At 36.8% G+C, this 288,358-nt stretch overlaps 4 protein-coding genes and 3 pseudogenes across 19 annotated transcripts in view; 2 read left to right on the top strand and 5 right to left on the bottom strand.

Annotated features, from left to right (window-relative positions):
- The window catches only part of P4HA1 (prolyl 4-hydroxylase subunit alpha 1), a 102,865-nt gene extending 79,110 nt beyond the window's left edge, over positions 1–23,755 (top strand). For 7 of the 11 annotated variants that reach the window (XM_081074376.1, XM_081074373.1, XM_081074381.1 and 4 more), the window contains 6 exons: positions 8,949–9,048; positions 14,962–15,015; positions 17,870–17,935; positions 20,441–20,509; positions 21,096–21,192; positions 22,657–23,755. In XM_081074376.1, the coding sequence (XP_080930502.1) occupies positions 8,949–9,048; positions 14,962–15,015; positions 17,870–17,935; positions 20,441–20,509; positions 21,096–21,192; positions 22,657–22,727 (457 nt within the window). In that variant the 3' untranslated portion in view covers positions 22,728–23,755. Of the gene's footprint in view, positions 7–8,948; positions 9,049–14,961; positions 15,016–17,869; positions 17,936–20,440; positions 20,510–21,095; positions 21,193–22,656 lie in introns of all 11 variants that reach the window. The other 4 variants (XM_081074377.1, XM_081074374.1, XM_081074379.1 and 1 more) reach the window with 1 other exon arrangement.
- Positions 23,756–53,833: 30,078 nt separating this feature from the next.
- PLA2G12B (phospholipase A2 group XIIB) lies at positions 53,834–71,003 on the top strand (the record flags this gene model as incomplete). Of its 3 annotated transcripts, none has more annotated exons than XM_081074362.1 (4): positions 53,834–54,044; positions 65,390–65,478; positions 68,141–68,306; positions 70,885–71,003. In XM_081074362.1, the coding sequence occupies 4 exons, from the start codon at positions 53,834–53,836 to the stop codon at positions 71,001–71,003; spliced, it is 585 nt and encodes a 194-aa protein (XP_080930488.1). The 3 variants fall into 3 exon arrangements, with proteins under 3 accessions (XP_080930488.1, XP_080930487.1, XP_080930489.1); XM_081074361.1 differs by having other exon boundaries at positions 70,882–71,003; XM_081074363.1 differs by lacking the exon at positions 65,390–65,478 and having other exon boundaries at positions 54,015–54,044; positions 70,882–71,003.
- Positions 71,004–72,213: 1,210 nt separating this feature from the next.
- OIT3 (oncoprotein induced transcript 3) lies at positions 72,214–97,080 on the bottom strand (the record flags this gene model as incomplete). Its single annotated transcript, XM_081074360.1, has 9 exons — positions 72,214–73,176; positions 74,724–74,823; positions 79,463–79,878; positions 81,558–81,718; positions 83,657–83,779; positions 87,250–87,372; positions 91,502–91,609; positions 92,937–93,311; positions 97,017–97,080. The coding sequence occupies 9 exons, from the start codon at positions 97,078–97,080 to the stop codon at positions 72,985–72,987; spliced, it is 1,662 nt and encodes a 553-aa protein (XP_080930486.1). The 3' UTR covers positions 72,214–72,984.
- A 5,389-nt stretch (positions 97,081–102,469) lies between these two features.
- Positions 102,470–287,768, bottom strand: MCU (mitochondrial calcium uniporter). The gene is made up of 8 exons (XM_081074359.1): positions 287,571–287,768; positions 147,727–147,796; positions 128,176–128,346; positions 127,209–127,313; positions 116,470–116,630; positions 114,594–114,797; positions 108,659–108,775; positions 102,470–105,352 (listed from the first exon to the last, which is right to left on the bottom strand). Exons 1-8 carry the CDS (start codon positions 287,715–287,717, stop codon positions 105,275–105,277), a joined length of 1,053 nt encoding a protein of 350 aa, XP_080930485.1. The 5' UTR covers positions 287,718–287,768; the 3' UTR covers positions 102,470–105,274.
- On the bottom strand, positions 131,455–144,049 carry LOC308508207 (small ribosomal subunit protein eS27-like; annotated as a pseudogene). Its single transcript has 2 exons — positions 143,995–144,049; positions 131,455–131,755 (listed from the first exon to the last, which is right to left on the bottom strand). The product of its transcript is annotated as a small ribosomal subunit protein eS27-like (transcript).
- LOC308508206 (EF-hand calcium-binding domain-containing protein 7-like) lies at positions 229,112–230,209 on the bottom strand (annotated as a pseudogene). The gene has a single exon. The product of its transcript is annotated as an EF-hand calcium-binding domain-containing protein 7-like (transcript).
- Positions 249,650–250,471, bottom strand: LOC308508205 (small ribosomal subunit protein eS1-like; annotated as a pseudogene). The gene has a single exon. The product of its transcript is annotated as a small ribosomal subunit protein eS1-like (transcript).
- Positions 287,769–288,358: the final 590 nt, after the last annotated feature.

Genomic DNA, 288,358 nt, shown 5'->3' with positions numbered 1-288,358 from the left:
TAAGAGGTAAGGGAGTAATGGAGAGAATTTTAGTCATATTTAGACCATTTTCTTTCTTGAGAGTCTAATTTTCATAGAACCCATGATATGGCTTCAAAGACCTAGGCTGTTAGGCATAGATATTTGATGACAACAGTGCCTGAATTTTCAAGATGGATTAATAAATAGACATGGTTAAGGGGCAGTTAATAGAGATTTTCCAGAGTAATTGACTAGATTTCAGAAACCCTGCTGAGACTTCCCAAACCCTACCAGCAAGGTGAAGTTATATTCTCATACTGAAGGAAGAGAAGTTACCCAAGACCCTTCAAAGAACAAGGCCTAACTTGGTCTCTGTAGTAAAGCCTGGGTTTAAAAATCTCTTGGTGGCTCACCCAGTAGCTAGCTGTAGGTATTAAGAAAGTAAATACCTTCAAGAGATTGCCTTTGGAAGTCAATTTGTTTCAAATTCTTTGTTTTTAAACAATGTTTAAAAATAACATACTAGCTGATAGATTACTGAAATAATTTTTAACAATTGATAACTAATTTATGTATATAATAGAGTTGCTCATGGAGTAAGTGACATTTTTCCAACGTAACTCCTTTTCCATCTACTTGTTTATGTAAAGGTTTCTCAGTTCTCATAAAAATGAAAATAGAAATATCATTGAGCTGAATTCAGTCTCATTCTAGCAAAAAGTAATATTTATCCACAGATACAATACCTAACTGAACATAACACAATAAGCCCCATCCATCTCATGAGGAACATTTTAATATGTTTTCACCTTTTATACTTGATAATGATTGTTTAATCATGTTATTTACATTAACGGTACTATTAATATTAATAATTGTAGTAACTCATTCCAGACGAGATTATTGTAACACTTAGACCTTTATGTTACAGGAAATGTATTTTTATCAAGTTATATAAATATTTTTATTGTAGAGAAGTGTAGTATGATGAAAAAAGACTTTTAGGCATAGAAATATATTACTCTAGGACAGGGCTTCTCAACCTTAGCACGACTGACATTTTGGATCAGGTAATTCTTTGTTGTTGGGAGATGTCTTGAGGTTTGTAGGATGTTTAACCAATCTCTGGTATCCACTAGATGCCAGTAGCACTCTTTACTCCAGTTGTCACAATCAAAAATGTCCCCTCCTGGGCAAAATCTTCACCACCACCCTCAGGGACTCCACTTCTCCACCCCTGTTGAGAACCACTCTTCTAGGATAAGAATGGAATGAAAATTCAGGCTCAAGACAGGGAAGAAGGAATTATTTAAAATTTCCAAGTATTAAAAAAATACTTGCTCATGTATTTTTTTTTTTAAGTGGCTGATGGTAGGCATTATTGTATTTAGAGTTTACTGGATACGTTAAAAAAGGAATCATTTTTCAGAAATTACCACTATTTTTAGAATGACAGAATTAAATCCTTTGCAACAATTATGTTAAAAGAAATTTAATTGTCAACTAGAAAATTATGCAAAGGAGTACATAGATTTTAACAACTATTTGTACTTGAACAAAAAAAATTTAAATATTACTGCTGTCAGTCATAGCAAAACTACAGATTACATTGATTCATTTCCTTATTCTTTTTGGGCAAAGCTGTAGGTCTTTCATATGTGAACCTTCATCATCTCCACACACATATCCTGGTTTCTTAATTGCCCTGTACCATTACCTTCTCCTTTGCCCAGTTAAAAAACATAAAATTAAATTTGCTATAATTTTGATTCAGGAACACTAATAGATGGTAAGGATTTGTAAAAACTAATTTGTATAGATATATTTTGAGACATGATTTATAATGTTTCTGTGCATTATAATTAACTCTAATTTTAAGTTAAGCTAATTTTCCATTTTATTGCAGAACCTTATTCAGGTCTAAAAAAAATTAACCCCTTATCTGTTTTTAAGAAAACATAGCTTTAGCCATTACATATTTTATCAGAGATTATTGCATGCTTTTAGACATTTTTACTGTCATAAGGCTTGTAAGTGTCTAAATTCTCCAGATTTGATACTTTTAGGAAGCATATAAAACAAAAATTCATGAACTTAGTGTTTTGGAAGTCATTTTTGAAAGTTTTCTATTATACAATGGACCTTTAGAAGAAATAGCCAGCCCACGGAGTCATTGGACTCTTACCAAGAAGTCAAAAGAAATTACTCTTGGAAAGATGACCTATAAACATTTTTTTCCTTAAGAACTAAGTATTTCTAAACATTTTGAACTTATTTTTAAATATTTTAATTTTGTAGCTCTGAGAAGCAATTTTTTTAGATTTTTAAGAAAGGCACAACCATACTTTATATTTTATATAGCAGCAGACATTTAGTGAGTTAGCATTAGAAGAGTGAGCAACACCAAAATAAACTCACCCAGCCTGGGCAATGTGCAGTGTGTGTGTTTCTGTTCAAAACAACCTAGTAAAAAAGGAATTCCATAGCACCGTGATTTTCATCTTTACTATTATGAAAATTGTTCAGCAACCCTTTTAAAAATAAAACATATATGTTAAAAAAGAGGGTCTTAACTGTTAAAGAAGGAATTTGCTCCATAAAATACCCACTACATTTCACATTTTAACACAGAAAGGTTTTATTTTGGGAATTTAATAGCTACGTCTAGACACTATCTACTCATCACTGTAAATATGAATTTTTAAGATTCCTACAAGTGAAATGAATGAGTGTTTTTTGTTTCCTTTATATATTATTCCTCTGAAAAAGACATATAAGATGCAAAATAGAAGAAAGAATTTATGTGTATTGATGTTAGTTAATGTAATCCCTTTTGCTCTGGAACCATCTGTATTTTAAAAGGATCAGAAGGGAATTTCAAATATCTGTATTTTGAGAAATTTCTAAGTGATCGCATCATATCTGGAAGTGAAAATATGTTTCAATATTCAGCAAGTAGAATTTTCTTCGGGCAAAGTATGTGTGGGAATCCATTACTGTTTAAAAAACGCAAAGTTTTTATTTACTTTATTGACTGTTAACTTTTGGAAAGTCATCTCTGTCTTTTCCAATATTAAAAAAACAACAACTGAAAATTTACTACAGCTGGTTAATGGAGGAGCTAATAATTTTGGCTAAATCAGAGAAATGGAATTTTAGTTTTTGAAAGATAAATGTTCAGTTATGTACACTGAAAAGACAGCTTAGTTGTGTGAGCTCATGAAGTCCAGTTAAAGTAATATAAATGACGCAAATAAACAATTTAGTGCTTCTTTGATTCTGATGGGTTATTCTTGGAAGTGGTTTTAATTTTTTTTACTCCAAAGTAAAAACAATTGAACCTTTTATTAAACTCAAGATTGAATTTACCTACATTAGCAAGGAGCAAATATAGTGTAAAAAATGCATGAATATTTTTACAATATAGAGGCAAATACAAATAGCTTTGAAAGGTTTCAGATATATTTTTAAGTTGGAATAACTTTTAACAACAGCATTGCCCTCTATTGGGTTGCTTAGTGGTTCTCATATTGGAATCACTGAAATGGACAGACCTATAGCATTGTATAATTGTCCCACTAAAAACCAAAGGGAATAGATAAATTCCCAGTCTAGGTGATTAGCCTTTCTTTGTTAACCATCAAGCACTTAGAGAAAAAATTTTGAAAGTTTTGCCCTTTGTAACTGGCACTTTGGATCCTACATTATCTTTTGCTTTTGCAAAAAAATCGCATGGTAGTTTTATATTAGCTGATTGTAGATGTTAATTTTCATATGTGTTGGGTCAAAAGAAGACAGATTACATCATTTAGATTTTCCTTTGGAGGTTTTGTAAGGATCTCCAAAACCTCCCAAATGGTATTGTCTGCCTGTTTACTTGAGTTATGCCTTCCTCACTAATATATTAGAAATACAGTCAAGCAGTGTGAGAATGTTAATCCTTACTCAAATAAAGCATTCTAGTGATACTTTTAAAAATCATATATTAAAAGAATAATACAGATTTTTTTAACAGTAGAAACTCATTAGAAAGAGGGGAAAAAATGTTGAAACGTTACTCTTAATTGAAATGTAAACTTAGCTCTCAGGTTCCTGTCATTAAGACCAAAGGAAGATATTTTGGGTTATCTTGTTAATGGAGAAAAGGGACACATATGAAATTATCTGGAGAAAGAGTTCTGTTTTGGTTGTGGCACAAAATTATGTCATAGGAAAAAAACTGTAGAATTTAGTGACATTTTCAATTATAGTTGTACAAAAGGTAAGATGTTCTTCAAAAGATTTTTCCTATTACAGTAAATGCTGTGACTTTTTATTCTGACTCAGCTAAAACACAGAATACTAGAAGAACCTTGATTTCTGATGATTTAATTTAATGCAGGAATAAGACTTCCAGCTCCTAAAGAATAGATAGTTAACATATATTACAGTATCATTGTCTCCACTGAATTTTTCGCAATGTCACAACAGTGTAAATTCAGAGCAAATTTCTTAGACTACCTGATAGGTCTACAGTAATGTTGCTGAAGACAGATTTGTAGTAATGGTTTAAGGATGGGATTCAGATGAATAAAATGTTTTAGATGTATGAGGTTCTTCAGCTAAGAAGATTCTTATATTTTGAAAAGGTTTTTCACATGAAAGTCAAATGAAGTGAAATAACTTCCCATGCATCCGTAGAATTCATTTTACTCTTTAGTGCCTATAACAGAACCACAGTTAAGATAACAGAACAGTTTTTTAAATGTGCAGTCATCAATGACTTTACTAAGCTTCAAACCTTCCACTGAGATCTTTTTTGACATAATAATAAGTGCAAATTAAAACATTTTAAAAAATTTAAACAAAATACTTTTGCCTCTAAGATTGGTAAAGATGAAAAAGATTGATACTGGCAAATATTTTCTGAAATGGGCACTCTCATAATAAGTTGGTAAGAGTCTAAATCTGTAAGGATTTTTTGGAGGGCAGTTTGACATTATTTATCAAAGAAGTCATCTAGCAGTTCCACATCTAGGAATTTATCCTACAGAGAGATATTTCCACAAGTGTGCAAAGATAAACGAAAATTTCGTTACAATATTCATAATAGAGAAAAATTAAAAATAACCTTATTTAACCAGTGGTTTATTGACAGACCTTCATGGTCCTTTTGGAATTAAAGATACTTTATTTTAAAAAGAAAAGCAATAGTTTAAAAAGCGAGAAGTGGAAATGTAAAGTGGTCTAGTCACTGTGGAACATAGTCTCAAAAAGTTAAACACAGGATTATCGTATGATCCAGAAATTCCACTTTTAGGTATATACCCAAAAGAATTGAAAGGAGGTACTCAAACAGATACTTGTACAACCATGTTCATAACAGCATTATTCACAATAGCCGAAAGGTGGAAACAACCCAAGTGTCCATTGATGGATGCACGGATAAACAAAATGTGGTGTGTCCATGCAATGGAATATTATTCAGCCTTAACAAGGAGTGAAGTACTGGTGTATGCTACAACTTGGATGAACCTTGAGGACATTATCTCTAACTGGAAATGGATAGTGGTGATGGTTGCACAACTTTGTGAACGTACTTAATGTCACTGAATTGTTCACTTAAAAATGGTTAAAATGGTAAATTTTGTCATGTATATTTTACCATATTTAAAAAACAGTCAAAATGGTTAATGTTATGTTATATATTTTTTGACCACAGTAATTGATTTGAATGAAGTAGTACTATGTGAATTAACTTGGAAAAATGTCAGAAGTATTTTCAGGGGAAAAAAGTGTATGTGTGTATTGAGGTGGGAGATTGGAGGGTGGATATATTCCTATTTTTTAAAAAATTCTCTGTTTATACACAGGGAAAAGTGTTGAGAGGATATACACCTATTTGTTAATAGTGTTGACCTGTGAGGAGTGGGATGAGGAAAGGGACTTCGTATACTTTTTGTATTGTTTGAAATTTTATAAATATTTCTTCTTTTAAAATAGCTTTATTGAGATATGCACATACCATCCAATTTACTCACTTAAAGAGTACAATTCAGTGACGTTAGTATATTCAGTGAGTTGTGTGTCTATCATCACAATCAATTTTTATCCCAAAGAACATTTTCATTACCCGAAAGAGAAATTCTGCACTCTTTAGCTATAACCACCCAATCCTCAGCCCAGCCCTGGACAACTACTAATCTTTCTGTCTTTTTGGATTTGTCTATTTTGGATATTACATATAAATGAAATCATATAATATGTCTTTTGTATCTGATTTCTGTTACTTATCATAATGTTTGAAGGTTCATTCATGTTGAAATATCAGTACTTCATTCCTTTTCATGGCTGAATGATATTCCATTGTATAGATACATCACATTTTCTTATTCGTGTGTTAATAGACATTTGGGTTGTTTCTGCTTTTTGGCTATTACGAACAATGCTGCTCTGAACATTCATGTATAAGTCTTTGTGTGAACATAAATTTAAATTTCTCTCATGTGTATACCTAGGAGTAGGATTGCTAGGTGATATGGGAACTCTATGTTTAACTATTTGAGGAACTGCCAATTTTCCAAAGCAGCACCATTTTATGTTCCCACCGGTAATGTATGGAGTGTTCCAATTTCTGAATATTTTCACCAACACTTGTTATTGTATCTTTTTGATTACAGCCATCCTAGTGGGTGTGGTTTTGATTTGCATTTCCAGGGTGGCTAATGATGTTTAACATCTTTTCATGTGCTTATTGGCCATTTATATATTTTCTTTTGAAAACTGTATTCAGATCCTTTGCCTATTTTTAAATTGAGTTATCTTTTATTGAGTTGTAATAATTCTTTATATATTTTAGACGCAAGTTATAGCTAAATCACTGTTTAAGGTCACAAAGACACATGACATGCCTATATTGTCTTGTGGCCCTTACATTTAGGTCTTTAATCCCTTGTGAATTAATTTTTTTCATATGGTATGAGGTATGAGTACCACTTCTTTTGCATGTGGTAATCTAGTGTCCTAGGACCAATTTGTTGAATATAAAAAGCATTTCTTGCTTTTATAATTTAAAAAGTGAAAATGAAAGACTGCAATGGTAACTGCTAGAATGGGAAAGGAAAGGTGTTCTTGGTAGCAGGAAACTTCAGGCTGAAAAGTAAGCAAGCATTGTCAAGGAAAAGATTAAATATGAAAAGGGAGGCAATAGCTGTTGGAATAAGGCCAGTGGAGTTAGAAAGGGTAGATTAGAATACATACATACTGTGTTTCCCCGAAAATAAGACCTAGCTGGACCATCAGCTCTAATGCGTCTTTTGGAGCAAAAATTAATATAAGACCCAGTATTATATTATACCTGGTCTTATAGTAAAATAAGACCTGGTCTTATTAAGTTTTACTCCAAAAGATGCATTAGAGCTGATGGTCCGCCTAGGTCTTATTTTCGGGGAAACACAGTAGAAGATCCAGCCGCTGTAAGGCTGAAGAACAGTGCCTCTACCAAAGTACAAGAGAAACAGGTATGGAGGGATGCTTAAATATTGGTAGTAGCAGGGAAGGAAGTTGAAGATACCAGAAGAAGAAGACAGGTTCCCTATGGGTGTTAGGTTCCAGGATGGAATAGGAACAGTTATCAAGATGTATTTAGTTTGAAACTTTATTAGAACACTTGCCAATCTTTTGTTGCAATATCTATAAAAATCAAGTCAGTAATTGGTTGCTTATTTCAAAAATCTATCAAATTGTTGCCAGGCAGAAAGGCTAGGTACACTGACATACAAGATTGCTTTTACCAGGAACTCAAATCACGTTGTGAGAAATAAGTTCCTAGTGTATTTGTCAGCTACATCCTTTATAACAATAACATTCTTGGATCCTTCTTATTTCTGCTACACTGAGCTACAACCATCACCATTATCTAATTCCAAAACATTTCTGTCACTCCAAAAAGATCCTGTACCCATTAAGGGTCTTTCCCTCTTCCCCCCACCCCCTGGCAACTGCTAATCGACTTCATGTATCTATCAATGACCTATTCTGGACATTTCATATATGTGGAATCATAATATGTGGCCTTTTGTATCTGGCTTATCTTAACATGTTTACAAGGTTGTGTCATGTATTAGTACATCATTTCTTTTCATGGCACAGCAATCCATAACCTGGATATATCACATTTTATGTTTCTATTGACAGATATTTGACTTCAATTGATGGACACTTGTATTATTTTCACTTTTAGGTCATTAATAATGCTTCTATGACCGTTTGTGTACAAGTTTTTGTATGAATGTATGTTTTAATTTCTCTTGGGTATACACATAGGACTGGAATTGCTGGGTCATATGGTAACTCTGTGTTTAACAACTTGAGGAACTGCCAAACTGTTTTCCAAAGTGGCTGCATCATTTTACATTTCTACCAGCAGTGTATGAGGGTTCCACTTTCTTCACATTTTCCCTAACACCTGTCATTGTCTATCTTTTTTATTATAGCCATCCTTCTGGGTTTGTATGGGTACCATTTAAAAACTTATTTATGCAAGTAATACATGAATTTTTTTTCTTATAAAGTAGTAGCATTATCTAAATCAGACTAAAAACCCTATGACCTCCACCCCAATCAATTCCTGTACCTAACCGAGAAGGAACAATTGTTTTCAGTTTCGTATGCCTTTTTTCAGAATTTAGAAAAAAATCTCATTGTAGATAGCCCTATATAGCCTTCTTACATTAATCCAACTGTTTTCATAAAAGCTCTATAATAAATGAGATTAGATTTTTCTTTTCCAACCTCTAACTTAAGAATATGACATCTTATTTTTTCATAACATCTTTTTAAATTACAGCATTCACTAGTAAAAAAAAATCATGCCAAACAAGCAAATCAACCAAATGCCTATAATAAAGGCTTACTGTCCCATATATTATGGCTTTTTAAATGATACTTATGGGTCTTCATGTATTGAAACATTATCAGTAAAACTAATATTTTCTTCTTGTTCTTAGTGCTTGGCTCTCTGGCTACGAAAACCCTGTGGTGTCTCGAATCAATATGAGAATACAAGATCTAACAGGACTAGATGTTTCTACAGCAGAGGAATTACAGGTGAGTGAACACATTATCTTTAAATTATATGCTTTCACATTATCCTTAAGTTGTCTTTACACTTCTTCACAAGACGCTTCAGATGAGATTTCCTGACACTGTCTAGGCAGTACTCAATTTGCATGATAGTTTGGGACTGTAAAAGTGAATAATTAAGCTGAAACCTGCAAAGTGATCTTCATAAGCAGTGGGAAAATTATGATTGTTCTGTGACCTTTAAAATCTGTCAAAACATTAAAAACTTTCTGTCAAGTATAAATTTATAGGGAAATGAAAAATATGTAATACTAAATATTAAGTACACTGTAATTTTTTTTTTTTTTTTTTTTTTTTTTGTCATTCCTAGCCCTGTCAGGTACCAGGGTAATTTTTTTGTTTAAATAATTTATTTTTTTCTCTTTTCTATTGAGATATAATTCACATACCATAAAATCTACCCTGGTTTTGTTATATTCACATGGTTTTGCAGCCTTCAGTACTGTCCAATTCCAGGACATTTTTATCACTCCAAAAAGAAACCCCATATACTTTAAGTACAGGCACACCTCACAAATATTGTAGGTTCGGTTCCAAACCATAGCAGTTAAGCAAATATCACAATAAAATGAGTCACACGAATTTTTTGGTTTCCCAGCATATATAAAACATCATGTTTTCAAGGTATATAAAAGTTATGTTTACACTATACTATAGTCTGTTAAGTGTGCAATAGCATTATATCTAAAAAAATGTACATTCCTTAATTTATAAAGACTGTATTGCTAAAAAAAGCTAACCCATTTGATCCTAGCAAGTCGTAATCTTTTTGCTGTTGGAAGGTCTTGCCTCGATGTTGATGGCTGCTGGTGGTTACTGAAGGTTGGAGTGGTTGTAGCAATTTCTTAAAATAAGACAACAGTGAAGTTTGCCGCATCAGTAGACTCTTCATTTCACGAACGATTTCTCTGTAGCATGTGATGCTATTTGATAACATTTTAGCCACAGTAGAAATTCTTCCAAAATTCTAGTGAGTCTTCTGAAACTGCCACTGCTTTATCAACTAAGTTTATATAGTATTCTAAATCCTTTGTTGTCATTTCAACAATCTTCACAGCATCTTCACCAGGAGTAAATTGCATCTCAAACACCAGTTTCCTGAAATTACAGTATCTCATTGTCATGAGATGGCAGCAATTCAGTCAAACATCTTCAGGCTCCACTTCTAATTCTAGTTTTCTTGCTATTTCCTCCACATCTGCAGTTACTTCCTCCACTGAAGTATTGAACCCCTCAGAGTCATCTGTGAGGGTCGGAATCTTCTTCCAAACTGCTGTTAACGTTGCTATTTTGACCTCTTCTCGTGAATCATGAGTGTTCGTAATGGCATCCTGAATGGAGAATCCTTTCCAGAAGGTTTTCAATTTACTTTGCCCAGATGCATCAGAAGAATCGCTGTCTATGGCAGCTATAGCCTTACAAAATGTATTTCTTAAATAATAACACTTGAAAGTAAAAATTACTTCTTGGTCCGTGGGCTTCAGAATGGGTGTTGTATTAACAGGCATGAAAATGACGTTAATCTCATTGTACATCTACGTCAGAGCTCTTGGGTGACCAGGTGCATTGTTAATGAGCAGTCATATTTTGAAAGGAACCTTTTTTTTCTCAGCTGTTCTCAACAGTGAGCTTAAAATATTCAGTAAACCATGTTGTAAACAGATGTACTGTCATCAGGCTTTGTTGTTCCATTTAGAGAGCACAGCCAAAGCAGATTTAGCATAATTCTTGAGGGCCCTAGGATTTTCAGATGGTAAACGAGCATCGACTTCAACTTAAAGTCACCAGCTACATTAGCCCCTAACAAGAGAGTCAGCTTGTCCTTTGAAACTTTGAAGCCAGGCATTCCCTTCTTTCTGTGGAGGTCCTAGATGGCATCTTCTTCCAGTATAAGGCTGTTTCATCTACATTGAAAATCTGTTATTTAGTGTTGCTACCCACCCGCATTAATCACTTTAGCTAGATCTTCTGGATAACTTGCTGCAGCTTCTACATTGACGTGTGCTGCTTCACTTGACACTTTTATGCTATGGAGACAGTTTCTTTACTTAAACCCCACGAACCAACCTCTGCTAGCTTCAAACCTTTCTTCTGCTGCTTATTCACCTCTCTCAGCCTTCATGGAATTGAAGAGATGTAGGGTCTTGCTCTGGATTAGGCTTTGGCTTAGGGGAATGTTATGGCTGGTTTGATCTTCTATCCAGACCACTAAAACTTTCTCCATATCAGCAATGGGGCTAATATGTCTTATTATTTGTGCCTTCAGTGGAGTAGCACTTTTAATTTCTTCCAAGAACTTTTCATTTGCATTCACAACTTGACTGGCACAAGAGGCCTAGCTTTCAGCTTCTTGGCTTTCGACATGGCTTCCTCACTAAGTGTAATCATTCCTAGCTTTTGATTTAAAGTGAGAGGATGTTTGACTCTTCCTTCCACTTGAACACTTAGAAGCCATTGTAGGGTTATTCATTGCCCTAATTTCAATACTGTTGTATTGAAAGAATCGGGAGCCCTGAGGAAAGGGAAAGAGGAAACGGCTGGTTGGTGGAACAATCAGAATACACACAACATTTATGGGTGTGATTCATGGTGCCTCAAAATAATTATAATAGTAACACAAAGATCACTGATCACAGGTCACCATAACAAATACAATAATAATGAAAATGTTTAATATATTGTGAGAATTACCAATATGTGACACAGAGACACAAAGTGAGCGAATGCTGTTGGAAAAATGGTGCAGATAGACTTGGGTTTGACTCAGGGTTGCCACAAACCTTCTATTGTAAAAAGTGAAGCACACAGTAAAGTGAAGTACAATAAAATTAGGTAAGTGTATTATCACACTCCATTCTGCTTCCCTAGTGCCCCTGGCAACCACAAGTGTAGTTTCTGTATAAATTTGCTTAGTCTAGACTTTCATATATATGGAATAATACAATATGTGGACTATCGTATCTGGCTTATTTCACTTAACATCATGTTTTCAAGGTACTTCCATGTTTTAGCACGTATCAGCACTTTATTCCTTTTCATGGCTGAATAATATTCTGTTGTTTGGATGTACTACATTTTACCTATTTATTAGTTGGACATTTGGGTTGTTTCTACTTTTTGGCTATTATGTCTAATACTTTTATGAACATTTGGGTACAAGGTTTTGGATACAAACAGACATTTAAAATTCTCACTAGTATACCTGCATATTGAATTGCTGGATCATGTGGTAACTTTAGTTTAACATTTAAGGAACCAAAAAACTGTTTTCCAAAATGGCTGCACCATTTTCCAATCCCATTGGCCATGTATGAGGTTTCCAGTTTCTTCACATTCTTGCCAACACTTGCTCTTGTCCAGTGTTTTAAATTATAGCCATTCTAATAGGTTTGAAGTACTATCTCATGGTTTACATTTGCATTTCCCTGATGTGTAATGATGTTGAGCATCTTTTCATGTGCTTATTGGCCATTTATATATCTTATTTGAAAAAAATTTCTATTCACATCCTTTTCTCATTTTTAAATTGGATTGTTTATTTGTTGTTGAGTTGTAAGTGTTCTTTCTATGTTCTGGATATTAGACCCTTGTCATCTACGTGGTTTGCAAATATTTTTCTTTTGCTCTGTGGGTTGTCTTTCACTTTCTTGATGGTGTTGTTTGGCACAAAGTTTCAATTTTGATGAAATCTTGATGTCTTTTGTTGTGTGTACTTTAGGTGTCTGAGAAACCATTGCCTACTCAGAGGTCACAGTGATTTACACCTGTGATTTTTTTTTTTTTTTTACATCTGTGATTTTTATTTATAACTTTTATGGTTTTATCTCTTACATTTAGGTCTTTGATCCATTTTTAAGTTAATTTTTGTATATAATATGAGGTAGAAGTCCACCTGCATTCTTTTTATGTAGATAGCCTATTGTCCCCGCATCATTTGTTGAAAAGACTGTTTTTCCCTGTAGAATTTTCCTGGCAATTGTCTTGGTAATTTAAAACATTAGAAATACTGAGAACTGAAGTGTTTTATTTCTTTGTAAACACTTATCAAGAACAGTTTAAACATTACTTTCTTTCTTCTCATTGTGAAACTTATGGTACAGAGTGGGCATCTTTCCTCTGCCTGTGCAAATTGTCATACTTCTACAGTTGGATTAGCTTTCAACATTTTATCCTTTGTGCTTTCAATGTGATTAAATATATCTGAGGGATCTTTTATTGTGAAGATTTTTTCCAGCATCACTTCCTACAGGACATCTTCATTTTTTTTCATCACAATCACTTTCCTTAAGTTAATAAATTTGCCTTCATCAAGTTTCTCTGGCTGCATAGCTAGAGTTTTTTAAGCAGCAAAAATGGAAGCAATCCCCTGTAGCTATTTCTTTAATATCTCCATTTAAGATGGATTTCAATTACACTTAAAGCACTATCACTTTCTATTTCTCTGCTGTACTTTGTCGGTCAATTCCCTCTTCCAATGATCTGTTTTTGTAAAATATCACATGTGTTTTCAGTGGGAGATAAAGAGGTAACACAACTACATGCTTTGCTGTCTGTACATGAACCCAATAATCAATATGCAGTAACTAATCACTGAGAGACTTGAAATCACTTGAAAGAAGTGATGTGATTGGTCATTGATTATGATGTGCAGCTGTTGTTTGCATAGTAATTTCTGGGCTGAAGAGCTAGCAGCAACATTTATACTTTATACAATTACTCACAAATAATATACCGTGCTAACTGAAATTTCAACTGTGTTGTTGAGGTCTGGTGTTCATGGTTAGCTAAACCATAGTATCTGAGATTTGCACATTTTGTAAATGCAAAGCAGCACTGCCTATATTTAAATCTACTTAATTAAGTTGTCATTTATTCCATGGTAATCTACAACTTCCTTGGTAGTCATCTGAAACTTTTTGATGTTTCATTTTCTTCCCTAATCTGCATTTATTCTCACCTGCCTAACCTTCCCAGGCTCTTTCAGGCTACTTAATATATTTCAACTTAATAGGCTGATTTTAATTCTAAAATATTCAGAGTAATAGTAATTTACATAGGATTTAGACTTTGCTTAGACAACACTCTTCCATGTTCTCATTTCATTTTATTAGCAATGCTCTTTAAATTACATTCTCCTTTCATCTTGTCAGCATTTTATTATATTGCGATGGAAAGAGGGAGTTAAGGAAGGTGTCATTTTCCTTATTTTACAGATAAGAAAACTGAGATTGTATCTCCAGTTAACATATTATTGTAACTGAGAAAGCTGGAAGTTGAACTCAGAGCAAATATTTTTCTTACTTCCTTTGGCTGCATCATACTGGGACATTGTCATAACCAACTAAAGCTGTTAGAGCCTTCCAGCAGGAATAATTAAGTTGTTTGTTAACGTCTTCCCTTTTCCACCTCAGTAGGGAAAAAATATGTGGGAAAGGGGATTTTATTAAAGTATATTGGGCGTTTGCCAGCATTTGGGGCTTTGGAAAACATATCTTGATTTAAATTCCAAAAGAAAGTATTTAGTGAAAATTAATAATAGAAATCTCAAAATTCTAGTTCTAGAAAATTTTAAACCTAAAAATTTTAATTCTAAAATTCAAATGCATATTTTAGTTTAAGTTACATACGAGGGAAAAATGTGTCCCCCAAACATGTGTTAAAGAAAAGCATATTAATAAAGTTTCTAAACTAGCAGGTAGTAGCTGTACTTAGTTTTTTGTCCTTGGTTCCTTAGGAACTCTCACTGATCTAAAATGCTTTGCGTTTCATTTCTCTAGAAGTACCTAACCATGATATATCAGAGGCCAAAATGAGGCTTATAGATTTTTTGAATAGTAATTTTGATAGTTCTTTAATTCCTGCTTTGCTTCTCTCCAGGTAGCAAATTATGGAGTTGGAGGACAGTATGAACCCCATTTTGATTTTGCACGGGTAAGTGAAAAAAGGAGAGAGAATATAGGACTTTTGTTGGAGCTCAGGCATGACATGTTAATTCTGTTCTTTAGTATTAAAAATTCATAGCCTGTTGGGAATTCGTGGAAGCATGGTGGAATTCTGTAAAGCCTTTTTAGCAGTAAAAAACACACTAAAAGAATTTAGGATACTTTTAAATGCATTGCTGAGCTTGGAAGAAAGTTAAGGAAATTCCCAAAGGTGAACTGAACAAAGAAAACCTAGAGACTAAAATTAGAAATTTAAAGGGGGACAGAAAAAGCTGAGGATGGAGGCTTGTACCTCCAGGAATGTGGAGTGTTGAGGATTAACAGCTCAGTGAGAGGACCCCCACATCCCCCATAGTGCAGGCTACTGAACCTGAGACCGCTGCATAAAACCTAAGTCTCCAAAAGGATCCTACCTTCAGAGAAAGAAAGAATGCCTTTGAAAAGAATTTGCTGTGTCAGGAGCTTTAAGGAGAGATGCCTCTCATCATTCTGGCTGGGGTGTGGTATGTGTGGGGAGCTGCTTCTGGGAGTTTCAAAACGTAGACCTGCCCTCACATGAATCTTGGATTTGAATTTTTACTACCCGGGAAAAGAAGAAATGAAAGTTGTTTGGCTTTAGTAGCATTCCCTGGTACCTGGCAGAAACAAATTCATATCCTTCCTGAGGAAAAGCAGCCTCATTCCAGCACCTTGGGAATTTTAAAGATTTAAGTTTAGCTAAATGTGAACTCATCAAAAAAAAAAAATTAACTGGTTAATAAGATACCATTGGTGAGACTGAAGCAACCAACAGATTTAGACTACTCTAGGATGTTAGATACTTGAATTATCAGTTAAAGAATATGAAATAACTGTGTAATATTTAAAAAACAAAAGATAGGATAAAAATTAATCACCTCTCAAAATGATTTAACATATTTGAAAGATAAACAAATAGAAGTTCTAGGTAGGAAAAGTAATTGTTGAAATTTAAAAGTTAGTGAAAACAATTTAGAGACAGCTGAGGTGAATTAATGAATTGGCTGTTAAATCTGAACTTACAGAACACATTTTTGAGACACAGGAAAATATGAACTATAAAACAGATGTAAAGAGACTGGAGAATAAATATCAAAGCAGTTTGCTGGAAAGGTCATCAAGCAAGTAATTTTGCTTAAGATTAATAAATTTTAGACTTTTTTAAAACTTAACATATTGAGCTATAAAATATGGTATTACCAAATCTTAATTAAAGATTTATCATAATTATATGAAATCTAAAGGTGCCAGGTATTTTAATAAACTTCTTGGTCTGTTACCATTTTAAATAAGGGTATATTCTCTTGAAATAAAGTCTGTATATTGTGTTATGGCCCTTGACTGGCTTAATGTCAGAATCCTTTTTCTGTGTAGGCCAGCAAAGACTATATTATTACTCTTTTTCTTCTGTTTTCAATTATTTAAGAATGTCTGAGGGTCTTGGGTGATGTGAAAGACGACAGTTCAAGCCCTGACATTAGTATAGCTAATTTGTTCTTAGCTTTTCATTTTGTGATAAGATACTGAAGAAGTTGCAAAGAAATGTACAGGTTGTTCCCATGCATGCACCCTTCACTCAGCCAACCCAATGCTAACATCTTGCATAACTGTCATATACCATCAGAACCAGGAAATGGTGTAGGCACAAGCCACGAAGCTTTTTCACATTTCCTGTGTGTGTGTGTGTGTGTGTGCATATGTATCTGTATGGATGGAATTTTATTACATGTGTAGCATAGTGTAACTACCACTACAATCAAGCCTTCCTGGCAGTACCCTCTCTGGCTGCACTCCCATCCCTAACTGCTGATGACCAGTAATCTGTTCTTCGCTATAATTGCTATTTCACAAATGTTACATAAATGTTACAGACAGTATGTATCCTTTTGTGAATGTCTTTCACTCAGCATAACTCCCTTGAGGTTCATCCCAGTCTTGTAGAAAGTATCAATAGTGTGTACTTTTTTATTGCGAGTAGTATTCCATGATATAAATGCATCACAGTTTTTCAGTCATTCACCCTTTGATGGACATTAGGGTAGAAACCCCGTTTTGGACTATTACAATACAGATGTGTATAAATTTGTGTGAAAAATACATTTTAAGGGGGTTAGAAGGGTGGTAGGTGAGGGTCAAGGGGATCAAATATGGGGTGATGGAAGGAGAACTAACTCTGGGTGGTGACCACACAATGTGATATATAGATGATGTGTTACAGAATTATACACCTAAAACCTGTGTAACTTTACTAATAGCTGTCACCCCAATAAACTTTAATTAGAAAAAAACATTTTAATTTTTCTGGGATAAATGCCAAGAGACTATATTTTAATTTAGATTTAAATAGATATGAATTCTCCAGCCAGATTAAAGTGCTTACTGTCCAAAAGAAAGACAATCAGAGTAGCAGTAAACATTTGAATGGATCATAATAAGTTCAACGTAAATCTCAAGGTAGATTTTTTACCCACAGAGAATAGACTTCATGAATGTAGCTAAGAGGCTCTCATGTTGTTTTTTGGAAGCTAAAACTATAGATGTTAATTTTTAAAAAATAATCTCTGGATAGTTGCTATTAATGCTCATTATTTCGGCTAATAAGTCTGGGTTTTTTTCTTCCAGTGGTCTTATCAAAAGTATTCCGTGTATAGGCTGAATCAGCAAGTATTTGAATGCCTATTTCATATAGTGCACTGGGCATTATAAAGGAATTTTTTGGGGTTGTTTTGGGCATATTTTTCAGCATATTACCGATGTTGTGTTCCCACTGGAGAATTTGCATTACTGAATTTACCACCACTGATTTAGTTGTCCTTTATTCACAGAAAGATGAGCCAGATGCTTTCAAAGAGCTGGGGACAGGAAATAGAATTGCTACATGGCTATTTTACGTAAGTTATAGCTCAAATTTTTATTTTAAGTTGGGATTTGATCACACGACTCAATTATTTTCATGTGTTCAGATGTTTACTCTTATTTAACGTCCTATTTTAAATTTTTTACAACTTAGAATTTTTATTTTTTCTCAGTTGTAACTTTTTCAGATTATAATATTATAGCCTGGAATTTTTATTTTTTCTCAGTTGTAACTTTTTCAGATTATAATATTATAGCCTGGAGAAAGTTAAAATTAGTGATAGTCTCACTACCTGGAGATAGTAATTGTGGATATTTTGGGGTATGGACTGTTTGGTCATCTGTAATATGTGCGTATAAGCATCTCCATGTTTATATGAATTTATATACACACACATTAATACTTTCGAATTTTTATTGATATATCTCACATTAGAAAAGTGTACAGATCATTAAGTATATAACAATACATGTTCACAAAGTGAGCACATCTGGTATAATCAGCACCCAGATCAAGAAGGAGTGTGTTACAGCACCCGACAAGCTCCCCTCGAGGTAAAAAAGACATCTGTTGTATCTCACTCTCTACCAAAATGTCTCTCTCCACTCAGTCTATTTCCTTTCTTCCTCATTCCCTGCAACCTTCCCTGTCTGTTATCCTATTTTCTCCATTACTGTTTCTCCTTCCCTATATCCAACTTGTCTCTCTTTCCTTCGCTGTTTCCATCCCTCTCACAACTCCATCTTGTTTCTAAAAAGATCTAAGATAGTGTTGAAAAAAAAAAAAGATTTAGGATTTAAAAGGATTTAAGATGTATAAGATAAACATAAAAAGAACAAGTTATCAGAATGGGGAAACCAGGAGAGAAGTGAATACATTATACAAAATTTATGCTGTGAAGTCTTGTATGCGTTCTCGAGATGAAGTCTCCATAGATTATACCAATTTATATCCCATCTTTAAGTGTGATATGTTAAACTTTTTGATCTGGGCGTCTTATCAGATTGGTAGTTATTGTGCTTTTAATTTGCATTTCTCTGATTAGAGAGGTTGAGTAAATTTTGAAATGTTTGAGAGCTGTTAAACATTTGTTTTTGGCTGTATTTGATTCTTCTCGTATTGCTTGACTTTTTATGAACAGTGATGCTTTATTATTTGGTCCAATATCCATAAATATTAGATTATTTGATTCCCCCACTCTGAGTCAAGCCGTTGTTTCTCAGTCTAGTTGTGAAGCATGCAGTTCCCTGGCCCATGCAGGTATTATGAGCCTTGTGCACCCCCCCACCCCCGCTGAGTCAGTGGGTCACCAGCCCACCACTCAAGGCAGCTCTCACCAGCTGCCGGCCACTGGCCACTTACAGTAGCCCAGCTCCAGGTTGAGCCTCGGTTCACAATCTTAGCTGTAGAGGGCGCAGCTCACAGGCCCATGTGGGAACGAACCAGCTCCAACCACCTGAGCCACCAGGCTGCCCCAGATTATTTGTTTATTATGCCCCCCTGTAATTGCACAGCACTTTGATTGGATTAGCATCCATCTTTCCCATTATTTAAATACTATTTCTAGGTGGGCCACATAGCACAACTTTTTACTTTCTCCAAAGTTAGTTTTTTCATTGCTGAAGAGTTGTTAGCCCTTTGTTATTGATTATACATTTTTTTCATGGTGAAATACCCTTCTTTATTTCACTTAATTAATGCTTTTTACTTCAATTTAAACTGTCTGATATTAAGACCAAACTCTGTTTCCTTTGGTACACCATGTGCCTGGCAAATCTTACCTTTCTTTTTCCATTGTGTGTAAGTCACTTGTTTTACCTGTGACTTGGATATAGCATACGAGTATACTTGCGCTTTGCTTTGTGATACAATCTTAGTCTGCCTAGATATTCTGTCTAGATAGTCTATTTGTGTTGCTTTTGAAAAAGATCTACACTATACGATCTGTTTCCTTTGCCTTGTTTTATATATTTGTGCTTCTTTAGTTAATTTTGAAGGTTTGTATTTTTATTGTAGGTTGCCTTTAAGACTATAATTTTATATAATCCTTTAATCTTCCTTTTACTTTTCATTAAATGTGTATTGATTCTCTACCATGAAAACTGATTTTAAATTTTTTCTCTTGTTTTATTTCTATTTTGCTTAAATTCATTTGAGCACCTAGTATGAGATAAACTGTAATAGACACTAAAGATCAGCAGTGAACAAAACATGAAAATTCCTGCCACCATGGAGCTTACATTCTAGTGTAATAAAATGTATAAACGAAGTGCCTATCCCAAATTATATACCCCTCTCTCCTAACTTTATCATTCCTTTGCCATAATATTTATTTATTCATTCGTTTATTTATTTCTATTTAAGTATGTAACTCTAAACAACATTTCGTTTTGTTTTGTAAGAATTGAGGAGAATGCCCTATGTAAGTAGAAGCCCAGATGGTCTCATAATGTAGTATTCGGTGTTATAGTGTCCTCACACTGGCATGTTTAACTTTATTCTACCAGCAGTTTTGATGATGCTCTCTCATCTCTTATAGATGAGTGATGTGTCAGCAGGAGGAGCCACTGTTTTTCCTGAAGTAGGAGCTAGTGTTTGGCCTAAAAAGGTAAACTTGGTTTATTTGTTTCTCTAATTTTAGGGATCTGTATTTTTTCCCTGAGGAAGAGGTGTACCGTTATTTCATGGTCCAATTAATAAATTACATCTTTAAAGATAGTATACTTAAGGACTATATTATCTCTAGGTAAGACTGGATATTTTTTTGGCACGATTTACCATGAGTACCTAGAGGTAATGAACAACCAGGGGGTTGATTACATTGTAAGGTATAAAAATATTGTACATCTGAAACTGATATAACCAATATAATACTGTATACCAACTCTACTGACATAACACATTTTTAAGCAATAAAAGTTTTCATTTCTAAAATGGGCTCCATATGAGGTTTGCCTTCCATGTTGCTGTTACAAGATTTGTTAGTTTTGTTTTGGCAAGCAACTTTGTGGTGTTAATGTTTTCATGTGATCACCAAAATTTTATAAAGGATACAGTCATATTTTCAGAATTATATAGAGGCAGATACAATGCTCCCATAGAGGAGTACTTTCAAAGGAGCAGAGCAAAATTAAATTACTGCAAAGAGTTATACCCCGATATTTTACTTGGAGATAATTTTGTATTCTCCACAGGGAACTGCTGTTTTCTGGTATAATCTGTTTGCCAGTGGAGAAGGCGATTATAGTACACGGCATGCAGCCTGTCCGGTGCTAGTTGGAAACAAATGGGGTAAATATTTCCTATGTTCTCTGAATAGAATTTGTTATTTTTGACTCACATTTAGAAATTATTATAATCTACGTCTTAAAAGAAATCGAAAGCAAAACTCCCAAATAATTTGCTATGACTTTAACATTGAATGGGATTCAACCAAGCAGGTTTATGATCTTAATATAAATTTTCTTTCAACAGATCAGAATTTCCACTGGTTATTCGAAGAAACATTAATTGACTCAGAGTTGAATAAGACTGTCTTCCCTTCAAGGGGTTCACAATTGTTTCTGATTGAGACATACTAATGGCTAAATTACAGTGTGGTACCTACTAATATACAGAGATATAAACAGAAGATGGTGACGCCTTACATTTGGGGCAGCGTCTTCAAAGCTCAATTTTAAAATGTGATCTTGAAGATAGAGCAGTTTTCCAGGCATTTTAGGGACCAGGTCCGGGACTAGTGCGAGGTGAGAGAGGCACTCAGCTGTCAGGGTCATACAAGTGTGGTATTTGCCACATAAAAGAAAAGAAATAGAAAGAAACAGGTGAAAATATTTTAATATCTATTATTTAGTCCCATATATCCATTTTAATATATGTCACTAGCCACATTTCAAGTGCCCAGTAGCCACATGTGTCTAGTGGCTGTCGTACAGGACATTGGAAGCTTGAGGAGTGATACCTGATCATGAGGATTTAAAAAACCTTCCCTGATGATTATAATGTTTGAGAACCACTGGATGAGAATGAAGAGAGGCTAGAGGAGGAGCGATCAATTTAGAAGGATGTTTTCCATGGTCTAAGTGCACAATGATGAAAGCCTGGGCCAAGGCAGCAGCAAAAGGGATGGAGAGCAAAGAATATTCAAGAGATGTAAAGAAAATTGATAGGGTTTGATGAGTAAACAATTGGATACAGGAGTTAAGGAAGGTAAAAAGTAGTTAGGGATTATTATGGTCCTAGCTCAGATATGTTTTGATTTACATGTTGACGCCATTGATTTGGTTCTATGATATAGGAGAAGAATAGAAAATTCCTTTTCGGTTACATTAAAAAACAGTGTCTTGGAACTAAGGAACCTTAAGTAGCACGTACTAGTGAGTGATCATAGAGTTGCTCCTTCAGAGTGAAGACCGTGTGTTCATTTTGAAAATGTCTTTGTATTAGAGGTCATATTTTGTAAACAGGTAAAAACAAAGTTCTGTTCTATCTGTACCTACACTGTAATTCCATTTGTGTTTCATTTCAAGCCTTATAATCGAACGTTAAAAACTTTAGGAATGTACATAGACTTTCAGGTGTGCGTGTAATCCAATGTTTAGTGAAGTTTTTAAAAGAGTGCCTAAGTAGCATCTGCCTTTATCTAGTTTTGGGCTTGAACTTCTAGCCCATGTAGAAACATTGTTATAGACTTAGCTCTTAGAAGTTAAATACTAGTTAGTGGGGAAAATTAATATATACATTTTTTTCTCACAGTATCCAATAAATGGCTCCATGAACGTGGACAAGAATTTCGAAGACCCTGCACCTTGTCAGAATTGGAATGACAAATAGGCTTCTCTTCCTCTCCTGTTGTACTCGAATGTGTCTGATACACACATTTCCCAATCTTAACTTTCAAGAGTTTACAGTTGACTAACAATAACACTCCATGATCAATTCAGTTATGAACCTCATCCCATGTTTCATCTGTGGACAATTACTAACTTTGTGGGTTTTGTTCTTCTAAAGTAACATGAATCACCACATTGTACATATAAAACCTTAAAGTTCAGTTGGTATCACAGAGGACAGAGCAAGGCGGAGTTAAAAATGAGGAATTTTACATTTGTTTTATTTTAAAGAACTTTTTGGTTAGATAAGAAATATATGTTAAATCTGATTATTTCACTACATCTCATTTGGTGGGTGGCAGGCTAGAACGGACCTTGTGATTAAGAAAAGATGCCTTATAGTACGTACCTAGGTATTCTGTTTATCTAGTCTTCTTATTTTCTAGATCTGCTGAAAGACTAGGAATAAACTAGGCCTCTGATCTGGTTTCCATATCGTGTTTGCCCCTACATACACTCTCTAAGTTGATTATTTTCCTCCCAAGTCCTTTTTAAAGAAAGTACCCTGTATTCTTACCAATCCCCTTTACTCTCACAGCTCCTTTGTGGTGAATTAAATCTGAGGTAAAATACTTTGATTTAAAAAACAAATTTTTAACAAAGTCCTACATAGCACTGGGCCTTCCTGACTAAAATGATCATCACTTAGTTTGCTTCTTGGTACTTTTTCTTAAATGACTGATGATTTTGTCCATAAAATTTGCAGTTTTTCCTAGTGCTGATACCTTGCCTCTTATTCCTGCTACATCGGGGTGGTGATACTGGCATTCTGATGAAATAAATATCGTGCCTTAGGAGACTGGAAATATAGAAATGTACAAGTCCTTTCAATGATGAGGTAATTGTGTTTTTTTTTAAAGGAAGGAATCTTTTTCTTAAAAAGCCAAAATGTTTGTTTTTTCAATTCTGAAATGTATTGTGACAATGACCTATTTATGATCTTAAATCTTTTTTTAAAAATGTTTCTGTGTTCTGTGTGGTATTTTTCATATTTGAATGTGAATGCATGCTATAGCAATAACAGGTTATTTGTATTTGTTGTTTCTTTAGAATACAGGACTTACGTTTATCCTCTTAGTTTTCATTCACTTAAGGTCTCATGTGATAGAAGAAAAGATTAGGTTATCTGAACTTTTAGCTATTGAATCAAAATATTAATGTTTCCTTCAAAGGGAGCTCTACAACTTTACTATGGCTGTGGGGTTATTACAATAACTTTCTCTTATTAAAAAATATGGTGTGGCAGTACAAGCTGTGAGCCTAGTGGTGTGTTAATGACCCATTAGACTTACTTTTTACAATTATTTTAGTGCATCTTAGTTCATACTTAGTTCTTTATCCTTTGTGCAGTATTTAAATATTTAGTTCTTTATCCTTTGTGCAGTATTTAAATATTTAAGGAAGAATTTGATTAATTCTCTGGGAAAGAAGGTATTACTTTTACCAATTTTTAAAATAAATCAACTATTAAGTTCCTTTTCCCACTGCCCTTCGTTCCACCATAACTATTTAGTAAGAAATATTGAGAGTTAAGTTCAGTACTTTACTCAAATTTCGTGACCATAAATGATTTTTTTTGTGAAGCCTTTTTTTTAGAGGGAAGCAACGTTAATTCAAAAGCATAGAAATAAAATGGGGGTTCAAAGGATGGAAACTAACCTTTACTGCCATATATGTTTTAGCAAGTAGAATAAAAATAGTACATTTCAGAGGACATGGCATATTTCATAATCTTACAAATTTCTTGTTATAACAACCCCCAGCCCCATATAGGATTGGCAAACTCTTTTCAGTGTTAGATCTTACAGAACCCTCCCAGGTTTCAGAATTACCAACTATTTTGCTTTTAAATGAAAAGGAGGAAAAAATTCCGGTGTAAAGCTTTGGGCCCTGTGGTCATTGCAATCTTTTCTTTTTTTAACGACTGTATTGGGGAACAGTGTGTCCTTCTGAGACCTTTCCCAATCAAATTGTTGTCCTTTCAAGCTTAGTTGTGGAGGGTGCAGCTCAGCTCCAGGCCCAGCTGGGAGATGGGAACTGAGCTGCAGCCCCCCCCCCCCCACCGTTAGGAGCAGGGCCCTCCGATCACCTGAGCCACCGGGCTGCTGCAAACTCCAGGTTTAGGTTAGGATGGGTCACCCCCTCGTGCTCCCCTTTGTTTCTCAATCGAGTTGTATAGAACACACCTCTCGCAGGCTGAGACAGCTGCTCACGCCAGCCACCCTGGCCACCGGCCACTCATGGCAGCACACGGCAGCGCAGTTCCAGGGAGAGCTGTTGTTCACAATCTTAACTGTATAGGGTGCAGCTCACTAATCTATGTGGGAATTCAACCGGTGGCCTTCGGCTTTAGGAGCACGACGCCCCAACCACCTGTGCCACCGGGCCAGCCTGCAATCTTTTCTTTTAATGGTGAACTTTCAGATAAATGAAGGCCATTGTGGAAACTGTGATTCCCTCACCGACCCTAAGAGCCTAGCCTTCAAGATTGGAAGTCTCATTCATTAACTTTAAGCATGAAGTTATCACCAGTATCACGAACATGGAGTTAACCTAACTATCCACCAGAACAGGGTAAGGAAATGTAACTATGTATTAACCTGGTAGATTAAAAAAAAAAGAAAAGAAAAATGATTTTAGGATTTTTTGTAAAGCTAAATGGTAAATGCAGTAATGGAAGAAGCAATCAACTCTCTACTTTGTTAAAAATTAATAGAATGGTTATTACAGTGTAAGAGGATTGAGAGGAGTTATAAGCAGTAAAAAAACATACATAAATAATATGTAAACTAATATGTGTATATATTGTGTTTGTGTGTATACATATATGTGTATATGTATATGTATGTATATATATGATATATGCTATATATACATATATATATATATATATATATATATATATATATATATATACACATATCTTACTGCTGCTGAGAAGAATCTAAATATCCTTACATAGCCAGGTGCTGACTGGTTTTATGTAAATTCTATACCAGGTATCCACTTAAGTCCATCTAGCTGAAAAATGAACAACATATGTCAGGGCCCCGTGGGCCAAACACATGAATGACTGGTGTTCTGCCAAGAAATTTACAGTATTATATCAAAACAGCAACACTCAGTCATGATTAAATAACTATAAATCACTTAAGAAGGAAAAAACGAATTATAAAATAGAGATTGCTAGGAGAAAACAGAATGACATCTAAGTCTGTATAGCTGGCAGCACCTCTCTATTGTAAGAGTTGGTTAACGGAGAAGAAGGAATGAATTAACACTAGAGTACCATTTGTTAAAGGATCAGCTTGATCAAAAAACAGATTTCACATTCCTCATGTCCTTGGACATTACCCACCACACTGATGAGTTTTACAAAATGAACTGTAATGTTACTAGCAAAGTTCTTGGCTGCCTGCTTTACTAACTTATTTGAGGACGGTCAAGTTTACTTTCTGTGTAAATGTAGCCTTCAATTAAATGCACATTTTTGATGCAGGAAGACTAAGTTATAAAAAACTAATAGTAAGGCAGTCTTATCAAATGTAAAAGCAGATTTTTAAATAAAGGGAACAACCCAAAAGGAATGGAATCCTCCATAGTCTCTTTTAGGCCTGTTGAATTCCCACTGCAGCTCTCTTCTGTTTAAATTAGTTGTACAAAGCAAGATAATCACAGATAGATACAATAAGTCCTAAAATCCAAAAAAAAAGAAAATTCTTAGATTTTGTTACTTGGTTGTGTCAATTTCCTAACAGGCTTATTTCTAACACAAATATGTTTTAGGCTAAGTACCTTGAAGGATTCAGAATAGAGCATTTTAAATAGAACATACAGAGTAATGTGTAATTTTACATTTCAGGGCGTTTTAGGTTGATGAATTGTATCTTGAGTCAACCTTTCCTAGAGAAAGGCATTCACTTAATTTTAACCTTTTCATTGCATTCATTGCAAGTTTGTTCTCCAAAATGTGTCAAAAATGCACAGAAAATACAGTGTTTATATTTTTAAGTAAATATAGTTAAGGTGCTACATTTTATTAAAATAAATGATTACTTAAGTATAAAAATTTAAAGTATAAAAATTTCCTATTGTTATTCATTCTTGAAAAACACAAAAATATAGAAAAAAGTACATCTGCTTTCCTAAACTTGTTTTCTGGAACACTGAGCTCATGGGGTAAAGTCGAACGCCGCACTCAGCGGCATGGAAATATCATTCGACTATAGGTGAACATTGCAGCGAAAATGTTAAGTCCACAAAGAGCCAGAATTACTGTGGTATCTACTTTAAAGCCATAAATGTAATTAAACTTCATTGCAACGTAGGTTTTATATGGGTTGGGATATATCAGGGATTAAATCATATGTAAAATAACTACATAAAATGGTTAACTTCTAACAATATACTAATCCTATTCTTTGATACCTATATAATGAAACATTATAGTTGTCAACTCTTAGAAGATGAAATAATTTATGTAAGTTGAATTTAGTTATGTTCTATTTTTACTTTACATTTAAAAGGCAAAATAGTTAGGGCTCTGTTACTTGAAACACCTCTCAGACTTAACTGTGAGATGGAAAAAGTAGTCCTTATTAAAAAATATTTTTCACATATTTAGCTTTTTACTTATGCAACTATGGGAAAAACCATTGAAAGTTCAAGCAAAGTAAAAGTGCCCTGAAACAGTGCTACTTAGTATGCTTTGCAGAAGAATTGGCATGGGGTTTGTTACTGGTCCACAATGAGATGAGATCACATCAAAATATAAATAAACTACATCAATAAGTACATGGTTTTGTTCAGGTGACTTTTTACATAGCAAGATTTTCATGATGAAGAAAGCAATGTGCTATTTACATTGTGGCATAAGCTCTTTATCTTGTGAGAACCAGCTTTAAATAGCATTGCTCTTCAACAGTACAAATTGACTACATTTTTAAGAGTAAGCTTCATATCTGGTTTGGAACTTGTTTGGGGCAGGAGAAGCAGACTTTATATAGCTTAGCATAATGGGAAAGACAAATTAAGAATAATTATTTAGCTTTGCAAATGTTTCAAGAAATCAACATGCTTACATTTTAACATTCTGTCCTTATCGTGATAGATTTGGATTAACATTTCCTGCAGTTCTAAGACCACTGAATATGACTAGTTCTTGTTGGTATAAGATATTTAAAAATATCAGTTCTAGAGGAAGATAGCAGACTAGGAAGCTCCAAGCCCTTGTTCCCCCACAGAAACATGAAACAACTAGAGCCTGGGTAAAATAACTGTATAGAGGTCTGGAAAACAGCCAAAGGTTTACAGTAACCAAGTAAAGTCCCAGTCAAGTAAAAGCCACATTCGAGACTGGACTTTTCATGGTGTTTTTACTTATGCTTGCCCTACCCCAAACCTGGTGCAACATAGTTGTGAGGATGCCCAGTTCACAACTTTGGCTCCCTTGAGCCAAAGGGAGCAGAGCACACCCTGTTTGTCACCTTCGAACCTATTTGGAAGCCGCCTGTAGGACTGGTCTGTTTCACCTAACAGTTCAGAGAGAGAAAAGCCTATAGCTAGAAAAAGCCCCAGGAAACACCAGATACTGCTGTGTTAAAGCTTCAGGGGAACGATAGACCTGCAGATGCCTGAGGCAAGAGATTACAGGTATTGGGATACAATAGAAGGCCCTGAAAACAGTCTGGGGTGAGACTTTTAGGATAGTAAGACATTTAAAAGTAGCCATGTATATGGGAGATCAAAAAAGGTCAAACACGGCCAGGGCAAGACACGTGCCAAGAAAAATGCTTAAGCGACCACCTCAGGTTGACTCCAAGAACCAGAATATGCCCTGCGATTTCTGAAGTACTTGGTCAGCATGGAGCCGGCTGCAAAGACTGGGAGAGATAGCTGCCTTTTCAAATACCGGATTTTCAACCAAAAATAAATTACAAAGAAACAAGAAAACGTGGGTTTTCCACTTTATTTTCTCCCAAGAAATAAAACACATTCCTGAAAAACCACAGAACTGGATATGCTAAAGAAAGACTTGAAAACACCTGTCTTAAATATGCTCAAAGAGATAAAGGGAAACATGGACTAAAGACTAAAAGGAATCAGGAAAAATGAGAATATCAACAAGGGTAAAATTTTAAAAAGAACCAAACATAACTGAATTGAAAAATTTACTATAGGGGTTAAACAGCAGGCTTGACTAGGCAGAAGACTAAATCAGCAAACGTAAAGGCAAGTCATTTATAATTAGCAAGTCTGAGGAACAAAAAGAAAGAATAGGGGCGGCCTGTTAGCTCAGCTGGTTAGAGCACAATGCTCTTAACACCAGGGTTGCCTGTTTGATCCCTGCATGGGCCACTGTGAGCTGCCTCCACAACAGAATGAAACAACTACTTGACTTGGAGCTGATGGGTCCCTGGAAAAACTCATTGTTCCCCAGTAAAGTTCTGGAAACACACACAGTTCCCTTTCCTCAATAAAATCTTGGGGGGAAAAATAGATCAAGGACTTGATTACACATTTCTCCAAAAAAAGATATACAATGGTCAACACATGAAAAGATTCTCATCATTAATCATTAGGGAAATGCAACTCAAAACCACAATGAGATACCACCCCACACCCTTTAAGATAACTATTATCACAAAAAAATAGAATATAAAAACAAATGTTGGTGAGGCTATTGCGAAATTGGAATCCTCACACATTCCTGGTACAGCCACTGTGGCAAATGGTATAGTGAATCCTTAAAAAAATCAAATACAGAGTTACCATAAGATCTAGAAATTTTGCTTCTGGTTATATACCCAAAAGCAATGAAAGCAGGGTCTCGGTGACATTTGTACACTCATTTTAACAGCATTATTCCCAATAGTCACAACCCAAATGGAGGCAACCCATGTTCATCAACAGATGAATGGATAAACAAAATGTAGTTTATACATACAATGGAATATGATTCAGCTAAAAAAGGAAGGATATTCTGACACATGCTACAACATGGATGAACCTTGGAAATGCTCAGTGAAATTAGACACAAAAGAGCAAATATTATGATTCCACTTATATGAGGTACCTAGAATAATCAAACTCAGGGTGTGGATGGGGGGGTTAATGGAGAGTTGTTTAGTGGATACAGAGTTTCAATTGGGGAAAAGAAAAAATTTTCTGGAGTCAGATGGTAATGATGGTTGCATAACAAAATAAATCAATTTAACGGCACTAAACAGTACACTTAAAATGGTTAAAATTGCAAATTTTAAGTTCTATATAGTTTTTCACAGCAAAATACGTTTGGAAAAATTCAACAGAGAATTGCCCTATGATCCAGCAATTCCTCTTCTATATACCCAAAGGAATCAAAAGCAAAAACTTGAAGAGATATTTGTACACCCAATGTTCATAGCCGCATTATTCACCATAGCCCAAAGGTGGGAGAAACCCAAGTGTCTATTGACAGATGAATGGATAAATAAAAGGGAATACTTTTAAAAGAAGAAATTAAAAGAATTCAAAAGAAAATGACAAACTGAAAATAAAGACCTAACAGAGATAATAGGAATCCCTAAATAAACAAAAACAAGTAATGCTTAGATATGTTTCAAGAAAACGTTCTGTAGTGTAAGCCTGACGTTAAGCTTTTGATTGTCGAGGCATCCACCTTGAATAAACAGATTGCCAGCTGCATGACAGCTGCAAGCAACACAACTAGCTAAGGAACCCACTTAGGAAGTTCCCCTTTTAGAAAGCCCTGGGTAACATAGATAACTGACCAATTGAATGTCCCTGCTTTTCCCTTCCCACACACTAATTAATGTTCTTGTACTTGAAATGAGCCAACAGAGAATGAACCCTCAAAACCTTAGGCCTTCCACCCTCAACCCCTAATAAAGAAACCCAGGTGTGTGCTCCCTCCTTTTCTCTCTACTCAAGACCTCACGTATGGCCCTCAGGCATGCCCTGCACCTCCAGGATCTGAGTAATAACTCTTGTTTTTCAAAGTTTCCTAATGATTTTTGCTGAGGTGTGTACTGCAATCATAGAACCATAAGCGCTGGTCCAGGCATAACTTTGGCTCCAGCCCAGGAAATATCTGGGAGCCCAGGCAAGTGCCTCAGGCTTTCCTGGCCAATAGCGTCATTAGTTATAGGCTGGAACCGACACTTTTCTTAAAATAAAAATATTTTAAGGTCATTCTGACTTATTATTCTCAGGTATACAATGTACTCTTTCCATATGTAGTTTAAAATAGATGCCTGACCCCTGCAGCATACATCTGAAGCTGAAGCTGAATAATACTGAATGTCAACTATAATTTAATATATATATACAGTCGCAGGATGTGGAGCACAGCATAGGGAATAGAGTCAATGGAATTGTAACAGCTATATACCATGTCAGAGAAGTAGTAGATTGGGGGAGGGAGGTTATCACTTTGTGAAGGGTGTAAATGTCTAACTATTACATTGTTTTGTATACCTGAGACTGAAAAAAAAAAGGAATGACCCACACCAATACATTCCTGTAGAACGACCTGATTTTAAAGAGGGGGAAAAGTTCCTTTGAGCATTTTGGCCAAAACCACATTACTTATGAGGAAGAGAAAATTAGATCACCATCAAATGTTGACAGCAACACTTTATCTCAGAAGAAAATGGATTAATATATTTAAGATAGTCAAGGAAAGAAAATGTGAACAAAGGATTTTATATCCAGCATAACTAACCTTCAGGTATAAAGGGCACGGACAAATCTATCACCACACTGGAACTCAGAAACTACTGTTTCTGATTCCTTCCAAAGTATCTAGAGAATGAGCTTTAGACACCAGAATGGAAATTATGCAATAGTTAGATATGAAAGACAATGAAAGCACTAATTATCAAACCTGCGGGACATAGTAGCAATTACAGTAAAACAATTTAACTTTTTATGTTTATAGTATAATACCAAAAAAGATTTAAAATGAATTTATTTATGGTATAGCCACTATGGAAAATAGTATGGAGTTTCCTCAAAAAATTAAAAATAGAACTACCATATGATTCAGCATTTCCACCTCTGGGGTATCTGAAGGAAATGAAAGCAATAACTTGAAATATGCACCTTCATTTTCATTGTGGCATTATTTATAATAGTCAAGATATGGAAACAACCTAAGTGTCCATCAATGGATGATTGGATAAAGAAAATGTGACATAATAGGGCGAGCAGGGGAAGAAGGAAGGGAGCAGAGTGGAAACGGGCGGTCTCGTGGTGGGATCAGGCCAGCGGCGGCAGCAGCGGTAAACCGCAGCTCTAAAGACACAGGGAGATATAGAACACCGAGGAGTCCTTTGCTCATCATGCAGAACAGCGGGGAGACTCGTGGAGGAATTACCTGAAGGTGAGTGCTGATTGCGAGCAGGAGAGGAGGCAGGATAGCGAAGTGGAAGCAGTAAGCGGCAGACGCAGCTCCCAGCTTTCAGCAGCTTAGAGATCTCCCGCCTGCCCCCTCCCATACACCCACGGAAGGAGGGCCCTAAGACTCAGGAGTACTGGGCACAGGGCTGGTGGAGCTACTCTCAGCGTGCATTTGTGCAGGAAAGGACAGAAACTGCACGGTCTCTCTGAAAACTGTCATCCAGACCCCTCAGCCCCTCGCATTTAAATCTACACTCCCAAATTCACTCTGGGCACCAGGTGACCAGCGCTGCCTGCGCAATAGGCAGGGAACTCTTTGGCACAGAGGAGGACAACCTGGAGATTACTTGGTGGGCTTAAGCCAAGACTGGCGCTGCTTTCTGTTTTGCTTTGCTTGGTGTTTTTTTTTTTTTTCTGCTTGTTGTGATTTGCTTTGTTCTGCCTTTATTTCTTTGATATCTTTGCCTATGTTGAGTGGGGATTGTCGGTTGTATTTTACATGTGAATGTACTTGATTTGTTTTCTTTGTTGTTGTTGTTGTTGTACTTGGTAACTTGATTTGTGCTGAAACTGCCCTAACAGGGCCCAGCTTAAGAGGCACAAGATTCAACATATCCAGAAGCCAACTCTGGACCAAACCAGAGTACTACCGGGTTTGACCAACAAGTCACACACCCAGAGGGAATTCTCTGAAGGCACAAGAGCCCATAGAGGACAAACCTCATTTAAGTGGCCAACCCTCACCCAGCAGAACACCCTGCGGTGGGCAGAGCCAAGTTTCACAACTAGACGGCCTAGGAGTTAAACCCACCTACTCACAAGCAAAAAGCAATTAAAGTTCTTCTTGAACAGGACAAAATACTAAACACACGAACCACCTGTGGAGCACATGCAGAGAAGAACGAAGTAGTCCAAGTCAAATATAAAGGACACATACTACATAAGATAACCCAGCAAGAACTTAGAGCTCTAGGGGATCTTCCTACTACATCAAAGCAAGCACAGAGAGTCAGTCAGAATGGGGAGACAAAGAAACATGTCCCAAATAAAAGAACAAAAGAAACCTCCACAACTGGAACCAAATGAAGCAGAGGTAACCAACCTGTCAGAGACAGAGTTCAGAACACTGGTGATAAGAATGTTTAAGGAGCTTAGAGAAGACATAAAGAAGGATATAGAAATCATAAAGAACAACCAGTTAGAACTAAAAAAGGATGTAGAAATCTTAACGAACAACCAGCTAGAACTAAAGAACACAATTACCGAAATTAAGAACTCACTTGAAGGAATGACCAGCAGGTTAGATGAAGCAGAGGATCGAATCAGCGACTTAGAAGACAAGTTAGCAGAGATCACTCAAACTGAACAACAGAAAGAAAAAAGAATAAAAAACAATGAAGATGGGTTAAGAGACCTCTGGGATAACATCAAGCGCAACAACATGCGCATCATAGGAATACCAGAAGGCGAAGAGAGGAAGCAAGGGATTGAGAACATATTTGAGGTAATAATGTCTGAAAACTTCCCTAACCTGATGAAGGAAACCAACATACAAGCCCAGGAAGTGCAGAGAGTTCCAACCAGGATAAACCCAAACAGCCCCACACCAAGACACATTATAATTAAAATGGCAAAGCTTAAAGACAAAGAGAGAATCTTAAAAGCAGCAAGAGAAAGGCAGAAGATTACGTACAAGGGAACTCCCATAAGGCTATCAAATGACTTTTCTACAGAAACATTGAAGGCCAGGAGGGAGCGGCAGGAGATACTCAAAGTGATGGAACACAAAGGCCTACAACCTAGATTGCTTTATCCAGCAAGGCTATCATTTAAAGTTGATGGAGAGATAAAGAGCTTCCCAGAAAAGAAAAAACTGAAAGAATTTATTACAACCAAGCCAGCATTGCAAGAAATACTAAAAGGACTTCTGTAAATAGAAGAAAGATGAAAACAATTTACTACAAATTTAAAAATGGCAATAACTATGTACCTATCAATAATCACTTTAAATGTAAATGGATTAAATGCACCAATCAAGAGACATAAGGTGGCTGAGTGGATAAGGAAGCAAGACCCTTGTATATGCTGTATACAAGAGACTCATCTCAGATCAAAAGACACACACAGGCTGAAAGTGAAAGGTTGGAGTAAGATATTTCATGCAAATGGAAGCGAGAAAAAAACTGGAGTTGCAATACTTATATCTGACAAAATAGACTTTAAAATGAAGAACGTATTAAAAGACAAAGATGGGCACTATATAATAATAAAGGGATCAATCCGACAAGAGGACATAACCCTAGTAAACATCTATGCACCTAACATAGGCACACCTAAATATATAAAACAGGTACTGATGGACATAAAGACAGACATCAACAGCAACACTATCATAGTAGGAGACTTCAACACACCTCTGACAACAAGGGACAGGTCCTCCAGACAGAAAATCAATATGGAAACAACAGCCCTAAATTATACTTTGGAGCAGTTGGATTTAATTGATATTTTCAGAGCATTTCACCCCAATGCTGCAGAATACACGTTCTTCTGAAGTGCACATGGAACATTTTCCAAGATAGATCATATGTTAGGACACAAAACAAGCCTTGATAAATTTAAGAAAATTGAAATCATACCAATTGTCTTCTCTGACCACAGTGCTATGAAATTAGAAATGAACTATAGGGAAAAAAAACCAGGAAGACACACCAATTCATGGAAGCTGAATAACATGTTACTAAATAATGAATGGGTCAAGCAGCAGATCAAAGAAGAAATCAAAAGATATCTCGAGACAAATGAGAATGAGAACACGACGACCCAAAATCTATGGGATGCTGCGAAAGCAGTTCTAAGAGGGAAGTTCATAGCACTGCAGGCCTACCTAAAGAAACAAGAAACATCACTAATTGACAGTTTATCTTCACACTTAAGGGATCTGGAAAAAGAACAGCAAAATAAACCCAAAGGGAGCACAAGGAAGGAGATAATAAGGATCAGAGCAGAAATAAATGGAATAGAAACCAGAAAAACAATACAAAAGATCAATGAATCCAAGAGTTGGTTCTTAGAGAAGATAAACAAAATTGACAAACCTTTAGCCAGACTCATTAAAAAAAGGAGAGAGAGGACCCAAATTAATAAAATCAGAAATGAAAGAGGAGAAGTGACAACAGACACCACAGAAATACAAAAAATTTTAAGAAATTACTATGAGCAACTATATGCCTACAAATTTGACAATCTGGAAGAAATGGACAATTTTCTAGAGGCGCACAACCTTCCAAGGCTAACTCAAGAAGAAACAGAAAGCCTGAACAGTCTGATTACCACCAGGGAAATTGAATCAGTAATCAATAATCTCCCAACAAACAAAAGCCCTGGACCAGATGGCTTTACAGGTGAATTTTTCAAAACGTTCAAAAAAGAATTATCACCTATTCTCCTCAAGCTCTTCCAAAAAATCCAGAAGGAAGACTCCCAAACACTTTTTATGAAGCCACTATCACCCTGATCCCAAAAGCAGACAAAGACACCACAAAAAAAGAAAACTACAGGCCGATATCTCTAATGAACATAGATGCAAAAATTTTCAACAAAATATTAGCGAACAGAATTCAGCAATACATTAAAAAGATCATACACCACGATCAAGTGGGATTCATCCCTGGTATGCAGGGGTGGTTCAACATCCGCAAATCAATTAATGTGATACACCACATTAACAAAATGAAAAATAAAAATCACATGATCATATCAATAGATGCAGAAAAAGCATTTGATAAAATACTGCAACCTTTTATGATAAAAACCCTTAAGAAAGTGGGAATAGAGGGATCATATCTTAACATAATAAAGGCCATATATGACAAACCCACATCTAACATCATACTCAATGGGGAAAAGCTAAAACCATTCCCCCTAAGATCAGGAACAAGACAAGGTTGCCCACTTTCTCCACTTCTATTCAACATAGTGCTGGAAGTTCTAGCCACAGCAATCAGACAAGAGAAAGAAATAAAAGGCATCCAAATTGGTAAGGAGGAAGTAAAATTATCACTATATGCAGATGATATGATACTATATATAGAGAACCCTAAAGAATCCACCAAGAAACTATTAGAACTGATAGATGAATTTAGTAAAGTAGCAGGATATAAAATTAATATTCGGAAATCAGTTGCATTTGTATATACCAATGATAAAATATCAGAAGGAGAAATTAAAAAAAAAAATTCCATTTACAATTGCTCCGAAGACTATAAAATATCTGGGAATAAATCTAACCAAAGATGTAAAAGATCTGTACTCAGAAAATTATACGACACTGAAGAAAGAAATGAAAGAAGACAAATAGATGGAAACACATTCCATGTTCATGGATAGGAAGAATTAATATAGTTAAAATGTCCATACTGCCTAAGGCAATATACATATTCAACGCAATTCCTATCAAACTACCAACGACGTTTTTCACAGAAATAGAACACATAATCCTGAAATTTATATGGGACCATAAAAGACCCCGGATAGCCTCAGCAATCCTGAGAAATAAGAACAAAGTGGGAGGTATAACGATACCTGATTTCAAACTATACTACAAGGCTACAGTAATCAAAACAGCATGGTACTGGCATAAAAATAGACACATAGATCAATGGAACAGAATAGAGAGTCCAGAAGTAAATCCATGCCTATATGCCCATCTAATCTACGACAGTGGAAGCAAGAATGTACGATGGGGTAAAGACAGTCTGTTCAATAAGCGCTGTTGGGAAACCTGGACAGGCACATGCAAGAAAATGAAGGTGGACTACCTCCTTACACCATATACAAAAATAAATTCAAAATGGCTTACAGACTTAAATGTAAGATCTGAAACCATAAAATATCTAGAAGAAAATATAGGAAGAAACTTCATGGACATTACCCGGAGTAAGATTTTCACTGATATATCCCCTTGCGTGAGGGAAGTAAGAGAAAAAATAAACATGTGGGATTACATCAAACTAAAAAGTTTTTTCACAGCAAAGGAAACCATCAATAAAACAAAAAGGGATCCTACTGAATGAGAAAAGATATTTGCCAATGATATATCTGATAAGGGATTAATATCACAAATCTATAAAAAGCTTACTCAACTCAACTGCAAAAAAACAAACAACCCAATTAAAAAATGGGCAGAGGACTTGAGGAGACATTTTTCTAAAAAGGACATACAGAAGGCAAGAAGAATTCCGGATCAAAATGGTGGTGTGAGGTGAGCCTCTGTAAAGCTCTCCTGGAATTTAAAACTAATCGGACAACAATAACTCCACAAAGGACTCCCTGCACAGCAGACAGGCAAGACGAAGAGGCCCACTAATGAATTCACCTCCAGGTGGGCGAATTGCGTGAGCGGGGGAGGAGGGAAGGGAGAAGTTCAGAGACGGAGCTGTGTGGGCGCAGGACGCAGACCTAGCTCAGTGCTCCGAGCTCGCTGCATCCCGGAACTACCGCAGCTGCGGGAGAGGGAAGAACTTGGACTGCTAGGGCTCCGCTTACGGCCCACAGGGCTGAGGGGGCAGCATATAACATATAACACGGCTGAACCCAACGCTCCCGGCAGACACCTCGGAGCAAAGACTGAGGGAAGAAGGCTGAAAACTGTGGTTTAAGCCCTCACTGCTGAGCGGAGAACGGAAGCCTTAGGCACTGAGACTAGCCACGCCCCCCCCACCCTCCCAGAGCTCACCCCGCCCCCACCTGCCCGGTGCTAGAAGCGATAAAGTAGCAGTGTCAGATCAAAAGGACAGGAGTTTTGCTGTTCTGAGAACTGTGGACCGCAGACACAGATTCGCAGCCCAACTAGTTCCGGCAAAGGGGAGGGAGCTGTGGAAGCAGGGCCGGCTCTGGTGGTGGTCGCCGTCATTGCTCTGGGCCACCTCTCACAACTCACCCCTCCCCTGGCCCCACCTATCTGGGCAGATCCCTGAAGGAGTAAACAGAACTGCTGAAACATACGGGCTCTGAATCGGGTGCAGAAAGAGCTTTGGAACTTCAAAAGCTCTCCGCACCCCCACAGGGACGTGGTGCCCTATGACCCAGGTGAACTGATAACAGAGGAGAGACCCGTCTCCCAGGGAATCCCCCCATTGTGTGAGAAGCTGGAAAAGTGCAGAGAAAATATAGCACTACTGTGTCAGAGAGAAAAAAAAAAGAGGCTGTAGTCAGAGAGAAAATAAAACATTCTTCCAACAAGTATTGGAAAATAAAACAAAGACCTCTTCCTATCAACCTATTGCAGAAGCCACTCCTGTAGATGTCTAGGAAGATAAATAATAAATCAGTAATTGCCATGAATAACCAAGGCAACAAGACAGCTCAGAGAGAAAGTGAAAAGTCTCCAGAAAAGGAACTTAAAGATATGGAAATATGTGACTTAAATGATAAAGAATTCAAGATTGCAGTTCTGAAAAACCTCAAAGAGATGCAAGAAAACACAGAAAGGCAATTTAATGAACTCAGAAACGCAATCAAAGAACAACATGAGCATTTTACAAAAGAGATTGAAATTTTAAAAAAGAATCAAATGGAATTTCTGGAGATTAAGAACTCAATAGAAGAAATTAAGAATGTAATAACCAGCTTAGGTAGTAGAGTTGACCAGATGGAGGAAAGAATCAGTGACATCGAAGATAGAAACCTGGAAATTACGCAGATGGAAGAAGAAAGAGACTTGAGACTTAAAAGAAATGAAAGAACTCTACAAGAACTTTCTGGCTCCATCAGAAAGAGCAATATAAGAATAATGGGCATACCAGAAGGAGAAGAAAGAGAGAAGGGAACAGAGAATATACTCAAAGAAATTGTTAATGAGAACTTCCCAAATTTGTGGACAGAACTGGATCCTCGAATCCAAGAAGCAAATAGAACACCTAATTACCTCTATCCCAAAAGGCCTTCTCCAAGGCACATTGTATTGAAGCTGTCTAAAATTAACACCAAAGAAAGAATCCTCAAGGCAGCCAGGGAAAAGAAGACGGTAACCTACAAAGGAAAGCCCATTAGATTATCATCAGATTTTTCAGCAGAAACTCTACAAGCCAGGAGGGAGTGGAACCAAATATTCAAACTATTGAAAGAGAGAAATCATGAGCCAAGAATAATATATCCAGCAAAGATATCCTTTAGATATGAAGGAGGAATAAAGACCTTTCCAGACATACAGAAGCTGAGGGAATTTTCTAATACACGACCTGCAATACAAGAAATACTAAAGGAGGCTATTCAACCACCATCAACAAGGACAATTTGTGGCAACCGAAACATAAAAAGGGGGAGCGTAAAGGCCTGAACCGGAATATAAGAATGGAGAAAGTAAGCGTGCTGAAGAAAATGGAATACTCTAAATATCAAACTTTCTTTTACATAATCTTAAGAGTAACCACTCAAAAAAAATCCAGAACTGAAATATATACAGTAATAAAAAAAGAAACAGAGGGAAACGTCATAGAATACCACCACACAGAAATAATAGACAACAACAAAAAAGCAAAGAAACAATGGAGTCACAGCCTGACCAGAAAACTAAAGATAGAATGACAGGAAATCCTCACATATCAATAATCACCCTAAATGTAAATGGACTGAACTCACCAATAAAAAGGCACAGAGTAGCAGATTGGATCAAAAAAACTGAATCCAACCATATGCTGTCTCCAAGAGACACATCTCAGCTACAAGGACAAGCATAGACTCAAAGTGAAAGGGTGGAAATTGGCACTCCAAGCAAATGGTACCCAGAGAAAATCAGGTGTAGCCATAATGATATCAGATGAAACAGACTTCAGGGTGAAAAAGATAACAAGAGACAAAGATGGACATTTCATAATGGTAAAGGGGACTATACAACAAGAAGACATAACAGTCATCAATATTTATGCCCCCAATCAGGGAGCACCGAAATATACCAAGCAACTACTAACAGAACTAAAGGGAGAAATTGACCAAAACACAATGTATACTAGTATACATTGTATACTAGTATACAATGATGTATACTTAAATACATCATTGACAGCTATGGATAGATCATCCAAACAGAAAATAAACAACGAAATAGCAGCCCTAAATGACACATTAGATGAAATGGACATCATTGACATATATAGAGCACTTCATCCTAAAACATCAGACTATACATTCTTTTCGAGTGTACATGGAACATTCTCAAGGATAGACCATATATTGGGGCATAAAAGCAGCCTCAGCAAATTTAAGAAGATTGAAATCATACCAAGCATATTCTCTGATCACAAGGCTTTGAAATTGGATATCAACTGCGAAAAGAAAACAGGAAAAAACACAAATACATGGAGATTAAACCACATACTTTTAAAGAACGACTGGGTCAAAGAAGAAATTAGAGGAGAGATCAAAAGATACATAGAAATAAATGACAATGAAAATATATCCTACCAAAATTTTTGGGATGTGGCGAAAGCAGTTTTAAGAGGGAAATTTATATCATTACAGGCCTATCTCAAGAAACAAGAAAAATCCCAAATAAATAACCTCATGTTACACCTCAAAGAACTAGAAAAAGAAGAACAAGTGAAACCCAAGGTCAGCTGAAGAAAGGAGATAACAAAAATCAGAGCAGAGCTTAATGAAATAGAGAACAAAAAGACAATAGAAAAAATTAATGTGACAAAAAGCTGGTTCTTTGAAAAGATTAACAAAATCGACAAACCCTTGGCTAGACTCACTAAGATAAAAAGAGAGAAGACACTAATTAACAAAATCAGAAATGAAAAAGGGGAAGTTTTCACGGACACCACAGAAATACAAAAGATCATTCAAGAATACTATGAAGGACTATATGCCACCAAATTCAATAACCTAGAAGAAATGGACAAGTTCTTAGAAACATATAGCCTTCCAAGGCTGAGCCATGAAGAACTGGAAAATCTAAACAGACCAATCACCAATAAAGAAATTGAATCAATCATCCAAAACCTTCCCAAAAGCAAAAGTCCGGGACCAGATGGCTTCACTAGTGAATTCTACCAAACCTTCAAACAGGATCTAATACCAATCCTGCTCAAACTCTTCCAAAAAATTGAAGAAGAGTCAGTACTCCCTAACTCATTTTATGAGGCCAACATTACCCTGATACCAAAACCTGGTAAGGACAACACAAAAAAAGAAAACTACAGACCTATATCTCTGATGAATACTGATGCAAAAATCCTAAACAAAATTTTAGCAAATCGAATACAACAATGCATTAAAAAGATTATTCATCACGACCAAGTGGGGTTCATACCTGGGGCACAGGATGGTTCAACATCTGCAAATCCATCAATGTGATACATCACATAAACAAAATAAAGGACAAAAATCATATGATTATATCAATTGATGCAGAAAAAGCATTTGACAAGATACAACATCCATTTATGATTAAAACACTCAATAAAATAGGTATAAAAGGAAAATACCTTAACATAATAAAGACCATCTATGACAAGCCCTCAGCTAATCTCATAATTATGGAGAAAAACTGAAGCCCTTTGCTCTACATTCAGGAACACGACAGGGCTGTCCCCTATCACCTCTGCTTTTCAACATAGTGTTGGAAGTGCTTGCCAGAGCCATCAGGCAAGAGAAAGAAATAAAAAGCATCCAAATTGGGAATGAAGAAGTTAAAATATCACTCTTTGCAGATGACATGATGCTATATATAGAAAACCCTAAAGACTCCACCAAAAAGCTATTAGAAACAATCAATGAATACAGTAAAGTTGCTGGCTACAAAATCAACGTACAAAAGTCCATTGCATTCTTATATACTAACAATGAAATCTCAGAAAAAGAAATACAAAAAACAATTCCCTTTGCAATTGCAGCAAAAAGAATAAAATACCTAGGAATAAACTTAACCAAGGATGTGAAGGATTTATATGCTGAAAACTATAAGACATTTTTGAAAGAAATTGAAGAAGACACAAAGAAATGGAAAGATATTCCGTGCTCATGGATTGGAAGAATCAACATAGTTAAAATGGCCATATTACCCAAAGCAATATACAGATTTCATGCAATCCCCATCAAAATCCCAATGGCATTTTTTAAAGAAATAGAACAAAAAATCATCAGATTTGTTTGGAACCACAAAAGACCCCGAATAGCCAAAGCAATCTTAAGAAAAAAGAACAATGCTGGAGGTATCACACTGCCTGACTTTAGCTTGTACTACAGGGCTACAATAATCAAAACAGCATGGTATTGGCAGAAAAACAGACACACAGACCAATGGGATAGAATTGAGAACCCAGAAATAAAACCACATAAATATGGACAGATAATTTTTGACATAGAAGCTAAAAACATACAGTGGAGGAAAGACAGCCTCTTCAATAAATGGTGCTGGGAGAATTGGATAGCCACGTGCAAAAGAATGAAACTGGACTGCTATCTGTCACCATGTACCAAAATTAATTCAAAATGGATCAAAGATTTAAGCATAAGACCTGACACAATAAACTGCATAGTAGAAAACATAGGTACTAAACTTATGGACCTTGGGTTCAAAGAGCATTTTATGAATTTGACTCCAAAGGCAAGGGAAGTAAAAGCTAAAATAAACAAATGGGACTATATGAAACTTAAAAGTTTCTGCACAGCAAAAGAAACCATCGACAAAATAAAGAGGCAACCGACTGAATGGTAGAAGATTTTTGCAAACAGTTCCTCCGATAAGGGTCTAATATCCAAAATATACAAGGAACTCATGAAACTCAACAACAAAAAAAACAAACAACCCAATTGAAAAATGGGCAGAGGACCTGAAGAGACATTTCTCCAAAAAGGACTTACAAATGGCAAATAGACATATGAAGAAATGCTCAACATCACTAATCATCAGAGAAATGCAAATAAAAACCACAATGAGATATCACCTCACCCCAGTCAGAATGGCTATCATCAACAAGACAAATAGGAACAAGTGTTGGAGAGGCTGTGGAGAAAAAGGAACACTCATACACTGTTGGTGGGAATGCAGACTGGTGCAGCCGCTATGGAAGGCAGTGTGGAGGTTCCTCAAGAAATTACGAATAGAATTACCATATGACCCAGCAATCGCTCTCCTGGGTATCTACCCAAAAAATTTGAAAGCATTTCTCTATAGAGACACGTGTACTCCAATGTTCATTGCAGCTTTGTTTACGGTGGCCAAGACATGGAAACAATCAAAATGTCCTTCGATAGACGAATGGATAAAGAAGTTGTGGTATATATACACAATGGAATACTATTCGGCGTTAAGGAAAGATGATATAGGAACATTTGTGACAACATGGATGGATCTTGAGAGTATAATGCTAAGTGAAATAAGTCAGACAGAAAAAGCAGAGAACCCTATGATTTCACTGATATGTGGTATATAAACCAAAAACAAGACAAACAAATGAGAAACAAAAACTCATAGACACAGACAATAGTTTAGTGGTTACCAGAGGGTAAGGGGGGTGGGGGGAGGGAGATGAGGGTAAGGGGGATCAAATATATGGTGATGGAAGGAGAACTGACTCTGGGTGGTGAACACACAATGGGATTCATAGTTGATGTAATACAGAATTGTACACCTGAAATTATGTAATTTCATTAACAATTGTCACCTCAATAAATAAATTTAAATTAAAAAAAAAAAGGCAAGAAGACATATGAAGAAATGCTCAACCTTACTAACCATCAGAGAAATGCAAATGAAAACCACAATGAGATACCACCTCACTCCAGTCAAAATGGCTATCATCAATAAATCAACAAACAACAAATGCTGGCGCGAATGTGGAGAAAAGGGAATGCTAGTGCACTGTTGGTGGGATTGCAGATTAGTGCAGCCACTATGGAAAACAGTATGGAGGTATCTCAGGAATCTGAAAATGGAACTACCCTATGATCCAGTAATTCCACTCCTAGGCATCTACCCGGAGAAATCCAAAACTCCAATTCAAAAATCAGTATGCACTCCTATGTTTATTGCAGCACTTTACACAATAGCCAAGATATGGAAACAAACGAAATGCCCATCAGTAGACGACTGGATTAAGAAGCTGTGGTACATTTATACAATGGAGTATTACGCAGCCATAAAGAAGAAAGAAATCTTATCATTTGCAACAACATGGATGGATCTAGAGAACATTATGTTAAGTGAAATAAGTCAGAAAGAGAAAGACAAGTACCATATGATCTCACTTATATGCGGAATCTAAAGAAAAGAATATGTGAATGAACTAATCAGAAGCAGTTTTGAGGACACAAAGAAAAAACCGAGAGTTGTTAGATGGGTGGGTGGGGGGGTTGGAGATAAGGGGAAAGGTGAAGGGATTAGGAAGCAGCTGGTAACCACAAGATAGCCTCAGGGTTTTTTGAAAATTAATTTGGGGAACTTATTCAATAATGTTGTAAAGATTTTGTTGGGTATCTGATGGACATGCGTCCTATTTGGGAGACCACCTCAGAGATAATGTGAATGCCTGATCATGGCATTGTACACCAGAAGCTAAACATTAATGAATGCCAACTATAATTTTATATATATAATGTGATGGCTCGGTGTGAGGTCGGAGGGATAATGGATGGGGGGAGGGGGGTTCACAGTGTGAGGGATATAAATGATGAACGTCTAAGTATTACCTTGTCTTGTACACCTGAAACTAATAAAAAAAAAAAAAGAAAAAAAGAAAATGTGACATATACAGTGGTCCCTTGGGTCTGTGGAAGATTGGTTTCAGGACCAATTTTGAATACCAAGATCCACAGATGCTCAATATATAAAATGGCATAGCATTTGCATATAACTTATTCACATCTTTTCACATACTTTAAATTATCTCTAGATTACTTAAAATATCTAATACAATGCAAATGCTATGTAAATAGTTGTTGTACTGTATTATTTACAGAATAATGACAAGAAAAGTCTGTGCATCTTCAGTACAGATGAAGCCATTGTAGCCTAACTACACAGTACATATCAGCAATAATGGAACATTTTAAAAAAAAATATTTTTGATCTGTGGTTGGTTGAATCTATGGATGTAGAACCCATGGAGACACAGGGCCGACTGTATAGACAATGGACTATTATTCAGTCATAAAAACAAGGAAACCTTACCACTTGTGATAAAGTTGACGGAACTTGATGACATTATGCTAAGTGAAATACGCCACAAATATATGGTGATGGAAGGAGAACTGACTCTGGGTGGTGAACAACAATGCGATATATAAATGATGTGTTAAGAATTGTACACTTGAAACCTATGTAATTTTACTAACCATTGTCACCCCAATAAATTTTAATTTAAACGAAAGAAGCCAAACAGAAAGATAAATACTGTATGATGTCACTTACAATGGAATCAAAAAACAAAACAAGACAAACTCATAGAAACAGAGAACAGAGTAGCAGTTGCCAGAGGCAAGGGATTGAAGAGGGAGGCAGTGAAATTGGTAAAAGTGGTCAAAAGGTACAAAATTCCAGTAATAAAATAAGTCCTGCGATATAATGTACAGCATGACTATAGTTAATAATAGTGTAATGTATATTTAAAAGTTATAAGAGTAAATCTTAAAAGTTCTCATAAAGAAAAAAATGTAACTGTGCTGGTGGTAGATATTAATGACATATATATTTTGCAATATATACAAATATTGAATCATTATGTTGTACACCTGGAACTAATACACTGTTATACACCAATTATACCTCACACACACAAAAAAAGAAAGAAAAGCATTATCAGGTCCAAATGTCAACAGTGTCAAGGTTGAGAAACGCTGAGCTAGCCATTTGGTCAAGAACAGATGATAGAAATGTACTGATTGTGATGAAGTGCTTGTTTGAAAAAATTGCCTTTAAATTCTTCAGGGAATATTACAATTGAACCTGATGAACATATTCATTAGATATCATGTTCCTCATACTATTACCTTTTCTTGGGATGTTAAAGGACATTATAAAAACAAAAGAATGATAATGATAATACAATAAGTTAAGAATGTCTATTTTCCCCACTCCTACTTAACATTGTACTATGATCTGAATGTTTTGTCCTCCCAAAATTCCTATCTTGAAATCCTAACCCTAACTATTACCATTGTATGATGGAGCCCTCATGAACTGGCTTAGTGATCTTATAAAAGACAACGCACAGAGCTCCCTAACACCTCCCACCATGTGAGGGCACAAGAATAAAAAAACATCGTGGGTAGCAATACTTATACCACACAAAATAGACTTTAAAATAAACAAAGGCTATAACAAGAGACAAAGAAGGACCCAGTAATCCCACTCAGGGTATTTACCTGAAGAAACCAAAACGCTACATCATGGGGACATGTGCATTCATATGTTCATTGCAGCATTGTTTACAATGGCCAAGATGTAGAGGCAGCCTGGGTGTCTGTTGATGAATGAATGGATAAAGGGGAGGTGGTACATACAGAGGGTGCCAAAAAAATACATACACATTTTAAGAAAGGAAAACTGTATTAAAATTGTAATAATATATACCGATAACAAAAGATGAGTACAAGTCACGTTTGACTTCTGCAATTACAAGAGGAGCTCAAAGTGGTGCTCATGAGCGTCCAGACACTTCTGATTACGGCAAACTACTGCTTGAGCAACATTGACCAAAGTGTCCACTTGTATACATTTTTTTGGCACCCCGGCATATACAATGGAATGTTACTTGGCCGTAAATGGGAATGGGTTCTTGCCATCTGTGGAGGCATGGATGAAACTGGAGCGTATTGTGCTGAGTGGAGTATGTCAGACAGAGAAAGACAGACGAAATGTGATTGTGCTTATATGTGGAATCTAAAGAACAAAATACATAAAACAGAAACAAACTCATAGATACAAAGAACATTTTGATGGTTGCCAGATGGGAGGAGAAGTTGGGAGGATGAAAACAGGGAAGGTTTGTTAGAAAGTAGTTATGGGGATGTAGGGCATAGCATAAGGAATATAGCCAATAATATTGTAATAACTATGTATGCTGTCAGATGGGTACTAGATTTATCGGAGTGAGAGATGGGAGGAGTGTTGGGGGCAGGGTGGAAAAGGTGAAGGGTTTAAGAGGTACAAGTTGGTAGTTACAAAATACTCATCGGGATGTAAAGTAAAGCATAGGGAATATAGTCAATGATATGGTAATAACTATATACAGTGCCAGGTGGGTACTAAACCAGTCAGGAGGATCACTTCTTAAATTGTATAAATATCTAACCACCATGCTGTATGCCTGAATATAAAATATTGGATGTCAAAATAAATAAAGTGTAAAAACAAATAAATAGATGGAATGAAAAGGAAAAAAAAGAAATGGCACATATATACAATGGATTAGTACTCAGCCATAAAAAAGAATGAAATCTTGCCATCTGCAACAACATGGATGGACTTAGGGGGTATGTATGCTAAGTGAAGTAAGTCAGACAGAGAAAGACAGATGCCATATGATTTCACTTACACTTTTAGACTCTAAAAAACAAATGAACAAACAAACTCATAGATACAGAGAACATTTTGATGGTTGCCAGATGGGAGAGGGGCTGGAGGGTTTGGTGAAGGAGGGGAAAGGATTAAGAGGTAGAAATTGGTAGTTACAAAATAGTCATGAGGATGTAAAGTACAGTGTAGGGAATATACTCAATAATGTTATAATAACTATGATGTCAGAATGGAACTGTATTTATTGAGGTGATCACTTCATAAATTACATAAATGTCTAATAACTATGTTGTGCACCTGTGACAGATATAATATTGTATGTCAACTGTAATTGAAAAATAAAAAATTATTTAAAAAATAAAATGATTCTCAAGGTCCTGGTAAGTGTAATAAGAAAAAAATATGTGGCAGATAGTTTAGAAAGGTTCACTATTCATTTCAATCCTTGTTTTGCTATACTAAATAGGCTGAAAGCTACAATATTTTTAGGTGTTCCTCTCTAGGAATTCACCTAGGTTTCATCAGGAAAACACACTTGAAAGCCATGTATGGCAGCATTTGCACACGGGAAGACTGGATCTTTCGGCAGGCCTCACGGTGGTGGCATTTGGTTGTTCGGATGCTACTGTGACACAGTAAAGTGTACCTTGGTTTTTGAATGTAATCCGTTCCGGAAGACTGTTCGAGTTCTGAAATGTTCAAAAACAGCCGACAGCTAGGCTTCAGGATCTTGCACTCAGCGGAAGCCACGTGACATGTTCGACTTCTGAGACGTGTTTGAAAACCGAAGCATTTACTTCCGGGTTTACAGCGTTCGTAAACCGAAATGTTCATCAACGGAGACGTTCGAAAACCGAGGTACTGCTGCATCTGGCATCTATGTCGAAATACTGAGTGGTAGCGTTTTTCCTTACTGTGTAGTATCCAAGCTCAGCATCTCCTACCCCTGTTGATTTTGTGACCTAATATTTTTAATAATCTTTTTGCTTAAATTACTGTGACAAGCAGCTAAGAGTTAGCCAAAGAAAGAAATTATGATTAAAAAGGAAAAAACTTTAAAAATGTGTCAATACTTGCAGATTATTTGATTGAGTATAGAGGAAAATCTGGGAAACATACTATATACAAATAACTATAATATCAAGTTGATATGGTGTTAAGTAGAGATAAAACACTACTTATGGGGGCTCAGTCGGTTAGAGCACGAGCTCTGAACAACAGGGCTGCTGGTTGGATTCATACATGGCCCAGTGAGCTGCGCCCCCTGCAACTAAAGATTGAAAAGGCAACTGGACTTGGAGCTGAGCTGCGTCCTCCACAACTAGACTGAAGGACAATGACTTGGAGCTGATGGGCCCTGGAGAAAAATCACTGTTTCCCAATATTCCCCAATTAAAACAAAACAAAACAAAACAAAAACTAAAAAACACTACTTATGTTCAGATGGGAAAGAATTTCTAGCTTTGAAAGCCCAGTGGTGATGGAAGAATGCTGAGAGAGGGTAGGCACGTGGTTATGGTGTAGAATCCTTTTAAATACTGATGAATTCAATTTGCTAGTATTAATAATTTGAGGACATTTGTATCACTATTCATAAGGAATATTTGTAGTTTTCTTTCCTTGTAGGGTCTTTGTATTGGTATCAGAGTGATACTGGACTCTCAAAATGAGTTAGCAAGTGTTTTTTTCATCTTCAATTTTATTTTTTTGGAAGAATGAGAAGAATTGGTATTGGTTCTTCTTTACATGTTGTAGAATTCAACAGTGAAGCCATCTGGTCCAAGGCTTTTCTTTGTTGGGAGGTTTTTGATTATCGATTCAATCCCAAACTAGTCACAGATCTATTCAGATTTTCCTTTTGTTATTCTATCTTCTAGACTGTGTTTTTTAAAAGGAATTTGTCCCTTTCTTCTACATTATTTAATTGTTGGTGTACAATTGTTCATTGTACTCTTATAACCCTTCTCATTTCTGTAAAATTGGTAGTAATGTCCCTACTTTCATTTCTGATTCAGTAGTTTGTATCCCATCTTTTTGTTAGTCATTTCAGCTAAAGATTTTTCCAGGGGAATTTATTCTTCGAAAGCAAGGGTGGTACAATATATGAAATGTGATACACTACATTAATAGAATGGAGGAAAAACATGCAGATAATTCCAATTGATATAGAAAAGGCATTGGACAAATTTCAACACCCTTTCATGGTAAAAACAAACAAACAACAAGCTAGGAATAAAAGGAAACTGTCTCAACATAAGTCCATCTATGAAAAGCCCACAGTTAACATCCGAAAGCTTCTTTCCTAACATTAAGACAATGATGCCCGTTACATAGGCCATTATATAATCCAGGGGTCAATTCATCAAGAGGAGATAACAATGGTAAATATGTATACACTGAACATCTGAGCACCTGAATTTATTAAGCTCTTTGACATTGGTCTTGGAGATGGTTTTTTTTGGGATTTGACACCAAATCAAAGACCACAAAAGCAAAAATAAACTAGTGAGACTACATCAAACTAAAAATCTTCTGTACAGCAGAGGAAATCAACAAAATGAAAAGGCAACCTACAGAATGGAAAAATATTTGCAAATTATATGTCTGATAAGGGGTTAATACCCAAAATATATAAGAAACTCATACAATAGGAAACAAACAAACAACAACAGTTTGATTTTTTAAATGGGCAGAGAATCTGAATAGACGTTTTTCCAAAGAAGACATGCAGAAGGCCAACAGATACATGAAAAAGTGCTCAACATCACTAATCATCAGGGAAATGCAAATCAAAACCACAGTGAGATATCACTTCACACTTGTTGGAATGACTATTATCAAAAAGACAAGAAATAACAAGCGTTAGTGAAGATATGGAGAAAAGGGAACACTTGTGCACTGTTGGTAGAAATGAAAATTGGTTCACCCACAATGGAATACAGTATAGAGGTGTCTCAAAAATTAAAATATAAATGCTATATGATCCAACATCCCACTTCTGAGTATCTACCCAAAGGTAATGTAATTAGAATCTCAAAAAGATATCTATACTCCCATATTCACTACAGCATTATTCACAATTGCCAGTACATGGAAACAATCTAAGTGGCCATTTACAGATGAATAAAGAAAATGTGATGTGTACACACACGCACACACAATGGAATATTCTTTAGCCACAAGAAATAAGGAAATCGTGCCATTTGTGACAACATGGATGGACCTAGCGGGCGTTATGTTAATGAAATAAGTCAGACAGAGAAAGATAAATACCGTATGATACCACTTACATGTGGAATCTAAAAAAGCTAAACTCATCGTGACAAAGAGTAGAAAAGTGGTTGCCAGGGGCTGGGGGTTGGGGAAATTGGGGAGATTATCAGTCAAAGGCTACAAGCTTCCAGTTATAAGATGAATAAGTCCCGGGGATGTAATGTACAGCATGGTGGCTATAGTTAACAATATTGTATTAAATATTTGAAAATTGCCATCAAACGTTCTTACCAAAAAAAAAAAGAAAAGAAAAGAAATGGTAATTATGTGACGCGATGTAAGACTAACCTGACTGTGGTAATCATTTCACAATATATAGCAAATCAACACAATGTATACCTTAAATTTACACAATGTTATGCCAATTATATTTCAATAAAGCTGAGGGGGATAAACTGGGCAAAGAGGGATTAGAATAGACATTTCTCCAGAAATTATATACAAATGACCCATAATGACATAAAAAGATGCTCAACATCACTCATCATTAGAGAATGCACATCGAAACCACAATGAGCTCCTACCGCATACCCAGTAGGATGACTATTGTCAATGAAAAGGGCAAATAACAATTGTTGATGAGCATGTGAAGAAATTGGAACCCTGTGCGGTGTTGGTGGGAATGTAAACACTGTGCAGCCACAGTGGAAAACGGTACGATGCTGCCTCAAAAAGCTAAACATAGAATTGCCATATGATCCAGGAAAGCCAAGTCGAGATAGTTACCCAAACTAAATGAAGCAGGGACTTGAACGGATATTTGTACAACCATATTCAGAGCAGCATTATTCACAATAATGAAGTGCTGACACACGCCAGGACATGGACGAACCTTGAGGACATTACGCTCAGGGAAACAAAGCACACACAAAAGGACAAATACTGTCAGATTCCACGTCTATGAAGAACCACACGAGGCAAATTCATAAGGACAGAAAGTAAAATAGTGGTTGCTGGAGGCTGGGGGAACAGGGGAATGGGGAATTATTGTTTACTGTATGTAGAGTTTCAGTTTAGGAAGATGAGAAAGGTCTGGAGATGGATGGTGATGACAGTTCAACAACACTTTGAGTGTATTTAACACACTGCATTGTACGTTTAAAATGGTTAAAATGCTATTTGTTGTGTTATGCGTATTTTACCACAATAAAAACAATTTAAGGTATCAAGAAATGGGGGAAAAGACAATTAATAGCTCCAGTCACAGTTATGTCAGCAGGAAAAACCTCCTCAAAATTAAAAAGATATTCAAATATTATTTATGACCTTGCATTTGCCAAGAGCAACGGACATTGAAAATTATATGCATTGAAAACGAAGTTAATAAAAGTATACATTTTGGTGCTCTAATAAATGAATTTGCAGGAAAGTAAGTCAGAAAAATCTGATGATCAATCAGGACATCACAAATTAATAAAGTACTACGTATTGTATTACGTAACATTATGACACCAAAGTAGTTTTGTAATTTATATTACTCAGTTATCACGATTACCCCAGTATATTTTATAAGAGAACATTTTAAAGGAAAAACTTTATATTTCAGTTCCTTTAATGGCACTTTTTCCTCCTTTTTGAAAAGGAGCTCCGCATTTTCGTTTTGACTGGAACCCACAAATCAAGCAGCTGGCCCCAATCAGCTTTACCACTGGCAGCTGTGACTGAGTCGGTTAACCTTTGTAGCTCAGTTTTCTCACCTCTCTATGGCTATGATATTTACCCTGCTATGGAGAACTGATGTAAAAAATTATATATATACATACATGTGTTTACATTATGTACATGCACACACACAGTGCTTTGAAAAGTATAGGTGCTTTAAAATATTGGTGGCACTGTTGTTCATATGGAATGTATTTTAACACTATCCTTCCTGGAGTCTGAGTCTTTAGACAAAATGCATTTCTTATCTAAAATGAAGAAATCACATTCATTATTTTCTATGGGGCTTTCCAGACTTTCGAGAGAGAAGCTAAATGATTCATTTGGTCCATAAAAGTTATCACTTTTATAGACTAGCGATTTCAGGATGGAATTCATTTCTCCATAGGACGAAAAGCAAAGTATAAACTGAAAGTGATGCCAAAACGCTCGACTTCAGTCAACACTCTTGAAGTCTAACATTTCAAATAGTGTTTCTGATAAACTCTCTGACTTTTAAGCAACTCTATACAAAAACAACACTAGAAAAGCTGACCATCCCTGCGCAATCTGTAGCTATCACACTCTGCTGAGTGTAAATAAAAATACGGGTGTAAGTAAGGAGGCAAAAATGCCCCACACTAGGCCGGCGACACTTAGGAGCTCTGCCAAGTTATTGCCACACGCTGACGACAAATATCCTCACCATCAGTACAGGTGTCATTGTCAACCCATCGGGGCTTTTTCTGAATTTTTTTATACATCCTCCTGAACCTCCCTAGAGACCATGTGCAGGTCACTGGCTTAGGGGTGGTGATAGGACCCCAGGACAAGCTCTTGGGTCAAGAGCCTGGCCCCGAAGGGCCAAGCTTGTAACTGACCAACAGGTTAACAAGCCGGTTGGGGGCAGAATTCCAGGGGCTGCACTGCTCATGCCTCTAGGAAGCTGAGCGACATTTCCCTCCTCCAGGATCTGGAATCCACTTTGAAGTGCTCTCTCACTGGCCATTCCCCCAATGCTTAACCTTTGCCCTTTCTAATTGCCCTGATCTCATCCCAACCTCCATGGCTTTGTTTAAAGTCCACCTCTGGGGAACACACAGATTGAGTGTTCCAGATAACCCCTTTCTCAGTCCTGCCTCGCATCAGGCTGGCGGACTTCCTGGGACAGTGGCTGGGGTTTGAGCAGAGACCTGGCTACAGAATGAAGCTGCCCACCAGCTTCTTGATTTTGTGGCTCAGCCTGGGGGGTGGCCTGGCACAGAGTGACACCAGCCCTGACGCAGAGGAGTCCTATTCAGACTGGGGCCTTCGGCACATCCGGGGCAGCTTTGAATCTGTTAACAGCTACTTTGATTCCTTTCTGGAGCTACTAGGAGGGAAAAATGGAGTCTGTCAGTACAGGTGCCGGTACGGTGAGTGCACTGTTTCTCTTCCTATGAAAACTATTACTGGTGGACCTGCAAACAGCTGGCGCTGGGTCACATTCAGTCACACACTATTTGCTGTCATCCACCTCTTAGATCGGGCTGCCAGATTCAGTACATAAAAATATAAGACTCCCAATGAAATTTGAATTTCAAATAAACAACCAATGATGTGTTAATATACTTGAACTATTTGGGACACACTTATGCTGACAAATTATTGGTTGTTTATCCAAAATAAAATCGTGTATGATATCTACAGATTGCTCAGGGATGGTACTGGGGAACTCAGCTTTCCTAGTGTTGTTTTTGTAAGGAGCTGCTTGAAAGTCAGAGTTTGTCAGAGACACTATTTGAAATGTTAAGACTTTAAGCGTGTTGACTGAGGTCTAGTGTGTTGGCATCGCTTCCAGTTTATATTTTGCTTTTTGTCCTACGAAGAAATGAATTCCCTTCTGAGATCAATATTCGATAAAAGTGATAACTTTATGGATCAAATGAATCACTTTGCTTCACTGAGCTTTGTGTATTGTATCAGGACACCAACTCCAAGAAGCTTTTCAACACTTGTTCCGTGGGGCCATTTTAATAAGTTTGTTGTGAGGTGGTACTTCCAGAAAAGGCAGCCCAGGTGGGGAGGGAGAATATGAGAGGTCTGTGTGAGATCCTACATCATTTGTGAGGATGCAAATGAGGCTGAACATTCAGAGAAAACCCTGCCGGGGGTGAAACAGCTTCCCTAGTCACTCTGTGCTAAGCTCGGAAGTGGCTTCTCCTGTTTTCCTAATGCTGTTTGCACCTTCCTTCCAGCTCTATCAGTCTCTAATGGGCGTCAATCTGCTGACTGTCCCCTGAGAGCTGCCTCGACAGCAAGGTCAGGCCTTCAGGGGGTACCCTGACACTGCCCCTCAGGCCTGGAGCCAAACGTAGAATTGTGAATGGGCAGGAGCACTGCCTTGCCTCAGGTGTAGAAAGGGTACCTGGGAGCCAGGGTGCAGCCTGGTTGCCAAACAGGAGCCCCGGGGGCCAGTTCTTCCTTCCCTCTGCACCAAGTCCATGTAATGGGGACAGAGCACGGAGCTCTAGACCTCACAGCTGGGAGGGAGGGGGCAACTTCCAAAGCACACACTGTCTCATATAGCATTGGTTTTACGGTTTAGTTTACCAAATGTTCCATCATGGGATTAGAGATAAACATGGAAAGTCAGTTTAGCCTAGAAAGAAAACACTTGAGAAATGCTTTCTCCAAACACTCAACAGATAGAACTTAGCTTTGAGAGACTCAGAAAAGCTACACACTTGTATAGTCCCTCAAGCAGTCCCCTCACTCCCTTTTAGTCGGGAAATAGCTTCCTTAAACACCGAGAGCGACTAGGAGGCAATGGATGGTTAACCACTGCTCCAGAACCAAGTTTTGCAACATAGAAATTTTAACCACATACGGATATGAGAAAGGATGCCGCGTCAGCTCTAGGAAGGTTCCACAGGGTAAAAAGCCTGGCCTATTTCAGGACTCACCTGGACCCTTAGCCACGTCTTTGTCCAAGGTGGGGTGGACCAAAGCAGAGAGGCCTTGTCACTAGACTGTGCTCACCTAGTTTGCACGGATGGCACAGGAAAGGAGTTCACTCAATTCACATATCAACAGCACAGGTGCTCTTGTCCTTCCCCGAGGCAGCACAAGATTTAGGCCTGTGGTTCAGCAAACAGACAGGGAATTTTTTTTTAGGGAAACAAGAATCAAATCTCTCCTCCTCTAGCAAAATAGCAGTAACATGTCAGCAAATTTCGGTTGCATGGGGCAGGGTCAGTGTCAGCGGCCACTGGTGGGGGATGGGAATAGTCAACAGAGATTGCAGGAAGGTAAATAACTCCACTTACTCCGCAAAACAGAACCCATTTAAAGGAGGGGCATGAAAAACAGAGGAAACAAGAGGTTAAGCCTTGTTACCTTTGGAACCAATGGAGCCGAGAACCTGGAAGCTGTGCCCAAACAGCACAAAATATCTTCTCTGGTTGATTGTGAATCAAACATGCTTTCGAATAGATAACACCTAATAATTAACTGGCTCTATGCGTCGTCTGTTTGCTTTGTGTCCTGCACGCAGTGCTTGCAGTGCTTCTTTCTTTAAAGCAATGGTTCACGAACTCACCTGTGCTTTAAGTCCTGTTGAGAGGCTTCTTCAAACCATAGGCTGAGCCCCCTCCTCTCGTGTTTCTGATTAGATAGGTCTGCGGAGGGGGCAGGTAACTCGCATTTCTAAGAGTTCCCAGGTGATCCTCAGCTGCTCGTCCTGGGACAGCACTTGGAGTTAAAAAAAAACACCTGCTGTTATAGGCTGCAATCTTTTGCCAGAAGGAACAATTAGCGACAATTAGTCTACAAGAAAAGCAAATTCTGTTTTATAGGTATTTACTTACTACTATCAGTCAGACCTTGGAGACACAATAAAGCGAATATCACAATAAAGTGAGTTGTAATCTTTTTGCTAGTGAAAAATACAACACCTGTGAAGCGCCATAAAGTGAGGCGCAATAAAAGGAGGTCTGCCTGTACTTAAGCAGTGGTTCTCGACCCTGGCCCTGCACTGAGGATCACCTGGGGAGCTTTAGAAACTCCTGCCACCCAAACCAATTCAATCAGAATGTCAATGGGTGGGACCCAGACATGAGTATCGTTAACATTTCCCAGGTAATTACAAAGTGCAGCCAAGGTTGGGAGCACTATTTAAGAGGTCATTCTTGGAGAACCTCAGCTCATAGGTTGCTCAGACAGGGAAAGGTGTGTTTGTATCCTGGTAGCCTACAATAGCGTGTCCACCTTGCTTTCCACACTTTTTTTTTTCTTTTATCTACAGCAATTCGTTTTCATGTCAACACACAAAATCTGGTCAAAGGAGCAGACTATAAATATAAGGCGATTCAGCACATCCCGTATCAATAGCCTACATAGGGCAACTGGTGTAAGGAGTCTGCACTGATGTGAATGAGAGTCCCTCGCCCAGAGGGATCCTGACACGGTGGGTCTGTAGTGGGACCCCGGAACTGACAGAGAGAAATACAAACGGAGAAACCATGGGTTTGAAGTGGGGTGTGGTGGGGAGTCCCGTTGTGAGTGACCGTAGGCAAGTTACCTAAGTCTCTCAATCTGTGTTTCCTCATGTTTATAAATAACACTAATAATACCTACTTTGTAAGGTTGTTAAAGATAATATTAATTAAAGATAATACCGAGGGTACCAAAAATAATGTATACACATTTTAAGAAAGGAAAAAAACTATTAAAATTGTAATACTCAATATATGCTGATAACAAAAGTTGAATACAAGTCACGTTTGACTTCTGCAGTTACAAGAGGTGCTCAAAGTGGTTACATCAGTGTCCAGACACTTCTGATTATGGTGAACTACTGCTCGGGCAACGTTGACCAAAGTGTCCTCTTGTACACATTTTTTTGGGCAGTTCCGGTATATATAAAGAACTAGTGCTATGAAAGGGCATCACAGGTAAACATTATATGAAAGACAGTATGGTGAACAGGTTACCTGTACATTCAGATTCTTCCAGTTCTGTTTCACCATAAAGTAACAAAACAAAACACAGACATTCTAGTGGCTGAACAACAGCCTCTCAGCTTTTGGAAGAAGTCATTGAATGATGGCTTACGTGTTCTGGGCCTTTATGAACGCTCTGGAGGAGGGTCTCTGGAGCAGAATGTCTGTCTTATAAATCATGATTAAAGATATTGTCTGTCCACACTGTCACACTTGGATAAAAGGACCTCAGGATGAATTTTTTCTTGGGTTTAATTCTAGGAAACAGTGTCTTTAAATATCAGTCTTTTTTTTTTTTTTAAATTTCAAGAGATCTTTTTATCTGTTTGAAATCTTAGAGCAAAATTTTATGAACTTGTGAATTCATATATTCTTCCGGGGAAAGAATTCACAGCCTTCATCAGATTCTTCAGGGGGTCTACAGCCTGACAAAAGAAAAGAGCTACTGGCTTAGTGGCAAAACGGTTCCCATGCTAGGGTGACCAACTGTTGCGCTTTGCTGGGGACTGAGGGAAGGGGTGGGGGTTTCCGGGGCACAGGGCGTTCAGTACTAAAGCAGGGACCGTCCCAGGCAAACCAGGTCAAGATGGTTGGTCATCTTACCTCATACAGTTAATCTGTTTTAGCGACTGAAATAGGGTATTGCGTCACTAAAACTGTCCCAGTTCTGCTTTGTTCCCTTGATGTGTAACTCATGCTGTACTTGAGTATTTCTGGAAGTTAGCAGGATAGACATTTCAAATACATCAGTGATCTGCCCCCTTTGTAGATGGCAAGTGGAGCACAGAGCTTCTTCTGCTGGAAACAGCTGGGTGGGGAGAACGGACACACCCTCCAGGGAAGACTGAACCCTTGACCTGGGTAATAAAGCCCCAGCAGTCTTTACTGTTCTTTTCAGTGACAAAACTGGGCCCTGGAAGCAGTGCATACAGCTTCAGGTCGGACTCTGGGGTTTTGTGGCTAACTCTCTTCCAAAATCACTCTGATTTTTCTTTTATGTGTTTTAAGTGTTTTATGGTGTGTCACTTTATTCAGACGTTTTAAATTTTCATTTAAGATTAAGTCTGTCAATCTTTTTCTTTATGGCTTCTGATGTTTTCGCTTTGTTTAGAAAACCATCCACACATCAAGATTACAAGAACATTCTGTGATTTATTTCTCTGGAAGCAGCCATAGCCATTAGGTAATAAGTGAGTGTTGCTGTGTTCCAATAAAACATTTTTATGGACAACTAAAATTTGAATTTCATATAATTTTCTAAATGCTATCCTTGTTTTGACCATTTAAAAATATAAAAACCATTTTTATGTGGCAGGCTATACAAAAACAGGTGATGGGTCGGACTTGGGCCATGTTTGCCAAGCCCTCAACTGCCGGATCAAGTTGTCAGCCTCCCACATCTATATATAACCCAAACCAGAAAATAAAGTTAACTGTACATTACTGATGCCTAGACCCAAAACATCAGACTGTAAATACTCAACACAACTCAAAATGACTCAAACTATAATTTGAACGTGTGGTCTATTACTTCCACCTTGACTCAAACCATCAATCACTTTTTCTCAGAAATTGTACTTCAAGCTTTGTTCCTAAACAGAATTGCTGCAGCTATTACAAAATATTAAACACAATAAAAATAACCTTCATCAATAGCAGGCCAGGTGGGAAGTGTCTATAGTTGGCATTCCATTATCTTTCAAACTGGGACATCAGAGTTTTATCCTTTGTTAAGTTCTCAAGTGCAAAAAAGTCAGAGGGTAACCCAAAAACCTGCACTGAGTCTGCTGCAAAAGCCCTGTATCAGCAAAATTATTAAAGAGATAAGTTTCACCATCAAATGTAGACATTTGTTTCTTCATTAAAATTTTTACTGATTTCTTTAAAGCTAGTATATGTACATTTGTGAAAGAATCATCCAAAGAAAAAATAAAATCATTCTAATCTCACCTCCAAGATTAAATACATATTTGATCATATGGCATAGTGTGATTATTTTCGTAACTGTAATTTGATTAATATTTAATACACTTTACTGATTCCTCCATTCCCAGTGCTTGTGACACACACACACTGGGTTAGTAGAGTTATCAGTAGTAAGTTATATTTCTCAAGACCTTGCAAAAGTAATACAGGGATTACTGGTGGGCTTGCAGACTCCATCAAGTACAGTACCTCTCCATTATAAATGAGAAATGTTGGGTAAAAATAAAACATTAAAAAAAACCCACACACACTTAAGCTAGAATGAAATAAAGGGAAACCTTCAAGTTCCAGAAATAAAGAGAAAACCCAGAGGCTAAGTGAGCTGGAGCTGACGCTGTGGCTGTAGCCCGTGGATTTTCAATCTGGAATGTACATAGATTCCGGGCTGAGGGTTGGGCTATACTGCTCATACAAAGAGAGGGAAAGTAACTTCACCTTTCCCAAGAATTGGGAAGTTGGAACTGGACAGTCTGCATAAAGCTTAGAGCCTGAGGAGCTGCCCAGTCTGTTTAAAAAAGATTAGAAGACTGCTACCCAATATTCCAAGGAAGGAGGAAGGATGTTTTCCATCCACCTGGAGCTGGGACTTGAAGGAGAAATAGGGAACACCCACTAAAACACTCACTACCCCAAGCATATTCCATGTACAGGTGAGGAATCAGAGAAATTCACATAAATACTCGTGTCTAAAGTATCCTGAAACTCCCAGAGTCACGGCAAAAGCAATTGAAGAACTACTCTGTAGTATGTGCCCCAGGGCACAGGAATCCTTTAGAAAAACAAGCCCTTCTGAAGATGAGCTCATACTAAAAAGTTATACACCATGTGAAAAAATAACCCACCATAAGGGAGAGTCAGTAGACATTAAAATAAAAGGCTTATCCCAGGGAATGGAGAGAACAATATGATAAATGAAAATAATATGATATATATATGTATATATATATATATATATATGTATATATATATAATGTAACAAGAACATTTGAAATTACTGAAGAAATAAAAGAAGGACTAGAAAACACAAAAAATCAATGAAAATCAATATACAGATTTAAGGAAGACTTGAATAGTATGCTAAGAAATGAAAATTATAATTATTGAAAGAAAAAACTCAGTGCATGGGTTAAATAGCAGGTTAGTCAATCTAGAGAATTAGGAAAATGGAAAATAGATTTGATGAAGCTAGTCAAAATTCAGTATAGGGAGAGAAAAAGATGGAAAACATGAAAGAGAGGTTAAGATAGCTGAAGGACAGGATTAAAAAGATTCCCCATTCAGTAATGAGTCCCAGAAGGAGAATTCTCCAGAGGTGAAAGAAACCCAGTCTTCAGATTGTTCCAAGCAGGATAAGGATATACCATCCACATCTAGATACATTGTAGTGAAACTATGAGTATATGGAGAAATTGGAACCCTTGTGCTTTGCTGTTGAGAATGTATTACGTTGGTGCAAAAGTAATCGCGGTTTTTGCAATTATTTTTAACCTTTTAAACTACAATTACTTTTGCACCAACCAATAAAATAGTGCAGGTCCTAAAGAAAACATGTTGATAGTTTCTCAAAAAGTTAAACATAGAACTACTATATAAGCCAGCAATTCCACTCCTTAGTTATATGTACCTCAAAGGATTGAAAACAGATATCTAAACAAATACACATGCACAGCTGTTCATACTGTTTCCCCGAAAATAAGACCTAGCCGGATAATCAGCTCCAGTGTGTCTTTTGGAGCAAAAATGAATATAAGACCCGGTATTATATTATATTACATTACATTATATTATATTGTATTATATTATATTATACCGGGTCTTATAGTAAAATAAGACTGGATCTTATATTAATTTTTGCTCCAAAAGACGCTTTAGAGCTGATTGTCCAGATAGGTCTTATTTTGGGGGAAACATGGTAGCAGCACTTTTCACAATTGCCCAGAGATGAAAACAACCAAAATGTTCATCAATGAATGGATGAATAAACAAACTGTTGTATATTCAGAGTATAGAATATTATTCAGCCATAAAAAGGAATAAAGTACTGATACATGCTACAGAACAGACGAACCGAACCGTAAAAACATTATGTTAAGTGAGAGAAGGCAGTCATAAAACGTTACAAATTGTATGGTTTCATTTGTTTAATATCCAGAATAGGTAAATCTCTAGAAACAGAAAGCAGATTAGAGGTTGCCAGGGATTAGAAGGTGGGGAGAATGGGCATGGGCCTCCTTTGGAAGGTGATGAAAATGTTTTGGAACTAGACAGAGGTGATGGTTGCATAACATCATAAATGTATACTGAATGCCACTCACTTGTACACTTTACAATGGTTAAATTTATGTTTTGTGAATTTCACTTCATTAAAAAAGAAAATAGGTACATTAGACTTCATCAAAATTAAAAACTTTTGTTATTCAAAGAATATCATCAAAAAAGCAAAAAGACAAGCCACAGAATAGGAGGAAATATTTGCACGATATATCTGACAAAGCACTTGTAGCCAGAATATCTAAAGAACTCTTACAAATCAACAATAAAAAGACAAATAACCCAATTTTAAAATGGACAAAGACAAATAGACATTTTCCCAAGGAAGAGCTATGAATGGACAATAAGCACATGAAAAATATTCAATAGTCACTAGGGAAATGCAAACCATGAGATACCATTTCATACCCACAAGGGTGACTATCATTAAAAAGATAGATAAGAATAAGTGTAGGCAGGATGTGGAGAATTTGGAACCCTTAAACACTGCTGGTGGAAATGCAAAACTGTGCCACCGTTTTGGAAAAGTCTGGCAGTTCCTCATAATGTTAGTTACCATATGACTCTGTAATTGTAATTCTATGGAAAATGAATATTGTCCACACAAAAACCAGTATACAAATGTCTGTAGCAGAATTATTCATAATAGTCAAAAAGTAGAAATAAATGTCTATTATATTTTCTGGCAATAAAAAGGAATGAAGTACTGATATATGCCACAACATGGATGAACATGGAAAATATAAAATAAACAGAAGCCAGATACAAAATGCCATATATTGTATGCTTTTATTTATGTGAAATGTCCAGAATAGGCAAATTTAAAAAGACAGAAAATTGATTAGCAGTTGTGTAGGGTGGGGAAGAGAAAATGGAGAGTGACTGCTAATGGGTATTGGGTTTCTTTTTGGATGATAAAAATGTTCTAAAATTAGATTGTGGTAATGGTTGCACAACTCGGTGAATATGGTAAAGCCTATTGAATTATAAACATTAAACGGGTGAATGTATAATATGTAAATTATATCTCAAGAAAGTTTCATAGAAAAAAATGTAATGAAAAAAGAGATCCAAATCGTAATGGCAACCACAATAGTTATGCATTGTTGACTAACAAGTGACCCCAAAACTTAGTAGCTTAAAATAACAAGCATTTATTATATTGTACCGTTTCTGGGAGTGGCTCCGTTGGGTCGTTTTGGCTCTTGAATTTCTCATAAGGTTGTAATTGTGCTGTCAGCTGATGCTGCACTCCCTGAAAATTTGACTGAAGCTGGAGGACCTCCTTCCAAACTCATGTGGCTGTTAGCAGAAGGTATTAGTTCTTTGCCACATGGACCTTTCCCTGGAGCTGTTTGCAACATGGCTTCTCCCGGAGTGAGTGATGACAGAGAATGAGAGAGAGAGCATGCAAGTCCAAGACAGAAGTTGTAGTCTTTTCTAACCTAATCTTGTAAGCAACATACTCCACTTCTGCCATGTTCTCTTGGTTACACAGACTACCCTGGGACAATACACCAGAGTATGAATAACAGGAAATAGGGATCACTGGGGCCATCTTGAACCACCATCTTATACACATGTTGTACCATAGCGACAAATACCCAAACCGACTGTGGTGGAGACTTCTCATTGTCCTCTAATATCCTTCCCCTTTTCTGTAGTAATAAGCCACTCCTCCGAACTTTAAGCTGGGCTCACGGATGCCTCCACTTCATTTCCATTGCCCACCTCTGCAACTAGGTGTTGCCATTTGATTAAGATCTGGCCAAAGGGAGGTAAGAGGAAGTGATATGTGTAACATTAGGGAGTGTGTTTATTAAAGAGAGGGGTTATAACCCTTCTACCTTCTTCTTCCATCCTGCTGCTTATAATATGGATGTGTTGGCTGAAGCTCCATCTTGGACCACAAGAGCCAGGGCTACATTCTAGGGCTGGTAGAGCAAAAAGCTAGAAGCAGACTGGGTTCCAGAAAAGTACACATTCAGTATACCACCCTTATGATTTTTAATCTGGATTATTATGAGATGTGCTTTCTTGTGTAAGCATCTGAATAGTCCAGTATGTAGGAGATATAATAGATATATGGAGAAAGTTATAACACTCTACTGAAAAACAAAAAAGAAGGCTAAGTGAATGGAAAGCTATTCTATGCCCATGTTTGGGAAGACAGAATATTCTAAGAAAGTCAGTTGTCTCCAAATTAATCTATAAATTCAACGTATGTCCAAGCAAAATCCTGACAATCTCTTATAGAATGTACTAAGTTGACTCTAAAATTCATATGCAAGAATAATCAAGACAATTTTGAGGGATAACAAGGAGAAAGAGCTTTAAAGCTCAGACTTAGTATCTAAAAATTAAAACAGAAAGATGGGGTGCAAGGGAGCTCCAACTGTACTTGTAACATTTAATTAAACAGAAAAATATTTATAGAATGTTTGGCAATGTTAACCTTTATTATGTTTGTGTAATGTGTTCGTGTGTGTTTGTTTCTCTGAAGTTTCTTCAGTTTTGAAATATTTCATAATAAAAATAACTAAAAATAAAATACTTGTTAGGTGAAAATTAAAGAAAAGAAAGAAACAAGAAATGCTACATGCCTCACTCTGAGGATTAATTCTTAGCTTATTTCCTCAGTCTTATGCTATGTCTGTCTTGCGTTCTCCTTAAAAGGAGCAAAAGATATGAAGAAGAAACATGGGCTTCAGGGATAAACAGGAAATCTGGATTTACATCCTACTTCCCCCACTTACTATATGACTTAGCCCCATTTTCCTTATCTGGGTAATGGGATAAAAATACTCCCTGGAGATGACTGTCCTGAGGTCATCTCAGGTCAAGGTTATTTTTATCTATGACTACCATTGACACAACTGACAAAGCTTCCTTCTACATATTTGCAAGATCATAAAATAACTCAAAGGCCACGTGGGAGAAACCAAGAAATTCAAAGCTTTTAAGATATCTTCTACTTAGTACTATGATACAAATGCCTAAAATATAGCATGGGAGTGTTTTCTTTGCCCTTTGGTCAATAATGCTTTGTCTATATTTATGAAACCTTGCAAAATTTCCTTTCAGTTATTCTGGAAAATATTTTGCAGTACTATTATAATTCTGACTCCTGAAGTGTCTGATCAGGTAGAGCTCCTTTTTCTGTGCAAGGAGTGGTAACTTACAGTAGATGGAGAAGTAAGAAACCTTGAGTTTTCATTTGGTTTTGCCACAGACTTTCTCTTCGAAATCATGCACTTAAGAAACATTAGAATTGTTAGGAAATAAATACTCATGAAAGTCTTCGAGGTTAGGAGAAAAAGGCCAAACTTGCTGAAGGTCATTATTCTTTCATGACATCATTACCATCACCACCTAATTTGCCTGTGAATATCTGCTGAGGAACAACAACTTTTAAAGAAAAAATTGAATAAGCTTTTAGATCATTTTTCTTTGATGAAGTTTCCCAAATGCTTAATTTCTAAATATTTCTTACTGCTTCTTTCCTCTCTTTCTCCTGCTAGGAAAGGCACCAATGCCAAGACCTGGCTATAGGCCACAGGAGCCCAATGGCTGCAGCTCCTACTTCCTGGGTCTCAAGGTACCAGAAAGTGTACGTACCACCACCATTATTTTCTTAGTTGATTAGCTTTAACTAAGACAAATCCAAGAGATATCACTGATGGAAGTGGTCGCTTATAAAATATAGTTGAGCAATGTAATAAATTATTTTAAATTGGATACAGAGAAAGGGAGACAATTTTTTTTTTCTTTTAAGTATCTGATTTCCTTTTCTCAGAGGCAGCTGTCCCTAAGACAAGCCCTTTGAAATTACCAGCTGCAAACATCAGCCCAGCTTTAGGGGATCAAATGTAACAATATGAAACAGATTTGAGAAGTCTGACTTATTTACATTAGTGAGCCTTTCCAGGGCTGTGCTGGAGCCAGCTTGTACCGACCAGTGAGAGCTGATTGCTGCAGGATGCAGGACTTTTCATGTTGGTAGTGTCAAATCAGCTATGTTTGGAGTGTTAACACCATAGAAATCTGTAAATACCTACCTGCAACACACACACACATCCAGCCTCTGGCTAAACATTTATCGTCACACTGCTGACCCTTTCTCAAACTGTTGGCCTCCCCTAAAAACAAGTAGTAAGTTAGTTTCTTTTAAGACTTCTTTAGAAAAGAGGTTTTATATAAAATGTAGTTAGTGGGGTTTCATATCCAAACTGTGATTTTGAATTATATCTTAATCAGGCTAAACTTCCCTTTTCTGATGATTCAGAAGATTTTACTTTGTAATGATTTTCTAAACAGCATAATATTTATTCTTCTAACTGAAACCCTGCTCACCCATATGGCATTTTTATACAACTTGGAAAAAGGTCCCCCTTTTCAAGACACTTTTTCTCCACTTGTCAGAAATTTATCTTAATATACTGATTTTATTACAAAGGAAACTTGACTGCTATTGGCTAGTTGTTTTTGTTAATAAATATATAAATCCATGATTTCTTGTGGGAAGGTGCCCCCTTAGATATGATGCTCTTGTGTAGTACGCAACCTGCACAACTGTACTCCCAGCCTTGTCCTCAATCATTGAGAAGAAATCAATGATTTCTTCTGTGTATCGACACAGAAGAAAGATAATCCTTTCAAATGTATATATTTATATTAGAATAACCACCTATTTTCAGCAAATATATTTTACTAGATATCAATTTAGTAGCTGGGGAAGTGGTAGGCACTCTCTTTTGAAAATAATGTCATTTGTTTATCACTACAACTATCATTAAGAACTAGTTCAATAATTTCCCATTTAGTTTAATTGAATGATAGCCTCCGTACTCATCTAATTCTCAGTTACTTCTGGTTGTGATATATTTTTTCATTTTAGGGGTGAAATACAAGCAAAGTGGTTTACTTCAGATATCAGGTGATGAGAATTTACCCAAAATTGCAGAGTGCAGGCTTTTGCCTAGTCTAATAATGCATTAGATTATCTCTTAATGTAATAATGTTTATTTGTTTATTTTGCTAAAGGGGCATTTTAAACTGCCAAACTCCATATTCTGCTTTCAGTGGCCTTGGAATACAAGTTCAAATAAGAAAACACTTTAAGGACTCAAGGGGAAAGGATTTATAGTAGCTGATAAATCAATCCCAATCATATCCTGAAACCAATTTTCACAAATTCCATCCAAGTCCAAGTTATATTATTAGAAAAGCTGCAAAAGATTCCAAGATGCTCTACCTATGTCTAGACCCACCCTATTCTCATCTATTGTAGGCACCACAGAAAATTACTCTTTGTATCATGTTTCTTCCTTGCTTAAGAGTGTTTATCAAATCTAACTAGGTTCTTTGGAAGTCAAGGCTATCCATCAGCTAACCCTTCTCCCTAGTCAATGAAAACTTTTATATGTATGTATTTTCCTGCTAAGATCCTTGAAAGACTAAACTAACTGACTTATTCACATATGATTTGCTCATTATTTCCTTTCTTTACCTGCTATATTCTAAGTCTACCCCTATCTCTATTAATCCTTCATCCCATATTTTTTCAAATTCTCTAAAAAAAAGTCCTGTGTGATACCTCTATAAATGCCATTCTATGAACTTCCTCAGTTTATGCCACAACATTTACAATTGTTTATAGGACACTTAAGAAGCGCGCACGCGTGTGTGTGTGTGTGTGTGTGTGTGTGTGTGTGTGTGTGAATATTGCTGCTTGACCATATCCCTTGTGGTCAGGCACTCTGGGTCCTATCTCAGACTCTGCTCCCAGCACAGACACATATACACACCCTTACAAAGGGCTGGAAGGGTTGGGTCTCTGATAAATGCTTGTAAACTCTTGATGAACTGAGGCTAAATTTTTCATACTGCTGAGCTTTGGAAGCCTTTGTTCAAACAAAATCTCACATAAGTTTCAGTTGAATTTGGAAGTCTTAAATCTGCTGTCTTGACTAACCTTCTGATTTCTATCTTCATCACCGTAGTGGCCTGTGAATTAGAAAATCTAAAAGATCTAAAAGAAAAAGAGCTAAAAGAAAACGAAGAAAACCAGGCAATTCAGAGTTATTACATCATGATAACTAAATCATGACCAAAACTTAGCACCCTGATGTGTTCTCTCAAGTCACTGGTGTTTCTCAGTTGATCTGAGTATGTAACAGGAATTTGAGAACTAGCTCCTTAAAACAACATGGGCAAGGTTGCCTAAGGTACTTGGTCTCAACGTGGCATTTTCTTCCTTCTCTTTTCCCCAGATGGACTTGGGCATTCCAGCAATGACCAAGTGCTGCAACCAGCTGGATGTCTGTTATGACACTTGCGGTGCCAACAAGTATCGCTGTGATGCAAAATTCCGGTGGTGCCTCCACTCTATCTGCTCTGACCTTAAGCGGAGCCTGGGCTTTGTCTCCAACGTGGAAGGTAGGTATCTTAAGGGCATCTACTTGTGAGCAGGGAATTTTGTTTCTCCCTGCAGCCAGAGCCCCTTTACTCAAACAGGTCATCAAAGCTCACGGAATTTTACAGAACACTAACCATTGCAGGAAAAGGCTGGGCACTCTTTTGCTAAAGTTCTTGTTGTTTTGCCCAGGAACTGCTGGCACCACTCCTGATGGATGGGGCCACACCAAAGACTTCCCAGAGATATAAAAATGTATCCTTTAAGACGGGAGAAAGAGTTGCCCAGTTGGCTTTAGTTGTCCATTCCACTGTTAAATAATTTTCCATATAAAACATTATTCTGTATAGGACCACTTGGTTGGGCTTATGCCCCCTTTTTTTCTTATTTTGTTCTCAGTCTGGGAAAGAATTTTTTTAAAACCTATCTCTTTTTTTTGTGTAGAGGTCGATATATACTTGAGGATAATTATTTTTAAGCAACTGCTTAGCTCTCCAATTTCTAGCACTGATTCTGTAATTTCTTTTTCCTAATTCGCTTTAGGAAAAGTTTTAATCCCTCAGTTTCTAAAGCCAGAACGTTACATTCAGGTATTAGCATTATATGTTTTTAGATGGTGATGTTTGAAAATCAGGCTTATAAAGAGCTGACTCCATGCCACCGAGAAGGTCAGTAGAAAGAATCTTAGATCTTATTCATAGATCAATGTCTATCTAGACTGTTGTCATAAAGTAAATCTGTGAGGGCTTGAAAATATGACTAATTAATTAGGACCTGTAAAAGGGAGTATCTCTATCTATACCTACAAAGATTGAGTAGTACCTGCTGCTAATCTAGGGTTAGGTCAAGTTACTTCCTCCAAGCAATGTCCTATTGATTCTGTCTTCTAAATATCTCTGATAATTTGCCTGGTTACTGCAAATTAATCTAATTTCTGAGTCCTATCCAATTTATTTTATCCATGGGGACTACATATATTTTTATACCACACAAACCTGGTCATCTTCCACTTCCTTAGGATTAAACCCACACTCCTTAGAATGACATACATATTCCTTTCTAGTTCATCCCTAGCATATCTCTCCAACATCAACTTGCTTATTCCTGATGTCTCTCCTAATTTCTGCCATTCTGAATTACTTGGGTTGGTGACCCATATCTTTCTGCCTCTTCAATTCCCTCTGCTTGAGACACTTTGATCATTCATTTATTGTTATTGTTGAAACAGCTTTATCAATAGTGAAAAGCTGAAAGCTTTTCCTCTAAAATCAGGAACAAGATGGGGTGGCCGGTTAGGTCAGTTGGTTAGAGCATGGTGCTGGTAGCACCAAGGTTGACAGTTTGATCCCCACATGGGCCACTGTGAGCTGCGCCACTGTGAGCTCCTTAAAAAATAAATTAATAAATAAATAATAAAATCAGGAACAAGACAATGCAGCCCACTCTCACCACTTGTATTCAACATAGTATATAGTAAGTTGGAGCCAGAGTAATTAAGTAAGAAAAAGAAATAAAAGTCATCCAAATCGAAATGGAAGACATAAAATTGTCACTATTTGCAAATGACATGATATTATTATATATAGAAAACCGTAAAGACTCCATGAAAAAACTGTTAGAACTAATAAACAAATCATTAAATTTGCAGGATACAAAATCAATATACAAAAATCTGTTGTGTTTCTATACACTAATAATGAACTATTAGATTTTTTTTTTAAAAAAATCCCATTTACAATTGCATCAAAACAAATAAAATACCTAGGAATAAATTTAACCAAGGAGGTGAAGGACCTATACAATGAACACTGTAAGACACTGATGAAGGAAATTCACAAATAAATAGAAAGATAGTCCATGCTCATGAATTAGAAGAATTAATATTGTTAAAAATGTCCATACTACCAAAAGCAATCTACAAATTCAACACAATCCCTATCAAAATTCCAATAGGAGGTATTCTAAGATGCCTTCCATAATAACCCTCATCCCAAAGGGATAGAGACCCTTACTGTGGGCTCCCATACCATCTTGGGGTCATTTCCATTATGGTGGGGTGTAACCATCTGTTTACCTGCCTATCCTGTCTACTTCTTTGTCCAAACTGTGAGGTTTTTGAGTTATCTCTTTGGTTTCTGTGTTCCTGATGTCTAACAGAGTGGCTGACCAACATATTCAACAGGCACGTGTGTTTTTTTCGATGAGTGAATGGTTATTCATCCCACCCTTGAGCAGGGAAAGCTATAGGAAACACAGTAGTCTTATCAGAGAGAGTATTCTGCAAAAATGGTAATATTTCCACGGAGTACAGTGGTATGGGAGAATCTGAGTGCTAACCATGGTTTTGACCTGGAGGCCCATAAAAGGAGGGCACCCCAAAGTGTATTCTGCTCTACTAAATTGGATGGAGTTCTTCTGAAAAATTTTCGTTTAAATATACACATATTCTTTTCCTTTCAATTCTGTTTTTGGATGACTGCCTCTACTTTTCTCTGGATATCATGACAATCTTGGAAATACATTGTGTCTTTAAAATTACTCATAATACTTGGGAGTATCTATATATTAACCTTTATATTTCTCTACATTTTCTTCAAGTAGCCTGTGATTCTTTGGTTGACACTGTCTTTAATACTGTATGGACCTTGGGCTGCCGACCCTTTATGAATAGTCAACGGGCAGCCTGCATCTGTGCAGAAGAGGACCGAGAAGAGTTGTAAGGAAGAGGTGATGCCTTGTTTGGTTTTGAGTGACACCACAGCTGTCAGTCTTGGAGATGGAAGTGTGGCAGATGTGTCTCATCCTTTCTTCCAAAAGTTTGGGTACCACAAAGCAGGAAAAAGGAAATATTCTACAACTGAAAAGTGTGGCCCATCCCCCGAGGAGAACTGGAGAAAAGACATGGAGTGATTTGAAGGCTACTCTTCACTTTAACACTGGTCTCCCCAACCAAGACACATTTGCCTGGAAATTCAGTTCTTAGTTTAAAGACTAAAATAAAGACTACAATACTTGGATTCCTGGACTTGATAATTATATTCATAAGTGAAATTTTGGAGAGTCCAACCATTTGGGAGGCAATGACTTTCCTCTGGTCCGTGTGTGAGGTGCCAGTAAGCATCTCACATTTAATAAAGTATACGTTTTAGAAAATTTGAAATGAGCTGAATGTATTCCGTTATCACCAGTAGGCTTCCATTTCACTTAGAAGAGAACAGAATCCAACCTGGTAAGTTCCACCAATGATAACAGTTTTTTCCACTGCTGCTGAAGAGATAAGAACGGGTTGTCAGACGCTTACCTCATTAAAGCCAATGGAGGTGGTGATCAGATGGAGTTAGGTCTCTGAGTTTCCATTTTTTCCTTCAGGGAACTATTCCTGTCGATATTCCCAATTACTAGGTGGTCTTCATGTCATGATAAGATCTGAGAAGTACTTGGTAAAAACTGCCACAGAAGATAGCTAGGAAAAGTCCCTGAAATCTGAGGGGAGTGAGAGACAAATGGCCATTCCCTCAATAGTGGTTATCAACTCTGTGAATCACCTGAGGAGCAAATAACAAAACAAAGTATCTCTGGGGGTGCTATCTACCTATAGGCATACCTTGTTTTATTGTGCTTGGCAATATTGCGCTTCACAGATGCTGCGTGTTTTACAAATCGAAGGCAAGACCTTCCACCAACAAAAAGATTACCACTCGCTATTTACCATTTGGCCCTTTACAGAAAAAGCTGGCCAACCCCTGATCTAGGTCATTTTTCTCCTTTCCCTTCCTTTTGTTAATTCTACTGGTTCCGTTAAGAATTGTTGATTGTAGCCATTTCTAAAAGAAAAAAGAAGAAAAACTGTGTTTTGATCTTATATAAAGTCATGAAATTAATTGGCATATTAAGAAATTGGAATTAACTGCATATAAAATTTATCTCTGTGGTTTATGACATTTATTTCAATAAAATGTATTAAATGCCTACAAAACAGTATGGTATAATGTTATACCCTTTTCTATTGTCTTATCATATTGAGGGCATAGAATGCCAAATAATAGGGCATATGATAGCAAATTTTAAGTTTGTCTACCATTCAGTCATTGAACCACTTAAATACATGTTAATGAATTTATTAACATTTATTAATTGAAAATATTTCATTTAAGACAATATAAAAATATGAAAAGAAAATATTGTGTAAGAGAAAAACCAAATAGAAAAACCAATTTTTAGCTCACACTTATGCTGATAAACTTCCAAATCTCCTATAACGATTCTGTATTTGAATTGAAATTTCAGGGTATAATTATTATTTACATATTTCAGGAATCATTGAGTATTTAAGTCATAGTTTCAAGCAACTATTTAATTTTTTTTTAAGTTCTGAATTTGAAATATTATACCCAGCTTCTGATTTTGGGGTCTTACTGCATCCTGCACTACATGTTTTCTCCTAGGAAAGAACTGGGGGGATGGGGCGAGCTGCTCTCTCCGTGGACAGCACAGTTTTCTTCCTTAGGAGGCTGAAGCCCCAACTGGGTCAGGTCAGTCAGCAGTGAGCTGACCTCTCCTGAATCAGAGTGAGTCAGTTCTGGGAATTTGTCTAAACCCACAGCATGAGGTTTAAAAGAGAGCAGGGTTCTACAGTGTTGACTGATGTTCTCAGAAGGCGTGGGGTGAAGGTCCACACAGGCGGGCAGCCGGAAGCCAGGACTAGGGTGTTGGATTGCCCTCGTCCGTCCAGTCAATGCTGATTGGGCCGCTTGTCAGCATCTGGCTCTGCAGACCGGCCGTGGCCTTGCCTTCTCCTGCCTCACGACGCATTCGCCGGTGGCAGCCCTGTGCACAGCGGGAACGCTCCTCTAGCATTCCACAGACGAGGACCTGGCAGTGCAGAAACACTTCCTGGAAAGACCATGATTATAATGAACAAAACCAGTGAAAACAGCTGTCACATGTGGGGCACTTTCGAAGGCAGACACCATACCACATATTTCATATATATCGGGGATGCCAAAAAAATGTATACACATCACTTGTATCCATCTTTTATTATCAGTATAGATTATTACAATTTTAATAGCTTTTTTTTCCTTTCTTAAATGTGTATAGATGTTTTTGGCACCCTCTCTATTACCTCATTTCACCTAAACAGCAATCCTTTGAGGTAAGATGTCATCACCCTCATTTTACAGATGAGGAAACAGACAGAGGTCAGGGAACTTGCCCAAATTCACACATTTAGTTACGTGGCAAACAGACAGTCCGTGGTGATTGAAAACCCACATCCATAACTTCTGCGTTTGTGCAGGGCCTGGAGAGACCTTTGTGAAGACAACATCTAATAATGTTAACATCTTCATCCCTCACATCAAGGTCTGGGAATAACATCAGCTCCCATGCACTTCTGTGTAAAATAACAAGTTCTTTCTCCAAGCTTCTCCCCATAAGTAACTTCCCATAGCACGCTGCCTAGTGTGAGCCGTCATGGTTAGCAGTTGTTCTGGAACAGTGGTATAGCTGGAAATGACATCCATACACTTAAGTGCAGTGTGGAAAGATTGCTGGGCTCTTAAACTTCCTTTGTTAAAAAGTTTCAACAACTCTACTGAAACAAAAAATAAAATACTTCTACCTTAACATACTCTAGCCTCTTATAATCTCTATTCACGTATGTATTTTTTAAATGTAGCATATTCAATATGCATGCAAATTATTACAACAGCTTATTCATATCTCCTTTTTATATATTTCCATGTTTCTGTATCATTTTAATAGCTACTTAATACTACACTCATTGATATACTGCAGTCCTGTTTGTTTGGGGGCTTTCTTTTTCACTCCCTTTATAACAATGCTCTATAAACGCATCCAACAAATCTTGGTTTTCTTTTTTTGCTTGTTTATTTTTGGGAAACTGTCAAAATTGGAATTTTTAGATAAAAGAATATGATGATTTTATGGTTATTATTACATATCGTCAGGCAACTTTCCAGAAAGTGTACCAATTTATACTGTCACAGTATACTTCTTATAACTTTGCAAGCATTGTGATTTATAATTTTTATAAATTTAATGTATGTAAAATAGTCTTATAATTCTTTTAATTGACATTTTAAGTACTATTTTCAAGGAACATTTTACTATTTTGTCTTGTCTGTGAATTTTCTGTCCATAGTCTTCGCCATGGGACTATCATACAGGCTTTTTCCATATAATACCTACCCTACAAGGATTTAAAATTGTGATCCTATAGTATTTCCTTTGAACAAGTACAGTTATTTTATTGGGAGGGGGACAGATAATGATGATATTCATGAAGGTGTGAAGATTCTAGATGGCCAGTTTTACAGTATATTTTATAGATGCAATGCAGATCCTAACCATGAGCTCATAGAATGTCACTAAGAAGGGAGGCTCAGGCCAGGGGGTTACAAAGATGTTCGGCTTACCTTATGGTCTTTGCCCACAAACTTGAAGACAGGGACCTGGAAGTGCTTTGCTAGGTGATCCCGTGATGTGTACTGCTTTACTGAGTCATCTGAAACACAGCTGGAAGTAGGACGGGAAAGCACATAAGACTTGATTGTTTAAACAGAGGTGGAAAAACAATCCAGTCCACTGTATTTGGCCCAAGGAGAGGCAAACTGGGTGGAGGGGGCTGGGCTGCACTCAAGCTTTTTGAGAATGAAGGAAAAATGAAATTCCCTTTCTGTGAGGCATCTTCAGACACAGCTCTGTTCATTAACACTGTCTGTCCCATCTGTCATTCACTGTGCCCACAAACGGCACAAGGACCTCCTGTTTAGTCAGTGTATTGAAGTATTAGCAACAGCAGTAACATTTATTTCAAAAATACCTTTTGAAATAAAGGTATCTTTGTAAGGCTGTATTTTTGTTTGTACTATATTGTAGGAATTCTGCATTTGCATACTTTATTATTTGTTTGAGAAGGCTTTTCTTTAACTAGATTTCATAAATATTCATGAATACCTCAAGACTTACCCAGAAGGGGATTCAAGGTTGTACAAACCCCAGTTTGCGCATCAAAGAGCTGCATAAAGAACCAAGTTTCTTAGAGAATAAATAACTGCATCTATCCGGGAAAGTCATTCACCTCCAAATTGTTGTAATTCCTCTTTTCCAAAGTTTAATGCTAAACTGTAGTTTGATTGGGTTTGGGGGTTTTAATCTTAGGTCTACTGCTCAAAGTGAACTCCTAGGCGCACCTCATGGTTAGCTGAGGGAAAAGAAATATTATGAACAGTCCAGGCCAAGGTTTAGTGCTGATGGAACTTGTCTCCTTAAAGTTTAAAGGTTAAAGGATCACACTTGTACTTTCTTTTCCATTCTGAATTCCAAATGAACTTCTTTCTTCTAAGTATATTTTCCTTTATATGGATACCTAACAGTCCCTGTCTACCCAGCCAGGAAAAAAGTGAAGATAGGCTATAAACTCCTGAGACACTGGGCTCCATTTGCTTATAGACCACTTTCTAGTTCATTGCTAATCGCTGTTTCAGTGCAGTTGAAAAATCCAATAAAATTGTTTAAAAATAAGGTATCTTGACTTGTATGACTACTAGTATTCCTCTAAACTAAAGATCTAAACATATGATGGGCTTTCTGCTATTTTTTGTATTTATGTATTCATTTCCCTGAGGTAAAATTAATTTCTATATCTGCTGATTATGTTCTATAATAAATCCTATTGTACGTCTAATCTGTGTAATGCACTTTGCTGGGTGGTGCAGAGGATATAAAGATGAATAATATGCTCTATGAAATCAAGGAATTTATAGTCCAATATTTATAATAATACCATGTTTCCCCAAAAATAAGACCTAGCCAGACAATCAGCTCTAATGCATCTATTGGAGCGAAAATTAATATAAGACCCAATCTTATTTTACTATAATATAAGACTGAATATAATATAATATAATACAATATAATGTAACATAACATAATATAACATAACATAATATAATATAATTCCGGGTCTTATATTAATTTTGCTCCAAAAGACGCATTAGAGCTGATTGTCCCACTAGGTTTTATTTTCGGGAAAACACGGTAATAATAATAACATGATATTAAAATGGCATGTTCATCTAAGTGTCTCAGCATTTTCAGTTTATTTTTATAAAAAAATACTAGAGGGGTGGGGAATTGGGAATAAAAAATAAAATAAAAATAATTGAGCTGTGCTTACAGTGTATAATACACACTAGATTTCAAAGACTTAGCAGGAAAAAGAATGTAAACTATCTCACTAATGATTTTTTCATTGATTCGCTATTGAAATAACAGTATTTTGGAGAAACCTGGTTGAATAAAATATACTATTAGATTTTCAAAATAAATTTAAAATACTATTGTTTTGCTTTCAAAGGGGAAATGAGGCAGAGAGATTTGTTCCTGGGTAACACATAGAACCCAGGACAAATTCTTGCTCTTGATTTGGTGTTTGCGGTGATTAGACAATTCAAGTTCATAAGCTAAAAGAAAGGAATGATAGTATATGATAATCCAAAGAAACTGATTATCCAAAAGTCGTCCAATATTTGATTTAGGAATTCAACATGCTTCTTTTTCTGGAGACTAACTTTCTAATTCTACTTTGCTTAGGCACATATTAAACTATTTTGCATTCTCAGGGTGTATGCCAACTAAATCTAGAGGGAGGTGAATCAGATGTGTTAAATATCAGGGGAAACTAGTCTGATTTCAATTTAAGCTGAGGACAATGAGTCATCAAACAATTTATAAATGTAAGTAAACGGCATTATGCTTATTATGATAAATGCTTATTCAATAATTCATTGGGGGAAATATTCAGTGACCCTTTCTATAGGCTAGGCATTAAGGAGGAAGGAGACGGAAGGAAGGTTTTTAGCTCAGGGAGAAATCAGGGAAAGCTTCAAGGAGGAAATAAACCTGCTGAATCTTGAAGAACCAGTAAGAATCAGACAGGAAGAAGATTTCAGGCAAAACAAACAACAGGTGCAGAGTCAGGAGAGGTGTAAGAAACAATAGAGTTTGGAAGTTGCCTGTAGTTCCCTTTGGCATGAACAGAAACTGGAGAAGATAGAGGTCAGAGGGTGAGGCACAGGGAGCCAAGCTGAGAATTGGATTTTATCCTGAGGGATTATCTTATATGTACCATTATTGTACTACCCATTATTATAATGGAGATGGGACTATTGGGCTGTTTACTAAATAGGCCTACACAGCTGTGCTTTTGAGTTCTTGCCTCTGCTTTTTAAGCATTTAAATTTCTTCCACAGCTTTTTTCCCCCTGCTTTGTATGTGCTAAGGGCTGGAACATTAAATAGCACAGCTTCTTAAAACTGTCCACAATATAAGATATAGTCCTTAATTGAGGGTCTAAATGACGAATATATAAATAAACTTCAAAAGTTTTTATTGAGATTACAGGTTACATGTTTTCCCAGGAACTGAGTTATGATTATGCATTCATTTTTGCAAAAGGAAATATGAAGGACAAGATAAAACTCTTAGTGTGAGAGAAATGTTCTCTCCTTTGATTATGTATGTTTATTGTATGCCAATAGTAGTTCAATAAAGCTGTAAAAAAAATTAAATAGGAACCAAAATCCACTCTCCTTCAAAAAGTAAATGCATTCCCTAATCTATGTAGCATTATGTATGTGTCTGAAAAAAAGAAATAAAAAAATGATGCCTCTACTTTCCATTTTAAAACTTTCTGGAGAGCACTTTAAGATGGCAAGCAATCCAACGATCTATGGATCCCCGTGAGGCCTATTATTGGCCTTCCAAAGCAGCTCAGCATGACCAATTTTTCAAATTCTGAAAATACGCTAAGGGGACTACAAGAATCTAAGACTAGAAATACTCCTGCTGGTAAAGTTAAATTTACCAACCAAAGGCAATCAAGAGCCATTAAAAGGTTTTCAGCAGGGATGGGAATATAAATATACATTTTTTCCTTTTGATTGGATACCCAGGGACTCTGTGGAGCTGAGAATTGAGAGCTGAGATTTAGTAGGCTGTGTGAGGAAGAGGTTTCAGCTGTCCAGGGGAAAGATGATGGGGGCTGGAACTAAGTCAGTAAAAGTGGAACACAGAGAATGAGGTTGGGGTATTACTATTTTTTTAAAAAAGCTTCTCCGTTGACCCTAATGTGCTTCAGGGTTTGCAAATCTCTGTGCAAGAGATGGGGAGCAGCAGGCAAAGGTTGCCTGTGGTGGGAGATCTGAAGAAGGAAAAGCAAAGGAGAAATTTCAAAGAGTCTATCAGGCCAGCTAGTGAAGGGTATGAACTGGAGGCACCCTTATGGGGCTCTAACTAGACCACTTCCCTTTTGTGGTCTAAAAGATCCTGACTCTCCATGAGATATGTCCCATCTGACATCGAGAACAAAGAAGAAACTGATGAGATATTACTATGAGTCTGGAGTTTTGCGTGTGAACATCCTAGGATGGAAGCAATGGGTGTGATAACTGCTGGGCTTCCAAAAATACCTTGTGACACACGGTTTTCAATCCAAGGAGCCTTCGGAAATATGGAAATCTCCTTTGTATAAAACAAGCAAACTAAAACAAACTTGATTGATCTTTCTTCTCCTAAAATCTACCAAGTATTCTCTCTTCACTAGGAAACTTCTGAAAAGAGGAGCCGACAGTCGCACTTCCACTTCCTCATCTCCTCGCACTTCTCAGCCTCCCGCCCCATGGCTGACCCTCTCTGAACAGATTAATCAACCCTATAGTTTCAATCATGAACAGGAGTGATTCTCTGTCTTTTAGCTCTAGTCTTGACCTTGTTCTTGGGTCTAACTGATACACATTTCCAACTGCCCACTGAACTTATCTTCCTATATATCCTGTAGGCATTTACAATTCAATACTATTACTTGGAATTATATTCAATAGTTCCACTTCACATCTGCTTTTCTACCTATATTCACTCGTCTTGGTTAATGGCACCTAGTCAGTTGTCCGAGCTAGTCCCCTTGGAGTCATTTTTGACTCCCTTCTCCATCACCAGTTTTTACCTCCAAAATGTAATAAATAAATGGTTTCTAAACTAATTAAGAGTTCATGAGACTGCCATGTCGTTTTAGGAAATGACTCTGTATGCTTCTGCACTTAAAGGTCAGATGAAAACTGGGAATAATAAACCATTTAAGCAGCAGCATAATTACCCATCCTGGATAAGGTAGTACTTCAGGATCTCATCGATCTTGGAAGTGGGGGTGGCAAAACAGCTCTCCACTAGGCTTTCTAAGCCATTCACGTGCACCAAGGGCTCAATGCCAAAGTACAGGGAGTCTCGAAGCTTGAGGGTGGGCAAAGCTTCCCGGTAAGGCTCTTCAAACTCATTGTCCTTGAAGATCTCCAGGGTGAACGGGAAGATTCCATGACTGCGGCTCATGATTTCCAGTGGGGTGTTTCGAAGGTTGGGAACATATCCTTCAGAGATGGTGTACAGGCGCGGAAATTCACAGGTCACAGGGATCAGCAGTTTGCTGGTTCGGATGATGATGTCCCCGCTGCTCCCTGGGGTCTGCTTGGGTAGACCTGTCACAAGATTGCTTGCCACGATCTTGTCATTCACCACCTGAGCCAGGCCAGGGTGAGGAGAGAAAAGAGATTTTACATTTATTTCTACAAAGCTTTTTTTTTCTCTCTCCTCTTAATTATAACAATTGCCAATCCTCAAAACACATTAGAGATTTGGTTGCTGAAGTCTTTTTAAATTTTTATTTATTTTATTTTTTATTTCTTTACATATGACTTCCTGGTCAACCCACACATTGTTCTGGAATATTATTCATAAAACCCAAGCTATGCAGAATCAGCAAATTCAAAGCTCTGATGTTTTAGGAAAGAGCAGCTTCTGTATATTATTTTTGTCTGTAATCCTAGACCAGTGATCATGCTGCAGCATGACCTTGTACTGAACTCCCCCTCACACAGAACTCCGTTGACACATTTATGCACATAATTGTCAATGTTTTATCTCCAGCCTCATCCACTCTCCTCTCCTGTGTACCAGAAACTCCGACTCATCATGAGGCATTTCCATTTGATTATCCACAGATATAATAAACAAAACTTGCCAAAGTGGGACCACCTTCTCCTCGAATATCCCCCCATGTATCACCCCAAGTCTCATTAGCGCTCTGATTTTCTTAGTCAGACTCAATAAATCAATATTTGTGCAATCAAATGATTGCAAGGGTCTCTGCACTGATCTCCAGGATTCAGGACCCCTTTCTCCTATACCTCTTGCACACTTCTGATTTCATCATGGTGGTACCTGCTTAACCCCATGTCTGTGGGATAAAGCCCAAATGCCTCATGCTAGCACACAAGGCAAATCTCCCCCCATCTACTTTTCCAGTTTCCTTTTCCAGAATGAATTCCTTGCCAGTTAAGATGTACTGCCCATTCACCTCAGCATAAGCCATAAGTATCCCCATCTCTGGGACTTGCTCACTTGTTTCCCATCTGAGATGCCCTTTCTTTTCCTCTCTGCCTGTATCAACCACACACATGCTCCCACTCCACTTGGAGTCCTATTTGTCTTGACTACCCTAGTGTTTTTCCCCTTCTGGCCTCCTACAGCACCTGTCATCTGGATCACTGTCTCTCATGTATATTTCGTGTATATTGTCATCTCAATACTACTGTGTATACTCCTGAAAATCAGGCATCTGATTTCATATATCCCTGAGACACCCCAGCACAGGGCTGTGCACAGATTCTTGGATGAAAGTATAAACCTTTTACTTCCACGTGGGTCAATACTTGAACTCATTTGCTGCCTAATAAATGGACCACCATCTATATCAGTTGCTTTCTTCAAGTAAAATAATTGCTACTGATGCTGATGTACTCAGCAAATGTCTACACGGACTGGAGAGATGAAGCTATTTGAGAACAGAAATAGAAGAATTCTTCTTAACGTCCCATCCTCACAGACCCAGGACCACAGCAGGTGGTCAATAATACATTTGTTAAATGAATGGCAAAATTGATTTTTTGAATTCCATTCTTTCACAGAAATATTTCGGGTGGCCGGTTAGCTCAGTTGGTTAGAGCGTAGTGTTAGTAGCACCAGGGTTGCCAGTTTGATCTCCACATGAGCCACTGTGAGCTGCACCCACCTTTTAAAAAAGAACAAAACTAGAAATATTTCATCTAGGACAGAAGCCATATCGCATACCTCTGTCAACCACCCCCCAAAATAACTGGCTTTGGGTTATTTCCCAGTATCCTCCAGGAGAAACCTACATCGACCACTGTGCCACATGTCTTGAGGGAGAAGAGGATGTTGACGTGGGTGCCATTGGATACTCCTCGGCAGGAGGTGTTGGTCAGGAAGAGCTCCAGGCCGCCAACCAGGTCCCTGGGGACGCTCACTTCAATGGCGTCCGACTTGCACAGCACGGGGACTGCAGCACAAAGGGGATATTGTTAGAACCGGGAAGGCTGAAGGGGAGCAGGGTAAAGAAGTCTTCTGGGAGAATGAATTTCACCCCCAGACAACTTGAGCTTTTTGTTCTATCCTCAAGGAAATCGATGAGGCTGGTGAATAAAACCAGGACTCTTAACTCCCAAGGCTGTGGTCAAATAATGCTCCTGAAATAGATCATTCCCCGAATGAGGAAATACTGTGTTCAAGTTTCAGTTCAACAGATGTTTATTTCAAAGTGTGCCTAGCATAACTCCATGAACTGAAACACCCAAAAGATTAACTTTTAGCACAAACACAATTTATTGGTAATACAGAAAAAGTACTGCTTTGATATAGGCTTAAATTTTATAACGGTACTGCTTCGACTTTACTGCCCTATAAAACAGAGGTAATGAAAACAGTGTTAGTGCACTTGGGGAAGAGTTCCAGATTGTCCTTGCATTGTTCAGTAAACCATAAACCCTGACTATAAATTCCATTTTAACTTAATATAGAAAAGATAAAAAAGATTGCTTCTCCTTAGCATTCCCATGTTCACTTCTTCAGGTTCTACAAATACCCTAAAAAGAATACTTATGGGTACTGTCAGAAAATACATGAGGACAATAATATTTGATGACATATCAGAGCAAATGGTACAGTAAAAAGAAATCAGGGGTAGTTGCTCATTAAATATTTGGTGGGTGAATAAATTAATATTCTGAACATAAATAACTAGATTTCCAGAAAATAGTTCTCAGAGATTGTTGATGCGCGTATTGTAAATGTATGGAGAAGAATCAGTTTTCAAGAGCTTCTTCTTTTTTATTTTTTTAAATTAAAGTTTATTGGGGTGGCAATTGTCATAAAGTTACATAGATTTCAGATGTACAATTGTCATACATTATCTATATCTCACATTGTGTGTTTACCCCCAGAGTCAATTGTCTTAGGGCTTTCAACTTAGTTTCACAACTCAATTATCCGTTAGAAAAGAGAAGAACTGCATCAATGTCTTAGACTTCTAAATTGAGTATTAATTATACAATTAATAATAGAAATTTGAGGAAAAAAATCAAAGGTAAAAAGCAAAGGAAACTATGTGACACGCAATCCCATTTCTGGGTATTTATCCAAAAGAATTAAAAGCAGGATCTCAAAGAGATATTTGCATATCCATGTTCATAGCAGCACTATTTACAGTAGTCAACAGGTACAAGCAGCCCAAATAGCCATCAAAACATGACTGGATAAACAAAATGTGGTGTGTACACACAATGGAATATTATCCAGCCTTATACAGGAAGGAAATTCTGTCACATGCTACAACATGGATAAACCTTGTGGACATTAAGCTAAGTGAATAAGTAAATCACAAAAAGACAAATACTGTATGAGTCCACCTGTTAATGAGGTATCTAAAGTAGTCAAATTTATAGAAATAGAAAGTAGAATGGTGGTTGCTAGAGGCTGGGGGAGGGAAAAATGCTGAATTGTTTAATGGGTGTAGAGTTTTAGATGTGCATGATGGAAAAATTCTGGAGGTGTTGGACAATAATTTGAATATACTTAATACTACTGAACTATACATTAAAATTAATTTAGATGGCATATTTTATGTTTTATATATATATATATATATATATATATATATATATATATATATATATATATATATATATATATATAACCATTATTTTTTAAAAAGCAAAAGAGAATTAGCTTTTTGGTAATCTTTTCTTAGAGATCTTCTCTTTTGAATGATTCCAGAGTGAAAATTTAGGGATACACACTGCTGGAAGAGCTGGTGTTCTGAAAGATGAGAATCTTGAAATATCTGGGTGAGGAAGGCAGGGAGACTGGGGTAGGGGGACAGGGGGTAAGAGGGAGGAAGAAGCATGAATCAGAGCAGAGGCCAAGCCCCGGCATGTACTACCTTGGCAAGTATGGTTATCCTCAGACAGCATCAAACCCCGGGGACATTCACACTGATAGCCCTTCTCAGACACGAGGCAAGAATGGCTGCAGCCGCCATTGTTATTGTGGCATCCTTCAATGTCTGCAATAAAAACCAAAAGAAAAGGGAAGAATCTCGCAGACCTCTTCCCCAAACACTCTGGTTCTTAGGATGGCACTTAGCCTCAGGGATTATACTTAACTCATCACAGTATCACTGGGGCCTAACCCACTCCCTAAGACAGTAGGGAAGCCCATCAAAACTATTTATTAAATGTTATAGTTACAAAGCACAATCTTAGAACATCTACAGCTCAACTCACTTAAACTGGTCATCTTCTAGAATGTCCTGCAACCTGCATATGTCTGTTTTTATCATAGTTAGGCTATGTTTGGTGGGAAGAAGATCCAAAAGTCATTTCTTTTTTTTTTTTTTTGTTACAAAGGCGTTTAGTTAAAAAAGTCATTTCTTAATTGCTGTAATATTTAATTTATCCAACTCAAAATTTTATACAGTATTATTAATGTCAAAAAGGACGGACCAAATATAAATTCAACTGGACCAGCTTGATGGATTAGAGTTATCTCCAGTTGGATAACCAGCCCCTCTTCTCAATCTCTAGGAATAACAGCATTGGAGATAGGCATCTTGGGCTGACAGCACACTATGAAAATGAAGCCTGGATAACACACTAAGAGAGTCCACTCAGTCAAGCTCTTTGTGACATTTCTTTTAGAAGGCAGTTTTTTAAAGTTGCCTTTTAAAAAGTTTTGCATTTTCAAAAAGCATACTCAATCAAATGACAAAAAGGAAAAATATTCAATTGAAAACTGAAGAAACTACCATGTGATTTCATAGTTAGCAGAGGAAAAATACTGACCTTTGTAGGCTCTGGACATTATCTTCTAGTCAGGGGTCATCAAACTCTGGCCTGCTATATGTTGTTGTAAATAAAGTTTTATTGGCACATAGCCATGCCCATTCATTTACCTAGTGTTTATGGATGCTTTCTTCCTACAAGGGCAGAGTTGAGTAGCTTCAACACATTCCATATGGTCCACGAAGTCTAAATATTTACTATTTGGCCTCTACAGAAAAAGTTTGCTGACTCCTGTACTAGGGGTAAGATAATAAAAGGAAATGCTTTCAAATTATTTGAGATGCTCAAGGAAAGATACGTATAAGCTGAATTTCTAGTTATAACTATAACTCTTAGTTCAACCATAATAAAAAAATAGTTTTTTGGAACATCAGTAAATTAACTTGAGATGAATCAGTTTTTGTGAAACATATAGAGAAAATAAATTTGTAATGAATTAATCTTTGCAAAATTTAAGAGAATAAGCTATCACCTGTTCATAAACCTGTGTAATTAAAAAGAATAAAAGTACTCCTACAGGTTTTTGAAATAGATAAAAATGATATATAACAGTATAGAAGCATGCATAAAAATATTCTATTAAGATGTTACAGTCAACATTAACAGGAATTTTTTTTCTCAAAAATGATCTTCTTTAATTTTTCTGGGTCTCAATTTCAATATCTGTAAAATGAAGGGTTGGACTACATGTTCACTCAGGGGCCAGGTCTAAAATTGCAAAGCGCCAGATAAATTGAAATTCTAAGTCAGCCTAAAGGATTTAAGTCTCTTATAAAGATACACCAAAATGCTTAGAATACATATACCTGGCAAGTGTGATTGAGGGTCATTTTAGATATCTTTCTTTTATTCCTCTGTGTTTTCTTCTATGAACATAACACTTTCAAAACAAAACAATAAATATTACTTAAAAATTAAAAAGAGCTTTTTATTTTAAAAAAGAAAATGTAATTATTTAACAGATGAGCTAAAGAAAGAAATATGTTTGGACTATCAATAAAATTTAAGGATTACAAATACGAATCTTAATCATAAAGCAAAACTCATATACAAATTTTATCTTCTGCTAAAATATTTTTAGTTATGATTATTAGGTTTTAAAATTATATGAGGATTAACTGTAATATTTCCAATAAAATTTTCATGAAAAATTACAAATGTTCCTCATGGAACATTTCATTAATATTCAAATATGCAAAGATTATTGCATAAAGTAATTAAGATTTAAGGAGGATTCAGGACATTACTCTTAGTCAATAAAATTTAAAGTACATTTTGTCTTGTGCTAAGGAACAATAATTTAATATTCTGACTAATGGTCCCTCAGTTAATAATGCAAACTTTGTTGTATGGAATAAATTGTGGGCACTAATCATAATTTTTCCTTTTATAAGCAGTATTATAATTCTATTATGCCACATATTCAATTATTCTGTGGGACAAACCACATATCCTCTATAAGCAATAATAATTAAGCTATTATTTCTTCATATAATTTGCAAAGAATTGTTTTTTTTCCCCTCAATTCCTAGTGTCATGAGATTCAGGCTTATTAAAATAGAAGTGATGAACTTTTAGTTGTGATAACTGGCAAGGGCAAATATGCCTTAGAGAAAGGACATTATCTAAGTTTCATGTAATAATAGTAAACAATTTCCATTTCAATTATTTGACATACATTACAAATTCTTTTTATTACTTATTCGTATACAATGTATACAGCAGTCTTGCTATTAAAAATACTTTTACTGATCTCCAAACAATGTATTAATCTCCAATAAATGCAAAGCACACGAAGAAAAAAATGGCTTCATGTAAACCAGTTTCCCAAACTTCTAAGAAGGTTAGACATTTATGGAAGTTGGTAAAAACACAAACTGTAAGGCCCATCCCATCCCACTGAACCAGAGTGTCCAGGAGAGAGGCCTGGGAAGGGCCAGCTTTAAAAGCACCCAGGTGATTCTCCTCGGCAGGGAAGTGTGAGAAACATTGCTGTAAACCATTTGTTAGACTGCCTGCCTCTGTTACCTTGCTACTCAAGGTAATAGACACCTCATCATAGGTGTCACCTAGAAGTTATTTAGAAATGCAATATCTTGGCCTGATCCCAGACCTACTGAATCAGACTCTGCATTCCAACAAGATCACAGGTGATTCGTGGGCACATTCAAGTTTGAGAAACACAGACTACTGATATTTATTTTCCAAATTCAAATGGTGGCTCTCTGCCTCTGTGAAACGCAACATCTCCCTCCTGTGACGTCTTGGAGACAAATTCAACACTGAATTCTGTTGCAAGCATTTTCAATGATGATGAACCTCTTCTGTCATTCCTTTATGCAGCCAAACTGTCGCACTTCCCCAAAACTAAGACCTAGCCGGACAATCAGCTCTAATGCATCTTTTGGAGCAAAAATTAATATAGGACCCGGTATTATAATGTTATGTTATATTATCTTATGATATGATATTATAAGACCCGGTCTTATTTTAAATTCTTTAAAATAAGACCCGGTCTTATTTTAAATTATGCTCCAAAAGACACATTAGAGCTGATTGTCTGGCTAGGTCTTATTTTCGGGGAAACACGGTGTTACTTTCTTCTAACGTTGGGCAGTTTCATGAACATCAAAGAAGAAGCCAATGGCTTATTCTGGGCTCTTGATTTCAATCCCTTCTTATCCATTCTCACCTTCACAAGTCTTGCCATCACTTCTTAGTGTGCGGCCAACTCCACACTCACAGCGATATGAATTTTTGAGGTTTACACAGATCTCACTGCAGCCACCGTTGTTTTGCTCACATTCATTTTCATCTGGAGAAGAGAAACCACACCGTTTACATACTGCTGAGCACCCCAATCTTTTCAACCCCCTTAGCAGAATCGCCACATCTTTTCATATCCTGTTGATACACTGTTCCACAGCCCAAATCCCTCGCTGAAATCCAATATAATCACGTCTATCAATCTGAGCTCCTCAACCAAGTTATTTGTCCATCTGCCCTCTGCTGGAGTAGAAGGCACCTACTTGTTGCCAATTACCCCCAAGGGTAAAACTGTAGGAAAATGAAGTCCCTTTTTGTTACCTGGGTTCACCTATTTATTTGCATTGGTGAATCTCACTTTGTCCAATGAGTTCCTGAAGGTTTGTTAAATAAACACACACTTATAAATCAAAGCGTGTTTTAAATGCATTAAAGGAACTTACCATTGCAGAATAAATTATCTGACAAAATTCTTGAGGCAGTCTTCTGTCATAACATGAACAACTGCTGTCAAAATTTCTTTTAAAACTTGAAATATTCCCATATTGTACTTAAGCCTGATTGTTAAGTCATTTTAAGAATGTGATGAAAAACAGGGATTTTTGTCACAAAAAATGCACAATTGGCAACAAATGTCGACCCCCTTCCTCTACAAACAAAGGAGAGGAAGCTTGGGAGCTAAATTTATCGTGGCTTGGATATAGGACTTAAGCCAGGGACTGGGGTTTAAACACCCATGAGGTGACAGGAAGTGTGGCACTGGGCCAAAGAAAGGAGCTGGAAAAAAACTGACCAAGACCCTGGCAGAGATATCCCCACAATGAAATGGGGAGTAGAACCTTTCTCTGAGGCCCTGGGAAGCAGTAAGGGAGCTCTCTGTCTGAGGCTGTAAGAAAGATAAAGCCCCAGGAGCCCAAAGTCTGGCCCTGTCATGGATGAAATATGAACTTACAGTTTCCACATGGTGTGGGATATTGAAGCTAAGAAACTGATATAAAATTTGGCCCCGTGCTCGCTTCGGCAGCACATATACTAAAATTTGGCCCTGGCTGGTGAAGCTTCTGTGATACCTGACAGAAGCATTTGAAAACGGCTCTGTAGTAAATCTTCCACAAGCAGGTGATAAGAGCAAGAGTCCCAAAGAAAAACAATTACAACAGAAGATGGTTTGCCATAAACATGAGAAAATGATCCATTATAAGAGAGTTGGCAAGATAACAAACACAAGGCTTTGAACAGGAGATGAACAGAATAATCCAGAAAAATCCATAACACAAGGAGCCTAAAACAATCACCAAACAGACAAAAGAAAGGATATTAACCAAGACCAAAAAAGTGTGTAAAAGGAGAAGGCAGAATTGAAAACAAACAAACAGACATGTAGAACTTAAAAATATAGTCAATAAGATTAGAATCTTCATGGGGCACCTACTACTTGAAAAGTGGATGGTTAGAGGAACTGGCAGCCGTCCCAGATGTGGCCACACCAGCTCTGGGCCCATGCCTCTCTTCCAAGCCTGCTGACCTTGGGACTGATTTTTTTTTCTGTGAAGGAGATATAAACTTCTACTGATTTAAACCATTGTTATTTGGGGATTTGTTATTACTTATAGCCTAACTTAGAAACTATGCCCAAGCGAATAATTCCACTTTCATTGGTATGCTCTGTAGAAAATCTCACACATGGGGTAAGTTATCATTTTTATATTAATTGCAACAGCACACAGAACAGTGCTAGATATTGTTATGGGAACCTACATAAATAATAAAAGCATGAAAATAGGGACCAGAAGAACACGCACTAACTTTAAAACAGTGAGTACCCTAGAAATTGACAGAAGAAAATAAGAGGGAGTCAGATGACTTTATTTGCATCTGTAAAATTTTATTTTAAGAGAAAAGGGAGAAAAGTTTAATTATAGTCAAATCCGGATACATGAGTGTTTGTTATATTATTTTCCTATATGCTCCTCTCTGCCTGAAAAAAATTGCATAATTTAAAATAAATAATTAAAATAATATTTCATTAAAAAAAACTAGGGGAAAATGGACACGTGCACATAAACACAAAACTTTGCCACTAATTGCAGAGAATTCATGATCCTCTGAAACTGACAGACAGATCCCAGGTAGGACCTGGGGGCTTTTCCCTATGTGCTGGTAGGCAAAGATGTCCAAGAGATGAATTGTTAAGTAAGAGACATGTATGGTATATATGATACTCGACCTTTGGTGTAAAAAGGGGCAATAAATAAATGTATATATTTGAGTTTTGTATCTGCCTGAAGAAACCCTGGAAGCACACATAAAAAAATAATATAAGAGTTGGTAGGGGAGGAGGGAACTGGAACAAATGGGGGACAAGAGAGCTGGACATTTCACTGTATACTTTTCATGCTGTTTAATTGGGGAATCATTTAAATATATTACCTATTCAAAAGTTGTAATCAGATAAAAGCAAAGAAATGAATGAATTAGACTTATCATGGTGATCACATCAAAACGCATGTAAATATCGAATCACGATGTTCTATACCTGAAGCTAATACAACATTGTATGTCAATTATACTTTAAAATTTTTTTAAATGAATGAACAAGTCCTGCCTTAAAATGAAGCCAAATATTTTCTGACAGATGTGTGTGTGTGTGTGTGTGTGTGTGTGTGTGTGTGTGTGTGTGTGGTGTGAAGGGTGAGGAGAGGTTGTAGGAACCACTGTCTCCCGCACCCCAAACTTTTTAGCATTAAATCACATAGTCAAAATGGACCATGCAAGAAACCTAACAACTGCTACAGGGGTTGTTAAACCTAAACATGCTCCATAGGATGGTCAGTGGCTTCATTTAGGAAACTGAAGAACAAAAGCTTTTCTAAAATAAGAAGCCATTTACATTCCTTTCACCCTAAGCCCCTATCCCATTCTGACCTTGTTACTGTTTTTGAAAAGATGTCCTCCTCCTTTCTCACTAGACTTTTGAAAAATCAATTGGAATTTGAATACAAGAAGATTTCTAACATTAAAGAGAAAAGAGATGCTCTTCAATCTTGGGTTTTTCAACTCTATTTTCTTGCAGTTATAGACAATAAAACGTGATACAATTAGACAACTCTGGATTTCCCTACAGGTAATCTGACTTCTCTTTCTTACTACTCAGAGAAACAAACATATAATATTAGTGAAGCTGTCCTTGGATAATTCTAGACTAAATCTATCCAATAGAAATACAAAGCAAGCTATACATGTAATTCAAAATTTTCTAGGAGTTATATTAAACATTTTGTTTAAAAAATTGGTAAAATTAATTTTAGTAATATATTCCATTTAATCCAATATGTCTATATTCATTTCAATACATAATAACATTAAAACCATTGAGATTTTTTCAATTTTTAAAACTAGTCTTCAGAATCTAGTACGTATTTTACACTTAGCATGTCTTGATTTGGATGCTACATTTTCATGAGAAATGCTTAATCTATATTTAGCCAGAGTCATAAAATTTATAGTTGGTTACTCAAGTTGTTCAAAACATTTTTAGTTTTCCAATGACTGAATCAAGTATCAGTTTTTAAATTTAAATGATGTAAAATTAAAATTCAGTTTTTCAATCACACTAGTCACATTTCAAGAGCTCAACAATAACACATGGCTTGGCTAGTGCCTCTTGTATTGCACAGCACAACTCTAGACTGTCCGTAAATATTACGCATTTTTAACATATAAACTAATATTATACCTAAAAATATATATATACTTTTTTTAAGCAATTTTTTTTATTGGGGAGTATTGGGGAACAGGGTCCAGGGTCCATCAGCTCTGAATCAAGTCACTGTCCTTCAATCTAGTTGTGGAGGGCGCAGCTCAGCTCCAAGACCAGTCGCCGTTTTCAATCTTTAGTTGCAGGGGGCGCAGCCCACCATCCAATGCGGGAATTGAACCGGCAACCTTGTTGTTGAGAGCTCTCTCTCTAACCAACTGAGCCATCTGGCTGACTCTATACATTTTTTTTTATATATAAATTTGTCTTAAGGCTTTCGTTATGAACTGAAAAGGCTAACACCATTCCAAGTGTTCAGAGACCCAAACTGGAAAAACTATGGAGCTCTGAGTTAGGAAGAGTTTTTGATTTGTCCGTTGGATCTTAATAGCCTGTTTCTACATCAAGATTAGTTTCTTACCAAAGCATGTCTGCCTGTCAGGGCCTAGCATGGTTCCTGGAGCGCACGTGCACTCACTGGTATCCAAGCAGACGCCATGGCAGTCCTCATCGCAGATGTCGTAAAAATCTAGAAGGATAGAAGGATAAAGATGACCTTTTGTGAAGGGTGAGGGTCAGAGGACAACTCTCATTTATGAGAGAGTCTCATGAGTTCAATCATGGGGTACAAGTTTCTAGGCAACATCAGCGAATTCTCATTGTTCAGGGTTTACATAGACCCAATGGAAAGAGATGCTACCCAGCGACATCTTTTGTCATTTAGGTCAGTGATACCCAACTTCAGATCCACAGGCCCTTGGGTGTCCATAGTTTCTGCAAATCTAAAACATCACCAAACAGGAGCTGTAGATTAAATAAACATTATCTCCTACTCGTCTATGTACCCTATGTTTTAAATGTATACAGATTTTGATGGGATTGGTAACACAAAAATTTATTTGAAAGTATTACTGATCTCAAGTAGCTTCTTCCCATTGTATATCATTTAAAAAAAAATCTGTGGATACTGAGAACCGTGCTACCACATGGATATCGGATATCTATCTTTAAAATGGGTCCTCGAAGCAGCTCCCAGACAGCCACATGCAAGGTTGCCAGCTGCCTTGCTCTCGAAGGGCAGAGGCAACAACTGTGGTCCCAGAGCCCAGCACAGAAGGAGACATATCTTGGGTGAATGTTCTAGACATTTGTGTGAGTTTACTTTTGCAAACTCCTCAGTCTGGAGCACTTTCTCCTTCATCCATTTCCTGTTTGACAGACACAGTTTGGGCTCAAAAAATATTTGTTGATAAAATGTATATACTTGAATGAAGATATGATTCATGTTCAGTTCTAAGAGCCATCATATATAAATAGCGCTGAAGGACAAATAATAAGAGCCAAGCCAAGGCAAAGAGAATTTTGAAGAATGAGAGGATACTTCCCCTGATGGAAACACTACTCTGGGAACATGAGAGCTTTCTAAGAAATAAAGGAAGAGAGGGGAATAACATTTGTTGAACACTTGCTGTGTTTGAAGTGCTATGCACACAATAAATGAGATTTAATCCTTTGAAATAAAATAAATAAAATAAAATGGGTTCTTCATGCTCAAAAATGTTGGAAATCTACTATTTAGATAACTTACAACAACATTTCATTTTCTAATCTTTTGTTTAGTGGACCGAAGACAAAATAAAAAGAACTGATTAAACGCATAGCTCCTTTCCCTTTCTAGTCCCCAGGAATTTTTCAGAAATCTAAGAACAGATCTCAGAAATCACAATCTGGAGTGACCTGTGGCCCTACATCCATGTTATTCATACTCTGAGACACGACCATGACTGAATTTCATATGGCACTTTTCTCTTTGATGCCTCATGGGGGAGGATAAAGAACACAGGAAAGGTACTCACATCCACAGTACACATGAAAGCAGACGCTGGGCTTGGTCAGTCGATACACATAGTAGCCTCCAGGGCAAGCCTTGACCTCCACCGTGGTGTTCCAGAGGCAGCAGTTCCCATTAAAGCTCGCACAAGCCTGGCGTTGCACAATGCCATCCCCTTCGAGAGGGTGGCTTCCATTGAGCCAGACAGGTGCGTGGGTTCCACAGTGGTTTTCTGGGATGCAGAAGGTGGGCATGGCGTCCCCTGCCATGCCCGTGAAGCGATACCACTCCCCATCCACATGGTTATCACACAGAGGTGGACCTTGAGACTCATCTAGTTGGTGGTCAGTGTTCCTCCAGGGCTCATTCAGACTGATGTAAGCAGAACAAGGATCTAGGGCTGGGAGGGAAAGGGACACCTCAGAGGCACCTTCTGACATTTCAGATCACAGCAACAACAGCCTGAGTCCACTTTCTTGGTCTTGCATTTTGGCTTTTTTGGGCTCAGAAAGAAATAATCTAACGTCCCCAAATTACCTGTTTAAGATCCCCTGAGTTGCCTTCAACATGTTTCACAAATGCCTTTTACAAAATGATTTCAAATCTCTCTAAGAGTTAGAGTTGGCATTGGACTAAACGTTTTATCCCGAGTAATCATTTGATGAAAGGGTGGTTGTTCAGACGAAGGGAGGTTAGAATTATAGTCTCAATGAAGCCTGCTCTGGTCAGACAATATTTCAAATATTGTGTTCACACCTGGAGGCTACACTTTATAAAAGGAATGACAAACTTGGTGTCCTGAGGAAGGTAACCAGACTTAGAAGGGAGCCTAAAATTATTTACTGGGGAAGAAGTTAAGAGCTACAGTTTGCAGAAAAGAAGGCTGAAGAATATCACTTTGCAAACATCTGGAACAGGCTTGTGGAAGAGGACTTAGGTATCCTGTTACAAGAACAAGAACAAATTGTTATGGAGAAGCACATTTCGTTCAGCTATCCAGTAATGGAGAAGCCGTATCACAGTGTGGAAAGCTCCTCATCTTTGGAAATTTTCAAAAGGATGGTCATTTGTAAGCAAGATTATAGATGGAATTTTGCACCAGTGGGAAGTTCGACTTGATAATGAATGTATAAAACTCATTCCACTGAAAAGGAAAAGGCCTTTGGCACATGTCAGCTGCTTTGAAATACACAGAATACTGGCAAGTAGTTACCAAAGATAGTCTCGAAGTGAATGTTGGTATGTATTCCATCACCTTGTTGGAGAGACCATGAACTTTGTGTATTCCCCATGAGCCATGGCGTCATTATGTATAACACAGCAAAGTTTCTCAAGCATGCACTTTTAGTGCATATATCTCATGGACAAATATCTCATCAAAAACATTTTAATGATAAAGACATCAATATCCCCAATAGTCTCACTGCTTCCCTCAATTTCAGGGAAATATTGAATTTATATAGGCCAACTGTCTGCATGAAGAATCTATAAAACCAGGAAATTCCAGAAAGGACACTAGACAGAGAGTACTATCCCTATCCTTCTTAATGCACGTCAGGCTGACTTAACCAACATTGTAGGCAGGGAATTCACAGTAAGGCCGATACGTTTTGTGGGCAGGAATTTCAGTTTTCGCAAATAATGCACAACAATTAAATGTGGATAGGCCATGATCATAAAAGTCTAAGTTATCTAGAAAATATTTTGGATTTTTCCCTGGCTACATTTCAAACTCAAGTTTATTCTCTAAACTTCAGCTGCATGTAGAGGGGGGTGCTAATGGCTCCAATGAGAATATGACAGTTTGGGACAGGAAATAAGTAGGATATTGCACTTTCTGGAAATCACACACTTGCAGAGTTACCCATGGCAGGAGCAACTCTTTCCTTTAAAATGTCCCTGGGGCATCTCCACTGTGCCCTAGGTCATAGTTTGATGTCCTGTCAGGGGAAGAAATGTCCTCAGTCTCCTTGCTAAAGGGAAAAATTCCCTCATCTGCTCTCTTAGCTGTGGTTCTCTTATGAAGCAAGGTTTCCAGGGCAATTTCACAGGTGTTTATAAATTCATAGAAATATTTGATTCATTTCCTTGGCTCTAGTTTTATAAAAAATGGTTAGGTACTCAACTTTTAATGGCTTTTACAGAAATTCCTGTTTCATGATTTATAAAGTTTTTCCTTAAATTTAACTGTCATTTCTTGTGCTGCTTGTTAAAAGTTCACTTCCTTGCCTGTTGTAGCAGAGATATGGCACAAACAGGAGAAATTTAAAAATAAATTTATCTCTTATAAAATAAATAAATAATTTAAAAAAATGTTACCCAGGCAATATTTACAAACATTAAATATACCCATTCCAGTTCATACTGCGCCCTAAATTGCTGATACTTATTCACAAAGGGGAGAGCCTCAAAAAGAACAGCCCCGTGGGTTCCTTTCAAAGTTCGAGTTAACCCCTCCACCCCCCAAGCTGGGGACTCAGAGAGGTCTGTGCACCCCGGGGCCGGCACCTCGCGGCTGCCAAGTGCAAAGAAGTAACGTCAATGTCCCCGCATTTTCGTCCCCGGGTTTGCAGAACCAGGAGACAGCAACCCGCCAGCTCCTCACACCGGATGCCTTTCCTCAGATTGTCCGCAGACTCAGCCCGCTCGCTCAGTCCGGAAGCCCCCATATCTCTTTCCTTCCCTCTCCATCCCGGTCCTCTTCCCTTCTCTCCCACTTGGCTTCCGGCTTCCCCACCTCCTCTCCTTCCCCTTTCTTCCCTCTTCTCCTTTTCTCTCACTTCCCCTCTCCTCCCAGGACAAGCATCCCCCCAACCCCAGCTCCCAAACTTGTCCTTTTATCTTTCTCTGGCATTGAGTCAAACGTCCTAGAAGGGCGGGGGGAAAAAGAAAAAGAAAAAGAAAAAGAGAAACCTGGGGAGGGAGAAGGTGTATGATTGGAGAGTACAGATGGCACTAGAAGAGAGTAAGAAGGCAAAGAGTGGGAAGGAAGGGGAGTGGAAGTTGAGGTGAGGATGACTTTTCCTTAAGGGACTCTTGGTTAGTTATGGGCAACAAATACAGGGTGAGTAAACTTAGTTCAAACTTATCTTTTAAAAATAGACTATTAGAACAGTTTTAGATTTAGAGAATAATGGTGAAGACAGTACAAAGAGTTTCCACATCCCCTGTGCTCAGTTTCCCCATTAATATCATACATAGTACCTTTGTCACAATTAACGAACCCGTGTGTTGATACATTATGATTAACTCAAGTCCACAGTTTATTTAGATTTCCTTCTTTTCGGCCTTTGTCTCTCTCTGTTCCAGGATTTCATCCAGGATACCACATTACACTGTTTTCATATCCTTAGGGTCTCGAGCCTATTTTTAATGTGTACCCTTAAAGATACGAAAGCAAGACCTGAGTTGCCCTAAAAAAATAAATCAGGGCCAATGAAATACTGAGCTACTCAAAAGTGCCAAGAACGAATATTCTCGCCATCTCAACCTCCTCTCACCCTGTCTTCCAACTAGAACTTAAATTCTATTGGAAAAAGGAGAGATATTTGTTAGTAACTAGAATTGAAACTTTTCTTTGCCTTGTTGGCCAGTCTTGTGCCAAACCAGAGGAGGAAGACAGTTTAAGAATCACTCAGTCTGTGTAAAAAGTCTTATTTTCAGATGTCAAGACTAAGAAATTTGATCTGTGACCAGACCAGATCTGTGCCTTTCTTGGGGACATAGCTTTCAATCAGTCCCTTGAAATTGAAGAGAAAACTATGTCCTTAACTCTAAAAATCTTATTTTTGCTCTTAAAGTTGGAACTATAAAAGTGCCTAGAATATAAAGAGGCTGGAATTCCTTGTACACATACTCCAAGAAATATTTAACTAGTGGAAAGCTGTTGGACATGGCCAATCCATGAAAATTTTGGTTGCCTAGGCAAGAGGCTAAATAGAACACACAACAGAAATTCTCTGAAAATATACCTTCATAGGCTATCGACTTCTCCAACACTATTCTAGACCCAGTATTTAAGATACCGGAATCCAGCTCTTAATAGTCTGTACATAACAGCAAATTCCCACAGTGCCATGTGCCAAGGACTTGACACAAGACTCACCCATTGGTGCCACAGGTGTAACTGTGATGAGGAGGTAGGCGAGAAGCAGGAACTGAGGCATCATTCTGGACCAGCCACCAGAAACAGACTGGAAAGTTCTCTTAATTCCAGTTTTCCTTTGTCCCCTTCTTTTTCAAGGACTTTTTAAAAAGGCCTCGAAGCTCTTGTGAAGAAAGATTTCTCAGTGCTGGTTGGGGCTTTATCAGAGGAAGAGGATGAGTGGGATAAGGTGTCCGTTGCTCTGGCCTTGACCCCAGATAGAAGCGCTGCTTTACACTGTCAACAGGGTTATTTTATTGATATTTTTCTTTAGGAAAGAAACCTTCACAATCCCTCATCCTCCTATTGTTTTCACTCAAGAATTCCCTGCAATGAGGCCTCCAGTATCTTATCCAGAAGGGAACTCTAAATGAGGGATATCCCCTCACGTCAAAATCTTGTTTTGTGACTTCTAGGAATTGATTTCATGAGGTGGCAGCTATGCCATTGCATACTGAGAATGGGATAGAGCTAACCTGTTGGAACTAGTCATCAGGAAATATCTTGGTCAGGTGACCAAGGAGTTTATAAGAGCACACAAAAAAGTAGTAAGGACAGGGGTGGAATGGGTACAAAATTCTCTTAACGCAAACACCTAAATCTGTTTTATCATGGTCATTGGTCTCAACACTTCCTAAAGAAACAAGGTTTAAGTTGTTTTTTTGTTTGATTGTTTTTCACCAATTCAAGAATAATAAATACTTCATGTTTTCACCGTGCCTTTCTTCCCCAAATTTAAAATGGTTTAGTGCTATTTATTTTACTAATTCTCACACTAAGATAGGGATAGGCTCATTAAATTAGGAACTACTCATTATTAACAACACTGAAAAGTAAAATGACAGTTTACTAGTTTCATTTTTAGACAAAAGAGGGAGAACTCAGTGACCTGTATATTACATGTGCCTGACATAGCCTTAGTAATTATAGATTGGGAGTTTGCCAGCTGCCTGACATTCTACAGAGTGGATACCTGAGAATTGGCGAGCACTCTTATGAGATAACGTGATGGGGAAGGATAAAAAGAAGGGTCGGGGAAAGGTTTTGTTTGTTTTTAAGTACTATATTAAACAAGGATCTGAGCAAAACCAGAATTTTCTCTCCTGATCTTACCTTTGCTTTGGGCTTCTTTTATTCCTACACTTTCATCTACGTTTCCTTTCCTACTAACCACATTCTAGAGACTGGGAAAAGAATATTATTGTCTTTAGGAAGCAGTCCTTAAACTTGTCTTTATAATCTCTTAGCACAATTTTTTCCTCTGCCAAGTAGCATTCAAACGGTGGCCCCTTTCCTCTAAAGGTTTCAGTTCAATGAAACATTAGTGCTTCCAAGGGGCTAGATGCCATGCTGGTCCCTGGGCCTTTTTTTGACAGTGACTAAGGTAAAAGTGGTCGCGGCAAGCACCAAGTTGACAAGTCTAGCAAGGGATTTCCATTGATCTACACGTGTTGTTAGCCTCTTAAGCATGAATGCTAGCAGAACACAGGCAATTTGACCCTTTGCTTATTCAGTGGCAATTTGGTGGCAGCCAAGGATGACGCTGGGACTGAGGACCTGTCTCCTCGCAGGCAGGGTAGTGCTACGAAGTGTCAGTGCTGTTCATAGAAAAAACTAAACCCGGCTCTGGGCCTGAGGACCTGTCTCCTCGCAGTTTCCTGTCTCTGAGAGGCCACCTCCGTGCTTCATATGTGTTGCAGAGAAACAGAGGATTTGTGCCTGAGATAAACCCAGATTTGCCGCCAGGATTGATTGCCGGGGTCAAGGACTTTTACCAGATTGCCCTTCGGTTCTGTAAACAAGCATTCCCAGGATGGTGGGATTTTTTTGTTTTGTTTTGTTATTCCTATTTTTTCCTTTTTAGTTGACCTGCTCTTTCATTTTAACTTTTTATGATGAAAAATTTCAAATATATACAACAGTAGAAAGAACAATAATAAACACCCAGCTGCAATAATTACTAACATTTTGTCCATCTTATTTCATTTATACCCCAGTAAGCATTTCTAACATATGGCCTTTCTTTTTTACATTATCTTAATGTCTTTAGTATAACGATAAAAACCAGAAATAATTCCTTATTATCTAATACCCATTCCATATTTAAATGTCTCCAATTGTCTCAAAAATTTCTTTGTATTGCTGGTTTGAGTCAGGCGGGACAAGAGCCATATATTCCATGTGGCAGTGTCTCTTAAATTCTTTTCATCTGTAACAGTCCTCCCCACCCTGCTATTTGTTGAAGAATCCCAGTCATTTGCCCTCCAGAATGTTTCACATTCTAGATTTGGCTGGTTGCTTCTTGTGATGTCTTTTAGCCTCCCTTCTCCCATATTTGATGTTAACTCTTGTTCGTATTTTCTTATTTGTCTAAAGTATGTGCTATCAGAAATTAAAATAAAAAATACTCTGGTGATACTAAAGCAATTTAATGCACAAGGGTGAGTGCTGGAAGTAGATCAGTTAGGAGGTGAATAAAGCAGTCTGCTGTTCAGGATAGATCTGAGCAAGAATAACAATTTGAGAGCTATCAGCATATAAATGGTAACTGAAATTGGAGGAAGGGAGTGGATGCGATCATCCATGGAAAAATGGGGTCCAAGATGGAACCTTGGAAAAGCCCAACATCCAATATGTGAGCAGGGGAAGAGAACCCTGCAAAACAGACTGAGATTTACAGAATGAAATGCAAGAGAAAAGCCACAGGAGCTGAGGACCGTTTCAAGGAGGGATTGCTCAGTGGATGATGCATTTTTGAAACATACATAAATGAAAATTTATAAAGTGGGCCATTGTATATTCAGTAGGATTCATTAAAATCAACCACACATTTATCCCAAGGAAATCACCATATAGTACATTTTGGAGACAACGTTTGGGACATCTGGGAGAGTAACAAACCAAAGGTTGTTGGCTGTGATAAAAGTGAATTACAACCCTTAATAGTTTTGGTAAAACCAACTTCCAAAATCTAAGAAGTTCCACTTATCTGTGAAGTCTTTCCAGATAGATTTAAAAAAGTCAACCTATTTGTATTTGTTTTGTAAGCATCTGCTATGTGCTTACCACCACATTCTGACAAGCAAGATACAACAGTGCGTGTAACACAATCTCCATTAACCATAGTCACCATACTTACCAGTCCTTTAGTCACTCCTTCGGGTTGCTTGTAGGATTCAATGATGAGTTGTGATATAGCAACTCTCTGTGCCTGTTTGTTTGAGGAAATCAATGGTTTGCATCAGAATCACTAAGAGGGCTTGTTAAACACAGGTTGCTGCTGCCTCTCTCCTTCCCACTTTCTGATTCAGTAGGGACCAGAGAACTTGCATTTCTAACGAGGCAATGCCAGGCTGCTGCCCCAGGGACCATACTCTGAGAATCCTTTTACATGTCCAGGTCTGCAAGCAAAACTGCATTACCGACACTCATTAATGGATTTAACATTCTCCATTATCTCCAATGAAAATTCACTAACGCCTAACAGAGTATTGTGAATATGTAGACATTATTTGTTGAATGCAAACAAGGGCTTAACATTTTCAATCTTATCTTTTTACACCTTACATACGTCTAGAGATGTCTGTGTTAGATTGCTGTAAGCTGCCAGGAGGCAGAACCATAGATAGCTATGGAGTCTTTCAGTACATCTCATATTGCACTAACATTATATAAGTTTATATAAGTTTCAGCTGTACAATTCTATAATACATTTGTATATTGCTTTGTGTGCTCAACACCCATAGTCTAATCTCCTTTCACCACCGTATATTTGACCCCTTTACCCTCTTCATCCTCTCTCCACCTCCCTCCCGCTATGGTAACTACCATGCTGTTGTCTGTGTCTATGACTTTGTTTTTTTTCATTTGTTGCTTTTTGTTTTATATACCACGAGTGAAATCATATGGTTCTTGTCCTTTTCTGTCCTTTTCAGTTAGCATGGTACTCTCAAGATCCTTCCATGTTGTTGCAAATGACAATATTTCATTGTGTTTTTAATGGCTGAGTAATATTCCACTGCATACATGTACCACATCTTCTTTATCCAATCATCTGTCACAGAACACTTAGGTTGTTTCTATATCTTGGCTATTGTGAATAATACTGTAATGAAAATAGGGGTACATATATTTTCATACATAAATGTTTTCAAAATTTTTGGGTAGATACCCAGAAGAGGGATTGCTGTGTGGTAGCTCTATTCTTAATTTTTTGAGGAACCTCCATACTGTTTCCCACAGAGGCTGCACCAATTTACATCACCACTACCCGTGTACGAGGGTTCCCTTTTCTTCACATCCTCTCTAACACGTATTTGTCTTACTGATAGTGGCCATTCTAACAGGTGTGAGGTGGCATCTCATTGTGATTTTGATTTGCGTTCCCTTATAGCTAGTGATGTTGAGCATCTTTTCATAAGTCTATTGACCATCTGTATGTCTTCTTGGGAAAAGTGTCTGTTCAGGTGCTCTGCCCGTTTTTTAAATTGAATTGTTTTCTGTTGTTGTTGAGTTGTGTAAGTTCTTTGTAATGTACATTTTGGATATTAGCCCTTTATCGGTGGTATCGTTTGCAAATATATTCTTTCATTCAGTTGGTTTCTTCTGCTGTGCAGAAGCTTTTTAGTTTGATGTGGTCCCATTCATTTATTTTTGCTTTGACTTCCCTTGCCTTTGGGGTCAACTTCACAAAAACCCCTCTGAGACCAAGGTCCACTAAGTTTAGGGGCCTGTTTTCTCCTATGTATTTTATTGTTTTAGGTCTTATATTCAAGTCTTTCATCCAGTTTGAGTTGATTTTTGTATATGATGTCAGATAGTAGTCTAGTTTCATTCTTTTGCATGTGGCTTTCCGTTTTCCCAACACTATTTATTCAAGTGGCTTTCCTTTCTCCGTTGTATGTTTTCAGCAGTAGTTGCCCATATATGTGTGGGTTTATTTCTGGGCTCTCAGTTCTGTTCCATTGGTCTGTGTGTCTATTGTTCTGCCAATACCATACTGTTTTCATTACTGTAGCTTTGTAGTATAATTTGAAATCAGGCAGTGGTACCTCTGGCTTTGTGCTCTTTTCTCAGGATTGCTTTGGCTATTCAGTCTTCTGTGGTTCCGTATAAATTTGAGGATGTTTTGTTCTATTTCTTTGAAAAATTGCCATTGGGATTTTGATGGGGATTGCGTTAAATCTGTATATTGCTTTAGGTCATATGGCCATTTAAATTATGTTAATTCTTCCAACACATGAACAGAAAATGTATTTCCATTTCTTTGTGTCTTCTTCAATTTCTTTCAACAATGTCTTGTAGCTTTCAGCGTATAGGTCCTTTACTTCATTCGTTAAGCTTATTCCTAGGCATTTTATCCTTTTTGTTGCAATTGCAAATGGGATTGTTTTCTTCATTTCTTTTTTCCAATATTTCATTGTTAGTATATAGGAACACAACAGAGTTTTGTACATTGATTTTATATCCTGCAGCTTTACTATATTTGCTTATTGTTTCTAATAGTCTTTTTGGGGAGTCTTTAGGGTTTTCTATATATACAATCATGTCATCTGCAAATACTGAGTTGTACTTCTTCATTTCCCATTAGGATGCCTTTTCTTCCTCTCTTGCCTGATGGCTCTGGCGAGGACTTGAAGTACTCTGTCGTGTAACAATGGCAAGAGTGGGCATCCTTGTCTTGCTCCTGATCGTAGAGGAAACACTTTCAGTTTTCTCACTATTGAGCTTATTAGCTAAGGGTTTGTCATATGTGGCCTCTATTATGTTGAGGTACTTTCCTTCTATATCTGTTTTATTGAGTGTTTTAATTGTAAATCAGTGTTGTATCTCATCAAATGCCTTTTCTGCATCTTTTGATATAATCAAATGATTTTTCTTTTATTTAATACATGCTTGTTGATATGCCTTTGATGGGCTAGGCAGCATGTGACATTTTCCTTTTTGATATAAAATTTGATATAAACCCTTAAAATAATGAATATTTAATATTTGTTCATCCTTGAACAACTTTCTGAAGTCTGGGAGACCACATTGGGCAATCTGGTGACCTTAAATAATAGAGATTTTTTCTGTTAATCAGGCGATAATGATATTTGTCTCTATGCTGCCATTGGTTTTATTATGGTTGTACAGGTCACGTAAGCTCAGGTGGCTTTTGAAAATTAGAAAGCTACTGACCATTCTTAGGTTCAGGAAGAATTAATGAATGCTTGTTTTTAAAATATAGGTCCTAGGAGACCAAGAATCACAGGAAAATAAGTTTATATTTTTGAGTTTTTCTTCAAAATATGAGATGCTGCAGTTCAAAAATTGAATAAGTATTTATTGTTCCAGAAGGTACATTGCTTTTTATACATATTTCATAAATGATACAGGATTTTATACATGTTCAATATTTTGCTATTTGTTTAAAGGACTTTTTTTGATGTCCATCCTTTCTCCCTCGCCTCCCACACACCCTGAAAGGATTTGCTCATTGCACTGTGCTGTTTCTTCTTAAAAACCCTGCACACAAACAGGATAAATGGTTCAAAAATAATTCACACAACTTAACAAAAATAAATGAAGGAAGAGGTTGAATGACTAGGGGGGCGCAGGGGAAGGAAATGGGGGGGGGCTAGGAAGTGGAGACATGCATCCTTTCATTCCATCATGCCAGTGGAAGGGGTGGTGGCAGGAGCAGCAGCAGCAGCAATCCTGGCTGGCCTTCAACCTCTGCAAGGCACCTGGAGTCTGGGTTTGTCATTTAAAAGCTTTTCTTTTTCATACACAAGAATCCCAAAGGAGAAAGTATAAAAGAAAGAAACCCCTTGCCACAATGAGGAGCTATGAATCATGTGAAAGAAAAAAAGCCAATCAACTGTGTGGCAAGCCCCATCAACCTCTCCATCCTGCCCCCACATATTCTGTAATGTTCTGTAATTAAAAACAGAATATTAGACACAGATTCCTTTGATTCCTCAAGTGTAGATGTCATCTGGAAATATGGTAGAAAATATTTTGATAGAGTATAAGATTAATGCTTCTTTCTCTCAATTTAAGAAAAAATTGGGTGAAGAGGGTAGGTTGAAAGAAGCCATAAAAATGTATTCCTGTATAAAGATAAATTGCACCCTTTGAGATCCACACACTTGATATACAACGACTGAAGTGGTGGAGGTGGGAGGGCTCACAAACTGGAAGTGTGTGTGTGTGTGTCCTTCGAGAATAACAAAGCCTCCAGACAAGGCAGCGCCATCTGGGTGGCCTGGAATGCTGTCACACAAGCAGATGAACAGCAATGAAATTACTCTGGTTCTGAAATGGCTACAAAGCCATGATTTTTAGCCAATTTGTAAATCTTACGTCTTCCTGATTTGGTAATACATCTGAACACTCCCCCTCTGATTTGAATTGTAGAGGGAGAGGGGAATATCTATGGAATAGTTAGAGGAAAATTCTGCCTCCTCTTAAAGGTTAAGTAGTAAAAAACAAAAGAAAACAAAACAAAATCTCATGCAGTGTTGCCAATGATTTCTCGATACTGATCCAGAGCACTGGAATATACAGACATTTAAGAAGGTATTAAGGGATAATAATCCAAAGTGTCAATTATCAAACAGTCATAAGTTGGTTCCAATTATCATATGGATGAAATTAGTGTAACCAGCAGGTATGGGTGGTCAGAAAAGGGGCACAAGTGGGAGACATTCCTGGTTAACTTTGTAGAGGCTGCGTCCAATTTAAAATAAATGCTAATGACATGGGCTCAGACTCTGTTTGCCACCCACATATCTTAAGGACTTGCTTTTCCGGTGTATTTATTTACTCCTATGTCAAAAATAAGAAAAGTTAAATTAAAAGAAAATAGAGTTGAGTAGGGTGCTGGTGTGTCACTGTTTTGCTGACCCTGCAAAGATGCAAGAAACAAACACCCCAGCCTCATTTTCTCTTTATGAATCTCTCAACTAGATAATGTGTCATTTTCATCTAGGAACTGAGATGCTTGATTAAGACAATATTCACTAAGCCCTTTGAGCTTATATTTCACAAAGCCTGATCCTCAGATTTTTAACATTCCTTTCTTCCCTAAGATCCTTTCTGTTTTTGTTTTTTGATTAAAGGTAAAAACCCTCCACCCCAACATGATCCCAGCTTCCACCTGCAATGCTTTAATTAAAAAGGCAATAGTTATAAACAGGTGTTCGTTCTGCCGGGATTCAGAGGCTCTTTGCAGATCAATCTTTTTCACCAATTTGTCGGAGGGGTAGATGTACTTGTAATGGGTCTCTCAGTCTCTTAAGGTCCATTTCTGCCTAAAATAGAAACAAAAGGTGAGAAAAACCAGCTAATGAAGATTTCAATGATATTACTGTCTCCTGAGAAGAGGAAATTTTCTTTCTTTACTATGAGTTAGAGAAATCATCTCAATTACTCTCAAAATAAGAGTGCCTCAGAGGCAAAGGGCTTGAAAGGACAACAAAGGGGGACCAAAACCAAAGTCTGTTCTAGCAGTTTCAGTTGTAAACAGAGCCTCCAGAAAGACTGTGTTATCAATAGGGCAGGACTCGGGGGCTCAAGAATATGGGGAGCATTTGAGACACCTTGGTGGTGGCTTTTTCCAGAGAAGCCCTTCACAAACCTTTGCCTGGAGCTAGAACTTTAATTTGTGCTGCTCAAGTGTTTTTTTTTTTTTTTTTTTTTAAGATTTTATTGGGGAAGGGGAACAGGACTTTATTGGGGGAACAGTGTGTACTTCCAGGACTTTTTTCCAAGTCAAGTTGTTGTCCTTTCAATCTTGGTTGTGGAGGGTGCTGTTCAGCTTCAAGTTGTTGTCCTTCAGTCTTAGTTGTGGAGGGCGCAGCTCAGCTCTAGGTCCAGTTGCCGCTGCCAGTTGCAGGGGGCGCAGCCCACCATCCCTTGCAGGAGTCGAGAAATTGAACTGGCAGCCTTGTGGTTGAGAGCCCACTGGCCCATGTGGGAATCGAACCGGCAGCCTTCAGAGTCAGGAGCATGGAGCTCTAACCACCTGAGCCGGCCCAAAGGGGTTTTGTTGTTTATCCAACAGCTGTTTAATGTATCAGTAGCTAGTAATTTTTAAAATGGGGATGCATAGTCAACTGCAGTACTTTCAAAACTCATATATGCTTGACCATCACCCCTGAGAAGCTGGATTAATAGGCTTGCGGTGGGACTTAAGCAGCTGTATTTGTTTTGTTTGTTTTTTTTTAGTTTCAGGTGTACAAAACAACATAGTGATTAGACATTTACACTCCTCAAAGTGATCACCCCAACAAGTCTACTACCCATCTGATACCATACATACTATTACAATACCATTGACTATATTCCCTATGCTGTTCTTTACATCCCGTGACTACTTATTTTTAAATTATAGTTGACATTCAATATTATTTTATATTAGTTTCAGGTGTACAATGTAATGGTTAGTTGTTTATATAATTTATGAAGTAATACCTCTGATAAGCCTAGTACACATCTGACACTATATATAGTTTTTATAATATTACTGATTCTCTTCCCCATGCTGTATTTCACACCCCTGTGACTATTTTGTAACTACCAATTTTTTTTTTTAATTTTTATTGGGGAATATTGGGGAACAGTGTGTTTCTCCAGGGCCCATCAGCTCCAAGTGGTTGTCCTTCAATCTAGTGGAGGGCGCAGCTCAGCTCCAAGTCCAGTCGCCGTTTTCAATCTTTAGTTGCAGGGGGCACAGCCCACCATCCCATGTGGGAATTGAACCGGCAACCTTGATGTTGAGAGCCCGTGCTCTAACCAACTGAGCCATCCGGCTGCCCCTCTGGAAGCTCAGCGGCAGCTCGTTGTCTTCAATCTAGTTGTGGAGGGTGCAGCTCACTGGCCCATGTGGGAATCGAATTGGCAACCCTTTTGTTCAGAGCTCGCGCTCTAACCGAGTCATCTGGCCGCCCCTGTAACTACCAATTTGTATTTCCTAATCCCTTCACCTTTCTCACCTATCTTGCAGCCCCCCTTCCATCTAGCAACCATCAGTTTGTTCTCTGTATCTGAGTCTATTTCTGTTTTGTTTATTCTGTTCTTTGGATGCTACATGTAAGTGAGATCATATGGTGTTTATCTTTCTCAATCTGACTTATTTCACTCAGCATCATATCCTCTAGGTCCATCCATGTTATTGCAAATGATAAGATTTCATTCTTTTTTGTGGTTGAGTAATATTCCATTGTATAAATGTACCAGAATTTCTTTATCCAATTGTCTAGTGATAGGCATTTCGGTTGTTTCTGTATCTTGGCTATTGTGAATAGCGCTGCAGCAAACATAGAGGTGCATATATCTTTTCAAATTCGTGTTTTGGATTTCTTTGGACAGATACCCAGGAGTGGAATTGCCGGGTCATAAGGTAGTTCTAGTTTTAATTTTTTGAGGAACCTCCATACTGTTTTCCACAGTGGCTGCACCAACCTGCAATCCCACCAACAGTGCACAAGTGTTCCCCTTTCTCTACATCCTCAACAATACTTGTTGTTTGTTGATTTATCGACAGCCATTCTGATAGGAGTAAAGTGGTATCTGTGATTTTAATTTGCATTTTCCTGATGATGAGTGACATTGAGCCTCTTTTCATATGTCTATTGGCTACCTTTATGTCCTCTTGGAGAAATGTCTATTCAGGTCCTATTCCCATTTTTTAATTATATTGTGTGTTTTTATGGTAATGAGGTATATGAGTTTTTAATAAATTTTGGATATTAACCCCTTATCAGATGTATTAAGCATCTGTATTATTAATAGCTGAGAGATGATTCTGTTGCATTCCCTTCAGCTGCGAACCACTCACACAGAGCAACAGAAGACATGAGTCCTCTTTGGCCAAGGTGGGAAGATGAATTAAGCCTATTCAAAGCACAACCCCATCAACAATCAGGGACAGAAAAAGCAGAGGAGGTCCAGAGAAGAGCAACAGAACATTAAAGAGGATGGAAGAGCTTCTAGAGATTCTTGAAAAACCTCTAGTCATAAAAGACTATGGAGAATAGAAATGAGGATTTATTCACCAAAATCAATATATTAGAGTGAGGGAGGCACACTCAGAAATCTGAAAGAGATAATGATTATGAAAAATGAAATATATCAATCTTTTAAAAAATCATGTTCTAGTTCAATAATCTCTCACCTGCGCCCGGCAAAAATTTCTAGTAGTCTCTCTCTTACCTGCATTTTATTTTTGTGCCATTGCTACCACACATTTTAGGTGAGAAATCTTTGGGTCAATTATTGTAGAAAGATTTAAAACAAAGAGAAAAGTAAAAATAGACTGCTGAAGAAACAAAAAGAAAAAAAGAAAAATAGGTCTAAAACTTCAATATGCTAGTGTTAAGAGGATAGCTAGAACCGATCATTTTTTTTTCACCTGCTTGTGTTATAAAACTTTTTAGAGAGGTGTCCATGCTAAAATAGTCATTTTTATCAATTGAGGAATAATTTATATAGGAAGAAGAGAGTTGGGTCAGTCTTTCAGAGTTTACCCATTGCAGTAATGTGGTTATGAGGTAATAATAATAAAGCCATGCGAGATGGGGCTGGGATTTATTAAATTTTATTTTTGGAAAACTTACCTGAGCAATTGCATCCTTGAGTTGATTGTATTTCTCTAGGTCAAAACGTGACTTTTTGGCTCCTTTATGGAAAAATAATAAGTATTGTCTGTCTCTGGCTTCTGGATAAATATACTCCTACAAAAATAAAGGAGTAATTAAATTATTAGTCCTTAGAATACCATTTCACAAAGTAAATATTTACTAACTGTTGATTAGATTCAATACATATGCACACATATAAAGATATATACTGACATGTGCTGTTAAATTTTTAATTATTTCTTAAACATTTTTATTGTGAAACACATGGAAGAGCACACAAAACAAAAATGTTTCACAACAAATCATCACCAGATTAAAAAAATAGAATACTGCCAACAACCCAGAAACTCCCCTTCTGCCCCTTCCTAATTACTAACCCTTCCTTCTTCCCTCAAAATAATCAATTATCTTGACTTTTATTATAATTATTTTCTTGCTTTCTTTATAGCTTCCCTACTTAGGTATACATCCCCCTGAGCTCTCCAGCTTAGTTTTACATATTTTTTGACTTTTATAAAAATGGAGTCATCAGAAACAGTCTCAGAGAAATAGAGGAAAAACAGAGCTGCTAGATGGGAGGGGGTGGGGATGAGGGAAAAGGTGAGGAAATTAGAAAGCACAATCAGTAACCACAAGATTGCCACGGGGATATGAAAGACAGTTTGGGGGACATAATCAATAATGCTGTACAGATTTTTTTTGTAGGGTATCTAATGGACACTTCTCTTATTAGGGAGACCACTTCATGGATGGTGTAGAGGCCTGACCACTGCAGTGTACACCTGAAGATGAATAATAATGAATGTCAACTACAAGTTTTTATATATATATATATATATATATATATATATATATATATATATATATATATATATATATATATATATAGTAGTCACAGGATACGGTCACAGGATGTGGAGTACAGCATAAGGAATAGAGTCAGTGGAACTGTAACAGCTATATATGATGTCAGAGGGGTAGTAGATTGGGGGAGGGGAGTTATCACTTTGTGAGGGATATAAATGATATCTAACTATTACATTGTTTTGTACACCTGAAACGAATAATAATAATAATAATAAATAAATGGAGTCAGACAGTATGTATTGTATATGGCTACTTTCACTCAATACCATGTTTGTGAGATTCATCTTTTGTGTGTAGCTGTAGTCTATTCATTTCTCTTGCTATGTTATATTCTGTTGTATGACTACATCACAATTTATTTATCTAATGTACTATGGGAAGACTTTGGGTTGTTTCCAGGTTTGGATTACTATGAATAATGCCGCCAAGAAGTTTCTGGACTTACCTCTTCTGTTGGGGGATAATACACTTACTTATAAGTGGAAATCCTAGGTCACAGAGTACACAAACATTCAAATTTAAGAAGTGATATCAAACAGGCTTCCAAAATGGTTGTCCCATCAGCACCATATGAGAGTTTCCATCACTCTATATTCTTGCCAACTCTTGGTATTACCAGTTTTTTAAAACGTTAGCCATTCTGGTATATGTACTGAACTACTACCTCATTTTTAAAAAATAGCTTTACAGAGATATAATTCACATACCATACAAATTCACCCATTTAAAGTATAATATTCAATTTAGTATACTCACAAAGTTACACAACTATTACTATAATCAATTTTAGAACATTTTCGTCATCCCCCAAAGAAACCATGTGTTCTTTAACAGTCACTTCTAGGCAACTATAATACTAATCTTCTTTCTGACTCTATAGATTTGCCTATTCTCAACATTCCATATAAATGGAATCATTCAACATATAGTCTTTGTGTCTGACTTATTTCAAGGTTCATCCATTTGTGGCATGTATCAGTACTTCATTTCTTTTTTTTGCCAAATAATACTCCATTGAATGGACCACGTTTTATCCGTTCATCAACTGACAGACATATGGGTTATTTCCACTTTTTGACTTATGAATAATATTGCTATGAACAGTTATGTAAAAGTTTTCAGTGGACATGGGTTCATTTTTCTTAGAAATACATAGCATTTTCCAGATTACTCATGAGGTTGAGGGTTTTTTTATTTCATGTATCATTTGCCATTTGCATATCCTCTTTCAGATGTGCCTATTTACACCTTTTATTTTTTTTTCTATTGGATTGTCTTTTTCTTACTGATTTGTAGAACTTGTTTATACATTCTGGACATAGATGCTTTGTTGAATACATGTACTGCAAATAACTCCTCTCAGTCTGTTAACCTTCTTTATGATATCCTTTAATAAACAGAAGTTCTTAATTTTAATATAGTCTTACTTATCATTCTTATCTTTATGGTTAGCACTTTTCCTTCTGTGTAAGAAGTCATTTCTTATTCCACAGTAGTTAAGATATTCTCTTATATAATCTTCCAGGAGTTTTATTGGGTTACCTTTAATATTTAGATCTATAATCCATCTGGAATTAATTTTTGTTTACAATGTAAGGATGGGGTTGGTTCATGTTTTTTATATTGATATTCAATTATCCTAGCACCACTTATCAAAAAAGATTCTCCTTTCTTTGTAGTGCTATCTTTTTAAAACCAAAAGTTCATTTATGCAGGGTCTATTTCTGTATTCTCTCTTTTATTCCTTTGGACTATCTGTCTACCCTTGTGCCACTGTCTTACTTACTGTAGTGCTATAACTAAAGCTATACAGTCTTCCATAGCTGTTAGAGAAAATTCTCTTACCTAATTTTTCTTCAGGAGTTTCTTGGCTTTCCTTTGTCCTTTACATCTCCATATAAAATTCAGAAGTAGATTTATTTAAATCTCTTCCCCAAACCCCAAATCTGCTGGAATTTTGATGGGATTGCACTGAATCAAACAGATCAGTTTGGATGGAACTAACATTTTTGTAATATTTATTTTTCTAACATACTATCTCATTTCAAGTCTTTAATTTTATGTTTTTGTGCATTAGAGACTTTGCACATCTTTTATACGATTTACTTCTAGGTATCTTTAAAAGTCGTTTTAAGCTGTATCTTTTAAAAAGTTTCATTTTCTAACTGTTTCTGGCATACAATTACACAATTGAAATATGCAAATTTACCTTGTATCCAGTAACCTTATGAAACTCACTTTGGGATTCTAACCAATTATCTGTACATGTTTCTGTATTATTTTTAATGTACAAAATTTGCAAATAACATCAGTTCTCTTTCTTTCCAATCTCTGTATCTTTCATATCTTTTTTTGCCTTCTCTTCTCAGGGATGATTTATGTTCACTTTTGCCTGAAACCTGTGAGCACTCTGTGATTACCAATACCCTAGGACTACCTCAATCTAATTTATGGGATTGAAATGATTGAAGATGAGCTATCGTCTCTGAGAGAACCCACAACAGGTTCATCATATTCTACAATGCTAGCCTTCAGAGACTCCAAACAAAAGCAAAAGTGTTTCACGTACTGTAGTGATCCCTGGACACCAATTTCTATGGCTTTGGTTCTTCTAGATGATCAAATATGGCTCAGCTTCTTGGCCTCTCAGCTTTATTCTCCTTAATCAATATAAATGCCCAGAGGAATAAGCATACCTAATATCAGGTTTACCTTCCTGGGACTCCACTTCTTTTGGTCCTTGCCTGGTAATTTTTGCTATCTTGTTAGCTTTATAGTGTCTCCACAGGCAGATGTGTTTTGTCTAATTATTCTAATTTTTCCTAATGGGAATATTGGTCTGATTACTTATATGCCATACTAGAAGCAGAAATAAATCATTATTATTGATGACAGACAATGGATGAACAGTATCGAAAGGGATTATGGAAGCATTTTAAAAATAGACAGAATTGAGGTATGAATCAAGTAACACTGACTGAAGGGATAATTGTTAGAGTAAAAACTTGAGAGAAAGCCCTCTATTTTTATCTAAGCTGCTGTTACTAGGCTACTTACCTATCTTTGCTTAGAATGTAAATGTACACAGAAATAAATTTATTTAAATCTATTCTATGTTCTCTCTTTTGGGCAATAAGAATTTACTAAGCAATTATATGCTAGACTTTTCTGGAAATTTGGTGATTTGATAATAAGTGAGAAGAGATGTAGACTGCTTGGTTATGAAGGAAAGAAATTCAAAAAGGGAGAAGTTGAGAACAGAGAGAATGCAAAAAATAAACTGGAGTGGGATACTGGAAGTACAGAGGAGGGGGTGGGTGGGTTTAAAAACAGGTGGAGGAGACAGCCCTGAACAAGCAAATGCCACTTTTATTTGAGCTTGAAGGAAACAGTGTGACAATAGGTACAGATATTGTTCAACTCACAGAGTCTGGGAATTAGAGAGCTTATATCTGTTAATATCAATTTTCTAGAAGAAGGAGGCAAGATTAAGGGTGGCCTGGGAGCTTAATGTGAAGTCCTAGAATAACTATCATGGGTTTGTGGGGGAAGGAAATCTAATTAGAAACACAAGCAGTGCCCTATTCTACACTATTATATGATTTTTCTCTAGCCTGGATATAGGATAAATGGCTAGACTCACTCAAGATTAGGAATTTATAGAGTACATATGATGGAAAAACAGTGGGGTAAAGATTGTAAGATATTAAGAAGAGAATGACACTATGGTCTAAGGTGGATAGAAAAGGAAGCAACATATGAGGAAGGTGATGGTGAAAAGTTAAGAGAGGTATCAGGAGCCTAAAGATCTGGAGGAAGTCAAAGGAGCTAGTGAGTGAACAAAAGGGCTAGAAAAAAGATCAGTTGTGGTCAGAAATTAGCATACTAATTTGTATTATAAGTAGGACAGTTCTAAGAAAGAAAGTCCTGAATGGCTATTGAAGCGGTTTGCTGGAGTAGAATGTAAATGACAGTTGTGGAATTGACAGGACAAATTATTGACTACTGCTATTTTGCAACTTGTTGCTTGGGGGCAGCAAAAGTGCATTCACAGAAGGGAATCACAGAAGTACAGCATCTAAATAGTAGGACAGATAGGCTACTGAGGATATGGGCACCGTGGTAGGCAATAAAAATTGAAGAAACTAAATGCCTCGCCTCAAAATATATCATAGTCTAGTAGAGGGGAAAAGACATTATACATAAATAATTATAATACAAGACAGCATAGTATGAGTGAACTGAGAGGCACAATCTGCTTATAGGAATTCAGAACAAGAAAAGTTCAAGGTTGGCTGTAGGTAACCGGGCAAAGGTTCATGAAAGATAAGCATTTAAGTAAACCTTGAAATATGACAGGTAGACATCTATAGGGAGAACATCCCCAGGTGACAAAATGTGTGAAGTAAGAAATGAGATAGTGGACAACTCAGGGCATTTGGAGGGAATAAAGAATATAATTTTATCTGTTTAGAACACACACGGGGGATTAACAGACATTTGGAAAAGACAGGTAGTGACCAGCAAAGACAATAGCCGGCTAAGGAGTTTGGACTTCAAGCAACACATAAAAAGAACTATCAAAGGAGTGTATATATAAGAGAAAGGGAGAGCGGAGAGGGAAAAGGGTGGGAGGGAGAAGAGAGAGGGGAAAAGGAAACACAGAAAGACAGACAGACAGACATACGCGAGCCCTGTCCAGAGCTGGGATTATTTACAACTGAGCTGGCTGTTCGGTTTTGTTCACACAGAGGGACCAGTATGAGCTAGACATGGGACGAGGTGCTGGAGACTCTGAACACTGACAGAACACGGACAGTTTACAACTGTCCTACTAGACAAGTTTGGGAGGCCTAGAAAGATTAAAGAACTTTTTTTGGCTTTCATTTTCCCATATATAACTAGGCCTGTGATCACAGGTCTAACAACAGAAGCAAAATTGATAAACGAGTACTTAAAGAATATGAAAGAAAGAGAACTACTTTAACAACAAAAACTTCATTACTACTAGCTCATACAAAGTTACTTGAAGAGGAATTCTTACCTGGCGTGTGATTACAAAATATGCATACATTGCCATGGCACTTCCATAAGTGATGAAATAGGTGACCGGTTCCATGATGTCCCAGGAATATTCCCACCAGGTCAGCCGGGCTAAAATGCCAAACTGTGTGGCCATGTAGGCAAGTCCACCCCATAGCACCAAAGTGGTCCTCTTCTCAGCTTTTCTGCTAATCTCAATTCGGACCTACGGGGCACACATGAGCAATCAGTTGTCAGGCACTTGGACTTAGAATCAATTTAAAATGCTAATTTAAATGGTTCTATGTTCACTAAAGAAACAGGGCTCATAATCAAGATACAAGTTAGGCTCAATACTATTACATATAGCTTGTCTTCTTAAATAGTATGTGTAGTTTTCATTGAATAAAATATTTTATGGGGGTAATATATTTATTTATTTTATTTTGTTTTTCAGTTTCAGGTGTACACAACAATGTAACAGTTAAGACATTTACAACCCTTGCAAAGGGATAACATCCCAATCTACTACCCCTCTGACATCGAATGCAGCTGTTACAATTCCATCGACTACGTGCCTATGTGGTACTCCGTATCTATGGGGGTAATATTATTTTTTAGGACACTTGTGTTTTATGTGTTATCCTAGAAGTGGCTGAAAAGATGGTAAAACTACGGGAGTGAATAAGTTAGTTTCAACAGCTCTTCAGCCAACTACAAGATTACTTTCTTTGAAAAGAGGGAAATGAAAACATGCCAATGCTCTCTCACTGTTGCATACATGATTTAATATATTATCAGTTTTTACTTAAAGTGCCTAGTGGGGGGAAACCAGCACAGTGAGCCAGAGTATGGACTCTGGATTCAGACCAGCTGAGTTCAGGCTCTGATTGCAAGTCACCATCAATTTCATTACGGAGTATATAACAGAATACAGGTAAAATAATTAGTGCATTTTTTGGCATACAGTAAATATTCAGTATAGGATAATTATTTTGTTATAGCTGGTACACTAAAAATGCTTTACCTTTTGAAAATATCAAATTTAAATCTCATCCGCCTTCACAACAGATTCTCAAGTTTAATTTATCACAACTTTCTAAGGTCTTAAATTTAAGGAGAACAATCTTGAGCTATGTGTTGACTATTTTTAAATACATCAGAAAGAGCACAATATTGAAGAGCATTTGTTCCATTTCTTAATCTCTAATATATAGTCTAATTTATTTAAATGGAAATATTTGCATCATTATTAAAAAATAAGGATGACACATGTTCACTCTAAAACATTCAGAAAAGAAGAAAATTCCATCATAATCCTACTACTCTATTAGCATTTTGGAATATATTCCTTCTAATTTTTTCTTTATATATTTGTATGTATATTTAAAAGACATAAATATGTATAACTATAAGCATAATACATTTAAAAATTGGTATCATAGTATACACTAATATGCACTGTTTTATAATTTAGTTTTCATAAAATATCATGAATAGTTTTCACCTAATAGCATATTAGGTCTACATAATCATTTTTAACAGCTACATAATATTCCATACAATATTAATACTTAACTTGACTAAAATCATTATCCACTGTACTTAGAACCTTTCTGGATCAGCAGTTATTCCAATCTTCGTTGTAAAGGTGGTAAATCAGGTTAAGAGCAGACAGACCTCAAAGCTCTAAGTCCATTATCAAAGCTCAACCTATTTTTTTTTAAGTCCCTTCTTAACTTTGATGGGCACTTTCTTGTGCTTCAGTCCTCAAAACTAGTGGACTAGTTTGATTGACACAGCTCAATTACATAAAACTTGGAGGTGAAAAAAAAGCAAACATATATGCTCTGGAGAAAATACCAATGAAGAGAAAAATCTGAGATTTGAATGTGCACCTTTTCCAGGGGCGCCAGCTGCTCTTTGAGATCCTCTAATCTTTCGATAAGCTCCCTTTCCTTGGTTAGCTGGTGCTGCTCGATGCTCAACGTGGTGTATAGCTGCTGGACTAGTGTCTTTACATCGTTCAGCGTTGCTGCATTTTCGTGGCTTAAGAGTTCTGAAAGAAAGGGGTTACATTTTTCTTTTTTAACGTATGCCTTACGTGAAGAGTTGCTATTCCTGGGGCTATCAGACCATAAGAACAAGGCGATTCATCCACTACTGGGATCCCACTTTCAGTATGAGACCGAAGGAAAGTGATAGTTCCTTTTTAAAAAAGAGGTATCTACAAATCCTAGAAAGTATATTTGGGAAACTTGACCGAAGAAAAGTGATAGTTCCTTTTTTAAAAAGAGGTATCTACAAATTCTAGAAAGTATATTTGAGAAACTTGAAAAATTTGAAACCAACCTTCACCATTATATTCTTGGAAGTCTAACTGCTACACAAGAGGCTACAAATAATAACAAAAATAATCTTCATTAGATAAAGATAAAAAAATTAAGGCGAAATGTTAAAAACTAGTAGAGAGGTTTAGAATCAATCTGACTTTCATGCTTATTAAAATGCTGATCTATAATTTATCTGTGGCCTTACCATTTCAATTGGTGATTTTTTTTCCCTTTAGTAACACCTGAGAAAAAACTACACAGTATTTAAAATTTGTAAATACAAAGGTATAAATAAAAATACCATTATCCTAATAAACTTAGCTCCCATACAACTTTCCCCTGGCATACCTGTTGGGGAAAGTTACAGAATAACTGTATGGCCTCAATATTATACTGTAAAGGGCATGAAGTTATAAGAATGACTGACAGGCTAAAAGATTCAATTCTTTGATTCAATATCCTCTTCTGTGAGTAGTGTTTCCAGAAATCTAAAAATTATGTTTTGAGAATCTAATAAAAAAATTAGCTGACCTCAGCTGTCAAGGAATTTAAAATAAAAGCACCAGAATTAAAGCTTTTGTTTTAGAATATTAGCCTCAAGTGTGGTATTTTGTTAGGTACGGCACAAGGTCAGCTTTTTCTAAATCAAAATGAGCCATATATTTCAAATATTCTTCAAAGATGTCCTTTAGTACAGCTATCACAGAAATTCAATCAATACAAAATTCAAAGAGGTAGCAAATTGGATTAGATAAGAGCTGATACAGTAAAAGGGGATATAGCACCTAGCATAGCATCTTGCACGCTTCAGCAAATGTGCAAAAATTTGCACATTTAAAAAATGTGTTAATGGGAACAGATAAAATCAAGAACTCTTTGATCTCTAGAAACCATCTGTGTTGACAGGGTCTTCTTTGCACTCAAGTTGCAGCTCACGTTTGCATAGGGCTTTACACTTTCTAAAGTTACCAGAAGAGGAAACTACACTCCAGAAGGCAACAACTTGTCTATAATAGAATGTCATATGGAAGTGGCAGAATCCATGTTTCTTGACCGCCAGGCCTCGAGTTGAGTTATAACGTTTCTGCTATACCAATATTCATAGTTCTTCTGCAAGCTTGGTCCCCTTTCAAAAAGGCCATTCCTTAAGTAGGTATAAATTATGTGTGGTTAACAAAATCCTATCACATACACTGCTGCATGTTATCTATCCTCCTAATAAAAGCATGAGTAAAGTTGGTGTCCACAATTTATAAATGTGGAATTTGAGTCCCAGATAGATAAGATTAACCAACATTGCTGTACTAGGTACAAAAACTTAGTTCCTCAGTCACACTGGTCACATTTTAAGTGCTCACTAACCACATGTGACTATGACTACCATTGGACAGTGTAGAAATGAAACATTTTCATCATCACAGAAACTTCTACTTAACAACACTGTCCTAGGAATTTCTCTCTCAGCCCTCCTTTGCTGTCCTCCTTATCCTAATAGTTGGATACACCTGAATTTTCGGGTTCTTTGTCAAGTTTTGATTTGTCCTTCTGTGCCATCGCTTAAAAACTGCTGACTTTTCTCAGATATCCCAAGCTCTCTTTTCAGACTCTCACTTCTTCAGCTTCATCTACTATTACACAAGGTTTCATTCCTATAATTTTTTATTCCATAATTTTCATGTGGCTCTACTTCCCCAGTTGAACCTTGACTGATACAAACAGTATGCAGGATACGCTATTATTTGCATAAAAATGAAAAAAAGATTATGCATTCATATTTGCTTATGAATGCATTAACTACTCTAGTAGGACATACAAGAAACTAAGAACAGTGCTTGCTGGTACAGAGGAGAAAAGGATGGCTGTGGAATAGGGATGAGAAAACTTCCCCCATACATTCTTTGACTTTGAGAATTGAACTTGTGAATGTATTATCTATTCAAGACAAATAAAAAAACTAACGTGCAACCACAATATCTTCTAAATGATAAGACTATAAAATGATAATTCATAGATGATCAATCTCACAGATGATCAATTCTAGACCTGGCTGAAAATAAGAGTTATTTTTCAGATCAGACATTAGTAAAGCCTTGGCAAACTCAAGGGACTAGGCTTTATTTTGTTAGATTTTGTTGACAGGAAGAATATGGTCCCAAGTATTATCATGGTGGAGGAAAACCTCTGACCCTAAAAAAATCTGCCCACGTATCTGGAGATGAAATTACAGAAAATGACAAGATAAATGTACTAATGGCTTAAAAACACTTTTGGATGATTGGTGTATGCAACCAGATGCATATTAATGTTTCTGCACATGCCATCAGTGCCAGGATAATTAAAGTACAGAAGGGCAGAGAGATGTGCTAACATAATGGGAACTGAAAGTCTTTTCAGCTACTAAAATGGTTTGGGAAGGACTTCAGCTATTTGAGTCTCTGATAAGGCCTTCATTATTGTTGGTATTTGATTTTTCTGTTTAACCTTTTTTCTCAAGTTATTTACATCATCAAGATAGAAAAAAACCTAACATTACACTTTAAAGAACTAGAAAAAGAAGAACAAATAAAATCCCAAATCAGCAGATGAAAGGAAATATAATACAAATTAGAGCAGAACTAAATGAAATAGAGAACAAAAAGACAACAGAAAAAAATCAGTGCAACAAAGAGCTGGTTCTTTGAAAAGATTAATAAAATCAACAAACCATTGGCTAGACTCACTAAGATAAAAAAAGACACAAGTAAACAAAATCAGTAATGAAAGAGGAGAAATTACCATAGATACCACACAAATACAAAAGATCATACTAGAATACTACGAAGGACTACATGCTACCAAATTCAATAACTTAGAAGAAATGGACAAGCTCTTAGAACCATATAACCTTCCTAGACTGAATCACAAAGAACTGGAAAATTTAAATAGACTGATCAATGTTAAGGAAATTGAATGTTATCCTAAAATCTTCCCAAAAGCAAAAGGATAGACCTGATGGCTTCACTAGCGAATTCTACCAAACATTCAAAGAGGATCTCACATCTGTCCTGCTCAAACTCTTCCAAAAACTGAAGAAGAGGTAATACTTACTAACTCATTTTATGAGACCAACATTACTCTGATACCAAACCAGGTAAGGATAACACGAAAAAAGAAAATTACAGACCAATATCTCTGATGAATACAGAGATATTGCAAAAATTTGCCAGAAACAAAATTCTGGCAAATCGAATACAACAATACATTAAAAAGATTATATACATTATGATCAAGTAGGGTTCATCCCAGAGGCACAAAGATAGTTCAACATATACAAACCAATCAATGTGATATACCACATAAACAAAAGATAGAAATCATATGATTATATAGTAATAGATGCAGAAAAAGCATTTGACAAGATACAACATCGATTTATGATTAAAACACTCAATAAAATAGGTATAGAAGGAAAATACCTTAACATAATAAAGGCCGTATATGACAAACCCTCAGCTAACATCATAATTAAAAGTGAAAAACTGAAGCCTTTTGCTCTACATTCAGGAACAAGACAGGGTTGTCCTCTATCACCACTGTTATTCAACATAGTATTGGAAGGCCTAGCCAGAGCAATCAGGCAAAAGAAAGAAATAAAAGGCATCCAAATTGGGAATGAAGAAATTAAATTGTTACTTTTTGCAGATGGCATGATTCTTTGTATAGAAAACCCTAAAGACTCCACCAAAAAGCTATTAGAAACAACAAATGAATACAGTAAAATTGCTGGCTTCAAAATCAACATACAAAAATCCATTTCATTCCTATATAGTAACAACAAAATTTCAGAAACAGATATGAAAAATAATTCCTTTTGCAATTGCAACAGAAAGAATAAAATTCCTAGGAATAAACTTAACAAAGGATGTGAAGAACCTATATGCTGAATACTATAAGACATTCTTAAAAGAAATTGAAGACACAAAGAAATGAAAAGATATTCCATGTTCATGGATTGGAATAATCAACATGGTTAAAATGGCCATATTACTCAAAGCAATATACAGATTTAATGTAATCCCTCTTAAAATCCCAATGGCATTTTTTAAAGAAAAAAACAAAAAATCATCAGATTTGTATGAAATCACAAAAGACCCCGAATAGCAAAAGCAATCCTAAGAAAAAAGAACAAGGCTGGAGGTATCACATTCCCTGATGTCAGCTCGTACTACAAAGTGACAATAATCAAAACAGCATGGTACTGGCAGAAAAACTGGTACACAGACCAATGGAATAGAATTGAAAACTCAGAAATAAACCCACATATATATGTGCAGATTATTTTTGACAAAGGAGCCAAAAACATACAATGGAGAAAAAAAAGCCTAGTCTATAAATGGTGCTGGGAAAACTGGAAAGCCACATGCAAAAGAATGAAACTAGGCAGTTATCTGTCACCATATACCAAAATTAACTCAAAATGGATCAAAGACCTAAACATACACCTGAAACAATAAAATACATAGAAGAAAACATAGGTACTAAAGTTATGGACCTTGGGTTTGAAGAGGATTTTATGAATTTGACCTCAAATGCAAGAGAAGTAAAAGCTAAAATAAATGAATGGATCTATATCAATCTAAAAAGCATCTGCACAGCAAATAAACCATCAACAAAATAAAGAGGCAACCAACTGAATGGGAGAAGATATTTGCAAACAATGTCTTTAATAAGGGGCTAATATCCAAAACATATGAAGAACTCATACAATTCAACAACAACAAAAAACAAACAATTACAAAATGGGCACAGAACCTGAACAGACACTTTTCCCAACAAGACATACAAATGACCAACAGATACATGAAAAAAAAAGCTCAACTTCACTAACTATCAGGGAAACGCAAATCAAAACCACAATGAGATATCACCTCACACCTGTTAGAATGGCTATCACTAAAACAAGACAAATAATAACAAGTGTTGGAGAAGCTGTGGAGAAAAAGGAACCCATATACACTGTTGGGAAGAATGTAAATTGGCACAGCCATTATGAAAAATAGCATGGAGTTTCCTTTAAAAATTAAGAATAGAATTACCGTATGACCTAGCAATCCCTTTCCTTGGTATCTACCCCCAAAAATCTGAAAACATTTATCTGTAAAGATATATGTGCTCCAATGTTCATTGCAGCTTTATTGACGGTGGCCAAGACATGGAAACAACCAAAGCGTCCTTCAATAGATGATTGGATAAAGAAGATGTGGTATATATACACAGTGGAATACTACTCTGTCATAAGATGAAATACTGCCATTTCTGACAATATGGCTGGATCTTAAGATTATTATGCTAAGCAAAATAAGACATAAAAGGTCGAGAACCATATACTTCACTCATATGTGGGATATAAAACTGAAAGCAACAAAGGATACAAAGAAACAAAAACTCACCATCACAGAAAACAGTTTAGTGGTTACCAGAGGGTAACAGGGGAGAGGGGATGGTAGAAGAGGGTAAATACCTGGTGATGGAAAGAGACTGACTCTGGGTGGTAGTAAGCACACAATGTGACATCAGATGATGTATTATAGAAATATACACTTAAAACCTATGTAATTTTACTAACCATTGTCACCTCAATAAATTTAACAAAGGAAAAAGAAAAAAAGGGCAGAAATAAGGTCTCCAATATCCTCTGGATGGATAATGGGGTAAAGGGCTTAGTGGTACCAATCAAAATGATTCTCCTTAGCATAAAAACTTCCAACCACTATTGGTACAGAGTATATTTTCTTCCTCCCCAAGACTAAGAGGAAGGTAGTGAATTACTACTTCAACATGGACTAGGATAAAAGGCTTTTTGTGTTCCCTTTCCATATTCTCCCCTCCACTCTAGATTTAATTAGGTTACAATAAAATCATCTACCGTATTTTGCCATGTATAATGCGCTCCATGTATAATGTGCACCCACGTTTTGGCCCAAACTTACAGGGCAGAAATCTTTCGTTTTAATTTTTTAATTCACATTTTTTATTTGTTTACAGTTAGGTACTTCTTTTTGTATTATAAAGGAATTTTAGCATTTATTATATTTTTTAACATTTTATGGTACAAGAAATTTTATGTCACAAATAATTACAAAACCCAGATATAAGGCACAGGAAATTTTACACACCTATAACAAATTTATGATATTTACGCACCATAGAAGGCCAAGAACTCTTTGTTGTTGCAAGTTCCTCATAAGTTCAACAAAATCAATTATCATATTCCAGGGTATTATTTTGCATACGGATATCATAATTGATTTTGAATTACACTTTTAACTCATAAGCATAAATAAAATAATTAAAAACATTTATATAGATATGGAATTAGTACTGCCCATGTATAATGCGCATCCTAATTTTCCCTTACAAATTTGGGCAAAAAAGTGGGCATATACATGGCAAAATACGGTAATTGCTAAAATAGTTACTAGGTTCATCCTGCAGTCGTCAGAGGGGAATCCAGCCATATACAGGTACAGTAACCAAAAGATTGCAATGGAGCTTGCAAACTAGCCTTATCACTCTGACCTGCCCCTCTGCTCCATTTCAGTTTTTCCCTGCCTCTTCCCTCCAGTTTGGGGGTTAGATACAAGAGTTGTAAATACTTAAGTACCGTAATACCTGAGGACTACCAATCCCACATAAACATTAAATGCGGCTATATTAGATCCTGTATGAATCAGCCCTGTATCCTCAGTGCCTAGTGGAAGTGTTTGAAGTTAAGGTTTACTGCTACACCACATTCAGAGAGCACTATTAATTCTAATGTGCTATCCATAAACAGGGAAAATTAATAAGTGAGAGAAGTGAAAGTTAAAGGGGGTAAGGAAGGAGTGAGTAGAAAAAAATTGTGTCAAAACTTAAAAATCCTGTCCTGGAAAAGTTTTCCTTCATGAGCTATTAGGTTGGTGCAAAAGTAATTGCGGTTTTTGCAATTCTTTTTAAGACCTTTTAAACTGCAATTACTTTTGCACCAAACTGATATTTTAATTTTCATTAGATAAAATACATACATACAGATAAAAATCCTAATGATCTGATACCAAACACCTACTGCCTTCAATTTCTTTTGTCCATTTAGCGTTTTCACTAGAAAGTTACAATGTGGGGAAGAGAAATGTGCTTACTCATCTGGATGACTGGCAACCCTCTCAAGTATAGAAATTCAACCTGCTCTCTTATTTGAAAAAATGCGGTGACTTGGATGCCAACAATATCTTCTTCCGACAAGGAGCTGGAGATAATATGGTGGAAACAAAATTAAAACCTATTTTATATTTCATCAGAAGAAAAAGATTTTCTTTACTATGTTTTCAAAGGTGGGAAAAATAAAGTGTTTGTGGCCTTAAAACAGTATTATTTGAGCTTCTGTGAGAAACAGTATCTAATGCATAATCTCTTACTGGCTAATTAACAGAGCTGAGAGAGTGTTGATGTATGAATTTAAATATTAAAAAGGTCTTTTAAATTTTACACCAATGCTGCTATTGAGTTTACCAAATTTCACACTTCAGTTGACAATAGTTCCATGAATTATAGACTTCTGACCCTTGCAAACTTCACATTCTAATTGACTTGTAGGGAAACTGGGTAGAAGTTACACAGTTCTGGGACATAGACAAGCAGAGTCATTAAGCTGCCAAATCGATTACCAGAGAATCATATATAATTTCTCCCCTTTTCAATTTCTAAAGTCACTTTCCTTATTCAACTTGGGGTTAGCTGTATTTAAGAAAATGAAAACATTCATTTCTATTTGAAAAACACAATAGTAGACAACATGGTTGTACTTATTCATTGATTAAAATACCTCTAGCTTTTGACAACATAATATATGGAAGCTCATATCTTAACTTTGCTCATTGTTAAACTTTATATAGGAATATATTAGTCAACTTGAAAAATTTTGCTAATAGGAAATCTAAATAGAATGAACTCCAGGTATTTTACTCTCTCTCTCTCTCTCTCTCTCCCTCCCTCCCTCCCTCCCTCCCTCCCTCCCTTCCCTCTCTCTCTTCTCTCTCTCTCTCTCTCTCTCTCTCTCTCTCTCTCTCTCTCTCTCTCTCTCTCTCTCTCTCTTAGTATAATGCCCTCCAGGCCCATCATGTTGTTGGAAATGATAGTATTTCCTTTTCTCAAGGCTGAATGTATATTCCACTGTATGTATGTACCACATCTTCTTTATCCATTCATCCATATTTGAATATCTAGGTTGATTCCATATCTTGGCTATTGTGAATAATGTTGCAATGAACATAGCAGTGCAGGTATCTCTTTGAGATCCTGATTTCATTTCCTTTGGGTATATACCACAAAGTGGGATTGCTGAATCGTGTGGTAGTTCTGTTGATCAAAGGGTACCAAGCTTCCGATTATAAGATGAGTTAGTGCTGAGGATCTAATTAATGTACACATGATGACTATCATTAACAATACTGTAATATATACTTGAAAGCTGCCAAGAGAGATGTTAAATGTTCTGACCACAAAAAAGAAATGGTGATTATGTTAGGTGATGGGGATATTAACTAATCCTATTGTGGTAATCATTTCACAATATATAAATGTATCAAACCATTACACTGTAGTATTAAACTCACACAACATTATATGTCAATTATGTCAATAAAGCTGGGGGCAAATAAAACCACAAATTAAAAAAACATAATGAAAAACAATAAAATAAGACCTGTACCTCTGTTATTTTAAAGAAAATTTCTAGCCCAAGAATCAGGGAATAAAGAAGATAAAACATATTAGCATAGCTAATAGATAGCTAACAATCCCTGGTCTACATGGACAATTATTTCAACTTAATAAAATCTAATTCAGTATTGTCTTACTATTTAAAGGATATTTTTCCATCCTTACTATACTTATTATACTTTTCTATACTTTTTTCCACGCTAGTTCCATCTCAACGAGCTTGAACACAGAAGAGAATCTGGCTTCTGAATAACCAAAAGTGCTACCACGTTAACTCATTTAATTCATTCAATACAGAATGACCACCTGAGTCAATGGGGAGTGGGGGATACAATATCATATCAAGCATTTCCACATTCAAGGAGTAAGAACAATTCAGAGAGGAGATTAATCACTTCTGGTTGGCTGGGAGTCAGGGAAAGAAATAGGATTATTAAAGACTTCCTGTTAGGGCTGACACTGATGATTTTGACAGGAGGAAACAGGATGTTAGGAAGAAAGGAGAAAGGAATCTTAGGCAGAGGAAAGATGAACAAATACTGAGATGACGAAGAATGGGGCATAGTTAAGGAAAGAGCAAAGGAATACAGGGCGGAGGAAAAGTGGGCAACATGTAAGAGCGAAAGGGAAAAATTTTAAAGGTAAATAGATGTAGACCAAACTTTGGAGGCATTCAATCTCAGACCTTTTTCTACATTAGACATAGTTCTTAAAAGCCGAATTGAAAATAGGAATGTCCTAGGAGGCTGACAGGGGGAGTAGTGGTGGAGGAAGGAGCATTAACAACAGCAGTAAGTGACAATAAACATCAAGGGCAAAGGGAGAAAGTGACCAAAAGAGACAACTCACAATGCTATTTCAGAGCGCTGTTTAGCACCAGTACTGTTAAGAGCCACACTGAACCCTGGGGTGAAAAGAAAAATCAACAATACTGACTCTATTTAAAATTTTGGTACTTTGTTCATCATGGTTTTTTTTTTTTTAACTTTTTAAAGCAATAGTGTATTAAAATATTATTTCTCTTGACTACTAAGTTTTTTGGCATCCTCTTAAAATTTACTCCTGAGGCAAGTACCTTACTTCTTTGCATAAAAACATATACATGTCAGAGTTCCTAAGGACTATTAGTGTACAATAATTGACTACCTGACTGCTGACTTTCAGCCATCAAGAAAAAAAAAGGATTAATTTCTATTACAAATGTTTAGGAGGACAGGGAAGTCCATAATTTATTTTAAAAAGATTCCCCCTATAATGTTATTAAAATAATATTAATATGACTTTTAACTTGTGTGGAGGGAAGGAGCTTAAGTTATGTAGAACATCCATTTATGTGAAACAAAGTGACAATCTCAGATAATAAAGCTTTCTGATGTCGGGTAGAATTTAAGCTTTAGTCAGTGTACAAGCCAAGTACCAGGTACTCAATGAGCTCTTCAACTGAAACGGTCTGTATGTAAAGCTTTCAGTGTTCTTTGAATATTGTCTGTTTCTCAAGGTAATCCAGGGGAAAGTTCATTCCAAAAGCCCTTCCACATTTCTCCGACCTTCTCAGGGTTACTTTTTACCTCTCTTTGGTGGTCGTACATGATACGTTAAGTCATTAATGACCAGCTTAAAGTCATCAAGGAGGAGGAGGTCTATTCCTGTTGAGGCAGCGACTCGAACGCCATCTGTGAAAAAATTTAATGTGAAAATTTGAATTTGTCGTATGTCCATAATTATTCAAGACTGGTCAAGAAAAAGCAATCCCCAAAATAGATTTTAAAAATTGCACCTTTTCTTGTAAATTTCAGTTAACTTTTTGCCTTATCTCCAAGTGTATGCTAAACAAAGCTTACATTGCCTGAGGTTTTTTGTTTTTGTGGTCTCAAGTCAGTGAAGATTTAACAACATGCTTTTCTGGTAGAACTTTATGAACAGTGAAATAACTGCATAGACTTATAGGCATCAGTTGGAAATCTAGGGTAACTAGGAGAGCTGCATGTATGTCTTAGATTTGTCTATGATGGAAGTTGGTTGAGTAAAAAAATAAGGCTTTCTAATATAGAGTACTTTTCAGTATGGTCAGTGATTAGACTCCAATAATTCAGTAGGGATGAATGCTAGGGTTAGCGAAGAACACCAAACTGGTCTACTAATTATATTACTAGATGAGGTGAGAATTAAATATATTTTAAATATTTACACTTTAGAAACACGGCAAGTTGTTAACAAATGGTGAATTCAAGTGAAAGATAAATGGGTACTTACTGTATTAATTTTTTAAGTTTTCTGTAGATTTAAAATGTTTCAAAGTGAAAATGGGAAAAATGTAAGGCACTTAAAAACTACATAACTGAAATTTTAAAAAATTTAAAAAAAGGGGAAGAAAGGGAGGAATGAATTGATGAAGAGGCTGACACACACAAATATTGTGTGTGTGTGTGTGTATGTGTGTGTGTGTGTGTGTAGTGGTGGTGGTGGTGGTGGTGGTGATAAGTAGTAGTAGTTTGGGGGGAAATGGTTGGGAATTAATAATAAAGGTGACCGTACCTGGTGAATAGATTGCAACTCTGTCAATTCCCCGATCCTCTTCTTGTAGTTGTCGTAAAAACACACCAACAGAGTCTGAGATAGGTTTGAGTGTGAACTGGCAGCGTTCACGCCGGGATGGTAGCCTCACAGATATCACAGGTAACCCATTTTGATACACCACCGTCACATCTGAATGAAAACGACCCACAATCATATGAAAATTAGATTTCCTTATAAGTAACAGCTGTGTTATTACCATTCTTATACAGAATCTATTTTTATTAGTGTGGTGTAAAATGTTTCCAAAGGTTTAAGAACATGCTCTTTAACTTTAGTGGAAGGTTATTCTGGGAATTGGCTATGCAAGATCATAGGGATCATACAATTCACTTTTCAGAAAAATGAAAACATGCAAAGGATTATCTTCTAAGTGGATCAAGGAGAGGCTTTCTTAGGAATTTGAGGTAAAGGACTTGGTATTGGTGAAGATAAACTCTCGCACCATTTTGGAAGACTTTATTAAGTAGTCAGAGATTGCTGGGCGACTCCAGGAGGTGGCTCTTTGGAGCCAGAGCTTCAAGAATCCCTGGGAAATGACATCTTAAAGTACATGATAAGCGAGACTCTTACTCCAGGACAGTCAACTCATATTTATAGTATGATATTACATCCAAGGTGCTTGATAGGTAAGCATTCAATTATACAGTAAGGACATATTATGAAATCATCAAAACAATTCCTTTTATGTTCTCCTGAACGTCGTTCTGAGGTTAACTAGAAGTCGAAGATCAACTATTTGGGAGTTTCTAACAAAAAGTTATTAAGGGAGATATTATTATAAGCTATATAACTGAAAGGATTTCTATAACAGTATGGTACAGAATTCCTTTTTCCTTCTTTTTTTCTCAACAGTCTTGATTTGTAGAGTCTTAGTCACTAAAACAAATGTTAGAATAACTCTCTTTCAAAGTAATTTTCAAATAAATTTGTTGAATAACTAATGTTGAACGAGATTTTTTAACATTAGCAACCAGCATTTCAAGATGGTAACTTAGCACTGAGGAAGGAAAACAGGATTTGGAATAATCTGGACTCAAATTCTGGCTCTGTAACTTTGGGCATATTATATACCTTCTACGAGCCTCACTTTTTTTCATATATAAAACAGGTTTATCCCTAACAGATAGAGCTCTTGTGAGGAATAAAATAAAAAACAAACAAACACTTAAAACACTTCAGCATACTGCTTGATACATAGGGATGTTTCTTTACTAGCTTTTTTTTTTTTTTTTTAGGAATCAAAAGGTACATTCTATAATATTTCTAAAGATTCTTATCCCTCAAAATGGACAGGTTGGGACGAAATGTATATAAAGTTCTGGATATTCCAAATTTTTCATAGTTGTCGTCATTTACATCTTATTTCCTTACCGATTCTAATAATTTTTAGGGTCTACAATGTATACAAAAGCCTCACACTAAATTATTTCATGACTTAAATTTTAAAAGCAACACTTATTAAGGCATATACATCGTTTATGAGTAACAAAATACACTTTTATTTTCAATGGATGTTTCATGAGTTTTGACACAATAATCAAAATTCCCTTGAGCCCCATTGCAGTTAATCCCTCGGCAACCAGTTTTGATTTTTTTCACCACAGATTATATTTAGTTTTTCTAGAGTTACGTATTACTGGAATCATATATTATGTACTCTTTTGTATCTGGCTTCCTTTTCTCAGCATAACGATTTTGAGATTCATCCATGTTGTTGTACATTAGTAGTTCATTCATTTTTATTGCTGATAGTATTTCACTGCATGGACACACCATAATTTGTTTATCCATTTACCTATTGCTTGACATCTGGGTTGTTTCCAGTCTTTGGCTACTATGAATAAAGCTTTTATGGTTATTCACTAACAAGTCTTTGTGTGGACATATAATTTTGTGATATGCCTTTTTCCTATCCTTTTACTTTTAACCTATCCATGTCTTTATATTTAAAGTGGGTTTCTTGTAGACAGCATATGAGTACACTTGGGTCCTGCTATTTTATCCAACCTGACAATCTGTGCCTCTCAATTACAGTGTGCATATCATTTAGATTTAATAAATTACAAATATGGTTGTGTATAAGTTTATCATCTTGCTACTTTATTTCTTGACCTCAGCTGTTCTTTCTTCTATCTTTCTGCTATTCTTGCCATCCGTCTATTAGATTAACTGAATATTTTTTATGATTGTTTAATCTTTACTATTGGCTTATTAACTATACCTTCTTATGTTTTTAGGGGTTACTCTACAGCACATGTTGGCAAACTTTTTCTATAAAGAGCTAGATAATAAGCATTGTAGGTTTTGTGTGCCATAAGATCTCTTCCAGTTACAGACTCTGCACTGTGGTGCAAAAGCAGCCATAGGTAATAAGTAACCAAATGGAGTTTGTGTTCCAACAAACTTTATTTACAAAAATAAGCAGTGGGCTGGATTTGGCCTATTAGATTTTCTAAACCCCATTTTAGTTTTACAATATACATCTTTAACTTACCACAGTTAACCTTCAAGTATTCTCATGTGACTTTAGGTATAGTATAGAGAATGCTATTATAAAACAATAACTTTCACTCCCCCTGCTTTGTGCTGCTGTACTCATATATTTTGCTTCTACATGTTATAAACCACACAACACATTATTTTTGCTTTGATACTGATTATATTTTAAAGACGTTTCTAAATGAGGAAAAATATATTTTATATTTACATACATATTTAGCCTCTGGTGTTTCTAATTCCTTTTGTATAGAGTCACATTTCCATTTGGAATTATATTTCTTTTGCCTGAACATCTTCCTCAAACATTTCTTGGTGCACAGATGTGCTGGCAATAAATTCAGCTTTGGCAAGTCTGAAAAAGTGTTTATTTCACTTTCACTTTTGAAAGACAGTTTTGTTGTGTAAAAAATTCTGGGTTGACAGTTTTTTTCCTTTCAGCACTTAAAGAACGTATGTCTTCTGGTTTGCATAGTAGATGATAAATTTGTGTATATATTTATCTTTGTTCCTCTATATGTAATATACCTTTTTAACTCTAGCTGCTTTCAATATTCTCTCTGTCTCTCTCTCTCTCTGCTCATAATCAAAACTTTATTGAAAAACTGACACTAAAAAAGCAGATCACTGTTGTGTACTTACAAAATTAAATGTAATTGCATTATCTTGGTAGATTAACTAGAATTACTGAAGTGATAAGGTTTTCTGTGATGTAACAAATTCAGGAAGTTGTGTGGATCATTAGTGTTGCTTTCTTCTACATGAATACTCTTCCATAAGTCTGGCCTGTTCTCCTGCTGGCAAGCACAACACTGCTGAACAACCTACAAAAATAATCACCGTCAGAGCACGGCTGAACCTGCAGTAATTCTGTAACAACCTGGACATTTTACATCTATAAAATAAGAATTTGGACTTTGAACTAGCCGTTTCCTTTTATGCGTTTTCTTTTCCTCTTCCTAGGACAGATGTAGTAAATCTCTAGCCAAAGGTATGTTGATTCTTTCCCAAGCGCAGCCTGTGCAGACCTCTGAGGTGACACCTTGGTGAGCAGCATGTGATTTAATATTTTCTCTTTATCATTGATTTTCAATAATTTGATTATAATGTTCCTTTCTATGGTGTTCTTTCTGATTATTTTGTTTTGGAAGTCTTAAGTTTCTTGGCATTGAGGGGCTCACGGTTTTCATCAAAATTGGAAGAATTTGGGTCATTATTAAAATATTTTTTTCTGTCTTCTACCCCTATCCTTTTGGGATTCCAGTTACACTTATATTAGACCATGTGGTACTGTTTTACAGGGACTGAGGCTTTCTTTATATATTTCAGGGTTTTTTCCCCTTCTCAGATTCATTTTGAATACTTTTAATTGCTATGTGTTTCAGTGTCACTGATCTTTTCTTTTCTTTTTTTTTAAGATCTAATTGACTTTATTAAGCAATTCATAAATCGAGCAGCATCCCATCTAGCAACTAAATGTGCACTCTCGATCTTTTCTTCAGTACTGTTTAATATGCTGTTAATTCCATCTGCATTGTTTTTCGCTTCAGATATATTTCCATCTCTATGAATTCCTTTTGTTTATTTTTATATCTTCTATTTCTCTTCATGCTATGCTTGTTTTCCTTTTCCTTCTGAATATAAGGATCATATTTATAAGAACTAAAAATCCTTGGCTGTTAATGTCATTATCTCATCATTTCCAGGTCTATTTCAATTGACTGATTTTTCTTTTGGTGCTTTCCCTGCTTCTCCATATGCATAGTAATTTTTGATTGGAGGTTAGACATTGTAATTTTACATTGTTGAGTGCTAGATCGTGTATAGTTAAGTTACTTGCATATTATATTAATTCTCTTCATATTTAATTCTTTCAAGTCATTAAAAAAGTCTGTTAGGACAGATCTAGAGAATCCTTTATATGAGGAGCAATTTGGTCCCACTTCTATGGTATGGTTCTTCTGGTAGTCTCTACCAACTGTTCATGTATTCAGTGATGTCTCTCCTCTCTGGCTGGAGAGAAGTCAAAAGATTTCTGGCACTGTATGAGCACTGAGGATTATTCATTTTACAGCTTCTGGTAGTTGTTTTCCTTGGAAGCTGTTCTGGCCTGGTCTTATGTTTTAGAATTTAGCCAAAGCCTCCTCTGTTTCTCTTCTCTCAGAGATCACAGTCCTGTGCTATTGTCCAATGTCTAAAAACAGGTTTTTCACATATTTTATTTGCTGTTCTAGTTGACAGTAAGGCAGCAATCCTTACAGCAGTTAATTCTTTGTGGATACACGATTTGAATTTCTACATAAAAACTAAAAGGAAGCAAAGTCGAAAATCTCCATTTCTTTTTTCTTTTTTTCATTAAAGTTTATTGGGGTGACAATTGTCAGTAAAGTTACATAGATTTCAGGTGTACAATTCTGTAATACATCATCTATATCGCACATTATGTGCTCACCACCCAGAGTCAGTTCTCCTTCTATCACCATATATTTGACCCTGTTTACTTCTTCTAGAACTCCTCTCCCCACTTACCCTCTGGTAACCACTAAACTATTTCTTTATTCCTTCCAAAAGGGTAGTCTATGTTTCTAAGAAAGAGGCCAAAAATAGTAATATAAACTTAATACGCAGCACGTACTAGTTTTATCTAGTTTTAAACTTAATAGTTTTAAACTTAATATACAGCACATACTATCTAAAGATATTTGAAATTTTTGTCATTTTCTTTCTCATTTCTGAAAGAATCCACAGCAATCCAATGTTTCCTTAAAGTCAGAGCCATTGACATGAATATTCCTTGCTCTCCTCTATGCAGTAATGAGGATGAGCTCATAAAATTACGTGATTAACTTGTTCACCTATTATTTTCCCCTCAAGTATTCCCTTTCCATATGTGAAAAAAAACTATTCAATCTCAGATTTCAAAAAGTAGACAGTTGAATTTAAATAAAAGATAGGAATCTATGAATCTTATGTACAAAGTATGGAAAAATTCACTAAAACAATGTCACAGATAAGTGCTTAGAGGTTACTGTTTTAAAATAACTGAGACAAAGTCAACAGAGAAAATTAAGGTCTTTCTTTCCCACTTTAACTTTTTCTTTTAAAGATCATGCAGCTTTTCAAAGGAATGAAATTTGAAAGCTCTGAGGAACTCTACACGGAATAGCACATTTCAGAACTGATAAACCTTTATTATAATAGTGCTTTTGAAATAAACCCACAGGTCTCTTTCTTTCCCATACATACTAGATTGTAATGTAAATGTTAGTTTTTTTGGTTTGTAACCAAAAAAGAACAATTACCAAAGTTACTCAAATTTAACAATAGATAAAATAGCTGCTGGTTGTAGTGAAGTCATAATGGGCTTTTATAAACTAATAACAGTTGTCAACTACTATTCTCTAGAGACAAATACTCTTTTTTTTTTTTAAGTATAAACTTCAAGTGATTCGTGGGTTCAGTTTTTTTAATCATCTGCCTTGATTTCCATTTCAATAAAATAAAAAATAATCTATGCTCTATAGCAGTGTGCTTCATAGAAACCTAGAAATATGAGGCATCCAATGTGAATCCTGAGAGACAGAGTTATGACAACAGATTTAGGCATAAAAACAAAAAGGCAAAATGTTTTCCAGACTAACAGAAGTACAATGAAAACAGACATTTGGGGTTAAAGAAGGAATACATTTAAAAAAAAAATGTCTTTGGGGCATCAAGTATAAAAAAAGTCTAAAATACAAATGGTTGTTATTTAGCCAATGTTAAAAAACACTTAGAAAAATTCATAGAAGGATGTTTTATTAGTGTTCAAAATAATTGGTAAAATGTCCTCTAAAATATATCATCTTATGAACTTGGCTTTTTATATCTTAAGGATTTATTTAGAAAGGGAACTGGTACAATAAGGAAACATATGGGGTGTTTCCTGCAAAGCTACTTAGAGCTGAACTGTATATGATGGATGATTCCAGAGGCTTATGGTCTTCTGTTTTTTTTCTTCTCCCTTTCTGTAATATTCTACACCAAGAATGTGAAATATAATTTAAAAAATGTTAGTGCTGGAAGGCCAAAGAAATCATATCGACTAATACCCTTCTTTTACAGCTAAGAATAAAAAGTTCAATGACGGTCCTAAGGTCATACAGTTCAACCCAATGCAAAATGGTTTTGGATCTCATTATTTGACTAAAAAATTGTTTTCTTAAGTCACATAAGACTTGAGGTTGCTAAATTCGGTGGGAATTTTAGCCCTTAATTTATTTTAGCAGCATCTAATGATGTAAACCACTCCTTCACATTATAAAAACTTTCCTTTTTCTACACTCTCCTGGTTGTTTTTACCTTTCAGTCTATACCTTCTAATATTCCTTCATGGCTCTTCTTATTGTAGTTATCCCTTAAAGGTTTCTAAGTGTTTTGTCCTAGGCCTCTGTGCTTCTCAATCCACACACTTTCTAGGCAATCTCATATACTTGCAAAGTGTCAGCTACCATCTAAAGGCTGATGTTCCAAACCTATATTCAATTGTCTGTGGCACAACTGGGTTTTCTACAAGTAAACCCAAAACTAAAAGATCCTAAAATTAAGTTAATCTTCCCCAACCCATCCATCTCTGACATTTCTTATCTTAGTCAATAACACCACTATTACTTAACTATTCCCCAACCCAGAAAATTGTCTGCTATACTTGACTATTTAGTGGACAAAAAAGGGGTCACATACTAAATCTGATAAGCTCAGCCTACATGGCAGGTCTTAGCAAACTCAGAGACCAAAAGTAACCACACAGGATAGTGTGTACATAAAAATGCCTAACTAAGGTGGGCTAAAGCGGGAAGTCACATCTTTACTCTGAAGCTTCCTTGATAATGTCAATCTTTACCTTAAGTGAGCCTGTCTATTGACTTTCTGCATCAGAGTAACACACTTTTGATATGTCAGAGTAATCTTCTTCTCCAGACCCCTCAAGGCAGGCACCAGAGCATAAGACCACAGAACTTCTCTGTTACCTTGTTGTCCACATACCGTCTCTATGTACTGTAAATGTTTGCTAGTCTATGCCCACCAATGTAAAAGAAGTACGTGTCTCTCCCATTGTGTACTTTATCCAATCCCAGAAATATCCCCACTTTACTTTCTCCCACCCCCTTCATCTACCATCAATGGATTTTATGTAACCCTCCTTACATCTCCTCCTTTTCTTCTAATGTATAAAATAAGCTGCAAAACTGCCATTCTCTGGAGCATTTTCTCAATCTGCTGAGATTTTGCTTCCCAGCAATCGTTGTTAGCTTGGCTCAAATAAACTCATAAAAATTCTTTACAGGTTTGGATGTTTCTTATATCGACCACTCTTAGAGCCAGAACATGACATTCCTCATATCTAATTGGAAAGCACATCCTTTCATTCTATTTTCTAAAACCTCTAATTTTTCCAGTTTGCTCTACTACCACCATCTTAGTCCAGACCACCAAAGCCCCTTTCTTATATCAGCTACATTGTATTTGGACTCACTTTATTCCAGCCTTCCTCCCATTTAAACAACTACTATCCTGAGATTGGTATTTATCATTCTCACCTATAAAATAATTACACATAGCATGGTTTTTAGCTGTATTTAGACTTTACATAAATGGTTGCATTGTGTACAACCTTCTACAACAGCCTTTTATACTCACTAATGCTCTGAGATTTATCCAAATTGAATCATATTTCTGGATCATTCACTTAAAAGTCCTGTGTAAAAGTTCATATACATATATATGTAAATAAGATTTATTTATCCATTGAAAAATGAGATTTTTTTTCCTTCTCTGTTATAAACAAACAGAAGACTACAGTAACAGCACTTGTCAATGTTTTGTTTCTTATGTAAATTTGGCCAACATTTTTCCTTTTAGAGCTTTGTGTTTCACATTTTACTCCTTATGCCATCTGGAATTTACTTTTGTAAGGTAAGAAGCCAATTGTAACAGCACCATTTATTGAATAACCTGCTCAATCTTTTGATTTACAATGTTAATTCTATCACATGTCAAATTTCCATGTATGCAAGGTTTCTCTAATCTGATTCTACAGTCTTTCTTACACCAATACTTTACCATTTTGATTATTATGGTTTTAGAAATATATCTTAATATGTGGTTTAGATAAACCTTTCTCCATTTTCTACTCAAAATTTATCTTAGTTATGAGTATGATTTTATTCTTTCATTTAATTTTTATAGTAAGTTCATCAGTTCCTGTTGGGGTTTTGATTAGCATTGCACTGAGTTTACAAATTCATGTGGAGGGGAAACCTCACAACTTTTACAATGTTGTCTTTATATTCATTGACATGGTATAGCTCTTCATTTATTTCCTATCTTTTTTTATGTTCTTCAATAAAGTTTACTCTTCTCAATAAACATCTTAAAGATTTTTTATTAGTTTCATCCCTAGATACCTTCAAATAATTTGTTTTTAATAACCACTTCTATATTTATAAATACAATTCCATGTGAGACTATACCTCAGTTTCCTCACCTATAATACAGGGATTCTAATATCTCACAAGGCTGCTGAGAAGATTCAATGAGAATATATGAAAATGCCTGCTTTAATAGTTTCTCTTGCTTTTCCTAAAATCTAAAGTATTAAAACCCAAAGACTAAAATTATATAACACATTCATGAGAAAATTTCCAATCATGCCTTTAAATCTCAAGAGAACAAAATTGACTTGTTCCAAACGAGGGCAACAAGGGTTAAAAAGGTATAAGTTTGGAAGATGTACCGTTTCTGCAAAGAGTAAAGCAACAAGCTCTTTAGAGTCAAAAAACCTTTTTTCTGTTTGTCATTTTGGCAAAGAAATTTAACACTCTTTCAAAGATGTTGATAGCTAGTAATGTTAATAGCCTTTCTAATTTCTGTAAGAAAATCTCACATATTCAGGATTTTGCTTTGACTGTGTTACCATGCTTATTAACAGACAAAAGGTAGGAACTAACTCCTTAGAGTCAGAAACTATCAATAGTTTCAAGTTGCTTTCTGGAAGGAAATGGGATAGTTTCCAATTCCCTCAAAACTTACTTCAAGCTATTGGAATAAATGACAACATCCTAGAGTGGGTAATATCATCTGATTTTGACAAAAATTTGCTTCTACTTCAAGCTAACCCAGTTCAAATACTGTTAGCACATAGAGCTGGAAGGTCTTGGAGCTCCAGTCAAGATGGTAGAGTAGGCATATAATGTGTGTGTATCCTCTCAGGATCACATCAGAATTACAACTAAACTAGAGCAACCGTCACTGAGAATTGCCTGAGTCTAGTTCAACAGAAGTCCTATAACTAAGGAAATACAGAAGAAGCCATGACAGGAGGGGCAGAGACACCAAACGGGCTCATCCCACAGCCACACGCGGCGTTTAAAAATCAGGAGGAATATCTTAGCTGCAGAGGACCCCCTGAGGAGTGAGAGGTCCCAGCCCCAAACCAGGCTCCCCAGCCCAGGCTTCCAGTGCTGGTAAGAGAAGTTCTCACAACTTCTGGCTGTGAAAACCAGTTGGAGATTGTGGCTGAGGGAGATGGGGAGCTGGAGTTCCAGGCAATACTCTTAAAGGGTCACGCACAGACTTACTCGCTGATGGACTCACTTGCTCTGAGCTCCAGCGCTAGGGCAGTAGCAGCTTGAAAGGTTCCAGGGGCGAAAAGGGAGGAATTGAATTGTCTGGCCTCAAAGTGAGGGCTGGAGAAACAGCTTTCTCCCAGACAGAAGTGCTTGCAGAAGCCACTGTTTCTTTGTTGAGCTCTCCCCACTCCCAACATGCGGAGGCAGGCAGCCTGCATATCTGAGTGCCCATCAACTTGGCTTACACCATTTGTTGACCTGCCCTAGTGATTCCCTGAGATCCCATCCCATCCAACTTGTGGGCCCACCCTAGCCGCTTTCAGTGGTTTTCCCATACAAATGGCCTGTCTTGGCTTATGCTACAGATATTTCTAAAATCTCTCAAAGGGTCATCATACCAAACAAGCAGCATCTGGCCTTGGTGTGCCCTGTACCTCTTGCTGAGCAGCCCCAAAACTGGCAGCTGGCCTCAGTTTACAGTATAGCCTCTCCCAGGCACTTCCAAGCACAGCACAGATGGAAGAAATCTGCAGATTGCTTTCTGGTCCCTACCAAGTAGCTCTGCGTGGGATCCAAAGACTCCAGGCACGGTACAGGGAACTTGGTCTGCAGTGGGGCCCCTCCCAGGAGGCCCTGGGAGTGGCAGACCTGGTGGCTGGCTTCAGACTGTGACAGAGTACCCTCAGGCTATCTCCACCTATGACACACCCAATGAGCAGACTGGGCGGGCACCAAAGTCCTGCTAAAGCAAGTTCTGCTCCATAGAGTCAGACCTGTACAACAGCTCCTCCCCTATAGTCATGGCCAGTCCTCAGAAACAATCAACCTGAGGGCCAATCCCTACCATCAATGTGCAAATAGCAACCAAGGCTCAACTGCAACAGGAGCGCAAATAAAACCCACAAAATGGACACACATGCAGCACCCATTTCAGGTAACCAGGGAGATTGCGCTACGGGGCCCCACAGAACACCTACCTACTATAGAAGGCCATTGTACTAACACTGGGAGACACAGCAGCTGTATTTAATACGTAGAAACAAACACAGGGATGCAGCCAACATGGGGAGACAAAGAAACATGTTCTAAATGAAGGAACAAAACAGAGTTCCAGAAAAAGAACTAAGCAAAATAAAGACAAGAAATCTATCAGATGCAGAGCTCAAAAACACTGATTATTAGAATGCTCAATGATCTCAGTGACAACTTCAACAAAGAGATAGGGAACATAAAATTGGAGCTAGAAAACATAAAAAAAACAAACCCGAAATGAAGAATACAATAACTGAAATGAAGAACACATTAGAGAGAATCAACAGTAGATTAGATGAAGTGGAGGACTAATTTGAAAGACAAGGTACCAAGCAACACCCAATTAGAACATCAAAAAGAAAAAAATGAGGATCATTTAAGGGGCCTTTGGGACAATAAGTGCACCAACATTCACACCATAGGGGCACCAGAAGGAGAAGAGAGAGCAAGGAATGAAAAACCTATTTGAAGAAATAATGATGGAAAACTCCCCTAACCTGGTGAAGGAAATGGATAGTCAAGCCCAGGAAGAACAGAGAGTCCCAAAAAAGATCAACCCAAAGAGGCCCGCACCAAGACAAATCATAATTAAAATGCTGAAGGTTAAAGACAAAGAAAAAATCTTAAAAGCGGCAAGAGAAAGGCACCTAGTTACCTACAAGGGAGCTCCCATAAGACTGTCAGCTGATTTCTCAACAGAAACTTTGCTGGCCAGAAGGGATTGGCAGAAAATATTGAAAGTGATGTAAAGCAAGGACCTACAACCAAGATTACTCTATATAGTAAAGCTATCATTTAAAATTGAAAGAGAGATAAATAGCTCCCCAGACAATAAAAAGCTAAAGGAGTTCATCAGCACCACATCAGTATTACAAGAAATGTTAAGGGGACTTCTTTAAGAAGAAAAAAAGATCGAAAATACAAATAATAAAATGGCAATAACTACAATATTGTAAATAGATTTGGAAAGACATAAACAAGACACAGGGTGACTGAATGGATAAGAAAACAAGACCGTTACATATACTGCCTACAAAAGACTCACTTCAGATTGAAAGACACATACAAACTGAAATTCAAGGATGGAAAAAGATATTCCATGAAAATGAAAAGGAAAATAAAAAGCTGGGATAGCAATACTTATCAACAGACAAAATAGACTTTAAAAGAAAGGCTAAAACAAGAGAGAAAGAAAGACCCAGTAATCCCACTTCTGGGTATTTATCGAAAGAAACCCAAATACTACGTCGAAGGAACATGTGCATCTATATGTTTATTGCAGCACTGTTTACAATGGCCAAGATATGGAGGCAACTTGGGTGTCCCTGTATGGATGAATGGATAAAGAAGAGGTCACACACACACACACACACACACACACACACACACTCAGCAATATAACACAGCCTTAAAAAAGAATGAAATCTTGCCATCTGCAACAACATGGATGGACCTAGAGAGTATTGTGCTGACTGGAATAAGTCAGACAGAGAAAAACAAATGCCATATGATTTTACTTATATGTGGAATCTAAAGAACAAAATAAACAAACAAACAAAGACAAAAATAGACTCACAGCTACACAGAACATTTTGATGGTTGCCAGGTGGGATGGGGGTAGTAGGGATGGGTGAAAAAGGTGAAGGACACAAAGAAATGGAAAGACATTCCGTGCTCATGGATTGGAAGAATCAACATAGTTAAAATGGCCATATTACCCAAAGCAATATACAGATTTAATGTAATCCCCATCAAAATCCCAATGGCATTTTTTAAAGAAATAGAACAAAAAATCATCAGATTTGTTTGGAACCACAAAAGACCCCGAATAGCCAAAGCAATCTTAAGAAAAAAGAACAATACTGGAGGTATTGCCCTCCCTGACTTTAGCTTGTACTACAGCGCTACAATAATCAAAACAGCATGGTATTGGCAGAAAAACAGACACATAGACCAATGGAATAGAATTGAGAACCCAGAAATAAAACCACATAAATATGGACAGATAATTTTTGACAAAGAAGCTAAAAACATACAATGGAGGAAAGACAGCCTCTTCAATAAATGGTGCTGGGAGAATTGGATAGCCACGTGCAAAAGAATGAAACTGGACTGCTATCTGTCACCATGTACCAAAATTAATTCAAAATGGATCAAAGATTTAAGCATAAGACCTGACACAATAAACTGCATAGAAGAAAACATAGGTACTAAACTTATGGACCTTGGGTTCAAAGAGCATTTTATGAATTTGACTCCAAAGGCAAGGGAAGTAAAAGCTAAAATAAACAAATGGACTATATGAAACTTAAAAGCTTCTGCATAGCAAAAGAAACCATCGACAAAATAAAGAGGCAACCGACTGAATGGGAGAAGATTTTTGCAAACAGTGCCTCCGATAAGGGGCTAATATCCAAAATATACAAGGAACTCATGAAGCTCAACAACAAAAAAACAAACAACCGAATTGAAAAATGGGCAGAGGACCTGAAGAGACATTTCTCCAAAGAGGACATACAAATGGCAAATAGACATATGAAAAAATGCTCAACATCACTAATCATCAGAGAAATGCAAATAAAAACCACAATGAGATATCACCTCACCCCAGTCAGAATGGCTGTCATCAACAAGACAAATAGTCACAAGTGTTGGAGAGGCTGTGGAGAAAAAGGAAGCCTCATACACTGTTGGGAATGCAGACTGGTGCAACCGTTATGGAAGGCAGTATAGAGGTTCCTCAAAAAATTACGAATAGAATTACCATGTGACCCAGCAATCCCTCTCCTGGGTATCTACCCAAAAAATCTGAAAACATTTATACATAAAGACACGTGTGCTCCAATGTTCATTGCAGCTTTGTTTACGGTGGCCACGACATGGAAACAACCAAAATGTCGTTCGACAGATGAATGGATAAAGAAGTTGTGATATATATACACAATGGAATACTATTCAGTGGTAAGAAAAGATGATATAGGAACATTTGTGACAACATGGATGGATCTTGAGAGTATAATGCTAAGTGAAATAAGTCAGACAGAAAAAGTTGAGAACCCTATGATTTCACTGATATGTGGTATATAAACCAAAAACAACAAAAGAACAAGACAAACAAATGAGAAACAAGAACTCATAGACACAGACAATAGTTTAGTGGCTACCAGAAGGTAAGGGGGGTGGGGGGAGGGAGATGAGGGTAAGCGGGATCAAATATATGGTGATGGAAGGAGAACTGACTCTGGGTGGTGAACACACAATGACGTAATACAGAATTGTACACCTGAAATCTATGTAATTTCACTAACAATTGTCACCCCAATAAATAAATAAAAAAGAAAAGAAAAAGGTGAAGGAATTAAAAAACACAAATTGATAGTTACAAAATAGTCAGAAGGATGTAAAGTATAGCGTAATGAACATAGTCAACACTATTGTAATAACTATATATGATGTCAGACGGGTACTAGATTTATTGGGGTGATCACTTTGTAAGTTATATAAATGTCTAATCACTATGTTGTACACCTGAAACTAATATAATATTGTATGTCAAGTGTAACTTAAGAATAAAATAAAAATTAATTTAAAAAAGCTAAATGGTCTTTCCAATTTCATGTGGCTGTTTTTCTTGGCAATGTGAAAGTCAATTTTATAGAATCCTTTAAAAAGATTTTTTGACAGAACAAGTTCAACTGCATTCTAGTAGTTTCAACTGAAACTTCTACTTACAAAAAAAGAATCCTAACTGTAGAATATATTTCAAAAATGGAAAAGTATAAGGTGTTTCAACTTTCCCAAGTTCATATTTAGGTTGGTGAGAATACTGCCACCTTAAAACTGAGGATTTACGTTGCATCATCTTTGGTGATTAAGCAGTTTCATTACTTTCATTTTTTTTAAAAGTTGGGATGAAAGACAGTGGTGGGGTACGTCTGTGACCTCAATATGACGATGACAATAAATACAGAATTTACAACTGTGCACAAGAGTGGCCATTAATAACACAACACGACTAAAAAAAAAAATCATATTCTCTTTCCCCCCCAACTATCTTTAAAGTAACGGGAACAACTCTAGCATGTGGAAAGAACCCCTACGAATCAATACTAAGAAGACAGTCAATGTGGACATTTTACCAAAGAAAATATTTGAATGGTTAATACGTAAGTTAAAAGATGCTCAACATCACTATCATCCGTGAAATGCAAATTAAAACTACAATGAGAAAAATACACTGGAATCCCTGTAATCAAGAAGAGTGGCCCTACCAAGGGTTAGAAAGGATATTGGGAGACTGGAACAGTTGTGCACGGCTGGTGGAAATGCAAAGCGTACAGTCGCTTCGGAAAACAGTTTTGCAATTTATTAAAAAGCATATACTTACCATATGACCAAGACATTCCACTCCTAAGTATCTATCCCAAGAGAAACAAAAACGTATGTCCATGCAAAGACTTACAGGCAAATGTCGGTTATTCTTAATAGTTCAAAATGGAGAACAATCTAAATGTTTTTGATTTGGTGAGTGAATAAATAAAATGTGGTGTTTCCATAGAGTAGAATACTACTCAGCAATAAAAATAAGTAACAACAATATACGCTACAATATGGATGTACCTCAAAAGCATTATGATACGTAGAAGAAGCCAGATGCGAGAGACGTAGAAGAAGCCAGATGCGAGAGACGACATATTGCGAGTCCGTTTATATAACATTTTTAGGAAACACTTAACTAGTGACACGCTTAACTAAGGGTAGGAGCAGGGTTTGACTGCAAAACAGGAACAAAGGAACTTTCGGGGGGTGGGGGGAAGGGGGAAGCAGCAGTCTAAAGCTGGATAGTTATGATGTTTGCACAACAATAGGTGAATTTTATGGTATGTAAAATACATCTCAATGAAGCTTTAAAAAAAGTAACAGGACAAAAACCATAACTAGTTCCTCAAACCATCCGTAGAACTTAGGTTAAGAATTTATATATTATCTATACTTGGATTGATTAAACAGTTGATTGTTTATTATTAAACAGGAATTTTCAATAACCTTCATTACTAAAATTATTTGCCCTCAATTTTTAAGAAAAGCTTATCTTTTACTACAAAATAAACACAAGTCTGCCACAGTTCTCAATACAGAGTTAACTGAGTAGCATTACATTTCCGTACAGAGAAATGAAAGCCGCTAGAAGAGGCTACTTTTCCTTGCTCTTACTCTAGCTCACCTTCGGCATTTTCCCTGTACCTAACGTGAAGATATGCCCTGGCTTACTTACACTGTTAAAAATTGTCAGGACAACCTTTGTTGGCCCCTTTTCATTCCCTAAAGTGTGCTGGGTTGGATGATATATTATACAATCCACCTGTATATAGCAGAATTACTCTCAGCCTTAACTTCCATTAACAAGAAAGGGAACCCTGAAGGCTTTGAAGGCCTTAGTTATAAATCATACAACCATAAAAATTTCACTGTGAGTCATTTTACATTTGAGGATCTGGGGCACAGAAGAATTAAAATGAGAACCCCCAAATGACATGTTTTAGATTAAGGGTTTTTAACACTACCACAACCACCCTTTATCGAATAAGAGTTTCTGGTGGGTATAGTACTATTTCTGCAGGGTGAGTACGTTTTGGTCTTGGAGGTGGTAACTATTACCATCTCCATTTCACAGAAGAGGAAAGAGGTTTGGAGAAGCTAATTACCTTGCCTAACGTTAGAGGTGGTTAAGTGGCGGAAGTGGGATGCAAACCTAGGTCAGCCTGACTCTAAACACTGTCTCTTAACTTCTCAGCACAATGCCTCTTAGGAAAGGGTACATGGGTGTGTGCATGCACCAGTGTGCACAGTATCCAAAGCAATTCTCCAGTTGAGGTCTGTCCATAAGACTAGGGACTCCAAGAGTTGGTTTAAGGGAGTCTGTATCACTAAGAAATTATATGTAAGATTTCCTATGTGTACATATAAATTTTCTTCTACAGAAAGAATGTAGAGCCCGATCCTCAAAAGTATTTATGACACAAGAAAAATGAAGAATCTTTGGCATGGAGGCTCGTATATATATTTTACACGAGCATCATAGTCATAACTAGAAGATCTGTCAAACAACATAATTAATAAGCACTTACTGAGAGGCAGTATATAGTAGATAAATATCATAATTATATAATGAGGTATTTCAGATTTTTAAAAAATGAGGGTCAAGCCTTCATTTGATGCAGAATATGACCCAGCAGTCACAGCAAAGAGCAATGAATGATGGTAGAGATGTTTAGTACTGGTGGCTACACTCTGTTAAAGTAGCTGAATTTTCTCATATGCTATATTGACCTAACGTAAAATGAATTAAGTATACAAAATAAGAAAGATATTTCATTTGAGGATAACAAGGACACTGAGTTGCATTAAATCAAAGAATTTTGTGCTTCTATTTCTTGATAACTAATACGAGTTGGTTTTCTTAAAATGGGCAGTAATACCGGTAGGAATTTTAGGAGCCACTCATTTTTTTTTTAAGAGTATGTGTCCTTTTAGCTTTTGTAAAAATATTACCTTCAACTCCTCATGCAACATAGGGACAATCTACTAGCATTTATGTTCTGGGGTAACATGCAGCCAGATACCCCAGAACAATTACATATACCACTGTTACGTGACTGAAATTATTTCCACACAGATTGGTATACAGGACAATAGTAACTGCATTGGTTCAAATTAATTGCCTCTGAATATAACAACCACTGGTACATAAGTGTCCTGTTGGTGGAACTCAGTTGATATTAAATATATATAACTTACTGAAAATATATTTATATATACTGACACTGAATATGTAACAATTTCAGACAGCATTATAAAAGCTAGAAATTTATGAATAAAATGCCGCTAGTTCAGCAAAAGTGGAGAGGATTCAGCACTACGAACATTTTTTTTACATTGAGAGGAATTCTCTCTTGATTGAAACCACCCAAAGATGTCACCCTGCAGTGGTATTGGAGGAAGGTAACAAGACACAGGAGTGGTGCTGGCAGAGATGTGGACAGCACCCATTTGGCTGTTTAGTGGGCCAAGACAGTGTCAGGGGTAAGCGTGAAACCCACTTACTGCTTTGGAGGGGCTAAGAAGGGAACAAAGTAAGTGTCATGGGAGGTGGCATTATGGTCTGCTGGCTTTCGGCCATGTAGGAAATACTGGCATCTGTGTACATATTGAGTATTTACTGGGGGCAACATACCTAAAGGTACCTGTCCTCAGCTGTCACAAAGTACTGAGTGCTGCTTTTTAATGCATATACTGATATTACTTTATCATTTCTTTATGTCTTTAACAGATAGGGAAAAGAAAGCCAGTTACTATCATCCTTGATTTGATTCTGGCCTATTTTTTCTTTCAACCTTTCCATAAAACAAATGAGTAATCACAAATGGACATTTCCTCCCAGTTCAGAGAATATAGCAAATATGAACACGCGGACTATGTATTCAGATAACTAAACAGCTTTGGGGAGAAGGATCTCCCACCGCACATACACCGCACATATCTGCACTGATTAAATAAAGGGGATCTTTCAGACTTTCACAGTTTATCTGGGATTTCTTCAGTTTCATGTGTCCTTATAAATTTGCAGGATGCTCTTTCAGTGGTTGCTCTACCTATGAATTAACGTTTGTAAGGTTGAAATTAGAGTTCTATCACACTAAACTTTACACAGAGGAAATATATTTAATAGTCAACCCTAAGCAGACTATCAAAACTGTACATGTGCAGTATTGAGTAAAAGAAATTAGAAGAATAGTGACATATCTCCTCCATAACTAGAAAAACAAGTAAAACTGAGATCCCGTTATCAATTTGCAGCATTATGGACATTTACAAAGAACCACATATAGTGCTATTCTTTTCCACACTGTTCGTTCTTTCCCACATCAGAGAAGAGTGTTATAGCCCTGAGCCTAAGGGAAGAAAAAGACAAGCAAGGGCAGGAGGCTTCGTCTCTGATCCATGAAAGGGCTAGAGTGATTGAACATCATCCATAATATGAAGACCGAGTGATTAGGAAATACCAAAGATGGGGCTTCTGTGATCTTCACATTAACTATGTCCCTGGCTTGAAAACAAATGAAGAAATAAGATAGTAATATTCCATGATCGATGAAAACTTGATCGGTCTATTAGTTTTTCTTACTGATTTCTCCTCCGAATTCTCCAGATCCTCATTCAAATTTCACTTCTCTTCTTTAGCACCCCGCTTCTCTCTCTGACTCCAAGGCAATTTTAAGTGAGAGTATGATTTATATGTCAATTAGAGAATGGGAAACACTGAGTTAAGGAAAAAAAATTAGACACAAAAAATGGATTTGCCAAAACTCACCATCAGAGGGCACAACAGTACTGCAATAAACAACTCCCAAATTCTGCCAAGAAGAAAGCCTCTGGTGCACCTAGAAAATACAAAAAAGACACATCTACAGTCAGGACTGAACAACAAATGTTATATGTGTATGTGTGTGTATATAACAAATAATAGCTTTCTGTTTATTTAATATGTATTATTTGTAGAAAAGTTAAAAAATGCAGATAAAAGAAAATAGAAGTCTCTGAAACTCCTATCATCGTAAGATAATACTAATGAACATTGTGGTTTGTTTTCAAGATTTTATACAAACACATTTACATGTATACACATCACACAAATTTTTTCATCTACTTTTTAAAACACTTAATATTGGCTTTAAGTGCTTGCTATCAAGTATAAACTAAACTTTCTTGCTTCTTCCTCAAGCTGGCTTTTAGACCTGCATTTCCATCATGTTTTTTATGAGGAATAACCAGTTAGTAAGTAGTTGTATCATGAATTCACTGTTACTGGGTAAACATCTAGTCTTTGTGTTCACTCTCCTTTAAAAAAGAAAAAACTTGGTCAGGCGACCTCATTCCTTAATCATTACCATCTTCTGAATGTTAGAAGGAAATCACTCACACTCATATGTGCCTTTACAACTTCCTCAAAGAGTGGAGTCATTGTGTAGTTAGGTCTGAAATGTAGGTTCTCAAAATTAAACTAAGCTTCAGAAAGATTAATGAATATGTTTCTGACTTGCCAAGTGCTTAATTTATCCCTTGGTGCCTTTTAATTTCCCAGCCCCAAAAAGTACTAAAGGAGGGAAATAAAGAAGGCATTCACTTACTAAAAACCAATGTATCAGCATCAGAGTCAAATATTATACTCCACTCCATCAGCCCAAAGAAAAATCCCTCAGGACTCTACACGCATACCTTAACACAACTATGGCATAGAACAGACTTTACACTCTTCATGTGAATATCGTTAACTCCCACCTGCTTCCCACTGAAGAGAGCATACAGAAATGTGAGCCTAGCATTTATTAAAAAGTGTAAATAGTCATTTACAATCACTTGAGACTGACTTCAGAGCTGATCACGACACATTAATGTGTTTTGACACCGGCATCGAGAATCTTTAAGTTGCTATATACAATCATTTTACCACGGACTATGACTTTCAGACTTTTTTTTTCAAGTTTCAAAACATTTAGTTACACTCCGTCTTACCCAGAGGTCCAGGGATGCTCTGGTTAAAGATGGGTGTGCTGGCAAACCCTACGATCCCAACCCTCTGCTTGGCTCTATGAATTAGCCTGAAAAACTAATGCTGGAAGACAAAGGAAGATGAGTCCTACCCCTTATTCTATAGATGAGAAAACTGAGAACCTCAGAAAGAAAATAACTTATTAAGAGTCATATATCAAAATCAGGATTAGAATCCAGGTCTCAATAGTGCTAATTATCTTCTAAATTAAACACTCAGGGCCTCGGTATTGTCCTCTGAGCGTCCCAGTTTGCTCAACTACAGCATTAGGGGCTAGGATCCTTAGGTATTTTCTAGCAATATGATTGATTTAAAATGTTTAAGTTATTTTATTTCTTTTGAATAGGTAAAATAAGTACATGGTACAAAATTCAAAAGTACAAAAACTAAGTAAAAATATTAAGTCTTTTATACTTAATATTGGTCTTCCTCCCATCCCTGTGGACCAGCTACCCATTCCTGTCAAGGACAGTGTTACACACACATAAGTTTGTGCATCTATGTATATATTTGTGGAGGTTTTTAAAAACGCAGATGGTAGCATGCAACTGTCCCATTACTCATCTGTTTTTGCTTTTTTTTAAACTTATCTCATTTGTTTTTTGTGACTGAATGGAATTACATTGGTTCAACAAATGCTATGGTACATCTTTAAAACTGACTACTGACAGTCTTTCATTATTAAAATACATGATACTAGAGTGAATATCCTTATATGTGGGAATAGATATTTGAGGATAAAATACTTCAAGAGAAAGTGCCAGGTTAAAGTTACGTGTATTTTAAATTTCAAAGCTATTGCCAAATTGTTTTTCATGGAGGTTATATGAATTCACATACCTACTGATTACACTCTTACTCTCTAAATGAGTATCTGATTCCCAACACCTTCCTAAACAATGTATCATCAAACTTTATTTTGCAATGTCACAGGTGAACAGTATTTCACCATAGTTGTAATTTGCATTTTTTGTAGTAAGACTGAGGATTTATGCATAGTTTTATCTGTCTAAGTGTTACTTATGTTTGCTTTTATGTAAAGTGGGTATTTACATCATCCTTTGCCATTTTTTTCAATTTGATACTTTGTCTTTAAACATTATTTTATAGAAGTTCTTTAAGTATTAAAAAATCAGCGCTTTGTCAACAAAATGTTACAAAATTTCCTTTTTTTATTTTTTTTATTTTGCTACTAGTGTTTTTCTGTGCACACAATTTTCATGTTTTAGTCAAATTTGTCAATCTTTTCTCTGGTTTAAGGGGCCTATGTCCTGTATCACAGAGGCCTTCCCTACTTGGAGAATATTATAAAATTCTCCCATGCCTCTAGTTTATTTTTTCAGGTTTAAATATTTGATTCATTAGAAATTAATTTTGGTCAAAGTTAAGAAGTAGAAACCCAACTAATTTCCCTCTAACGACAGCTCTCCCTAATACTGATAATTCCCTCTTATTTGAAATGCTACCTTTATAATTTTCTAAATACCTGTATGAATTTGGATCTTTTTTTGAACTTCTAATGACCTGTCTGCTCATGTCCTACTAACCACGTTATTTTAACATTCTTTGTATTTTCATATTTGGTAGGGTGGGCTCCCTTACTACTTTCCTTTAAGAATTTTTCTGGCTATTCTTGCTTATTTTTCCCCCCATATGAACTTGAGAGTCAGTTTATCTACACATACAAAACAGACTCTCTGTATCTATACACACACATAATCTCTGTCTCTCTCTCTCTCTCTCTCTCTCTCTCTCTCTCTCATTAGGTTCAGAAGTAATACTGCACAATGGTTCAAAGCACAGAATACGTAATCACCCTGCCTGAGTTCAGAGCCTGACTTACTTACTACCTAACTCTAAGTGCAACCTTGGGCCATTTCATTAGCCTCTTTGTACCTCCATTTCTTCATTGAAAATGGACAAACAGTAGACTAGTACCTACCGCATAAAGTCGCATAGATTAAGTACTCAATAAATGTTAGCTGGTTTTCTGGGTTTTTTTTTGAAGTTGAGATCATATTAACTCTATGCTAATTTTCCCCCACATTAACATAAGGGAAACTGACATCTGTATGATGTCAGTTAACTTAGGTTAAACTGAGTCGTCTTAACCTAAGAACCTTCTAACCCTTTCCATGAAGTCTGTGTCCCCTGAGAGACATGTAAAGGCTTCCTTCATACAGATCTATGTCCTTTTCCCTAATGTAACCCTTTTTGTATTAAGTCTTGTTCAATATTAATATCATGACACCCCTGCATTCTTTTTGTTTGTATATGCAAGTGATGTCTTTGTCTTTTAATTTTGTTATTCTTCCTGAGTTTCTTTATTTTTGGAATGATTCTAAATAGTTTTCTTTGTGATCTTTAAGAGGAAAGTTTAACTTATTTATATTTATTAATATAAAATATATTTAATCTCTTTTCAACCGTCAAATTTTACATTATAAAATTTTTATGCTTTCTGTTTTTATTGCTGCTTTATCTTCTGGAAATTGTTTACTAAATGGTTTGTGCTTGCTTTTAGTTACACATGTATTTCCTCTGATAATATGGAAGGTTTACTTTTTTGTTTCACGAGTAGTAGCTATTTCAGAGTAAGATTCTAAGTTCCTTTACCTGCCTTTAAGGCCCAACATTATCTGATACTATTATTTCTTTGACTTTATTTCCTGTCACTCTCCCTCTCACTCACTCTGTTCTAGCTCCTCTAGACTCTCTCCTGTTTCTTGTATGCACCAGCTATTATCTTGCAATAGCTATTACCTCTGCTTAGAATACTGTTTCTCCAGATAACTATCAGGCTCTCTCACTTCCTTCAAATCTTTGCTCAAATTTCACGTTCCTACTCCAGCTGCTCAATTTAAAACGGCAATCCCATCAATTGGTACTCCTGATATACTGGGGGTGCCAAAAAAATGTATACACATTTTAAGAGACGTTACCTAAGCTCAAGCAGTAGTTCGCCATAATCAGAAGTGTCTGGACGCTGATGGGAACCACTTTGAGCACCTCTTGTAATTGCAGAAGTCAAATTGCATTCATCTTTTGTTATTGGTATATATTGAGTATTACAACATAGTTTTTCCTTTCTTAAAATGTGAATACATTTTTTTGGCACCCTCTGTATATATCTCTATCTCTAGATAAGCGATGATGAACTTAATATAGTTTTGCTTCTTTTTCCTTCTCTACCATCCAGTTTAGTTTATTATTTCTCTTAGTGTTTATCTATCTATCTATCTACATACCTACGAACCTATCTATCAATAATCTACCTACCTACATACTTCCGCACCCCCATAACCTCTTTTACTGGATTTATTGATTAAATGACATCTTTTGACAGCTTGTTATAAAACATGAGGTTTATACCATGTTATATCATTTCTGTCCCTCACTCTTCCAGTTTTTGTTAGTTATGTCATTATACATTGTCAAGGTTTTAAACATTCATATTCTGCTGTATAAAACCTAATCTTCACACTTGTTTTAGCCTTAATTTTGTATATCAGTGGACTCTATGCTTACTACCATTATTTTAACTGTAGTTTCTCCTTTCATTTCTTGGTTGGGTGAACTTCATCTCGTAGAAGTAGGGCTCGTGAGAGCTAAATTTCCTGAACCTTGACATGTTAAAAAATGTTTGTATTTGCCTTTACGTTGAATGATTATTTGAACTGGTACAAAATTCCTAAGTTAATCTTTCCTTGAGGATTTCTTAGGTAAAGTGCTAGTGTTGAAGTCTGCGGAGAAGTTCGCAGCCAGCCATTTCTTTTGGAGACCTGAGCCTCTCTGGGCTTCGTTGGGATCTGTAACCACAAGTGTCATCTCTCAGGGTGTTCTCACACACCTATTGACCTTCATGCATCTGGAAGGCTTCCTTCACAGATTGTGCTTTGGGATTTCAGCGATCTCTCTGAAGATGGAGCTTGTATTTCTGTTTCTTAGTCCCCTTCCTATATTAAGGTGATTTCAAGAGAAGGGCCCTTTACTGGATCATTACTTATTTAAATAGTAACTTTTTAATATGGACGTTTTAAAAACATACACAGAAGAGAGCACAGTGTGATGAATTTTTTCGGGGTCCCCCTCTTCTGCTTCTGTATTTACCAACATTTTGTCAAACTTGATTTGTCTATATCCACCCAGTTTTCCCCCACAGAGTATCTTTAAGGAAATTCTAATCATCATATTGCTTTACTTAAAAATATTTCAGTATACATCTACTAGGCCATTTTAAAACAGGAAGCTCTTGGTCCTCCATGATTTTACAAATTATCCTCAATAATAATAAAAGATGTTTTTGTATAGAATTACACAAATATATGGTTGCTTATGAACATTATTTGTTAGGATGCTATGGAACATGGGTAGGCAGCCTAGTCACCAGTTTTTGTAAATAAAGGTTTATTGGAACACAACCAAGTCCATTCATTTACGTACTATCCATGTATAGTTCATTCATCTATTTTCACGCTACAACAGTAAGACTGAGTAGCTGTGCAGTTGCAAGAGAGTTAAAGTAGTTGCAACAGAGACTGTATGGCCCACAAAGTCTAAAGTATCTATTATCTGGCCCTTTAAGAAAAGGTTCCCTTTGCTGTGGAACCTTGCCTCTGTAGTTTTGAGACAATTTACTTCCCCAAAGTCCTGTCCAGCCACTTCTATAATGACACTGGCAATTATAAAATGCTACTTCCTAAGTGTTCACAAACACATGTATAGGTCATTTTCTTTCTTTACACCTTCTAATAACCTATAGTTGGCCTATGGAAACAAAAATGATTTTGCTCTTGCCTTTGTTTTCTTTGAAATATAGCAACAATAAACAAATAAAGAAAAACAACAAACAACAACAAAAAACAACGAGGAGAGGACTGTAAGTGCTCAAGGCCAAAGACAAATTGCTATTCTAAACTATTCCATTAATAAATACTTGACTGATGCTGAAAGTTTTAAAAATATGTCAGGAAGTTAAAAAAAGAAAAACATTTAGGTAAATGGCATGTATTATACATATTTAAATTTCACAGGCAGAGCCCAAAATTAAGGTTAAGAAAGAAAACACTAGAATGTACAGAAATCATCAGAGTAAATCTTTAGGCATTATCAATGCCAAATGAGCAAGGTGATTTGGTGCCAACAGTCCCTTAAAAAGGAAATACAAGTTTACATTTTTGGTTTGAGACAGTCCACATCTTTGATAGATAATTTGAGAACTTCTAGGAAAAACAAGGGCTTGCAGTTAAATAAAAGTATACGTTTGCCCTGATATCACAGCCATTTCCCTTTAATCTTAACTCCAGGAAAGAAACATGCTAGTATTATCCAGTTAGAGTTATACCACAAAACACTATAATTTTATTTCCCTAAGTCATAAGATTCAAGCTAATAAAAAAAATCAAATTTTAGTATATAAAGACATTTCATGCCCTCAGAGCAAATTATTAAATTCAAGTCAAAACTTATTTTAAAATTCTTTACTGCTATCATAAATTATACAACTTCCCCTATATTAACCTTTCATTGTTCAGAAGAGCAAACTCAGCAATATGCCAGCAACTTTGGAAAACTGTCAATATCCTAAAATATTCACAGCCAGTTAGACATTAGACCAGAGCACAGAAAAATGGAAGAAAGAAAGAAAAAGATAGTTCTATATTAACCCAATTCCCTTTATTTTGGAAAAGCTTGGGACCTAATTTCATAGGAAACAAATATTTACTAACTGTGTCAAACTGTATCAAATAATACTATACTAACTATATTAAACAGCTTTATATGGAACAACTGTATTTATATATTTGTCCATGGCTAAAATCTTTTTAAAAATAGCCTCACTATACCACAAGTTTAGAAGTGTCAAATTATACCTCTCTGTGACATTTCCCCTTAGCATAACACGAAATGCTTAAGAGAATGGATCTTTTCAATACGTGTTCCAAAAGTTTCTTTTTTAAGACCAAAGAACCCACCTCTCAACAACTTGGCCAAACCAATCACCAGAATCCACTGTTTATAAACATACAAGGATGAACAGTGTAAAGCTATTTCAGTTGATCTAAAGCAAGACACACCTATAACAGCTTCTACAATTTGGCATCAGTTTTGTCCATATCCCTCGATATAGTAAAATTGTTGAAGCATCACATCAGAAATAATTTATCACCACTTCGACTCTACCAATATACTAAAATAAGTGCTGTGATTTCAAACCCTTCAGATCTGATGTAGAGGGAAAACACCATAGCTAGAAGATATGGAAGATATGGTTCCAACTTACAATCTTGAATTTTAACCCAAGTCTCAGTTTCCTCATCTGTTAAGTTAGAAACAACGGCAATGACAACAAAAATGGCTATTTTACAAGGCTGATTTCATATAAAGATAAGGGAGAATATAAATGTGACAATATTTGAATGACTAACATTCTACCAAAATGTAAGCTATATGGAAACATAAACTCAAAACAAATCTTCAATCTACTGAAGGGACGAACTTTTATTGTAAAGAATTTAATAAGTATAATGCATTTCAACAGCCACAGCTATCTCCCAACAAAGAGATATTATACAACATAAACACCTCATGATATTAAATGTAGAAAAATGAAGTTTTAAAAGAAATCTCTTTAGATAGTACCAGAAAAAAAAACATTTAAAGGGTTAGACCAGACACAGGGCATATTTTATTCTTCCCTCAATAATTCACCAAGGAAACAAAGGTTCTGATACAGTTTAAGCAAAGGTGGTATTCACATTTGGTGAGTTAAATTATTTATTACACATATATTAGAAAATTATTTTCTCTTTAAATATATTAAAAATTGTTACAACATTTTATTAGAACTTGGGCAACATTTTCCCCACTAGAATATATTGTTATTTTATAATGGAAGTCATGATTCAATTTACATACTTTTGATTACTTAGAGAATTTCATATCTACAAAAGGCAATTCAAGGACTTTCTGTTACATCTTTCATCATCAGTTTTCTAGTTAGGAAATCAAATCGAACTCCCAGATTGTCAATAAAGTTACTTAAAAATTAATACTTGTTTACTGAAATCACAGTGCTTTGAAGATCAAGTAAGATAATGTATATAAAAGCATACAAGGCAAGACCTTAGCCATAAAATTCTTCACTATTGCTGATCTAGCAAAAGACTAAAATAATTGGAGCACTTTTAACTGTAACTAGTTGTATATCATTCAACTAGTTACAAATAGTTACATAATATGAATTGATAAAATGTCATTTTTTTACCCTAATAAATATTTATCCATTTAACAGTATCAAGAAATGCTTATTAAAGCAAATTCTCTTACATTAGATTTTGAAATCAATAACCTGGTTCTAAGATTGTAAAGATTAGTGTTATTTCTAGTATATCACTACTTATGAAGTTGAGATAATTTGTTATAAATTAACTTCATTGATAAATAATGTTTCTATTTTAGATTTTGGCATTACCCCAAAATTACAACCTATGGTTTATACTGTACAAGAACCAGAGTCCGATATCTACTAAAACTTTATTGTGTAGTCTACATCCCAGTATGAGGCAATTCTACAGCTACATTTGGACGTGGTTTTACCCTGATGGTTGCTGCATTTGTGTTAATAGATGTACTTTTACTCTCTTCGATATCATGGCAGATATGTTAATGATAGCAGAGCAAGGAATTTCTCATTTCTGTAAGTGACAACCTGCCTTCCCCACAGTGAATTGGAAAGTTCTTTTCTATTTTGTTCCTTTCCTTCTTATTTATTAAGAATCTACTATTCACAAGAAAAGTGAAAACTGTGGCCCTTTTATATCACCCCACCTGTTTTTTTACAACTATTATTTTATCTAACATTTTATTATGAATCTTCTCAAACATACAGCAAAATTTTACAGAGAACACACTTGTATACCTTTTCCTAGATTCTATATTATATTATCTACCCATCCCTCTATTTTACAGAAATTCTTAACTCTAGTTGTTTACCTTTTTTAAAAAAATTAGTTTATTAGGGTGACAATTGTTAGTAAAGTTACACAGATTTCAGGTGTACAGTTCTGTAATACATCATCTATATCACACATTGTGTGCTCACCACCCAGTTAGTTCTCCTTCCATCACCTCATCTACCACCCTCCCCCTACCCCCCTTAACCTCTGGTAACCATTAAACTATTGTCTGTGTCTATGAGTTTTTGTTTCTTTGTTTGTCTTATTTCCTTTGTTGCTTTCAGTTTTATATCTCACATATCAGTGAAATCATATGGTTCTTGACTTTTTCTGTCTGACTTATTTTGTTCAGCATAATAATCTCAAGATCCATCCATGTTGTCACAGATGCCACTATTTAACCTTTTCTTCTGGCAGACTAACGTTCCATTGGGTGTGTGTATATATATATATATATATATATATATATATCTCACATCTTCTTTGTCCTTGTTTATCACTTTTAAATATAATACACTATTCAATTCCATTTCCTTTATAACCTTCCTATGCTGCTCCTAGATTTTGTCCATACCTGTTTTTATTTGTATCACTGTATTCTAATTTAGATGTCTGCCAACCATGCAGAGTAATGATTACCCTGAAGACTGCCTTCATTTCTTTATACACTGGTACCCTCCTCTCCATCCACTAGGAGAAAGTAGAAGCTTAATAAATATTTAATTAATTGACTTGTCTTCTTCCTTATATCTCAATATCGTTGACAACTTTCATAACTTGCTTTTGTGGACCAGCTTCTCTCCTCTGGAAATTGATATTTTACTGCTAAACTATTTTGAGAAATAATGAAATTATGATTTCTATAATTATCTGGGTAGATATTCAGGGTGCAGATTTCTTATATATATTAAATGAATATTTTATTTTTAGCTGCTGTAGGTGTAAACGTATTCCATGTTATATTGAGATGGCTATTAAACATACTGCTAATTATTATTTTTAAACATCAAAAACCCAAATGTAAAATCCTCACTTTAAAGGATTCATTGCCCCATAAAACATAGCATTGTATCTTTCAATAATCATTTTCACTATTTAAAGCAGCACATAGATGTAGATACATATAAAGGAATAAAATCAGAATGTAAACTACATGGTAGTGTGAACTGTCAATAAGTATTTGTTACATGAATAAACATAGCTGATTTTAATTATTAGTTTCAGGTGTACAAAACAATGCAATAGACATTTCACCCCTCACAAAATGGTAACCTCCCTCCCCCAATCTATTGCCCCTCTGACATAATAAATAAACATAGCTGATTTGAAAGATGTTTTTATTGAGAGTAAAAATGAACATGCATTGGTTGTTCTTTTTGATCAATAGTTCAATTTGGCTATGGTCCTTTTCATCACCTGAATTCATATTTCCTTCCATAGCACCTTTAAAGTCTGTGGAATCTCAGTATTTGTTCATATAACAATACTGGGGAAATGGGTAGTTTCATCTATAAATTAATGGATTGAGATAAAATTCCCTTCTCTGAAGTGGCACAAAAGTCAGGAAAATAAGAACTTTTAGAAATATTTTATTTTGGTTTGATGATGGGTAAACAGGTATTAGTTATATTCTCTATACTTTACGTAACTGAAAATACTTTGTAGTTTTTTTCTTCTTTGCGGGTGCCTGGGAGCTGTAAGGTTTCTGTGCTTGTTTAGATAACTGCTACTCAAAACCTAGCCCATGGGTCTGCAGCATCAGTATCAGAGGAACATGTTAGAAATGCAGATTCTTAGGCCCAATGTCAGGCTTAGTGAATCATAATTTGCATTTTAACAAGGTCACCAGGAAATTCACCAGTACATTCAAGTTTGAGAAGCACTGCTATAGTTCACCCAAATGAGATGCAAGGTGTCGAGCCTCTGACACTTTACCTCTCATTTATCAAGACCCCAGCATAAGCAATAGGGCTCATGGTGCGGCAACGTGACATAACAGAAAGAATATTGCAATGAGAGTTTGAAAAACAGGATTCTAGTCTCATCTCTAGTTGTGTGACCTTGAACCTTAGTTCTTCTCATCTGTAAAATAAACAGATTATACAGCATATATTGTAAGGTGCTTCCAACTCTACAAATTTATGAAATAAATCCCAACAGGTATTTAGGAAAATGGTTCAATTGTATGTGATATCTAAAAAAAATTAGGTCTACTTTTAATGCTATAGAGGCCTTGTCCATCATTTACTTTATATTTATTTAGGTTTGAAAATCAACCTCTATCTTTCGTTTTCACACTTGGTTTCTGGAAGATGCATCGTGGTGAATAATTTAGGAAGTGGGTGGCTGCTATTAATAATTCCCCTCACTGCTTCCTTTGTTCTTGAATGCTGATAAAACATAGGTAATAGACAGGATTCAGGAAAAAGGAAAATCAGATTCTATTTTGTACAAGAGCAGGAGAATGTTATTGTTCTTAAGAAAAACATGGCTGAAGCAGTTCGAGGTGAAGGATTACGATGCATGACACTGTCAAATGGATCAGGAAATAATAAAGAATAATAATATGCATGTGTAAATATATACATATGTGTATAGACAGAAATAAAGCAAATGTAAAATATTAATAACTGATGTATCTTGGTGAAGGATATAAATCTGTACATTGTACTTTTTCTGCAATTTTTCTGTAAGCTTGAATTTTTTCCAAATAAATTTGAGAGTCAAAAAGAATGAACATAATTCTTGCTCACTCTATCTATCTATCCATCCATCCATCCATCTACCCATCCATCCATCTAGATATAGTACCTAGTGACCCCAAATGTCCTGTTCGATTCTTCTCTTTTATAAAAGTAAAATATAATAGATTTATTTATCTTTCTGTCACCTTTAAAATGCAAAAGAAAAGCTAGGACAGAAACATAGAAAACATATAGAAGATTTCAGTATACACTTCCATGTTGCTTCATTATTTTTCATTTTAGTTACAGACTTGCTTAATTTTTTTCTTAGCTAAGGATAAAATAAAGGGGGGAAGAAGTGGTGGTGACAAGTCGTCTCACATCTTCCTCATATTAATGAAGTCAATAATTGTGAAACAAAAGTAATCCTGCGTGATTTTCAGTTTTGCCCTAGCTTCAGCCAATAATGAATGTAGTTACCACTCACAAATATAAATAACTACAGGCCTTTTTTTATTTCCCTGCAATGAGACGGAGACAACAGCTGCTATAAAAATCACTTTCCACCCTCCCATGTGTTGTGTAAATGTAAAGACATACCATGAGAAAACCAAACCATAAAAAGAGACAGTAAAGCAAAGTAGTTGGTTTTCTTTCAGAATTCCTTTTCCATTTATTGTAAGTGATTTTACCCAATTAAAAACAAATGTCTGCATTCCAACATAAATGTCATGCTAAATTGCAAATTTCAGTCCAGAATACAAATACTAGAATCGGGAACTAGCTGATTGATAACATTTCTTTAGTCCTTCCAGATTTTATCCAACAGGAATAACATAAGAACAACAAACCATCTTTGATTAATTACAGATTTAAAAATATGCATAAGTCTTATTTGTCTTTAACACTCTGGCTTCACAGAAATACACAGATTTTGATATCCTTTCATCTACCTTTAGCAAAGAAGATTTATTTTAATTTTCTTGATTTTTAATAATATCCTTAACAAAGATGTTCCAGTGTATTAACTTCAGATAATGAACACATTATTATTTAAAATTAATACAAAAGAATAATAGTCATTAAAAGTCTTAGTGCAGTACAAAGGGTAAGATCAAATAAGAGAGTTACGATAATTGTCACATATAATGCAAAACTGAAAACACTCAACTCAAAATGATCCCCGGCCCATTCTGCCGGACTCCAGGTGATCTCTCCATCTGCCAAGGATCACGTGGGCTTCAATCTCTTAGCAAAGCATTCTAGTCACGATTTTACATCGTCCGAGAGACTGGCAGATCTTTAACTATATACATATAGGTAGATATGAGAGAGAAACAGAGAGAGAGAGAGAGAGAGAGAGAGAGAGAGAGAGAGAGACAGAGAGACAGAGACAGAGAGAGAGAGAGGCCTTGTTGACACCATCACTACTATCCTCTTCATTTTCTAAGTATGCACAGAGCCCAAATTTTCTAATTATTTTATTTATCTTTGATCTGTTCTACAAAGAATTTGGGGCAACTACCGGTAGCTCCCAGACTCGCTCTTATTAACTTTTTCTGACTCATCAGGAAAGACTCTCCTTAATATCACTGATGGAAATGGGCCAAGGCAAGTGAGTAGCCTCTCTGGAAGCTGGAAAGTCAAGGAACGGATTCTCCCTTGGACCCTTCAGAAAGGAATATAGCCTTGCTGATACCTTGGTTTTAGTTGAATGAGACCTGTATTATTGGACTTCTAACCGACTAAACTATAATAAATTTGTTGTTTGAAGCCACAAAATTTGTAATTTGTTAGACCAACAATAGAAAACTATTATAGCCTCCTAGCACCCAAGACAAAAAAAACAACACAATCAGTGACAATTCTCATTAGTAGTGGGGAGGAAGCATAATAATTTGTTAGGAAACTCAAAATAATTTCACACAAAGTTCTAAAAGAAATTTCTGATACAGTGCTTTATGTAGGAGGCTCTGAGTAATAACAGTGGTCATAGGATTCCCAATAATAATGTTCTGGATATTAGGTAAAAGAAAAAATTTTACAGGATAGTTTCTTATATCATTCTTTGATAAAAGATGAAATTTTTTTTTATCATCATAAATACAATTGAGTAAAGTCAATCTTTGAGAGGGTAAAATAATATAAACCAAGTTTGCTTTTTTTGGCACAGTCAGCTTGATTTCAAGATTGTAACTTAGAACAGCATAAATATTATAAACAATTAAGTGCAATATAATAAAGTTCATTTAAAATTAAAAACTATTAATAGATCTATATATGGATGAATCTCAAGATTTGAAAAGGTAAAGTGCAGGGGGTGGCCGGTTAGCTCAGTTGGTTGGAGCGTGGTGCTAACAACACCAAGGTTGCTAGTTCAATCCCTGCATGGGCCACTGTGAGCTGCGCCCTCCTTAAAAAAAGTAAAGTGTAGAAGGATATGAAAATTACAGTACTCTATATGTAAATTTGAAAGAAACAAATATAGATGTACAACTTACTGTTTTACTTTTTATATGTATTCATATGCAATAATATATTTCATAAATTTAAATATTAAATATTAAAATATATGGGAAGAATATCATCTTTATGGTAATTATCTCTGGGGAAAAGGATTTGGGGATTGAGGATGGGAACAGGTAGCTTTAACTTTATTGTATATTTATTCTTTATTTTCTTAGTGAAAAAGACCTGAAACACATATAACAGTGTGAATATGTAAATTAAGGGTGTTGTATAATTCACCTTAATTTTCTGTTTTATAAAAATTTCCAAATTATTGAAAAGGATGACTGTTTACCCATACACAGTATTCAAAGAACACCATTTCTCCAGTTATGCTTTCCATGGGAACTGAAAAGAAAGATGAAGCTTTTATTTTCTGATAAAGGCCTGCACTTTCTATTAATGGAACCACACAGCATTATTAATTTGAGTTTGGCTTTTGGTGCTCAACACTATACCTATTAGATTTATCCATGTCGTTGAATATAGCAGTAGTTAATTCTTCTTAATTGCTGCACATCTATGTATCCATTATATGAATCCACAGTATAAATATTCCAAAATGGAAATTTGGGCTATTACCAGATTTGGCTAATTGTGCTGCAGTGAACATTCTTTATATGTCTTTTGGTACACTTAAGTATGTACATCCTTTGGGTACATAGCTAGGAGTAGAATCCTGGGTCATAAGATATGCATATGTTCAGCTTTAACAGCTATTGTCAGTTTTTCAAAATGGCAGGTACCAACTTACACATCTATTAGTGTTTAAGAGTTTCAGATGCTCTACATTCTTGTGAATACCTGGTATTGTCAGTTTTGTTAAATTTTAGGTGTTCTGGTAGATGTGTATGTTATCTCTTAGTTGTTTTATTCCTTGATGATTAATGAGGCTGAGATCCTTTTTGTATGGGTTGGAGCAAAAGTAATTGCAGTTTAAAAGGTTAAAAATAATTGCAAAAACCGCAATTACTTTTGCACCAACCTAATATGTTTATTGACCATTTAGATATCCTCTTGTGAGTAGCCATTCAAGTCTCTTGCTCTCTTTTTTGTTGTGTTTATTTCTTATTGATTATTAAATTTCTTAATATAATTGGGATATGAGCCCTTTGTCAGATATATATACATTGCTAATGTCTTTTCTTATTCTGTAGTTTGCTGCTGCTCTCTCTTAATGGTATGTTGATAAACAGAACTTCTTAATGTCCAATTAGCAATCTTCTCATTTATGGTTAGTTCTTTTTGTATCACATTTAAGGAATCTTCTAAAATTTTTTCCAAGGTCATGAGATATTCTCCTATGTCTTCTTTAACAAACTTTATTGTTCTACCTTTCACATTTATATCTGTATTTTACTTACAAGGATTTTTTTTTTTTTGGTCTGATGTGAGATGAGGCCAAGATTAAATTTATTTTTTTGGTTTCAAAATACTGGGATCAAATTTGATTTTGAAAAGACCATCCTTTTTCCACTGAATTGAGATGGAACACGTGTCATAAATCAGGTGTGTGGGTCTGTTTCTGTACTTTCTATTTGTCTATTCATCCACCCTTGGACCAGTTCTACGCTATGTCACTACTACAGCTTTACTGAGTCTTAATACCTGGTAGTGTAAATCCTTCCATTTTGTTTGTCTTCAAGATTGTCTTGGTTATTTGTAGTCCTTTATATTTCCTTATACATTTTAGAAGCAGTTTGTTAATTCCCACACACACACACAAAATTTCCTGGGGTTTGGCTGTGATTATATAAAAAATATATATGAATTTGGGGAGAACTGACAATTAAACAACGTTGAGCCTTCCAATCCATAAACATGGCATATTCCTCCATTTACTTGGGTCTTCTTTGTGATTTTCTCTGTATAGGTTTGGCACATCTTTCATTAGATTTATTACCAGATATTTTATGGTTTTTTGATGTTATGTAGAGTATCATTTTTCAAATTTCATTTTCTGATTGTTGGCATAGAGAGGTAAAATCAATTTTGTAAAACTTTGTATTGAAGTATAATATGGACCAGAAAAAAATACAATAAGAGTTACAGCTTTATGAAGTTTTACAAACTGATCACATCAAACACACAACCAAATTTTGTATACTGACTTCATTGCCAGCAACTTTGTGACATTCATTATTTATTTTATATTTCATCCGTAGAGTCTTCTGACTTTTGACATTAACAGTCATGTCACCTACAAATAACAGTTTCCTATTCTCCGTTCTGATTCTAAGACTTTTACTTCTTTTTCTTCCCTATTGTACTGGTTAGGACTTAAAGTCCAGTAGCGCTGGTGGCAGCCATATCCTTATCTCACGATCTCATGAGAAGAGTCTTTCAATATTTCACCATTAAGTATAAATTTATTGTAAGTTTTTTGTAGATAATCCTTTATCAGATTAAGGTAATTCCCGTCTATTACTAGTTTGCTGAGAGGGTTTTTGGTTGTTGTTGCTTATTAGTTTGTATATTGGAAGGTGTGTGCACCTATCTTTATGAAAAAAAAAAAAGGGTTATACTTCCCCTTTCTTATAATGTCCTTGCTGGCCACAAAAAAAGTTATAAAGTATTCCTACTTTTTATATATCTGGAAGACTTTTTAAAAAATAGCTATTATTTCTTCCTTAAATATTTTAAAGAGTTCATCAGTGAAGCCATACTGGGCCTGGAGTTGTGGGAAGAAATAATAGCTATGTAGCTTTAATTAGAAGTTAAATTTCCTTTATAGATATGAGAGTAATCAGAGTTTATATTTCCTTTAGTATGGATTTCATTGTTTTTCTTGGGGAGTCATGCTTTTTTAAAAAAAATAACAGCATTATGGAGATATATAATTCATATACTACATAGTTCAGGTATTTAAAGTACACAATTCAGTGATATTTAGTATACAGACAGAGTTATGCAACCATCACCACAATCAGAACATTTTTATCATCCCCAAAACTTCATACCCATTAGCAGTCATTTCCTGTTCTCCTTATCTCCAACCCCTAACAACCACTAATCTACTTTCTGTCTCTATGGGTTTGCTTCTTCTGGACATTTCATACAAATGAAATCATATAAAATATGGTATTTTATGACTAGCTTCTTTCACTTAGCATAATGTTTTTAAGGTTCATCTATGTTTTAGTATGTATCAGTACTCTATTCCTTCTATATACACAAGTAATATTCCATTATCTGGATATATGTCATTTTGTTTATTCATTCATCAGACAATGGCCATCTGGGTTGTTTCCACTTTTTGGCTGTTGTGAATAATGCTGATACGAACGCTTGTGTACAAGTTTCCGTGTAGACATATATTTTCATTTTCCTTGAGTAGACCCCCTAGGAATAGAATTGTGAGATCATATAGGAACTCTATATTGACATTTTGAGGAATGGCCAAACTGTTTTTATGAAGTGGCTGTACCATTTTACATTCTGACCAGCAATACAAAAGGGTTCCTATTTCTCTACATTCTCACCAACACTTATTATCTGTCTTTTTTATTATAGCCATCTGAGAGGATGTAAAATGGTATTTCACTGTGGCTTTGATTTCCATTTCTCTGATGACTAATGATGTTGAGCGTCTTTCTATGTGCTTATTAGCCATTTATATAGTTTCTCTGAAGAACTATCTATTCAGATCCTTTTGTTTAACCCATTTTAAAATTGGGTTACCTGTCTTTTTATTAATGAGTTTAGCGTTGGTTTTGATAAGTTATGTTATTCTAGGAATCTGTCCATTTCATGTGAATTTTTAAATTTATTGGCATAAAGTTGTTCAGAATACCTTTGTACCTTTTAATGGTTGTAGGATCCATAGTGATATTCTTTTTTTTGTTTTTGTTCCTGATATTTGTAAATTGTGTCTGCTTTTTTTCTTAATCTGTTATAGTCTGGATTGTTATTTCTTCCTTGATGTACTTTTCCAATACTGGAAGATTTTCCAACGAAAATGTTATGATTTCTAATTTAATTCCGCTGTGGTTGGAGAGCATAATTTATTAAGACTCGCTTTATGGCCTAGCTTATGGTCAATTTTGGAAAATGTTCCATGTGCATTTGAAAATAGCTAAGTAGTCTACAGTTGTTGGGTGTAATATTACCAGCGGGTTTTAATGTCAGCTGAGTTAAAGCTGACATTTTTTTAGTGACGATAATGGGCTTAACTTTTCTCTTGCTTGAGTGGAGAGCGATTCTACCTCTAAAATCAAAATGTTCAAAAAACTGTTGTCAAGGGACTTTCCAAACAGAATATGCTGCTACCCTAACCACTGTGGAGTTAAAGTAAGGCAGAAAAGCGTGTATGTTTGTTTCCTTCTGAGGAGAAGATCAATTTCACATTAAGAATCCAGGCACACATATTAATCTTATTAAGACTGGAAGAAAAGGTTGGCCTGGGGCATCTTTACTCTCTGGAGTCACATAACCTAATTGGTTTTTAAACCAGTATTCTAGAAAAAATATACATTCTTCAAAAAGCTGATCACATATAATTTACAATACTTAAACACCAGATGAAGTTAAAATTATCTGACTACTTCACTATATTTTACATGAAGGGAGTACTTCATTAGAAAAATATCAATTTTGTATTTCACACAGGCTTTGGGGACCAAATGTTTTAGTTCAAAAATGTTTTAAACCTTTATAAACTTTTTGCTTTTGCTTTAATCATAGATCTTTTTCCCCTTTCTGGTCTGTTTCCTGCAATATAGGAACCCATTGCTTCTCCTAGACAGTGCTTTAGAGATAAAGCAAAAATCAATTTCAGTTGGCAGAATAGGCACTGAATCTAGGAATAGAATTTGATGTACAAAGTTCAAGTCCTGGTCTTAATTCCAAGTTGTTATAAGACAGGTGATTGTGTGGAATCTAGTATCATGTCACCATTTGAACATAAAACAAAATGAAAAGGAAACACATACAGGATTTGGTAACAAAACACCGCGAAATATCATGTTATTGTCCCATTCAAAAATCCTGGCCAAATGGATGAATAAGAAGTCCAAAATGAGATATCTACTTAATCATTTGCCAGTAAATATCAAGTAATTCCTTGTTATGACTCTCTTCAAAGCAAAGCCTGAGTAATTGTGACAAATAATGACCTAAACATTTGTCCTCCATATAATAGAAGCATGAAACAAAAAGTAAAACTGAGATACCAACAATATTCCTTTCCAACACTTAAACTGGGAAGTTCATGAGTATAACTAGAATAGGAGAATGAGAAAAATTATTAAGAATCAAATCTAACAGTTTTTAACAATACACGACACATAATAACTTATTTCTTACTAACAAAATTCTCTACAAATGTTAGCAAACAATAGCAACAAAAACACAAGGTATATAAATATATATTATATACATGCACAACACAGATGAAATGTTCTCTGAAGCATACATGTAAGGTACATGGATCATATCTTTCAACAGATTCTGTGATAGAAGACACTCACTTCAAGCACAAGTGTTACTCCCTGCCCTGTAACAGATATATACCACTCAACTTCATAGAATAAATAGCAAACACTTTCTCCTCAGACTTATCTTCAAGGGCGAAAATGTATTTATTTTGAAGTGGGAAGAAAAAAACATTTTTCCTTGAGTCAACAATTCCGTGTTTCCCCGAAAATAAGACCTAGACGGACAATCAGCTCTAATGCATCTTTTGGAGCAAAAATTAATTTAAGACCCGGTATTATATTATATTACGTTACATTACATTACTACATTATATTATATTATACCGGGTCTTATAGTAAAATGAAACCGGGTCTTATACTAATTTTTGCTCCAAAAGACGCATTAGAGCTGATTGTCCGTCTAGGTCTTATTTTCGGGGAAACACGGTACTATCTAACTATGATATGTTTCAATGGACTGTATATTAGTTAACAGTATTGTATTAATATTAAATTTCTTGAGTGTAATAGTTATGTTATGGTTATGTAGAAGAATATTCTTAGGAGACACACGCTGAACTTTTTATGAAATATTAATATCTCAAAAGAGTCAGTGGAAAAAAAATCACACATTAGCAAAATGTTAACAATTAGTGAACCTGCATCAAGGTAATTTGGATTTCCTTTGTACCAATCTTTCAACTTTTCTGTAGATTTGAAGTTTTTCAAATTAAAAATTAAAAGGGAAAGTATTAAAAATCCAAAAATGGTAATAAGGTTATTAACAGGCTATCTTTTAGACCAGGGAACTGCAAGTGCAAAATACTTAGACTATTATAAACTCCTTGAAAGAAAAACATTTCCTCTCTGACTTCCTCTAATATTTAAATTGGCATTTTATCTTAGTATGCTGGTATCTAAACTTACTGGGGAGTATTTAGCATGTTGGGGTAAAGGAAATAGTGCTAAATGGGAGTAGCAATGAATAATGAAAGGACTAACAACTTGTATCTTAATACAAGTGTGTATGTGTGTGTGTGTTAGTTCTTATCTAAAACCCTTGACTGAAAAAAAAACCAGATTCTTAAATTTTTTTGTAACATGCTGAGATCTTTATAACATCTCAACGCTAATCTAAGCAAAGGAGAGAGAATAAATTCCTTTATTATAAAAGTCAAAGAGGAGCTGCAGCCGTCATGATGAGCTATTTTGTTGGCCAAAAACACTTTGCAATACCCAAGTGGAGCCCTAATGGTGAGCCTGGCAGTGGTTCAGAAGGCTTACTCCTACCTCCACCACCCTCCAACCGGAGGGTCTCACCAGTATTTCCTTTAGTGCATCTATAGGAAACACAGCGTTAATCCCTAAGACCTAACCTTTGTAAAATAAAAACACAAACAGATATCACAGTTTTCAAATATATAAGAGACAAAGTTTTACATGAATGCCTAATAAAAATGGTTTTCTCGCCTCCTTTCTCTTTCGCCATTCTCCGTTCTCACCAAAATGTCAGACCTACTATGAAATCTACTTCCTCGAAGTAGCTATTCAGTTTAACTATGTGTGACTTGCAAGTTATAAGGCCTATCCTGGCTCACCCCAATTGGTCAAAAAAATGAAAGTTGACCTAAATCCCTCTTTGATATTGATTTGTAGAAATGCTGGTTAGGATCCAGACACCATTATCCAAGGGCTTCTCCCACCAAATTTTCAAATAGCATCCAACAAAATATCTTAAATCTTTTTTTGCCTTGCCCAGCAGAAGAAAGTATTATAGAAACACAACAGAGTCAAAACTGGCATCTGTTTATACACTGAATTAATGTTCCCATAAAAGGATTAAGAGCATTAAAAGTTAGAAATTACTCTTACTTCCAGTGTGTAACACTCAGTGCCAGCATGTTTAATGTCATTGAATAGCATCATTAAGACAATGCTCTCAGTCAACGCTGTCATTATACGTCCTGATAACACAAGCTCTTTGAGGATGGCCAGAGTATCACATTCTCTCCTTTTGGATTCAACACTACTGAATAATTAAGTAACAACTGCAATAAATAAAAGCCGGTGCGTTAAAGGAGTTCAAGGTTCTCAAATGGAAAGGACCATGGAAGTCAAGAAGGCCAAAGGAGAACGTTACTGGCTCCTTAGAACAGTATTTGTTTTATTTCCATAGAATTAGCAAGCAAACCACTGAGTGTCAGTATTACCACAACAGAGCAATCATGCTTTGCTGACACTTAGCCTTTTGCCTCCTATTAATCGTTCTACGTTTAAAGCATATGAAAATCTGACAAGTCAGAGGAGAAAATGCCCTAGATTCCCAAGAGGAACTTTTCATTCTAAATCACTTTTTTTTTCAATCCAAAATGGCCAGAACAGTTGCTCAATTATAAGATGTTTAAGTTTTATAAGTTTTCTCTTCTATTATTGCCCTATTATCTAATTCTTTTCCAAGAAGGAAGCTGAATACTGCCAATGTTACATGTTTCCAAACAGGTATTTTCCATTTTACAAAACTATAAAAGAATAAAGCAAGTCAAAATATCTCCATGTAGAGGTGAGAGTTAGTACTTGATTGAATTACGTTCAAGTACCTAGCACACGCAAGACACTCCATAAATGTTCATTTCCTTCGGAGAAAACTTCAGAGTCTGCTGGTCACTCAGGTCCATTCAGGTCTCTACTATTCTCCCTCTATCCCTGTGCTATGACAAAATAAGACACTTCCAGCTTTTACTGACATTAATAATATATTTCCAACTAGACTGTAAGCCCTTTGTAAACAGAAAGTGTCACACACGAGTACTTCTCTTAATGATCGTTTATAGTAATCACTAAATAACTGTCATGTGAAAGACAATAATAATTCTAATACCCCAGGCCAGTGGCTCCTGCAAGCAACACATAATGAACGGATTTAAATGTTTATCCAAAATAATATCAGGTTTCCTTATAAACTGTTAGCAAGCCAGAATACCTCTAGCAACTACTACACGAAGGTGGTGGTATGGTTAATAAAACCAAATAATATTGGCACTCTGCAGTGAAAAGGTATGTGATGAGAAAGCACTAGCTGCGACTGAAGGGTCTAACATTGCTTCTTGTTGAGGCAAGAGCTCAAGGTAAGTCCAAGTTGTGTCCCCCGCCCGACTCCCAAGAGGTCCACAGAAGTCTTTCTTTATTCTTCAAGTTCAGTACTTTGACCAAGATTTTGGCCTTCATATCAGTTCTGCAATATCAATTCTCCCCAGGTAGTCATTTTGATTCAAATGACAGGGTAGTCATTTTCATTCAAATCATTTTAATGACTTCAGGAAAAATTTTTCCCCTATTCTAGTTCTACGTATTTTTTCAGTTCCATTTGTTGTTTTCATCAAGAACAGGGGTGGACAAACTACGAGCAGGCAACATCCAGGCCACCATGTTTTTGTCCATCAAGTTGGGAGTGGAACACAGCCGTACAGTCTATGGCTGTACGAGGCAGAGCTGAACGACTGCAACAGAAACAGCACCGAACTGCATAGCCTAAAATAATGTTTACTCTCTGACTCTTCACAGAAAGTTTGCTGACCCCATGCGTATATTACATTTCCTTTGTTTTCCCTTATCTTTTTCTCTATAATATTATGTTTTCTTAATGTTATATAATTGCCCCCAAGCCTCTCGGCCACCCACGTCTGATTATTCTCTTTTCTCTCCCTCCCTTCCTCCTTTCCCTACCTCCCTCTCCCCCTCTCTCTCTCTCGAAAACTTCTAATGTGGTTTTCATTTCTCTGATGCTTTTCTTTTTCTCTTGTACTACTTTTCTGAGGTTTGCACACTGGGTTTTCATGTATTGTCCTATCATCCCTTCCTATCACTTCTGTTGGAGAGCTTTTAAAAAAATGTTACTATATTTTCTGTAACAGAGCATGTCTATTATTTCTTTGAGTCTATGAACAACTACAGGTCAGAACTCCATAAAAGCTCCCTGGTTAGATCTTTAAAGTCATGTGACATTTACTTTTAGAGACATCAGTGTATTGCCAGGAGGGGTTCAGCATTTCAAAGCGTTTAGCAAGTCATGCTCCATTGTTTGTATGCTGGGTTTATTAGCCCTGTGCCTAGATTCACTGATGATGGAGTTCTTTTCTATTCTTCTGTCTCCCTGTTTTTAGAGAGTTTTAAAGGAGAAGGAAAGAGTAAAAATTTCTTCACTCTGCTACCTTTAAGTGAAGTCTCCCCACAAATTGTATTTTAAAATGAGCTAATCTTAAAAGCAATAAATTATAGACTTGATAGGTTTTAATGCATCAGGGAATGAAATATAAAAAACCCACATCAGCCGTGTGAAAGGACAGCTTAGAAGAAGGCTTTGCCAGGAACAACATTTGTTTGGAGATCTGTTCGAGCAGCCATGCCAAATCAGTTGTATCACTTAGATTAAAAGTAGCTGCAGAATGCTTACTATAAAAGATTTCCATAGCATGCTTACAATTAGGTTAAGGATTAGGATTAGCAGTTTCACTTGACCATCACCTGACTTTTCATTTGACCATCAAATGAAAGTCTCTTGTACTCTTCCATTTGATTTGGTGACATACACTATGTATATAATTGCCTTTCTACCTATCACCTGCCTCTCTGGTTCAAATATCTCCTCCAATTTTAGGAGGTTTGATTAGGTGATCTTTAAGGTTTAAAATTCTCTGGGTCTAGGTATTAAAATATCACGCTGCTAGTTATAATACACATTGTGCAATATGAAGATGAATTATGTTTTTAAAATACCTAGGTATGTATAGACTAGAAGGCCATATGCCAAATAGATTTATAGGTGATTATGTCTGTATTGTTCCAAATTACTTACAGTAATCATGTTTTATTTCACAATCTGAAAAAAAATCACAAAAATATCCTATCTATAGTGCAGATATCAAAAGATATGGTATTCAAATTAACAGACTCTCTTACACACACTTCTTTCCCAAATTTTGCCCGATTTTTTTTTATTACCCTCTATAATTAAAGATTTGGGTTTCTGCAGCCTTCCGGGTAGTTTACCCTGAATCTTACACCACATTGCTAGTGGATGCCTTTGCTCATAAAAAGCTCCTGTGCTTCTAGATGTTATTTTCCAAGTTGGCTGATCAGCGCGACTCTCACTAGAGCAGTCCACAGCTGGCTGTATCATATCAATTAGGGTTCTACTCATCTTGCTAAAAGCTGTCTCATTTCAGCTTCCTACTGGGAATCTGTTTGGATTCCTGACATGAGGCATCCTCAATATATTACAAATCCAGAACAGTGGGTTGGGATACTGGACTAAAAACCAGACTGTGTCCCAAGTGCTGGCAGCAGCGAGCCCTGGTGCTATTTAATGTTTAGCACAGCTTAGAAATGACACTGGAAGTGATCCAGGAATCAGATGTGACAGTTAAAGCACATTTTGAATCTCCAAGCTATAGAGATGACTAAATTGTGTGCGTGTTTCCTCAAGGGCTGGATGTCCCATTCCACCAATCTCCCGCAGGACACTAAGAGACAGACAACGTAAAACCTAAGTATGTGATAAATATTATCTAAAGCACTGGTGGGATGAAAGGTGACTTCCTCTTTGTATTATTTTGCAACAATTTTCTTCAAATTGCAATAATAATAAGTTTATGGTAAGTATTGTCAGAAAAATAGCCCCTCATTCCAAATTCTATTTTAGAGCATTATCTTTAATAATGAATACTAAAGAATACTCACTAGAGACTATCGCTGCAGTTCCTTTGCCCCTTCTCATCCTGTATTCAACCTTTAAATCTCTATACAATTCTGTTCTCTCTGGTGGCTAGATCAGAGGTCCTTTTTCTTCCTTGTGTTCTATCTCTTGCTCTGCCCACTGTCTCCACCTCACGTCGACAACGAAGTATTAAGAAATCTTAAAATTATAAACTAAAGGCATTATAGTTTCCACATTTTTTTAAAAAGCTCCGTGCACATCCAAAATAATTAGACAAATAATATTGTTTCCTAAAATATGTTTATATAAGGAATGCTGTCAAGCGTATCCAGTACATATATGACAAAAACTACAGTCTTGGTTGAGTGAAATTTATTTTTCTCCCAAAAAGTAAGGAAGACACAAAAGAATGTTTTAGGTTATATCTCTGATGAAGGAAAAGACATCATTTAGAATTTTATAGGTACCAAAACAAGACTAAGAAAGCAAGTCCTTTCGAAATAGGGTCCTTTGGGTAAAATTCTTTTCAAAAAACATTTATGTTATCTTGAGAAATTATAATTTTGTCTTCAAAGATAAGTTAGTTAATATTAAGTTTATTTTTTAAAATTTAAAACATTCTCATTACTCAGTGTTTGAATACAGAGAGAGAAGAAAATCATTAAATGATAAGCTCAAAGACAATTTATGCATTTTAATTAACAATGTGCCTTTTCTATCAAACTAAACTGAGTTTGAAAGATTCCTTTCCTCCTGCTCTGAAATTCTAATGCATTGGTTGAAAGAAAAGCAAACAAGGACTAAGTGGCTGCCTACTCAAGAAAATAAAAGAAAATTCAATTGTAAGAATAATCGGGATGAATCCCACTGATATTATAGTATAAATCTTATTAAATGGATTCATAGAAGATCAAGTCTATTGGTTCCATTGGATCTTTACTCCCCAAAAAACTACAACAAGCATAAAAAAATGTTTATAAAATAAAAAATGCCAATTCAGTTCAGCAAAAAAATATACATAAACACCTCAACAAGATTTCAGCAAATGTTATTTTGGCTCACTGATGCTACAATGCGAGTTTCCTTTAACATCAATAACCTTTTCCTCAAAATAACAACCACAACAAAACTGAAAAGGCAATCTGGTCATGAATCTCATCATCCACTATTTTCTAGCCTATCTTTCCTACATTATAAATTATGCAGTCTTGTTTTAAGAAACTGGCAATAAAAGATGTGAGTTTAAACTATTTTGGTTCAAACTGTGAACCCCCAAGGAGTAAATTAATAAAGTGTACACTGAATAGCTGTAACTAAAAGCATGTGCTGAACAGCTTTGAGGTTTCTTACTGGATATAACCAAAAGAACTCACCGAGTCTCCCTCTGCATATCCAGGCCTGCCTACCCTCCTCGCTTTATCACACTTCCTACTCAGTATAAGCCTTATTTTAATTACGTTTCTAGTGTCTCAGCTTCCTTGACTTCCTGGAGTCACTTTGCCAAACTTGACTTCTGGTAAGTCCGTTTCATCAACTCCTGTGGTAGGATGAGGCAAGGACTATAAAAAAAGGCAATGTAATTGTCTTAACTGATACCACTACAAATTCATGTTATCGAACCTTAGCTAGATGATGAGGTTTGCTCACTAAATGCTTTTGCACATTTCCAGTAGACTCTCAGACTTTTTCCCTACAGAAGTTTTTCAGAATTGCTTCCCGCCTCTCAGTACATATAACCTCACCTCCTAGTTTACTGAGGTCAAAGTCTTCTGGAACGCCCTTCTGCAACTTCTCTCTTTCCTATCAAAAGTTCCTCTCAGATTTCTTCTTTTCTCTTCTTTTAACCTGTATTGGAATGAAGCATCCCTATTCCTTTGAATATCTACTGTACTACACTCACCCCCACCCCAGAAACTCTACCTATAGGGATCCTACTTTCCATCCAAACCAATTTCCAGTTAAACTTTCCATTGCCTTTTTCTAATTTCTCATATTATTAATACCTTTTGAAAACATTTGATACTGCTGACTACCTCCTCCTCTTGAAATTCTTTTCTTTGAATTTCATGATATTATTAAGAATTCTTACACGTATGTGGCTCTTCAGTGTCTTTGAATGCTTCTGTTTCCTTCACTGATTCGTGCTCTTTCAGCACGATTCCTTAAGACTTGTTTTTTGCCTTTGTCTCTTCATACTTCACTCCTCTTGGAAAGCTCATGTTTTTTTAGAACGTCAAGTTATTCTCTCAATGAAAATTATATCTTACGTCCTTCCTCAAATTGATTTTCAGATCCAAATTTCCGACTGTTAGATATCTCTATCAAATACACCCCAGGTTAATATTAACTAAATATGTTCCCAAGCCTGCTCCACTCCTTTGCTTCCCTATTTTAATTATCACTCCAGCCTTTGGTCAGTCCCTCAGGCTTTAGGTCTCTCCGCCATCTTAGAGGCTTCACTTCCTACTCCCAGCCAATTCCCTATCTCATCAAATCCACCACTACCCTTTGAACTTCTTTTTCACTCCTTTTTAATTTTTTCTACCAACATTGGTATAACTCAGAGGTTAAGAGCACAGGACCTGAAGTCACAAATGGATTTGAATCTCAGCTCTCCCATTTACTGGGTTTGTGATTTCGAGCAAGTTAACTACCTCAAGCTTTAGTTTCTACATCTATAAATCCAGATGTTGTCAGGTGTCAAATGGCTAATGTATAAAAGCACTGACACTCAAAAACACTAAAAAAAAAAAATTGCTATTGTTAACTATTCCTGCAATGGCCTCCAATCTTTTGTCCTTCTAATATATTCATGAAAGTGCATCAGTCACTCTCCTGAATACTGAGTGATAGCATCCTCTCTTTTAAACACTTTCACTGGCTTCTATTTGCTTAAAGAATAAAGTAAAAACTTCTTATGATTTTAAAGGCTTTCCACAAAATAACTCAATCCCAACTCTTTCTCAAGGTACTGGTTCCTTCTAAAACATGACCTTAAAAATGTGTTATTAGAGTCTTATTTCCATATCTGACAGCTGTCTACTCCGTGAATATGAAGAATTCACCTGAAAATTTAACAAAATATTTTGGAAACTTAATTCTTCAGTCAAAATTATAAAATATTTTCTTGGGATCTTGCAAGCCTTTCCAGGTGAGTATTTCATATATTCATGACTGTTCCTGCAGCAGACTCAGCTAAATCCCAGGGCAAACATTTACTTGAATCCTTTCTCATTTGGCTGGTAATGAACTCTGCATCAGAAATTAAAGACAAGAGAATCTGGCTGAGTTTCAGAGGTAGCAGGTGGAAGAAAAGTTAAGCCAACTGCTGAATACAGTGACAAAAGAAACCTAATAGCCATTAGTGGTGATAATATGTTATTGTAAAACATGACTAATCTTTAAATTCATGTTATTCTTTTCCTAAGTATTTCTTACAGTACTCATCTACCTACCATCAAGTAAAATAAAATAATTATAAAGTGTCCTATTTCATGTTGCTTATTGACTAGATTGCATCTCAGTGACTATTTCTTTTTAGAAAAGTAATTAGATGTTTAAGTAAACGGAATCTAAATAGAAACCAATGATTCTCTTTTCAAGGATTTTTTTCTATTTCATTAGTTTATCTGATTAGTAATTTGTAAATACACATGAACAGAATGTCATTTTATGAATAATACACGTCCCTGGGTAGAAAAGGGAAAAGATTCTCGGTGCCCTGTCTTCTGCTGGCCACTTGTTAGGACAGCTAGTACAATACTTAAGTAAAAAGTCCAATATTGGGTCTATTTTCTGATCAACGCTTATGTGTGGGGGGAAAGGAGAGAGAGGGTATATATATATACGCATGCGTACAGACAACCCCAGATTTTACAGTATTTTGACTTAGGCTGTTTCGACTTTACTGGGTAGGTACAAAAGCAATACCCTACCCATTCAGTAGAAACCATACTTGGAATTTGGATCTTTACTAGGGCTGGCGATGTGCTGTACAGTACTCTCGTGATGCTGGGCAGTGGCAGCGCGCCTCAACTCCCGGTCAGCCACTCGATCACGAGGGTTAATAAACAATACAGTGTATTGTGTTGCCAGTGTTTTTTTTGATATTGTGTCCTGAGCACATGTAAGGTAGGCTGAGCTAAGCTATGATGTTTGGCAGGATAGGGGTATTAAATGCATTTTGGATATTTGAAATTTTTAACTTACAACAGGTTTATCAGGATGTAACCTCTTTGTAAGTCAAGAAGCATCTGTATCGAAAGAGTGAAATAAGGCCGAAAAAGCAAAGTATTAGAGTCACTATTCCAATAAACAATTTCGAGTTGAGTTCCTTGGGAGCTAAAACTTGGGCTTTGTGATTATATCATGATGAGTAGCCTCCTTTTCTAATAAAAATGACAAAAAGTGAACTCACTGAACTTGAGCAATTTCATTGGTCTTCTTGGCTGTGTCCATATTAAAAGTTACTGAGTTCAACAAAAGAGGCACCTTAGAGATTTCTTTTCTTTTCTTTTTTTTTTTTTTTTTTTTTTAAGATTTCATCAAAAGCACATTTGGTCCAATGAGCAGGCATTAAAATATTAACATTAGGAATATACACTATTCCTCAAAATTCTCATTTTGGTTTTACTTCAGCTGACTGTTGTTGATGAGGAATTATTAAATAGCTGTCAAAGAGCCTTTCACCCTCTCCCTAGAGATGAATCACTTTATAATGGTATTTATTTATGGTCAAATTCAGGTTTTTAAACTCACCTATACACCCAAATAATAACGGAAAATACTGCTCCTGTGTGCAATAAGCAATACAGTAATTATTGCTTCTCAGTGACTTAAGGAACCACATAATTACCAAAGCAAATGTCACTCTTTAGAGCTGTGCTATCCAGACTGTAAGAAAGCATAACCTCGATAAACTGGAGTAATGCTATAAAACTCACCTCCACATTTGTGTTTTACCCTGTGTTAGTGAAAAGAAGTTCTATGCAGCCAAGTGACATCATGATAGATTGTGCAAAGCTTTTGTATAATTTCAGAAAGAAGGAAAATATTGGTCGGAGAATTGAGTCATCACACCACACGTAGTAATGTATGTATATGTTGGACCCAAGGAATCCAAGCATTGGTAATCAGTGCCATAATCATATTTCAAGTTGGCCATTTAATGTTAGTAAAACAGTATCACATAAAATTCAAGCCACTTGAATTTCACTCGCTTTGTAATATGATTTTATAGCTATGTAGGAGCTCTACGCCTCTCTGACCTTATCTTGTATCTCTGTCATCCTCTGTAAGAAGCCTAAGGCCTTCTTACAGTTCCTTGATCTGGCCAACCTTGTTCTGGCTTTATGGCCTCACATAATTTCTTTTCTCTGCCTGGGATATTTACTCCATGGATTTTCATATGATTGGCTCCTTCTTGTCACTCAGCTTTCATTAAACATCTTCCCCTCAGAAGGATCTTCTCTTTCCATTCAGTCTAAAATAGTTCAATAGTCATTGTGAACACAAGACTCTGCTTTATTTTATTCTTGGCGCTTCTCCCTCCCTTCTCTTCCCTTCTGCCTACACCACCACCACAGTACAAGGTCCATCACTGGTTCCACTATGTGTTCCTGGCACCAACAGCTGTGTACCCAGCACATTCATTCAAATAATCCCTGCATGTCTGAGTAAATCAATGAAGTGAAGGCCTCAGCACAGCTGTCCACATGCCTTTCATGTCCCATTGCCTACCTATCTCGTTGGCTTCATCTCACACCAGCCTTTTCCTCACTCTCTATACTTCGCTGTACACTGGGTTTTTGTAACTACTTAAATTCTACATTCTCTTCGCTCGGCACAGGGGCTTTCCCCATTTAGTCCGTTTAGAAAAAGACCCCAGTTTATTCCTTCATCTGGTTAATGCCTGTTCACTTTTTGCAAATCTCATTCAGTCACCACCTCCTGGATAACCAGCCTAGGCCACATTTCCTTCTTAAATACTCTTAAAGTTCTTCATCTGGGGGCCGACCGGGTGGCTCAGGCAGTTACAGCTCCATGCTCCTAACGCTGAAGGCTGCCGGTTCGATTCCCACATGGGTCAGTGGGCTCTCAACCACAAGGTTGCCAGTTCGATTCCTCGAGTCCCGCAAGGGATGGTGGGCTGCGCCCCCTGCAACTAGCAGTGGTAACTGGACCTGGAGCTGAGCTGCGCCCTCCACAACTAAGACCGAAAGGACAACAACTTGAAGCTGAATGGCACCCTCCACAACTAAGATTGAAAGGACAACAACTTGACTCAGAAAAAAGTCCTGGAAAAACATACTGTTCCCCAAAAAAGTCCTGTTCCCCTTCCCCAATAAAAATCTTAAAAAAAAACAAAAAAACACGTTCTTCATCTCTCTCTTCTAAGCACTTATGAAATTATAATTTCATATTTAATTGTGAGATTATATGACAAATATCTGTTCCTTTATTAGACTGTAAACTCCATGAAAGCAGGAACCATGCCACCTTTTCAGGGCCTGGCACATAAAAGGCTCTCAGTATTTATTATATTTATAAATATCTGTGGAATAAAGAAGGAAAACAGAACTTAACATTCCTTAATTTAAGTAAATAGTTTTTTCTTATATAGTTCTCATGTAAGAAGGTCTATTCTGGGAATTAGAGTTGTTCTTGAGTCTTTCTTCTTCTTTTTTTTTTTTAAGAACACATTACATATCTAACATTACAAAAGAAAAAGACTTGTTTTGGGATGTTAAAAGTTCCAAATTGATATATTTAAAACAAAATTTCAACATCAAGCTTTCAGACTTGCTTTTTTAAAAAAATTAAATAAAGAATTGGGGGATAATGCATATATATCTTACCAAAAGGACAGATATACACTAACTATTTCCCTTGATGTGGTGCCATAGGAAGCCTGTTATGTACTCTTGCCAAAAAACTGAACTAGAATCTGATCACATCTCTAGATATAATTAACAATTTGTAGGAATACAGGAGATGGGGGAATATGTTAAAAGATGCCACAAGGATTAGCAGCTTCTATAGGGAATTTCTACAGCACAAATAACCTGGTTTGTTCAACAAATAAATGGCAAGGGCAAAAAAAATGTACGTGAAAGATTCAGTTCTCATGGCATCTAGTCAAAATGGAAGTTCTCCTTTGTCAGAAATATATCCAATAACACATCATACAATTTTACTGCACTATACCTTTTTCCATTTTTGTTGGAAATAGCATAAAATAGAATTAATTGATACTCCTGTTTGTAGTAATACTACAAATAATGAGTACATCTGTTGTGAATTTTCTCATTTTTTTTGCCTCCAAACTATCAAACTATCAACACTAAAAAACAAATTTTAATCAACCATGCTAGAGAAAAAGCTGAATTAGCTCTCACCCTCCATAGAAAACTATCTTAGAAAATTGTTGTCATATGAAGGAATGACCAGAGCATGAAGACAAAAAAATGCAGAAATAAAGAGTAGTATAGAAGTGTATGTGTCAGTTAATTAACAAAAATGTTTTATTTTTCTTCTGGAATATGTATTTGTTGGCTTTTTAAATGTGTAAATTGTTGGATCTCTTCTCTTTCTGAATATTCACTTACACTGCTAAAAATAAATGAGGCAAGAGGAACCTACAGATTAAAAGATAATAAAATGTATGGTTCTTGTTTGGATTCTGCTTCAGATGAACTAACTGATAAAACATTTATGGGACAATTAGGAAAATTTGAACAATTACTAGTTAATTAATGATCTTAAGGTAATAATGTTGATATTTTAGATATGATAATGATATTGTGGCTATCCTTACATATCAGAGAAATATATTGAAGTGTTTTGAGGCAAATGATACGATTAATGATTTGCATAAAACAATTCAATATTTGCAGGTGCATGCACATGTGCAACGCAATGGGTGAAAGTAAAGATGAAATAAGATTAGTCATGTAGTTGATAACTGATACATGGGATTCATTAAACTATTCTTATAACTTTCATAAAAGTTTTAAATTTTCATAATAAAATACTAAGAATATAAAATGGAAGCTTAAGGTTATTTATTACAAAAGTACTTGGAGGATAAGAATTGAATAGATCAGGGGATTCTCCAAGAAAAGCCTTTAAACACAAGTCCCTTTTTCCGAGTTGTCAGTGTGCGTAGATAAATTAACAGCAGAGGATACCAGTGAGGAACAGATTGAACAGTCCAGGTTTATGAGTTTGGATTTGTTTTTCTTTATGTCAAATATATGTTCATTTTCCCACTACTGCATTATGAAAGTTCTGCAGCTGCCTTAGGGTCATTGACTCTTTATCACAACAGGCAAACAGAAGGGAAGGGAAAATGAGAGCCAACTGGATGAAGAAATACAGCAAAAATGAAAACTGCTGCTGATGTGATGGAGAAACTGTTTCTCAAACCCACACAGACGCAGGAAAGAAAAAACAAGCCATCTATTCTATAAGCTATATTCTCCTCCACAATAATATAAACCAAGACAGATTACCCAGATGGTAAAACCCACTTAATTTTGCTCCTGAAAAGTATTTTGTTTAAAGTTATCTTCTCTGACTATAAAGCCCACAAAGAAGGCGGCGGGGAGGGAATATTATCCTATTATACGAGAAATACAGAAACAATGAGTCATAAATAATACAAATGAAGTAAGATACAATTCTTTTGGTATATGACCTGACGGTTGTACAGGGAATGAAACCACTGAATTACGCTGTAGTAAAAAGCTACTCAACACAATTATTCAGGAGTTACAAATATTTCAAAATAAGCTTGAGTGGTGATGTTTTTGTAAAGGAGTGAACAGATTTACTGGATCACTTTTTATAGGCATTTATAGAATAAGGAAATATATAAATATATAAACAAATACTATTTTAATGTTTAAACAAGGCATAAGACAGAAAGTGAAGCTTTACGAATTAAGCAAAGGAATCAATGACCTGTTTGCTGTTAAAAGCACAGGCTGAATAACTTGAAGATATAAACATATTGAATATAGTATTTGATCAGGACAGGCTCTGAGAACTGTGGCTAGCCAACAGCCTAGAGCAGTTAGTACTTAACTTGACCATAATTTTACTTTTTACTCAGTTTCCGATGAAATTACAAATTTGTAGGACTCATTTAGGTTCTTGCCAGTGTCACTAAAGAACTTTTAAGACATTCAGAAGCCCTAGTCAGAGCTGTTAGCGTTGTTACTTATGAACGGCTTTGGTTTTTTCTTTTTAAAGAAAACTCAAACAGGCTTGATTTACATTTTCATTAAATACAAAATTATTTTTAAATGGCAATGGGGTTAACAAAATTTCTTTGTCTTGTTTATTTTTTATTCCTACTTCAGACTCATTGAAAATGCTGAAGTTACTGAAGCAAGGATAGAGGATTGGCTCAAAGGGGGCAGAGAAAATCCTTGGCGATAGCTGGGAGTCTGCACTTAGAACCATTTGCATCAGGAAATGCCTTATGGCCTTTAGGATAGAATGGGCCAACCTCTCAACTGAAGAAGTTTCCATTTTAACAAGCAAAGGCCACATACATATTCTGCAAGGAATTCTCACATAAATGTGAAAAGCACACTTAATTAAGAGTCACCTGGAATTAAGTACCTAGAACCCTCATGAAACAAGAGATGTTTCCTACTTTCTTTTAGAATAAAGTGGCATTTTTCAAGAAAAAAAAACTGGCAAAGAATTACCAAAGATAACCTCCTAAGAAGTGTGTGGGTCAGAGTCAGTCCACGCCTCTCAAAAGGAAGTAGGGGAGATGGGAAAAACATGTGCCTGTATGCAGAAGGCCAGAGTTCTGCTGTTAGCTCCAGGACTGGCTCCGACGGTGACCTTTCTGAAGGCCCTCGCCTGTCTCTGAACTTTAGCTTCTCCATCTGGGATATGAAGACTGCATTAGATGATGTTTAAGGTCCTGACTATAAAATGCTGTCTAATCATTTTTGATATTATAGCTTCTATACTATCATCCTAGTGGATAAAGGATAAATTTACATTTAAAATAATGTTCCTGAAGTACCTGGCAATATAATCATTCAAGTTAAGAGTCACTGATATCAACTACACTGTACCTATAAAAATCAACAGAACAGAACCAATCTTTCGGAAATACTTCAGCAAAAAGCACTACAAGTGTTATGAGTCAGTACTAATTAGCTAGAAGATTATTTAATCAATTGACCTCCATTTCTAAAGCATTTTAGATTTCTTTCATACTCTAACAGTTGCCTAGCTGCATAGGTGTTATTGTATCATAACACTAAAAGTACTAGAAATTTTCAGAGGAAGTGTTCAAAGCACTGCAAATGTGGTCTGTACTCACCCGTCTGCCAAAGTTAATGCGAAAGGTTTTGGTTTCTCATTTCACTGCAACAGTTTAAAAAATAATCCAACACCTATGATTTATGTACTTAATTGGATGTAAATTATATTTCAATTTAAACATTTTTTAATGCATGCTGGCAAGGTTAAAAAAAATCATCAAAACGCAATTCAATTCCAAGATTTCTTTAGGAAAGAACAATTTTCTCTTTTACGTATTAATAGTATTCTGTTAGAAGATGTTTGCCTTTGTTACCAGTGATTTTCAGGCTTTCAAATGAAGAGATAACTCAGAGGACTTAATTTTTAGACAAGGTTGCTCCATGGACTCATTAAGTCATTCAATAAATAAATCTTGACTTGCTGATATATGAATAAGAAGTTTCTCCATCTTTTTGCATTATTTGTCAAACTGATTATAAAAAATAATTTTAAAATATGATCCAATTGATACAGGTTAGCTAGCATGTCCCTAGGTAGACAGGGAGGTCCCTGGTGGAATAAACAAAAGATAGCCATATCCTAAAACTTCAGGTTTTGAAATCACTCCCTTACTCCAGGACATAATGTAACAAGGCCTTGAGGTTAATCATAAAATTCATTTTGGCCTGACAAATGGAGCAGATCTGATAGATAAAGAGTGGGTTACTTTGCTAATTCCTTTAGGATGGGCAAGCAGAACAAACCTGGCAGACAAATTTCATTAGAAGGCACCAGTTCCCTTCTTCAAACAGCTCCCCTTCCCCAAGCAGGCAAGGAAAGGTATAAAAGTAAGAGCTTTTGCCTTAGTCACGGGAACCCCCTTTCGGGACCCCCTCCCGCTCAGGAGCTACAACCTCTTCTCCTGCCTCCAATAAACTATCCTGTTTTTAAAACCTTTTGCCTCTCCCTGGTCCATGTTTCCATTCTTTGGCTTCACGAGACACGATCCCGGCCCACACCCAGAAACTGTCGACAGATCCAACATCACCTACATCGCAATCAAATGTTAGATGTCCAATATACTTCGAAAACAATTTGTTATACACTTTCCTCCATATTATCTATAGTTCTTAGGTTAGGACTAAGCAACTCATAAAAGAAGAAATACAAATGGCCAATAACCAGAAAAAATGTTCAACCTTATTAATAATGACAATTATTAAAAACAATAAAATGAGTTGGCTTTTTTTTCTATCAGATTAAAATAAAGAGAATTAGCAGTATCTAACATGTGCTCTTGGCCCCAACAATTCCGCTTTCAAAAATGTTCTGCACTGAACTTGTCACAAGTATACAAAGATACGCGTGTTCTCTGGAGACCGGCTCCATGAAGGCTTGCTCTCAGTTCTGTTTACCACCGTGTTTACAAAACCAAAAACAGGGCTTGGCACACAGAGGGTGCTCATTAAATATTTATTGAATGAATGAATATTCACGTTAGCACTATTTATTACAGTGAACATTTGGAAACCATCTAAATAAATGATGGTATATCAACACAAGAAACACTACATAGCTGTGAAGAAGACTGAGGTCGATCCACACATACATCTTTGAAAAGAATGTATCACAGAGATACTAGGTGCAAAAATTAAATTATAAAATTAAATATAGTATGATTTTATACTTGTGTTAAAATATATAGTATGATTCTATATTTGCAAGTAAGAATATATCCTCACATTTACATACCCTTTGGAAGAATCCAGACAAACTGTTAATGGTTTTATCTCTAAGGAGAGATGACATTCGCTTTTCACTTTAACACTTCTGTATTATTTGACTTAAACAAATAACACATATTAATCTAATAAAAAAAATTCTAAAATTAAAAATTTTTTAAATGTACCTAGAAAAGTATTTGGGAGGATGTAATAAAAATACAATGGTTACCTTTGGGTGCTGGGATGATGGGTAGTTATTTTTCCCCTTCATGCATTTAGTTAGTAAAAAATAATGCCACACAAAGTAATTTTTTTCCCCTTTATGCATTTCTGCATTTTTCAAATTTTATGCTCACTGAATATGAATTATTTTAGTAATTAGGGGAAAATATCAAGAAAGACATATCGAAGGCAGCCCACTAAAAGTTATGATTCACCACAAAAATAAAACAATTACGAGTATCTTGCACTGAGTAGCATAGCAGCTGTTTATCATAAAGAAACCGATACCACATCAACGGTGCTTCATCAGAAGCCATCATTTCTAGTAATCAAGAGCTGTGATCAAACTGGGGGATGCATTAAGTAACAGTGTGCCCAGGTGTTCTCTCGTGTTGGAGGAGAAATTTGGCACAATTCCTTGGAGTGTATTTTTCCTTGAGTTACGGCAAAAAACATTTTAATATAATAAGAGATATACTTAGTACATACATAGTAAAATTAAAATGTATGCAAGTTTCAAATGTAAAACATGGGATTTCAAAAAAATTTTATACTTGCCAAGGATATCCCTAGGATCCTGAGAGGTATACTTCTCACTCTGTGTAGATGGTAACTTTAGGAGAATAGCTTGAAAATTACCTAGTATAGCAACTTTTTTTGTTATGGTGCCAGATTAGATCCAGTAAATAGACCACACGATAGCTTTTATGCATAAACAAAGTAATCATAAAGTTTAAAAAAAAGGGAGAAAATGAGAACAAAAGTTTCAACTGTAGGTGACCAAAAGAACCATCTGACGCCTTATTTGCTTGGCACTGTCAGAAAATTGAGTGTTCCATATAAGGGAGTTTCCTATGAAACTAAAGCGTACCCTTTTAAGTATAAAATCTTTTGAAGTTTTAACTTTCTTCTAAAAAACTTTCCAAGTATTTTTACTTTAACTTTTTATTGGGGAAAAATTTAAATATTGTTGAGTATAGGTTTAATATGATTTCAAATCCACTTGTTTATGACTTAAATGAAGTTGTTTTAATCCTCTTGTTTATGACAAAAAAGTTGCTTTTATGTAAGTATGAAGCTGTATCAGTATGTCATCATCCCACATTGCTTTGACATAAGAATGAAGTAAGCCGTGCCAGGATGTCATCATTCTACATCTGTTGTCATTAATAAGCAGTCAGTAGCCTGGCAGCTGAGGGGCCGAGCTGGGGGCTTATCGAAAAGAACATATGGAGAAGCAAGAATGGCAGGAGACATTTAGACTACAAATACTGAGAATCTGTGAGGACCATCTAACTTTTGGTTTGGTTGAGGCAACTCTTTGATAACCTGAAAAATCTCCGGAGACTGTTAGAGATTCGCTCCTGTCTTCAGGAGGCATTCTTTGCTAAGACAGTGGTGATAAACCAAGAAGTAGCCTGTGCAAGAGATCAGCCTGCCTAGTAACTCTGGTGTCCTGCTTCCCTAGCAACGTGCTCTAGCAACAGGGGACTTTTGTGCACTAGCAGCTGGAAATCAGTTCTTGTCACCAACTCTCTCAGGTGCCTCCTCCTATAAAAAGGTGTACCTCATATTAAATTTGCACTTTATTCCTTCACTTCCCCTTGCTGGAACAATAGTGCTGTTCCTTCGTCATTTGTTTGGAATGTGCTATTTCTATATTTTGCTTATTAAAAGATATTATCCTGTATGCTACTGGCTTGTGTGAAATTCCCACAGGAAACCTGTGCTAAATAAATTGCTGGCAAAGACAGTCTCTGAGTATAACTTCTGCTGCCTCCCACAAAACAAACAAATATATACAAATATATTGTACAATAAACCCCCATATACCCATCACCCAGATTCAACAATGACCAATTTATGGTTGATAATATTTCATCTGTCCCACACCCCATTCCCCCCACTAACATACTATTTTAAAGCAAATCACAGAAATTATGTTATACACTAATATTTCACTATCTTGAAAAGATAAACTTATTTTAAAAACAATCACAATGATTATACACGCACATATTTTCAATTTTCAGCAGTTTTAATAGAAATTTCTCTAACATTTACTCACTTTACTTAAAGCATACTGATTATAAAACAACTTTTATTTGAAAATCCAGAGGCAATATTCCTGGAAGTGGGGTACTGCCATATTAACAAACCTAAAATGTGGCACTAACTCTGAGGTGAAATGGCAGGTGGTAGAGTGGGCTTTGAGGAGGCTGCTGATGAGAGCTTCAAGAAAAGTAAAGAGAATTTTATTAGGAGCTAGAGGAAATATATGTAATGGTGCAAATTCTGGCAATGTTGTCACACCTGATCTCAGCCAAAAGGCCAAGAAGCGATAGGCAATGTTGTCACGCACAGTAATGTGGAAAAGAGGAAATGTACCTAATGAACTCAATGTTCTAGATGAGGCAAATTGTATGTTGAGTTTTAAAAGCGATACATGTCTTCTTCTAGCTGTCCATAGTAAAATACAAATGGAAGAGATAAGCTATTAAAAAAACCTATCTTTTTTACCCCAAGGGAAATTTAGAGGAAATATAAACAACCTAAAATTTGCTGGTTTGAAAATAAAACTTTTTTATTATTCCCCATCTCTACAGAAGGCAAACTGTTCTCAGATTAAGAAATAGGTTCTAGGCAAACATCAAATCCAGAATGTACCTTTAATATCATTTATTAAGATCTCAGAAACATTTAAGGTGGTGCCTCGTAGACCCTTTCAAATGGGGTAGGGGACTTTCTAAAGATACTAAGGACATGGCTTACAGGTAATTATCCATTAAACAACAGGGTTTCTAAGAATCTCAAGGATATTATTGTCCCACTGCAGTCTTACAGGGAGTTCAAGGTTGAGGAAGACTTCTTTCGGAGAGATTTTTGGGTGTGGGTTTGTCTAATGGAGTGAATTTATAAATTGATTCAATAAGAAGCCCACAGATGTTTAAGAGAAATTGTATTAACTTAAACTGAAAGAGACAGAAACAGAACAAAATGAAGGGAGGCTTTGGACATCCCAACTTCTATCGGCTAATCAGCTGCAAAAACAGGCTAGTTTTTATGCAAAAGCCAAGGATGACGCAGAATAATCAAGAGCCCAGCCAGCAGAGTCAAGAATCTTAGCAAACAATCCAACCCCATAGACAGAAAGACTGATCCCTAATCAGGGAACTCACAACATGTTTGGGGGGACTCCAGAACTTCTGTCAATCAGTAACTACTGTGTATCTCCTGTTTTTCCCCCTTTTCGTTGGGATGGTCTATTGTGATTATCCTGTGCTGACCCACCATTACAAGGCCTGCATCACGACAATGCACCAGCTCACACGGCACTGTCTGTGAGGGAGTTTTTAGCCAGTAAACAAATAAGTGTATTGGAACACCCTCCCTACTCACCTGGGCTGGCCCCCAATGATGTCTTTTTTCACCCAAAGATAAAGGAAATATTGAAAGGAAGACATTTTGATGACATTCAGGACATCAAGGGTAATATGATGACAGCTCTGATGGCCATTCCAAAAAAAAGAGTTCCAAAATTGCTTTGAAGGGTGGACTAGGCGCTGGCGTCGGTGCATAGCTTCCCAAGGGGAGTATTCAAAGGTGACCATAGTGATATTCAGCATTGAGGTATGTAGCACTTTTTCTAGTATGAATTCGTGAACTTAATTGTCAGACCTTCGTATGTTGCACATATGTGGGACAGATAGCTTATCTCTTTAGACACAGGGCTTCAAAATCAAGAGGAATGGTTCTCAAGCATCTGTATGCAAGGAAATGCACCTGAGGAGCCTCTTTCACACCTGAACTTCATCTCACACAGATGTTAAGATCCTGGACTTGGGAGTTGATGCTGTTGTGAAAGTTAACATAGGTGGAGCTTTTTAAAAATGGAGCCAGAGCAACCTTTCCAGAGGAACTGCATGTCTTGCTCCTTGAACCTTTGGAATCTTTGAACTAGACAAAATAAACTTTGAACTGGGCCAAACCAACACTGTCTTACAAATAAATGTTTAAAAAGCAAACAGGAAAGCAGACATTCTTACCACAAGGACTGATGATTATGGATTCTCTTTCTTAAGATATAATCAGTACCAGCCATGTATAGCTAAAGAGTAACTCAGTTTGTTAACCCCAATAGAAGTTTATTCTATTCATGTAATTATTTCCTTTTCTTTTCTCATAAAAAAAACCCTTGTCTTCATTCTGTAATAAGGACACTATTTGGGTTTCTACCTGAATTTGAACTTCCTAAAGTGCAGTTCTTTCTGATTCCAAACAAATGCTTGTTGCCTCTCATTTTGGCTTTTTATTTTTAGGTGAACACTGTAATGCAATGGGTATTTGGGGTCTTGGTAGAGAAACTGAATGTATTTGAATGTATGTGAGAAGGATGTGAATTCTTATGGCCAGAGGCAGACTGTGTTTACTAAAGATAGCCACCACAGTATAACCCATCACACGTGCTTTTCTCACAATATGATGATGCTGATAATTCTTCCCATCAAAGAAGGGTCTATGATTTTTCAAATTTGGGTAGGCCTGTGAATGTGGAAGAAGTAATGAAATATGAGGTCTGACAATTAAGTTCACGAATTCATCCTAGAAAAAGTGCTACATACCTCATTGCTGAATATCACCTTAGAAGTACTCCCCTTGGGAAGCGATGCACTGACGCCAGCACCTAGTCCAGCCTTCAAAGCAATTCTGGAACTCTTTTTCTGGAATGACCATCAGAGCTGTCGTCGTATTACACTTGATGTCCTGAATGTCATCAAAATGTCTTGCTTTCAATATTTCCTTTATCTTTGGGTAAAGAAAGAAGTCACTGGGGGCCAGATCAGATGAGGAGGGAGGGTGTTCCAATACACTTATTTGTTTACTGGCTAAAAACTCCCTCACAGACAGTGCTGTGTGAGCTGGTGCGTTGTTGTGATGCAAGAGCCATGAATTGTTGGTGAAAAGTTCAGGTCGTTTAACTTTTTCACGCAGCCTTTTCAGCACTTCCAAATAGTAAACTTGGTTAACTGTTTGTCCAGTTGGTACAAATTCATAATGAATAATCCCTCTGATATCAAAAAAGGTTAGCAACATCATTGCAGCAAGTTCATGAACATAATTGGAGGACCTCATATGATTTCTGAAAACAAGTCATAAAAGTCAATACAGCTTCCACCTGGTTCTTTTGGGATGTTCATTCTTGGAACCCAGCCACTACGTGGTTAGGAAATCTGGGTTACATACAGAGGACACATGTAGATACTCCATACTACAGCCAGCCTCCACCAGACATGTGTGAGGAAGAGCCAGCTGTCATCTGACTGCAACCACATGAGACACCCCAAGCGAGAACTACCTCCCTGAGTCCAATCAACCCTCAAAACTAGGGGAGATAATACTACAATGATTGTTATTGCTTTAATAAATTTTAAGGTGGTTTGCTACAAAGCAATGGATAACCAGAAGCCAGTATATCCCTCTTTAGTATATTAAATCCTTATGGCCACAAAGTGTATACGGCTGTTTGTCTATATATTAAGTGGTCCCAGACTACTGAGCGTCTACAAAAATTTTCTGACAGTGATTCCTTTTGCTGGTTTCTCTCTTCTTGAGTAGTTTCAGCATCTGGCTTCCTATCTGTTGCTATATTTTGCCCAACTGAGGTTCTGAGGCAGTTCGGCCTCACCTTTGTAAGGATGCTTATTTCTAGGTTCCTAACTACAATATTGTAGTAAGCTTAAAAAGCCACATCATCATCATCATCACCAATATCTACCAGGCAGTAGCCGTGTAATACATATACCTTACATGCATTAATGTCATTTAATCTTCCAAAGAAACTTCTGAGGAAGTATTATCATTATTCTCAGATTCTCATGGAATACTAAATGACTCTATCCAAGGTCACACAGCTAGGAAGTAGCAGAGTCAAGGTTCAAACCTGACTTTAAAGCCCCACTATTTAACTACTGTACATATGACCCCTTTTGATAAAGGAAACTGAGGTAGCAATCTGTTCTGGATAGTCATTTAAAAATGTTTATTGCTTTTCATTATTTAGACAGAATTTTTTTATATAAAAGAAAACATGTTCAGAAGGGGAAAAGTTAAAAATAAGTTCATATAATTTCATATTCTTAAAATAGGTTGGTTGAAAAATAATTGCGATTTTTACAATTATTTTTAACCTTTGAAACTGCAATTACTTTTGCACCAACCTAATACAAAGGTACAGAAACCATCTTACAACTAATATACCTACAATCGAATAATAATTATTCAGATTAGTTGAGCTTGGTGGTTCATGACATTCCAATAACTATGGCAAAGCACATTGGTTGGAAGGCTTCCTGATAAAAATAAAATAAATTTCTCCTATATTTAAGCAGGCAATATAATTAAGCAGAAACTTAAAGAGACAGAAAAGAAATAGCTTTTTCAGCAATGTATTTAAAGAGAAAAACATTCTCTAAAGAGAATCCATTCAAGGACTAGCATCAAACACTAGGGATATAGATGGGGATGGTGAAGAAAGTAATAAAACAGAAAGAAGTGAAAAATAATAAATACTAACGATCATGGTTTGCAGTCCATATATGACATTAAGTTAAAATTATTTTATACATTATGCACAACTCTGGGCTATGCTAAGAGATAGCCAGCCAGTAGCTGAGCTTTAATAAACTTAAATTTGATTTAAAAAAACATTACAGTCATTTCATAATATAAAGGAAGTCAAGTGACATAAGATCCATCATTAATCTGAAAATGTTAGAAACAAGGTAGGGCAACAAAGACAAAAATGTGCCACTACTTCTTACCTCTCAACAATGAAGAGATTGTTTCACCTAAAATCTTACTACAGTAGACCCCCCGTTATCACAGGGGATACTTTCCAGACTTTCCAGGTAATGTCTGAAACTGTGGTTAGTACCAAACCCTACATATATTGTTTTTTCCTATATGTATCTACCTATGATAAAGTTTAATTTATAAATTAGGCACAGTAAGAGAGTAACAACAATAAATAATAATGAAATAGCACAATTACAACAATAAGGGTTACTTGAACACAAGTGCTGCGATACCTTGATAATCTATCTGATCACCAAGATGGTGACTAAGCGACTAATGGGCGGGTAGTGTATGTATACAGAGGGCGTAACGCCGGACGAAGGGATGATTCACAACCCAGGAGGGACGGTGCACCACTTCATCATGCTATTCAGAACAGCACGCAGTTTAATAAAATTTATGAATTGTTTATTTCTGGAATTTTCCATTTAATATTTTCAGACTGCGGTTGACCACGGGTAACTAAAACCTCTGAAAGTGAAACCACGAATAAGGGAGAACTACTGTATACTCTTGCAATCCTTCCTCCCACCTACAAAGACTATGAAAAATACATCATCTGAATACTGTTTCTTCTGGAGAGAATCAATCACTCTGACGAATATCCACTAAGTATATACCAACAGAGAAAGGCTTTCAAGATTAAAATCTTGAAAGCCTCCAAAATATCTGATCTATCTCTGTCAGACCACAGTATACTTCTATGTTTCTTATTTCTCTATAATCAAAATGAAAAGCGCTATTGTGATTTAAATATATACTGGATTCGAGATCCTAGGAGATTACATTTCAACTGAAGTGCTGGTATTCACAAAAGTACTCCTGTAAGTAAAGCTTTCTGAGCATAGTGGCACAGCAGGCTTAGTAGCATTTATTCTGCAGCCGCAGCCTTCCTAGATATAAACCTATAAATAAATAAGCACCAAGGAATCCCAGGAATCCCCAGGGTTATTTCATCAAGCAAAAAGAGATTCAATTTAATAAGAGATGTATATTTCCACTGTATGTTTATTATACCTTCATCTCCATTCATCTACAAAATCATAGAATTAAAAAATAAGCCACATCAGAATTATCTTGCAGTTTTCTTTTTAATACCACAATTTCTAAGAGAAGTCCATATAATTCAGCTTAGATTTCATTCAGTTAAGAATCTTTATACATTTGTTTAGGCTTCTGGGAGGTTTATAACAAATACAACTTGCTGTGTAGCTTTCAACACCCCCCTAACTGGAGACAAAAGGAGGAGGATAGAAAGCACTGACGATAAAAATGTCTGGAATTAGCCTAAAAGTTATTTTCCTTCTCTTTCTATACAATAAAGCCAACATTCACTCGAAACAGATTTAGGGAATATCTTTTCCCCTCTCTCCTTTGCTGATTTTTGCAACATGAAAGATATACACTAGAACTAGACCAAAATGCTGGTATCAGAGGGCTGCAATGCTGTAGGGTTAAGAAAGATCCACAGAGCTCAGAATTCTGATGTATACGTCTCCAGCTTAAGTGGTCTATGACAATTCATGACACAGAACAGGTTCCTCCCCTCTTCCCAAGCCCCCACTCTCCTGAATCATCCAGACCTGAACCAAAGCCAGTAAATATACCCAAAGTGTGTAACTGGCAACAGCTGGTGGGTCATGTAGTGAGAAGAGGAACTGACATCCTTTTGAGATCTCTGATCATGCTAGGCAGTTTTCAAATTTCTTTTCTAGTGCTCTATATTTTATTGTGTGATTTAAGGGGCTTGGTGAAATGAAGTCTGAGATGCCTATAAAAGAGAAGAACTACTTTTGTGTCATGATTAGAAATATGAATCTAATTTCAGAAGCCCAGGAGAGTTACAAAGATTAATATATTGATAGTCCTATCTTTTTCTGGGTGCAAATTTGATGGAGAATTATGAGGGAACAGGACTTTACCAATATTAATAAAAATAGAATGGGAAAGCTAGAAATCCTGAAGATAAACTTCACCAATATTACGTTTGTGGGAAAGGGGTGAAAAGAACTAATCCTATATGTCAAATATGGTTTAATCTTACTTTCTCTAAATGTAGTAAGAAAATGGAGCAATTCCTCCGTAAAACAAAATCAGAGAGAGAGAGAGAGCTCAAAACAAGACGATTAGACTATAAAATGATATAAAACTAGCATTATAAATTCTTAAAAGTGCCTATACTTCCTCATACTTGACATGAAGCTAAAGCCAATGTAGTTCTAAACACATCACCGACGCTGTAGACAGTTGAAGAACGCTGTACTATAGCTAATACACAACAGCAATCAGTCAAATTCCAGCCATTTGACTCCATTAGAGATTAACTGGTACTCACACTACCAAAACTTGAATTACATAATACTACCTATTGTGCTAAGATTACATTCTGAAGTACCTTAACTTTTTCCAAAATTTTCCAGCCTTTCAATCCCAGTTTTGGAACTGGTCATTCACCCAAAATGTCGATTGTGTTCACTGGATGGTGGTATGTCATAAGGTCCCTAGGACCTGAGCATATGTGAACACAGGGATAGTCAATGGGAGGACCAAGGACAGGGAGGGAGAAGTTACAATCCTGCCCCCTAATTTTTACTCATCTAATACCCCAAACTCATCCCTTATACGCCTCAAGGAATAGGCACGGCCATCATCCTAGACAGGCAAAAATGAACTAGTTACAGGACTCGAGAACTCTAAGTAGTCTTATGTAGGGAAAGAGAGAACAAGAACCAAGAGATTCAAGAAAACAGCCACACTGGCTCTAAGACATCCCACTGCATGCTAGACTGCTGTCAGAAGAAAGGATTCAGACATAGCCAAGCCTGCCTCTCCTTAGTCCCTGCTTAACAAATGTGATGTTTATTCCAATGAACTACCTGCTCCACGGCAGTACCTTTTACAACAGGGGACATTATAAACTAGCAAGCAAGCACTCGTCATGAGTCAGCGACTCATGATGTGCTGCTACTTCCTAGGTGACAATCGGAACTGAGTTTTTAAGACATCTTCTTTACCCATCCCTTAGCAATGTGGATGTGGTGTCAAACTTCCAAATAGAAGGTACTAGATAAACTTTACTCATCCCTAGTTTGTAGATGCAACCACGCATGCAGCCTACTACCTATGTGTTTTCACTGCAATCCCACCATTGCAGTGCTACACTGGAAAGCAGCCAAGTTGTTTAACCAGCTGGAGACGTACACTCAAAGTCAACAATTACCTGTTTGGGTAATGGCTGGACACCTATGAAATGAATAGGCCTGAATTCCCTCCACACACTGGAACACAGAATAGACTCTGTCCTTGCTTTCTGACAACTGTTACCACTTTCCTCAAGTAAAAGGTATCAACTCTGTGTCTATTATGTACAGAGCAACACTGAGGTGCTGAGAGGAAAATAAAGGCATGTAAGACAAGGTCCATGCTGGCTAAGAGATAACGATCTAATTAGCAAGGCATGACACAATTATAAAAATAGACATGCATTCGTCTATAACAATGCTTAAGTGCCAAATGAAAAGTAAACTCAATAACATTTAAATAACCAAGAGAAATTCAATTTGCAATGACTCAGGATTACTGTGGGCGGGAGTAGCCAGAGAAGGCTTCTGGGAGCGGGGACCTCGGCTATGTCCAGAAGGATGTGTTATTTTAACAGGTGCAGGGGCAGCAGGTATGTTTTTCAAATCATGCTTTGTTTAGCTTAACATCAAAATCATTTCATATTGCATTATTAAGCTAATAGAAAGAATCAGCATAGCAAGGATTTGCAACTGGATGTATCTAGTTCTAAAAACTCATCCCTGTCTACTATACACGCCTCGTTTTTAGGCAGCAATCACAGCGACTGTTCACTCAATGTCGATGTGTCCAAATATAACATAAGATAGGATATGGATATTAAAAAAAATACAACCACCAAAAAACTAGCCATAACTATTCAGATAATAACTATACAGCTAGCTATACAGCTATTCAGAACTACATTAAACTAAACTGGGTGATATCTCTGAATTCCAATCTCACATCTAAAGAAATGATCTCAATGGCAAATCAGTCCATTGCATATCATTCTATTCTGGAACTTTTACTGCACAGCTTAGGACCCTTAAAACAGTCTTCTTCCCATACTATACCATGGACAACTTACATCTCCTCAAATTGGTTAAGAAACACCTTGTAGACAAGGATATATTTATTACTCTTCTTTAGAATCTGTAAAGTGCTCAATACATTCCCAGAGTATATATTCAATAAACACCTATTAGTTAAGAGCTGCTGAGAAACACTGATTTCTATAAAACTCTCCTTTCCAAAAGGATTCTTTCTTCATCCATTTCTATTATTAGATAACCACCACTAAATTAAGTGGCTACACATACATGGTAATGTTGTCCTTACAAATTAAACCAAGACGAAAATGGCTGCTCTTGGAGGATCTCATTACGGACAAAGGTCAGAGATAAAGTGAGCTCTTATTTCTATGAAATGAGCCAATAGAGGAATTTTTAAATAAACACTAAAAAGTGAGTAAAATTGCAATTCTGGACTATATGCCAACACACCAAAGAAGCTTATTTCAATCTGTCAGGCAAAAATGCCTACTCAACAAGTCTGACTTCCTAGAAAATATTTGGCTATTTTATATTCTGTTTCCTTAATCTGCCATGTCAATCAGAGAATGTTTTTGAACACTGAGATATATTTCTATTATGCACTTTTTTATATTATGCACATTTTTAAAACTCTAAAATGTATTTTAAAAATTCATGTCTAGTTCCTGTATGCCATCCGCAAGTTAATAAACCTAAGTGTAGGGGGTGGTAGGAGGGGAGCCAGGCATAGGAATGGAGGCAGAGAGAGCAGAGAAAAAAGGAAGTTTGGGCTTCAGTCAATTTACAGCCACTAACCTTGCAGCAGGGACACCAAGGTTACTAGAAAACTGCTGGCAGGGGCACTGCCAGGTTTGTCTGGAGCAGCCACCACGACCATTCGCTTCGCTGACTGCGTGATAAATGTGGATATTGGGGAGATTCTCCTGCTGGATCTCCTGCATGCTAATATCCAGCACAGGAGGAACCGAGTGGGTAAAGGGAAAGAAGGGCAATCCCTGGGCTGTGGAATCCCAACTCCCTTAACAGCCGCAAGATTCTGTGTGCACGGCTGTAGCAAGCAAGGAGAACACACACTTGGAATTGGTGGATTTGTGTTTGAAAATCATTCTCTGTGTGCTTTTTGCTCCCCACTCCAATAAGGGCATTATTATTTTAGAGCTGAAAATGCATGAGCATGTAGGAATTTCCCCAAATTCGCTGGGTAGGAGGGATTCCCCACCCCGGAGCCCACTGAAAAAATAAAACTGCTCTGCAGTCTACTTCAGCTGGACGGGCAGCGAGCTCAGCAGCCCTCACATACACCCACGCGTGCCTAGGGACAGGCTTTCCCCAGCATCGTGCACTGAAATGAGATGGCCCTCATCTCCCTGCACAGTGCCACGTTAACTTTATGGGAGCTCCCGGATGCACACATGGCTTTTCCTGTCAGACAAGGACATTTAGAGACCTAATTCCTGCCGACGATTGCTTTGCAGGACTTTCCCTCCTTAGATATGCCAGTAGGCAGCAAGCTCACTTAAATCTGTTCTTAAACCTCTCCTACAACTAAACGTAACTAATTGAAAATTACACGTACCTTCAAAAAAATGCTTAGGAAAATTATGTATGGCTACAAGGTGGCTTCATTTTAAGTAAACAAATCACACGAATTAGCTTTAAAAAACCACATTTATTATACTATCTCCATAAGAGACTTAATTATAAGAGACCTATTAAGAAAACAGCAAAATTTTTCCCAAATGTGATGGTATTAACTTGATAGGATATGAAAACACAAAAGTAAACAAATGCCACTGTACTTCCCTTTTAGTCAAATTCAAAGCAATCAAGCTCTTGTGCTCTTTCTCTCGCTCTCGCTCTCTCTCAATTAGGCAATACTGCTTACATTGGTTCTCAAGAGGGAGTAGAAGGAAATCTCTTGGAAAAGGCTAACCCCTCACAGACCCAGGTAACGGGCTCTTCAACCTTGCAGCACAACGTGAAGGGTTAAGGAAGGAGCTACATCCAGCTTCCAACAGTGCCTGGGGTTCCCTGGGGTTCCCTTGAATCAAGCAGCAGGGTTAATTATGCTGAACGGCCAAAAAAGTACAGTAATTGGATATTGACTTTTGAGGGCTGGTAAATTTTAATAACGTCTTTGCTCTAGACTTAATAGTAAGCTTAACTTGCTTCTGAAACTAGAAACGACGACGATGGAAAAGAATGTTTTTTAAAAAAGAAAAGAACATAGAAAGAAAACAAACAATACTATAAAAAAAATATTTTTTGGAATGAATCATGGGGAGGATCCTTCCTACATGCATCTGATTTTAGGGACTTGCCACATTTTTTCTCCACCTCGTTCCACTGTATGTGTTTTTCTTGGCATGATCTCTGCTTTCTCCCTTTCTTTGAGAAAATGAACAGTATTTGCTCTATAGTAACACTTTGGATACAACAGCCTCCCCTCCCCCCCCAGAAAAAAGCCTCTCTTCATCCTGCAGTGTTTAATTTGACATATTTTTACCTCAGAGGAAAATGGGCTAGAAACCCCAACACTCCCTCTAAGCAAGCTCTTTTAGGAAGACAGGGCGCACAGATGCCCTCACAAATGCAAAGCCTCTCGATGCCAAAGACAGACTCAGGCGACTGGCAGGTGGCAATTCCATATCTGAGTCTAACAACATCCCTTCAAAGAGCCACTAGCTGTTCGTACCATCCCTTTTGTCCTAAATAATATTCTAAAATGAAGAACACCACACTTACTTTGGACATGGGGATGGGGGTGAAGGAATAGGAAGCATTTAAACATCATCTAGTCCTTCAGAATATCTGGGTGCTTTACACAGAATGCACCCAGATGACATACCTATGCAGGTAATGAAATCTAACTTGAAAACAATCTACACGTTGATGTTACCTAGCCAAGGTATAGCATGTGTAATGCAGTAGTTTCATTTAAACTATTCAGTAAGGAACTTAGGGTGGATATTGATTACGCTTAAGGTGAATTCAGCAAAAACTTCAAACCAATTTCGTTTTCTATTTTTTATGGCTGCGAACTCCCTTCACACTTGCCTATGGAACTGTAGCCTGCAAATCGCTCAGGTTTGCCTTCGTAGAAGGAGAGTCCAGAGAGAGACTCCGCCAGTCACGTGTTTCTAAAATCCCTGCATTCTTCATCTTTAGAGTTTAAGGGCTAGTCCCTTGTATGCCACTGCAGGATGGTGGCTCATGGTTCGATAGCTACACTAGAGTCACAATAACCTCTGCTGTTTCTAGCCTTGCTGACTACCAGCCAAGATACAAATACATGAGCTCTATATGCAAGGAACTTACAAAGGAGTAAGAGAAAATAAACACACATCCTTATAAAGCTAAATAAGAAAACAAAAGTTAAAATGGGTTCCTCAGAAAAAGTAGAAATTCAGTTAGACTTTTTGAAAAAACTAGGTAGGATTTTTTTTTTTATTTATTTTTTTTTATTTTTTATTTTTTTTTTTTTAGGTAGGATTTTGATACACGGAAAAGAACAAGAGAGCATGTGGAAGAGCATGAGTGAAAGAATACGTACCGTATGAAGGTGAGAATGTACCAGGCATACTATACATGGGAATGGATGGGTTTGAGTATCCTTACACCTCTGCAGGCACTTCACAAAGGAGATTTCGGGTGGACTGAGAAGGGATATGGCATTCTTATATATTGCCAATTCTTGGGTTCCCCTCCCCCAAATATGTGGTTGGAGTATATTTTGTGAAGGAGAGCTCCCAGATGGAGTGGGCAAGAACTGTGACCCAAGGGCTGTAGAGGAGACTACAGTCCTGGCAGCATTCACGGGTCTCCCTCAGGGAAGTGACCCCAAAGAGCTGATGAGGAAAAGGAGTTTCCCCTTTCTGTAGCCTCTGCGTGGCTATAAACAACAGTGCCCTCATTCTGTCAGAATTGATCATTTGGATCATCTATAGAGATCCTGTCACTAAAATGGGTTCCAGGATGATTATCCCTTTGGCCAAGCCACAAAGACCTTGAAATACATCACAGCAAGCAAGGAAAAGAGGGAAAAAATGAAACGAACTGACATGAAAGTAGATACCTATTTTTCTTAAGTACTCACCAACTCGTGATTCTCATTCTCCACCTTCTAGGGAACAGTGAAGGTTAAGTTCCTACATTTAACTCTCAACTGATTCCCAGGAAACAAAACATCTGTTATGTACAAGCACACGACCACCTGTTTTGGAAAACAGACATAAATACCCAACCTCCCCAAGCCTCGTTTTAACCAAAAATGGAATAAATGGACACTGCCTCACACACAGTATACTTTGTCTATGTTTTGCCTTTGGGAATCCTTACCACCTATAATTTAGCTAGCCTTAAGCGGAATTTAACCCCACCATTATTCATTTAAAATTAATAAATCTAAGAAACTGAGGAGGCTGCATCAGAAAGCAAAGTGTCAGAGGCCAAGTAAGCCATGGGAAAAAAACTGTACAAGCTTGCAGCCCCGGCTAAGGATGCGATCAGTTTATACATGTAAACAAAGGGGTCCCTTACTGGCCCCATGTAGCCTCAGCCTCAACAATTTCTTATCCCCCAAATCCTTGCCTGACAAATTCAATTCATCAAATATTGCCTGATCATCAATGACAAGATACCGAATTCTCCATCAGCAATCTCCCTAACATTCTCTCCCTTCACCCCACTCTAATGTGCCAATTCTTAAAATTACAGTAAGATGGTAAAAATACCCAGAAATGAAAACTATTCACTGAATTTCTGTCTCTATCTGTCAGTCAGAGCAATTAAATGGACATCACAAGTCACCAAATTAAAAAACCATTCTGTCTGAAGATAGAACTACCCTATGATCCAGTAATTCCACTCCTAGGCATCTACCTAGAGAAATCCAAAACTCCAATTCAAAAATCTGTATGCACTCCTATGTTTATTGTAGCACTTTACACAATAGCCAAGATATGGAAACAACCGAAATGCCCATCAGTCGATGACTGGATTAAGAAGCTGTGGTACATTTATACAATGGAGTATTACGCAGCCATAAAGAAAAAAGAAATCTTATCATTTGCAACAACATGGATGGATCTAGAGAACATTATGCTAAGTGAAATAAGTCAGAAAGAGAAAGACAAGTACCATATGATCTCACTTATATGCAGAATCTAAAGAAAAGAATATGTGTATGAACTAATCAGAAACAGGTTTGGGGACACAAAAAACCGAGAGTTGTTAGATGGGCGGGGGGGAGGGGGTTGGGGATGCGGGGAAGGGTGAAGGGATTGGGGGGCGGCTGGTGACCACAGGATGTCCTCAGGGTTTTTTGAGAATTACTTTGGGGAACTTATTCAATAGTGTTTGGGGATTTTGTTGGGTGTCCGATGGACATGTGTCCTGTTTGGGAGACCACCTCAGGGATGCTGTGGATGCCTGGTCATGGCATTGTACACCAGAGACTGGACATTAATGAATGCCAACTATAATTTTATGTGTATAATGTGATGGCTCGGTGTGAGGTCGGGGTGGTGGTGGATGGGGGGAGGGGGGTTCATGGTGTGAGGGATGTAAAAAATAAAATAAAATAAAACTAAAAAAAAACACCATTCTGTTCGTAATATCTGTTACTTCACATGTGTAGACTGTTTCTAATTCTTTAAGAGCCCTTTCCTGCCTAAAAGTACATTTGATTCTCACAATAAGCCTGTGAATGTGAGGCAGCTATTAACAGGAGAAAACCAGAGATGCAGTTAACAGGGTAAAACTCAGATATCACTATTCTAGGACTTTTTTTTTTTTTGGTAGACCTTTCTGGATGATGGGAGGGTTAGGAGCAGGAGGGAAGCTCGATGGCTTTCCATCCAAATCAAGGAGGCACCAGCTCTAATGGAGATTATGGTAAGTTTGTTTTAACAAGTGATGACAAAGGTATCATTCCTTCTCTCTTCCCAATTCATCCAAAATATGCACAGACACACACATACACAATGTTAGCCAGGCAACATCTTAGAACATTACTTTAAAAGAACAGGCAAGCTTAATTTTCCATTTCCTTCTTCCAGTGATTTTTTAAAAATATTGTTGAGATATGACTTACATACCATAAAATTCACCCTTTTTAAAGAGTATAATTTAGTGGTCTTTAGTGTATTCAGTTATGCACAGTTATCATCACTATTTAATTCTAGAACACTTTGATCACTCCAGAAAGAACTCTCATGCTCATTAGTAGTCTTCCCCATTCTCCTTCATCCGGCCCTGGCAACCACTTATCTATTTTCTGTCTCTATAGACTGCCCGTTCTGGACATTTCATACAAATGGAATCAGACAATATGTGGTGTTTAGTAACTGCCTTTCATTAGCATAGTATTGGCAAGGTTCATCCCCGTTAGAGCATGTGTCAGTACTTCATTCCTTTTGGTTGCAAATAATATTTCATTGTATGGCTATACCACATTCTGTTTATCCATTCATTTGTTGATACACATGTATATCAACAAATGAATGGATAAACAGAATGTGGTATAGCCATACAATAGTTATTTCCACTTCTTGGCTATTATGAATAATGCTGCTGTGAACATTGTGTAAGCTTTGTGTGGACATACGCTTTCATTTCTCTTGGGTATATATTTAGAAGTAGAATTGCTGGGTCATATGGGAAATTTATATTAAACACTTTCAGGAACTGCCAAACTAGTTTCCAAAGTGGCTGCACCATTTTACATTCCCACCAGCAATGTATGAGGGTTCCAATTTTTCTGCATCCTCACCAACACTTATTTTCTTTTATCATTATTATAGTCATTGTAGTGGGTGTGAGAGAGTATTGTATAGTTGTTTTAATTTCCATTTCCCTAATAACTACTGAAATCGAGCATCTTTTCATGAGTTCATTGGCCATTCGTATTATCTCCTTTGCAGAAACGTCTATTCAAATCTTTTGTCCATTTTTAAATGGGATTGTTTGCTTTTTTACTATTCAGTTGTAAGAGTTTATTTTTATTTTTAGTAAATTCTAAAAGCAAGTCCTTTATCAAAACTATAACTTGCAAATATTTTCTTCCATCATGTGGCTTTGATTTTTTTCACTTTCTTGATGCTATCATTTTGAAGCACACAAGTTTTAAATTTTGATGAAATCCAATTATCTATTTTTCTTTTGTCACTTGTGCTTCTGGTTGTCATATCTAAAAAACAAGTTGCCTAATCTAAGACCATGAAGATTTACATCTATGTTTTCTTCCAAGTGTTATTGTTTTAGCTCTTATAGTTAGGTCTTTGATCCATTTTGTTAATTTTTCTCTACGATGAAGACAGGGTCCAACTTCATTCTTCTGTGATATGTAACCAGTTATCCTGACATCATTTGTTACACAGACTATTCTTCCCCTCACTGAACTGACAGGGTTTACTTCTGGATTCTCAATGCTATTCCCTTGCCTATCCTTATGCCAGTTCCACACTATTACTGTTACTTGGTAGTAAGTTTTAAAATTGGAAAGTGTGAGTCCTTCAACTTTGTTTCCTTTTTCAAGATTATTTCAGCTATTCTGGATTACTTGAATTCCCACATGAATTTTGGGGTCAGTTTGTCAATTTATGTGGAAAAGAAAAGCAGGAGAGATTTTAATAGAGACCATGATGAATCTGTAGGTCAATTTGAGCATTGAGAGTATCGCCATCTTAATGTTAAGTCTTCAGACCCAGGAACATGGAATATTTTTCCATTTGTTTAGGTTTTCTTTACTTTCTTTCAATGTTTTATAGTTTTCAGTGTAGAAATCTTGCACCTCTTTTATTAATTCCCTAGTTACTTTGATCACAGAGACATAGCAGAACTGATGTTCGTTTATAATTAGGTATGTTAATGGTTCTCACTATACCATATTTCCCCGAAAATAAGACCAAGTCTTACATTAATTTTTGCTCCAAAAGATGATTAGGGAGTATTTTCAGAAGATCTTATTTTTTCACGTAGAACAATCTACATTTATTCAAATACAGTCATGTCTTCATCTTCTGGAACATCGTCGTAACGTACTAAATGCGTCCATCTTGTGGACGACCTTAAATGAGGCTTATTTTCAGGGTAGGTCTTATTTTCAGGAAAACACGGTATTTGGTATGGGTGTTCACATATTAATTTATTCTTCCTCTAATTTTTATTTTTATCCATTAGTTTTACATCCATATAGTATAAAGCTTTAATTAATCTGAAACTTGTTACAAAAAACAGTAATCCATAACCACTACTACCACCCTTAACCTCCACCCCCAAACAAACTCACTTCACCTCTTCCCAGGCCCCTCAGAGAACCACCTTTTGGTATTTTCTCTCATTCTCTTAAATAACGCACTTACAGTACCACTTCTTGAATTTTCACTTTCATGCATCATCTAATGACACCCTACTATAGAAGATAAAGTTTAGCTCTCTTTCACATGTACACATCCCCACTCATCTTGTCCTTTCTGAATAGTTATATCATAATTTTATTCTCATAACTTTGACTACATAAATGGTATTACAGCTCAGCCACATAGTGCACTATGATTACTTTATCTTTCCTGCACGACTTTAATTTCCCTAGTTTATGACTTTTTTTGGCTCAGTCCTCTATGTATTTAAATAATTAATTCTACCCCCAATTTTCTTCCATTTATATAAATCTCTTCTCGATTCATTCAAATATATTAAGTACTCTATCCATTTTTCTTGAAAAACAAGTCTCTCCTGGAGCTTTCTGAACCACTACAATTTGGACTGCTTGTTCTCTAGGCCCGCTGAATAGCTGTCATCTCAAGATGTACACATGCCATCACTTTGAAGATTTCTTTCACCTCCAAGATCCTATTTCCTGGTTATCATCTCCTGGGGTACTTCCTCACTTTGGTACAGCACATGTCCCAATAGCTTCCTGAGAAAATATTCTTCGAAGGGAAAACGTCTGAAAATATCTTTAGTCTCCCTCATCTTTGTTTCAAAGTTTGATTCTATTCATAGAATCGTAGATTAAAAATTGTTTTCCTTCAAAGTTAGAGGTTATTTCTTCATTATTTAGTAGCGTCCACTGATCCTTTCAGGAAACTTATTTTTCTCAATTCTGTATGATTTTATTTTTTCAACATTATTATGAAATTTCACAAAGAGGTCCCTTGATCTGGGTCTCACTATGCTCGGCAATTGTTGGATTATTTCAATTTAGAAATTTGTCTTTCAGTTATGAGAAGTTTTCTTGAATTGTTTCTTTGGTGATTTCTTTTCCTGCATTTTTTTCTGTTCTCTCCTTCTGGAACTTCTTTTACTTGAACCTCTTTTGATTACTGAAACTCTTTGACTGGTCCTCTAATTTTATTACTCTTCTCTCCTAAGTTTTACCTCCTTCTTTTAGTTCTAGCTTCTTGGTCACTTCAAAATTTCTATGGAATACTTTCTTTGTTAACATGTTTTCAATTTATGAGATCTCTTTTCAGTTTTCTGCAAGTTCCTTTTATAAAGTAACTTATAATAGTTTTATAGATACATTACTTGCTCTTTTTCTCTCTGAGGATTATTAGTGATACATGTAAAAACATTTTCATCTTCCTGTGTAAGTTCTGTTCCCTTTAAACTGATGCTTTCTATTCGTTTTGTTTCTATTGTTCATATTAAAATTGTTCCTCAAATGTCTAGTGAGTGATCACTGACTGATTGCTCATAATTAGGAGTGGGGGTTGGTGGCTAAAAAGCTAATTGGAAGATTTATGCAAATGGTTGTCTTCACTGTAAGCAGTTTGACAGGGTTAATTCCCTGGGGGAAACCCCAATGATCGATATCTTTAGATCTTTTCTTTCAGGTTATGTCAGGTTGTCCAGAGAATATCAATCTTCTACTTAAAGGGTAAAAGCTTATCTGTCCATGTTCCCAGAGCCAAATGAGGGAAGAAGGCTAGAAATATCAATATTCAATTAAGTCAATTTCTATTTAATCCTTCTCTTTAAGTAGAGTACCCCTACCCTTCTGGTATTCTTCATTCCGGAAAACATCTGTTTCATTCTTTTTAGGGACTAAATTTTCAGTTTTCATCCAGAATGGGGGAAGGGAAACTGGTAGACCATATAAAGAGATTTTCATGTAAAAAGATTTTCAATGAATCCTTCAACTAATTTCTCCTGTCGTTAATTCATTTCCATATCAGAGGTATCAGAGTGTATTTCAGGGTACATCAGGTTTCCTTCTCATTATTGACATAATATATATTCAGCTTTCTTAAAGAAGTACTCATCTTCTTCTCTTCGTACTCCTAAATCTAAAATTTCCAGTACCTTCCATTTTTTTCTCCTTTTCCTCTTTTTGTTCCTCTGGTGAATTTATCTTTTAAAAAATCCCTTTATCATTTTAGTGGCATTTTGAGAAGGAGTAAAGGTAAAATCTATGTTTAATCTAGCATCTTCAACTGGAAGCACCCACATTTATTTAAATCATATTTGAAATCCAATACTAAGATCCAGAGCAGATCAAGCTACACAATTGCAAAAATTTATCTGATGATAATAGAAGCAATAAAGTTAAGGTACACTACCTACTCTACTTCCCCCCAGCCTTTAAAATTTGCCCCAAAGCAAACAAGGAAAAAAGTACTGAATTCTAAGAGTCATTAGGTGTTGGTGGCCAATGGTAGCTAGAAGTTGAACTTCAAGGTTTTGTGATGTTTGTGTTTCTGTTGTTTTAAAGAATAAGAGTAATGAAGTGGGGAGACACAGGGATAGACTTGAGGAGAAGCAAATCACTTCTGTTCAGAAGTTATTTTTCTAAATGTTTTTCTACCGGGTACATTTTCCTTATTGTCTTTAAGTTTTATAAAGAAAATCTATTTTTGCCACACCCCTTTTGGGCTCCATTTGGGAGAAGGGACTGGTTGGTCTCTGTGGATGGTCACTGCCTTTTGATCAATTCCCAGTCTCAAGGGCTATGATGGCCGCCCTGAGTCACCATATTCCATACATAAGAATTTCACTCCCTGGAGTTGTACAGTACACAGCTTGAAGGACTGTATGGGTTGGCTCCTCCCAGAAAGAAGCAGCTCAACAGTTGTCATTTTGGAATTTAAAGTATGTCATAATGGCAGTTTCAATGGACTTGCATCATTTAGCCACTTTCTATTCTATTTCTATTTATTTTCTCTGATGATAGGTTTAAAAACACTAAGACCAAATAAAGCTACTTTTGGATATCCTTTTGTACTTATCCTTTTTCCAGAACTTTGTTGATGAACTATTTACTTGGGGAAAGCTTTGATTCCCAAAAGTGACAAAAATCAACAGTGAAACAAATACCAAGAATTTTAAAAGTGTTGAAACCACTATGAAACTTTCTAAAGCCTCTGAACCTTACCTGGAAGAACTGCCCCCTATGAATTAACTACTTACATGCATTTTATTACAGTTGGTACAGAAATCTACAATTCAATGGTAAATATACACACTGGAACCATCTAGTTTTAGAGCTTTGGGATGCTATAATAGCCAAGAATTATACGCAAGGGAGACACCATCCCCCAGATGACACTGGCTCCAGCTTTTACCATGCATTGAGAAGTTACAGCTCTCAGGATCCTTCTGCCACAGAAACTCACATGAAACAAATGCACTCAGCCTCAACTGGTATACTAGCCCTATCTTGGTACCCACCTGATTCAAATGAGAAGAATGGCAAACTTACTGATGTCTTGGTATCTACCAACTATTTTGGACAAAGCTCAGAAATGTAATCAGAGGCAAGAAAGTAAGAGGACTGAAATGTTCTTTTATGAAGATAATACAGAAATGAGTGAAGATTTGCCGTCTAAATATCTTAGATGTCAAAGATCTACTAAAAACAAGTATTGTTAACCATGTGAATTTAAGTATTTATAAAGTAATTAAAAATAAACTGCTTAGAAATAAATCAATTTTAACTACTGAATAAATGAAACCTTAACTATATCGCTTTTGAAAGTTTTTTAATACCTATAGTACACTGACCCCTCACTAAGCATGGACAATTTCATGGTAGAACAGTACTCTTTCAAAAAATAAAAAATAAGACTTAGGAGCACAGGAAACAAGAATCACCTGGGTTATTTTCCCTCGGGACCTGGCCTTCTATCATGAAAGTAAATCAAACATCCAGTAGCCTCTTAATCATAAAAGACAATTACCCTGTTTTCCCAAAAATAAGACCTAGCCAGACAATCAGCTCTAATGCGTCTTTTGGAACAAAAATTAATATAAGACCCAGTCTTATTTTACTATAATACAAGACCCGGTCTTATGTAATATAATACAATACAATACAATACCAGGTCTTTATAATGTAATGTAATGTGATATAATGTAATGTAATATATAACACTGGGTCTCATATTAATTTTTGCTGCAAAAGACGCATTACAGCTGATTGTCCAGCTAAGTCTTATTTTCAGGGAAACACAAGTAGTGAGTGGATGAAAGCTTGGAGGACTTCCTTACAACATGTGCTCAACTTTGATTATTATTTCCTTCAAGGCATCTTGTCTACCACCTCTGGCATGTGTCAGGTAACAAATTCAGTAATAACTACACAAAACTTGTATGCAGTGAAGAACTGTGAGTACCAGTAGCCCAACAGATTTCTTCTCATAGTTAAAGAGGATGAATGAAATGAATTTTCAAAGTACTTCTCAAGTAAAACATTTCTTGTTTTACTAGGATACCATAAAAAGAATTGAAAGAAGATTCTTCCTCTACGACACTCACCAAATTAGGAAATGACATTAGAAGAATATTTTCCCCACAATCCTGCTCTGTCCTTGCATTCCTTCTCTCAGAAAATGGTACCATCATTTAGTTGTCGAAATTATACATTTAGCCGTCATTCTTAACTCCTTCCTCCCACCTTCCTTCCTTCCTTTAGTCACCAAACAGTATGGGTTCTAGCTCTTAAATAGCTGTTAAATCCATCTGTTTCTATATCTTGAAGTCTGGCCTGAATCAATCCGATTCTCTCTGCCTCCCATCTATCCTCCACAACACAACCATAATTATTTTTCTAAAATGTTAATCTTTTCATGTCATTCCCTCGCTTAAAATTCATTTCATTAGCTTTAAGAATTTTAAAAATTCTAAATATTTAAGGGGAGGAACAGAAATAGTAACATTCCCACGAAAAAAGTGTCATGAGTATATACTTGGGGAAAGGGCCAAAAGAAAATACATGAATTAGTAAAATGCCAGGAGGAAAAAGAAGAGCAGCTGTGGGGGCTGAGCTATGATGAAAGCCAATGCTAAAATTAAAGGTGGTATAAAAACTATTTTTAAAAATGAGTAAATTGTCTTTGTGTCACATACAAATTGTAATATTACTTCACACATCATTTATATTAGATCTTTCAATTCAATAATATAAAATAGAGCTCCTACTATACAGAAGTCTCTGGATTACCTACTTACGTCCAATAAGCCTCCATTCCAAAGACTTATTACAATTCTCCTTCCTCAACAGCCCCACCCAAGGTCTATGCTGGTCTATATTATAGAATAGACTGTACGGCATGTTGTACTTCCAATAACACCCAAGATAACACCTTCTCTATCTTCATTTTAAAACAGTGTTACAAAATATTTATGAATGGAATAATATGATGTCTGCGATTTGCTTTAAAATAATTCTGGGAAGGGAGATAGTGTGAGGAGAGGAAAGATAAAACAAGATTGGCAAAGTGTTCATATGCTGAAGCTAGTTAATGGGTATGTCAGGGTTCATGGGTTATTCTCTGTACTTTGCATATTGCTGAAATTTTTTTATATAAGAAGTAAAACAAAACAAAATCTAAACACAAAAAATTATAAGAGTGACCCAGTGCTGAAAACATGATAATGCTGTCATTCGATAAAAGTGTTACACAAAATAGGTAGGTAGATTTTCACATTTCAGGCATCATTTTGATATTATCTTAAAGAACTGAAAAGGTTATTCTTTCAACTTCAATTGTGCAACAGGAATAGTTATACAAAAAGTTAGAAAAACTGTAAGACAGATCAAATAAGGTTAATTTTCTTAGGTAACAGCACTTGCAACTAAAATATAGAAACCATATTTGCTCTATATTTCCATTGTTTTGTTCCTAGACCCATTTTAGAAAAAAGTTTCTTAAACTTAGCATTTATTTCACAAATACTTGATTTTAAACAGTGCTGGTCTATATTATAGAATAGACTGTACGGCATGTTGTACTTCCAATAATAAAGTTCTTATAAATATGATCATGCTGCTCTCTTGACCTCTAAACCTGCCCTTGGGTTGGTTACACAGCAGGTTTTCTTAACTTCAGCACTACTGTGGGCTAGATCATTCCTTGTTGTGAATGGCTGCCCCGTGTATTATAATACGTTTGGAAGTATCCTGGATGCCACTAGCATCGCTACCCCCCACCAATTGTTGACAACCAAAAATGTCTCCAAATATGGCCAACTGTCTCTTGGGGAGCAACGTTACCACCTATTGAGAAACATTTACAGCGATTAGATGGTATGATTTTTTTAGTTGCTTGTTTAAAAAATACTCTCATTTTGTTTAGCTTCATAAATACATTTTCCTTATCTAAGACAGTGAGACACCCTGGAATGTGTGCATATATTGCTATCATTACTTACAGGAACAGCTTCCTAGTCTCAGAATCATACAAGCATCTTAATAATCTAGTTTGGTGTTCTGAAGATGGACCACAGCCCAGATCCGTGGCTATCTATTCAAGAGTTTAGGAGTTCTTTAAAAGAAGTTTTACATTTTGTGCCTCGATCACTGATAATCTGTGAAAATTTGGATCATATGAATGAATATTTCATCACTGAGTGTTACCAGGATATTTGTGTCCCCACATTTGTGTTTACCAACACAGGAAGGCATCAGTTTCCCTCACTATCCCAGGCTAATGAGAAAAGCAGAGAGGCAGGCAATACAAGTGAGCCTTTGGAGGCCCAATGATATTGCGATGCGCTACATGAAAGACAGTTTTAATAGAACTGTGTTAGGAGAATTAGATTATCATCTTGTGTAGCTTGTGTACAGTATTCTAGGTAGCCTAATGCCAAAGAACCTAAAGGGTAGCAAGCAGTAACATATTCACACTGGAAGCAGCATTTTAGTTTCAGCAAACCATTATCATTCATCATATTAATGTTGATATATTGGTTTTGTAGTTTTGTTTGTATTTTTGTTTTGGTTTTGGGGCTCTACATGGATGTAGCGGAGGGAACTTCTATTTAGCTTTATGTTTGTCCACACTATACTAAGTATATAATTAAAAAACAACAATGTACTTTAAATCAACACCTGGAACATTTGTCCCTTTTAAAAGATCTGCACATTACAAAAATTTGAAAATTGCTGACCTAGTCCAATGCCTTTGTTTTACTCAGAAGAAACTGCACACTCATGGTATTAGTAATTTGTCCAAAACTACACACCTCATCACTGGCAAAGAGAGAATTAAAATTATAGGTCTACTAATGCACCTGTTATCATATACCTCAGTGTTTTGTATAAATGACATACTTGAGTAAACATTTTTTCTTTTCACAGACCATATTCTACATTAAACTTATAAACAGTGAAATAAATCAGTACTAGAGATATAGTATAAACAAATTATAGCAGTACGTTATTTTACAGGTATTTTCCTATATTAGGGTGGTGCAAAAGTAATCGCAGTTTAAAAGGTTAAAAAAAAAAAAAATTGCAAAATCCGCAATTACTTTTGCACCAACCTAATAAGTCAGACTAATCACTCTATTAAAAAATAAAAAAAGATTATATGGGTGTTGTTCTTACCAAGATGCAATTCCTCAGCTCCACACCTCATAAGTTTTCTTGGCATTTAAGAAGTTGCTTAAATATTCCATTTTTTGTATAGCTGTGAAACATTAGAAAAAGTTTTCCCTACCCCACAATAATCAATTTGTGACATTATCTATAGTACATTTATGTAATAGAATATTTTAGTGAAAATAGTAACTAGTTGTTAACTGATACTGTGTATCAGATTTTGTGTTAAATGCTTTATATGACCGCATTTAATCTTCTCAATAATCCTATCATGTATCCTCACTTTACAAATAAAGTTTATTTGCCAAGTTATATAAGTGCTAAGTTGAAAAGTCCAGAATCAAAACAGTTTGATCCTAGATTCTGAACTTAAGCTAGATGAAAAACTTCCACATATTACGATTCTGGTATATGTGTCACATGAAAAGATATTCAATGTAATGCTTTGTGATAAAAACAGTTTAGCAACTAACATATACAGGAAAAGTTGGGAAGGATCTACACCAAACGGCTAACAGAGAATATATCATTGGGTCTTATTTCGACGTAATTGTATTTTCTAATTTTATTGCAGTGAATAAATATTGCTTGTTAAACAACAACAGAAGTTATTTTATTTTTCCAGCTTTACTGAGATATAGTTCACATATAACATTATGCAACTTTAAGATATACAATGTGATGATTTGACGTACGTATATATGGTGAAATACGTAACCCCACAGAAGTGTTAGTTACCACCGCCATCACTATATAATTACCATTTCTTTTTTGTAAGATCCACACTCTTAGCAACTTTCAAATCTATAATAGCGTTCTTAACCGTAGTCACCGCACTGCACATTAGGTGCCCAGAACTTACGAGTATTCATCTGAAAACGGGAAGTCTGTACCCTTGGACTACAACCCATCTTGTCTCGCTCTCCCCTCGCAGACCCTGGAAACCACCATGCTACCCTTTGTGAGTTGCGCTTTTTGAGTTTCTACGTGTAAGTGAGATAACACAGTATTTGTCCTTTTCAAACAACAACTGAGTGTTGAATGATAAAAATCAAACAAGCCAACAGACTTACACTGGGCAATCGAGACATTCGGGACAGTCTTGGGTACAAAACCCCCAGGCCCTGGTTATAAATTATGACTTAGGCTCCAAAGAGCTTCAAAAAAAAAAAAAAATCGTCCTTTCCCAGTTTCTTACACTAGGAAGTCTCAGCCAGAGAGGATTTACCTACAAATATAAGAGAAGAAAACTACTAGTCATTTTATAAACCTTTTTTTTTCACATATCAAGGTTGAACATCTTTTCATGTAATAATCACCAATACATGGCAATTTTCACAAAGCTTTCCCATGATACAATTTGAGAATTAGGCAGGAAATTTAACAACTGAATTAATCATTAATCAGTGTCAAAGAAATGCTGTATTTGTGAAACTTCAAGGCTAAACATTTAAAGGGAACATTCTTTTCACTATGCTTTTAAAATTTGTTTACTTCGGAAAGAAGCCTGTATTTGCTCAAAATAGAAGAGTCTTAGATGTCTGTGATGAGGAAAATTATTAGTTTTTAATAGTTAATTTTTTTCTACTCCTTGGTTTTAAAGCAACAGTAAGTAAGCAATGACATTAGTACTAGAGAACAAAAAGGAAGGCATTGGTTTGGTAATGTATGAGGTCTGACAATCAGGTTCACGAACGCATTCTAGAAAAAGTGCTGCATACCTCATTGCTGAATATCACTACGGTCACCTTCCAAGTCCTCCCCTTGGGAAGCTATGCACTGATGCCAGCACCTAGTCCACGCTTCAAAGCAATTTTGGAACTCTTTTTCTGGAATGGCCATCAGAGCTGTCATCATATTACCCTTGATTTCCTGAATGTCATCAAAATGTCTTCCTTTCAATATTTCCTTTATCTTCAGATAAAGAAAGAAGTCACTGGGGACCAGATCAGATGAGTAGGGAGGGTGTTTCAATACAGTTATTTGTTTACTGGCTAAAAACTCCCTCACAGATAGTGCCGTGTGAGCTGGTACATTGTCGTGATGCAAGAACCATGAATTGTTGGCAAAAAGTTCAGGTCGTCTAACTTTTTCACGCAGCCTTTTCAGCACTTTCAAATAGTAAACTTGGTTAACTGTTTGTCCAGTTGGTACAAATTCATAATGAATAATCCCTCTGGTATCAAAAAAGGTTAGCAACATCATTGCAACAAGTTCATTAACTTAATTGTCAGAACTTGCATAATAGTCACGGGATTATTTGTGTGTTAATTAAACCTGTCTGCTCTGATCTACTTCTCACGTCATTATTAGAAATAGAAGGTGACACTAAACAATCTTAGTTATCTAACTGTTAGGATAGAAAACTATGAAGATCCCTAAAATTTAAGAACAAAAGTTAGCTAAGTTTTCCTGAAACCAAAAATGAAAGTATTCAGAAAATACAAATATTTTATTAGCACTACAGTGCCTTTACCATACAGGTGTAATAAGTCAGGTCTTCCTTGTTTTATTAGTTTCCTATTGTCTCTGGAAAAAATTACTACAGATTTAGTGGCTTAAAACACTATTCTCTTACAGTTCTGGAGCTCAAAAATTCAAAATGAGTCTCACTGAGCTAAATAAAGTCAAGGTTTCAGCAGAGCTGGTTCCTTCTAGCAACACTGAGAGGAGAATCCGTTTCCTTATCTTTTTCAGCTTCTGGGGACCTCCTGCATTCCTTGGCTCCCGTCACATCTGCCACTAACTCTCATCTCCTGCCTCCCTATTGTAAGGACCCTTGTGATTACAACAAACCCAACCAGATAATGTAAAACAATCTCCCCATCTCAAGATCCTTAATTACAATATCCAAAGAAAGAAATCATCAATTTGCAAAGCACCACAAATTTCCAACATTTGGTTGATGCATCTGGAAAAACAACTGACCAAAGAGTTCAAGAGTAGCAAAGATTTGTGGCTCCGCAATGAGGGATGCAACTACGAGCTTGAAGGAATGAAACTAAGTACCGCACCTTCTGCTGGCTCATGCCTAAAGGCTTTTTCTGTTTGATAAAGGCAGCAATAAAAGTCTACCTCCTGGGCCAATGTTGTTATGAGCTAATCAAAGGATCCAAAATATACTTCACTGTATTCCACATCCAATAAGGCCCAAGGACAAATGGCTACATATTTTCAGTATTTTCAGCTGTCTGGGCATCATAGGAAAGAGTGAACAATATGTCCTCTCAGTATTTGCTGTACATTCTTCATCAGCCTGTAATACATATAAAAACCCTATTAAAAATTATTGAGACGTTTCCCGTCTTACGCTATCCTTATCTTACGACACTATCGTGTGGGTGTTAGATTAAAAAAATAATAGAGCATAATTATATAGTTTATAAGTGGATGGTGTTATTCAAGTTTGTAAATAATTTGTAAGAAATTTACATACTGTCAATCCATCTTTCCTCAGGCTAGCCACAGCTGCAGCAGGACTAGGTCATGGCTTACATTAAATTTGAATCATCTTGCCCAGACTGTGGCAACTACCTGCTACCCAAAGAAGGGGAAGCTATGAATTAAGATTTCTTTAATCTTATGATTTTAAGAGGCCCTTAGCCTAATTCACACATGCAAAATTTCCTAATCAGAGCAGGGAGTACTTTTATTCTTACCAATACTTTAAACCAAATAAACTAAAAACTCCCTTACCACAAAACAGAAGTGTTGGATAAAAATATAATAACTATTCTTGACATGCACAGCTGAGTACATAAGAAAAGAAGACAAACACCTATGGCCTAACCATGAATTGAGAATTGAAAACCAGAGCCTCAGGGTAAATTCCCTGGGCTGAGTAATGCACAGGCTTGGGTTTTAAAACTCACCAGGCTGGACTACATCACAATTTAAAATGTCTGTGCATCAGAGGACATAACCAATAGAGTAAAAAGGCAACCTTTTACCTTTAAAAAGGGAAATGAAGGAAGTATTTGCAAGTCATATCTGATAAGGGGTTAATCTCCAAAATACATAAAGAACTCCTACTACTCCACAACAAGAACAGACATTTCTCCAAAGACATACAAATAGTCAATAAGCACATGAAAAGATGCTGAACATCACTAATCATTAGGAAAAGGCAAATCAAAAACCACGATGAAAAAAAAATGAAAAAAAAAATGAAAAAAAAAAAAAAAAAAAAAAAAAACCACGATGATATACCACCTGACATCCATTAAGATGGCCATTTAAACAAAACAAAAAAACAGAAAATACACATTGGTGAGAATGTAGAGAACCTTTGTGCATTGTTGGTGGGAATGTAAACTGGTGCAAATGGAAAACAGTATGGAGGTTCCTCAAACACTGAAAAAAAGAACTACCATATGATCTGCAGTCCCCCAGCCAAAAGAAATAGAAACTCAGAGATATTTCCACACCCATTTTCATAATAGTATTATTCACAATAGCCAAAAAGTGATAATGACCCATGTTTCCATCAACAGATGAATGGATAAACAAAAAGTGATATATACACACGATGGAATATTATTCAACCTTAACAAGGAAATTCTGACATATGCTAGAACACGGATGAATCTTGAGGACAGTACTCTATGTGAAATAAGCCAGTCACAAAAAAGACAAGTACTCTATTATTCCATTTATATGAGGTACTTAAAGCAGTCAAATTCATATGTATAGAAAGTAGACCAGTGGCTGATGGGGACCAGCAGGAGGGAAGAACAGGAAGTTGTTGTTTAATGGGCATAGGGCTTCAGTTTTGTAAGATTAAAGAGCTTCGGAAACTGGTTGCACAACAATGTGAAAGTACTTAACACTACTGAACTGTACACTTAAAAATGATTAAGATGGTAAATTTTATCTTACGTGTATTTTACCACAATTTTAAAAAATGCATCAGGGGGCTGGAGATGAAACTTTGAGCTATTAAAAGATAAGGTTATGACTAAAATCCTCACATAAAGGCAAGACTCTTGAAGTGCTACGTCCTCAATGAAGGCATGTATTATAAGGAACCAATCATACTGCAGGGATATGACAAAGAAATATACCATCATCCTGGCCCCTATTCAAATAGGACAGTGAACACTCTCAAACTCAGAAATACAGAGTTGCGCTGAGGCATGATAATCTCAGACAGAAATAAATCAAACTCAAAATATCTCGAGACAAAACCCCCATCTAGGCCACAAAGAATTCCCACATACAAAAATCCAGTGAAGGTAAAAAAGCAACCTACAGAACCAAAGAAAATATTTGTTTATTCAAAAACAAACAAATAAACAAAAAACACATTAGGAAATAATCCACCAGGGATACTATTAGATACCTACCCCAAGAACTTCAGATACTAGAAACCATGTGATACAGACTATAAAGCATATTTGTTTAAGACAAATAAAGACGAAAAAGAGAATTTGAAAAATGTTTTAAAACTAAAAATTATAGTCATATTTGGAAAAAACCTAATAGAACCTCCAGAAATGAAAACTAATAACTAAAATTTAAAATTCAAGGTTCAAATAGCACGAGACATACTAAAGAAAGAATCAGTCAACCAGAAGTCAGATATTGAAGAATCAGTCATGATGCAGTAGTAAAAAGATAAAGAAAAAATATAAAAGAACGAAAAAGCTAACAGATGCCCACAGAGAGGTAAGAATAACAATGGGAAGAGGTAACATTCAAAGGGATAGTTGAGAATTTTCCAGAAATTATACAAGACAGAATCCAAACACGATAAATAAATCTAAATCTAAATACATTACTGTGAAGTAGAAGACACACGAAAAAGAGAATATAGTGAAAGAAACTAGAAAGCACATGAAAAGAAACTCAGTATCACTAATGTTTAGGGAAATGCAAATCAAAACCACAACGAGATATCACGACACCCATGAGAATGGTTATTATTGGGGGGAAAAACAAAAAATGAGTGTTGGCAAGGATATGGAGAAATTGAAACCTTTGTGCATTGATGGTGGGTGCAGCTGCTGTGGGAAATTGTGTGGTGTTTCCTCAAAAGTTTAAAAGTAGAATTACCACATACACATATGATCCAGCAATTGCACTTCTAGCTATATATCCAAAAGAATTGAAAACAAGGACTCAGATATTTGTACACTATTGTTCATCGCAGCATTATTCACAATAGTTAAAAGGCAGAAACCACAAATATCCATTGATGGATAAACAAAAAATGGTAGTACAGACATACCATAAAATATTATCAACCTTAACAAGGAAGGAAATTCTGATACATTCTACAACACACATGAACCTTGAAAACATTGTTAAGTGAAATAAGTCAAACACAAAGGACAAATATTATATGATTCCACATATGTGAGAATACCTCATATATATGGAGTTATGTCATAATACCTCATTATGACATATGACATGTATCATAAAATAGTCAAATTCAAAGGGATAGAAAGTAGAGTAGCGGTTACCAACGGCTGAGGTAAATTGGGAAGTTATTGTTTAATGGATACTGAGTTCTCATTTGAGATGATGGAAAAGTTTTGGAAATGATGGTGATGGTTGCACAACAATGTATAAGTATTTAACGCCACAGAACTACTTAAAAATGATTAAGGTGGCAAATTTCATGTTATATATATTTAACCACAATGAAAAAACAAAAAATAAAAAAACTGGAGAAAAAATACAGATCACTTTAAAAGAAACAATAATTAGACTGAACTAGATGTCTAAACAAAATGAAACTGTATCATCAAAAGGTTGAGATAAAGTAAATGTCAACTTAAAATTCTATATGCCATTACACTGTCATTAAAGGATACTGGGAAAACGAAAACATTTCCACAAAAACATACAATGAGAGAGTTTACCATAAATGTGCCCTAAAATAAAGAACAACTACAGAATATACTTCAAAAGAAGAAAATTGAACCTAAAAGGAAGGGAAAGGTGAACAAAGACACAGGCAAAGATAGGGATAAATCTAAACCAGCATTGTATAAAAACCAGTAATAATAACAACAAAAATAGAGGAATAAAAAGTGGAATTTAAAACCAGATAAAAAGATCATTTTGTATAATAGAGGAATTATAGCAGTTAAAGTATAGTAAGGTTTCTACAATATATGAAAGAAAGGTAGAGATACTGATTAACTTTAGTCTTTAAGTCAGAAATGAATGTTAAAATTATAAGGGTAAATATTAATAGAATCATAAAGAACAAACAACTTTTAAACCCACAGAGGAAAAAATGGGCATAAAAACACATTTTCAGGAAGGAAAATCAAGAAAGAAGGAAAATCAGAATTAAAACAAAACAGAAAAAGTAGGGTAATTTATAAAGTACAAAATAAAATGGTAAAAATAAATACAAAGACAACTTCTAGGCTGCCAATTTGAAAGTTTCTATGGACCATGCACCCACCCTGCAAAACAACTGTAACAAAAAAATATGTAAAAAACAAACAAACAAAATCAACCATTTAGGGGATCTGGAAATTGTCCTAAAAGTATGCAGCAAATGAAGAAACATTTACTCAAGAAAATCGAGTATATCTCTGTAAAAACAGCGAAATCCGTGGCATTTGCATCACAACCTGCTCCCTTCCCCACCCCTCCCTGCCTACAGATGCTCCCATCTGGGTGAGTGCAAGCAGGAATGCAGGGCGTCCTCTATCCCCGACTCCCAACTGGACTAGGGTATCTTTCCAGGGGGCGCAGTCCACCTGCATTTCTCATACCTCATCTCTGTGTTGCAAAAACTCTGAAACAGACAAGAGCAGCTAAGAGGCCTGGGGTCCACTTCTTACACCAAGCACCCACTCACTAAGCAGAAGTTCTACCATAGCAGGCAGGCCAGAAATACTGGGATCCCAACTGTGCTTGCCCAGCTTGGTCACAGAGTAGTTTCCACAACAGGAGTTTCCACCAAGCAGTCATGTCATTCCAAGAGAACGGGTCATTATCCTCACTCCCAGCTACACAGGGCAAGTGGCAGACCATCAGAGGAGAGTTCTTGAAGCTCTCCCCAACGGGACTGACTTTATTTGGAACACAGGGTGAGGAAGTTAAAGCCTGAAGGCACTATCAAAAACACTAAGAGATTTTGGTGGTAAGAAATCAAGAAACTGGTAGCTCTATGAGAGTAACAAGCTGATCCTTACAACAGCTAGACTTCTACAGAGACAACCATGGAAAGAGACAGTTAAGAAGAGTCCTCCTGGATTCAGAACAAACCTCAACCCCAGGTCTCAAAACTACCCCTACCAAAGAGACCCAAATCTGATTGCATCCGCAAGTGGAAGAAGTTATGCCCCAGGTATTGTTACTGACAACAACAGAGCAAGCAGCGGGCTTCCTGGAGGGTAACAGCTGGGTGAGGTACCTATAAATGCAGACTACACATTGCAGGGGAACACACTTCACTAAAATGGTCCAGCCAATAAGCATAAAATAAAAAGTTTGGGTTATTAAAGCATTATGTCATAGTTTAATCATATTTTTTTCTAATTGCTACATAAAGTTATGGTGTCTTAAAACTGATGGCATCTTGAGGCAATGAAATACAGTATATTAGTAATAGCAATCAACGTGAGTGAACTCAACTCACCATTTAAGATGCTGAAATTTTCATCTTGCTAACTTACTACCTATAATGCATAGAGTTCAAGATTGATTTGCTTAATTCTAATTTATTGGAATTCTAACATGAATACCAAATCCTAAATTCATTGAGATTATAAAAAACGTTTAAGTCAAGAAATTAATTATCAGAATCCTTTGTAGAAAAGATCTTTAGAACCTTATTACTATTGACTATAAAGCAGATTTTTAAAGAAGACATGTCTATTCCTGCAACTGGAACAAGAAAAGTTAATTATTAAAATATCAAAATGACTTCAAATAGTTTCACCTAAAGAGGATTCAGGATTCCAGAGACAGAATTTATGAAAGATCACATAGTAATTTTATTCTGTGTAGAAATAAATACAATTTTTAAAAGAGAATTATGCCATTTTTTTCCTTTTTTTCTCTAGTTCAAAAATTGACTCCTCTTGGTCTTTGAGCCTTTTGAGCCCATTCTTTTGCTCGGCCTGCTCCAAACACTTTGGAGTATCCTTTCTCATCTAATAATGGCCCTTGAGCCACTGCCTTCTACTTGGGCCCGCTTCTACCTCTTTGAAGTGTACTTTTTCTTCTAATCAACTGCTCTTTCACCACTTAAAAAACCAAAAAAAAAATCGACTACTCTTTATTTCCCAATCTTCTTCCTTCCGCTTGGAAAGTTTTTACTCTAATAGGCAGTCATAGTGTTAAACAAAAAACTTAACTTCCATGGCTGAAAGCCTTTCTAAAAAAAACGGTTTACTGGGCCATAAAGGACCAGGTCCTGGGGCATGCAGTCTAAACCCTCAGCAGCAGCTAGAAAGGTAACATGTCTGCTGTCCTGGAGCTGACATGCTTTGTTTATACACCAAATACTAGGAGGAAGAAAGATGTCAGTTGTTTTGAAATAATTTACACAGCTACAGATGAGGCAAAGCCGGTTATAAGGGCAGAGTGCCCCCGTGGGGTGGGCAGCAGTCCTAAAAGTTCATGCATGTGCAGGATGCGATGGCCTGTCCAGTGGTTGGGGAGCAGATTCCCAGACGTTGATCCAAAGTTCCAATATGCATTCAGGAATGTGAGCAGTCTTTGGTCAGCTGGCCCCCAGCTATTAACAGGCTAACTGCTCGGTCTCTTTCTCTCGCACTTCCGCCAGCTGTAATTTAATTTAGAACATCTAATAATTTCTTTCGTCATTAGTAGAAGTCACATTGAGAATCTTGACATTTTCTGTTTCTTTAGAGGTTGTTTTTTAAGTTGATCTGATCATCCAACATGTGCCTAAATTAAAGGTTAAGAGCCTAACAAGATGAAGATGAAACAACCAGTATAATCTCTCCAAAAATTAAACAGATTTCTGTGCATTCATACATTCCCTTCAATTCCTATAACAACCCTGAATTTTTAGTTTTATTTTATAGATAAGAAAACTAAACTTCAAAAACCTTCAGTGATTCAGTCACCAAAAAGCGGGTAGAGGGGACAGCCTCAGCACTCAAACACAAGTCCTAAACCCTTAATTTTCACCCTTTATAAATTCCTTAGAATCTAATACAAAAGACACAAAAGAGCTGAAATGGATTTCATACTGTAACCCACAGATACAGTCAAATCAAAATAGGTATTTTCATTCCCCTCATGAGACTTCCAACTGAGCTCCTTTTTCAAGCAAGAATTCACATGGAAAACAAGAATTCACATGGTCCCATAAAATCTCTGATCCTGTATAATATCTGTACCTCAGTTTTCCCATCTGTAAATTGCAAGTGACATCTTCCCTAGGAAACCTCAGAGCTGAGAGGACCATTACAGATAGCAGAAGAATAACTGTTTTACCTTGGAAGCCCCTAAAGTCTTAAACCAAAGTAATCCATTAAAATAATAAAAAGACATAAAATAATCCTAGTTTGAAATAATAACACACAAAATCTGTAATGACAGAAAGTAAGTCAAGGGTGGCCTGTGGCTAGAGGTACAAGGAAGAGATTAACTGCAAAAGGGTAGAAGGGAACTTTTGGAGTGATAAAATATTCTACACATGTCATTGTGGTGGTGCTTTCACGGATGCATACACTTGTCAAACTCATTAATTGTACACTTAAAACAGGTTTAGTTCATTGTACGGTAAATTATACCTAAGTACATGTCAAGTTTGTTTAAAAAGGAACAAAGCCACAGAATCAAGGCTAGACCCTATAGAAAAGTTCTCCCCACAAGAACAATCTCTTCTGAGAGAAGTAAAGGGGGAAACTCTACCTAAAAAGGTACTTTGAATTTCCAGGCTTCTCTTATTTTATTCCAATAGATATAAACTTTAAAAAATAAAAAAATAGTCTGGATTGTGTTTGTACTGGAAAGTTTTAGAGCATCTGTAATTCACTGGTGAAAAAAGTGATTCCTTACTCTGGATGAAGTTATTTGCGTCTAATATCTGCAATAGAGAGCACTATAGGTTATTAAAATAATAATCTTTGAAACATCAGGCATGTCCCAGGAAATAATAGCTTTCCAGAAGGAGCTGGCATAAGACAGAACAAAAGGCTAATAAACTCTAACCTTCCTCCTACTCAGGACTCTTTCCCATCATCTCTCATTTTTATAGTTCCTCTAATGAAACCATTTGTAGATTTTGCAATATTTTATGGACACCATTGTTTAAATTAATACATTGCAAAATGATCAAATAGTCAAATTAATTATACTATGCTATCAACAACTCAATTCTTAGAGACTGAGTTTACTGGGCAAAGGACAGTATTTTCATTAAGACCTCTGTCATCTAATCCTCACTAAAGGCATATATCACATCAATATAAGTCGTATTTTAATCCCATTCTACAAATTTGTGGTCCTTAATGACTCTATACAGTGGCTACCAATCCAGGAATTTACAGTGAACTTGTGCTATATAAAAATTCAGACCATCCCCTGATAAACCCCATTCTCTTCATGTAGCCAAAGAGTAATTAATATAAATCAACTTAGAACTTCATGATGTGGGGGTTCAGAAAAAGCCTCTCCACGATGTGCCTCAGTGGTACGGGGATTATTTTGAGCTAAAAGCAATTGAGACCCTGCCGGCTCAAGAGCAACCTCTGCCCACGCCCCATTTCCGGGATCCCCACCCCACCGTCTAGAGGAATCTGAATTAGGGGCCTTGCCCATAATAAGGGATTGTCGGAGATAAGTGTTTCGACCTATGTATAGGGCAGGGCAAACTTCTACCTACTGAATATCTGCTCTTCTTAAACTGACATCCTGCAATGACCCTTTGAAGCCCCCAAGGTACCATAAATACCCATTTTCCCTTTCTGCCTTCGAACCTCTCACGTATGTGGGGTCTCTGACTCGCTGAACTATGTGGGGTTCCCATACATATGTATGTAATTAAATTTGGTCCTTTTCTCTTTGCAATTCTGTCTCATGTTTATTCAATTAGACCAGCCAAAAAAATTTCAAGGGTAGAGGAAAGTTTCTGTCCTCCACCACAATGGCAATTACATTTCACAGTCACTCTGAGAAAACTGTGCCCCATTTTTCTTTCTTTCGTTTTTTTAAATTCTTTTTTTTAAAATGCATTGGGGTTAATTAATGGACATCAAAGCTACATAGGTTTCAAGTGTATATTTCTATAATACATCATCTATATATTGCATTATGTGTTCACCACCCAGAGTCAGTTCTTCCATTACCATATATTTGAGCCCCTTTACCCTCTTCTACTATCTCCCCACCCCCCTTACCCTCTGGTAACCACTAAACTGTTGTCTGTGTCTATGAGTTTTTGTTTCTTTATTTGTTTGTCGTGTTCCTTTGTTGCCTTTAGTTTTATATCCCACATATGAGTGAAGTCATAGGGTTCTCGACTTTTTCTGTCTGACTTGTTTCACTTAGCATAATAATCTCAAGATCCATCCATGTTGTCGCAAATGGCACTATTTCATCTTTTCTCATGGCAGAATAGTATTCTATTGTGTATATGTAGAACATCTTCTTTATCCAATCATCTATTGAATGATGGTTTGGTTGTTTCCATGTCTTGGCCACAGTAAATAATGCTGCAATGAACACTGGAGCACATATATCTTTATGGATAAATGTTTTCAAATTTTTCAGTTATATATCCAGGAGAGGGATTGCTGGGTCATATGGTTAAGTCTATTCTTAATTTTTTGAGAAACCTCCATACTGTATTCCATAGTGGCTATACCAATTTACAATCACAACAGCAATGTATGTGGGTACCTTTTTCTCCACAGCCTCTCCAACACTTGTTATTATTTGCCTTGTTGATGATAGCCATTCTGACTGGCGTGAGGTGACATCTCATTGTGGTTTTGATTTGCATCTCCCTAATAACTAGTGAAGTTGAACATTTTTTTATACATCTGTTGGTCATTTGTGTGTCTTGTTGGGAGAAGTTTCTATTCATGTCCTCTGCCCATTTTTAATTGGATTATTTGGCTTTTTGTTGTTGAGTTGTATGAGTTCCTTATAAATTTTGGATATTAGCCCCTTATCAGAGGCATTTGTAAATATCTTCTCCCATTTGGTTGTTTGCCTCTTTGTTTTGGTGATGGTTTCTTTTGCTGAGCAGAAAGAAGCTTTTTAGTTTGATATAGTCCCATTCGTTTATTTTAGCTTTTACTTCCCTTGCCTTTGAGATCAAATTCATAAAATCCTCTTTGAAACCAAGGTCCATAAGTTTAGTACCTATGGTTTCTTCTATGCAGTTTATTGTTTCAGGTCTTATGTTTAGGTCTTTGATCCATTTTGAATTAATTTCGGTACATGATTACAGATAGCAGTCTAGTTTCATTTTTTTACATGTGACTGTGCCCCATTTTTCAATTTGAAATATTAAAAATCTGTCTAGTGGAATGCAACCATTTAAATTCAAATTATAATTATTCCCTACTGCTCTTCCTAATGAAAAGGTACTGCTAAAACTTTTCATTGTGTAAGCAGTATATTTAAGAACTCTTAGTCCAGCTGGTGAACAGAAAATATTTGGGCACATGTCATATACTATTTTTTAGCTACCAGGCCAAGCACAGACTCATCTTTCAAAATAACTGCATCCCTAGCTATGCAATACATTAAACTGCTGCATAACCACAAGGAAAAAGTACCATGTCCACACATAAACTCTACTCCCAATTAGCAACCATCTCCCTGAATTTTTTTGATATCTTTAAGTAACAACTTCCTTCTGTGGCCAGGATTATACCGTCCATTAAATTGAATAATGGACTACTTGGCAAGCCAGAAACTGGTTCAATCACCACAGCATAACGAAGAAAGAGAAAGTAAACTGGAATAGACTTCTACAGTGGCCCGACTGCTTAAATCATTTAGTAGAAATGAAAGCCACAGGACAGGGAAAGCCAAATATGTGGCCAGTCCACATTATGTAAATGTGCAGTAGATGCCAAAGGGAAAAAGCTCACTCTTAAGAATAGAAAAAAAATCTAACAGTTCAACCTAAACTGTTTTGCTTACTTACCGATAGTAAATGGCCACTTTTAGACAAGGAAATTAAGAATTTAGGTTAGCTCTCTACAAGGTTCTATTCTCTCTCTCTCTCTCTCTCTCTCTCTCTCTCTCTCTCTCTCTCTTTTTTTCTCTCTCTCTCTCTATCTCTCTAGAGAGTATTATTATTACCTCACATCTCCCAAAACTTTCTTTCTGTATTCCTCTATCTCAGATGTTATGAACCAGTCATCTAAGCCAAAAACTTAATCAGCTTAATTATATAGAGATTTCTGAACAAAAGCAACAGTTTTTTCACTGTCTCTTTACCTCCAGTCTTTGTCTCCCTCAGATCACAGTTGAGAATGATCTATCTAAAGTGAAATCTGATCGTGTCACTCCTGTTTCAAACCCTTCAATGTCATGTCACTGCCTACAGGATAAATCCAAACTCTGCAGTACAGTACGTAAAGTCCCACCGTAATCAAACCTCTATCTCCATCCTTCTCTCTCCCCATTCCACCATCTCATACTATATCTTGAACTAATTTGTGGTTCCTTAAAAAATAAATAATAAATAAGCCATGCTATTTCACACTTCCATATATACTCACACAGCTCCCCTTAACTCAAATGCTTTTACCTAACTCATCTTGATACCCACCCATCAGCCACCTCTGTATTTCTTCTTCACCCAATTCAAGACTCAGCTGATCTCCTCCCAGAAGTGTTTCCTGGACCCTTAAACTGTTAGGTATCCAACTTTTACTCTTCCATAGTGCCTTGGTGTGGTACACAAAACAATGGCCACACTTTCATCCTCCAAAATCTCTGACTCTGTTACCTTACATGGAAGAAGGTGCCTTATCAATGCAGTTAAGGACTCTGAGATGAGGATTTAAAAATCATCATCCAGGATTATCCACATAGGCCCCATCTAATCACATGAGTCTTAAAATCAGTGTGAGAACTGGACCCACTGCTGCTGGCCTTGATGATAGAGGAAGGGATTATGAGCCAAGGAATAGGGATGGACTCTAGAAACTAGAAGAAAAAAAAAGGCGAGGAAGTGAATTCTCCTGTAACACGTCCAGAAAGAAACACAGCCCTACTGACACTGATTTTAGCCCCGTTAGATCCATGTCAGATTTCTGACCTTCAAAATTGCAAGATAATAAAGGTATGTTCTTCTAAGCCAGAAAGTTTGTGGTAATTTGTTATGGCAGCAATAAAAACTAATACACTTGGGGACAGTATTATGATGCTATACTGGCTGTGTCAGCTCACGGATGGGAACTTTCTATCTTACTTAAAATTGTATTCCCAGTACCTAGCACACTTCTTGCACACAGAGATGCTACTCAACGGTATTTGAGAACTGACACGTGTTCGTAACTTAATTCCAAAGATCCTATTATTACAATTAAAACATTTTTATTTAATCAAGAATCTTTTTTTTTTTTTTTGGAAGAACCCAGTACTTTAATAAGAACTGCCCACACCACACAAACCTGGAAGAAACGAGCAGGGGTGGGGGAAGGGGCCCCAGGAACAGCAGTCCAGTCTCTGAAGTTTCACCCATGTGGGGGTGAGGGGGAGACCTGCAGTGAGGGCAGCTTGTCCTCTTGTCCCTCAGGGGGCTCCAGGCCGTCCTTCAAGCTCGCCAGGTATTTTGGGTACGATGCTTCTGAAGGCCACAGACATGCCGGGTACCATCCTGAAGCCTGTGCAGAGAACGCTGGGGCAGTTTGTATTCCTCCCCCGGCCGCCGGCCCCAGACCTTCACACACAGCGTGTACTTCTTGCACTGCTCCTAGCCGCAGCTGTTTGAGTCCAGCCTCTGGCTGATTCACCCGCACCATGTGGCTGGCCTCCCTGGCACTCAGCATTTTCGGGTTCAGCATTTAATATTCAGGGGGAGTAGCTTGACCTTCCCAGAGTATTTGTGGCCCTGCCTTGGCCGTCCACCATTTAAGCATTACATTGGCTTTACTTCGTCGCCTTTGTAACGTTGCTTCTTGGTGGACGGCCAACAGCAGAGGTGGCTTAAAATAAGGGTCAAGAACCTTCTAGCCACCGGCTGAGAGCTTTGGCGGGGGCCCAAGGAAGAGGTTGCAGTCACATCATCAAGATGTCCAGCATGGAGTAAATCTTCCGTGTGTGCTGGTCCTCGATGCTGCCCTGGGTTTGCGAGAGCTGGTCCTCGATTCCGGGCTGGTTTGGGTGACGCTGATACTCGATTCCAGAGTGGTGTGGGAGTTCTGTTCCCCGATTGCAGGCTAATGGAGAAGTGGCAGACTCTTTGGCCTTCCGGCCTGAGGGCTGAACCTTGTGGGTTGGGGAAGGCCTGGGGCTGTTCAAGTCCAAGCCACAGAAGGGCCTGCCTTGGATGAGGCGGACCTTTCCCTGGGTTTTTCTTGTGCTGAGGATCAGATACGTGCCCATCAGTCTATGGTAACTGCTGCGTGTCACCGACTCCTCAAAACGCTCCCGCTCAAACCCCATTTTCACCATCCTCTGGGTCACCCAGGGGTCCATGTTCTCATATGAACGGCATGAGTTCCTCCTTTTGGCCCCAGTTTAGCCACAGGTCCTTCATTACGTTTTCTAGCGTGACTCTGTCGCTGGGGTTGATGGTCATGAACCTCTTTAAGATCATGAGGCACTAGTAGGACATGTAAGAGGGCACATGGACGCCAGAGCGGAAAGAAGCATCTTCCCGTGAACGGCTCGATCCCAGCGGTCACCTTACAGAGCGGCACTCCCAAGATCCACACATCTATTCCGGGGCCGGCACAGTTTTCGCCCAGCAAGAGCTCTGGGGCGATGTAAGAAAAGATGCTGCAGAACATGCTTGGCTGGGGGGTGGGGTCAGGGGAGGGGGCAGAAAAAAAAGAATATACAAGGCAGTATCAACCGATAACCACCGGGATGGTTTTCCTTCAACTTGACTCAGGTTGAACGGCTTAATTGTTAGATAAACCATGGATCGCGGAGCTATTTGCCTCCTGTATTGATGACTAATGATTTCACCATTTTCTTCTAAGAAACAGCAAGCTTTTGATTGTACACATCACCGTTCCTTTCTCGACTTTGGCTCAGTTAACTTTGAGGTTCGGTTACTATTAGCCCCCATGGCAATTGTGAAAGAAACAGATGTTTTGAACTTTCTGATTGTTGCCAGTAAAGAACTCCTGGTGTCACCTTTATTTGAGAATGTTTCCTCATCAGTTTTTCTTATGATTCTAGGCGATAGTTTTGGTGCTGGTGATGGGTCCCTTTCAGGGGACTCTTTGATGTGGCTTCCAAACTGTTGATACTTCAGTTTATTGCCAACCTCCAGTTTTTCTAGAGTAGTTTTGAGACACTCCTCATTGGCTGTTATATATAATTTACAAAATTAGATGTAGTCAAATTTGCTATCAACATTTACATTAGCCAAATTTATTATGGTACTTACTTCTTCTCGAGTCATCTTTTCACCTCTTTGTTAGAAGTTGATAAAGGACAGTGTGTAAAAGATAGCCATAATCATTTACATCTAACTGCTTAAATGATTTTAGCAGTTCTGCTTTTGAAATTGGTTTTTCCTTTCTTAAAATTATACAAAAATCATCGAAATTCAGGTTGGCAGTTTGAGGAGTCGAATACTTATTAATAGTCTTTTGGGATGGATTTCTTCCTGCATGCTGAAGAGCTAAACAAAGTTGATCTTTAGAACTAATGTTTTCTAAGCTGAAAACAGTTAAGTAGGCAGCTCTACAATTCCTATAAAATACCCCCTATTCAATTAGTGGAAATTTCTTTTTCGAGGACTCTCTGAAAGCATTGATTTCTGATTGGAGAAAGCTGCATCACTTCCGGGACTGATGGCCATTCTAATTCCAGCTTACAAACGAGAAAGCGAAGCCACTTCTTTGCATGGATTCCACAATCCGCTCACCGAAGCCAGAGGGACCTCATCCTTTTTTTAATTACCATGGCACTGTCTTCAATCTAGAATCTTAATCGGCAATATGAATTGCTTTCATTGCTCATTAGTCATTCTAGGTGCCCAGATGTATTAATACTAGTTTACTTCCTCTGACTTCTATTAACAGGACAAGTACTCACTTACTATGACCCAGGCTTCCCATGGAACTTGCATGTAACTAGATTTTTAAATGTAAGTAGATTACTTATTTGCATGTAAGCAGATTTCCCTATCAGTTATCATATATTTTTTAAAATCAGATATATTGTCATTAGAAAGATATTTTTAATTCTATCAATTCCAAGATACACTACAAATTATTGTATTTATCCACAGTGCTTTTAACTTAGGTCTCCTAAATAAGTGACAAAATATATTAGTACTAGAAGTTCATCTCTTGAATCAAAGATCTAGAAATATTCAGAAGGGTACCAAAGTGCCACTTTATAACCCTCTAAAATGTACATTATTTTCCCCTCCTCAGTGGCGCGGTCAGTATTACAGCTCACAACAATATCAGCTAACAATTTTTAGGGCATAATATGTGCTCGTCTCTGTGCTCCCTAAGTGTTTTACAAGCATTCTTAATGTTCACAATGACCCTGTGAAGAGGATTCTACATATTTCCCTCATTGGGGTTGAGGTGGAAGGACTCAAAGGGATTAAGCATCTTTCCTAAGATTAATTAAAGCAGCTCAAAAGTAGGAGACTTGGGAATTCAAATCCAAAGTCAATTGAAGAGTAAAAAGAAGTACATTTCTTAGATCAATGCTTATATAGCTTCTTCTAATAAAAAATGGAATTTGGAATACATTTGACAAAGAGTTTTCAGAGGGACAGGCATCCATGAAGGTATGGCAGTGGCTATCATAAAATACGAAAAGGTACCATCATGTGACAAGGTGAGAAAAGGTATTCTGGCCATTAACTTTATTTTATTTGTACCTTAGAATCTGTTTTATAAGATGAAGATAGGTCTATAAAGCATACATCAGCCCTGTGCATCTTTCTTAGGCACCAACTGTTACTTCCATTCTTTGGGAGACAAAAACTAACAAAAGATTCTAAATTTCTGGCTCATTTTGTGGCTTTAGATTGATTCCATATGCAACTCAAACCTCTCGTTCAACATCTTCTGACGCCTCTCATTATTAATGATTAGCATTTATACAGGCTTATAAATGGACTGCTGAACATCAGCAGTATAGATCTTCATTTCACTAATCCGCTCTGCAATATTAAGTCGCTTCACTAACTCTCTGGTCCTTGGTTCGCTCATCCAGACAAGAAAGTTGGGTTAGAGAAAGTCTAAAATCTTTTCCTAATTCTAACATTCTAGGATGGCATCAACCTTTGCACTCTGCCTGGCATTCTGAGCTCAGTACAGCTAAAAGAAACAGAAGGAATGAAGGCATAATTTAAAAGCTTCAGAGGTACTGTGTTTGAATCTCAGCCCTACCACTTCCTACTAACTCTATGACCTTGGCAAGTCTTAGTTGCTTTCCTGCAAAATGAGGACAAAAATATCTACAGTTCTTTTGAGGTTTAAATTATTAAGCAAATTTTTTAAATGCGTCTAAAAGAATGTCTGGTGCTAAGTACTCACTAAACGTTCCTTTTTCTTCAAGTGTGACTTTAAAGTATTATAATCAGGTTTGTCAGGAATCCATTTCTTAAAGCAAGATTTCAATGTTTTGTAGGATTTAAAGCAATGTATTATCAAGAGTGTCTTGGTCTACTTGGGCTGCCAAAACAAAATACCATAGACTTAGTGGCTTAAACACCAGAAATTTATTTTCTCCCCGTTCTGCAGGATGGAAGTCCCAGATGAAGATAAAGCAAGACTGGTCTGTGGTGAGAGCTCTCTCCTGGCTTGTAGACAGCCACCTTCTTGCTGTGAGCTCTGGTGTTTCTTCATCTATTTATAAGGGAACCAGCCCTATTGGATTAGGGCCCTACCCTTATGACCTCATTTAATCTTTATCACCTCTCCACCGGCCCTGCCTCCAAATACAGTCACACTGGAGGTTAGGGCTTCAACATGTGAATTTTGGGGGAACACAAACATTTAGTCCATGAGAAAGAATATTATTTTATCTTTGTACTGAGAGTTTTTTTACTTTAAAGCAAGCTTTACAGACCTCAAACCTCATGCCGAGTTTCTAAGCTGAATAGAGGTGCTTGAGGAACAGACATGTCATAAGGTTATGTTAAGCAACATAACCTTAATGACATAACTTGAATAGAGGCAGAGTTACAAATAGAATTTGAGCCTTTTAACTTGGAAGTTCATCCCATTAAATAATATTGCACTTTTCAAACTTGTATTTCTGAATGTGTTATCACTGTCCTCTCTCACATGATCTTTTTTATTATGCACAACCAATGCACTGTACAACTGAAGCTGAAGGAGAATAATATTGTATCTCACATTATCTCTTAAATCTGCTTTAAAATTCTGTTTTCAATAGAAATTTATATAATATTAAGGAAATGGGAGATTTTTTTTAAAAAAATGACTGACATTCTCAAAGCCAAGAAAATAAAGAGCCGTGAAAACGAAGGTTTAATTAGCCTTACGGTTTTGTGGTTTCTGTTTTCAGGGAAAACCAAAAACTGGCACATTCAGCAAAATCACTGGCTTATTTCTTGACCAACACTCATCAATGAGCCTAATCCACCCAGGCATAGGTAGAGTTAGATAATTATTGCCAGTAACTGGAAGTTGTCTGTTCGTGCTTTCAGAAAAATATAGAATGTTTTAATAACTTTATTAACCTTCTCTGGGTGGCAGAGATTTTATTTATACACTATTCCTTTAGGTACCAAATACTTATATACAACTATATCTGTGGACATGATATAGCATAAAGGGTTGCTTCAAAGAACATTCTCATAGATGGAAAGAGAAACAGAATTCATTAACGGGGAAAAACACTCGTTTATATTTCGTAGTTATTACTCCTCAGAACACTTTGGCTAGGGGTTCTTCTCGTATTTTTAGATACTAAAAAAATGTAAAACTAGGTAATACTATTCCAATTCTTATGGATTAAAAACAAACAAACGACTTTTATTGTTTAGCATTGAAATGCATACTGGCAACTTTCTAGAAAAAGTGAGAAGCTCCTATTCAAAAATAGCAATTTTTACAAGGCTTTCTGCACTTTTTGGTGGGGAGGGAGAGAGTGGGAGATGAATCACACTGTACTTGTCCCTAACTAACTAAATTAAATTTTCTTTATTTTTCTTGAAACAATGTTTGTATTCTGTGCAATAACACAGCACCTCCCTGGGTTTCTTCAGCTAGAAAGGGTGGTGGTGGTGGTGGTGGTGACAGCTTCCTGTTGCTAATCTCTGTGTTACCTCACCATCTCCTATTTGGCTCTCAGCTCTTTCACTACCTGTGTTATAATTTTCCTGCACCAAATTCCTTTCGCTGTAAATGCCTGAGACGGTTTCTGTTTTCCTAGTGAGACCCTGACTGATAAAAACCACTTACTGAGTGGAAAAGGTGAAGGAGAATATAATTAATAATATTGTGATAATTCTGCACAGTTACTCATGATTAGTAAACTTGGTGGGGTGGTTACATCATAAGGTATGTACATAAATATCAAATTACTCTATGGTACACCTGAAACTAATTATAATATTGTATACCAACTATGCTTACATTTAAAAAAAAAACCCCACTTAATTGGCAATTTATCATTTACTTTTTGAAATGTTAATTAGTTTTTTCATATATACTTAGGTGCTTTAATATGATTCCTCAAGTAAAAAGCTTAAGCTTGAATTTATGGGCCTTGATATCAAAACTCTTGACTTCTCAGGGCACACACTGAAATGGGGACGGAGAGTGAGGAGGGGAGAAAAAGCAGACAGGGAAGGTCAGTGAACAAAATGGATGACACAAGCTACTCGGTAATAGGCTAGCTGTGCCAAAGTAATGTCAACCAGGGAGTCTCTCAGATTGAGCTATTCTTTGAATTCAGCGAAAGTACTATTAAAAACAGGTCAGTAAGTGTACTGACCAAGAATATAACAAGCCATGATAATACTATTCTGGTCTCCAGGAACTCCCATTTATCCAGTGAATTACCCAATTTCTTCTGAGAGTTTCCCCAAGTTGGCTAATGATCCGAAAGAAATTTTTTAATGTATGAGTAATTGTTAGAGACTGTAACCTACAGCCATCTACTGAAAATGCAATTCTTAAATGCTAACACTTCACACAGAGACTGATATCTACAAACATTATTATTTCAGAAAAAAATAAATGAAGAATACTGTATGGCTGTGCAAACCTCTTTTGGGAACTGGTTTCAATGGGGCCTGTGTCCCTAAATCAACTACTTTGACATAATCTTTGAAAACTCCAGTCTGGCAAGAAATAGTCCCAAGAGACCATATTTAGATGCTCATTTATGTTTTAGCAAATCAAACTGCTTTGACTTACAGCACAAACTCATAACGATATAATACTAGCAACAATATTAAGGACAATATCAGCTAGCACTTAAATAGTATTTACTGTACATATATATGTGCCAGGCACTGTTCTAAGTGCTTTCTATATTTCACTCATACAGCCATTCTCACAATTCATTGGGACAACAATTACTGTTCCCCACTCCACCTCCAGTATTACAGAGAAGGCTTAAAGACATTGAGTAAACTGCCCAAACTCACATAGCTAGTAAGTAACAGAATGTGACCCCAGAGTCCTCGCTCTTAACCACTGTACTGTATTCTCTCCCTAACTTGGTCAAGGTCATACAGCTAACTAGATGATGAAACCAGAAATTCAACACAAGTCTGCAACTACATTACTAAGAACTCAGTTATGAGACACGTACGGTTTATAACTCCCCTTGTCAGCCCTCATAAGTCTTTACCATCACCAGCAAACAATGTCTGTGGAGCTAAGCAATAGGCATGGCATAACATGGGACCCCAATGTCATTTATAATTCAACCAACCTGCATGGTACACAACAGAAAGAGCCAAGTGTTTATGGTCAGAAAACTTGGGTTGAATTCTTAACTTTGCCATTTTTGGGTGGTTTGCTATTAACTAGACGGCAGGCTATGGGGTAAGACAAACCTGGATTGAAATTCTGGCTTTAAAACCATTGTGTAGGGTGACAAAGTTTGTGTGCAGTACAAAGGCACTCGGCTAAAAAAGCAAAATGGAGCTGAAATCTGCCCATTTTTAGCTTACCAAGCCATCCACCCTAGAATGGGGTTACATGTGCTGGAAAAGGTGGCACCTACCACAGGCCCCCAAGCTACTGCCTGGGTGGTGGGGCAGCCCAGAAGATGTCTCAGTTACTGACTTGGTTCACTGTGGGGGGAGGGGGGTACCTTTTTCTATTTTAAACAAAGGAGTCTCATAAACTAGTGGTGACTGCCTACTCCACGACTATCAGCTTTGTAATCTTGGGCAAGTTACTTAACCACTCTAAACCTCAGTTTCCTCATTCGGAAAATGTGTTTGAAAACAATACTTGCCTCATAGTGTGGTTTTGAGGTTACATAAAATGAGGCAAGTAAAGTGTTTAGCACAGTGCCAGGCACTTAATAAGTGCTCAACGAATTGTGAGCAATAAATTGTAACCACCATGTGTAGTATCACCTCTCTGAGCCTTAGATCCGTCATCTGTTAAAACGAATACCATCGGGGCCGGCCCAGTAGCTCAGGCGGTTGGAACTCCATGCTCCTAACTCCGAGGGCTGCCGGTTCGATTCCCACATGAGCCAGTGGGCTCTCAACCACAAGGTTGCCAGTTCAATTCCTCAAGTCCCGCAAGGGATGGTGGGCTCTGCCCCCTGCAACTAAGATTGAACACGGCACCTTGAGCTGAGCTGCCGCTGAGCTCCTGGATGGCTCAGTTGGTTGGAGTGCATCCTCTCAACCACAAGGTTGCCGGTTAGAGTCTCGCAAGGGATGGTGGGCTCTGACCCCTGCAACTAGCAACGGCAACTGAACCTGGAGCTGAGCTGCGCCCTCTACAACTAAGACTGAAAGGACGACAACTTGAAGCTGAATGGCACCCTCCACAACTAAGATTGAAAGGACGACAACTTGACTTGGAAAAAAGTCCTGGAAGTACACACTGTTCCCCCAATAAAGTCCTGTACCCATTCTCCAATAAAATCTTTAAAAAAAAAAGAAAACGAATACCATCTACTTCACAATATAGTCCTATGAATGTTGAATTGTAATGAGAAAGCATTTTATAAACTGTTGCATGTTTACTTATAATTTTTATATAAAGAATTAGCAAATAAAAAATTCTTGGTACCTTGCACTCAGTAAACGGCACTGTTGCTGTTGGTATTAACAACTCATTTAAAATTTCTATGTCATACATTCTTGTTTTGGGTATTTCTTATTTTAGAGAGAATAATCATGCTCTTTTTAAATTGTGAGAGGAATATTATTTCATTAGATCTATAAACAATACAAATCTAAGCAGTCTAAGACTAAGTGGTATCCAGTCTGAAAAAAAAAATCCTATAATCTATCACAGCTAACTGTAAGAAAAGAAAAATCACCTCAAGGAGACTACCCTTCTAGCATAAAATTAGGGCTTCTCTATGAGAACGACTGTGTTTTGTATCCACATGAAACATGAACTACCAGGTTTACACACAGGGGCATAACTGCAAATTTCTCTGAACAGGAACATAGCATTCCTCAGAAACTGCCCGTTGATTCTGTTCATCCTCAAAATACATATTTGACCCTGCTCCCTTAAGAAAGGGGCTCCTTCTACCCATATTGCAATGTTTGGGATAGTCAGGGCTTCTTCTATTACCATAAATTTCAAGCTCAGAATCTCCCAGCAGCCATAATTCAACTACAAACAGCACACTTACCACAGGCCTGCAAACCAGAGGATTTCACAGGCCTCCAGTTCTGCAACTGCATGATGCTTTAATGTGACCCATGAAGCAGGCAAAACGCGCAATGACACAAAGACCTAAGATTGCCGTCAGACCATATACTTCCTTCGTGTCTCTCTATCTTCCACATGCACATTTGCTTCCAAATGCATCAGTTTTGGTAGTTTTGTTGTTATTCAGTTATTACCACCACCAGCATAAGGGAAGAAAAGAATGTTTCCTCAACTTTACTAAACACCTGCATCTTCTTAATCATCGGGCATAGAGCACAGCCTAAGTGCTCTAGTGTGGATTATTGTGTCCATCAAGACACATTTTGATGGGATGGACACCAAGAAGCTCTGGATTCAAACCTGAATCTGTGATATTACAGCCTCAGCAACGTGTTTAACGTTTGTGGGTCTCCTCTGAGATAAGGTATGAAAAAGATTTTTTTATTATAAACTAATAATACATATGGAAATAGTTATTTCTGCCAACATTATGTCATACAAATAAATATAAAAATCCATGCTTTAGTTATCTCAGTGGATTATAAAGTTGTGAAAGTGCTTTTCAGGAATAGAAACCTTCTACAAATGCAAATCTTATGAATTACATGAAAGGAATAGCTTTTAATTCTTTAGAATCTCATTATGGCACCTGCTAGAGGTCCTACACACAAATGGCTCAATCAAAAGGTAACTATAATTTGGAAACTTCTAGAAGCCTACAGATTCACAGTTGGGATAATTGGTAATCAGTAGTATTATTAGTTTGGCAATACTTGCTGCTGTCTTTTGGCTTATTTAGTAGCATTTTCTGCAGCATGTGCTACTCTTAACAAGAGCAGTAAAAGTAGAGCCTCACATCTGCCTATCCTCACATCGCTCAGGGGACTCACAGCAAGCAATATTACCTCCATTTAATAAATGAGGAAAGTCTGGGCAAACACCTAAACACGCAAAATAAAAATAAGACCAGAACTGGAACAATAAATAGGCTAAGTTCATTGTTCTTTTCCCTAGAATGTTCTGCCTTCTGTGGGGCAGGACAAACCTCTAAACTGAATAAAAAACAAAAACAGAAAATTACCCTGTCCTTTCTTCCAAACTTATTTACTACTTGTCTGAGAAACCTGCACAACAGAGCATGGGAAGCAAAATGTTGTCCCGTTTGGCACTGCAAAGGATTAACTTCATGAAATGGTTTCTACTTGGCAGCTCTACAAACTATATATAAACCGACCTCCATCGAGGGCAGCCTCATGTGACTCAAGCTGTTCCATTTGGGAAGAAAACACCAGACATATAGCAAAACAATCTGTCAAATGAAGGTTCCCTACATCATGACCAGGTAGATGAACAGGGCTGCCAAACGTCAAGTATAATACTGAACAGGTATGGTTAATGTGCACTCACCACTCTTACAGAGGAATTATTTTCTTTATTTGATGTGCATTATTACTAAAGCACAACATCTCTTATATCCAGAACATACATCTTACATATAAAGCATGCCACTGAGAAATAAAACCACTACCTCAAATGGCTTTAAAAGACAACTAGGAAGAAGCCACAGACACAAGGCAGATCGAGAATTATATTTCCAAAGTTGAACACTTCTGTGCTAGGCAGCATACAAACATGTCATCACTGGTGCAATACTTCACTAACAATGTGTGGCAACATTTACACGGTATACCACAAGTTAAAAATGGCTGCTTATCTAGGCATGAGATCCACAGATGAAGTAAATGCTGATTTGGTTTTAAAACACTACATATATTTCATATGCTGACATGAGTCACCAATTTGAATTGGTACAGAAAGCATATTCAGTCCACAATATATCAAAACTGCAAACTTTCAGAAGCCAGATAATGAGCAAGGATTTCTGAAGCAGATGATCTGAAAAGATAAACCAAAGACCATTGAAAGGGTTTTTTGATGTAAGGACAAATACTTATAACTGTTTAATTACATAGAAAACATTTAAAATTAATCCTTAAATAGAAAAAAATGGGTTAAAAATATAAACGGGCATCTCAGAAGAGAAACATAAATAGCTAATCAATACTTTAAAATACATAATCTCACTCAGAATCAGTAAAATGATTTAAAAGACATGATTCCATTTCATACTCATTATATGAATAAAAAATAAAAAGCCTGACAACACCAAGTGTTGAAAAGGATATGAAGCAGGCAAACTCTTATACACTGGTAAATTGGTATGACCACTTTGGACAGTATAAGTAAAAGAAAAAAATATGTGCAAGTCCTACACCCTAGCAATCCTATTCATAGGCAAATGCCATGGAGAAAGCCTGGTACATGTACCCAAGGAGAATGCTCACACAGCAACATTATTATTGTAGAAAAAAAATTGGAAATAGCTGCATGACTAGCAATAGGAGAATAAATAACAAGTGTTCAAAAATAGTTTCCTGAATGAATGACACTGAAGGATGAATAACAATGTTCGCAGAAGGTCAGAGCCTCAGCAACCTGGGGGACAATACCAAAACGTGTAACATCTGTGGCATCAGGGAGGACAGAAAGAATATATTGCAGGGAAAAAAAAAATTTGAAGCAATAGTGCCTGAAAAGTTAACAAATGTGGTGAAAGACAAACTGTTACATCCATACAATGGAATACTATTCAGTAATAATAAAAGGAACAAATTATTGATGTGTGGAACAACATGGATGAATCTCAACCGCTCATATGCTGAGTGAAAGAAGCCAATCTCCAAAGGGTACAAACCATTTGATTCCATTTTTATGACAATCTGCAAAAGGCAAAAGAACAGGAACAAAATAGATCAAAGGTTGCCAGGGATTAGGAAAGCGGAGAATGTGAATACAACGGACAGCACAAGCGGATGTCAGGGGTGAGGGAATTGTTCTGTCTTCTGATTGTTGAGGTGGCTACAGAAACCTATATATATTAAAAGTCATATAAATGTACACCCCCAAAATCAGTTTTAGTACACATAAACTTTGTTAAGTCGGAAGAAAATCAAAGTGATGTATATCCAAGCTATATGGCATTACGTATCACATATCCACCTCCTGAAAATGTAAAAGGCGAGCAGATGGTGCAGTTAGGCTGCCTCCACTAAATACTATGACATCTCCCTCAAAGACGAACAAAAAGTCTAAATAGGGCACTGAACAATAAAAATCACATATGTACTCAATGTCTTACAACAAAATTTTCTTAGGAAAAAAGGACTCAGTTTTTGTGTGTGTGTCTGTTTTATGAACTTAATCTAGAATTTAAAAATAACATTGCACAATTAAAATGAAACATTCACGTTGCTTTCATGCCTGCAAAACATTTCTTGCAAGGGATGGGAGACACTGCCGATCTGTTAAATTAAAATTCTTTACCTTTTCCTTCTTATTCAACCTCTCAAGTTCAGTGTTCCCTGAATAAAAAACTTACCTAAGTGCGGAGATGGAGGAGAGCCCACTGGCACATCAGGACTCGAATGTTGATAACTTAGGTAAATTCACTTCCTATCACCTACCAGGATTCCGAAAAGAGAGGGTAGCCAAGCTACAACAAGCTGTGTGTCCCAATTGCCTGGGACAGTCCTGGTTTAACACCGGATGTTCTGACATAATTATCAATAGCACCTACCCTCTTTCACTCTAAAGGTTCAATGAATTACATGGCCACCCAACCCTTTCCCTATTTCCCTTTAGGAAACTAACTCACAACCCCTCTCTATCACCCAAGACATAGAAAGTAGACTTCATGAAGAGAAGTCCCTATGCTAGAGTTAAAAAAAAAAAAAAAAAAAAAAAAAAGCAGGAAAAATGAATTTGATTAACCTAATGTGTTATGCATTGTATTTAATTATTTTGTCAATTATAAAATTCTAATAAAATTCTCTTCTTTGGATTGTATAATTGCATATAAATAATCTGAAACCCTAGTTAATCCATACCCTAATACTTTAGGAGAAACAGTTCTATCAGTTCTATGTTGAAAAAAAATAAATCACCCACTTAAAATCTCTACCCATGCCTCCTTTCTAGTTTTAAAGACAGTTAATATTATGGAAAGGCCAGTACACTTTATTCCAATTTAGATGCTGTTTGCCAAATTCTAAGGAAGCTAAATGACTCTAGTATATCTCCAAATGGAAAGTTTATGTTTCCTTGATGTGATATTGTCAAAGAAAGAGCAAGCTTCAAATTACCATTCTTTCTTGAGATGTCTTTCTTTTATAGCCTATCTAAACAATGAATTTATTTCTTCAGGGAATGAACTACCCAGACTCCTTAGAGTATTGCCTTCTTGGCATCCGCATTTTGGACAGCTCACTGGACAGGGAAAAGCTAATACTTGCTATCATTCCTGGTAACAGATCTGATGGGGGAAAGACAATAAAATGCTAGACCTACACTGTGAATATGACAGCCACTCATTACATGTTCTGCTGAGCACCTGAAATGTGTCTTGTCCTAACAGAGATGTGCAGTACGATTCTGAAGACTTAGTTCCCAAAAAACATAAAGTAACTCATTAATAATTTTTATATTGTATACATGTTGAAATAATCTTTTTGATATATTGTGTTAAAATATATTATTCAACGGGCTGGCCCGATGGCTCAGGCGGTTGGAGCTCCGTGCTCCTAACTCCAAAGGCTGCCGGTTCGATTCCCACATGGGCCAGTGGGCTCTCAACCACAAGGTTGCCGGTTCAACTCCTCGAGTCCCGCAAGGGATGGGGGGCTGCGCCCCCTGCAACTAAGATTGAGCACAGCACCTTGAGCTGAGTGAGCTGCCACCTGGATGGCTCAGTTGGTTGGAGCACAACCTCTCAACCACAAGGTTGCCGGTTCGACTCCCGCAAGGGTGGGCTGCGCACCCTGCAACTAGTACCGGCAACTGGACCTGGAGCTGAGCTGCGCCCTCCACAACTAAGACTGAAAGGACAACTTGACTTGGAAAAAAGGCCTGGAAGTACACACTGTTCCCCAATAAAGTCCTGTTCCCCTTCCCCAATAAAATCTTTATAAAAAAATTATATATATATATAAAATTCAAATCAATTTCACCTGCTTCTTTTTAACTTTTTAATGTGGCTACATTATATGGAACAGTCCTGCAATAGACTATGTTTTGATGTGTTTCCATAATAATTTTTATAATAACAGCAGCAGGCATAATACTGACTTAGTTATTAAGTCTTTGCAATTGCACCACAAGGGCCAAAGCAACAAAATTATCTGTAACATGAACTGTAATAAGCACTATACTCGCCCCTTAGCAATTTTAAAAAGAAAATGAAAACCAAGGCAAAACTCAGAATATTTCTTAAAATACTGTGCTCCTCACTTTGGTGGTTCAAGGGGTATTCTTAATTCTCTAACAATTTATTGAGTACCTACTATTTTCTAGGCACTGTGCCCTCCCTGAAATATCTCAAAGCAACCAACCACAGATTTTAAGACCACAGTGCCAGCCTGGGAAACCCACACCCACAGAGAAAGAGTATAATGTGGGATGAGGAAGCAAACGTAGGCCTTGAACACATGCTAAACGCAGCAAATAGGAAGCAACCTGGATTCAAATAAAAATAAGCTCAAACTATTATTCTCTAGCACTTTTGTCCTACATCTACTCCTCAACTTTCTCTTATGTTTTTCGTTTATATTTTTAGCTGCTTTTGATTACATCTCCAGAGTTAGGCTGAAAAGTCTTAAATGGTTCCATTGTTAGGTTCAGAATTTCCTTTATATTTCCAAATTTCAAATAGGCTTACTTCATGCTGAGCAACCTGCTATTAAGTGTTTACCAAACTTCTAAGTAGGAAATCATAAATCAGTCACCTCCCTGATCCCCTGTATAATGATACACATATTGATAGCTCAGAGTTGGCATTGGTAGCAATCATAACAAATTTTGCATTAAGTTGAAATTTCAGATGGCGGCTGACTTTATAATTATATAACAACATAAAATCCCCAAACACTGGGGCTTTTATGTTTGGATAATCTCTGTTTGGAGGCAATTTCAGATATTTCAAACATTGAAGTCTTCGTTCCTAGAACTAAGAGGAGACCTGAAAATACCGGACTTCAGATTTATTACTCAGGACAGACACAACTTCAACAAATACAGTTAGAATGATCTATCTCTGTAGAGGCAGATTTATCCAATTTAAAAAGGAGGTAATATTTACACAGATACAGTTGACAATTATGCCTCCTTGACACTTAACATTAACTAAAAATCCAAGAACATTGTACAAAAGCTTTTTTTACAACCACACACACAAAAAAATCTTTTGGATTTTCCATATACATGTGACTTGGAGCTTCTGCTGAAGTATTATTTCCCTTTTCAGTCTGACCATAATTCAAGTATTTTATGGAGGCTTTTTCTTTTTGATTTTTGAAAAACTGCAGTAATGCTAGTATGGCTGGTATCAGATCATTCTGTATTCAAATATTATAGCTAACAGTGATACCACTAGGTTCCATGCCCTACTATGTATGCAGAAAGTGCTCAATAAATATTTGCTGTGTGAATAAATGAGAGAAAATACGCACACTAGTATCTAACTGCAAAGAAAAACCCAATGCAAGGTAATAAATACAGGCAGAACATGGTGGGATGCCCTTTCAGTAGAAACATTAAAAATAGCTACTCAGTCTGGAATGATGAAAAAGTTCTGGAGATGGATAGAGGTGACGGTTCACAACAATGTAAATGTACTTAATGTCACTGAACTGTGCACTTAAAAATGGTTAAAATGGTAAATTTTATATTATGTATATTTTACCACACTCAGCCAAGGATCACTACAGACTTTCACAGGAAGACACTGAGGCCATGGTGAGAAATTCTGGCCATGTAAAATATTATGCTACGTGGTACAGTCAAAAACTTAAAAATAAGCAAAATGGCTCTTACTAAAAAGGGTGTACTGCAAGGATACTCTGTTTTACAAAATACGTTTGTCAAGTCCTTGTGAGAAAGGACATACTGTGGTAGCTGTTTATGTATAAAATATTAAATAATATTTACTCTACTGGAAGAAAAACTAAGTATAACTTCAGGTAAACACAGCATTTGAGCCTTTAGAAATAAACCCACTTGCTTAAAAAAAACTGAATTAAACTGTTTTAATCTAAGTTGTTCATAAACTTTTCAATTTTATAGTTTTTTAACTCATGTAGACTGACCACATGAATAATTTCATAGTATGAATATGAAATACTTATTTGCACACCTTGTTACACTAGTCCAAAAGAAGAGGGGCAGACCACTTTAAGAAGAGAAAACTCTATCTTACACTGACTACCAAAGGAATAAAAGAAAATATGAAATCTTAACTGATGAAATGGGAACTATTTGCTGACCCCAAAGTCTATCTGAACATTCCTGCAATCTTCTCCAACAAAACTCAGACACAGGTCTGGCAGAAAGAAGTCTGTGCTACAACTTAAAATAATCTGGTATGAACCAGATGTTTTAAAGAAAAGAGAGTGGGCCTATGATTTTGAATTTACCACCAGCCTTGCTGTTTTATATTCTGCCCCAAAGCTGTGACCAGTCAGCCAAAAATTCTAATTTTTCCCCTCCTCACCAAACTCTTCTGGATTTAAGGAACTAGTTGGCAAAACTGAAGTGAGTCCATTGATCAAGTCTGCACGCAGTCTGTCGTTAAGTAGGAACATCTTATTATTGTAACGTTAACCATCCAAAATCCTTTAAAAAAGATTTTGGATCTAGGATGGGAAAAACGAAGCCAAAAAACTAACTACATAGTTATTATATAACCTATGGAATAAAATTATAGAATATAGAATAAAAAAAATAGAATATATATTCTATAATAGAAATAAAAATAGTCTATAATACAAACAATAATAGAAAATACTACATTCAGGGTAGGTTTAAAAAGGATTAGGTTAAAATAATTTTCAAATAAAAAACCAAATCTCACACACACACACACACACACACATACACACAACTATCAAGGGGGAGAAGTGAAAATGATGAGCTACAGCATAACCTACACAAAACAAATGGCTGGATTATTGGAAAGAGCTGCAGGGTTTAATTATACTGTCGAACAGTAAGTACTTTGCTCAGCTTCTCAGAACCTGCCCAAGAGAACTTCAAGTAGAAGTAAAGCTACTACACAGAACAAAGGTTATTTTCAAGTCTAATTAGTTGGTCTCAAAGTCTATCATAGATATACCAAATCTTTCATTATTTCTTCATAGCTGCTCTTCCTATAAGAGCATCTGCCCCTCTAGGTGATAATGTAAAATGAATTTTTATTCATTAAAGTTTCTTTCATTTGCTTCTACATGCATAATATACCAATTTACATCATAAAGCTTATACGGCAAACTTCCAGAAGCAGGAAAGACTTCTATAGCACCTTACATGAACAAGTACAGAAAAATAATGCTTTAGATGGTTAGAGCAGTGCCAATACACAATTGGTACTAAGTATAAATATTGAACAAATAAAGGAATGAATTTTAGTTAAGCTTACTATCTCCCCCTTATGAAGTACTTATATTAAAAGGGCTCCAGAAACCTTTCTCTAGACAGGTAATCACAGGCAATACACACACACACACACTTACATATCCATTTGACACCAAAATCAAATATATGGTACTTGTTTCCTCAATTTCCCTGATTTCCTGCTTTGAATAAAATTCTTAGTAGTATTTACAGCTTTGCACCTCTTAAAATTCAGCTCAGGTGTTGCACAAAGTGCAAGCGGCCATTCTAACTACCTCTTCAGGAGAAAGACCTTTCCTAACTCAGGTTCTCTGGTGCTTCTGTCTCCTGCGTGGATAAAACCAATCCCTGCAATTTATCCCTAGCCCAGGTCTTGCCCGCGGGCAACAGATGCTTTTAAAATGAATGGCTCTTCACTAGTAGGCATACCCATCCACGTGGCAGTTGTCGGGCAAGACGTAGTCTGACGTACCTTCCATGGTACCCAACATGACCCCTGCTAGGTACAGTTTTCACACAGTCACGCAGGTCAGGGAATAGGCAGGCACCCAATGGACACATGAAAACCATGGCTAGTAATTTATAAACAAAACCATTGACCAGTGCTGGCCTGTGGGTGGTGACTATAAGAATCGTATTCGTTTCTGAGCATTATTTACTTAATCAAAAGTCCAGCAGTCTAAAAAAATGGCTGAAACATACACAAACATGCTGGGAACCTCTGGGGGAAAATGGTCATGCAACAGAATAGAAATAAAACAGAACTGCAAGTCTGAAGAAATCTCTGTGGTGACAAAGATGGACAGAGTACACAGAAACATAGGAACAAACTGTAATAAGAAGACTAATCATATAGAAGTTTTTGATATAAATTCTTCACCAGCCACAATCAGCTTGGAAGCATGGCCCAGGAAGCGTCCCCAGGAGTGACGAGTGACCACAGGGAACACAGGCTCTCTTCTCACAGCACAGATGCCTTTCATTCCACTGGGTATGCAAACACCTTCCACCCTCAAAGAAAGACTGTTTTTACATGTTTATCCTTTACAGGGAATGTCTACAAATCACAGGGGCATACATTGGACATAATTTGCTTATGCCTGTTGAAACCTATATTTAGTCATGATCAATTAAATGCTGCTCTTTCAAGAGCTCAATTATTAAACTCATTAACTGTTGTATCTGGGGGGAGATTGTGTTTATAATTAAATATATTAGTAAATGCATTAATATTTTATTAACAACTATTGAAATATGCTGGAACAGCCTACATTATGCCAAACGAGGCTATAATATTTTTACACATCCAAAAAGTCTTTGCCTGTTAGATCTAAAACCTTCTCTCCCAGGACCCTGGTCTCATGTCTCCACTGTCACGACTGGATTATAGGATCTGTCCTGACAGATAGTTCCTTAAGAGATTCAACCACACCTAAAGCAGCACACTGGCTGCCCCCGCAAAGGAGCAAATGACTCATGGTATCTGTTGGTTTGAACTCACCCTTGTACTACATGGTTTTTATGACCTTGCTGGAATCAAAGCTACAAATCAAGAAAACAAATAACACATCAAATGTACTTCGGGAATGGAGTCAGAAGTCAGAAAGAAATGTAGAACTACAAATCACAATTCTGAAGCTTGCTTGTTCAAAAAATTCCAACAAAACTGATAATAAGAAATTTTGTTTTGTGAAAACCATTCCTCATAGGATATTCTGTCATTTCACTGTTATGATCAGACATGAACTATGGAGCTTCCTATTTTAAAGTGACAGAAGAGAAAGCTTCATACTAATAGGAAAAAGATTATGATGAGAACACTTTTCCATCTGGCCATAGAATAGTAAGCAAGAGACCTATGATAAATCAACATACAGCAAGATGAAAAAAACACTGACAGAATCAAAGCAGAGTAACAATAAAAATTTTAATTTTTTTTATTGGCTAACTTAATATACTAAGCCTACTTTAATAGGAAAGACACTGAAGAACCACACTTCCCCAAACCTTACTCCCGCAAAAAGTCAGACTACAGGAGCATAGGAAGTTGGCTTGCTTTAAAATGGAAAAATTTTCTGTTTCATAAACAGAGAAGCCTGAAGGACAGCTGCAAGGGAGGCTATTAAAATGCTGAACTCCCTTAGAACTCAAATTAATACTTTTTAGCTACAATTCGAAAAAAGAAAAAAGCATACAATACATAGTCTCACTTTATCACCTCTCCAATTCCCAACACTTAGGATGTTTTAAAATCCTATCTGACACAATCAATTTACAAGATTCAAATTATGCTAAGCATAATCCCAAATTTTATTTTTAAAGTACATAAAAGGGTGTACCTCAAATCTGAATATGAACTTCACTGCAACATACACTGATCATTCTGGCTTTTTCGTTTTTTGGCAACTAGTCAACCAATCACTCCATAGCAGTGAAAAAAAATATTAAGGTAAATCACAACTAGACTCTCCGATTTATAATTCCTACTTCAGTAATTTAATTACATAGTCCTGTACACCTACTATGTGCGGCATTTCACTGTGGCACGAAATTTAAGTTGAAGCATTTATACTAAGTGCACACAGAACTTGCCTTCTAATACATACCCAAACATAACTTTTGGCTGTAGCTAAATATAATAACGAGAGGAGTATTCTAATAATAGTACAAACAAAACAGCTGGGGCCCTAAAGAATGAATAGCATAGCATTTTGACCAGTAAAACAGGTCAGGAGGGACATTCCAAACAAAAAGAAGCTGTGAACAAAGACAGAACCACAAGGCACGCCTCGGGAATCTAGCAAAAGCATAGGTTACAAAAGAGAAAAGGGAAAAAAGAAGAACCTGGAGGTTAGACTGGGTTCAAACCATGAAGGACTTTCAATACCAAAGCTCATGAATTTTAAGCTTTATTCTCGACTACAAGTAGCAAAGGATTTTAAGCAGAAGGATGACCATTAAAAACTACCAAATACAGAATTTCCACAGAGAAGAAATTATGTTTCACATAACATGTCCTTATGTTCTGTTATTTATAACCTTTAAGTATTGAAATGAGGCTCGGATGTCAACTTCATGGCTATCAGTACTCAACATTTCCTTTTTGAAGACAATTAAGAATCCACATTTCCTAGCTTAGCATAAAATTTCTAGAAAGGCTTTGTCATTTTGCCCTGTTTTATCTAAAACAAACAGCACAGACCAGAGGAAAAAGTCGAGTCTTTTCTAACATTTGTTCAACCTAAAAGCTAAACGCAGTACGTGGAGTATACATTATTACTGCTATATATGACTGGTTCTATTCCTTACTACATGGGGCTATTTTTAATTTGTTGGACATATAACGAAGGGATGAGTGAGTGGCAGGAATTTCTTAGAACCCCTAGGGTACTGACTCATATAACTTTACTCCAATTCCCTCTCTATCTTCCTCAAATAAACTCTTTTTCATTACTAAAATTACGAGCTTTATTCCATTAACTGAGCTAGAAAGCTTTTCCACTGGTTTTTATTTATAGCGGACTAACTCTGCCCCCAGTTTTTTTCAGTCTAGGCTTGCTATCTCTCTTTCGCTCTCTCTTTCTTTTAAAATGTTACAGGATTTCGCCAGCTGCACTAACTCCCAGAGGCCTGCAAGTCCTAATAACTACTAAAGCAGCAACTGTACCTAAAGAACACCCATCTACATCAGGGCTCATCCCTACTCCCATGCCAAATTAATAGCAGGAGGATTATAAGGAGCCATTAGGGATGTAATGTGCACCTGGTGCCTATATCCAGGGACAGTCTACTCCTGAAATTCAGGTCAAAAGGTAAAAAGCCGAAAAGGGTAAACCACTGCCAACTTTCCTCCTAAGGAATACATACAGAGTTGTATAGCCCTTCCCTTTAAGATTTGGGTTTGTTTTTAAAACACCATGAACAGGTTTTATTTGTCACCATAAAATGTCTAAATTTAAAACAGATTCTTGGCCTGGGGGCTCATATCCATCAGCTTGTTCAACATTAGCACCTGTCTCGTGCCCAGTAGCTTTTCCAGAACTGCTACCTTCACCATGAAGCTCCATGAGTTTTCCCAACTCAGACTTGGGCTTCTTCAGCATTTTGACTTTTCTAACAAAGACACATGGAGCAGGTAAATAGATTCGTAAGCCTTTTCTATGTCTTTTCCATTGCTATCTGAAATCAACTTACTGATCACTTCTTTCATTTGTCTGCACCTCTCGGGTCATCTACTATCATCTTCTGGAATAGGCAGACCCATCTATTGATGCTGAGCATAAGAGGTCTTCCAAATCTCTATGCTGCGTTTTTTTAGCAAAACCAATACAGAACAGATGACGCAAACAATCACTGGTAGTCTTGGTAGCAACATGAGCTTCAGTCATGGTCTGCCGTTTTTAGACCATGGAGCACATTTTGTCACGGGTAAGATCCAGGCCATGAAAACTAGTCAGGCAGTTTTTGCCCTGAACATCCTCAGTAATTAGCTTAAATTTTCTAAATGAAACTTAATTATTTTGCACATCAACTAGGCTCACTTCCAAAACACGACCCTTGAGACCATAAGATGAGATTTTGGTTCCTTGAGTTCTCATGACTAGTGTTTTCCCAATGTTTCTTATATTGAATATAGCTGGTGCTTTCACATCGTACCAATCTTTCTTAAAAAATGGGTCTACCATCATTTTCTTAGCTCCCTTTCTGCCGCCTTTCGTAAGGCGCTTATTCTCGCCGACCGCCATGGTGCTGCTCAGAGAGCCCAAAGGGCAGAAGCACAACTCGCACAAGAGCTTTGATGTATGGGGTGGGCAAATTTCAAATTCTAAATCTCTTACAATTAGGTTATGTGCTGTTTGAGGTGTAAGGCAAAGGCCTAGCAATGTGAGCCTTTTACACAAAAGGCACAGAATAAGTTGTGGGTTATTTATTTATTTTTTTAAAGATTTTATTGGAGAAGGGGAACAGGACTTTATTGGGGAACAGTGTGTACTTCCAGGACTTTTTTCCAAGTCAAGTTGTTGTGCTTTCAGTCTTAGTTGTGGAGGGCGCAGCTCAGCTCCAGGTCCAGTTGCCATTGCTAGTTGCAGGGGACACTGCCCACCATCCCTTGAGGGACTCGAGGAATTGAACCCACACCCTTGTGGTTGAAAGCCCACTGGCCCATGTGGGAATTGAAGCAGCAGCCTTCCGAGTTAGAAGCACGGAGCTCCAACTGCCTGAGCCACTGGGACGGCCCCGTTGTTGGTTATTTTTTAAATAAGTATTTCTTGAATTGAGGTTTCTGCTCATCCATTTTTGGTCCTCTACTTCTATATGGAAAGTTCCTGCTATTGCAATCATGCATTCGTCATCACCCTTCTTTATTTGTTTTCTTACATCCAAGACCCCATTTCCTCCTTAACATCTCCAAGAATGCAAACTCATGACTGAAGAATTTGGACTATATCACATTTATGGTACCAACTGAAGAATGCCTGAAGAGTGGAGAAATCAAATTAAGAGTTATTTTCAAGAAAAATATTTGTGGCCATTTAGAGTTTAAGCCACAAATCATATGCCCTATATGCGTCACTAAGAAAACTAGGAAGCTTTGGGAACACTGTAGCAAATTATAAACAACTTCTTGTGCAAACTTTTTATAAACATTGAAAGCTCTTTAATCAAATGCTAATGGGACCATTTCTCCTGGCTCTACAGTCTCAAACACCAAACAGCTTCATGTTGACATCAAGCAACAATGTCCAAGATCATCTACCATTTAGACTGCTAAATGATTGGCCTAAAAATCATCAAAGGGGCACTGTTAAGCTAAAGCAAAGCAAGCATAGTAATAACTCTTTCCACTGACGTGTTACAGATTTTAAAAGTATGTGAGAGAACTGCAGCATTTGAATCATTAGACTCCGAAGCTAAAATTTACTAAGATAATAACGGAGGGAGGTGTGGCTCTGAGTTTTGTTTACAACCTATTTACTAAGGCAGCTTAGCAACATTTCTCCTAAACATCTCCACAGGCAAATATTGGTCAGAGCTTTTCTTTCCCAACAAGCATAAAGCGCCAACCCTTAGTCTCTGGGGAATAAAAAAAAAGAACCATCTGAGGGAAAACAAAAGATGTCTGGGTTAGAAGGATATATTTTCCAAAGACAATCCAACGATTTTTCTACTCTCATTTCCTCTTAGAACTAACATCCTTTACAACTACAGGGGTACTAGGCAGCAGCAAAGGGGTAAAAATGAATCACAGATATTAGTCAGACTCTTACTATTTAGTTATCTAATAACCCAAACCTAAAACTGGAGGTAATCTGAGCTTGCAGACCAATCTGCCAAAGCCCAACCACTTTTCACTGTCACCATCCAGAGAGCTACCGAAAGGAATAAAGGCAAACATTAAGCAGCGCACACTTTCCCAAAGGCATAAAAAATTCACGGATCCCACTTTCATGTATCACACACCTCTCGATACATACAAAGGGTGTTAAACAGTAAAAATGTTCATATTAATTTACTGTTATTTTTGAAATTTTAAAATTAAAGTGTTAAATTGTATTGATTTGAAAAACATGAATATTTGTTTATGACTTTCTGTGTTCTTTAAAAAATAGAGTAATACATACTTGTAAAAATTAAAATGAAATACAAAAGCATCTAACAGAAAGTGACAGTCCCCTGTAATACTGTCCCCCAGAGACAACCACAATGAACAGTTTTAACCCCAGAATTACAAAATCACAAGGGAAAGGACCCACGAAGGTAAGGTATAACGGAGCACCTTCTCTATCCCCACACCCCCAACGACAGATTCAAAAATGCTCTTTACAAGGTCCTACCAAGTGTTCAGGAGTCTCTGCTTGACCAAATCCTTTGACAAGAACCTGACTCACCGAGCAGCTATTACCTTCCTATCAGATCACCCTGGTTAAATATGTCTCTGTTTCCAAATGTGCACCATAAAATAAGGTACCAGAAATGACCACGATATTCTGGAATGATCATAATCCTCCTTCTTGACACTTTGCTTCTATTACCAGAGCCTAGATCATCACACTGTGGACTCACACTAAACAATCTGTCAAATGAAACCCTCCCAGGTATTTTTCATGTTACCTGCTGTTAAACCATATCACATCCATCTACAGTAACACTTATTCTTGAAATCATGTGTGAAATTTTACATGTATCCATGTTCAATACATCTTGATCAATTTAGTCTATCCTTTCAGTCTAATAGCTATTTTCAATCTCTATTTTGAAAAAAAATAACACATTAACTATACAAATGTATTGCCAGCTTCGGGTCATATGTAGATATGCAAAGCAAGTGATCAATATTTCATCCATGTTATTAATAAAAATGTTGGATATACTACTACTCATCTATAAAAAGAACTGAAATTCTGATATATGCTACAACCTGGATGAACCTTGAGAACATCATGCTTAGTGAAATAAGCCAGACGCAAAAGGATTAATATTGTATGATTACACATACGTGAGGTACCTATTACAGGCCAATTCATAGGGACAGAAAGAAAAGGAGAGGTTACCAGGGGATGGGTGGAAGAAAGTTATTATTTAATTGGTACAGAGTTTTGGGGGGATGATGAAAAATTTTAGGTACAGACAGTGGTGATGGGTACACAACACTAAAAACATATTTAATGTTACCGAATTGTACACTTACAAATGGCTAAAATAAATATTATGTTACATATATTTTTATCACAATAAAGAAAAAAAATGAATTAGCTATTGATATATGCTGAGTGAGAAAAAAAGAAAAAAAGCCAACCTCAAAAGGTAACATACTGTGTGAGTCCATTTATATAACATTCCTGACATGACAACCCTACAGAAATTGAGATTAGTGGTTAACAGGGGTTAGAGAATGGGGAGGAAAAAGACAGGCGTGGTTACAAGAGGACAAAAGTTCCTTGTGGTCACGGAACTGTCCTGTAAGGTGACAGTGGCGTTGGATACAGAAGCCTCCACATGAGTGAAACTGAGAAAATGGAATAAGATCAGTGGATTGTATCAATGTCAATGTCCTGGTTATACTACAGTTTTGTACAATGCTACCGGTTGGGGGGAGGGGCACACTAGATCTCTGCATTATTCCTTACAGCTGCATGTGAATCTATACAAACATACCTCATTTTACTGTGCTTTGCTTTAGTGCGCTTCACAGATATTGCAGTTTCTACAAATTGAAGGTTTGTGGCACCCCTGCATTGAGCATGTCTACCAGCGCCATTTTCCCAGCAGCACTTGCTCACTTCATGTTTCTGTCTCATTTTGGTAATTCCTGTAATAGTTCAAACTTTTCATCATTATTATAATTGTTCTGATGATCATGATCAGTGATCTTTGATGTTAATGTTGTAATTGTTTTGGGGTACCATGAACTGTGCCCATATAAGATGGCAAACTTAATTGGTAAATGTTGTGTGTGTTCTGACTGCTCCACCAAGCCAGACATTCCCTCTCCTCAGGGCTCCTGATTCCCTGAAACACAACAATATTGCAATTAGCACAATTAATAATCCTACAATGGCCTCTAAGTGTCCAAGAGGAAGGAAGAGTCACACATCTCTCATTTTAAATCAAAAGCTAGGAATGATTACACTTAGTGAGGAAGCCATGTTGAAAGCTGAGAGAGACCAAAAGCTAGGCCTCTTGTGCCAAACAGTCAAGTTGTGAATGCAAACAAAAAGTTCTTGAAAGAAATTAAAAGTGCTACTCCACTGAAGACACAAATAATAAGGCACAACAGCACCACTGCTGATATGGAGAAAGTTTTAGTGGTCTGGATAGAAGATCAAACCAGCCATAACATTCCCCTAAGCCAAAGCCTAATCCAGAGCAAGGCCCTACATCTCTTTAGAAGAGAGTTCCATCCCTCATAAATAAATGAATTTGAGGGGTTCAAGACTTCAGGGGAGAAAGCAATTGCAGACGTGGTGGAAACAGCAAAAGAACTAGAACTGGAAGTTAAGACTGAAGATGTGACTGAATTGCTGCAATCTCAGGATGAAGCTTTAACAGATGAGAATTTGCTTCTTATAAATGCACTAAGAAAGTGGTTTCTTGAGATGGAATCTGCTCCTGGTGAAGACGCTGTAAAGATTATTGAAATGACAACAAAGGATTTAGAATATTATATAAACTTCGTTGATAAAACAGCAGCAGAGTTTGAAAGGATTGACTCAAATTTTGTAAGAAGCTCCACTGTGAGTAAAATGCCAACAGCATCACATACTACAGAGAAGTCATTCGTGAAAGAGTCAATCGATGCAGCAAACTTCATTGTTTTCTTATTTTCAGAAACTGCCACAGCCACCCCAACCTTCAGCAACCACCACCCTGATCAGTCATCAGCCACCAACACTGAGGCAAGACCCTCCGCCAGCAAAAAAATTATGACTCGCTTAGTCTAAGATGATGGTTAGCATTTTTCAGAAGTAAAATACTTTTTAATTAAGGCATATACATTGTGTTGTAGACATACTGCTATTGCACACTTAGTACTGACTACAGTATAGCGTAAATATAACTTTTATATGCACTGGGAAACGAAAAAATTCATGACTCGCTTTATTGTGACATTCAGTTTATTGTGGTGGTGAAACCAAACCCACAATATCTCTGAGATACGCCTGTAATAATCTCAAAATTAAAATTTTAATTTTAAAAAATAATTTTTAAAATGCTGAACCCAGTGCTGACTGTTACCATTTTCCCACTGTCTGCTAGTATCACAGTCACTACAATGAGAACATTGCACCATCGGACATATGCATTCTTCGGGTGTTTAGTTGTAAGTCCATTTAATTACGAAAATGTAAAGTCCTCATTTTTTTTTACAAGGAAATTATTATAAACTTGCTTCCATACGCAATACCTTACCTTTAATTTTTCCAAAAATAATTTAGTAATTATTACAGTGACTAAAGCACAGTGCTGCCCAATATATTTCCAATATGTGAGCCACATAGATAATTTAAAGTAGTCTATAGCTATACTGGTAAAAATTAAAAAAAGCAAATAAAACTAATTTTAATATATATTTTATTTAACACAATATATCCAAAATATTATCATTTCGACGTGTAAATAATCTGATGTGTAAAGACTTACAGCTCATCGCAAGTCAAACGACGCACATTTCAAGTCACCTGTGGCCAGTAACTACCGTATAGAACAGCATGGAGACAGCATTTCACTCAACTACTAGTTCCATGACGCCATGTGTAAAGAAAATTAGGGTACTCTGCAACTATCACTTCCTCCTTAAAAATATTTATAATTTTTAAAATCCATTTTTAACCATTTATTCTAGACTCCTGCCTGTCACAAGTCTTTCTTTGGTCTGCAAATATACTTTGTTCTCTTTTTCAGAACACGCATCTTTAATCTTTCGATACTTGTCTCATTTTGTAAGATTTCTCAGAGAAGGCCACAAATAATCTCATATGTGAATTCTGAGTACCACATAGTTTATTTTTTTTCTGGGAGAACGCTAAGCTCCCTTATAGGCTCTTCCCTATGCTGAGACTTAGACTTCCCTTTATTAGCTTTCTTATCAGAAATGTGAATAAGAGATAAGGAATCATGCTTTCATTCCATCTGTTTTAACATCATTAAATATAAATAGCAAGTCTATTCTTACCTATTCCTATTATTCCAATTTAAAAAACTGTTTTTGTTGTCTTAGTAACTTTAGAAGCCTCATCTCATTTTGAGCCCATTCTGATAATACTCTAAAGTCATTCTTGATTGTCTATATTCCCAAATGGTCTTTTGTAAATTTGTGTTTTCAATCTGAGTAAAGCAAGGAATTTCTTTCGCAGCAAGTCTTTAAAGAATCTTCCTCCAGTTCTTCCTCGTAATTTCCAATTACTATCACTATTAACTGGAGGGATTTTTCATTCCTTCTTCGGACCACTTTCCAATTTAAAGCCTCGGTTGACAGATTCCTATCTATTTTTGAATTTTTTAAATGTAACTTTCAAAATAATTTTCCAAATTTTCTTCAGCAAGCACATTTTACCATTATAATAAAAAATATTTCTTAAAATAGAAAGTAGATCTAGGTTTGCTTTATCTGCCTTCTATGAAATTAAACTATCAGAAAGTTTTATGAAGATTAAGTAGATGCTTCAATTTCAGCTAAGTAAGACTAAATTCTGCTTCTACCACACACACACACACACACACACACACACACACACACACACACACGTGTATATATATGAAACATACAGCAGGTACCATCAACTGAGTGCCTACTAAGCACTAGCCTATGTTTTTCATACATTTCCTCATTTTATCTTTATAACAACCTTAGGTAGATTTTATCCATCTCATTTCATATATGAGAAGACTGATATTTAGAGAGATAAATGAGGCTTGTACAAGGTCACCAGAGGAGGAAATAGCAGATTTTGAAACACAGTTTGGCATTTTCAGCCTGTGTTCTTTCCAACCCTTTCTACCTTTCTTTCAGCACTCCTTACAAATGTTCTATTTGTTTATTTAATTTTTTTCCATTTAATATTAATCGGGTATAAATGCTATTGCTGAAAGATTACACTGATATTAAACCACTAAATGTAGAAAAAAAATCAAACCGGCAATCTGGTATTACGGATGCTATCTCCTGTGATTTCATCAAGCTAAGAATATATCTAAAAGCCTTCATTTGATTCTATAATAGATGGTACATATGATAGCTATGTAAATCATTCTCATGATCCAGTTAAACCAGTTATGAATTCTTTGAATACTCAAATTCCTTTTGAGGGAGGGTAAATCAAACACATAATCAAAATATTATGTACAGAACCTTGCAATACTAGGTACAAATGTTTCTTATATTCTTGGTGAAGGGGTGTGCTTAGAGAGTGTGCCAGAAACCAAGAGCATTTGTTTGATACATTCAGCAGTCATGGCATCGCTGCTCAGTCAGATTCCCATGGGAATTAGAGATTTCATTCATCTCACCAGATCCTATCACAGGTGACCTATATTAATAGTGCTTTATTATTTCTTCCACTTACCTGTCTTTGTGTAACAATCCCATTTCAATTTTTTAAAAACCATGACCATCTGTATTTATGACTGGCACTTTAAAAAAAACTGAAAGACACTGAAAAGGACACGACTGCCTTCTTTGAGAAAAGATTCCGAGTTATCAGATTGAAAAATAAATGGGTGATAAATTCATAATGAAGTAAAGAAAAGCCTTAAAAAGGTAGCCCTACTCTTATAACTCAACAACAGAAAGGCAAACAACCCAATTTAAAAATAAGCTAAGGATTTGAATTGGCATTTCTCCAAAGAAGATACAGAAATGTCACATGAAAGTATGTTCAACATCATTAGTCATCAGGGAAACGCTGATCAAAACCATAAGATACTACTTCACACTCACTAGAATGGCTAAAATAAAAAAGATAGACAATAATGAGCGTTACTGAGGATATAGGCAAATTGGAACCCTCACACCTTGCTGATGGGAATGTAAAATGGTGCAGACACTCTGGAAAACAGTTTGGCAGTTCCTCAAAAAGTTAAACCAGAATTATTCCATGACCCTGCAATTCTACTACGTATATACCCAAGAGAAATAAAATGTACACAAAAACCTATACAAGAATGTTCACAGCAGCACTATTCATATTAGTCAAAAATGGAAACAATCCAAACATCCATCAACTGTGGAATGGAGAAATAAAATATGTATATCCATACAATGAAATGTTGTGGATTAAATTCTGCAATAAAAGGAATGAAGTTGCATGCCATAACATAGATGATCCTTAAAAAACATTGTTAAGTGAAAGATATCAGTCACAAAAGGCCATATACTGCATGATTCCATTTAAGTAAAATTTTCAAATTAGGAAAATCCATAGAAACAAGAAATAAGTTAGTGATCGCCAGTGCATGGGTGTAGGAAGGAACAGCTAGTGACTGCTAATGGGAATGAGTTTCTTTTGCAGGGATGAAAAAGTTCGGGAATTAGTGCAGAACTCTATGAATACACTTAAAATCACTGACTTGTATACTTTAAAAGGATGAATGTTAAGGTATGTAAATTATATCTCAATAAAGTTGTTATTAAAAAGAGAGAAAAGGAGATTCCTATCCTTTGACACTGAAGGTAAAGCTGTCCATTCTGTGGGTGCTCAAGAATACTTAAAATAAAAGATTCTGTGCTCGCTTCGGCAGCACATATACTAAAATAAAAGATTCTAAGTCTGAATGAGTTAGTAAATTTTATTTTCTCACAGGCTTGTTCTCTATACATCCTTGATTATTATTTTTTGGCCATTTAAAAAGGATGAGAAAACGATTTTTTTTTCCTTTTGAATACTCTGAAGAGAAATAAATACAACCAAACATACCAGTAAAAGAAAATCAGAGCTGTTTTCTGAGTTCAGAAAACAAAAGACTCTCTGAGAATAGATAAAAGGAAAGTTTAGAGATAGTGTACATTTCAAAACCAATAAATAAAAAGAAACACCAAAAACTGGCTGGCAACAGAGACCTTAAAATGAGATTTTATGAGTATAATATTCACATATTCATAAACTGGCACATTCTACAAAATATTAAATATTGCATTCAGATAAAGTAAACTGTTCTATGTTAAGACCTGAAGTAACTCAGTTCCAATTCCATTTCCTGGATGAGAAAAGGGAGTCTAATTTTCATCCAGATTCTAAAAGGAAAAAAATAAGATAAATTCCCAACAGTTATTCCAAAATATCACTATCATCATCTACACCATCAGTCAGTTCTCTCTCAGTTACAAACAGAGCAAAACAGATGTAAAGTTATTTAAACGCTATGGAAACACATTTATTGTCTATACGTGGATGACCAGAGGTGGGAGTGGGCTTTAAGGCCAGTTAATCCTGCGGTTCCACAATGTCTCCTCGGACCCAGGCTGTGCCCATCTTTAATCTCATTGGCTGATTCCTCCTCTGGTTTTCACGATGGCTCCGAGTAGGAACTAGATTTGCCAGCTTCTCTGACTCATGAAGTAGAAGACTGAAGGTTCCCTTATCCACAGTCCTCTCACATGTCCATCCGGAATCAGTTACTGCTTCCAGAGGAATTCCACCAACAGACTGGCTTAGCCCTGGGCTCCAGAATCAGTCAGCGGCAAGTCAGATGGAAGTAGCAGGACTGGCTTAGACTGGTGGCTTTTTCACTTTTTCAACCTCAAGCCACAATAAGAAATATTTTACATCAAGACTCAGTACACACAAATGTGTACATATACATATACACAGACAAGTTCACACACATTTTATGAAATAATACTTATCCTTGACATGAGCAATGCACTGATTTCTTTTGTATTACACTTATTTTTTTAAATTGGTTGCCCCTCTTTTAAATTGACTTCATGACCCTTTAATAGGTCGTGTCTGGCAGTTTCAAAACCACCGGCTAAGGCTAATCAGAGCTCACACAGGAGGCCAGGATCAAGTTCAGATACCATCCTGCTGTGGCACCTGGGGGAAGGCGAGGTAGTGACTGAGGAGTCGACTGCTCTATCCTTGAATGTCACCCACAGTGTACATCTGCAAACATTCTCCTACATGATCTTACAAAAGCAGTACTGGAAAATCCAAGTTTTGTCCTCTCGTTTTGAAATGATGTTCAAACTTTCTGCATATTTAGGATGAAGAGGTCATATTCAGAACTGTACACATGGCTGCATTCTCTACAAAGCACCTATAGGTTTGGCCATGGTATATTGTTAAAAAGGACAAATAGGAGAATAAACACTACGTGGGTGCAGAAAAGATATAGTTAGAGCAGTGGGTTTCAACCAGGGGTGATAGTTGGCAATGGCTGAAGACATTTTTTGGTTATCACCATGGGGGAGGGTGCTGCTGGTATCTAATGGGTGGAGGCCAAGGACTCTGCCACCATCTTATCACTTGCAGGACAGTCCCCCAGTCACAAAGGATTACCTGCGACAGAGCATCCGTAGTGCCAAGGTTGAGAAACTCTGAGCTGAGAGTATTACCACCTAAGGTCTTGCTAATCCATGTAAAGTCCACATGCCGCTCTGCAGTATGAGAATGTCAGATGCCTCTGAAATCTCTTTCCCAGTTTGAATTGGAAACAGAAAATGGAAAAGAGAGTGAACAAGATGCAGAGTCTGCTTTAGTTAGAGTGGTAACTGTTTTGTATTCCAAAGGCAAAATCTCTCATTTGTTTGTGGGTTGATTTCTGTTTTAAAAAGAAGTCTAAAAAGCATTTTTCTATCACTTCACGGTATAATACCATTATTTAGTGAGAAAGAACTGTCAGTGTACATTTGGGGTTGGAGGCTTTTGCTATTCTGAAGCAATTATGAGAACTAGTACAATACAAGTAACTGTAACCACAACACATTGTTCCAGGTAAAAGGAACAAAGAGGCAACGTCTTTCAAGGCCCACCAGATCGGGGCACTGGAATAAAAAGACGAGGTTTCATCCCATTATTCACTTGACATATAAGTTTTCTAGTTTTCTTATCTTTGCTAGAAACTTCATGCTGTTCTCCAAAACAGTACACAAATAATTTTAGTCACTCCATGATATCCAACAGTTCATGGAGTTTAATAGCACAGAAATATCTTTCTTCTATACCTATAATTACATCCCTACTCTCAACAGGACATCTCAGGGGAAGAAAAAGGAAATGAGATGAGTGCCCGCAAACTTCCGCTAAAACCAAAGCAAACCCTTCTCCTTTGTCGTCTGTATCCTCCCTCTCACCCATCAATCACATCACACTCCAGCAACTTCGTCCATTGCTATTCCTCCAACAGGCCCTCACCCACCATCCCAGCCTCAGCCTAACTCCCACCCAGGGCCTTTGCACTGACATCCTCCGCGGAAATACTCTTCACCCTTATTACATGGATTTCTCCTTGTCATTTAGGGCTCAGCTTAAGTATCCTGACCCCAGAGAAGCCTTCTCTGACTACTCAAATCTCAATTAAGCCTTAAATCACTCTCTACCATATCAAATTTCCCATGGTGTTTAACTACTCGGCACCTTTAAATAGCCTTTTCGTTTAGAGAATTTCTCCTCTCAGACCATTTCTCATCTCATAATTCCTGCCTCCCCAAGACAAAAGTCAAAAATACACATTAGCAGCCTCTCTTGCAAACGGGAAGCAGGTACATGACCTAGATTCTGCCAACCAAACACATCCACATGACATTTCGATTAGGAAGCAAGTGATATAATAAAGGCGCCATATGGAATCTGTTTGACAGAACATTTCAAATGACAGCTCCCTTTCAGAAGCAGATACGGCCAAGGTCCTAGCAGTTGCATCTCATACTCAGCATAGTCAGTGCAAATTCTAACACCTGTTCCCAAAGCAGCCCAGTGGTACCGTATAATGTGGGCATTGTTCCTGGCTAAGTAGACTCCAAAGGTTCTGTGAGCTACCTAATAACCTTTAAAAGTATTTTTTTTTCTGTTTAAACTAACTAGAATGGGTTCCACCACTTGCAACTAAGATATCTGATTCATTCTTCATAAATGTTTCATCAGATTCTTACTGTCTGATACTTTCTTGTTAATTATTTTATTTATTGGCTAGCTCTCCACACAAGAATGTAAACTCCATGAGGACAGAAACATTGTCTCCCGCGTTTATCCCTGTGTACCCGGTACATATTTAGAATAGTGCTGCACATACAAGAGGCACTCAATGAAAATTCCAAAAAGTTCTATTGCTACATAAATATATACGTAGGAACCAGGCAGAAGAAATTTTAAATAGTGCTATAGTAGTTAAGAGCTAAAAAGGATCAACGTGAACTGGAGATGTCAGAGAGGCTTCATGAAGGAGCTGGAACTTGAGCATTGAAAAGATGAGCGGTGATCATCTTTCTACAGGCGTGTATGAGAAGAGACACACGCCTTCTAAAGGATGACAACAAACAAATGGCACTGGGGTTTGGTAGACCACCTCAGGGATGCTGTGGATACCTGATCATGGCATTGGACACCAGAGGCTGGACATTAATGAATGCCAACTATAATTTTATATATATAATGTGATGGTTCGGTGTGGGGTCGGAGGGATGGTGGATGGGGGGAGGGGGGTTCACAGTGTGAGGGATATGGATGATGAACGTCTAAGTATTACCTTGTTTTGTACACCTGAAACTAATAAATAAATAAATTTATGAAAAAAAAAAAAAAACAAATGGCACTGGGAATAAGGGTGGCAAACAGGATGGAGGAAAAGTGTGTTGAGCTCAGTGGGAAGTATCTTAAATAGGCAAGACGGGAAAGATTATGAATGGTTTTGAATGCTGGGCTAGGGAATGGTGTATTTGATGATGTTTCAAGAACACTAATTCTCAGTGCGCGTTTTCATCTATTCTTTATTCTAGATGTTTTCTGCTGTGTAAAACTACAATAGCTACCCACACATTTTCTACAGTATTCTCTCTCTCTGAACGTTGGTGTTCTGTATTTATCTGTTCAAGCTGAGAGACTACTAGAGAAAGAGATTCTAATAATTAATCCTCTTGTAACTAAGGAAACACCCAATTTAAAGATAAAAATCTACTACCAAAATGTGCTCATCCCCAAAGTCAAATTTGTCTTAATTCCATTTACCCTCTAGTCTTATAATGGTACTGGTTACATAAACTAGAACTTTGAGGAAAAAATATTGTTTTGTATTAAAGTAATGGTCACACAAAACACAGAATCAATTTTATAAAGATAACTCATCAGATAAAGTCTTTTAAGAATCCAGAAAATCCTGTAACTAACACCTATAAAAAGACTACAAAATTATATTTTATGGTCTTACATGAGTCAGAAGGGACCTTAGAAAGACTCTTTATGTTGCTGGTTTTGGAAAACAATCTGATTGTAATTATTAAATATTATTAAATATACATGTATCATTATGTATATACCTTTTGAATCAGCAATCCCACTCCTGATTATCTCATAGAATAAATGTGCCAGCACAAGATGATTTCTATAGTGCTCACAGTGAAAAAAAAAAGGAAACCAGAATAAATGTCGATCAACAACAGGAATTAGCTAAATAAAGGAACAGTTGCACTAGGGAACAATTGCATATATAATGACATATTTTATACAGCCATTAAGTAAATAATTTAGAGCTATACTGGTCTACTTAAAAGATGTTCTACTAATTGCTATCAAGTGAGAAAAACAAGATGAAGAAAAGAATGCATAATATGATCCAGTTATATAAAACAAAATAAAAAACAACTCTACATATGCATGTGTGCCTGGAGGAGTGTGTGTGCATTGACAGGCAGACGAAAAACAGATAGGATGACGATTCAAGTACGGGGGAACTATTGAAAAATATTTAATCTACAACATGAAGCAACATGGGAAGAAAAGGGAATTAGGCAAGAAACGAGGAAAGAAATATAAATTCAGTTACATGAAAATAAATGTGTAGACACAGAAAGTAGTATTTTTAAATAAAAACAGCATGAAAACTTTTTTTAAAGAGTTATTAGAAATCAGCTAATTTGACCTTCCAGATAATCCAGATTCATTTGTTCAACACTAAGTGACAAGAGTTGGTATCTCCTTTCCAATAACAGATCTAGTAACAAAGAATCCATCTAGTCCCAAGGATCCCATTCCATATTAAAACTGATATTATGAGAGAAAATTCTTCCATGTGGTTAGCTGAAATTTGCTTCTTCACATAAGAAGGAATGAATCTAATCTAACCTCCATCCACGTAACTGTCTTCAGATATTTTCAAGACAAATATTTTATTCATTTAGCAACATTTACAGGTAGCTCCCTACTTTCATACATAATACAGCCCTTAAATTATGCCTAAGAGTAGAACGTGTAGACTCAGACTTAAGGGATTTAAATGTTAAAAACTGACAAGGTGAAAAAAAATTGCAACTCAGATCACAAAGGATTAGCTTCCCTAACGCAAAGAGCTCTCCTACAAACCACAAAAGAAAAAGATCAACATCACTATAAGAGTTAGGGAATAGGAGCTCTACTGCACAGCAAAAGGATATAGTTCTTTAAAAAATGTTCAACTTCACTCATTTAATACAAATTAAATCTATACTGAGGTACCATTTTTTCACCAATCAGACAGAGACCCAAAAGTCTCGTAACACATTGTGTTCGCAAAGATGTAAGCACAGTAATTCTTATACCTTCAGCTTTTAGGAAGAGATTCTATAAACTCATAGGGAGCAATGATGAATACACAGTTATTCACTGTAGCAATGAAAATAAGTAATAGCAAAAGAATGGAAACAAATGTGTAACAGAGAAATTGATTTGTTTTTTAAAGTACAGTACATTTACACACTTTTATGAAAGCATCACAAAGTACAAAAACACCAGATAGCAAGTCTAAAAGAAAAGTTTATATAAGACGATTATTTCTTAGTATTCTTGGTTACCAAATCTATAGATGGAAGAATGGGCTTTCTGAAAGCCTAAGAAGAATCTGACAGTTTTCACTAAAATGACAAAAGGTCTCTTGAAGACGGCATCTCAAACAAACGGACTTTTAAACAACCTTATTGTCATTTGTGGCTGTTACACTGAGTGTGTAACACAGACCATCGTCAGGGCGGTCACCAATTCTGTCCACACAATAACACACCTACAGAAGGCTCATCAGGTGAATACTGGTCGTGGTTTTTATTTTCCTTTTTCATTTTTCCTGAAACTTGTTTCCAGGGGAAAGGTGGTTTATTCTTTAAAACTCTTAAATGTGCAACCAAAAAAATCTATTTTGGAAATTGTATTGTAAACACAACAATGATACAGCCACTCTTTGGAATATCATGCTGTCATTAAAGGTTCATGACAAGTTTGTTAAATATTTGGTATAATGCTAAGCAAAGGAAGCAAAATATTATTACATAGTTTTAGGTTGTATATATAAAGATGAACAGTGCTTTTATCAAAAGCAAGATAAACTCCATAAAAAATGTCTGAAAGAAAATACATAAAAATGTTAACAATGGTTGTCTCTAAGTAGCATTTTCTTTTGCCCTATATTTTTCTGCATGTCTTAATTTTTCTATGATAAAGATTTAATATATAGATATTAATATATATACATAGATAAAAGCATTTAAAATGGGTAATTCTGAATGTGTTAGAAAAAAAATAAGAATCATAACATTAAACAAATGAACAGAAAACTATGTTTATCTTTGTTCTCTCTGAACAAATTTGTCTGGTAATTATTAAAAATGTGGTTATGAAACAAAGTCTGAATCTCTGTACTTTCCCCTCAATTTTGCTGTGAATCTTAAACTGCTATAAAAAATAAAATCTTAATAAAAAACCTCTAGAAGATAAATATATACTGAAGACAAAAGTGACAGAACAAAGGAAATTAAGCTTTCATAAGACAAAGGGCCTTTTTCTCCAATGTCCAAAAGTCTTGCGGAAAGAAATATTGCAAATTTTAGTTAAAATGTCACTCAAGAAAGTAACACACATTCTCTCATGAAAGAGAAACAGATTTTTTTTTCTCCATTTCTTAATTGTCTGCCAGGAAGAAGCAACAGCTTTCAGTTCGAGTTCTGACCTCTGTGATTTTTTTTTTTTTAAACAATAACCCACACCCTTCAGACCAACTTGACCTCTGTGATTTAAACCTCCAAACAAAACTGTTATTATGGTTACCCCACACCCCAAGATTAACTTGAAAAAATTAACTCTGGCTATCATGCTTCCAACTCTAATTACGCTGAAATTTTACTTGTAAAACTACTTGAATTTACAGGGTGGTGAACACATAATGCAATATATAGATGATGTATTATAGAATTGTACATTTGAAACCTATGTAGTTTTATTGACCATTGTCACCCCAATAAAGTTTAATGAAAAAATACTTACATTTAAAACTAAAAAGAAAACTGGCAGTAACTACAACTCAAACTTGCTACCTCACTGTGATGGTTCTCTATGCCTAGACTAAGTCAAGTCGAGGGTTGAAATCCACTTCAAGAAAGAAAAAGGCAGCAACTGAGATCAAGAGGGAAAGTCATCATTTAGTTCAAGAGAAGTCATACACCTTTTTAATTACAATAAACTGGTACCATAAACTGGTCTATAAATTTTAGTATTTATACAGAAAAATGTCCTCATAAACCCATTTTAGTCTGCAAATAAAATGCACAAATTCCATTTTCACATTACTTACCACAGATCTTAAAACTCACAATGACATCACTGTGAAAATAACACACTACAAAACATACACTTAACCATAAATATTGCTGAGTTCCTCATAAGGAACTTAAGAGAACAGTTATTTCAAGTTGCAATTAACAATGACAGTCCCAAACTGATTTGTTTATATGTATTGCAGACACTTTCATTTCAATCAAAATGAAATGCTTCTTTTTCAGTCTCAACAGCAAATTTAACCATTATCCTCACCTACAGAAAACAATGCCTAGAAAAAGTAGGAATGCATCATGATAGCCGGGCATCAGACAGGTACAAAAACACTGCAGCATATATTAGAAATCATCGCAGGACAACCAATAAAATAAAAATTTTAAATTCCTTCCATATTTGCAGATGGGGAAATACACACACTCAAAGGTACATCTTTAAAGAAGTGTATATCGATTCACTCAACAACTACTTGAGCGCCTGTGTGTTAGATATTCTTTTAGGTGCTAAGGATTCTTAGCGAAGAAAATGTTCCTGTTCTAATGGAGGGACAGGGAGAGAAAGCAGGTCACACATAAACGTATAATATGTTGGAAATGCCAAGAAAAAAATAAAGCAGAGTATGCAATGGAGAAAGGGAGTGTTCAGTAGATGGGGAAAGACTGCATTTTTATGTAGGCAGATCATGGAAGATACTTGAGCAGAACTGAGAGATAAGAAATAAGCAAAGCTGCATGTATGCAGAAGAGCATTCTCGTTATAGAAAAATGCAAAGATCCTGTGAGGTGTGGGGGCATGTCTGGCACGTGTGAGGAACAGCAAGGAGGTCAGGAACACAGTAACAGAATGGGCAGGGGGAACGTGGCAGCAGATGGGGGTCAGACAGGGAGCCAAATGTTCAGACGTGGAGAGCTGGCTGGTATCAGCTGAAGAGCAGATTGTTATACATTCCAGAACTTTGAATCCCTTCGTGGGAGTCATTATACCACAGAAACAGGCAAATGCTACAAATCAGAGGCTTTTCCCCTCTGGAGATCCAGTTTAACCGTACACTGCTGTCTGTATGCCACTTTTAAGTACCGTCGTGCAGCACATAAGGACATTTTGGTTAACAATGGACCACAAAAATGACGGTGGCCCCATGAGATTATAATGGGACCGAAAAACTCCTATCGCCTAGTGATGTCATAGCCATAATAATATCGTAGCACAACGCATTACTCCCCTGTGTGTGGTGAAGCTGGCGTAAACAAACCTAGTGCACTACCAGTCCTATGAGAGTACAGCACGGACAATTCTGTACAGTACATACTGCTTGATAATAAAGACTGAACAGACGGGAATTGAGCTAGGCCTTGAAGGATGGACGATATGAGACTCTGTTACTGGTTTATGTATATACTATACTATACTTTTTAATCATTCTTTTGGAGTGTATTCTTTCTACTTGTAAAAAATAAAATGTTCGCCGTGTTAGGCGGACAGCAGTCTCATACATCTCGTGTTTACCATGTCTCCTGATTGCATCATTTTCTCTTGTGCTTGGTTTAATCTCGTGTTTTCTACAGTAACATGCTGTGTAGCGTGGTAGCCTAGGAGCAACAGGCTACACCATATAGCACGGGTGTGTAGTAGGCTATGCCGTGCAGCCCGGGTGTGTAGTAGGCTGTACCATCTAGGTTTGGGTAAGTGCTCTCCGTGATGCTCCCACGACAAAACCGCCTAAAGACATGTCTCTCAGAACACATCCCATCGTTAACAGCACATGCCCATACTTTGTCTTTTACACTGAGATCAGAAGCTGTTGGAAGGGGAGTCTTCTGCCTTCTATCATCAATCCCACTGCTTGAGTTCTGACCATAAAGAACAAAGGACAAAAGCAGGGAGACTAATTTGGAGGCTGCAGGTAAATAATCCAGGGGAGACATGTTGGTGGCCTACACCAAAGTGCCAGTGGTGGGAGAGGGAGGGAACTTCCAATTCTGGATACGAAGAGCTGTTCTCATTTGAATCAGTATATGGCAATAGTAAACAGGCTTCCCGCCTATAATGCCACAATATCCAGCACTAATCAAAAAAAAAATCTATAATCCAAGCCCTCCATCTCTAGGAGGTTACAATCTGAAATCTAAACTAAATAATTCATATAAAAAAAGATACAGATTCAAAGCAGTGAAAGTAAAAGGTATGTGGTAGGGCTAATGAATATTCTATCTATTGGGGGGAAGGAGGAAAAAAAAATCACTGAACAGACGGGACTTGAGCTAGGCCTTGAAGGATGCGGTATGAGACTGTGAGGGAGGAAAGAAAGGAAACTTTCAGGCAGTGAATCTGCAAAGGAGCGGAGCTGGGATAGAGGCGGGAACACACTCGGTGGTTGGGAACTAGCAAGACATTCAGGAGCACTGGGAGATGGGGGTTACAACCGTAGAGGATGGAGACAGAGGTAGAGGATGGAGACAGACGTCTGAACTCCCAATTCCATCACTTACTAGCTTGGGCACGTTATTGGGAACCCTCCAGCCTCTATTTCCCTCAGCAGTGGCAATTACAGTAGGACTAAATTAAATAAAATCATGCATGTATGGTGCTTCACATAACCTGGAAATTAGTAAGCAGTCACTGGTTATCAAAAATAACATTATCATTAAAGAGAGAAGGATAAATTGGAACTCAATTACAGAAAGCCTTGAATATCAGACTAAGGAATTTGCATTAAACCCTACCGATAGAAGTAAGCAAAAGTTTTGTGTGAAAAATGATTTTGCAAGTGAAATTTTAGAAAGATAAATCTGGCAGAAGGATGCAGAATTGATTGATTGCAGAGGAAACACTGAAAGTTGAGTTGCTATTTAGACAAAAGTCCAAACACATGGTAAGAGTTTAAAGAAGGGTAAAGGTGGTGATAATGGAAACACCAAGTTCAACATAAGTAAGATGAGAAAGGTAGGCTCCAACTAGAAGTTAATTAGTAAATAAAAGGGTGAGATACTGAACTATACACTACAGCAATGAGTAGGATGGTAAATTTCATGTTATGCGTATTTGACATTTTTTTTAAAAAAGGATAGGAAAGTGTTGTCAACAAAAAGGGAAGAGCAAAATATTAATTTTAACTCAAGTGATTGGAAGAACCAAAGGTACCAATAAGAAAAAAACAGTAAAGTCACATCAAGGGGCTCCACGTGAGGAAAGGACTCCACGTTCTTGTTAAGTTTAAAGCGATGCCTTGACAGCCAAAAGAACATGTAGAATATCTAATAAAGACAGTGGGGGGGCGGGGGGGAGAGATTCCAGCAGGCATAAACAAGTAACATACCCAGGTCACAACTGTTCATACTTGGCTTATCAGTCTTTACTATAATAAAAGAATGAATGGATATTGTGACTTGGTGACTCTATTTAATCCAGACTGGAGAGAAAACAAAAAGTCTTTTCTGAGGCATCACAAAACCTGATTACAATAAAAAGCAGCCATCAGCTCTACCTATTTTATTCATCTTATAATACAAATAAGACTGTAACAGCTCCGGTAACCCAATGGCATTTTGATAATCCTATAATTTGGACACCATATAGCCTAAGATATAAGGTTACTATGTCCAGTTTGTTCTCCATATATACCTTAAATGTTAGCAGTGAATTCTGTGTTTTTTCCATAATTACTAATATTTTTTGTATACTCTTTTCTTTGAAGAATAACATAAATACAGAAAAACATATACACTTGGTGAATTTTCACAAAGTGAACACACCCATGAAACCAGTACCCAAAACAAGAAACAGAGAGAGCATAACTAGCACCCAGAAGGGTCCTTCAGACACTTTCCCCAACCCCCAACGAGGATCAGCAATCTCCTGACTTCTGACACCAAAGGCTAGCTTTACCTGTTTGGGAAACTTATATAAAAGAATCATAAAGTATGATCTCTTTAGTGTCTGGCTTCTTTTGCTCAGCAATGTATTTATGAGATTCACACACTGTTACATGTAGTTGTAGTTTGTTCATTCTGATTACTGTTTAATGCTCATTATGTGATTGTACCAGAAACTTATTTACCCATTCTACCATGGATAAGCATGTGGAAAATTCCCATTTGGACTATTACCACTAGTCCTGCCATGACCATTTCTGTCTATGTCTTCTGGAGAATATAAGCACACAATTCTGTTGTGCATAAACGCAGAAGTGAAACTGTTGAGTCATGGAGCATGCATGTACTCAACTTTAGTAAATAACAAATGAACTTTTAAGGAAGAAATATTTTAAGGACTTTATAGGGAAATTAAAATGATTAATGATTTATCAGAAAGTGCTGACTTCAGAAACTACTTTCAAGAGGGTAAACACTGAAGCAGGGTGGTTGAACCACATTGCTGCTAAAGAGGGCAACTTACTTTAGAATATTTTCACCAGCACTTTAGCCTGTGATAATAACAGTTAGAAGTAACCAAGTTTGTCTTATCCTTTCTGGAACTGATGATGCTAAAAATTTAGAAACAAACCATTGAAGAATCATTTCTATGAATAAAGTAACGACTTTCTCAATTTGTTACAGAGTATAAATGTTACAAGTCAGAACTCTATAACAGTTAAGACTGTACTCATTTAATCACACTCCTGGAAATTGAAAGGGACTTCAGAACTAGTCTAACCTTCAGGAGGCTGTCTTCTATATCAGTGATCATGCTAATAAACTTTTATTTATTAGCATGGAACATAAAAAGAACATCAGGCGAAACTAAGGGAATCTGAATAAAGCACAGACTTTAGTTAATAATAATGTATAAATATTGGTTCATTAATTGTAACAAATGTACCACATGTGAGATGTTAATAATAGGGGAAATGGGAAGCGGGTAAATATGGGAATTCTGTGTACTATTTTCACGTAAATCCAAAACTTTTAAAATAAACTTTATTCTTAAAAATACTGCACTGCAACATAGTCTACAGATTGTAACACACCTGCTCAACTCTCCTCAGAATGCACTCCAAATGCACTTAAGAGCTATTAGACTGTCTCTCTCTCTCTCTCTCTCTCTCTCTCTCTCTCTCTATCTATCTATCTATGGATTTAGACACATAGATATACAGGAGAAGCATTCTCCTGTATTCTGATTTTGGTTTTGCTCCTAGCTATAAAATCATGAACAAGGCTCAGATTTTCTTTTTTATCCTAACTAATCTAACCTTTTTGAGTATACAATAAAAGTACTTAATGAATCATTAAGAAGCAATTCCCCAGTTATCTATAAACAATAAAATAAAAGCATCCAAACTCCAAGCATCCACATAAGGTCAATTCTCCAATAAATCATATTTTTGTGGTTTAAATCATCGAGCCTTTGCTTTTACATCAGGGAGGAATAAAGGAAAAGAAACAGACTGTGCCTTACAGTGAGTAGGGAAAACAAGTAGCCCTAATATGGTATGAGACCTAGTGGAAAGACCTCTGGGCAAGGAGGCAGGACATCTAGATTCTCATTTCAGTTCTGCCACTAATCTGCTCTGAGATCTTTGAACATTTCCCTGAACACCTCTGTTCCTCAATTTCCATGATCTCAAGTCCATTTTAACCCTAATATTTCTTCCATGAATCAAGAGGTCCGTTACCCTTGGCATAGCCACATAACCTAGTTAAATCTTTTATCCATATCTGTTCTATAGAACCCTTAGGGTATCTAAAAAGAAAAATAATATACTGCCACTGGATACATTTTTACACCGCCTGAGGGACAGGGGGAGGGGAAGGAATATAATAGAAGGTGGACTGCCGTCATACACAGCTTTCCATTTCATTAACCTGTATTAGCAATTCTACCACTATATATATTACAAATATTACTTGCTCATCAGCATTCTGACACAGGTCATTGCTTCCTCTTTAGAAGACTATTTGCATTCAATTGTGGTTGTAGCAAGTTTATATCTAAATGCAACTTGAAGTATGGGTCTTCTATCGCAGGAGTTGGCATTTTTTTCTTAAAGAGCCAGATATTTTAGACTTTATGGGCCACTGGTCTCTGTCACAACTCAACTCTGTTGTAGCAAAAAGCAGCTATAGACAACATATGAACAGATCTGTGTTCCAATAAAACTTTATTTATGAAAACACACAGTGGTCTCAGCTATAATATGCCAATCCCTGTTTTATAATATCAAGGGAAGGAAAACCAACTGGTAAGACAGATTTTGTAAAACCACATCATGAGTTCACATTGAAATAAACTGTGTTGTTTTTGCAGGAAGAAAATGCTTATGAATCATGATTTTCACATACCTGAGAATGTTCGTTTCCCCTGCGTGAACAGGTCACATCACCAATACCTAAGACAGAGCAGGAAAACACTCTCCCTTACATGGTTGTTATGACATAACAGGGGATGTGTTAATTTACATAGGCAAAATTTACAAGGTGACCTGCAAAAGTAAAATACCAAGTTTTAGCGACTTTAGCAATAAATACAGAAATCCAAACCTCATTAATGCCAAACATGACTTCTTCCATATGTTAAGGTAAATTAATTCAGATAAATCTCAAGGTCATTGGCTTTCCTGGGAGAACTGTTCTTTCTCCACGCAACCCAGCTGGTTTAGACCAACAGACCCTTGGTCACCCATAACCTATTAAATTGCCAAGAGGCCAGAGTAACTAACAGTTTGCGCTGACATAGAAGTTCTGACTGATTCTGGAAAGGGACGGGGATTGCTCATCTATACAGGGTCTAATCAGGCCAAGATCTGATCTCTCATCCCTAGGGTCTACCCTGGTGAAAATGTGTCATTCTGGAATAGTCACCTCGCTAAATTCAGCACCATGTTAGCTCCCAGGTGTTCAGTAGCAGCCTGGAGCAAAGGGCCGGCCCACAAGGATCAAGCAAGTGCCTTTTTAAAGACTAATCTGAAGAAGTTCCTCTACATGGCTTTGCAAAGTAAGCAAAAACCATGCCAAATAGTAAAAAAGGCACTTACTTGACTCCCACAGGCCAGCTCCACACTCTAGCAGCTAAGATGTCACTGACATGGTACATGGAGAATGAGGTGGAAACGGTATCTTGCCAACCACTGTAGAAAGGGTAGTGAAAGACCTAAAAGAATAGAAAAGAGTAAAGTCAATGTCAAAGGTAAGGCCCTCCTGAGCCTGCTGACGTAGGCACCTCAGCATATAATGCCAAAACAGAGAAGGAAGTCTGAAAAGATCTGTTTTAGATCAATCTTAGCGCCAGGCAGTTATTACAGTAACTCTTAGAACAAGAGGGCACTTTTTAAAGAATATGAGTTATAACCTAGAAGAAATCCAGAATGGTTATGAGAAACTGAAATATGCATTTTCCCCCACCCCAGAGGAAAAAAAGTATTGAATCTTTGATAACCATGTAGTAATCTCATACAGACATAAAAATGAGACTGAAGCAACAACTCATAAATCCATATTTTAAAAACAGTTTTAATGAAGAGAAACTTTTTTTCACCCCATCTATAGATAGAACCATAATAAACAATGAAGAAATACGAAATGTTTTTAAAAACTTACGGGGACCCTGGCAATAGAAGACCCAGGCTATCCAGGTTCATTTAGGAACTTCCACTTGTTTCAGAAAAAACTTTTCAAGACTTAGAAATTTGGGTTCATTAAAAAAAATCTTGCCTAGTCACACAACTCTCTGGTTTAGGAGTTGTTTCAAAATGCTTGACTTATGGCAAAGTGAATCAGAGATCATTCAAAAATAATAACAATTTTTTTAAAGCCTGTTCACACACCACTACTTCCTCTCCCCATACCTACACTGTTCATGGGTAAAATAATTCATGAGGGAAAAAATCATGTGATTTGCAAGAAAAACACCAATAGTGAGAAACAAAAATCATTCTTAATTACCAATACCATCTCTCCTCCTTTTATCTAATCATTCCTATCCCTCCAAACCCCAAAAAATCTCTTCTTTTACTTGAGGTCCATTCAGCACTCCTTCCATGAGAACCACAATGGAAGAAACAGACAGATGAGTTTAATCGTTTTTGAGGCACCAGAATCTATCCAATAAGAAAAAGCAAAGATAATTTAAGTTTTCATTCCAATTAAGTTTTAACATGCTTACAGTGGAGTCACATTTTTAAGACACTGTGGTGATTCAAACTGCTCAGGTCTCAAGTAATTTAATTACAATGGGATTTTCACTGTTAATAGCAGCTCTGGACAGACTGCATCTTGGGTGCCTAACTCACATTTTCTTCTCGATTTTGGCTTGTGTTCACCTTGCCTTAGCAACGGTCCTTGGAAAGCATCCCACTTATTAGTGTTTCCCTTCCTGCATCAGCATTTCTGGTTAATGCACTATAGCAATTTGGAGGGACAACCTGAATGAAGCTCTGTACTGTATATTTTGCAAAAATGTTCATACCATTATCAAAGATGTTACAAATGAAATTGGGAAGAAAAAATATTTTTCAGAGATTGCTTTTTTAAAACAATGACTACAAGGTAAGAATATACACTATCAAGTACAAATACAAGATTTATTATTAAAACAAGTATTTATTTCTCACCAACTACTTGCCTCAAAAAGAAGTAACTCCCCTCATTCCTTATTTTCTTTGCTCCACAAAACCACGACACCATTCAAGAATAGTCTTTTTACTGTTTAAGACACATATTCTTTTACAAAATAAAGAAAATGGTCCCAGATTGCAAATTATTCCAAACAGAAAAAAAACCAAACAAGAAATAAATGCCAACACGTTTCCATCCACAGCTTATCCACACTTGAAAAATCCGAGAATTTTAATACAGTAAACCAAGCTTTGGCTGCAGCAATTCAATCCCTCATGAGCTCACTGTATTATAGCAGACGCTGGCCTGCATTTTGCACAAGACATGTTCATCTGTGTAATGAAACATTACTCTTCTCTGCCTTCTCTTGGGAAGTACAAAGGGTTTTCCCAGGAATATGATAAATGAGGACATTCCATACCGAAAAAGGAAACTGGCTATTTTGAAAGTCCAAACAACATTCCTAGCCCAACTTTAAAAATGACATAATACATTTCTCCTTCCTGTCCTCTCCCCTCACCCCTCCCCCGACAAAAAAATTCAGTTAAAAATATTTTTGATTAACAGGAGAATGGTTAAATATGTGGAATACCATAAAAGTGAAGTATCACAAAAAAGTTAAAAAGTGAGTGAAGTTTAAATATTTTTTAAAGTATTAAGCAAAAAGGACAAATTGTGTAAGAATACATACAGTGTAATATCTTCTTAAATAAAGTTTAAAGCATGCTTACAATACTATATAAGGCTTATATACATACAGCATAAACACAAGCATGGGAATGGTAGACACCAATTTGAGGAGGATGTTACTTTTGGGAGAGAGGGCAGGAAACAGGTGAGGCAGCATTTATCACTGTAGTTTTAATTTCTCAAGCTAAAGGAAATCCATTACTCGACTTGTTTTTATAGACATACTTCATAATTTTTGGAAAAAAAAGACTTTTTTCCTTGGATGTTTGCCTGAACACAATACAATTTCTTGATGAAGGACTCTCCCGCCCCCCCAAAAAAAAACAAAGACGTCAGGTGATGGAAGAGCCTTTCCAAGGGAGCCTGCTAGCCCGTTGTTATCTTCTGTCTTTTCTTCCCCGCTAGAACTGCTACTTTCTCATGCTGGCTATAATATGACCTTCAGATCTGTAACTCAGGGCCCTAGCTTCCCTCTACTTTTACTCTTACCAAGAATTCTCATTTCAGGCAAGAAATCTATTATAGTTCCCTTTCATTTCCCCCCTTTTACTGCTAAAAGCTCCAGCAATCATTAAAAAGAAAACCATTATATATTTAAAGCTCACCTGACTTTGTGGCACCTTGGCCAAGCTATGAACTTGATTTCATTCTGAATCAAACACCAACGCAGAATGAGAAATTAAAGAAAGCACTGACTGGAGTTCAATTCTCCATCTAATAAATGAATATTCCAAAGTTCTGCAATATGTTATACTACAATTCTGTTTTACCATCTCAACTATGCTTAGACAGCATTTTGTTTTGAAGCTTGTCAGAGCTGGAAATGGGAAAAAAATGATTTCATTTTGTTTGGAATTAAAACAAGAACAAAGAAACAAAACCTAACTATTAACATGCATACATGTAATGAGTATACCCTTGGAATTCCCTCAAAAAAAAAAAATCAGTACCACCTCTTCTTGATCAGAAAAGTCATTTATCCTGTCTATTCAGGGCTTCTAGCACCAGCATTTAAAGATAAGGGAAAGATGGGCAAAAAAAACAAAGAGAGAGAAACTGACAGACATAAGCTAGTCTTCTTCTGTTTACAAAAGAAATAAAATTCCATCAAAAACTTTCAATTTTCTCATTAGGTTTTTAGTACCTCTTCCACTCCAGTCAATCTATCTTTAAATATTTCTTTAAAGTATTCTGACATCTATACTCTGTTTTAAAATGAAAAATGGGTTTTTATCACAGTTGGCCACTTGCCACAGCCCTGCTTCATGGCAGCTAGCAGAATTCTGGCAGTGTGAGATACAGGATATAGTGGGGGCAGAATGGAAATATAGAAGATTAGTTCCAAAATAAACACCTCCAAAAATCTGTCATCTTTGAAAATATATATATGCAGGGAATCTAGATTTGGCAGCACCTCTTTCAAATAGTTCATTTCTCTCTTCAGCGGCGCCCAGCCCTTCACCCCTCTCTCTGCTCCCCTACTCAATCCAGATACTTGTCAGGTGAGATGCATTATGTCAATTTCTTAACTTACTTACAACATAATAGCACAACAGTCTTTTTCATCACTATTTTAACTTAGCCTTTTACATAGTCCTGCTGTTTCAGCACAATCGGTGAACTCTTTTAAGATTATTAGCTGCTGCCTGAGTCAAAGAAAAGTAACTCCTTCTTCATACTTCTAAGACTCCCCTCAAGGTAGTATCAAGGCATATAATGTGATCTACAGCTGCGTGGTCCACTGGGTAGAAGGGTCTAGACAACGGCACCTAAGGCTTTTTAACTCTGACTCTCATTTATTCAACACGGACGGAGTGTCTATGTTCTTGACACTGTATTTGGCTCAGTTCACAGAGTCTGGGAGAATAGACCACGATGGGCAACTCATCAGTTATTACGGAATCCCACAGTGTACTTACAAAGGAAAACAGACACATTTCCTGTGTTAGGCTGGCAGGCCACAGCTCAGAATAAACTAATTATGAGAACAGTGCCATCATCGTACACCAGCACTCCAGCATTAACTGCTTTTTTTCCTCGTCCCATCTCCCCAGCTCTGAGGTGCCCACCACGTCCTCACCTCTTCCCCAACTCCTTCAGCAGTTTGGCTGGGAAAAGTAGACAAAAGAAAAAGATGGGACTAAAGACATAATGACCTGTTGAAGAGGAAAGCAGGGTAAACTGTTCATCAATATGATAGAATTATGCAAACTGTCCTGAAAAGGAACTAGAAAGCCATTTTTCTTCACTTTAAGCCTTTGACCTTTTGAGAATAAGCAAATATGTTACACTTGAGTTTATGATTTTTATACAAGCCTCCCAATGAAATAACATAAAAATTATTTGTAATGTGCTACATAAAAGTGATGTGTTTTAGGATTAAAGAAGCCCTTTAGGCTAACCTAATTAAGCATCCTTACTTATTAAGACCTAAGAGGTTAAGTCAGTTGCACAAGGTTAAATACTGTTTCCCCAGTAAATACTGTTACCCGAAAATTAGACCGGGTCTTATATTAATTTTTGCTCCATTAGGGCTTATTTTCAGGGGATGTCTTATTTTGTTCATGTACAACAATCTACATTTCTTCAAATACAATCATGTCATCTTCTGGAACATCGTCCTAATGTACTAAATTCGTCCATCTGGCTAACGATCTTAAGTGGGGCTTATTTTGGGGGAAACACGGTAGCAAGTTCATGGAACAGAAAGGAACAGAACCTTGAGCCTAACTCTATTATACCACATGGCACCTAATCCTCTTTAATTACTTTTATTTTGGTGACTGGGAAACACACACACACACACACACACACACACACACACACTCTTTACCACTTCTATCGTTTCATTTATTTACTTCACAAAACTAATAAAAAAATTCTGTGATAGTACAATGATCCTTAATTCCCATAAGATTTCAAAAGGCTCACTAATTATATTGCAAATACAACCTCTTCTGGTAAAGCAGATATTGTAATGTCTCTAAACAAATTGTCATAGTTATCAAATAAATAGAGACTTATCTTTGTATTGTAATACCTCGAAGACCAAAGAATATGTACTTTCTAAGTAAAGCAATCCAGCAAAGTACCTAATCAATTGAAATGTTAGAGAATAACTCCAAATAACTTGTTCTCAATTGTATTTTTTTTAATACCTCCCTTGAGAACCTAGGGTGGCAGAAGCAGTATGAATCTCACATCTACATTTCTAATGTGGAAAGAGAGGTTGCTAAAATTTTACTAAGAAAAGGTTTCATGCTTAGGAATGAGCATTTTTGTTTTTTTAAGATAAGACCATCATATATACAACATTCAATATTCCCTAAAGGGAATCAAGTCCTACAAAAATGGAAAGTTAAAGAGAACAAAGAAACAAAGAACAAAGAAAATTACTCAGAAGTATTCCTCTAATTAATGAACATATTGTTGAGTTTCTGCTTTAGAAGAATATAACATAGAACACACGCACAAAGATTTGTTGAGTGCTCATCATGCTATGTGAACTTTTTCATACTGCTGTGCAAACCTTCCAGACTCTGATGGTATGGGGGAGTGCAAGGGAGGCAGGAATATGGAGATAAGGTGGGCAACTGATTTCACATAGAAATTTAAAAATCATTTAAAAATGAATAAACCATGTCAACACATTTTTATACGTAAAAATAGAAGCAGAGCATATTTAACTGACTGTAACAAGAAACACACAAAGTTTCAGCGCCTGAGGAATAGAGTCAGGTGGCCTTGGACTGAACTGCCTTTCTACCTGGGACTAGCTGATAGTCCCCATATCCAATCACCAAGTTCTATCAGTTCCACTTCCTAAATCTCCCTTCTCTCTCTTCCGTTTTCTCCATCCCCAGTGCTGCTGTCCTAGTTCAGGCGTCTTATGCCTGATCCATTCCAATGCCCCTTCCTGGCCTCTCTGCCTTTCTGGGCCCATCCTCTCTAATCCAGCCTTCCTACAGTGACCAGTGTGACCTGCCTAAAAGCGCAGACATGATCATGTGATTCCCCTACTTGAAATTCTTTGGACACTCACCTATTGACTAGGAGGATTTTTCCAAACTGCAGCTTACATTGTAGAATCAATTTAAATGGGTCCCAACCAGCATTCTTTAACAAAACAGAACAGAAACGACGTATGCTGCATACATGATAAAAATATTGATTCATGAAACTTTTCTTAGTTTTACACACACATTCATATGCCGGGTCATGATATAAAATGTATTTCTACTGTGGACTGAGTTTTAAAACAACCACTGTCCTACATAATAAAATTTCAGTCCTTCACAAGTCCCTTCACAGTCCGATTCCCTCCCAGCGGTTAAGCGGCTCTGGAGCCGGGCTGCTTGCATTCATACGCCAGGTGTGCCCCTCGTTAGCTGTGTGTTCCTGGGCAAATCGCTCCCCCAGTCTGAGGTAACCAGCTTCACTATCTGTAAACTGAGGGTCATAACAGTACCTACTCCTAGGGGGTCACAAGAATTAAGTGAGATTATCTCTGGAAAGCGCTGCAAACATGTTGCACTTGATAAATACAATTAATGGCCTTGCTACTACTGTCCAGCCTAACGTCTGGCTATTCTTGCCCATAGTCCAGTTATGACAAACTACTGGCTGCTTCTCCAAAACGTCTTGCTTCCTCATACGGTCACGTCAGATCCTGGTCTTGCCTGGAATGTGGCCCCCACCTTCCCAGTCCCCCACACATTACCTTGCCTCATACTTCAGCTTAAGCGAGGCCTCCCCTGTGAAACGTTGCCCGACTCTCTCTGGTAGGTCTAGGCAGTGCTCCCACTGAACTGCCATAAGAAAACAAAAGGAAGGCACAGCCAGTTACAGTCTTGTTTGTCCATGTCGCCTGGCCAGACGACCATCTCAGAGGCATCTGTCTTTCCCAGCACAGCGTCCCACAAAGAGTAAGAGTTCGACAGATGTTTTCGGAACGACTCCAGGTTACTTACCCTTTCTAGGTCATGGTTTTCTCATCTGTGCAATGGTAGCAGCATTTGGCCTGAGGACTGGTGTGTAGTATACTACACAATGTTATCAAAGTGTCTGACACAGAAACAATGCTCAGTAATTACCAGATCTACTAGAATCCTAAACTAAATTACAGATTCCTAAGAAGCATACCTTAGCCCCGTATCAGCTAATACCTGGAGGGGAGGGGAGAGAAACAGATTTATGAAAAGTTGTCAAGGGGAAGGATGGTGAGATCTCTTGGAAGAAAACTGCAGTAGATGCTGGAGAAAGAAACATGGCTGAAAGAGCGGAAGATGAAAGAGAAGGAGGCTCCATACTGACGTCCAGCATGGTACGGCTTTAAGTCTAGCCAGACGGAGGCTAAATCTCAGCTCCAAAACATTTGTCTTCTCCATTTGTGCATCCCGAGCTTTAAAACAGTATATGACACTTAAGAAGAAGTGAATCCATCCCATCCTCAATTCCCGCATATATAAAACTAGGACAATAATACCTCTCAGAGGCATGTGCTGGGAGTTAAACAAGGTAACAATGCCCTCAAACCTTAGACGCTTTCTTCTGTGTCCACTCCTGTGTCTGTACAGGTCAGGACGCTCACACTGACCTCTTTGCTTTCCTGTTATTTGACAGATTATCAGTCACATTAACTTTCTCTAAAGTTTAAAGCAGACATTAATATTCTTAAACAGCCTGTAACACCACTTACTATAGATAAATAACTCCAAAGTAGCCCAGTCTTAGAAGGCAAAAAAAAAAAAAAGAGAGTTTAAAGGATCATGTAACCTATAAGCAGCAACTGTTAAGTCTTTATGTTTGAGACTATCCTCTGGACAGCCGCAAACACCTAATGGGCTCCGCAGCAATTTTCTGGTGATTATTACAAGTGCTAAACAATAAAGTGGGCAATAAATAGTAAGAAAAAAATATGTAAAAACGGAACACTTTAGTAGCAAAACATAAAGGGTAAACACCTCTTTCTTCTGGATTAATACATACTATCAATGTGCTTAAACAACCTTTAGAAAAGGCTCTTATTTTTGAGATGTCAAAATGCAATATCATATTATCCAATTATTCCAGAATTGCATTAGAAAAAAGTTTTGACATGCTATTAGACCCACTTGGTGTTGTAATTTACCAAGCTATATTTTTATCAATAGGAAAAATTCAAGCTTGTATGCAGTTTATGGGTCAATAACTCACTAAACTTATTAAAACTGCTTTGCTTGAAGTGAACTTTAATTTTTAGACAGGCTGTCTCATTGCAAGCATTTAAGAAAGTGCAGTGAAATAAATAAATAGATTGTTCCTCTTTTGTGTTCAACCTGAAGAATATAGGTTTTTAACAGGTATCATCAAATCAAGCTTGATCTAAATCAGGGAGCAATTATTCAAGACTGTGTTTGAGTGTAAGTACTTACTGGAAGAATTTGACCCCAATTCACTTTCCAAAACCAGTCTCAGCTTAATCGTTTTTAAAATGCAGCACAGAATTGTGTAATTTTGTAGGAAAAGAACTGAATGGGAAAACCAGCAGATGTGTGAGACATTTTCAGCTCTGTAGTAACTTGCGAGGCTACTAAGGAAAAGGCCGTTTCAAAGCTCTTGCATTCTTGTTTCCTTAACCTAAGATCTTTCAGAGCTCTAAATGTTAGGCTTATTTTAAGTATGTGTCTCCCGTTACAACATCTTATTTTTCTAACAGTAAGTTATTCCTGTAATTCTAACATAGCCATGAGCCGTGGTATGGTATTCATCAAAAACAGAATGTGGAATTCCCTTACATTGAGTAGCTATCTTGAGATCTTAAAAGGTAATCTGGCCCTTAATCTCAGAAAAACAGAAATTTTTAAGAAAACCCACGGGGACGTAAAGCTGGAATACAAAAAGGAACAAAAGCAACATGTCAGCAGTTGTGCAGATAACAGTACCAATGAAGTCCTACAGCGGATGAGCACGGCCATCCCTTGATTTTAACTTCACACAGGAGGCGGCGCCCAAACCGAAAATGATTCACGTTCAGTTTTTGCCTTTGATATACCATTTTTGATGCAGCATTTTCTATTTAGATTTCTTCCTGGAATAGACTTCCATAAAGTATATAGAGCCCCTTGTGACTCAGAAAAGCTCAAATAATCAGAATTTGTTGAATAAATCCAAATGGATTCACCCAAATGTTTTGTGGGGTTCAAAATAAGCAAGATTTTGAGATTTAAGAAAAAGGATGTTGTCACCCCAATAAATAAATTTAAAAAGAAAAAGAAAAAGAAAAAGGATGTTTGCTTCCTTAAAAACAAGTCTACTCTAAGCAGAACCCTCAAAAGTTTAATGTTATAGTAGACTAAAACAAGAACAAATCTAGAATCAGATTTAAACATATATTTCTAATAATCTGGGTATTTATTATACTTCTGCTGGCTCTGGTACCACTGTAGAGCTAATCCAATGATACCAACTCTCTCCATTAGTCCACCATAAAGAAGCGTAACATACAACCCAAGACAACACTGGCAATACCAAACTTACAGCAATTACCCAAGTGAGGCTATGGAAGCAACAGGCCATTAAACACATCAAACCAGGGGAGGGGAAAGAGTGTACCTTTTCACTGACAAGCAGACAAACAGGTGCATATTCAATGACTGCTTATCTGAGGTCACCTATGTACCCAGCACTGTGCTGGAGTTGATGAGAGACAGAAAGGTAATGAGATACACAATCTTTGCCTTATCTTTTCAGTAAGATAAGATACCACAAATGAAACATTCAGAGAACAAAACAAGTCAGTGTCAATCTGTGTCCTGAAAATAATAAATCCTATCAGAATTCAGAGAGGACAAAATAGAAGAATAGAAAGCGACTAAGAGCCAAGAACTACTGCACCCATCAAGATTCAGACCAGGACTTCTTCTTGAACCCACCTCCATTTAAAAGAATTTTAATCCCAGATGTCATTCACCCCAAGCATAACCTAACAAGTCATTTCCCTCAGTCCCCATCAGGTTTGTTGTCTCATCTGCAAAGTGAGGAAGTGAGATTCAAAGAGGAGTCGTAGGTCAGAGTCTCTAACCTGAATTGGACCTCAGAGGTTAAAGGAGTGATTAAGACTGAAATTCAGATACGAGGACTGCATAAACATTTACTTTGGTGTGGAAACGTAGGACACTGCCGAACATACAGTGGAGTATTTGTGCCGGAGTGGACCTGGCAAAGTAAGACTGGGCCAGACCCTGAGGAACCCAATCAAAGAACTGGGACTTGCCTCTGTGTCAGGCAATGCAACCTCTGTCAAAACTTTCAGGTTAAACTAAAGTGATAGATATCTCTGCCAAAGAACTACAATGTGTCAAGTAGAGAGGGATAGCCACACACTATACTAACAGTTCAATGACAGAATTAAGTAAACTTGAGATTTAGTAACTCAGCATAGCTGTTGACCGCTAAGAAATGGCAACAGTCAAGCTGTCATAATCAAAGGCGAAACAGTTTGATTTAGCAAAAGAATTACACAGCTCACAATGAAAGGCAGTTCCCCCCTTTAAAGAATCCTCCTTGAAAATAGCAGCTACCTTCACTAACCACACAGAAAGGCATGAGACAAACATTTTATATCAGTCTTAGTTACAGTTGCAAGCTGGGAAGCAATCACAGGCTCTTCACATTCCAGGAAAAATTACACTAGCTGGTGCTACAAATATTGAATAGGCCCCTACACCGTTACTCCTATCTACTCAGTTGAATAATGTTTTAATGGCGGGGAGTTATGTTTTATAACTTTGCAATCACATTTACCAATTAACGGAACTGCTTTGTTTTGGACTCATTCTCCAAATTGGGAGTAGATGGATTTCCATAAACATGCCTCTCCAGCAGAAAGTTAACCAGTACTGTAATTGGTTATGCCCCCCCAACCCCCGCTCTACTTCACCATACCTACTACAGCAGAACAAAAGTGGCATAAGCTGGACGTGTGATCTTAGCTCATTGCAGAGTGCCATCTGCTGCACATACACAGGATGTCTCGTGCAGGATTCAATCTTAGTGTCTCTCAGGGACCTTTATAAGAGCAAGTTGTTTGTTCCCATATCTGCCTACCACCTTTGCCTCATACCAACATCTACTTATAGGAAAATTCCCATTCATAGGGTTTTGAAAACCCACTACTTTCCTAATAAGCAATAGCTTATGGGAAGGACAGAGATGTAAAGGAGCAATTGCACTTTATAATAAGAACACAATAAGGGAGTCAAAATATCTGGATGGGTGGAAGACCTAAAACTGTTGCATATTAGCTGTGTAATCCTAACCCAGTCTCTCCTATTCTGGGTCTCAATTTCAGGCATAAAATGTCCAGAGTTACACAAATCTCCAAGAGATACCTTTGTCACCGAGTCTTGTGAGGAATCGTAAGAGTAACAGATGGAGGCAGCTGTGTACATGATAGCTTCAGAGAAATTGCAGAAAAAGGGGGGAAAAAAACCTCTTTATGTATTTTAAATAATCAGGTACAATTTTTTTCAAAATCTTACAACTTTTAGTCCGTTTATAAGTCATCATTCCCGTAACACTTCTGCCCTTCAAAAATAACACTTTAATTGTGCTTTCAGTTACAAATTCAGCACATCACTTTTACCCATCCCGGAACAGCCCAGAAGAACACTTTCATGAAGTACCCACACAAGGAAGAGACTCACAGCCTAGCAGATCTGCATAGGGGAAAACACACAAGGCACAAATTTAAAAACGCTAAGTGACTACCACGCTCAAAGTCTTAAAAACAAACTGTGCAAAGTCAGAAGATGTATTATCAAAATGCATAAAGACAACTTGGGAAGCCTTTAAATTGTTTGAGGGAGAGGGGAATACAAGCAGATTTGGGGGCGGCCTTATATTTTTAAGAGAACAAAACACGTAACTGGAGGCTATGAAACAGGCAGCTCTACAATGAACACTGTGGAAAAGCATGGCTCTCACCCAAAAGCTCCAGCAGAACACTATGTCAGTATGCCAAGCAGGAAGAAGTGCCGTTTTTTCACAAGAATGAGGATAGCGTCCATACCTATGACTAATAAAGGACACCACCAACTTGCACTGACAAAGCATTCGGTTCTTTTCCTAGTTCTTTCACTTCGTTTTAGGCTGTCATGGGTCTCGGGGCACCCTCTCTGAAAGCCTCCAGTTCAGTTTCCTCTCCAGAGCTTTGTAATCAGAGCAAGACCCGTGGATGGATTTGTCGAGGGCTGCAGGTACCAGTTGCTTCTATCGGGCGGTCTGCAGGGCTTCTCTCCGTACCAGGCTACACAACTTCGCCCTAGGAAATAAAACCTACACTCTTGCTCTCGGAGTTGGCCAGAGACCCACACCTCTGTGTCTAGAAAGTCCAACGGAAAGGAACCTGCTGACTTGTGTGGTCAAGAACTTCAAGTTGATGTCTTGCAACTGGAAAAAAAAAAAATCACACACACACACACAGACTCACACACACACACACATACACGCGCGCGACAAGGCTGTTCCAAAAAAAAAAAAAAAAAAACTCGCGGCTGACCCTTGCCAGCCAGTGACACCCAGCGATACCCGGTGAGCACAACCAGCTGACCCCGGCCTCCGTGAACAACTTCGCACGTCCGCGTCCCCTCTGCCTGCCCCCCACGCCTCCTCCCTCGGGCACGCGTGGACATGCTCGTAAACGCGCCCTCCGAAGGAGCGCCGAGGACCTCTCAGGACCTCCGGGGACGGAGCTTCCTGCCGCCTGAAGCAATGCAGCATCCCTCGCCGGGGAGCGGCTCCTGTGCCCACAGCCGCAGGCAGGCACGGCGGGGACAAAGTTTCATCTCCCTGCTGTCCCCCCCACCCCCCCCCCACACACAGGGCCCGGGAGAGGCCCCGGGAGCGGGCCGGCGGGTCCCGGGTGCCTCCGGGGACAGTTCACAGAAGCGCGGCTCGGCCACTGTCCTGACACACACGGCGGCCGCGTCCACTCAGGACACCCAACGCCCCCAGAGGAGGAGGGCAGGGGGACAACTTGCTCGGGGCTGCGAGCGGGAGACTCGGGGCAGAGCCGCTGAGAAAGGAGGAGGGAGGGGCCGCGCCCGGGGGCGGGTCAGCGAGAGGCTCAAGCCCCGCGCCGTCCCCGCCCTGGTGTCCCCGGTCCTGCGGGGACATCCCGCCGTCGCCCCTCCTCCTCCTCCTCGCGGCTTCCTCCGCTCTCCCTCCCTTCCTGGCCGCCGCCGCAGGCGCCTGAAGGGCACGGCGGCTCCTCGCTGCCCGGCAACCTCGGGAGCGGCCGCCGAGTTGAGGGAACTCGCCAGCTGCCCCGGCGGCCTGCCGGCCGGAGGCTCCCGCACGCCGGCGCCGCCCCGCCCTCCCCGCAGCCGCCGGGCGCGCTCACTCACCGTCCGGTGCTGCTGCTGCTGCCGGTGGCGGCTAACGCCCAGCCCGGGGAAGCAGCCGGCAGTCAGTGCTCCGCAGCCGCTGGCGCCCCCGCCGCCGCCCCGGGAGGAGAGGAGCAGCAGGAGCGATCTACCTGCGGCGGCCGCCATCTCTCAACTGGAAACGGCGCCGACCCAGGCGGCGCAGCGGACGGCCGGGGCGGAGCTGAGACCCGCCACTCACCGGCGCCGGACCAACTGCAGCCCTTGACTGAGTCGATAGGGCGGGGCTTCCTGCAAGGTCCAATCGACAGGCGGGAGAACCCCACTTGAGGCTGCCTGTCACTTCCAGAGTTACCTATTGTGGGACATAGTCAATTACGGGCAAATTCTCGGGAACGGGTAATTGGCACCCGAGCCCCTCAGAAGAGCAGCAATAGAGATGGCATATTCGATTCGGCTAACCTGCTCCAAGCATAGAGCTATGATAAGGATAACTGGGGAAATAGCCGTTTGTGCAAAGCTTTGTACTTCGTGAGTGTTCTAAGTTGGCAAAATAGGTACCAAATTAATAATCATTAACTAGGTATGCTTGGAATCTCAACGACACGCCTAGAATTATCATTCAGAACTGATGGCATTTGGATATGCTGAAATTAGCCCTACATCATGGAGTGACCTAATGACTGTGATAAGTAGCATAGTATGGGAGGAGTAGAATCAAAGTCCTAGAATGAGTACATGCCATCAGAGTGAATTAACAGACCTGTATTCATTTCAAATACTCAACTTTTATAGCAATTTTATACTGA

The sequence above is a fragment of the Rhinolophus hipposideros genome (assembly GCF_964194185.1).
Source record: "Rhinolophus hipposideros genome assembly, chromosome: 15".
In the NCBI taxonomy this organism is placed as follows: domain Eukaryota; kingdom Metazoa; phylum Chordata; class Mammalia; order Chiroptera; family Rhinolophidae; genus Rhinolophus; species Rhinolophus hipposideros.
The sequence above is the reverse complement of the archived record's forward strand: the minus strand, read 5'-3'. Positions and strand labels throughout refer to the sequence as shown.

Excerpts from the sequence above, each read along its gene's own strand:
- MCU (XM_081074359.1), bottom strand. The coding sequence starts at position 287,717 with ATGGCGGCCGCCGCAGGTAGATCGCTCCTGCTGCTCCTCTCCTCCCGG. Across the intron at positions 147,797-287,570 it reads AGCAGCAGCAGCACCGGACG|GTGCACCAGAGGCTTTCTTC; the intron begins GTGAGTGAGCGC and ends TGTATTTTCTAG. Across the intron at positions 105,353-108,658 it reads TCAAGGATGCAATTGCTCAG|GCAGAAATGGACCTTAAGAG; the intron begins GTAAGTTTTCCA and ends TTTCTATTTTAG.